The following is a 240,535-nucleotide window of genomic DNA, read 5'->3' as shown; positions in this document are numbered from 1 at the left end:
ATTCAAAGTTTTATGAATGAAAATGATTCACTGTTTTATGACGGGAAGAATTCAAAGTTTTATGAATGAAAATGATTCACTGTTTTATGACGGGAAGAATTCAAAGTTTTATGAATGAAAATAATTCACTGTTTTATGACGGGAAGAATTCAAAGTTTTATGAATGAAAATAATCCACTGTTTTATGACGGGAAGAATTCAAAGTTTTATGAATGAAAATGATTCATTCACTTCGCCAAATGACGACGTCTGCCGGTCAAATGCGAGTAAATGCAACGGGAAGACCCGAAAAACACCGACAATGATTCAACGATTTGGAAGTTACTTGCATAGATTTTCATTCAAGATTAGTCTACAATATCCTGAAATAAACACACCTGGATTTATGTAGAATATGTAGGCCTTCATATATAAGTATACCTTTATTACCTCCGCCACCAAAGGTGGATGGAGGTTATGTTTCCACCCCTGTCTGTCTGTCCGTTTGTGAACAAAAAGTTGTGGACGGATTTTGACGAAATTTGGCAGAGATGTAGCAGCGTATGTGACAAGGACGAAATGATTAGAGTTTGGTGAAGATCCCGATCCAGATCCGGCTGCTAGAATTTTTAAAGTGATTCTTCATCATTGGGAGATCGGGCCAAAAACTATACATAGCAGGACATCTCAAAAAGTTGTGGACGGATTTGGACGAAACTTGGTGGAACGGTTGGTTATCTCACCAGGACGATTCGATTCGATTTTGGTGAAGATCTGAATACGTATTCGGTTATAAGAATTATTTAATTTTTAAGTGATTCTTTACCGTTGAGAGATAGGGCCAAAAACAATACATAGCTGGATATCTCAAAAAGTTGTGGACGGATATGGACGAAACCTGGTGGACCGGTTGGGTGTCTGACAAGGAAGAATCGATTCAATTTTGGTGAAGATCCGGATCCGGATAGTACAATTTTTAAAGTGATTCTTCACCATTGAGTGATATGGCCAACCAGGTGGAGGTTTGCTCTCCACTGAGTGCCATTGTAGTTTGGTTATATTTTAGTCATTTTCATTATATCATGTGTCTATAAATAAAGTATGTGTGACAATAGTATAGCTTATATATAATATTTATTTTCTATTTGTAGACTTTCATATATAAGAAGGCATTTATATGTTTCTACCTTTCTACCATACACCTTCATTTGTGTATGAAAGTCGTGTATGGAATAGGAAATTCTGATGGGGGAGTGCTTGTGTGACTGGGACTAGATGAGGGAAGGAGTGTTATCAAGAATTTTTATTGAGGAAAACAATTTGTTCAAGTGTTTTGGGATTTAAACGGTTTCTTTTTTTGCTCAGAACTTCTCCTGCTTTGGAGAATATTCTCTCACAGGGCACAGACGTTGCTGGAACGGACAGATATTTCTTAGCCAAATGGAAGAGATGAGGGTAGATAGCCTGGTGTCTGACCCAGTAATCCAGAGGGTCATTTGTTCTGCTCAGATATAGTGCAGACACATACCGTTGAATCTCCACTGTCGCATCAGCTGTGGCACTCTGGACCTTCTGAGTTTCTCCAACTTTGTTGTCCAAAAGGTCCCAGAGGTTGTTATCTTCCTCACCTGCCTGTTCCACTTCTGCTGCTGCTGTTGATGTAGATGGCTGACATGAATCAGGTGGTGGTGATGTGGATGCTGAACAGATCTGAGCACTGCATTCAGCAATCAAGTCCTTGACAGTAGCGTCAGCATTGGAGGCACTGCCAAATGGCAAGACCTTAAATCTTGGGTCTAATAGTGTTGCCTTTGCCAGTGTCCTTATCGACTCCACAGCTCCAAAGCTGAGGTTTGTAACAAGGTTGTTGATTAATTAAATAGCTGTTGTGGACATTCAATCTGTGAGCTCCCTCATTCAGCTTATGGAAAATCATCCTGACTCTGGGTATGATCTTTGAGGCTGTGACCACTTTTTCTGCTGACAGTTCAACTGTGACATGATTAAATGGAAAAAGAGCCTGGAGGCACTGGCTGATTGCTTTAAGCTGTCCACTAGTCAGGGGGGGTTATGCTGGTGTTCAGTGAGGCTAGAGCTGCTCCTACTGCTTCACGCTGCTCATACATCTATTGAAGCATGAATAATGTGCTGTTCCATCTTGTGTCCACCTCTTGCATGAGCTTCATGTTGGGCTTTCCCATCCGTTGCTGGATCGCGGACAGCTTCTCTTTGGCATTTGTGCTTGACCTGAAAAAAGCAACAAGTCTGCGAGACTGGTCTCGAATCTCATTCAACTCCATGGTTTGAGAAAGGGCTTTTTCACCACCAGATTTAAGGTGTGGGCAAAGCATGGGATGTGTTGCATCTGAAGAAGATTAGCACACAGAGTCATTTTTGAAGCATGGTCTGTAATAAGAAAGCTAACTTCATCCCTTATTTCCCAGGACTCCAGAAAAACATTATTGGCCTCTTTAATATGCTCAGCTGTGTGTGTTTCAGGAAACTTTAAAACCCCCAGCACAACAGTGGACAGCTTGGTATCATCATTGATGTAATGGCAAGTTACAGCAAGATATGCCTCTCCATATTCATAGAGGTCCACATGTCAGATGTTAAATTCACAGAGTTAGCTCTCTTTACTTCAGCTATCACCTTTTATCTGGTTTGCTGGTACCTTGCGCCAACCATTTCCTTCAGTACCTGCCTTGTAGGAAGCATCTAGTTGGGGTCAAGTTTCTGAACAAAGGACCTGAGTCCCTCGTCTTCCACCACTGAAAATGGCTGTGAATCCTTGATAAACATGTCCACCATAGCTTCATCAAGGTCCTTTTGTCTTCCGACTGAAATAAAGATGAATGAAAAATCACTCATAGAGTGACACTTGGAAAAACAGAACAAAGTAGAATGGCACTCAGTGGAGCATCCTTTTGACCTCAAAAATAATTGGTGGTTGAATTCAGTGACCTGATATGAAAATCGTCTTCAAAGTTTAAGTTAATCGGATGAAAATTGACAATTTTAGAAATTTGGCCTATGTTGATCTTTCGGCCTATGCTGATCTCAAAAATAGTTGGTGGTTGAAGTCAGTTTGCTGATATGAAAATCCTATTCAAATTTCAAGTCAATCGGATGAAAATCGACGATTTTAGAAATTTGAAAAATGTGGTTGACCTTTGGCCTATGTTGACCTTTTGGCCTACGCTGATCTCAAAAATAGTTAGTGGTTGAATTCAGTTAGCCGATATATAAATCCTATTCAAATTTCAAGTCAATCGGATGAAAATTGAGGATTTTAGAAATCTGAAATGGTTGTTGATCTTTGGCCTATGTTGACCTTTTAGTCTATGTTGATCTCCAAAATAGTTGGTGGTTGAATTCAGTTCGCCGATATGAAAATTCCATTCAGATTCCAAGTCAATTGGATGAAAATTGAGGATTTTTAGAAATTTGAAATGGTTGTTGGCCTTTGGCCTATGTTGACATTTTGGCCTATGTTGATCTCAAAAATTGTTAGTGGTTGAATTCAGTTACCTGATACGTTAATCCTATTAAAATTTCAAGTGAATCGGATGAAAATTGAGGATTTTAAAAATTAGAAATTGTTGTTGACCTTTGGCCTATGTTGACCTTTTGGCCGATGCTGATCTCAAAAATAGTTGGTGGTTGAATTCAGTTCGCTGATATGTAAATCCCATTCAAATTTCAAGTGAATCGGATGAAAATTGAGGATTTTAGAAATAAAAAAAAGTGGTTGACCTTTGGCCTACATTGACCTTTTGTCCTACGCTGATCTCAAAAATAGTTGGTGGTTCAATTCAGTAAGCCGATATGTAAATCCTATTCAAATTTCAAATGAATCGGATGAAAATTGAGGATTTTAGAAATAATTTGAAATGGTTGTTGACCTTTGGCCTATGTTGACCTTTTGGCCTATGCTGTTCTCAAAAATAGTTGGTGGTTGAATTCAATTCGCCGACATGTATATCCGATTCAAATTTCAAGTCAATCGGATGAAAATTGAGGATTTTAGAAATTTGAAAAAAGTTGTTGATCTTTGGCCGATGTTGACCTCATGGCCTATGTTGATCTCAAAAATAGTTGGTGGTTGAATTCAGTTCGCCGATATGTAAATCCCATTCAAATTTCAAGTGAATCGGATGAAAATTGAGGATTTTAGAAATAAAAAAAAGTGGTTGACCTTTGGCCTACATTGACCTTTTGTCCTACGCTGATCTCAAAAATAGTTGGTGGTTCAATTCAGTAAGCCGATATGTAAATCCTATTCAAATTTCAAGTCAATCGGATGAAAATTGAGGATTTTAGAAATTTGAAAAAAGTTGTTGATCTTTGGCCGATGTTGACCTCATGGCCTATGTTGATCTCAAAAATAGTTGGTGGTTGAATTCAGTTCGCCGATATGTAAATCCTATTCAAATTTCAAGTCAATCGGATGAAAATTGAGGATTTTAGAAATTTGAAAAAAGTGGTTGACTTTTTGACCCCAAAATATATAGGATTTTGTCGCTCTACCATTTGTTAAAGTTTCGTGAAGATCGGTTTAAAATTGTGATTTTTTTTTGCCAAGTAATAAATTGATTGTATTCCCCACTAAGCCATTATTAAATGCATATTACCTCTGAATAAAGCTGATTTGGTTTCGATTTATGATTTATTTATGTCGGCACAGTGATAGTTGGGCTAATAGTAGCCCAGGGCATTTTCAATCACAAAAATATGCTAAATTAATATGGCTAAATAAATTAAACACACAGATTAACAAATGAAACAATACATACGTTGTCGAGGCACACCTGAGGTTCCAGATTCACCTGCAGTAGTCCCATCAGATGAATGATCAGGGTGCTTAGAACGAAGGTGTCTCAACATCGATGAGGTGTTATTGCAGTTGGACAGATGTTGCTCACAAATCGTGCATTTTACAAGATTGTGTTGAACAACCTGAAAATGCTCCCACACAGTGGACCTTGGTCTCTTTCTTACTCTCTCCATTTCTCCAAATCAACTGATGAGCCGAAGTTATGACAACTGATTGGAGACCAGTAGTTGCCGTACATTTGACACGGGTTCATTTTGGGGTCGACCCTCCAGCGTCGAACCACCAAAACATCGAAACGTTTCGAAACAGTATGACGTAATGAGGCTTCATTTGCTGCAACCACGTGATTTGGACACTTTGATAGACGTGTAGCGGTTACCGCTGGATGCACACAATCGCCTTGCACCGGCCAGAACACGGCCAGACGCGCCTCTCCCGGGCATGCCCGGACTCACTGGTCCCGGGCACGCCCGAACCTCCCGGGCACGCCCGGTCTCGTCTTTCCCGGGCATGCCCGCTCTCACCTTTCCAGGGCTCGCCCAGAGCGTCCGGGCATGCCCGCTATCGCCTTTTCAGGGCTCGCCCAGAGCGTCCGGGCATGCCCGCTATCGCCTTTCCAGGGCTCGCCCAGAGCGTCCGGGCATGCCCGCTATCGCCTTTCCAGGGCTCGCCCAGAGCGTCCGGGCATGCCCGCTCTCGCTTTTCCAGTGCTCGTCCAGAGCGCCCGGGCACGCCCAGCCTCGACTTGCCAGGCCGCAGCCAAACACGCCCGGGCAGGTCCAGACTCGCCTTTCCAAGGCTCGCCCTTGACACCCGGGCATGCCCGGTATAGCTTTTGCCGGGCAAACTTCCCGACATAAATGTGTATATATATTGCTGCCCGATAAACGGGCTTGTCAGAATACCTGAGCTGTTTTGTTTCAATAAAGCAACTCGGACGAATCCGTCTTTGGTCGCGTCAATTCTTTCGACTCGCGTTGGAGCGCAGTTCCTTCATTGGTGACCTACCGACATGGATACGGCAGTGACGCTTAAACTGCCTACCTTCTGGGAGGCTCACGCGGCTGTTTGGTTCGCTCAGGCGGACTCTCAGTTCGCCCTGCGAGGCATCACCGCGGACGACACCCGCTTCCACCATGTTGTGGCGGCGCTCGGTTCCGCCACCGCGGCCCGCGCCTTGAGCCTCCTCGAGCACCTGCCGGCTGCTGACAAATACGACGTGCTGAAGACACTCCTCCTCGACGCTTTCGCCCTCTCACCGGCAGCACGCGCACGGCGCCTGCTCGCTCTGCCCGAGCTCGGCGACACGCGCCCGTCCGAGCGCATGGACTATATGCTCTCGTTGCTCGGTGAGCACTCTCCGGATTTTCTGTTCCGCGAGCTGTTCCTTCGCCAGCTGCCTCACCCGGTACGCCTCGCCCTGGCTGGCACGTTGATCACGGATTCCCGCGCCCTCGCCAGGGAAGCCGATAAGATCTCCTCGGCAGGCCAGCACATCGGCGCGGTTACCTGGAGCCCGCCGCCGTCCGAGGCGACGCCCACGACACCCGAGCACCCTGCGCGGTTGGAGGCCGAACTGCCGGTGCAACTGGCGGCCGCCATGCCGCACCGCCCGCTTCCGACACGACGGCCGGGGCCTCCACCTGACCGGGCGTGGTGTTATTACCACGCCAGGTTCGGACACAAGGCTCGGACGTGCCGGCCCCCGTGCACTTTCGGCAGGTCGGGAAACGGCCGGGCCGGCGTTCATTCCCAGCCATGAGCGCCGGCCACTCGGGCAACTTGCTGTTTATTCGGGACAAAGCGTCTGGGCGGCGTTTCCTGTGTGACACCGGCGCCCAACTGAGCGTCATACCCGCCTCCGAGCAGGACAGGCGGGACGCCGTTTGCGGCCCCTCTTTGGTCGCTGCTAATGGCTCGGCCATACGCACTTTCGGCCCACGCGTCGTCACCCTCTGCTTCGGTAGCCAGCGTTTTCAATGGACTTTTGTGACCGCCTGCGTCCCCATGGCTTTGCTGGGCGCCGACTTCCTCTGCGCGCACGGGCTGCTGGTCGACGTCAAACGTCGTCGCCTTGTCAACGCCGAGACCTTCAGCTCCCTGGCGTGCACGATGAGCAGCTCCGCGCCGACCGAACTGGCGTGCGCCCTCCCGGCAGCGAACGAGTTCGCTCGCCTGCTCGCGGAATTCCCGGCCCTCACGCGGCCGACGTTTTCGGCCGTCGCGGTGCGGCACGGGATCGAGCACCACATACCCACTACGGGCCCGCCGGTCTACGCCAGGGCCCGCCGCCTCGACCCGGCCAAGCTCGCCGTGGCGAAGGCCGAGTTCGACGCGTTGGAGCACCTTGGCATCGTGCGGCGCTCCGATAGCGCGTGGGCCTCGCCACTGCACATCGTGCCAAAGCCGGGGGGTGGATGGCGCCCGTGTGGCGACTACCGCCGTCTCAACGACGCTACCACCCCCGACAGGTACCCGATTCCACATATTCAGGACTTTTCCGCCCGTTTGGCGGGACGGGTCATCTTTTCGAAAATTGACCTGATACGGGGCTACCACCAGGTACCTGTCCGGGCGGCCGACGTCCCGAAGACGGCCGTCATCACGGCGTTCGGCCTGTTCGAATTTTTGCGGATGCCGTTTGGCCTCAAGAACGCGGCCCAGGCGTTCCAGCGCTTGATGGACGGCGTGCTGCGCGACCTGCCGTTTCTTTTCGTCTATCTGGACGATATCCTCGTCGCCAGCACGTCCCGCGCCGAGCACCTCCTCCACCTTCGAACACTGTTCGGTCGCCTCAGCGAGCACGGCTTAATTGTCAACCCGGTCAAATGCCATTTCGGCGCGACGACCGTTGACTTTTTGGGCCACGGCATCACCAAGACCGGGGCCGTGCCGCTGCCGACCAAGGTCGAGGCCATCACCACGTTCCCGCGTCCCCGTTCCATCAAGGCCCTCCAAGAGTTCCTCGGCATGGTGAATTTTTATCACCGATTCGTGCCCCGCGCTGCTCAGCTCATGCGGCCCCTTTACGAGGCCCTCCGGGGCAAACCGGCCAAGCATGACATTGTTTGGTCCGCGGCCATGGACGCGGCCTTCGCCAGCGCCAAACGGGCCCTCGCCGACGCAACGCTGCTGGCTCACCCGGTGCTCAACGCGCCCATCGCCCTCACTACGGACGCCTCCAACTACGCGGTGGGCGCCGTCCATGAGCAATGGGTGGACGGGGTTTGGCAGCCACTCGCTTTTTTCAGCCGGCAACTCCGGCCGAACGAGTTAAACTACAGTACGTTCGACCGCGAGCTGCTCGGGCTATTCCTGGCCGTTCGCCATTTCCGACACCTCCTGGAGGGCCGCCCGTTCACGGCTTTCGTCGACCACAAGCCGTTGGTCTACGCAATGGCTAAGGTCACGGAGCCGTGGTCGGCCCGCCAGCAGCGCCACCTCACCGCCGTGTTGGAGTTCACCACGGACATCCGGCACGTCGCCGGCAAAGACAACGCCGTGGCCGACTGTCTTTCTCGGGCCAGCGCGAACGCGGTCCACCTCGGCGTGGACTTCGCGCTCATGGCGGCCGACCAGACCACCGACGCCTCGGTGCAGGCACTCCGTGCGGCGGACACGGGCCTCCGCCTGGCCGACATTCCCTTCGCGGGCACCGTCCTGCTCTGCGACGTCTCCCAGGGCCAGCCTCGCCCCATCGTGCCCGTTTCCTGGCAGCGCCGCATCTTCGCCTCCATCCACGGCCTTTCTCACCCGGGCCGGAAAGCTTCTCAGAAGCTGGTGTCGGCGCGTTTCGTCTGGCACGGCCTTCAACGAAACATCCGCGACTGGGCCAACGCCTGCACGGCCTGCCAGCGGGTCAAGGTCCACCTCCACACCCAGGCCCCGCTGGCACCTTTCGCCGTGCCTGAACGGCGTTTCGACCACGTCCACGTGGACCTGGTGGGTCCCCTGCCCCCCTCGCGGGGGTTCACCCACCTGCTCACCATGGTGGACAGGACCACCAGGTGGCCGGAGGCCGTGCCCCTCGCCTCCACCACCACCGCCGACATGGCACAGGCGTTCATCGCCACCTGGGTCGCGCGCTTCGGCGCACCAGCGGACATCTCGTCCGACCGCGGCCCACAGTTCACGTCTGAGCTTTGGGGCGCGGTCGCCCGTTCGTTGGGGGTCACGCTGCACCGCACCACGGCCTACCACCCCCAAGCCAACGGGTTGTGCGAGCGGTTTCACCGCTCCATGAAGGCCGCACTCATGGCCGGCCTTCAGGACGACGGTTGGGCCGACCGGCTGCCGTGGGTCCTTTTGGGCCTTCGCACGGCCCCCAAGGAAGACCTCCAGGCGTCTGCCGCCGAGCTTGTCTACGGCCAGCCGCTCCGCGTCCCGGGCGAATTCGTGCCCGACGCTACGAGTCCCTGGTCCGCCGCTCGCCAGCGCTCGGACCTCCAGGAGGCCGCCCGACGATTTGCCCCCATGCCGACGTCCCGCCACGGTGGCCCCCAGTCCTACGTCCCCCCGGCGCTTCGCACAGCGGAGTACGTCTTTGTGCGTCATGACGCGCACCGGGGGCCACTCCTGCCGCCGTACGACGGGCCCTTCCGGGTCCTGCGACGGGGCGACAAGTCTTTCATCGTCGACTTCGGCGGCCGGCCGGACTGGATTTCTGTGGACCGCCTCAAACCGGCGCACATGGACGTCGACCGACCACCACGGTTGGCCCTTCCTCCGCGGCGAGGCCGCCCCCCGTCCACAGTTCCCCCCGCTCGACCACCCACCACCACGTCGGACCCCTCCCCACGACCCTCCAGGGGTCGCTTTGGCCGGGTCATCCGGACCCCCCTTAAATTGACCCTGCCGGTGCAGGTCGATTCTGGAGGGGCGTGTGTAGCGGTTACCGCTGGATGCACACAATCGCCTTGCACCGGCCAGAACACGGCCAGACGCGCCTCTCCCGGGCATGCCCGGACTCACTGTTCCCGGGCACGCCCGAACCTCCCGGGCACGCCCGGTCTCGTCTTTCCCGGGCATGCCCGCTCTCACCTTTCCAGGGCTCGCCCAGAGCGTCCGGGCATGCCCGCTATCGCCTTTTCAGGGCTCGCCCAGAGCGTCCGGGCATGCCCGCTATCGCCTTTCCAGGGCTCGCCCAGAGCGTCCGGGCATGCCCGCTATCGCCTTTCCAGGGCTCGCCCAGAGCGTCCGGGCATGCCCGCTCTCGCTTTTCCAGTGCTCGTCCAGAGCGCCCGGGCACGCCCAGCCTCGACTTGCCAGGCCGCAGCCAAACACGCCCGGGCATGCCCGGTCTCGTCTTTCCCGGGCATGCCCGCTCTCACCTTTCCAGGGCTCGCCCGAACCTCCCGGGCATGCCCGGACTCACTGTTCCCGGGCACGCCCGAACCTCCCGGGCACGCCCGGTCTCGTCTTTCCCGGGCATGCCCGCTCTCACCTTTCCAGGGCTCGCCCAGAGCGTCCGGGCATGCCCGCTATCGCCTTTCCAGGGCTCGCCCAGAGCGTCCGGGCATGCCCGCTATCGCCTTTCCAGGGCTCGCCCAGAGTGTCCGGGCATGCCCGCTATCGCCTTTCCAGGGCTCGCCCAGAACGTCCGGGCATGCCCGCTCTCGCCTTTCCAGTACTCGTCCAGAGCGCCCGGGCACGCCCAGCCTCGACTTGCCAGGCCGCAGCCAAACACGCCCGGGCAGGTCCAGACTCGCCTTTCCAAGGCTCGCCCTTGACACCCGGGCATGCCCGGTATAGCTTTTGCCGGGAAAACTTCCCGACATAAATGTGTATATATATTGTTGCCCGATAAACGGGCTTGTCAGAATACCTGAGCTGTTTTGTTTCAATAAAGCAACTTGGACGAATTCCGTCTTTGGTCGCGTAAATTCTTTCGACTCGCGTTGGAGCGCAGTTCCTTCAGACGCCTCGAAGCATCGTTAAGATTCGCTCTTTCGAGTCCGCCCATCACTAGTAACAATGAGTTGTTTCCTCACAGGAAAATGATATACGGTACGCAATCTGGGTCCATCATCTAGATTCCAGAGGGAATTTTAAAAACAGATCCAGGTACAGTGGAGCAATGGCGTATCGAGGAAAAATATGACGCTCGGGACGAGATGTCAAATTGCCGCCCCTTGTAACTTCCCATAAGTCTGAATGCTGTGTGTGTGTGTCCCCGTGCTTGTGTGTCCCCCTGTATGTGTCTCCCTCGTGTGTGTGTGTCCCGCCCCATGTGTGTGCCCCCCCCCCCACCGTGTGTGTATGTGTGTCTCCCCCATGTGTGTGTCCCACCCCTCTCCCCCCCATGTGTGTGTCCCACCCCTCTCCCCCCCATGTGTGTGTCCCACCCCTCTCCCCCCCCATGTGTGTGTCCCCGTGTTTGTGTCCCCCCCATGTGTGTGTCCCCCCCCCCGTGTGTGTGTCCCAGTGTTTGTGCCCCCCCCAGTGTGTGTCCCCGTGTTTGTGTCCCCGCCCCCCCCCCCGTGTGTGTGTGTCCCCGTGTTTGTGTCCCTCCCCCCCCCTCGTGTGTGTCCCCCCCCCCCCGTGTGTGTGTCCCCCCCCCCCCGTGTGTGTGTGTCCCCCCCCCCGTGTGTGTCGCCCCCCCCCGTGTGTGTGTCCCCCCCCCCCGTGTGTGTGTCCCCCCCCCCCCCGTGTGTGTGTCCCCCCCCCCCCGTGTGTGTCCCCCCCCCCCCGTGTGTGTGTCCCCCCCCCCCCGTGTGTGTGTCCCCCCCCCCCCCGTGTGTGTGTCCCCCCCCCCGTGTGTGTGTCCCCATGTCTGTGTCCCCCCGTGTGATAACTGACAAGGACGAAATTATTAGATTTTGGTGAAGATGCAAATCCGAGACTTTTAATACCACCATTCACCATGAGTAATTGAGGTGATTGACCATGACATGAGGATCGTGACCATGAGGTGATTCTTCACCATTGAGAGATGGAGCCAAAAACGATATCGAGAATGATATCTCACAAAGATGTGGACGGATTCGGACTAAGCTTGGTGGATGGGTCGAGTCGGTGACAAGACCGAATCGATTACTCGGATTAGATTTTGTTTGAGGTCCGAATCCAGATCAGGCCCATCCGTCGGTACAAAATGTAAACCGTTCACCTTGACGGATAACTCCACCCTACTACTGTCGACGTCGACGGACGACGGAGTTCCGTTCTCCCGACCGAGTGGCATGGCAATTTAATGTTGCTCTAATTTGACTGAACAGGTGGATAGAAACAAGGCAAATACAGTGCATATGGTAAATACAGTACAGGCGTTTTCGGGTATAAACAAGATTTTCAAGACTGTAAAAAAACCAAGCCAAAAAGGTGGAAGGTATCAGTCAAGCTAAATATAACACCAATATACACCCCAACATTTTTTGGCTCTTTATTTACAGGAAGTGGTTATTCAGAAACACATATAACTACCAAAATATAGTGAATAAAAATATATATCGTCTTCATTTTTTCCTCTCTACCTCATCAACGTCTTTTTTTTTATTCGTCGATCGACAACGTTCTTTAATATTCGAGGAATTCCAAAAACAACGACATCCGGTGCTGAAGGCAACATGGCTGCGCCCATGTTTATAGCGTGAGATAATGAAAGTGGTGAACAAATAATAGTTTTGTTGTTCAGAGTACACAGTACAGTTGTGATAATGTAATATACCGAGAACTGGTCTATTTAAATTCAGGGATTAAGTCTGATATTGCCCATTAGATATCCGCGCATTTTATTCGTTAAAGAAGCCTTTTAACTTAAGTTTAACACGGGTCTTGTCTCGGAGAGCGCGCAACATGCAGGTGTCCAGTGTTAACGGTGTGAAGATCTACAACCTGAGCTGCGGACGATCATTGCCTGAGGTTTGTTCACGTGATGTTGACGAGGTTCCAAGCGTGGATGTGGCGTCCTTTCTTTCGATATCGATTTTCCAATTTTTTATTTATTTATCTAAAGGGGTTTCAGTAACCATGATGCAATGCGCGGGCGCCATCTTGGTTGACAAGCTAAACTAGCGAGAAAAGGGAAACAAGGCCAAGCAAGGTTAAAAATCACTAATTAGTCAGAATAACGAGATAAACGTGCTAGAATTTGAGAGCTACTGATGCTATCATTGCCAGGGAGGTGAACACAACCAACACGACATTATGGGATAGTTCTGAAAGCCCTCTACCTGGGAATTACTGATTGGATATGTAAATGGAGTGCAGTGGATTTAATATCTCCAGACTTCCCAGAAAGCATTTCATAAGCCCCGGCAGTAGTGGCTTTTAGGTTGGGCTACAGTTTGAGGGGTCTTGGGTTAAGGTTTGTGGAAAATGGATCGAGAACTGGCTTTGGGATAGAAAGCAAAGAGCGATTGTTTGTGGGAGGATATGAAACTGTGAACTAAGTTATGGAGTATCTCAATAACATCTCTTTTCTTAAGTAAAGAGTCTACCTCCCTGAGCTGATCCTCAAAGCTTGGTCTTTCCAGTTCTGAAATCGATCTGGTGGCTCTGTGCTGAGATCAGTAGCTGGGACAGATCAGTGTTTGTAATTTATGTCAAGGATTTGGATAGTGGGGTAAAGAGTACAATTTCAAAATTGGCTGATGACACCAAGCTTGAAAGTAAGAGTTCAATGTAGCATGGGCAAATAATACAGGTCTTTCAAAGTGATGTAATCCACCTCAGATGCTCGGTGTGCATCTGGAGAAACCCTTAGAAACTGCGATGTTCTGTACATGTGAATCTCTGTTGTACGTGTGATAAGGATTGTTACCTAAAATGGCTCACAGAGCTTCTAAAAGAAACCATTAATACTTGGTTTCTAAGTACCCGAGGTTCTCAAAGAAACCATAAGTACCCGAGGGAAAGTGGGGGTGTGCCTCTGCACAACAAGCGAGTTGAAGGGAGACACCATATCTGGTTTGGGTGCTTCTAAACACCAATGGGAAGGTTGTATCTGAGGCTGGTGAATGCACAGGGTAAGTTTAAAATGATATTTGTGTGTGTGTGTGTGTGTGTGTGTGTGTGTGTGTGTGTGTGTGTGTGTGTGTGTGTGTGTGTGTGTGTGTGTGTGTGTGTGTGTGTGTGTGTGTGTGTGTGTGTGTGTGTGTGTGTGTGTGTGTGTGTGTTGTTTTTTAATCCACTGCTGCCACTCGTTTCTGTCGATATGAAATGATAGGAACTCAACACCTCTCAATCACGGATATTTTTCGTCTTTCCTATATTTCTGTGAGTCCAATTTGCATCCAGGAACCAAGCAATTTTGGTTACCCACAAACATATATTGCATGTCTATCTGTGAGTCTCAATGAGGATGTAAAATGAAGTAAAACACTCGAAAAAGGATCTTTTATAACACGTAAATTAGTCGGTGATGCTGCTGCAGTTGTCGTGGCTGTTGTTGGTGGGTTAATTCCTTGTACTTTTATATATTTTCGTATTGCTGCGAGAGGTATTACCATATATAATATTTTGTGCTCCTTCCATGTCCATCAAACTGTATTCTTAAGGGTTATTGCTGTTGGACCGTTGGAACCGCTACATTAAAGCTCAAGGTTCTGCTTCTTTCTCTTCTCTATTTCGATTTCGGCTCCTAGGGGAGAAGGGGGATTACACCCCAAACTTTGGATCCCTACCTGTCCCTTATTTACCAACCGATTGCTCTGAAATACGACACAACCCTTATACTTGATGGCCCGCATAATTGCTCAAGCATTGATTTTCTGATTTCGCATCATGGGGGGCCCTCGGGGAGAGGGGGGCCTCCCCCTGAAACTTTGGATCCCTTCTTCTCCATTTTTTACCAACCGATTGCTCTGAAACCCGATCCATCCATTCTACTCGATGGTCCGCAGGATCGCTCACTCTTATATTTTTCGATTTTGGATCAGGGGGCCTCCCAGTGAATCGGGTAGCTCCCAGGGGGGTTGCCCCAAATCAGCAGAGGTCTGAACTGCAACCAACCTCAAGAGGGACCATCAGCCCACTTGGGGCTATTTATTGTAGTACAAACTCTATCGATGCCATAACTTATAATAAATTGTGTCTTTTGTTTACACTGTTGCTCATATGACTCCCCATGCCATGTCTTTATGTATCCAGTGGCTTACAGACCGAAAGAAAAGATCTTTGCAACAGAGGGATGAAAGTAAGATTGTTTCCTTCATTTTGCTTGATGCAATAACTGTTCATTTGGAGATGTTTGTAGGTTTATCATAGTGTTGTGCAAACTCACAGCCTTATTATTAATACATGATAATGGGCATGCAAGTCTGAATTTGAAAACGATTACATTTTCAAAAGTAGGTGGAAGTAAGGGTATGGTGTACATGCATTTGAACGTTATTTTGTTCGCCAGAAAAGATTTTCGCAGGGTATGTTAAAAGAAGAGACCAACTACTGTATATGGCTTTTTAAGTTGAATTGTATACTTAAGAATGCGGTTACCTATTGCAGTAATTTAAGAATGTCTCCTGGTGTAGTTAACGTAAGAATATATATATATATATATTGTCAAAGGAGACATTCTTATACACACACACACACACACACACACACACACACACACACACACACACACACACACACACACACACACACACACATGTACATACATACATACACGCAAAGATTAACTGATCAGATTTTGACATCAAGAGGTCAAATGTTAGAAGTCTTGTCAGGTAAAAGTGTGATACTTGAGAACAGCTGAAGGGATTTTATTCCAACTTGATACAAGTATGTATAAACCTCCATCAGTGCATGCATCTATGATGGATTTTATTTATTCCTAAGAGGTCAAGGGTCAGATGTCACATTAAAACTCCTGTTAATATGATACCATTGCCTGTGGAATTTGAACTAAATTCAGTACATGTACCATGATACATATGTACAGATTAGAAATTGAGGTCAAATGTTTTTGAGGTTTTAGGTCAAAGTTAGAGTAAGCAAAGACTTTATGTGGGAGGAGGCATATCATATTGGTCGAATCTTGTCTAGTTATATATTGTCGCGATCCCGCCTGGTAAAAGTTCCCAGCACGGAATACGGACGTGAATGTCCGGGCTTCAAGTAATCCACGGAGTGGACAAAAGAGACGTAATCAACACAATTGTGTTTTAATCGGCCTTCTAGGGGTAAGGCACGATGCTTTATTGGCTCGATCACAAAAACCATGAAAGGTAACAAATGGAATAGGCTGCACAAGCCTGCAGGAACGGTCGGCCACAGACGCTCCAACAAGACGCAGGTAAGATCCTCGCGGCTCCAATCGACGAGCTCCGGGACTCGAAGGATACCAGGATGGAATACCACACAAGGCCGCCAGGAACGGTCGGCCAGGAGCTCCAACACGAAGCAGGCAATATAGGACTCACAGTTCCAATCTACGATCTCCGGGAATCACTCGTTCTCTTCCGGAATCACTCACTCGTACAATCCATAACTATAAACGATCAGCACAACTCGCTGTCGTGAGGCGTAACGAAAGTTCCCTCGCCTCGAGGCCTCGAACCTCCGAGCTGCGTCCGTATCATGAGATGGCGGCCGCGCTCTCTGACCCTCCACCAATCACGTCCCGACTCGCCTCCCAATCGCGTGAGGCTCCAAGGAGGTTACGTCAGTGGTGGGCGGGGCACTCATTTGGGTGAGAACAAAGGTGGTTTCACCGGGGGGTTTCTCACAGTCCTCCCCCCCTAAGTAAAAACCCCGTCGAATAGACGGCGTTTTTAAAACCAGTATTTGTAGTAGGTGCAAATCACATGGCAAGATGATGGCGGGAATTGCTAACAGGCAATTAACGCAATTAACAATTACTAACACTTGTTAACAACAATAACGAAACAACGCAACAATACAACGCAACGCAATGGCGCAACACAATAACGCAACAATAACGCACTTATTAACGCAACAGGCAATTAACAGGCGTTAACAGGGTAAACAATGAACCAGTTTTGTTTTGTTTTTTTCACACACAATATTAAACACCATACACCCCATTAACATCTACCCCACAAGAGTTACCCTTCACCCAAAGCACAATAGAGAAACAAGGGAGCCAAACTCAAGGTGGGGAAACATTTACAGGAGGGAAACGGACCGAGACCTAGAGCGGCGGGTTCTCCTCCGGTGTCGAGAACGACAGTCATATGCGGAATGACCCCTTTCACCGCACTGGTAACATCGATCTTTCGGGTCGAACGGCCTGCGGACCAAAGGGCGTCTGAAACGAGGCCGCCGCGACATGCCATTCGACATCTCGACGCACACCCGCGATCCGCAAATTAACCTTCCATCAAGGGCTCTGACCGAATCTTCAGCATCTCGTGGATCTTCAAACTCAACAACTGCGAATCCAGGTGGGTTCCGAGCAACCCATACGTTGCGGAGTGGTCCGTAATGCCCGAAGACCCTCCCTAGCTCGGCTCTCGCTGCTCCATTGCCCAGGTTTCCCACATATACCTTAGCATTAGCGTTCCTGCTGAATCGCGACATGGCGGGAGCGGTCCCTGAGGAGCACGGCACCTGAGGTTGGCTTGACGGGAGGCTCGGGTGGACTTCAGCTGATGCAACGTCACCGTCGGAAACTGGAGTCGAGGCGCTAGGCTCCTCGGGCCAGAGTGAAGATATGTCTGACTCCGCCACTCTCTCCGCCTGTTTACTCTGGGCTCTAGGGACCCCCCCACAGGTCAGAGTCAATGACTCCTCCCTGGCTATGGCATCATTGCCAATCAGCAAGGAGACCCCGGGTATAGGGTAGTAGGGTACTACCACACAGGTCACTGGACCCTTAAAAATGTCACTCCGGACCTCGAGGAGGGCAAGGGGGTACCGGCCAAGAACCCGGTCAATGCCCCGAAGGAGGGTATACTCGCCGGTATAACGCATCTGAGAGGCCGGAACTACCCCCACCCGGAGAACACACCGTGTCGCCCCAGTATCCCGAAGGTATTTGGTCTCAAACTTCAGCATCGAATCGGGGCCACCCACTAAGGCTGTCCCTGAATACTCCTGATGCAGTGGATGAATGGAATTAGCCCCGGTGGCAGTGACCTCGGTCACCGATGCCACCGTCGTGTGCGAGGGCCCGGCGGATGAGTTCCACTGATCTCCCTCCGACTTAACAGGAGGGTTGCCTCGGTAGGCCGGACTGGCGGGATTAGAGAAACGGCGGTTTTCACCGTGCCCCACGCGTTTGCAGAAATCGCACCAGGGCCCTGCCCTGGTCTGCGGCTCGCGAGCGCCCCCAGTGGAGGTCATCGGAGAACCCTTCCCCTCGATCCAGCCGCCGGGCAGACGGGGGGCGGTCTTGATCGCAGACTCCTCCGTCTTACGAAGCGACTGCGTGACTTGCAGCATTTTGCACGCCAAAACATGTTTATCAATAAGGTTGACGCAGTCTGCCAAGGAAACAGTGTCTTTGTCGACAAGAAACAATGCTAAGTCAGGCGGAAGCTGTTGATCGATACGGTAACGCACCAGGAGTTCCGCAACCGCTTGAGGTAACTCCACCTTGCTCCCCTTGAACCATCTCTGCAGCTGTTCCAACAAGGCCCGCGAATGTTCCTCATAGGTTTGACTGGACTCACGAGTCCAGCTGAAAAAATTTCTCCTATAAATACATGCGGACACCGCATAGGCATTCAAAATCTCGGCCTTCAATGCCCTGTATTTGTTTGCGTCCTCGGTTGCCATCCTCGCATATACCTCCCTTGCCTTCTCAGATAGATGGCTCACAAGATGGCCGACCCACAAGCTCTCATCAATGCCACCGGCAGCCAACAACTTCTCCGCCATCTCCAGATACGCTTCTGGCTTCGTGTCTCCCGTCCAGTCCGGCAAACGAACATGAACAGTTTCCGGGACTCTTGCAGCAGACCCCTCTGCCCGCAGTCGTTCAGTCAACATTCGCAACTCATGCTCTCTGACGCGTTCAGCTTCTGCTGCCGCATGCTCTCTCGCTGCTGCCGCACGCTCTCCCTCTGCTGCTGCCGCACGCTCTCTCTCTGCTGCCGCATGCTCTCTCTCTGCTGCCGCACGCTCTGCCTCTGCCCTGTCATTCTCCCTGTTATACATGTCAAGTTGTTGAACCGGAGTCAGCCCGGTCCAGAAGGGCGAACGCATGCATTTAGTCATGATGGGATCGCTTCCTAACATCTCGGGTTGAGTGCCCGGGTCAAGGCTGCTTGCGTCGCTCACCTCGCCACCCACGTGACTGTCAACATGATCAGGTTGAACTCTCACTTCCCTGGTCGACATAGCTTGGCTACGAGTTATCATACGACCAGGCACAAAACACAACCTCAAACACAACGCTCAAACACAACGCTCTGTTGGGGAAATACGACACAACTACGCAATATCACCCGCACATCAAATTGCCAATGAGAAAAATACCACGTACAAATACTCACGTTTTTTTTTTTTTTTTCGGTTGTTTGGAGGGATCCGAGGCTATTCGCTTATTCTTTGTCGGTTGTTTGGAGGGATCCGAGGCTATTCACTTCTCTGCCCAAGACAGCGTCCTCCGGCGAGAAAGTTCCTCCCAGACGGCGTCCGCTGGTGAGAAGGCGATGAACAGATGCCAGAAGATGTCGTCCACTGCAGAATTCCCGTCTCAATCGAATGGCTCTTACTTGAATGATCCTAGGACGAGCAACCCATTTGTCGCGATCCCGCCTGGTAAAAGTTCCCAGCACGGAATACGGACGTGAATGTCCGGGCTTCAAGTAATCCACGGAGTGGACAAAAGAGACGTAATCAACACAATTGTGTTTTAATCGGCCTTCTAGGGGTAAGGCACGATGCTTTATTGGCTCGATCACAAAAACCATGAAAGGTAACAAATGGAATAGGCTGCACAAGCCTGCAGGAACGGTCGGCCACAGACGCTCCAACAAGACGCAGGTAAGATCCTCGCGGCTCCAATCGACGAGCTCCGGGACTCGAAGGATACCAGGATGGAATACCACACAAGGCCGCCAGGAACGGTCGGCCAGGAGCTCCAACACGAAGCAGGCAATATAGGACTCACAGTTCCAATCTACGATCTCCGGGAATCACTCGTTCTCTTCCGGAATCACTCACTCGTACAATCCATAACTATAAACGATCAGCACAACTCGCTGTCGTGAGGCGTAACGAAAGTTCCCTCGCCTCGAGGCCTCGAACCTCCGAGCTGCGTCCGTATCATGAGATGGCGGCCGCGCTCTCTGACCCTCCACCAATCACGTCCCGACTCGCCTCCCAATCGCGTGAGGCTCCAAGGAGGTTACGTCAGTGGTGGGCGGGGCACTCATTTGGGTGAGAACAAAGGTGGTTTCACCGGGGGGTTTCTCACAATATGCAGTGGCTCAAATATTCCTCTTATCTGAGGGCATAACAAATAACATGTCTATATATGGAAGGTTATTGAGTGTTTTACTCGTTCTTGAGTGGATAGTTCTTGAACTATTGTTCATTGCAGGCATACGGCGGCGTATCGAGCTCATCCAAGACTTTGAAATGCCGACAGTTAGTGAAGTCATCAAGGTTTCACCGGATGGTCAGTACATCTTGGCAGCAGGTGAGTATCCACTGGAACGTATTACCTAGTTGAGATGGGTATCATTATAGGTCATGAAATTCACTGAAATTATTATCCATGTTTTGTATTGGAAAATGCATTTGTAGTTATTAAATATTCGTCAACTTCGTCTGACATGTTGCTCACCTTTTTCAGGCACATATAAACCTACAGTTCGCTGCTATGATGTCAAGCAGCTGTCTATGAAGTTTGAGCGCTGCCTCGATTCAGACAGTAAGCTCCATTGTCATGTCGCTTTTTCTGTATTGTAAATTCTGATTAAAATTAGAAATGAAATTGAGAACTCCCCCTTTAATAAACATAAACCTGCTGTCAGATATCCCATAGCAAAGTGGTATCTAACAAGTGTGACATGGGCTATTCAATTGATTGAGCTTTGGATGGGGTTCTCTCTCACCTTTGGCACGATGCTTGTGTTTGGGAGGTACTGACTTGAGTTTGATCACCTTGCATACTTGTTGATACTCCTTGTCGCTTCAAAGCTTTGTTGGTTGACAGGAGAGCTCGGAGGCATGTATTCCTCTTTAAACTATAGTGTCTGCATTCAATTATTCGACCAACTATAAACTGAAATCCCAGTGCTTTGCATGCAGGGTATTGCACCAATAAGCGTGCCCTCTCATTTACTACCATTTCTTTGTGGATTTTTAAAAGTCCCACACCAATCTCAAGAAGAGCAGATCATTGTGTGCCAGTGCCCTGGCCAAATTTTATATTATTGCCCTGGCTGAGAATTGCTTTAGCAACATCCTGCGATTAAATTGCAACTGATCCAGGGTGAATGCCCAGCTTGGGAAATGTTCACAACTGGTTGCAGCTTCCTGGTGCCCTTCAGAGGGAAATGGGAATAACAACAACAATACCACCACCACCACCAACATCATCATCTTGTCTTGTCTTCATTGTGTGACGTTGCAGATGCTACATGTTTTTAAATGACCACATGCACAACAATTTCAACAGAAAGAAGCAGGAGGGTAAAATATTTGGTCTATCATGTTTGTATGACATCTCCATCCATCATGGTTCCCCGTATTTGTTTGAAAAAAACCCTCGTGCCATGTGACCATGCATACTACCCGTATTCTTAGATTTATCGTGCTATTACTTTCATTCACAGTCGTGACGATGAAGATTTTATCTGAAGATTACTCCAAGGTATGAAGGAGCGACAGTTAGGAAATACCATATGGAAATGCTGGTACCATAGAGAATGTGTTTGGGGTGGATTTGACTTCCCTGTGTGGTGCAGTTGGTATTCCTGCAATGCGATCGTTATGTGGAGTTCCACTCGCAGCAGGGACGGTGGTACCGCACTCGCTTACCAAAGTCTGGGAGAGATCTTTCTTACCACTCGGCCTCATGCGACCTGTACTTTGTCGGCTCTGGGTAAGGCCTGCTGCCTGACAAGATGCCACTTTTCATTACATCTTGGTGCTTGTATGCATTGTGACTTTGTTAATATCGCATATAGTCAGTAATTGCTTTTAGTATGCGATTGTGACAATTGCTTCGAGGTGTTTTCATCTTTCTTGATCCATCACCATCTCTTGTCAGTAAATTGCTCCATTCAGAACACTTCCTACCAGAACTTGTGCATATTCCAGAACTGTTTCTCTGTACATGTGTTTCTGACAGTCCTGAAGTTTTTCGACTCAATTTGGAGCAAGGGCGCTTTCTCAACCCGCTGGTGACCAATGCTTCGTATGTTTCTGCATGATCATGTCTTATCCCACTTATTCCTGCTGGCACAGCTTTTTACATCTGTTTATTCAACATTTACAGTGCCTTCAGAAAGTATTCACACCCCTGGACTTTTTTTTGCATTTTGTTGTGTTACAGCCTGAATATAAAATGGATCACATTAAAAAAAATTGTCACTAATCTATAAATAATACCGCATAATGTCAAAGTGGAATTTTTTTTTTAGAATTTTTTTACAAGCTAATTAAAAATGAAATATAGAAATATCTAATTTACATAAGTATTCAACCCCCTGAGTCAATACTTCATAGAAGCAGCTTTGGGTCTTCTTGGGTATGTCTGTATTAGCTTTGCAAATTTGGATTTGGGGAGTTTCATCCATTCTTCCTTGCAGATTTGCTCGAGCTCTGTCAAGTGGGATGGGGAGTGTCAGTGAATAGCAATCTTCATCTTTCCACAGATTCTCAATGGGATTCTAAGTCCAGGCTTTGGCTGGGCCACTCGAGGACTTTCACATTCATTCTGATGCCATTCCATTGTTGCTTTGGCTGTATGCTTGGAGTCATTGTCCTGTTGGAACATAAATCTTCGCCGCAGTCTAAGGTCTTTTTGCACTCTGAAACAGGTTCTCCTCAAGGATTTGCCTGTATTTGACTCCATTAATTGTTCCCTCTAACCTCACAAGCTTCCCAGTCCTTGCCGCTGAAAAGCATCCCTATAGTATGATGCTGCTACCACCATGCTTCATGGTAGGGATGATGTTCGATAGGTGATGAGCTGTGCTCTGTTTCTGCCAGACGTAGCACTTTGCATTCTGTCTACATAATTCAATTTTCATCTCATCAGACCATAGAATCTTTTGCTTCATGCTCTCAATCTTTCACCTGCCTTTTTGCAAACTCCAGGTGTGCTGTCATGTGCCTTTTTCTCAGGAGTGGCTTCCATCTGGCAACTCTCCCATAAAGCCTAGCTTTGTGAAGTGCTGCAGAGACTGTTATCCTTCTGACAGGTTCTCCTACCTCAGCCAAGGAACTCTGTAGGTCTGTCAGAATGGTCATTGGGTTTGTGGTCATCTCCCTGACCAACATCCTTCTTGCCCGGTTGCTCAGTTTGGTCGGACGGCCAGCTCTAGGAAGAGTCGGGGTGTTTCCATATTCTTTCCATTTCCTAATGATGGCGCTCACTGTGCTCTGGGAAACTTTCAACACTCTAGAAATTGTTTTATAGACTTCCCCAGATCTATGCCTCCTCACAGTTCTATCTATATCTATATTATATATGTTATATGGCCAGTTCCTTGGACTTCATGGGAGAGTTTCTGCTTTGACACGCACTTTCAACTGTGGGACCTTGTAGCGAAACTTGTGTTTCTTTTTAAATCATGTCCAATCAATTGAATAGGCCACAAATTGACTCCAATCAATTGTAGAGTTCACAAGGATAATCAAAGGAAATTGGAGGCACTTGGCCTCAATTTGGAGTGCCATAGCAAAGGGGTTTAATGCTTATCGACTCGAGACATTTCACCTTTTCATTTTTAATTATTTTGTAATAATTTGAAAAAAAAAAAAAAATCCACTTTGCCATTATGGGATATTATGTGTAGATCGGTGACAAAAAATTTTTTTAATCAATTTTAAAATCAGGCTGTAACAAAAAAATGTGAAAAGGTCAATGGGTGTGAATACTTTCTGAAGGCACTGTATGTCACCCATGAACCTTCATTGTGGCAATTCATTTAGACCATCTTCGTTCCTGAGGATCTGTTTGTTGATAGTGCCACTTTCAACTTGTCATTTGTTATAGTGTTTAAAAAATAATTTCTGCAGTCCCTCAGATTCATTCAGGACATGAACAAAAGGAGATATTAGTGTTAGCATTAGACATCTTAATGTGATGATTATTTTATAATTTTTCCCCTTTCCTTTTTCCCTTCGACTTCCATTAGCAACATGAGCAAACACCTCAATTATATAATAGCAGTAGAAATTGTGGTATTTTTTGCATCTAAAAGTCACATCTTGTTCCCGTTTTGTTTCCTGTGTCTTTCTTTATTTTGTCTGTCTTGCAGGTCCAACAACTGCTGCGACATAAACCCAGTGCACAACCTCTTCGCTTGTGGAACAGCAGAGGTGTGTCCAGAGGTTATTGAAGTTTACGACGGTTACTTTATAGTGGATGCATAATAATCTGAGATTCAAAAATTTGGAACATGGCTTTGTCTGAACCAGGCTGAGCTGCAATGTAGATAATTTCTCCATTGGTATGGTAGCCATCTGAACGTAGACATGCTATATTATTTGCATAGCAGCAGGGATCTGTTAAAATTCCATGTAATGTAAAATTTGATTCCAAGTCATCAATTAACCCTCACAAACCCAAAGTCCTCAACCTCTCCCTCCCAAGTCCTCAATCTCCGCCTCCCAACCCCAATAAGTAAAATAACCCAGGTTACACACATGAAGCAAAAACATGCGTATTGCTTATGTGCAAATAGTATACATTGTGGTTATGTAACTCGGATAATTCCAATTACACTGGCCCATTGGCTGACACCAAAGGCCTGAAGCCTGAGGCCTATAACGTAACGTACTATTAGCTCCAACCTTTAAAAAAAAAAAAAAACACCTTTAGAGGCCATTTTTCCCCGCAAAGCGGGGGTTGGCCTTTTTCGGGAACCGTGGTTGTTGTTGTTTTTTGGTCCCCTTTTTGAAGCAATGTTTTACGGCCGGATGCCCTTCCTGACGCCAACCCTTTTTGCCGCCTTTAATGACAAACAGGGAATTACCAGTGAACTGGTACTCAATTAGCCGACCTCGGAAGGATGACAGGCTGAGTCAACCCCCCTGGCGTTAATTCAGCGATCGACCGGGATTCGAACCCAGGATCCTAGGATCCTAAGCCGGCACCCTAGCCGCTAGCCCAACACCAGGGTTTTTGATATCAACCTTTTGATATTTGATAATCCTTTTAACAGTCGCAGATGTTGTTTTACACTGAAAGGAAAGCGTATAAGGAGGGCATGGCGTTTGTGAATAAGACATTTCTGAAGATGTCTTAAGCTTACCAAAATGGCGAACATATATATTTTTTTCTAGGTTACAATTGTGGATGGCGTCAGGTGAGCTGTCTAGCCAATGGGTAAAGAGCGGGCATACATACACTACATGGCCAAAATTATGCGGACACCCTTTCCATTTAGTGGATTCGGCTGTTTCAGCCACACCCATTGCTGACAGGTATATATAATCAAGCACACAGCCATGCAATCTCCAGAGACAAACATGGGCAGTAGAATGGGCCATACTGAAGAGCTCAGTGACTTTCAACGTGGCACCGTCAAAGGATGCCACCTTTCCAACAAGTCAGTTCGTCAAATTTCTGCCCTTCCTGAGCTGCCCTGGTCAACTGTAAGTGCTGTTATTGTGCAGTGGAAACGTCTCGGAGAAACAACAGCTCAGCCAAGAAGTGGTAGGCCACACAAGCTCACAGAACGGGACTGCCGAGTGCTGAAGTGCGCAGCGTGTAAAAATTGTCTGTCCTCGGTTGTGACACTCACTATCGAGTTCCAAACTGCCTCTGGAAGCAACGTCAGCCAAAACAACTGTTCGTCGGGAGATTCATGAAATCTTCATCAATGATCTCTCTGACTTTCTGGAAAATCCTCTCTATCTCTTTGCTGTCGACGCCACTCTATGCCGATTGCCGCCCCATACCTCATCCCTCAGATCGGCAGTCTGCAGCCTCCTCACTCTCTGCAGACCTGGACAAAATCACAAACTGGTCAAACAAGTGGAACATATCTTTCAATCCTGACAAATCTCACACTCTCACGATGTCTCTCAGAAAGGACCGTCTAGATAACCCTCCTATCTACTTTCCTAACAATCCTCTCCAAGAAGTTCTTTCACTCAAGCTTTTGGGTCTCACTATCTGCCATGAGCTTTCCTGGGAAAACCACATTTCCAAGCTGGCCTCCAATGCCAGTCGCCGATTGGGCATCCTCCGTCGTGCGAAGTCCTTCCTTGGCACACCTGAGCTCCTCACCACATACAAAGCTTTCATCTGCAGCTTGATGGAGTACTGCTTTCCCCTCTGGGCTGGTGCTCCAGCCTCACACCTAGCTCGGCTTCACGCTGTGGAAACCAAAGCTTTCAGAATCATTGGTATCTCCTGCGATGAAGCTGATTCTGAGGGCCTTTCACTCACTCACCGCAGGCAGGTTGGTGGTCTTTCTGTGTTCTACCGACTCCTCTCCGGCCTAGCTCTCCCAGCTCTGTCTGTGCTCTGTCCCCCAAATATTCCTTCAGGTCACTCAAGATCTGCCAGCAACCCTCTTCTGGTGAAAGCAAGGGCGCTTGCCAAAATAAAGACTCTCTGTTCACCTTCACTCTTTCATTCCCCTTTTCTCCCGCCTCTGGAACAAACTCACTCACTCTTTTCAATCCCACTCCTCCCTCCAGGTCTTTAAAACCGCTGTTCACCACCATCTCTTGTCTTCCCCCTTCCAAAACCTTTATCTTTTCTACCCCTGTTAATTCACCCAGATCCACTTTTTTGAAATACCGACTTCTTTCCTGGAAGTCCTAGCAGTGCCCATGTGTTTTACTCCTCTCCCACGCCCCACCCCCCTTCCCACACCTCCTCCCCTCAAGCCCTCTCCCTCCCACAAATCTCCCAAAGTCCCTGTTCTCTGCCGTTGTTGTGCTTGTGTGCTTCCCTCTCTCTACACCATCTTGACTCCCGCTCCCTTTATTATATGTTTTATGTGTCCGTTTATGTTTTTTGTGATTAATGTTAGCTCTTACATGAGCCTCGATCTTGTGTACAATAAATAAATAATAATAATAATAAGCATTCTGAGTATTGCGCTGCACTACATGTCCCTTCCCAAAGTTCAAAGTGCCATAACTTTGTCAAAAATGATCGAATATGCAAATTTATGTACGGTTGATGCTGGTTTTCAAACTTGATCTGAGGTATGCTGAGACACGTGTGTCACGCCTTGCCTCGTTGATAAGCCCGCAAAGTCGCTCCGTGGAGCAGCTTGCATGTATTGCACTGTGTGAATTATATAATTACCAACGCACGGTCTGAGGTACGAGCGATTCATGAGATATCCATAAAAATAAAAAAAATTCGTTTAATTAACGATATCTGCCAAACCACGTGCCCTATCGCAAATTCCAAAAGGACATTTTAGTAGACTGACATGCTGAACAGATCTGTGAAGTTTCCCCTCGATTGGATCAAAAATGAGGGAGGAGCTCGGTTTTCAAGGTTCATGCTTAAAAACGTCATAACTCTGAAACCATGTGACGCATGACGTCATGCTCAGTGACATTTTTGTTTGTCATGGGTATGCGATTCTGCCTGCAAAGTTTGGCCTCGATCTGTTCAGCCGTTACAGAGAAAAAGAGGCAACAATATGGCGGCCGAACCACGTGACCTGTGACGTCATAATTACCATTAAAATATTCTACAGACCGAGTCCCCCCTACGGTGAAAATTTGATCTCAATCGGTCCTATTATTGCAGAGAAAATGTTTTTTAAAGTAAATTAAAACTTAAAATCGCACTGAGTTAAGGATCATCAGAATTATCAGAATTCCCAAAGTTCAAAGTGCCATAACTTTGTCAAAAATGATCGAAACGGCGTGAAGTTCGAACTTGATCTGTAACTTATCATGAGGAAACCATGCACCAAGTTTGAAATCATTAATTAGCATTAAGAGTTTAGAAAAAACGTCCGGAAAACTGTTCTTTGCGTGACAGACTGACGGACTGACGGACTGACTGACGGACGGAGGGACGGCGTGCAAACCTATAGTCCCCTCCGGTGTACACCGGTAGGGGACTAATAATAAGAGTTTCCATGGCCGAGCAGCCGCACACAAGCCTAACGTCACCATGCGCAATGCCAAGCCTCGGCTGGAGTGATGTCAAGCTTGCAGCCATTGGACTCTGGAGCAGTGGAAACACGTTCTCTGGAGTGATGAATCTGGCAGTCTGGCAGTCCGACGCATGAATCTGGGTTTGGCGGATGCCAGGAGAACGCTACCTGCCCGAATGCATAATGCCATCTGTAAAGTTTGGTGGAGGAGGAATAATGGTCTGGGGTTGTTTTTCATGGTTCGGGCTGGGCCCTCTAGTTCCAGTGAAGGGAAATCTTAACGCGACAGCATACAATGACATTCTAGATGATTGTGTGCTTCCAACTGGTTGTGTGTTTAAATTTGGTTATTTAATGCTTTGTTTTTGGGGTATAGCATGACACTGACAATTCCCCATGAAATAAGCTGGGCTTATCTGGCAGATTTGTCCACTTTTTTGATGGTTCCAGTTACACCCTGGTTAATTAAAATGTTTGTTGGAACCATGTTGGCATGGCATAAACTTGCATATGAAGATACATCATTAGATTTTGTTTCGGAGGAGTTGTAATTTTGTCATAATGCTGAATTAAAATTACACTTCGCAAGATGGCAAAGGCAAGACATGCAAAATGTATCTTGTCTTGTTTTTAATAATTCCTGTGGAATTCTGCAAGTACTATCTGCACTGCTTAGCATATTTCAAACTACAATGTGTCAATTTTTGTTATTGCAGAGGTTTTTTGAAATTGTTTTTACAAGTTGCATTGTGCAATCAGTGAATGATGAATAAAGTATAATCTGAGTGATGCAATCATAATTACCCATGATCCCTTCATTTCAACTTTACCACAATGTTCATCCCAGGGCCGGGTAGAATGCTGGGATCCCCGGGCACGTGGTCGGGTTGGCCTGGTGGATTGCGCCCTATCCAGCTTTACTGCAGAAACAGAGTGAGTGTGAGGCATTTAATCCCAGTAATGGACATGTCCTACTTACTTGCATTCGACTTAAACCATTATTTTGGAGTTTTGTATTAAGCTGGGATATGTGTGAGATTTGAGCTAGCCGTATGGTGAATTTTAAATTTTGGATTGCCCAAATCTGCTTTATCCAGGGTGTCAGGCCTCCCTGCAGTGTCGACGCTGAAGTTCAAAGATGCTCTCCAGATGGCTGTTGGAACAACAACAGGCCAGGTGATGGGAATTGCACGAGTTGTTTTTTTTTGTGTTTGTAAGGATGCATTGTTACTTTTGGACTGCTGAATTTGAACATTGAGACTGATTTCAGAGAGAACTCGAACGGCACTCAGTAGAGTGAATGTTCCGACCAGGTTGAACAGTTTACGTTTTGTATCCCACTAATAGTCTGGATCTCCATCTGGACCTTAACCAAAATCTAATGAGCTTGTTCTTGTCACTGAACCAACTCATTCATCTAGTTTTGTCATAATCCGTCCACAACTTTTTGAGAATATCATGTGATACTGCATATCACTTTTGGCCATATCGCTCAATGGTGAAGAATCGCTTAAAAATTCTCGGATCCAGGTTCGGATCTTCACCAAAACCGAATCAATTCTTCCTTGTCTCACTCCCAACCTGACTACCAAGTTTCGTCCAAATCCATCCATAACTTTTTGAGATAACCTGCTATATATTGTCTTTTGCCCAATCTCTTAATGGTGAAGATTCACTTAAAAAAATTATATTATCCAGATCCGGATCTTCACAAAAATCTAATAATTTCGTCCTTGTCATGCACCCAACCTTTCCTCCAAATCTCATCCGTATCCGTCCACAACCTTTTGAGATATCCTATTCAGACGTACAAACAGACGGGCGAAAACATAATTTCCGTCGACCTTCGGTGGTGGAGGCAATGACTATATATATATATATATATATATATATATATATATATATATATATATATATATATATATATATATATATATATATATATATATATATAAGTTCAAAACACACCTGGTCACAAGTGTGCCGCACTGACCGGGTCCTCAGTCGAGGTCCTCAGCATCATCCCGTTTCGGCCCTTCAACCTTGATACGGTCAGCTAAGGTGGGCTAGCAGGGGCATGTACACATCCACATGCAGCAACTGCATCTGGATGCGTACATACCCCCACCCCCAGCCAGTGCGAACAACAACAACAACAACAACAACAACAACAACAACAACAACACCACCTCCACATCCAGAATCCACAGCACCAAACAAACATGATGGAACACTCAAACACCCACCTTTATACCCTTCACCACTCACCAACAAAACACACCAGATCATTCACACACACACATACACACCCATACACACACATACATACAGAACACCAACCAAACAACCACCTACACTTACATCAAACACCACTCAACACACAAAAACACACACTCATGCAAATATTAATTCATGCAAAAACACACACCCTCACCCACTCACTCATATACACAAAATAAGAAGTAATAATGGTAACAACAAAACAAACAAAAAAAAAAAAACACACACACAACCAATCTACACCCTTTGACGTGCCTCCATAAACTTCCTCCATATCCAAAATGAGCCTTTCAAGGCAACCTGGGCCACCTTGTCACACATCCTCCTTCTTTCTGTCCCACACACTCCCAGCCTAGCAAGAAATGCAGAAAAGGAATTGCCAATATACCCTCTACACCCCACCTCAAATGGCTGACACGAAACGCGTTAACCCTTCTCCCGGCACTCTGCCTCCAGCTCACTGTACTTTCCTCTCTTCCTCTCGTGCACCTCCTCCATGTTCTCTTCCCAAGGTACCGACAACTCCCCTAAGATGACCTGTCTTGTTGCACTTGACCAAATGACAATGTCAGGCCGCAACCTTGTCACACAGATCTCCTCTGGGAATACCAATTGTGGCTTTTGGTCTGCCACCACCTGCCAATCACAAGCATCTGACAGCCCTCTTGCTTTCCACCTCCTCCTCCTCCTCTTTCCACCTCTTTCCACTTGGCCCTCTTTGACAAACCACACCTCTCCCCCATCAGTCTCCTTCTCCACTCTTCTCTCTCTCGATCTCAGCACCTCTTGTTGCACCATCTGCACGACCACCGCCAGCACCTGATCATGTTACCACCTGTATCTTCCTGCTGCCAATGCTACTGAGCATGCACTCAGTGCATGCTGCACCGTTCCCACACCTCCACACAAATAACTAACATCTCCTCCTGCAACAACCCCCACAATCTCAAGTTTACTGGTGACGGAAGTACATCATACGTTGCCCGCAACAGGAAATTCAACAATATTGGCTTTATCCTCCAAATCTCTTGCCACTTCAATCTCCTCACCCGCACACCTTCCCACTTAGTCCAAGCACCTTGCTGTGCCTGACCAACTGCTTTCACATATCTCCCCTCCTCTTCCTTTCTTCTCAACTCCCTCTCAACCATCTTCCTCCTCTCTTTCACACATGCCTTTCCCCATCGCTCATGCTCCATCCACCCCAAGCCATGCTTCTCATGCTGTACCATCCCCATGACCTCCTCCTGTTGCAACCGCTCCTCCATCTCGTCCACCTCTGCTCTTGCATTCCACTTCCGACTTCCCTTCTTCTCTGGGAGAGCATTCTTTACCACTGCATCACTTGAATCCCGCAACATCATGAACTCCCGCACCCTCACCACCTTAAACTCCTCGGTTAATGATGTCAAGGGAAACTGGAGTTTTCCACCCTGACCATAAAAGTCAATGTTCGTCAAACAGCGTGGCACTCCCAACCACCTCCTCACAAATCCACTCACCACAACCTCCATCCTCTCTACATGCCCAATTGCAATTTCATACATCATCAATGGCCACAATACTCGTGGCATCAACCCAAACTTCAAACACCATACCTTCAACTTACCTGGCAAACCACATCCATCAATCCTCTTCAAACCTCTCAAAAGCTTGTTTCTGACCTCCTCCACTCTTCCCACATTATTCAACTCCACTGTATACCATCTTCCCAAACTCTTCACAGGGGCCTCTACCAATTATGGAACCACCTCCCCTCCCAGCTCAAACCTGTGCATGTTATCCACCACTCCTCGTCTCACTATCACACTCCTCGACTTTCTTGCTTTAAATCCCATTCTTGCCCACCGCATCAACCTTTCCAGTCGTCCCAGTACCTCTACTGCTGCATCAGCGGACTGTTGGACAACTGTCAGGTCATCCGTGAAAGCAAACATTGCTGGCAACCTCTGACCAGGGGCTAGCTCCACTTCTTTCCCATGTCCACTCACTGCACGTATCAACAACTCCATAACCAGCACAAACAAAATCGGGGAGATGGTACATCCCATCGGGATCCCCACTTCCAGCTTCTGCCACTCTGTTCCGTAGGACTGTGTCGCAAACCGCATCCAAAACTGATCATAATATGCCATCAAAAAATCCCTAAATCTCCGTGGCACCCAAAAGAAATCCATGGCATACCTGATCAAGGCATGCGGCACTGACCCGTATGCCTTCTCCAAATCCAGCCATACCACCGCCACATCCTTCCTTTGCCTCTTTGCCTCCTGTAACACTTGCCAGACCATTGTGACGGAAACGGGGGACGGCTCTCCCGTTAGCAAGGGGGGCTCATCCCCTTGTCCTGTTAAGCTGGCCGTCTCCCCAGTCCTGGAACTATCCCGCTTCTTCGTGGGGTGAGATTGGCCGAGGTGATTGGTCAAGGGAGTCCCGTACACCTCCGCCAACCTCTCCACGAAGCCGGTGGATAGCTCCGTTCGAAACCATGGACAAGATGGTATTTTGCCGAGCGGTTTTAGCAGCCCGCGGTTCGAACCATTAACAAATACTAACCCGATTCATATGCGTTGGCCAAATCATGCCACAGGTTTCAATCATTTTTTTTCTGTATATATACACAGACTTGGCATTTAATATGGAATATTTTTTTGTGGGGGTGAACTTACTTTTCAAGATGACTTAGAACCAAAAGTTAATTGGAATTATGTTGAAATTATTCTAGATTTTGTTAATGTGACCTTTAAAAGAAACAAAAACCACATTTGACATTTCGAAGCAAATAAATTGATACTTGAAAGTTATGAAAACTGATATCGAACTCAATTCACGGACAGTACTGTGTTAAACTTCTGTACGTTTTCCAGAAGTATCTCTATTTTGCACATTAGCCAAAATCTTTTTCAACAAAAACAAAAGCTAAATTATGACTGGGATTACGGACAGTAAAATTACAGTTCAGTACTTCGTGTAACCCCCACGAGCATTCAGGAGAGCACGTACACGTCGAGGCATGCTGTTCACAAGGTTTGGACAGGAATCGCTTGCCATGCAGTGACAATAGCCTGCTGCAATTCATGCACAGAGGCAGGCTGCTGGTCCAAGTTGTCGATTTGACGCGTTAATTCTGCCCACAAGTTCTCTATCGGATTCATATCCGGGGACATGGCAGGCCACTCCATATGCTCCACACCACGGTCAGCAAGAAAGTATTGGATCATGCGAGCACGATGAGGCCGTGCATTGTCATCTTGGAAGACAAAGTTTCCTCGAAAGGCTGCACGAGCAAATGGAAGCAATGTTTCTTCCAGAATGACCCTGTACTTGAACTGGTTCAGGTTTCTATTCAGAACAACCAGGTCAGTTTTGCCCCCTGCATGAAAATCAGCCCAAACGGTCACCCCACCACCTCCAGCTTGGACTCTTGGCACTATACAATCTTCGTTGTGGGCTTCATGCACTTGTCTGCGCACCCGGCCGCGGCCATCTTGACGATAGACCAGAAATCTAGACTCGTCACTGAAGGTCACGTGATTCCAGTGTCCTGGCTTCCATTGACGGTGCTCTCTGGCCCACTGCAATCGGCGCTGGCTGTGTTGTCTGGTCAGGCGTGGCTTTCTCAGGGGACGCCTGGCACGATAGCCTGCTTGAACCAGTCGTTGGTTGACTAGCCTTCTGGATACAGGCACATTTGTCAGTTGCTGCCACTCAGCCCTAAGCCGATTAGCTGACTTTATATGGCCATTGCAGACTAACCGGTGCAGCTGGCGATCATCTCTCCTTGTGGTTCTGCGTGGACGTCCTGGCCTCGGTATTGGAGTAGGGACACCCCTCTGAGCATTTCGTTTCAGGATCTTTGACACCTGACCTTGAGTGATGCCATACTGCCGAGCAATAGCATGCTGTTTCATGCCGTAATTTCGTAAAGCCACCACTCCATGACAAACAGCATTGTCGAGTTGACGGACCATCTCCAGAGGAAGCGGCAATAACTTTTGGAGACGTGCAGCAGTTGTTTTCCACTAATGCAGAACGCAACAACCCTTGTATACCCGACTGTGAAGCCAATCATCAAATGCACCTGTCCGTACATTTTGCCACGCCACCTGTGATATAATCCTGTTGTTGACTTCTTGTTGCGACAGACAATCAGTGACATGGTTCTTTTAACAAATAAATCACCAAAGTGCAAAAGAAACTCACCAGATTTAGTCCGTGGGCTGAGTAGGGTGTACATGCACCCCCCCCCCACCACAACTTAACTTCCCGGGTATGTCCATGTACCCCCCACCCTAGGGGTTAGGAAAAACCATGTTAACAGAAAAAAAACTCATGTATATATATATGTATATATATATATGTATATATATATGTATATATATATATGTATGTAGCGGCTGCCGCTGAGTTTTCACAATCGCCTTGCACCTATCAAGGACGCGGAGCGATCACCATGCCGGGCTCGTCCAGGACGCCCAGGCCCGCGCTCAACTTGCCAGGCCGCAGCCAGGACGCTGGGCCACGCCCCCTGGCGCCGGGCCTGGGCAAACCCCCTGGCGGAATAGATATATATTGCTGACTGATAAACGGTTTTTCAGAGTGCCTGAGTGTTTGATTTCATTAAAGCAACTCAGATGAATTCTAGCTTTTTGTCGCGTCCATTCTTCCGATCGACGTGGGAGCCCCGGCTCCTTCATTGGTGACCTATCGACATGGACACGGCAGTCGCCCTTAAACTGCCTACCTTCTGGGAGGCTCACGCGGCGGTTTGGTTCGCACAGGCAGAGTCCCTGTTCGCCCTGCGAGGCATCACGGCCGACGACACCCGCTTCCACCATGTGGTAGCTGCGCTCGGGTCGGTTACCGCGCCCCGCGCCCTGAGCCTCCTCGAAAGCCCGCCAGCCGCTGACAAATACGGCGCGATTAAGAAGCTGCTCCTCGATGCTTTCGCCCTCCCATCGGCGGAACGCGCACGGCGCCTGCTCGATCTGCCTGAGCTCGGCGACACGCGCCCTTCCGAGCGCATGGACTACATGCTTTCACTGCTCGGCGAGCACTCTCCGGCATTCCTGTTCCGGGAGCTGTTCTTCCGTCAGCTGCCTAACCCGGTACGCCTCGCCCTGGCAAGCACGACGATCACAGATCCCCGGGCCCTTGCCAGAGAAGCCGACAAGATCTCCGCCGCAGGACAGCGCATCGTAGCGGCGACATGGGACCCACCGCCGTCCGACGCAACACCCAGGGCGCCCGAGCACCCGGCACGGTCGACGGCCGAACTGCCGACGCCATTGGCGGCCGCTCTACCGAGCCGACCACCTCCGGCACGACGACCGAGGCCTCCACCTGACCAAGCGTGGTGTTACTATCATGCCAGGTTCGGACAGAAGGCCCGGACATGCCGACCCCCGTGCACTTTCGGCAGGCCGGGAAACGGCCGGGCCGGCGTTCATTACCAGCCATGAGCGCCGGCCACACGGGCAACTTACTGTTCATCACGGATAAAGCGTCCGGACGGCGCTTCCTGTGCGACACCGGCGCCCAACTGAGCGTCATACCCGCCTCTGACCAGGACAGGCAATCCGCGGTTTGCGGCCCCTCCTTAGTTGCGGCCAACGGATCGACTATCCGCACCTTCGGCCCGCGCAACGTCACCCTCTGCTTCGGCGGCCAACGCTTTGCTTGGACGTTTGTAACCGCCAACGTGCCCGTGGCTCTGCTAGGCGCCGACTTCCTCTGCGCACACGGACTGCTGGTGGACGTCCAACGGCGTCGTTTAATCAACGCTGAAACGAGCAGCTCCGCGCCGACCGAGCTGGCATGCGCCGTCCCGGCGGCGAACGAGTTTGCTCGCCTGCTCACGGAGTTCCCGGCCCTCACGCGGCCGACGTTTTCGGCCGTCGCAGTACGGCATGGGATCGAGCACCACATACCAACCACGGGCCCGCCGGTCTACGCCAGGGCCCGCCGCCTCGACCCAGCCAAGCTCGCCGTAGCGAAGGCCGAATTCGACGCGTTGGAGCACCTCGGCATCGTGCGGCGCTCCGATAGCGCGTGGGCCTCGCCACTGCACATCGTGCCAAAGCCGGGGGGTGGATGGCGCCCGTGTGGCAACTACCGCCGTCTCAATGACGCTACCACCCCCGATAGGTACCCGATCCCGCATATCCAAGACTTCTCCGCCCGTCTGGCGGGACGGGTCATTTTTTCGAAAATTGACCTCATACGGGGATATCACCAGGTACCTGTCAGGGCGGCCGACGTCCCTAAAACGGCAGTCATCACGCCGTTCGGCTTATTCGAATTCTTGCGGATGCCGTTTGGTCTCAAGAACGCGGCTCAGGCGTTCCAGCGCTTGATGGACGGCGTGCTGCGTGACCTGCCGTTCCTTTTCGTTTACCTGGACGACATCCTCGTCGCCAGCACGTCCCGGGCCGAGCACCTCCTCCACCTCCGGACACTGTTCGAGCGCCTCAGCGAGCACGGCCTCATCGTCAACCCGGCCAAATGCCACTTCGGCACGACGGCCGTTGATTTTTTGGGCCATCACATCACCAAGAACGGGGCCGTGCCGCTGCCAACCAAGGTCGAGGCCATCACCACGTTCCCGCGTCCCCGCACCATAAAGGCCCTGCAGGAATTCCTGGGAATGGTGAATTTTTATCACCGCTTCGTGCCCCGCGCTGCTCAGCTCATGCGGCCCCTCTACGAAGCCCTCCGGGGCATGCCGGCCAAGCACGACATCGCCTGGTCCGCAGCAATGGATGCGGCCTTCCAAGGCTCAAAGCGGGCCCTCGCCGACGCAACACTGCTCGCTCACCCGGTGCTCAACGCTCCCATCGCCCTCACCACGGATGCCTCCGACTACGCGGTGGGCGCCGTACATGAGCAATGGGTGAACGGGGTTTGGCAGCCACTCGTTTTTTTCAGCCGGCAGCTCCGGCCGAACGAGCTCAAATACATCACGTTTGACCGGGAGCTCCTCGGTCTACACCTGGCCGTCCGCCATTTCCGCCACCTCCTAGAGGGCCGACCTTTCACGGCGTTCGTCGACCACAAGCCGTTGGTTTACGCCATGGCCAAGGTCACGGAGCCATGGTCGGCCCGCCAACAGCGCCACCTCTCCGCCGTGTCGGAGTTTACCACGGACATCCGGCACGTCGCCGGCAAAAACAACGCCGTGGCCGACTGTCTTTCCCGGGCCAGCGCGAACGCGGTCCACCTGGGCGTGGATTTTGCGCTTATGGCGGCGGACCAAACCACCGACACCACGGTGCAAGCCCTCCGGGCGGCGGACACGGGCCTCCGCCTGGCCGACATCCCCTGCGCGGACACTGTCCTGCTCTGCGACGTCTCCCAAGGCCAGCCTCGCCCCATCGTGCCCGTCGCCTGGCAACGCCGCATCTTCGCCTCCCTCCACGGCCTTTCCCACCCGGGCCGGAAAGCTTCCCAGAAGCTGGTGTCGGCGCGTTTCGTCTGGCACGGCCTTCGTCGGGACGTCCGCGATTGGACCAGCGCCTGCACGGCCTGCCAACGGGCCAAGGTCCACCGACACACCCAGGCCCCGCTGGCACCTTTCACCGTGCCCGAACGACGTTTCGACCACGTCAACGTGGATCTGGTGGGCCCCCTCCCCCCGTCACGGGGGTTCACACACCTGCTCACCATGGTGGACAGGACCACCAGGTGGCCGGAGGCCGTTCCCCTCGTCTCCACCACCACCGCCGACGTGGCGCAGGCTTTCATCGCCACCTGGGTCGCCCGCTTCGGCGCACCGGCGGACATCTCGTCAGACCGCGGTCCACAGTTCACCTCCGAGCTGTGGGGCGCGGTCGCCCGCAACCTGGGGATCAAGCTCCACCGTACTACGGCCTACCACCCCCAAGCAAACGGGTTGTGCGAGCGATTCCACCGCTCCATGAAGGCCGCGCTCATGGCCGGCCTTCAAGACGTCGGGTGGGCCGACCGGCTGCCGTGGGTCCTTTTGGGCCTTCGCACGGCCCCCAAGGAGGACCTCCAGGCATCCACCGCCGAGCTTGTCTATGGCCAGGTGCTACGCGTCCCGGGCGAATTTGTGCCCGACGCTACCAGTCCCTGGTCCGCAGCTCACCAGCGCTCGGACCTCCAGGAGGCCGCCCGACGGTTTGCCCCCGTGCCAACATCCCACCACGGTGACCCCTAGTCCTACGTCCCCCCAGCACTCCGCATAGCGGAGTATGTTTTTGTGCGTCACGACGCACATCGGTGGCCACTCCAGCCGCCGTACGACGGGCCCTTCCGGGTGCTGCGACGGGACGACAAGTCGTTCGTCATCGACATCGGCGGCAGGTCGGACCGGATTGCTGTGGACCGCCTCAAGCCGGCGCACGTGGACGTCGACCACCCACCACGGGTGGCCCTTCCGCCGCGGCGAGGCCGTCCCCCGTCCACGGTGCCCCCCACTCGACCGCCCACCACCTCACCGGACCCCCTCCCACGACCCGCCAGGGGTCGCTTCGGCCGGGTCATCAGGACCCCCCTCAAATTGACCCTGCCGGTGCAAGTCGATTCTGGGGGGACGTGTGTAGCGGCTGCCGCTGAGTTTTCACAATCGCCTTGCACCTATCAAGGACGCGGAGCGATCACCATGCCGGGCTCGTCCAGGACGCCCAGGCCCGCGCTCAACTTGCCAGGCCGCAGCCAGGACGCTGGGCCACGCCCCCTGGCGCCGGGCCTGGGCAAACCCCCAGGCGGAATAGATATATATTGCTGACTGATAAACGGTTTTTCAGAGTGCCTGAGTGTTTGATTTCATTAAAGCAACTCAGATGAATTCTAGCTTTTTGTCGCGTCCATTCTTCCGATCGACGTGGGAGCCCCGGCTCCTTCATGTATATATATATATATGTATATATATATGTATATATGTATATATATCTATATATATATATATATCTATATCTATATATATCTATATATGTCTATATATATATCTATATATATCTATATATGTCTGTATATATCTATATATATATCTATATATATATCTGTATATATCTATATATATATCTGTATATATCTATATATATATATATCTATATATATATATATCTGTATATATCTATATATATATATCTATATATATCTATATATCTATATACATATATATATATATATATATATATATATATATATATATATATATATATATATATATATATATATACACACACTCCCGTGAAAAAGTAAGTACACCCCATGTAAAGTTTTGACTTTTTCAACATGTTTCAACGTACAGCTATTTCATCTTCATTTCAACAATATTGATAGATAAAGGTGATATAATATAACAAATATCATGAAACATTTACATTTTGTAGTCCATTGTATAATTTAAGTAAACATAAATGCAAATTTCGCATGTGGAAAAAGTAAGGACACCCTTGGCTCAAATAGGTGGTATTGCCCCCTTTGGCAGAAATAACCTCAAGTCGGCGTTTCTTATAACTGTCTACCAGTCTCTGACATCGACTGGGAGAAATTTTTGCCCACTCCTCCATGCAGAATTCTTTCAGCTGTGCGATGTTTGCGGGGTTTCTTGCATGCACAGCTCGTTTCAAATCCCCCCACAACATCTCGATGTGATTTAGATCCAGGCTTTGACTTGGCCATTCCAGAACCCTCCATTTCTTTATTTTCAGCCATTCTTTGGTGGATTTACTAGTACTAGGGCATGCCCGTACTATATATATATCTAAAATTATATCCCCCCCCTCTATTTACATGAAATGGTTTGGTCCATTCACAAAGCCAAAGCGAACGGCTTGCGAGTACGGTGACAATCCCCCCCCTCTATTTACATGAAATGGTTTGGTCCAAAGCGAACGGCTTGCGGAGTTTGGTAAATAAATCGCCATAGCTCGGTAACTACTTCTCCGATTAATATGAAACCTTGAAAAGGCACATCCTCGGGTCCCCAGCAATATACCTGGCAAGTTTCAAGTATATCGGACCCGTGGTTGTCGAGAAACAGCGGTCACAGACAAACGACACACACACATACACACACACATACACACACACACACAGAGATTACTGGAATTATAGATAGATGTTTAGGGTCATTGTCATGTTGCAAGGTCCACCTTCAGTTGAACTTCAACTTTCCGACAGATGGCCTCACATTATCCTCAAGCACCCTCTGGTACAATGAAGAATTCATAGTGGATTCTATGATGGTGAGCTGCCCAGGCCCTGATGCAACAAAGCTGCCCCAAACCATAATATTTCCACCACCATGCTTTACAGTTGGTATCAGGTTCTTGTGGTCAATTGCTGTCTTTGGTTTTCGCCAAACATGTCTTCTGGTACTGTGGCCAAATAGCTCTACCTTTGACTCATCTGTCCAGAGCACATTGTTACAGAAGTGCTGGTCTTTGCTTCGGTGTTCATTGGCAAACTTTAGTCTTGCCCTGATGTTCTTTCTGGACAGCAAAGGTTTCCTCCTGGCACACCTCCCATGTAGATCAAATTTGTGCAGCCTCTTTCTAATGGTAGACTCGTGCACTTTGACATCAACAGTGGCAAGAACTACCTGTAGGTCCCGTGATGACATTCTGGGGTTCCTAGAGACTTCTTTCAGCATCTTGCGGTCTGCTCTCGGGCTGAACTTGCTGGGGCGGCCTGGCCTGAACAAGTTGGCAGTTGTTTGGAATCTTCTCCACTTGAAGATTATCTCTCGGACAGTCGAATGATTGATTTCAAATTGTTTGGAGATCTTTTTAAATCCCTTCCCAGACTCGTAGGCATCTATAATCTTCTTTCTGAAGGCCTCAGAGAGCTCTTTTGATCTAGGCATGGTGACGCTGCACACTTCAACAACAAAGAGCAAACCAACCTAAATGTCTGAGGTTTAAATCAGACAGGTTCCTCCAAGATCCTCTTTAACGATGTTCTAATCATTTGCACCTGAGCTGGTGCACCTGATTCTAATTTTAGGTATTTGAAGTAGTGATAAATGTAGGGGTGTACTTACTTTTTCCACATGCGATATTTGCATTTATGTTTATTTAAATTATACAATGGACGACAAAATGTAAATGTTTCATGATATTTGTTATATTATATCACCTTTATCTATCAATATTGTTGAAATGAAGATCAAATAGTTGTATGTTGAAATATGTTGAACAAGTCAAAACTTTACATGGGGTGTACTTACTTTTTCACGTGACTGTGTATGTCAGGCTAAAATTTAACCAATGACCCCCACTTTGTCGATTAAATGGAAATGGTACTTCCTGACCAAGGGAGAACATCAGTCACAAATTATGTCTCACTCGACATGGTTGTCCGACAAAATGTTCTGGTTGTCCTGGGCTTGGGAAAGGGGGGGGGGGGGGGGTTGGAGAAGTATAAACACAGTACACCAAGGACTTCCAGGAAAGAAGTTGGTATTTCAAAAAAGTGGATTTTGGGTGAAATTAGCGGGGGTAGAAAAGATCAAGGTTTTGGATGGGGGAAGATAAGAGATGGTGGTGAACAGCTGTTTTAAAGACCTGGAGGGAGGAGTGGGATTGAAGAGAGTGAGGGAGTTTGTTCCAGAGGCGGGAGAAAAGAGGAATGAAGGAGTGAAGGTGAGCAGAGAGTCTGGATTTTGGCAGTTTAACCATAAGAGGGTTGCAGGCAGATCTTGTGCGACCTGTAGGAATATTTGGGGGACAGAGCCCAGAGAGAGCTGGAGGAGCAAGGCCGGAAAGGAGTCGGTAGAAGACAGAAAGACCACCAACCTGCCTGCGGTGAGTAATTGAAAGGCCCTCGGAGGTAGCTTCATCGCGGGAGATTCCAATGATTCTGAAAGCTTTGGTTTCAACAGCGTGAAGACGAGCTCGGTGTGAGGCAGGAGCACCAGCCCAGAGGGGGGAACAGTATTCCATTGAGCTGCGGATGAAAGCCTTATATGTGATGAGGACTCAGGTGTGCCAAGGAAGGACTTCGCACGACGGAGGATGCCCAGTCGGCGACTGGCTTTGGAGGCCAGATTTGAAATGTGGTTTTCCCCAGGAAAGATCATGGCAGATAGTGAGACCCAAAAGCTTGAGTGACAGAACTTCTTGGAGAGGATTATTCAGAAAGTGGATGGGAGGGTTGTCCAGTCGGTCTTTTTGGAGAGACATCGTAAGAGTGTGAGATTTGTCAGGATTGAAAGACATGTTCCACTTGTTTGCCCAGTCTGTGATTTTGTCCAGGTCTGCAGAGAGTGAGGAGGCTGCAGACTGCCGATCTGAGGGATGAGGAATGGAGCGGCAGAGAGTGGAGTCATCAGCAAAGAGATAGAGAGGATTTTCAAGAGAGTCGGAGAGATCATTGATGAAGACCAGAAAAAGCACAGGGCCCAGAACACTGCCTTGGGGAACTCCAGCCTGAACAGGAAGAGGAGATGAGAGAAACACATTCAGGGCCACACGTTGACTACGACTAGAGAGGAAGTCCGCCAGCCATGCGTGGAGATTTCCATGGATACCAAAGGAGGAGAGTTTGGTGAGCAGAGCGGGGTGCCAGACGGTATCGAAGGCACGTGATATGTCAAGGGAGACAGCTCTGATTTCCTGTTTGGCATTGAGGACCTCCATCCATTGTTGAGACAGCAGAAGCAGCATGTCCAGAGCAGAGTGACCAGGTCTGAAACCAAATTGATGATCATAGATCAAGCCATTGAAGAAGAGGAAAGATTTCATATCCGAAGCAATGATGGATTCCATGACTTTGCTGATAATTTGGAGAAGGCTGATTGGTCTGTAGTTGCTAGGATCTGTTTTTGCACCTTTTTGTGTAAAGCGGTGATGTTGGCTGATTTCCAAGCAGATGGCAGATGACCTTGAGCAAAAGAGAGGGTGAAGAGAACAGAGAGAGGGAGTGAAAGAGCGGAAGAACAGGATTTTAGGACCCGTGGGCTGATGCCGTCAGGTCCAGTTGCAGAATCAGAGTCGAGGGTTGACAGAAACTTTTCCACCTTATCAGGAGGAAAGGACACGTCGTCCAGGAGCAGCTGGGTACGACTGGGTACGGTGGGTACAGAGAGGGATGGGTTTGGGACACAAGATTTAGAGCAAACACAGAGTTGAGGCATTCAGCTTTTTCACGTGCGGAATCAGCTGTGTAGCCATTTGAGGTGAGGGAGGGGATGGAGGGGGAACAAACACCAGAAACAGATTTGACCAGACGCCACCAGGATTTGTAAGAGGGAGACAGACAGGAGAGTTCGGTCTTGAGAACGGAGAGATATTGTTTCCTGGCTCTCCTGAGGGTGGAGACACACTTGATTCGGGCTTTGTGAAAGGAAATGAGATTTCCTTCCGTTGGATTAGCTTTCCAGGAGACGAAGGCAAGTTGTTTCTGGGCAACAGCCTCACCACAAGATTCCGTGTACCATGGACGGGAGGAAGGGTATGACAACTGAAGACGAGATGGGATAAATCTGTGCATGAGAGAGAGAGCAATTTACTTTGGAAGAATTCCCAGGATGAGTTGATGTCAGAGGCGGTAGAGATGGGAGACCAGTCCAGATGATTGATGGCTGGTTGAAGACCGTGCCAGTTGGTCTGAGTGAAATGCCAGACTCGTCGACGCTGAGGAGGCTCCCTGAGAATGGTCAGAGAGATGTCCACTTTAACAAGCACATGATCAGATGAGCCGATTGGAGCAGAAGAAGAGCAGCAGACATTTTCAGGGAAGTTAGTCATAACCAAGATCAGAAGAGAAGATGCTCCGTTGACTGAGATCCGGTTCGGGAAATTCACAGATTGTGTCAGTCCCAGTGAGTCGCAGAAGTCCTTTGCTGAGGAGCCATGGCTGGTGAGAGAGGTACCCACACCTAGCCAACTGGCATGGTGACAATTGAAATCACCACATATGAGGAAGAGAGAGTTTGGATGAGTAGATAGAAGTTGGTCCATATTATCAGACAGCGAGATGTAGATGGAGTCATCACTGTTTGGTGGACGGTACAACACACATATGAACAAGAGGTGTGAGCGAAGGGGAAGCCATAGCCAGAGGTATTCCTGGGGGTGAGGTGTAGAGAGGGCAGTGCAGGGTGAGTGAGAAAGAGTTTTTGATCAATATAGCAACCCCACCTCCAGGACGAGGCTCAGGTCTATCATACAGGAGGAGGGAGTAACCCGGGAGAGATACTAAGGAATCGGAGACATCATGAAGGAGGAAAGTTTCTGTTAAGCAGATCACGTCTGGTTTGTCAGAAGCAACCTGTCTGGAGAGATCAGTTAAGTTTGATCGAAGGCCCCAGATGTTTGAGGTCCATACCATTAATGAAGAGGAAGGGGGAACATCGGATACAGAACAGGGGGGGAGGGGTAGGGTAAGATGTGGAAGAGGAGGAAGAGGTAGGGAGAGCTGTTGGAGGTGTGTCAGAGATTTCAGAATAGCTCGGAGAAAGGGAAGGATGGGGCGGACAAAAGGTTTGATGGTGATTGGGTGAGGCACAGTGAGGTGTTATTTGAGGAGGGGGAAGAGCGAGGCAGAAGGTTGGGGGAGATGGAGGTGAGAGTTGGAAGGGGGAAGAAGCGGGGAGGATGCTTTGAGGAGGAGGGGCAAGAGGGGGGAAATGGAGAAGAAATGAGGGTGGGGAGATTTGAAGGGGATGGGCGAGTGGCGTTTATGAGGGGAGGGGTTAGGGGGGAGTTTAGGAGGGAAGTGACAAGGGGAGGGATTTGAAAGGGATGGGAGATGGGGGAGATTTGGAAGGGAGGGATGAGGGGGGAGTCTCGGAGAGGAGGGGCGAGGGGGAGTCTTGGAGAGTAGAGGCGAGGGGGAGTCTTGGAGGGGAAGGGTGTGGGGGGAGTTTAGGAGGGAAGGGGCAAGGGGGGAGATTTGAAAGGGATGGGTGATGGGGAGGATTTGGAGGGGAGGTGCAAGGGGGAAGATTTGAAAGGGATGGGTGATGGGGAGGATTTGGAGGGGAGGAGTGAGATTGGATTGGATTTTGGAAAGTGTACGATTAATGGGAAACGAACATTTATTGCAAAATGAGTTTCTTGTGACCCACCTTCGAGTCAAAAATACATTTGAGGACGCTGGAGGGGGGAGCGGGGGTGGAGAGCAGGAGAGTTTAGGGAATGTATGAAAGAGGCACTGTAAGAGATGGAATTTTTTTTTGGAATGAATAGATTTGGTGAGCAAGTCAAAAGCAACCTTTTAAAGAAGAAGAATAAAAAGGTGTTGTAATACACGACAGAATACAGTACTTCAGGGGAAAGTTTAAACATTTTAAAGTTTAACAGTGAAAACTATCTGGGGAAATGTGGGTAAAACACGTGGTCGAAGAACGAACGAACGAATAAGAACAACGAATAAACGAATAAGAACAGAGAAGGAAATGTTTTTTTGTTTTTTTTGTTTTTGAGTTGAGATTTTAAACAAGGACGTATGGGGTGAAAAGACTGGGAAAAAACAGAGAACGAAAGTAGTTGGAGCACAATAGATGGACCGCTGAGAGAAAAACAAAGCCTCAAGGTCGGACATGCTACAAGGCCTCAAAAGACACCACACGAATTAACCGATGATATTTCATACAGGTATGAAAGATTAACACTGAGAATCTTCCTAGGGACACACTATACGTACACACACCATAAAATAAATAGTTTTGACGAAAATACAAATGGAAACAATTACTTAACTTCGATAGTGTGGAGAGCGTGGACAGCTTCGAAAAAACGGAAACCTCGCCGGCAAGACCGGAAGCCTTCTTCCCAAAAAAGCTTTTTTGGGGGGGAAAAAAAGCAAAAGAAGCTTTTTTCCTTTTTCCCTTTTTTTCCTTTATGGAGCTCAACCTGGCTCCCACACTTCAGTACTTGTATGGACTAGATTCTGGGGAAGATGTCGGAGAGGGCAGGCTGCGTTGCATCGTTTGGGGGTGTCAAGATCTCTGACCTTGATTTCACATATGATGCAGTCATCTTTGAAGAGAGGCTGGATATTCTTACTGCAGCCCTCCAGAGACTGAATGAGGAGGTGGCACTACTGGATTACAGATTTCCTGGGTCAAAACCAAGATCCAGGCTTTCAATGACATATTGGATGCTGCTGTCTTGTCTGTGCCTGTTTGTGGTGAAGAGATTAGATTCACTTACCTTGGCATTGTTATTCATGTCTCAGCATGTTGTGAGAGGTTGATAGCCATCTGGGTCGGGCCTGGGGAGTCATGGATTCACTGGATTATGGGGTGTGGTGCTGTCGGTATCTATGCAGGAGGACGAAAGTCAGTCTAAGTCCTTGGTGCTTCCAGTCTTATTCTACAGATGCGAGACTTGGACCCTTACCAAGGGCCAGAGAATGAGACTTAACTTCTTTGGAACCAAGTCTCTTCGGAGAATCCTTGGCTATCGCTGGTCGGACATTGTGTCCAAAGAGCGGTTGCTGAGAGAGACTCAGATGAGATTTGTTTCCTGTATGGTCCGTGAGCGTCAGCTGCAGCTGTATAGACATGTGGCTCGTTTTCCGGACACTGATCCAGCTCACCAGATAATCTCAGCAAGGGAGCCTTGTCAGTGGAGGAGGCAAATGGGCCGACGCATGCCTCGTGGTTGCAGCAGGTTGATCGGCATCTCAAGGAGATAGGGATGGGCCCGGCATCAGCCTGGGGGATGGCCAGACGGAGGCCCCTGGAATAAGTGGATGCGGCGATGCGCTGCTCCGGCGTATGCTCCCATGCCTGACCTGACCTGAACTCAACCTGTGCCTTTCCATCTCATCAAGTTAGGGGGTTCGAATATAAATTACTGTATCTACAATTTCTACATATGTTAATTTTAAGGCCTGCTGAGGTTTTGTTGGTGGTTTTGATGAAAAGTGTGCAATGTGTGTTTTCGGTACCATGGAAGATTCTACTATATGATCTGCGTTCCAAAAGGCCACTGATTGTTAAAGACCACCGGTTTGGCCTTCCAATCAACTCAGTGTTTTTTCATGAAGAGGAGGACCTCATAATCTCCGCAGACTCACGCATTGTGAAAATGTGGAACAAGCAAACGGTATGACAAATTGCACCTTTCCACTGTCTCACCTTCATTTGACTTCCATTCTATTGCATGTACCATCACCCTCATCTCTATTTTTCTCCACCCCTCCTTCTACCCCCACTGTCCCGTCATTTCTCTTCCTCCATTAACACTTCCTTTTCTCTCCCTCCACCCCCACTTTATTTTCTTACCCTCCATCTCATTTCCTCTCCACCTTATTTAATTTCCCTCCGTCCACCTCCTTTCATCTCCATTCCCTGGTGTTGGCTTGGTGGCTAGGGCGCCAGCTTAGGATCCGAGGATCCTGGGTTCGAATCCCGGTCAATCGCTGAATTAACGCCAAGGGGGTTGACTCAGCCTGTCATCCTTCCGAGGTTGGCTAATTGAGTACCAGTTCACTGGTAATTCCCTGTTTGTCGTAAAAGGCGACAAACAGGGTTGGCGGCAGGAAGGGCATCCGGCCGTAAAACATTGCTTCAAAAAGGGGACCAACAAAAACAACAACAACCACGGTGCCAGAAAAAGGCCAACCCCCGCTTTGTGGGGAAAAATGGCCTCTAAAGGTGTTTTTTTTTTGGTTTTTTTTGTTCACCTCCTTTCATCTCCCTCCCTCCCTCCCTCCACCTCGTTTCATCCCCCTCCCTCCACCTCGTTTCATCCCCCTCCCTCCACCTCGTTTTATCCCCCTTCCTCTACCTTGTTTTATCCCTATCCTGCCACTTCATTTCATCCCCCTCCCTCCTCCTCATTTTATCTCCCAACCAACACCGAATTTCATCTCCCTCCCTCCACCTCATTTCTTCTCCCTACCAACACCTAATTTCATCTTCCTCCCTCCACCAAATTTCATTTCCCTCCCTCCACCAAATTTCATTTCCCTCCCTCCACCTAATTTCATCTCCCTCCCTCCACCTAATTTCATCCCTCTCCCTCCCCCATCTTAGTTCTTCTTCCTCCTTCCACCCCCTTTATTTACCTTCCCCCCATTTCATCTTCTTCCACCCCTCTACAGCAAACACCTGTCCTTACACCCCTACCTTTTCCTCTCTCTCATTCCACCTGCCCATTTCTCTTTGCTGAGGTGTCTTCCTCTTTCCAACACCCTTCATGTTTACCTCTTCCTATCTCTCCTTCTACCTATGATCTTCATCCTTCCACCCCCTTTTCTTATTTTCTTCCTTCCATCCTCCATTTCCTCACCCTCCATCCCTCCAATCTCTCCCACAATGTAAACCCTTTACAATTTTATTCACTCTGACAACAGCTGCAAGAAAATACATTTTCTTCATTTCTTTACTTTGCAGGGAAAGCTATTTTCTTCGTTGGAGCCAGAACACAATATAAACAACCTGTGTGTTTATCCAAATTCAGGTATTGCCGACCATACAGTAAACAACACACAGCACAGCCACAAGTGTTGATCCACTCGATGACATCCCAACAGCTCACATTCTAATGACAATATCATTTAATCTGCTGACACAGGGAGGTATTTTGGTTGCACAGTATTCACCATCTTTGTGTAATTCCTCAGTTATCTTTTTATTTTTATTTTATTCTCCCCCACCCTCTTCTTTTAGGGATGCTTTTCCTGGCATGTGAAGCTCCAAAAATGAACACCTATTACATCCCTGTAAGTGATCACTGCATACAACAACAACAACAACAACAGGCATTTTAAGGCCATTTTCCCTGCAAGAGCAGGGGTTAGCCTTGCGGTCCCCATGACAATCTTCTCCATTTTGCCCTATTTTCTGCATCTCCCCTTGTTAACCCCCTTGCCCGCATTTCTTCTTCCACCATCTTTAGCCAAGTCTTTCTCGGTCTTCCCCGTCCTCTACTTCCTTCAACATTCATTTCCATCACTCTTCTCAACCAGTCACTTTCATCCTTCCTCAACACATGACCAAACCATCTCAACCTGTTTCTCTTCACAGCATCCATCACAGGCTATATTCCCATCATCTTTCGCAATTCATCATTTGTCTTCCTTTCTCTCAACGATACTCCACACATCCACCGGACCATTCGCATTTCCACCCTTTCCAGCCTTCGTTGCTGCTCTACGTTCATTACCCACGTCTCGCTCCCATAAATCATAACACTTCTCACACATGCAGCATACACCTTTCCCTTCAGCTTCAACGACACTCCCCTCCTCGTCAGCACGCCACTCAGTTCCCGAGACTTCTTCCATGCACATCTCACTCTGGCAACCGTTGCCGAGTCTGATCCACCTTCTCCATTCAGCATGTCTCCTAGGTAACAAAATGTTTTCACACCTTCCAGCTTCACGCCGTCTCCAAGATCCAACTCAACATTTCCTCCATCTGCAGCTCGCTCTGTGCACACCTTACACTTGAATGTAGCTGCCACACCGGTTAATGACCCTCTCAAACCACTACATTTTAGATGAACCCACTCAGCGCACATTGTACATTGAATGGAGTTCACTCCGACACCCTTCCTGCACACAGCACACGGCCACTTCCCAGTTCTTTCCACCTCACCACATGCTTTACCACTTGCCATCATCTTCGTTTTTCCGATATTCACCTTCAGACCTTTTGTCTCCATACATTCCTTCCACTTGTTCATCTTCTCCTTCAGTCCATCCATACTTTCTGCAATCAACACCAGATCATCTGCATACAACAACTCCCGCGGTAAACCCTCCTTTACATTCCGAGCCAGCACCTCCATCACAGCTACAAATAGTAGTGGACTTAATACCGACCCCTGATGCACTCCCACCTTCACCTCAAACTCACCACTGTTCCCGTCCTTCGTCCTTACAGCTGTGCGCGCTCTTTTGTACATTGCCATCACTACTCTGGTCAACCATTCCTCCACTCCTAACTTCCTCAATGCCCCTGTCACTACTTCACGTGGAACCCTATCGAATGCTTTCTCCAGATCAACAAACCCAAGAAACAACTTCTTCCTCTTCTCCATGTACTTCTCCTGCAACTGCCTCACAATAAAAAGCACGTCTGTCGTTCCTCTTCCTGGCATAAATCCAAACTGCATTTCGTCAATCTTCACTTTCTTCCTTATCCTCCTCTCCAACACCCTTTCCAATACCTTCATTCCATGCTCCAATAACTTTATCGCTCAATACGAGCCACAGTCCAGAGGGTCACCTTTCCCCTTGTATAGAGGGACGAGGGTACTCAGTTCCCAATCCACTGGAATGCGGCCTTCTTTCACCACCAGATTACAGATCTCTGTCATTCTCTTCACACCCCAATTTCCCACTGCCTTCAACATATCTCCCACAACTCCCGTCGGCCCTCCCGCTTTTCTCCTCTTCATTGCTTTTATCGCTTCCTCAACTTCCTTCTTGGTTATCCTCTCTGCCGGTTCTAAAACTGGGTTACTCTCTATGTTGCCATCCCATTCATTCTCTGCATTCAACAGTATTTCCATATATTTCTTCCATCTTCCTTTAATTCCATCTGGGTCCACAACGATTTGTCCCACTTCATCCTTCAAGCAACTCACCCCCATCACATCACACCTCTCTTTCGCTATCTGCTTTGCAATCCTGAATACCGCTCTCTGACCCTCTTCCAAATCCAAGCGTTCTCCGAACATTTTCCTACATGCCTCCTGTGCCTTTGCTACCTCTTTCTTTGCAGCCTTCTTGGCTGCCTTATAACTTTCATGCCCTGCCTTTTCTGCCCCCGTACCCTTCGCCTTCTGCCACTCCTTGAACTTCTTCCTCTTCTCGTCACTGCATAAACTGGCATATTCATACCAAACTTGCACAGACACAAATCCAAATAAGAAAACTAAGATTGACAAATACACCGGTTGCTCTCATGTACTGGTGCTATTTCCAGGCCCTTGGACCAGCTCCTCGCTGGTGCTCCTTCTTGGACAGCCTCACAGAGGAGTTGGAGGAAAATCCTGAAAGCACAGTCTACGATGATTATAAGTTTGTCACCTGCAAGGACCTCGATAACCTCGGTAGGCATTCTTGAGCATACGCTTAATGCTTTCCACCTGTTTTGTTGGCTCACCAACTTCACCTTTTCTCAGTTCAATTGTATCATGTTGGTACATCACGTGGTACTCTGGCTTCCATCTTTTTAACTCTGCCACCGAAAGTGGATGGAGGTTATGTGTTCACCCCTGTCTATTTTTGTTTGTCTGGCTGTTTGCTTGTTTGTGAACAGGATATCTCAAAAGGTAGTGGATGGATGCAGACAAAATTTGGTGCAGAAACCTCTTGAGAAGGACGAAATGATTAGATTTTGATGAAGATCCAGATCCGGATCTGGATCTGAGAATTTTATAAGTGATTGATTCTTCACCATTGAGAGATAGGGCAAAAACGATATATAGCACAATATCTCAAAAAGTTGTTGATGGATTTGGATGAAACTTTGTGGACAGGTTGGGTGTGTGACAAGGAAGAATTGTTTCAAAATTTTGGTGAAGATTCTAATCTGGATGCGAGATTATTTTTTTTTCTTTAAGTGATTCGTCACCATTGAGTGATAGGGCAAATACGATATGTAGCATGATATTTCAAAAAGTTGTGGATGACTCATGCCAAAACTTGGTGGATGAGATTGGTAAGTGACAAGAACTAGCTGATTAGATTTTGGTTCATGTCGGATCCAGATACGCACTATCAGCGAGATACAAACCATAAACTGTTCAGTCTGGTGGGGGTATGCGCTCTACCGAGTACCGTTCTAGTTCATGTTGTATTTCTGACATTACACCGATAAATGACCAATCGTTTCAGAGTTTTAAACTGTTTTATTAACCCCCTCCTTTCTTGGAGATTTTGTAATTCAAACGATTTTCAAGCATTTGTGAAAATTTAGAAAATCTCATATTTTCATGAAAAGAATAAAATGACTAATACAAGATCTTTTTTTTAACTTGGAGTACGACAAACTCCAAACATTTCATGTTGTAAAAATGCATCCCATTTTTGTAAGCCAGGAAACCTTTGAAGTTGTTTATACAACAACTATTACGATGTTGGTCAACCTTTTCACGTGCATGTTGAAGCTTAAATTTTTTCCTCATTCACGGCAGGTCTGAGCCACTTAGTGGGAACTCCACTCCTTCGAGCATACATGCATGGATTTTTCATGGACATTCGTTTGTACAACAAGGTATGAAACAGTCACGTGCAGCACTTCATCAATAAATCATTTGAAAAGAGGGTCCGAAAAGTCGAATTTTTCTGAATGGTGACATCTTGGTCTTCTCTGAATGGTGACCTTGGTCTGTATTCACAATTTCAAACTCTAAAATGTACAATAAAATTTTATTATGGGTATTTTGTAGAAATTTTATTTGCATAGGATGCTTTGTTTAAAATTACTTTGCTGTTGCCAATCATGTATCCAGCATTCAGAATTTGAGGGCAAGACCTGTCGGTCCCTTTATCTACGCAGAGTATTTGCTGGTTCAAAGCATTAGCAATTCCAGCAACATGTGCAACAGCTATTCGATAACTTCTCCGCAGGTGAAATCGATGGCCAACACCTTTGCATTCGAGGAATATCGCAAGCAAAAGGTCCGTGAGAAGATTGAGGCCAAGCGAGTACGCCGGGTCAAAATTGAGGTAAACTTTTCTTAACATGGAGGAATGAATGAATAAAACCACCGTTTAGAGGCCATTTTTCCCCGCAAAGCGGGGGTTGGCCTTTTCGGGGACCGTGGTAGTTGTTGTTTTTTTGGTCCCCTTTTTGAAGCAATGTTTTACGGCCGGATGCCCTTCCTGACGCCAACCCTTTTTGCCGCCTTCAACGACAAACAGGGAATTACCAGTGAACTGGTACTCAATTAGCCGACCTCGGAAGGATGACAGGCTGAGTCAACCCCCCTGGCATTAATTCGGCGATCGACCGAGATGAAGGAGGAATGAATGAATGAATGATCGTTTTAAGGCCATTTTCCCGCTAAAGCGGGGTTAGCCTTTTCTTAACATGGAGGAACTACTGCATAATGGTACTTCAAGGAAGTAGTCATTTGGAGCTTTGAATGAATGTTATAGGTTGTGAACTCTTATAATCATCCCTTTGCACAATGCTTATGTTGCAACAGCTTGCTCTTTTTTATTTGTCCACCACGATTTTTTGGTAAATTAATTGTGCCTTCGACTTGTTTGAGTGGGAAAATTATTTTAATAGCAGTTGTACTTCCAGGAATGGTGATGACAGAACAGCTTGGTTAGACATAACATATTTTAAGGTTTTCCTTCCTTCGCTTTCAGAAACTCCCGACAGTAAACCGGGACTTGGCAGAGAGGCTTAGGGAAGAGGCCGATGAAGATGGCCGGCCATCAGGACAAAAGAGGAAGAAGTCTGCAAAGGTACATCTGTTCGTATGTTGGATATTAAAAAAAAAAATTTTTTTTTACTGTTGAAACTAAAGCACAGTTTTCAGTGTCATCTCTAGCCTTTGAGGGAGATTGGAACAAACATCATTCACCTTGTGCATTCTTTCTTCTACGTCTTTTGAAATTGGGTGCATTGATGAAAAGGCAGGAAAACAAATCGACACTGGACTGTGCTCATGCTTGTACAGTAATACCCTGGTTTGTGTGAAGGATAGGTTCATGAGAGATTCACACAACAGCCTAATTTCACACATAACGGGGCCCATAAAACATTGTGTTGATGAGGATACATGGACCGGACACGCTATTTCCGGGGTAGATGCGCTACCTCCAGGGACATACGAATGACACATATTAACTGTAATAACCTGAAATCATTAACGAACAATGTGAAACGAATAAATATTCGTAATTAGTAATAAGATAGTATGAATTTCATACATTTACTGGTGATTTACCAATGGGTTGTCCTGGAGCTAGCGTTTTGCCCACCGACTGCCTTCGTTCGCTTTGTTGACGTGTCAGTACTTGAGAAGGAGCTTTAAGTTCAAGTCTCATGTCGTGCATTTCCAGCAAGGAGGAGTGTCAGGTGGTCTTTTGCTACCTTGAAACCAGAGGAATGCCACACTTCCTTGGAAATGAAAGTATGGGGCGGAATCCTCATCCATAAAAGCCCCGTTTCGTCCACATTAAAAACTAACTGGGCAGGGTAAATTTCCACAAGAACTATAAACTTCGATTGAAATTCCGCTGCTGCTTTCTCGTCCATGCTCGCAGCTTCGCCCGTTATGCGAGTGTTATCCAAATTGTTGTCGCGTTTAAATCTAACAACATCCTCGACTGGCCATAAAAGTCTCGTTGGTGGATCCCTCGCCTTCTTACTCTATTACTTCATCAAATAAACTCAGCCCCTTATCCCTCACCTTCCCGCTCTATTACTTCATCAAATAAACTCAGCCCCTTATCCATCACCTTTCCGCTCTCTTACTTCATCAAATAAACTCAGCCCCTTATCCCTCACCCTTCCGCTCTATTACTTCATCAAATAAACTCAGCCCCTTATCCCTCACCTTCCGGCTCGCTTACTTCATCATATAAACTCAGCTCCTTATTCCTCACCTTCCCGCTCTATTACTTCATCATATAAACTCAGCCCCTTATCCCTCACCTTTCCGCTCTATTACTTCATCATATAAACTCAGCGCCTTATCCCTCACCTTCCCGCTCTATTACTTCATCAAATAAACTCAGCCCCTTATCCCTCACCTCCCGCTCTCTTACTTCATCATATAAACTCAACCCCTTATCCCTCACCTTTCTGCTCTATTACTTCATCATATAAACTCAGCCCCTTATTCCTCACCTTCCCGCACTATTACTTCATCATATAAACTCAGCCCCTTATCCCTCACCTCTCCGCTCTATTACTTCATCATATAAACTCAGCCCCTTATCCCTCACCTTCCCGCTCTCTTACTTCATCAAATAAACTCAGCCCCTTATCCCTCACCTTCCCGCTCTATTACTTCATCATATAAACTCAGCGCCTTATCCCTCACCTTTCCGCTCTATTACTTCATCATATAAACTCAGTGCCTTATCCCTCACCTTTACGCTCTATTACTTCATCACATAAACTCAGCGCCTTATCCCTCACCTTCCCGCTCTATTACTTCATCATATAAACTCAGCGCCTTATCCCTCACCTTCCCGCTCCATTACTTCATCACATAAACTCAGCGCCTTATCCCTCACCTTCCCGCTCTATTACTTCATCATATAAACTCAGCGCCTTATCCCTCACCTTTCCGCTCTATTACTTCATCACATAAACTCAGCGCCTTATCCCTCACCTTTCCACTCTTTTACTTCATCACATAAACTCAGCGCCTTATCCTTCACCTTCCCGCTCTATTATAAATCACCTTTAGAGGCCATTTTTCCCCGCCTAGCGGGGGTTGGCCTTTTTCGGGAACCGTGGTTGTTGTTGTTTTTCGGTCCCCTTTTTGAAGCAATGTTTTACGGCCGGATGCCCTTCCTGACGCCAACCCTTTTTGCCGCCTTTAACGACAAACAGGGAATTACCAGTGAACTGGTACTCAATTTGCCGACCTCGGAAGGATGACAGGCTGAGTCAACCCCCCTGGCGTTAATTCAGCGATCGACCTGGATTCGAACCCAGGATCATAGGATCCTAAGCCGGCACCCTAGCCACTAGCCCAACACCACGCTCTATTACTTCATCATATAAACTCAGCCCCTTATCCCTCACCTTTCCGCTCTATTACTTCATTAAATAAACTCAGCCCCTTATCCCTCACCTTCCCGCTCTCTTATTTCATCATATAAACTCAGCGCCTTATCCCTCACCTTCCCGCTCTCTTACTTCATCATATAAACTCAGCGCCTTATCCCTCACCTTCCCGCTCTTACTTCATCATATAAACTCAGCGCCTTATCCCTCACCTTCCCGCTCTCTTACTTCATCATATAAACTCAGCGCCTTATCCCTCACCTTCCCGCTCTTACTTCATCATATAAACTCAGCGCCTTATCCCTCACCTTCCCGCTCTCTTACTTCATCATATAAACTCAGCGCCTTATCCCTCACCTTCACGCTCTATTACTTCATCATATAAACTCAGCGCCTTATCCCTCATCTTCCCACTCTCTTACTTCATCATATAAACTCAGCGCCTTATCCCTCACCTTCACGCTCTATTACTTCATCATATAAACTCAGCCCCTTATCCCTCACCTTTCCGCTCTATTACTTCATCATATAAACTCAGCCCCTTATCCCTCACCTTCCCACTCTCTTACTTCATCATATAAACGCGCAGCGCCTTATCCCTCACCTTCCCGCTCTCTTACTTTATCATATAAACTCAGCGCCTTATCCCTCACCTTCCCACTCTCTTACTTCATCATATAAACTCAGCCCCTTATCCCTCACCTTCCCGCTCTCTTATTTCATCATATAAACTCAGCGCCTTATCCCTCACCTTCCCGCTCTCTTACTTCATCATATAAACTCAGCGCCTTATCCCTCACCTTCCCACTCTCTTACTTCATCATATAAACTCAGCGCCTTATCCCTCACCTTCCCGCTCTTACTTCATCATATAAACTCAGCGCCTTATCCCTCACCTTCCCGCTCTCTTACTTCATCATATAAACTCAGCGCCTTATCCCTCACCTTCCCACTCTCTTACTTCATCATATAAACTCAGCGCCTTATCCCTCACCTTCCCGCTCTTACTTCATCATATAAACTCAGCGCCTTATCCCTCACCTTCCCGCTCTCTTACTTCATCATATAAACTCAGCGCCTTATCCCTCACCTTCACGCTCTATTACTTCATCATATAAACTCAGCGCCTTATCCCTCACCTTCCCACTCTCTTACTTCATCATATAAACTCAGCGCCTTATCCCTCACCTTCACGCTCTATTACTTCATCATATAAACTCAGCCCCTTATCCCTCACCTTTCCGCTCTATTACTTCATCATATAAACTCAGCCCCTTATCCCTCACCTTCCCACTCTCTTACTTCATCATATAAACGCGCAGCGCCTTATCCCTCACCTTCCCGCTCTCTTACTTTATCATACTAGGGCATTGCCCGTACGTGGGTGCCCGTTCCTTGCCAATGCCCGTACTATATATATATCTAAAATTATATCCCCCCCCCCCCTCTATTTACATGAAATGGTTTGGTCCATTCGCAACGACCACAGAACCCCCCCCTCTATTTACATGCAATGGTTTGGTCCAAAGCGAACGGTTTGGTCCATTCGATGTGATTCGATGATTCGATGTGAATGGTTTGGTCCATTCGCAACGACCACAGAACCCCCCCCTCTATTTACATGAATGGTTTGGTCCATTCGCAAAGCCAAAGCGAACGACCACAGAACCCCCCCCCCCTCTATTTACATGAATGGTTTGGTCCATTCGCAAAGCCAAAGCGAACGACCACAGAACCCCCCCCCCCCCCCCCCTCTATTTACATGAATGGTTTGGTCCATTCGCAACGGCAAAGCGAACGGCGAACGGCTAAATCGCCATAGCTCGGTAAGTACTTGTCCGATTAATTTCAAACCTTGAAAAGGCACATCCTCGGGTCCCCAGCAATATACCTGGCAAGTTTCAAGTATATCGGACCGGTAGTTGTCGAGAAACAGCGGTCACAGACAAACGTACAGACGTACAGACGTACAGAGATTACTGGAATTATAGATAGATAAACTCAGCGCCTTATCCCTCACCTTCCCACTCTCTTACTTCATCATATAAACTCAGCGCCTTATCCCTCACCTTCCCGCTCTCTTACTTCATCACATAAACTCAGCGCCTTATCCCTCACCTTCCCGCTCTCTTACTTCATCATATATACTCAGTGCCTTATCCCTCACCTTCCCGCTCTCTTACTTCATCATATAAACTCAGCGCCTTATCCCTCACCTTCCCGCTCTCTTACTTCATCATATAAACTCAGCGCCTTATCCCTCACCTTCCCACTCTCTTACTTCATCATATAAACTCAGCGCCTTACCCCTCACCTTCCTCCCGCCCTTTCACTTCATCATATAAACTTAGGGCCCTATCTCCCCGCCTTCCTAATTACTCTTTTACTTTTTCATATAAACTCTGCTCCTTCACCATAATTACAGCCTGGCTTAAAGGCATAGCACGCTGATTCATATCTTCAATCAAAGACGATAAAAGTCTCTCCGTCTTCACAATTAAACTGCTCTGAGATCTCATTAATTTTGTCCCAACTATGGGACTCATGGACTGACTAGATGCTTCAATTTTTTTCTTTGTGCTTTACAATTGACCTTATAGAAGACTCCCATAAACCAAATTCACACCCAAAAGCGGTGGCACCAACACCCGACTCACAACAACAACACCCGACTCCATCCACCTTAATCCTTTCAATTTCAGCGACAGACTGATGCTTTTTCTTCAGACTTTCCGTATACCAAGGCTTTCGGCATCAGCGAGGTCGCACAGTGTGAGGTACATCATCATAATTGAAGAACTAGAAACAGCCGCTCCCTTTGGGAGCGTTGGCAAGTCGATTCCCCTTTCCCACCCCCCGCCCCTTCACAGAGGGGAGCTGGAGGAGGGAGGGGGGATGGTTGAATCTGGTTACTACCAACACGTATGCAAAGTTTGGTGGATGACCCCTTTGCAAATCTGTGCAAAATTTGGTGGATGACCTCTGATTTGAGATCAATGACTATACCTGTGGGCCACAGTTTATATATTGTTTAGTCAAGCACGATCCCCACTTATTGTATGAGCCATGTACAGATGAACATTGTATTTATGGACTATTGTATTGCAAACTGTTGAAGACAATATGTGGGGTTCTTGACCTTGTCAAAGTAACAGGGCCACAAAATTATTTCATACTTAAAAATTATTTAATATTTGGGGTTAATATTTATTTTAGCTTCTCGTGTCAGCTCGCTATCATTAAAAAACATAGATAGACGAAGTTGCCGGAGGCATTATGTTTTCGAGTTGTCCGTCTGGCTATGTGACAATGCGTCCGTCCATGTGAGCATGATAGGTTTTCGTAACTGCGATAATTTGAGAAAACATTCGATAGGGTTCCACGTGAAGTAGTGACATGGGCATTGAGGAAGATAGGAGTGGAGGAATGGTTGATCAGAGTAGTGATGGCAATGTACAAAAGAGCGTGCACAGCTGTAAGGACGAAGGACGGGAACAGTGGTGAGTTTAAGGTGAAGGTGGGAGTGCATCAGGGGTCGGTACTAAGTCCACTACTATTTGTAGCTGTGATGGAGGTGCTGGCTCGGAATGTAAAGGAGGGATTACCGTGGGAGTTGTTGTCTGCAGATGATCTGGTGTTGATTGCAGAAAGTATGGATGGACTGAAGGAGAAGATGAACAAGTGGAAGGAATGTATGGAGACAAAAGGTCTGAAGGTGAATATCGGAAAAACGAAGGTGATGGCAAGTGGTAAAGCATGTGGTGAGGTGGAAAGAACTGGGAAGTGGCCGTGTGCTGTGTGCAGGAAGGGTGTCGGAGTGAATTCCTTTCAATGTACAATGTGCGCTGAGTGGGTTCATCAAAAATGTAGTGGTTTGAGAGGGTCATTAACCAGTGTGGCTGCTACATTCAAATGTAAGGTGTGCACAGAGGGAGCTGCAGATGGAGGAAATGTTGAGTTGGATCTTGGAGACGGCGTGAAGCTGGAAGATGTGAAAACATTTTGTTACCTAGGAGACATGCTGAATGGAGAAGGTGGATTAGACTCGGTGACGGTTGCTAGAGTGAGATGTGCATGGAAGAAGTTTCGGGAACTGAGTGGCGTGCTGACGAGGAGGGGAGTGTCGTTGAAGCTGAAGGGAAAGGTGTATGCTGCATGTGTGAGAAGTGTTATGATTTATGGGAGGGAGACATGGGTAATGAACGTAGAGCAGCAACGAAGGCTGGAAAGGGTGGAAATGCGAATGGTCCGGTGGATGTGTGGAGTATCGTTGAGAGAGAGGAAGACAAATGATGAATTGCGAAAGATGATGGGAATATAGCCTGTGATGGATGCTGCGAAGAGGAACAGGTTGAGATGGTTTGGTCATGTGTTGAGGAAGGATGAAAGTGACTGGTTGAGAAGAGTGATGGAAATGAATGTAGAAGGAAGTCGAGGATGGGGAAGACCGAGGAAGACTTGGCTAAAGATGGTGGAAGAAGAAATGCGGGCAAGGGGGTTAACAAGGGGAGATGCAGAAAATAGGGCAAAATGGAGAAGATTGTCATGGGGACCGCAAGGCTAAACCCCTCTCTTGCAGGGAAAATGGCCTTAAAATGCCTGTTGTTGATAACTTGAGAACGGCTGAAGGGATCCAATTCAAAATTAGTGCAGGTTTGTATAATAAGATAAAGATGAACCGATTCGATTTTGGGTCACGAGGTCTTCAATTTCCCTACCCTTCCTCCTGCCCATGGTACACTGAAGCTTGAAACAACTTGCTCTTGCCTCATGGAAGGCAAATCAAACTGGAGGCAATCTCAGTTCCTTCAACAAAACTCGGAACAAGTATGTGTCTACCGTCAGGAGAGCCAGGAAACAATATCTCTCTACTCTCAAGACTTGTCTTTAGGACCGGCAGAGAAGATAACTGAGAAGGAAGTTGAGGAAGCGATAAAAGCAATGAAGAGTAGAAAAGCGGGAGGGCCGACGGGAGTTGTGGGAGATATGTTGAAGGCAGCAGGAAGTTGGGGTGTGAAGAGAATGACAGAGATCTGTAATCTGGTGGTGAAAGAAGGCCGCATTCCAGTGGATTGGGAACTGAGTACCCTCGTCCCTCTATACAAGGGGAAAGGTGACCCTCTGGAGTGTGGCTCGTACCGAGCGATAAAGTTATTGGAGCATTGAATGAAGGTATTGGAAAGGGTGTTGGAGAGGAGGATAAGGAAGAAAGTGAAGCTCGACGAAATGCAGTTTGGATTTATGCCAGGAAGAGGAACGACAGACACGCTTTTTATTGGAAGGCAGTTTCAGGAGAAGTACATGGAGAAGAGGAAGAAGTTGTTTCTTGGGTTTGTTGATCTGGAGAAAGCATTCGATAGGGTTCCACGCGAAGTAGTGACATGGGCATTGAGGAAGTTAGGAGTGGAGGAATGGTTGATCAGAGTAGTGATGGCAATGTACGAAAGAGCGCGCACAGCTATAAGGTCGAAGGCCTTAAAATGCCTGTTGTTGTTGTTGTTGTTGTTGTTGTTGTTGTTGTTGTTGTTGTCTCAAGACTAAACTATTAAACCCGTCTCCCTCCTCCAAATCCTGGTAGCGTCTGGTCAAATCTGCTTCTGGTGTTTGTTCCCCCTCCATCCCCTCCCTTACCTCAAATGGCTACACAGCTGACTCCACACATGAAAAATCTGAATGCCTCAACCGTGTTTGCTTCAAAATCTTGTGTCCCAAGCCCATTGCTCTATGTACCTACTTTACCCAGTCGCACCCAGCAGCTTCTGGACTATGTGTCCTTTCCTCCCGACTAAGTGGAGAAGTGGCTGTCAAACCATGACTCAGATTCTGCAACCGGAGTAAACGGGTTCAGCCCACGTGTCCTAAAAACGTGCCATGCTGCTCTGTCTGTCACACCCTCTCTCTGTTCTCTTCACCCTCTCATTTGCTCAAGGTTAACTGCCTTCTGCTTGGAAATCAGCCAACATTACCGCTTCACACAAAAAGGTGCAAAAAGAGATCCTTGCAACTACAGACCAATCAGCCTGCTCCCAATCAGCCTGCTCCCAATCATCAGCAAGGCCATGGAATCCTTCATCGATCGCTTCTGATATTAAATCCTTCCTCTTCTGGGCCCTGTGCTTTTTCTAATCTTAATCGATGATCTTTCCTACTTCCTTGAAAATCCTCCTTATCTCTTTGCTGATGACTTCACTCTCTGCCGCTCCATGTCTCATCCCTCAGATCGGCAGTCTGCAGCCTCCCCACTCTCTGCAGACCTGGACAAAATCACAAACTGGTCAAACAAGTGGAACAAGTCTTTCAATCCTGACAAATCTCACACTCTCACTTTTTCTCTCCGAAAAGACCGTCTGGAAAACCCTCCCACCTACTTTTTCAACAATCCTCTCAAAGAAGTTCTGTCACTCAAACTTTTGGTCTCAATATCTGCCATGATCTTTCCTGGGAGAGTCACATTTCCAATCTGGCCTCCAAAGCCAGTCACTGATTGGGCATCCTCTATTGTGCAAAGCCCTTCCTTGGCACACCTGAGCTCCTCACCACATACATAGCTTTCATCCGCAGCTTGATGGAATACCGCTCTCCCCTCTGGGCTGGTGCTCCTGCCTCACACCAACCTCGGCTTCACGGTGTAGACACCAAGACCTTTAGAATCATTGGTATCTCTCGTGATGCAGTTGATTCTCATGACCTTTCTCTTTCCCTCCGCAGGCAGGTTGGTGGTCTTTCTATCTTCTACCACCTCCTCTTTGGCCTTTCACCCCCTGCTGTGTCTGTGCTCTGTTCCCACAATATTTCTGCAGGATGCACAATATCTGCCAGTAACCCCCTTCTGGTGAAACTGCCAAAATCAAGACTCTCTGCTCACCTTCATGCTTTCATTCTTCTTTTTCCCCACCTCTGGAACAAACTCACACACTCTCTTCAATCCCACTCCTCCCTCTAGGTCTTTAAGTCATCTGTTCACCATCTCATATCTTCCCCCATCTGAAACCTTGATCTTTTCTACCCTCGTGAATCCACCACAAATCCATCTCATTCAAATTCCGTTTTCTTTCCTGACAGTCCTTATGGTGCCCATCTCGTTTATCCTGTGTACAGATATGTATAATGATGTGAAGATGAAGTGATTGGAGTTTGGGGTCTAGAGATCAAAGGTCAGAGGTCATGTTAAGTAAAAATTATGTTACCAGGCCAACTTGTGAACCAGTGATGGGATTTTTAACAAACTTGGTATAGGTATATATATGATGCAAAGATGAACTCATTGGATTATGACATCAAGAGATCAACGGTCAGAGGTCGTGTCAGGTAAAAATGTGATAACTTTAGAACAGCTGAAGGGATTTAAATCAAAGTTTTTACAAGTATTATCATGATTTAAACATGAACTGAGAGTTTGCAGTGAAGAGGTCATGTTAAGTAAAAATTATTTTGTTACCGCGGTTTTTTTTCTTTTCTTTAAAAATAAATAAATAATAATAATGCATATATATATCTATATCTTCTTAATATATATTCTATTATTATTATTATATTATTATTATTATTATTATATATATAAAAGAAAGTTTTTGTTTGTTTGTCTGCGCAAGCTAATCTCCTGAACGGTGAAAGATAGGAGGAAACCTCCAATACAAAAAATGTCGGGACGGGCCCCGGGAAGGTTATAGGCTAGGTGGCGAGGCCGGTCGAGGCCGCATCGGCCAGGCTGGGCCCATTTCGCAATTAAAAGCTGAGCTGAATTATAGTAGTCAATCTTCTACGGCCATGAGTAAAAGCTGAATTCTAGTAGTAAATTCATTCAAAAAGAACCCGGGCAACACCGAGTGCATTCGGCTAGTATATATATATTTGTATACAAGATCGTGGCGCATGTAAGAGCTTGTTACCGTGTTGACTTAAGAAGAGCTGAGGGGATCTCAGTCAAACTTGGTACAAGTGATGATGTAATAATGTGGGTGGAGGCATATTGGTGGACGTCGCGATGTCGAAGAGTGCCGTTCTAGTTATAACTGTCCTCAAACTTTTTATTTGCTCTTGTTTATCAACTTTGAGTGGTCATGGTAATGTGGTTGGGATGAGCAGTCTGTGTTTATATTATTGGTGTTGAATTGTGTCCTTATGATGAGCTGCACAAACTGACAGGATGACCTAGATGTATGCACACTCAACTCTAAGCCATCTAGCCTGGGTTTGAATCCTGACCCAGCTATAAACTGTAATCCCGGTGTTTTACCGGCAGGGTGGTTCATCTATGTGTGCCGTCCCTCGGATGGACGTTAAACTGGTGTCCCATATGCCCTGGCAGCATTCGTTGGCAGACATTAAAGATCCCATCGTGTCTTTCGCGAAGAGTAGGCGAGCCATCGCCTGCACAAAGGCCGAATTCCAAGTTCTTGCCCTAGTTACTGCTGTGAGAGGGATGGAAAACTTCCCAGCATAACCCCAGTTCTAGAAACTGCTTTTCCACAACCAACGCTCTGTATCACAGAGCATGGGTGTGTCATCAGATTGGATCGCCTGAGCTTCACATTGTTGACATTTTCCTTTGTAGTAGCAAAGAGACTGACTGCACTTTGCACGTTGAGCTTTATTATTACAACCCTCGTGTTTTTCATCCTATGCTGTTTCTCCACAGAAATTGGCTCCGAATATATTGACGGACACAAGGTTCCAGGCACTCTTTGAGAACCCTGACTACCAAGTGGACGAGGAGAGTGAGGAATTCCGTTTACTAAACCCCATCGTGTCCCAGACTGTGGAGAAGCGTCGCAAGAGGAGGCAAGAAGCTCTCGCCCAGGAAGAACTGGAGGTGTGAATGCCATTATCTTGTTTGAATCTCTGTATAATGACATCATTGTTTTGATGTTTTCACTGTTCGCCCAAAACTTACGCCAAAATAATTGAAAGCTGCAGGCTATCTTACTGTATTGATCTCATTTCATGGGTTGACAGGATAGCCTAGCTGTATACATGCTTGTCTCTGAGCTGTCGAGCCTAGGATTGAATCTTGATGCAGCTGCAAACTGTCATCGTGGTGTTCCACAAGCAGGGTGATACATCAGTATGTGCACCCTCTCTCAGTTGGACGTTAAACTGGGTGTCCTGTCTTGGTGGACATAAATCCCATGGTGTGTGGCACAGTGGCTAAATTCCAAAATCCTGCTCTAAGTTACAGGAGGCATTGCATCAGCAAGCATTGCTGTGCCCCTGCAAGAACTGATGCAAACCAGCAGGCACATGCTGCACACGAAAGAATGAACAATCTCCTTTCATGCAGGCAGAAGACTCTGAACCTGAAGGCCGACCGAGCGAGGAAGAGGAAAGCTCAGATGATGACCATGCTTGGTCTGAGGAGGTGCGTCGGCAAGCCCACATGTTGAAGATGCGAGCACGCAACAAGGGCACACTCAGGAAAGAAGATGCAAAGGGAGCTGTCGCAGCAGGGAAGGGCTCGGCACAAATGAAGACGTTTGAGGAGCCGGCTGAGAAGGTGCAGCCACGATTTTACGAACTCAAAAGGGGTGTCGAGTTTCAGGGCTTTCAGAACCTGAGTCGGAAGACCAAGAACCTCAGGTATGATGATTGTTATTAAATGTTAGGTAATGGTCATAAATTTTGAAGATAGAATATGGATGGAGGAGCAAGGCTAGAATGTTTTTTTGAAAGCAGCATATGCAGAATGAACAAAAGGAAATTGATTGGACTCGGTTTCTTTAATATGAGTTATCTGGCAAGGAAAATTAGTTATTTTGTTGCCAATGCAAGCAAGATTGTATCATTTTCCTTCAGTGGGGAGCCCTATTTGTGCCTGCTGAGCATGTAAATAAGAAAAATAATGAAAACAATTATATCTGATCATTATGAAATTTTAATTAAAAAGGAATATTAAGAATGGGATGCAACTTGGTCAATTTCAGATAAGTAGTACAGCCACTCCCCACGGAAGTGGCTGGAAGGGTAATGTATTTTCCTCTCTGGGATAAATAGATTACAGTGGATGTAGGCTCGAGTCCATTGATCTGTAGGATGCAATCTACTATATAAAACACACTGTCAGTGTGCATGTTTGTACAGATGTCTGTCCCCCTTCATAAGGGTAAGTTTTAAAGGCCAATCTTTTAACACGAATGTGTGTTCACTACAGTCTATTTTTGAGGATAAAACAAACAAAAAACATTTTCCTTAAAAGAGCAATTATGTCTCTTCTATTGGAATTGTAGATGGTGGCTTGCAAACAAAGCTTCAAGGACGGTCTACATAAGCGTTTTTTAAAAAATAACAGTTCAATACTAGGCGCAGGGAGGTGAAATTCGCTGCACGTGATGTGCAACGCACGTAGAGTAAAAGTAGTGTTCATTTACATCTGTATAATGTCTAATAAAGAAAGAAGATATAAGCACACCTGACACTAGACTGAGGATTCAGACTTTTGCACACTTTTTTTTACTTCCGGAAGGAGTGCCCTACGAAACAGCATGATAAGCTATTTATACACGTTAACACGCATTTGTCCAAGGAGGAAAAGCCCCTTGGGGAGAGGGGATAATATTTGTATTATTGTTGTTTTGTAAAAACATTAATATTATGCTATTATCATTAGTGTTATCTCCCCACCCACTGGAAGCAAGAAGCATGGTTAAGTAATTGGTTCTTGACCATCCATCCATCTCTCAGTCTTATCAGTTTATGATCGAGGGACAACTTATTTAAATTGAATGTTATGTTTTGAACACAAATCGGAACATGAATAGAGAGCCAAGTCTTTCATTTTAACGCACTTTGGCTTTGAATTCATCCCGATCGCACATGCACAGAGAGGAGTGAGATACTTTTTTTTAGCCTGTCTGTCTGGCAGTCAAACAACATTGAAAATGATTCCAAACAGGAAACGTACTGTTTTTAAGGATGTCATAATGAACACATACAACACGCACGAAGAATTAATGTAATGTATTACATAAAGTTTTTTTTTCTTTTTTTTCTTATTACATAAAGCGATGTAACAGACTCTTGGTGAAACGGCGGTAAAACCCAGAATTAATTTATTTATACAATTTTCACAATCTTTATTTAATTTAAATTTAATTACATACTTGAACACTGTAGAACACAAATTGCCTTCTTGTCACTTCCAAGAACCTCCAGTTTTGCAATACTCGACTGTACTTCAATTTCAATAAAGGCTCATTGGGGTGGTGTATAAGGATGGTATTCGGGACTGCTTCTGGACTACTTCAATGGCACAAAACTTCCGCGTTTTTTAAACGATCCTTAAAATCAGTATTTTATTAAAATTGAAGTGCAATACTGTATATACTGTACTCAAACCCTGCGTGGGGTATCGTGTTTTGTGAACTCTCTCGTTACTTTTGTTGTTAGAAGTGGCCTTGGAAAAACGCCACGATTAACTATCTTAACATGGATTTCACTCAAAGCAGAAAACCTCCTTTGAGAAGGCAGGAAATTAGTCCCTACAACCTCCACCGTGTGACCCTTCGTCCTCCTGTCAAGTATGGTTGAGATTGGATAAGTAACGACCGAATGTATTTTACTCAAAAAGACAGACATGAAATAGCGTATTTTAGTGTGATATAAAAAAAAAATTGGGGGTACTGGGAGGGCAGACATGCTTTGGCCAAAATATGTGACGTCACATTATTTTGTTAGTCGTAAACGAATTTTTTTGTTTTGGCTGTCTACAAAGAAATTGAATTGGTTGCATTTGTTGCTTTATGGTACACATCTGAATGTTAAGTGAAAAATCAATAACGAGCATATATACCGCATAGTAATCCTCAGTTTTTGTCCCCCGTCACACCGCGGAGCGAAAGGGGGACTATGGTTTTCCCCTCTGTCCATGTGTCCGTCCGTCCGTGCGTGCGTGCGTAAGCGAAGGACCGCATTCAAATTTGGTGTGTGGGTGCAACCCACGTCAAAATCCAAGATGGCCGCCGCCATGTATGTCTGATGCCATGTATGTTTGAACCTTGTGAGCTGAATATCTTGAAAAATAAGCGAAGTACCAACTTCTAATCTCGTGTGTGGGTGTATCTAGGCACAAGGAAGAACGCTATTGAAAATTGGGTCGCCACGTCAAAATCCAAGATGGCCACCACCATATATATGTCTGAACCTTGTGAGCGAAATATCTTGAAAAATAAGCGAAGTACCAACTTCTAATCTGGTGTGTGGGTGTATCTAGGCACAAGGACGAACGCTGTTGAAAATTGGGTCGCCACGTCAAAATCCAAGATGGCCACCGCCATGTATGACTGAACCTTGTGAGATGAATATCTTGAAAAATAAGCGAAGTACCAACTTCTAATTTGGTGTGTGGGTGTATCTCGGCATAAGGAAGAACGCTATTGAAAATTGGGTCGCCAGGTCAAAATCCAAGATGGCCGCCGCCATATATGTCTGAACTTTGTGAGATGAATATCTTGAAAAACAAGCATTCTGAGTATTGCGCTGCAATACATGTCCCCTACCAAAGTTCAAAGTGCCATAACTTTGTCAAAAATGATCGAATATGCAAATTTATGCACGGTTGATGCTGTTTTTCAAACTTGATCTGAGGTATGCTGAGACGCACGTGTGTCACGCCTCGCCTCGTTGATAAGCCCGCAAGGTCGCTCCGTGGAGCGGCCTGCATGTATTGCACTGTGTGAATTATATTAATTATTACCAACTCATGGTCTGAGGTACTGGCGATTCAAGAGATATCCATTTTTTTATGGCACATTGGAGAAGCCAATGCGAGGTTTCTTCTTCCTCAGCTTGTCACAACTCTGTCAAATGCGATCGAGTTAAAAAAGTCAGAATTTGACCAAATCTGTTTTATTCGTTTGTTAATATACCTCAGCTATTGACAAATCTTAAATTAGAATTTTATTTGAGGTTAAAATGACCGCGGCAGGTCGTGTCCAACGATGCTTTCAGTCTGTACATGTGATAAATAATTAAATCCGCACACTTGACGCCTCTTCTTCTTCACGCAATAACAACTTCTAGCTTCCAGACCGTACATCCAATCATCTTGAGATTTTGCACACTTATTACTCTTCATGACTTCTACTATAGTATGAAGTTTCACGTCGATCAATAAAGCGATTGAAGAGATATCCATTTTTAAAACATATTTTCGTTTAATTAACGATATCTGCCAAACCACGTGAGCTATCGCAAATTCCAAAAGGACATTTTAGTAGACTGACATGCGGAACAGATCTGTGAAGTTTCCCCTCGATTGGATCAAAAATGAGGGAGGGGCTCGGTTTTAAAGGTTCATGCTTAAAAACGTCATAACTCTGAAACCATGTGACGCATGACGTCAGTCTCGCTGACTTTTTTGTTCGTCATGGGTATGCGATTCTGCCTGCAAAGTTTGGCCTCGATCTGTTCAGCCGTTACAGAGAAAAAGGGGCTTTCGTGTTTTCACGAAAAACAATATGGCGCCCGAACCACGTGACCTGTGACATCATAATTACCATTAAAATATTCTACAGACCGAGTCCCTCCTATGGTGAAAATTTGATCTCAATCGGTCCTATTATTGCAGAGAAAATCTTTTTTAAAGGAAATTAAAACTTAAAATGGCACTGAGTTAAGGATCATCAGAATTATGAGAATTACCAAAGTTCAAAGTGCCATAACTTTGTCAAAAATGATCGAAACGTCGTGAAGTTCGAACTTGATCTGTAACTTATCATGAGGAAACCATGTGCCAAGTTTGAAATCATTAGCATTAAGCGTTTAGAAAAAAAGTCCGGAAAACTGTTCTTTGCGTGACGGACGGACTGACGGACTGACGGACTGACTGACTGACGGACTGACTGACTGACTGACTGACTGACTGACGGACGGACGGACGGACGGACGGAAGGACGGCGTGCAAACCTATAGTCCCCTCCGGTGTACACCGGTCGTGGACTAATAAGCGAAGTACCAACTTCTAATTTGGTGTGTGGGTGTATCTCGGCATCAGGAAGAACGCTATTGAAAATTGGGTCGGCACGTCAAAATCCAAGATGGCCACCACCATATATATGTCTGAACCTTGTGAGCGAAATATCTTGAAAAATAAGCGAAGTACCAACTTCTAATCTGGTGTGTGGGTGTATCTAGGCACAGGGAAGAACACTGTTGAAAATTGGGTCGCCACGTCAAAATCCAAGATGGCCGCCACCATATATATGTCTGAACCTTGTGAGCGAAATATCGTGAAAAATAAGCGAAGTACCAACTTCTAATCTGGTGTGTGGGTGTATCTAGGCACAAGGAAGAACGCTGTTGAAAATTGGGTCGCCATGTCAAAATCCAAGATGGCCGCCGCCATGTATGTCTGAACCTTGTGAGCGAAATATCTTGAAAAATAAGCGAAGTACCAACTTATAATCTGTTGTCTGGGCGTATCTAGGCATAAGGAAGAACCCTATTGAAAATTGGGTCGCCACGTCAAAATCCAAGATGGCCGCCGCCATGTATGTCTGAACCTTGTGAGTGGAAGATCATGAAAAATAAGCGAAGTACCAACTTCTAATCTGGTGTGTGGGTGTATCTAGGCATAAGGAAGAACGCTATTGAAAATTGGGTCGCCACGTCAAAATCCAAGATGGCCGCCTTGCGTCTTCCACTTTGTCAACTCGCATCACTTCACCGACGGGGGACCTCGGCGTAACGCTTGTTAACCTTTGTTTAGACTTTTCTTGAGAAAGGAGGTTGTCCTGCCAAGAATACAACTTAATGTAAAGAGCCAACTTACCTTGATGGATATTAAGTTAATTGATATCGAGAAGGAACACACTAAATCCAGACCAAAAATCAGAAATTTGGCCGAATACAAAATCATTGACATTATATAGGATATTTGGGATCATTTGTTGACCACATAGTGCAGCTTTCATTTGCAACACAGAGTACTGCACATACGTGTCCCGTAGTTGTTGATATTGACCGAGTTGTTTTGGAGAGGAATCATTTTGTGAGATGTTGCGTGGAGAGGGATCATATTACTTTTTTCGGTTATTTTTCTATGCACAGGATGAATTTGGAGGAGCGAGTGAAGCTCGCGCAGAGTTCTGAAATGCGCCACGGAGCAGAGTCAACAATGGGCAGCAAACAGTTGACCTTTCATCCGCAAAAGGTGAGGTGATCAGTAAAATAGCAAGTATTTGAACATTTCCTGATGTACATTGCCTTCAGAAAGTATCCACATCCCTTGACTTTTTCACATTTTGTTGTTACAGCCTGAATTAAAAATGGGATTGAGATTTTTTTTGTCACTGATCTTAAAAAAAAAAAGAAAGAATATTAATAATGAAATACAGAAATATCTAATTTACTTAAATATTCAACCCCCTGAGTCAATACTTTGTAGTAGAGCCTTTGCCAGCCATTACAGCTTTGAGTCTTCTTGGGGAAAAAAATAAAAGGTCAAAAACCCTTTTTTGGTTGTATGTATCAGCTTTGCACATCTCGATTTGTGGAGTTTCTCCCATTCTTCCTTGCAGATTTGCTCAAGCTCTGTCAAGTTGAATGGGGAACGTCGGTGAACAGTAATCTTCAATTCTTTCCACAAATTCTCAATGGAATCCAAGTCTGGGCTTTGGTTGGGCCACTCAAGGGCTTTCACGCTCTTGTTTTGAACCCATTCCATTGTTGCGTTGGCTGTATGCTTGGGGTCATTGTTCTGTTGGAACGTAAATCTTCGCCACAGTCTAAGGTCTTTTTTTTGCACTCTGAAGCAGGTTCTCCTCAAGGATTTGCCTGTATTTGGCTCCATTAATTGTTCCCTCTATCCTTACAAGTCTCCCATTACCTGCCACTGAAAAGCATCCCGATAGTATGATGCTACCACCACCATGCTTCATGCTAGGGATGGCATTATATGGGTGATGAGCTGTCCTCAGTTTCTGCCCGACATAGTGCTTTGCATTCAGCCCAAAGTGTTCAATTTTCATCTCATCAGACCACAGAATCTTTTGCCTCATGCTCTCATGTCACCTCCCTGACCAAGGTCTTTCTTGTGCTGTTGCTATACTTGGTTGGATGGCCAGCTCTAGTAAGAGTCTGGGTAGTTCCATATTCTTTTTCATTTCCTAATGATGGAGCTCACTGTGCTCTTGGGAACTTTCAACACTCCAGAAATTGTTTCATACCCTTTTGCAGATCTATGCCTCCTCACAATTCTATCTCAGAGTTCTACGAAAAGTTCCTTGAACTTCATGGTAGAGTTTCTGCTCTGACATGCACTTTGAACTGTGGGATCTTGTATAGAAAGGTGTGTTTCTTTCTAAATCATGTCCAATCAATTGAATTGGCCATAGGTGGACTCCAATCAAGTTGTAGAGACATCTCAAGGATGATCAAAGGAAGCTGGGATGCACCTGAGCTCAATTTGAAGTGTCATAGCAAAGGGGTTGAATACTTATTGACTTGAGACATTTCCACTTTTCATTTTTAATTATTTTGTAAACATTTCGAGAGAAAAAATTCTACTTTGACATTATGGCGTATTATATGTGTTGGTAAGTGACAGAAAATCAAATATTAATCAATTTTGCATTCAGGCAAAAACACAACGAAATGTGAAAAAAGTCAAGGGGCGTGAATATTTTCTGAAGGCACTGCATTGCTTGTTGGAGTTCGGTTGAGAGCTTTACCTTTTAAAGATATTTTGTTCCAGCATTAAACTTGCAAAACAAAGATACATTTGATTTGTTATACAAGCGGGCACACCTGCCCTGAGTGCCCTGTGGTCAGGAGTACCCTTCTCGGCTGGCCGTCAGTGTGGTTTGGCAATGTGCTTCGCCTCACGGATCGTACCCGGCTCTGGGGGCTTTAATTTTTTTTTGTATATACGTATATATATATGAATTTATATACAGAATCGAGTGTCGTGTAAGAGCTAACACATTGAACATGAAAACATGCACAGCACCAGCCCAGAGGGGAGAGCAGTATTCCATTGAGCTGCGGATAAAAGCTTTGTATGTGGTGAGGAGCTCAGAAGTGCCCAGAAAGGACTTCGCACGACGCAGGATGCCCAGTAAGCGACTGGCTTTGGAGGCCGGCTTGGAAATGTGGTTTTCCCAGAAAAGATCATGGTAGACAGTGAGACCCAAAAGCTTGAGTGACAGAACTTCTTCAAGAGGATTGTTCAGAAAGTAGATGGGAGGGTTGTCCAGACGGTCTTTTCGGAGAGACAAAGTGAGAATGTGAGATTTGTCAGGATTGAAAGACATGTTCCACTTGTTTGACCAGTTTGTGATTTTGTCCAGATCTGCAGAGAGTGAAGAGGCTGCTGCCTGCCGATCTGTGGGTTGAGATATGGCATGGCAGAGAGTGGAGTCATCAGCAAATAGATTGAGAGGATTTTCCAGAGAGTCGGAGAGATCATTAATGAAGACCAGAAAAAGCACAGCGCCCAGAACACTGCCTTGAGGAACTCCAGCCTGAACAGGAAGGAGATTTTTTTTTTTTTTTTTTTTTTTTGTTGAAAACTGAAACGAGGCTCGTGAAAGAGCTAACATTTATTTCACAAACAAATCAAGCAGACAAACAAGATATATAAAAAGAGGGAGCGGAAGACAAGATGGGGAGAGAAGGGGACACACGCAAACATAACATTTGAGAGTAGGGAGATGTGTGGGAGGCAGAGGGCTTGGGGGGAGGAGGTGTGGGAAGGGGTGGGGGTGGGGGGTGGGAGAAGTATAAAACACAAGGACACCAAGGACTTCCAGGACAAAAGTTGGTATTTCAAAAAAGTGCATTTGGGGTGAAATTAGCGGGGGTAGAAAAGATCCAGGTTTTGGATGGGGGAAGATAAGAGATGGTGGTGAACAGCTGTTTTAAAGACCTGGAGGGTGGAGTGGGATTGAAGAGAGTGAGGGAGTTTGTTCCAGAGGCGGGAGAAAAGAGGAATGAAGGAGTGAAGGTGAGCAGAGAGTCTTGATTTTGGCAGTTTAACCATAAGAGGGTTGCAGGCAGATCTTGTGCGACCTGTAGGAATATTTGGGGGACAGAGCCCAGAGAGAGCTGGGGGGGGGCAAGGCCAGAGAGGAGTCGGTAGAAGAGGGAAAGACCACCAACCTGCCTGCGGTGAGTGAGTGAAAGGCCCTCGGAGTTAGCTTCATCGTGGGAGATTCCAATGATTCTGAACGCTTTGGTTTCAACAGCGTGAAGACGAGCTAGGTGTGAGGCAGGAGCACCAGCCCAGAGGGGAGAGCAGTATTCCATTGAGCTGCGGATGAAAGCCTTGTATGTGGTGAGGAGCTCAGGTGTGCCAAGGAATGACTTCGCACGACGGAGGATGCCCAGTAGGCGACTGGCTTTGGAGGCCAGATTTGAAATGTGGTTTTCCCAGGAAAGATCATGGCAGATAGTGAGACCCAAAAGCTTGAGTGACAGAACTTCTTGGAGAGGATTATTCAGGAAGTGGATGGGAGGGTTGTCCAGTCAGTCTTTTCGGAGAGACATCGTAAGAGTGTGAGATTTGTCAGGATTGAAAGACATGTTCCACTTGTTTGCCCAGTCTGTGATTTTGTCCAGGTCTGCAGAGAGTGAGGAGGCTGCAGACTGCCGATCTGAGGGATGAGGAATGGAGTGACAGAGAGTAGAGTCATCAGCAAAGAGATAGAGAGGATTTTCAAGAGAGTCAGGGAGATCATTGATGAAGACCAGAAAAAGCACAGGGCCCAGCACACTGCCTTGGGGAACTCCAGCCTGAACAGGAAGAGGAGATGAGAGAAACCCATTCAGGGCCACATGTTGACTACGACTAGAGAGGAAGTCAGCCAGCCATGCGTGGAGATTTCCATGGATACCAAAGGAGGAGAGTTTGGTGAGGAGAGCGGGGTGCCAGACCGTATCGAAGGCACGTGATATGTCAAGGGAGACAGCTCTAATTTCCTGTTTGGCATTGAGGACCTCCATCCATCGTTGAGAAAGCAGAAGCAGCATGTCCAGAGTAGAGTGACCAGGTCTGAAACCAAATTGATGATCAGAGATCAAGCCATTGGAGAAGAGGAAAGATTTCATATCTGAAGCAATGATGGATTCCATGACTTTGCTGATAATTGGGAGAAGGCTGATTGGTCTGTAGTTGCTAGGATCTGTTTTTGCACCTTTTTTGTGCAAAGCGGTGATGTTGGCTGATTTCCAAGAAGATGGAAGATGACCTTGAGCAAAAGAGAGGGTGAAGAGAACAGAGAGAGGGAGTGAAAGAGCGGAAGAACAGGATTTTAGGACCCATGGGCTGATGCCGTCAGGTCCAGTTGCAGAATCAGAGTCGAGGGTTGACAGAAACTTTTCCACCTTGTCAGGAGGAAAGGACACAGAGTCCAGGAGCAGCTGGGTGCAACTGGGTATGGTGGGTACAGAGAGGGATGGGTTTGGGACACAAGATTTAGAGGCAAACACAGAGTTGAGGCATTCAGCTTTTTCACGTGCGGAGTCAGCAGTGTAGCTGTTTGAGGTAAAGGAGGGGATGGAGGGGGAACAAACACCAGAAACAGATTTGACCAGACGCCACCAGGATTTGGAAGAGGGAGACAGATAAGAGTTCGGTCTTGAGAATGGAGAGATATTGTTTCCTGGCTCTCCTGAGGGTGGACACACACTTGTTTCGGGCTTTGTGAAAGGAAATGAGATTTCCTTCCGTTGGATTTGCTTTCCAGGAGACGAAAGCAAGTTGTTTCTGGGCAACAGCCTCACCACAAGATTCCGTGTACCATGGACGGGAGGAAGGGTCTGACAACTGAAGACGAGATTGGATAAATCTGTGCATGAGCGAGAGCAATTTACTTTGGAAGAATTCCCAGGATGAGTTGATGTCAGAGGCGTTAGAGATGGGAGACCAGTCCAGATGATTGATGGCTGCTTGAAGACCGTGCCCGTTGGCCTGAGTGAAATGCCAGACTCGTCGACGCTGAGGAGGCTCTCTGAGAATGGTCAGAGAGATGTCCACTTTAACAAGCACATGATCAGATGAGCCGATTGGAGCAGAAGAAGAGCAGCAGACATTTTCAGGGAAGTTAGTCATAACCAAGTCCAGAAGAGAAGATGCTCCGTTGACTGAGATCTGGGTCGGGAAATTGACAGATTGTGTCAGTCCCAGTGAGTCGCAGAAGTCCTTTGCTGAAGAGCCATGGCTGGTGAGAGAGGTACCCACACCCAGCCAACTGGCATGGTGACAATTGAAATCACCACATATGAGGAAGAGAGAGTTGGGATGGGTAGATAGAAGTTGGTCCATATTATCAGACAGCGAGATGTAGATGGAGTCATCACTGTTTGGTGGACGGTACAACACACATATGAACAAAAGGTGGGAGTGAAGGGGAAGCCGCAGCCAAAGGTATTCCTGGGGGTGAGTTGGAGAGAGTGCAGTGCAGGGCGAGTGAGGAAGAGAGTTTTTATAAAGATAGCAACCCCACCTCCAGGACGAGGCTCGGGTCTTTCATTCCGGAGGAGGGAGGAAGCTGGGAGAGATACCAAGGAATCAGAGACATCATGAAGGAGGAAAGTTTCTGTTCAGCAGATCACGTCTGGTTTGTCAGAAGCAACCTGTATGGAGAGATCAGTCAAGTTTGAGCGAAGGCCCCGGATGTTTGAGGTCCATACCGTTAATGAAGAGGAAGGGGGAGCATCGGATACAGAACGGACGGGGGGGGGGGGGGGGGGAGTCTAGGAAGGGAGGAGCGAGGGAGAGTCTTGGAGGGGAGGGGTGTGGAGGGAGTTTAGGAGGGAGGGGGAAAGGGGGGAGATTTGAAAGGGATGGGTGATTGGGAAGATTTGGAGGGGAGGGGCAAGGGGGAAGATTTGAAAGAGATGGGTGATGGGGAAGATTTGGAGGGGAGGGGTGATGGGGAAGTTTTGGAGGGGAGGGGTGATGGGGAAGTTTTGGAGGGAAGGGGGGATGGGGAAGATTTGGATGGGAGGGGCAAGGGGGAAGATTTGAAAGGGATGGGTGATGGGGAAGATTTGGAGGGGAGGGGCAAGGGGGAATATTTGAAAGAGATGGGTGATGGGGAAGATTTGGAGGGGAGGGGCAAGGGGGTAGATTTGGAGGGGAGGGGTGATGGGGAAGTTTTGGGGGGGAGGGGTGGTGGGGAAGTTTTGGAGGGAAGGGTTGTTGGGGAAGATTTGGAGGGGAGGGGCAAGGGGGAAGATTTGAAAGGGATGGGTGATGGGGAAGATTTGGAGGGGAGGGACAAGGGGGAATATTTGAAAGAGATGGGTGATGGGGAAGATTTAGAGGGGAGGGGCAAGGGAATAGATTTGGAAGGGAGGGGTGATGGGGAAGTTTTGGAGGGGAGGGGTGATGGGGAAGTTTTGGAGGGAAGGGGTGATTGGGGAAGATTTGGAGGGGAGGGGTGAGATTGGATTTTGAAAAGTGTACGATTAATGGGAAACGAACATTGCAAAAAGAGTTTATTGAGACCTTCGAGTCAAAAATACGTTTGAGGACGCTGAAGGAGGGGTGGAGTGCTGGAGAGTTTAGGGAATGTATGAAAGAGGCCCTGTAAGAGATGGAATTTTTTTTTGGAATGAATAGATTTGGTGAGTAAGTCGAAAGCATCCTTTTATAGAGGAAGAAGAAAAAGGTGTTATACTATACGACAGAATACGGTTCTTCAGAGGAAAGTTTAAACATTTTTAACAACGTGATCACGTGATCACGAACAACGTGGTCGAAGAACGAACGAACGAACAAATAAGAACAACGAATAAACGAATTAGAGCAGAGAAGGGGAAAAAATTTTTGGTTTTTTTTTCTGAGTTGAGATTTTAAACAAGGAAGTATGGGGTGAAAGACTGGGACAAAAAACAGGGAACGAAAGTAATTGCAGCGCAATCGACGAACCGCTGAGAGAATAACAAGGCCCCAAGGTTGGACACGGAAACCTACTAGGCCTCAGAATACGCGACACGAAATAAACGACGATTTTGTATGCAGGTACGAAAAATCAACACCGAGGATCTTACCAAAGACACACCACAAGTACACACACCGAAAGACAGATACAGCCCTGACAAAAACACAACTGTGAAAAAATTACTTAACTTTGAAAGCGTGAGCGCATGGACAGCCTCGAAAGAAACGTGACCTCCAATCGAATCAGACCGGTGAGAGATGAGATGAGAGAGAATTCCATTCAGGGCCACATGTTGACTGCGACCGGTGAGGAAGTCCGCAAGCCATGCATGGAGGTTTCCATGGATACCATAAGAGGAGAGTTTGGTGAGCAGGGTGGGGTGCTAAACCGTATTGAAGGCATGTGATATGTCAAGGGAGACGGCTCTGATTTCCTGTTTGGCATTGAGGACCTCCATCCATTGTTGAGACAGCAGAGGCAGCATGTCCAGAGTAAAATGACCTGGTCTGAATCCAAATTGATGATCCGAGATCAAGCCATTGGAGAAGAGGAAGGATTTGATGTCAGAAGCGATGATTGATTCCATGACCTTGCTGATTATTGGGAGCAGGCTGATTGGTCTGTAGTTGCAAGGATCTGTTTTTGCATCTTTTTTGTGTGAAGAGGTAATGATGGCTGATTTCCAAGCAAATTGCAGATGACCTTGAGCAAAAGAGAGGGTGAAGAGAACAAACAGAGAGAGGGTGAGAAAGAGTGGCAGAGCAAGAATTTAGGACCCGTGAGCTGATGCCGTCTGGTCCAGTTGCAGAATCAGCGTCTCGGTTTGACAGAAACTTCACCTTGTCAGGAGACAAGGACACAGACTCCAGGAGCAGCTGGGTTCGACTGGGTAAGGTGGGTACAGAGAGAGATAGGTTTGGGACACAAGACTTTGAGGCAAACACAGAGTTGAGGCATTTAGCTTTTTCATGTGCAGTGTCAGCTGTGTCGCCGTTTGAGGTAAGGGAGGGGATGGAGTGGGAACAAACACCAGAAACAGATTTGACCAGACACCACCAGCATTTGGAGAAGGGAGGCAGGTTTGAGAGTTTAGCTTTGAGAGTCGAGAGATATTGTTTCCTGGCTCTCCTGAGGGTCAACACACACTTGTTCCGAGCTTTGTGAAAGGAACTGAGATTGCCATCAGTTGGATTGGCCTTACATGAGGCGAAGGCAAGTTGTTTCATGGCAACTGCCTCTCCACAAGCTTCAGTGTACCATGGACGGTAGGAAGGGTATGACAACTGAAGACAAGATGTGATAAATATGTGCATGAGAGAGAGAGAGAGAGAGAGCAGTTTACTTTGGAAGAATTCCCAGAAGGAGTTGATGTCTCAGAGCTTGGGCCGGATCATGTGCCGCAGTGCATGCACCGGAGTAAGGCTAAAGTATATGCTCGTCTGCTGGAATTGGATGGCCACTTAAGGCCAGTATTATGGTTGAAACTGGAGATATAACCAGGTTTGGAAACTCTACTTAGGTCCAAGGACTGTTAAATGTCTATTTTGGATTTGCAGTGATTTCCAGGTTTGCTCCATTACAGTAAGATAACACATGTCATCATCCAGTGTGTTGACTGTCAGTGTAGCCTATGTAATTGTGACCTCCTGTGGATAGCTATCCCAATAATATTGGATTATAATTAACAAATGTCCGTGTGTACTGTGACATTGCAGCCCAGGGAACGGAATAGCAGCAAGAAGTTGCAACAACAGCAGCCGGACCGTAAGAGGATACGTCGTTCTGCGAAAAACATGCCAGCATAGTCCTGAATGCACCCGACAGTCCTAGAGTGTCCTGGCATTTTGTTCATACTGATATGGCCACGTAATACAGGAGGCCTTAAAATTGAAGAAGTTTTAAAATTACATAATTGATTTTTGCAGGTGCCACATAGAAAGGGGATTATTTAGTACAGGTTTTACTGTAGCTGCTGCATCAGAAATCTGTCCTCAAATGTCTCTTCACCTCTTAAGCAGTTTTCTACTGATGCTTTATTTGGCTCTGTCTTTGCACAATCCAGAAAGCATCAAAATTAGATCTGTGTAAATAGTCAACATCACTTTATTCTTCTGGGCACCACCATAAACCCCACACAACCAATTGAAGTCTCGAAATTCGCAGGCTTATTGGACAGATATTTTGCAGGGTGTAGTGGTTGATTGCAATCGCACCTCTTGTAGATGAGTCGACATTGTGTTTACACACAAAAGTTACTTTGGACTAAATCCGAAGTTTCAAGAGCATAGATGTCAAAGAGGCCTTAGACAAAGCCAGGCCTCGCTGCACGGTCCATGTCGGACAGCAGGCGTGCAGCTTGCCTCCCCAGCCGCGTCAGCCTCCGTTCTCCTCGCACGCCAAAGGATGGTGTCAGCAAGAGTGTCGAGGACCAGGGGTGAGCGAGAGGCAGGAACGTCGAGGGACAGAGGAATATACGAGAGGCGAGGAAGGGAAAGAGGTCGTCGAGGGCAAGATCAAAGCGTGAAAGGCGAAAGGCAAGAGAGAAAATGTCGGTCCTCGAGGTATTTTATCGTCGGGGTCATAACGTCATCAGCGCTTCTCTACCAATCAGCATGCCGCTTCTTGCTTGCCTCTGATGTCATCAGTGGTCCTTGCCAATCGGCGTTCTGCTTCCTCCTCGGCCTTCCTTCCACCAATCAGCGGGTAGCTTCTTACTCCGCCCTGGCCAATCACGAGTCCCTTCTTACCCCGGCCTTCCCGTTGGTTAACTCCCGCCCGATAGCAAGTTGCTTCTTGCTCCACCGTGGCCAATCACGGCTCCTCGGGTGTGTCCTCGGCCTGCCCAAGCTATGTGTGGCGATGTAGATGGTGCGTCCAAATGGCCGTGCTCAGAACTGGCTTCCGGTTCGTTTTATGATTATTATTTAGTGCAATTAATGGGCATTTCCTCACTCGTGTCTATGGTGCGGTGCCAAAAGCGATAAAGGATAAATTACTGAGGTTTTGACGAACAGGGGAATTAACATAATCCCTATACTAGTTAACATGCCCCATTCCTCGTAATGGAGACGAAGATACACCTTACTCTGACATTCGGCTAAACAAAACTTATTACATGGTGATGGTTCTTACCCGACATCCGGAGCACCTACCTATACGAATCTACCTGACTCTACATATCACTGCCTACCCCACAGACATAACAATATATATATTCCCTGCAAATCACCGCAAATATATATATACAAACACACACATATATAACGACCAGCTATCTAGTCGGATATATTTAATAACTCCTTGTTTAACTTGTGTAAATCATATGTATTATAATAATAATAACCACTATTTTGAACACAATTATTTGTTGCCAAAGTGTTCTAAGTTATTTGATATTCGCATACGTCTTCATGTCTTAAACATAGTCTCATACAGCAGTGGTTTTGGATGATGTTTAAAAAATGCTCTCTATAGCATCTAAGGATCACAGAGGAGCTATGCACATATGACATAAGCACATATTGCTATGTAAACAAGTACATTAGGAAATGTGAATGAACCAATCAATTGCTAACCTTGAATGGGAAAAGCTCGAAAAGTATTCTGATTCATTTAAGTCGGTTGCTTTCACAACATGTATTTCCTGGGGCATCGTGTGCACAAGCTGATGATAACAGAATGATTTCCCAGAAAACTTTATTTGAAAATGCAGCAATGACTAAAATACTCGAGCAACGTAAGTGTTACATGACAATATTTTCATATGGGATACATTAAATTTACTTCCACTAGTTTTGTCCATCCACTTCTTGGCATTTCAGCTTCAGTCACACTATCATCAGAGGATTTTCTTCTTTTTTTAAAAAGTGCTTTGCTCAAGTGATTAAAAATTATTGTAGTTGTGGTTTCAGACTGATACGAAGCATGTGACATTTGCAAGTTATGGAACATTTGTGTTCGTCATTTAAAAAAGAGTTATGCTCTACTTGTCTGTCACTTGATGATCATAATAATTATAAGGGTTTCAGGAAGATTGTGACCAAATCGTGTTTCGGCAGGCATCACAACACAGCAGTGCTCATATGCCCTCAAGTTGTAGCTCAAACATGAATTTGTTATTTCAGTTAGGGTATTGGCAAACAATGGTCGACTGATTTTGAATGCAAGTGGGATTCATGAAGTTGATTTGTAAATGTGAGGACATGGGATTGCTAGCTTTACTGCTTACTAAAAGATAGAGTGCTACTTGATGCAATGTTAACAACCAGGGTTATGGTTTTTGGTAATCCTTTGGAATTTGGTCCTTGATTAAACAACACAAAGGTGAGTATGAGTTATCCTGTCAATCCCTACTCCTACTACTACTACTACTTCAATTACTTCAACTACTACAACTACTACTACTACAACTACTACTACAACTACTACGACAATTACTACTACTACTACTACTACTACTACAATACTACAATTACTACCCCCAATTATTCACACCCTCTTGGTGGGGTTGGCCAAGGAAGGTTTTAGGTTCAAGTCTTTCAAAAACCGGCTAACTAGGCCTGACGTTCAATTTGAAGTTGGCAGGAATTTGGGAATTTTTTTCAGGTTGCTGGTGATAACTTGCCTACTCTTCCTCGAAATATTTTTTAACATACGCCAGATAATGCTTGCGGGCAGGACACAACTTATTAACCACAAATGGTGCACCCTGCACCAATCTGACAGTTTATTGTTGTCTGAGGAATTTAACGTGAACAGAGCGGCTCAAAGGTAAATGTGCTACTTCCACACCATTCTGTTGGTCTCTGTGAGCTCTTTCTACTTGCGATTTGTTTTGTGTATTCGATTCAAGAAAGATACCGGTATGTCTAAACTTTTCTTTATTTTTTATTGATTTTTAAAGATGTTTCCTTTCAATTCTTAACTTCTAATCTATTGCATGAAATGTTGCCTGTAAAATGTACTCCACAAGGAAAAGTTTTGATGCATCACATGACATTTCCTCTGGGGAAGTAATGCGAGCGGAGAAAGGCAGTAGTGTAGCAGCATAGCAAACCTGTTGTGCATTTTGTGATACAAGCACCAAATTTGGTACACTAGTAGACTATCATATTATGAAAAGATCTGGATATTGGGCCATCTCAGATTCAGAGATTTGATTTTTGCAAGATTTCGATTCGATTGGGATCGAAGAGAACACCTTCTTCGTCTTCTGTACAGTGAAGTTGCCAGCCCTGAATTCTCTGGCTACATCTGGGTGCTTCATTGGGAGTGCAACCGTGTCCCTCAGGTGAACAGGGACCCACCTGGCATAGTGTGTGTGGTCTAAGGCATGGAACCATGGGACCAGTTCCGTCAGGGCATCAAGGTACGTCGTGAATGAAGCCTGCCGCAGAGAACGCACGTAGACCAGTACCAACATCTCTAGTTCCAGCACAGTTGCCCAGTACTGAAAGTTGGGAATGTCTTCTCCTCTCTGGTGACACCAGTCTTCGAACTCAGGCAGGTCTTCTGCATCATCAGCATATGTCATACAGTGGTGTTCATACGCACGGTGTTGCAGGATGTGCAGTGCCGCTGCAGTGATTTGATGAGCTCTTCTTGTGCGGGTGACGTGGGCAGCTCGTAGGAAGGAGTCGGCCGTCCCTGGCGTTGCAATCTCAGCTTGCAAAATCTGCAAATCTTGCAAAAATCAAATCTCTGAATCTGAGATGGCCCAATATCCAGATCTTTTCATAATATGATAGTCTACTAGTGTGCCAAATTTGGTGCTTGTATCACAAAATGCACAATTCTTTTGAATATTTGGGCTAAGCCGCCCCACTACAGAGATATTCCTTCTCTGCCAATTTTTTCAATGACGTAATTCGGAAAAAAACCTGTTGGGGATGAGGATCACGGGAGTTAGGGTGTGGGGGGGTAAAGGAAGTCGCTGAGGGCTTGCATGAGAAAAGCTGGAAAAGTATTCCAATTCAATTTTATGAATGAATTTTATGAATCAGAAACTTATATTGATATATGTGGGAAAATTACATGCCCAGACCAGGAATCGAACTCAGGTCCTCTGGAAATCCATACCAGTGCTCTGCCATCTGGGCGACCCTGACCAAACATTCGACCCTATCAATTTAATTATTTAATCCTGTTTATTGATGTAATTGCTTCACTCCTCCCCCAGTTGTGTTTATAACAGAGGACATGGATTTGTCCCACCCATTGGAGGAAGACCCTCTCGTATTCAGGCCGTTGGTTCTCCTTTGGTTGGCAGCGAGTGCCCCGGAAGCATTGACGGAAAGAGTGGAAATCATATGTGTGGGAAACTTGCATGCTCGGTCAGGGTTGCCCAGATAGCTCAGATGGCAGAGCTCTGTTCCGAGCTTTGTTCCTGAACATGGCGCAAGTATATGGTCTGGCTGTAATATGCTATCCGAGGGCACTGGATGTGGCAATTCTTGTGGAAACTGTCGTCACATGATCGCTCGCTGTGCCATCTCATGAGGTCAGCGAATTTTCAACTTGCTGCCTGACCTGTATTCAATATTTTTGTGCCAATGTTAAACCCTTTAGTCCAGATCAAAAACATAAACTGTGACAGTCCAGTGTTGGAGGTTTCAAAAATTCCTCAATAAAATTATGATTTTGAAATTAACTCTATGCGAATCTGGAAGTGGACAGATGATGGCAATGAGCTGGTTTGATAATATCCCAATACAACCGTCATTTAAAACAGTATTTTGTTAAAGTATCAATTTATGATTGCAATGTCCATGACAACTCGACACCTTGTCCATGACAACCTCCACCACGGTTATATCAGAACAAGCTGATTTGTCACACGGACACGGATTGCTTAACCCCAATATGCAGCTGTTCAAAAATTACATGACTCATTTGTTTTTTAGGGAGGCACGTACCGACGGACTTTATTAAACCTTACAAATGATTTTTATTCGACGTCTGATTCGATTTTTCAGGGTCCCTCATCGCGAGTAACACTCGACCCAAGCAAAGCCAAAGGAAATCTGACGCAACAAATCCGGGTAATGTGTAATCGGCAATGGTCTACAGGCCTGATATCTCCGGCCCACCAGAAAACCAAGATGGCGGCCATATTATTTTTGCGTGGGTGCCATGGTGGGTGATATAAAGCGACAAATGTGGGTGGAGTCCGGCAGCTGTCCGACTAATGGTTGCACATTTCAAAAATCGACCCCCAACAAAAGAACCACAACAGCCATGCGGAGATCTTGTCGACCAGACCTGCGACGTGATTATCTCACTCTCTGCGCATGCGCGATCGGGACTAATTCAGAAGCAAAGTACTGTTAAACTACAGGTTTGTTTTCCGATTCATGTTCCAATTCGTTTTCAAAATATAACATTCAATTGAAATGTAGTTGTTCCTCAATCATAAACTTAGGTTTGCAGCAGACAGAGCTTTTCGCTTCACATGCGCAGGGTAAAAACCAGTACATGGGTACAACCGTACCCATTCCTGCCATTCTTGGCCTAATCCAATCACTCCATCCCTGACAGAGGGAATACAACTAAAGAGTTCAAGGTGTGTTATGGTCTACAAAGTTCCCTCAGCTTTTGTCTTGCTTTGCTTTGCTCTCTGTGCAGACTTCATCTTTGTTTGCCTGGAAGTGCTGCAAGTTCTCTGAAGGTGAACACTCAAGGGAACATTCAGATGGCATTAGCTGGCACTCTGCACCAGGGTTCCTCCTTGTGTATGTTGATGCCACAGTGAGTCGGTAGGTGATGATACACCGCCATTGACCTGGTTACCACCCTGTGGAGGGGTCGCATTATAACCAGGGGTCCAGGACGCACCACACCATTCACGGACACACCACACTAACACCACACCACAAAATGGCCTTGCCTTTGAGTAGAGGAGAGCGAAATGTCTGCACTTTCAAGACGTTGTGATGGTCGACATTGCATCATGACTCCACCATTGTACAGGTCTTGACTGCTTCTCATGAGATGGTGCAACCTGTTTATGTAGCACTTGCCAAGCCGGCCATCCTTTCAATGGTTTCGAATGGAGTGCTTGCTTGAGCTACTTGGCAAGAGTTCTTTAAAAAAACATGGTAATTGAACACACATCTGCAAAACGGGCGGTTCGAAGTATTATGAAGGTGATTTGTATTATAGTGTTCAAATATATAATTCAATTTAAATAAGGGTTTAAAGGGTTTCAAAGCCATATAAATAAATAAAAATATGGGTTCTACCACCATTTTCTCCAGTGTCTATTACATCACCTTTCTTGCTTTTGTCTTTTGTCTTGCTTTTCTTGCTTTTGCGTGGTGGAGTCAAACCCTGGTGTTGGGCTAGCGGCTAGGGTGTCAGCTTAGGATTCTAGGATCCTGGGTTCGAAACCCGGTCGATCGCTGAATTAACGCCAGGGGGGTTGACTCAGCCTGTCATCCTTCCGAGGTCGGCTAATTGAGTACCAGTTCACTGGTAATTCCCTGCTTGTCGTTAAAGGCGGCAAAAAGGGTTGGCGTCAGGAAGGGCATCCGGCCGTAAAACATTGCTTCAAAAAGGGGACCGAAAAACAACAACTACCACGGTTCCCGAAAAAGGCCAACCCCCGCTTGCGGGGAAAAATGGCCTCTAAAGGTGGTTTTTTTTTTATTACATCACCCTATTTAACACATTACATAAGTTATTCGTGCCTACTGTTTGTGTTATTTATAACATCCTTAAAAACAGTAAGTTTCCTGTTTGGAATGATTTTCAATTTCGTTTGACTGACTGGAAGACAGAGTAAAACATCTCACCCCTCTCTGCGCATATGTTGTCGGGACAAATTCAGAGACAATGTTTGGTACGGTAAGACAAAAAACTTGTCTTCCTGTTGAAGTTCCGATTCGTTTTCAAATTATAACATTCGATTTAAATAAGCTGTTGCTCGATCATAAACTGATAAAATAGACGGACAGACATGAACCAATAATTGCTTAACCCTGATTTTCGTTTCGCCTGCTGTAGGGGGGTAACGAGCACTGCTTATCCAACTAACTTTGCAACTGTGAGCTGCATTAGCCTTCTTGGTTTTTGTGGTAGTCTGCAACGTACCCTTCACTCCACCAATCCCGAACACATTGCTCACCCAATGAGCAAATGTTCCGGACAATGATTCCTGCGAGGAACTGTGCACATCATTTTTAGTCTTGCCGCAAAGGGGATGCGAGACTATTGCAACGTGTGTATCTGTGTATCTGTGTCTATCTATTTCCGCTTTAAAAATGGTTTTCTCTATAACCGTTGTCTGATCAATGCGAAACTTTAAACGTAAGAGGGACTCTCCATGGACAATATTTTATTGCTAACTGTGATATCATAGGTCACATGGTATGGCAGACATATTGGATTAAAGGAGAAAAATTGGACAATTTTCTCTGAAACCACTCAACAAAAAAAATTGAAACTTCACTGCAAAAATTGAAACATTTCATCAACTCCACTTGCTGTTTAATATATGGTGATAACAATGACATCATCAGAGAAGTTGTATTCCAGCCATAATTGGTTGAATCAAAATCCTCAACTGAACAAATCTGTAACTTTATAATAACCCATGACAAATGCCAAGAAACTGTGACATAATAGGGTGGGTGCATGGATGATATGGGTATATGTGCCGTTGTGGTGGACACGAAAGCACTGACGTGGTGACATCACCCCGCACACCAAGTGGGGATGGGCCACGCCAGGGGGAGAGGCGTGGCCTCATGATATACACGGGGCGCGCAGCCCTGAGCAGTTTAGTGCTGCAGTTTGAGTACTTTGAATAAAGACTCTTTTATGAACCGCGTTGTCCGCTTGCTCCTTGCGTAAGCATTAGTGCGCGCAGCATCGCGCTTTATATGGTGACCTCGACGTTGGATCTGCCGTAGCGATCCTTCCGAATACGACGCCATTGCAATGGCAAACGACAAGGCAATGGCGATTAAACTTCCCGAATTCTGGGAGGCCCAGGCCGAAGTCTGGTTCGTTCAAGCCGAAGCCCAATTTCAGCTTCGGCGCCTCACCGGCGACGACACGCGCTACTGCCACGTCGTCGCCTCCCTCGGGCCCGGCATGGCCACTCGAGTTGTGTCCGTCCTTCGCCACCCACCGGACGGCCACAAGTACGAGGCACTCAAGCGGCTAGTCCTAGCCACGTTCGGCCTCACGGACGACGCACGGGCCGACCGCCTCCTGGATCTCCCCGAGCTCGGCGACACGTGCCCGTCGGTCCGAATGGACCATATGCTGTCACTGTTGGGCGACGAAGCCCCCGGTTCTCTATTCCGGGCGCTTTTCCGTCGCCAACTTCCAGCGCAGGTTCGCCTCGCGTTGGCCGGGACCGTGCTAACAGAACCCCGAGCATTGGCCGCCGTGGCGGACAGGTACTTCGCCGCTTCGGACACGCGGGCGAGAGTCGGCGCGGCCGTCACGGACCTCGAGGCTGATGCTGCTGATGCTGCTGATCCACAGCATCAGCTTACACAGCATACGCAGCATGCTGATACGCCCCTCGTGACCGCCGCCACGCCCCGCCCACCGCCGCGGCGAAAACCGCCAACTCCACCGGCCTGGCGGAGCCAGCCACACTCCTCCAGCTCCACCACCTGGTGCTGGTTCCACGCCAAGTTTGGCCACGAGGCTCGGCAATGTCATCCGCCATGCTCCTTCAACAGGTCGGGAAACGCCCGAGCCGGCGCTCAATAGTGGCGATGAGCGCCGGCCGTTCGAGCAGCCTGCTGTTCATAACGGACACCTTATCCGGGCGCCGTTACCTGTGCGACACGGGAGCGCAGGTGAGTGTCGTTCCCGCCGGTACATCAGACAAGCACGCCGCGGGCGGGGGCCCCGCGCTGCTTGCCGCGAACGGGACGCCCATCCGTACGTACGGAAAATGCTGCCTCTCTGCGGTTCGGAGGGCAGGTTTTCCGATGGACGTTCGTCACTGCCGACGTGCCCATGGCACTGCTTGGCGCGGACTTCCTGTGCGCTAATGGGCTCCTGGTCGACGTAAAGCGCAGACGTCTTGTCCAGGCCGAGACGTTCAGCTCGCTCGCTTGTGCGCTGCCCAGCTCGTCGAGCAGCTCAACGAGCGGCTTGCCAAGCGGCTTGCCGAACGGTTCGGTTCCGGCCACGTTGATCTGTACGCTTCCGGCAGCGGACGCATTCACCCGCCTCCTCGCCGGCTTCCCGGCCCTCACGCGGCCCACCTTCTCGGCGGGGGCCGTCAAGCACGGGGTGGCCCATCACATCCCCACCGTCGGGCCACCGGTCTACGCCCGGGCACGCCGCCTCGAGCCGACGAAGCTGGCGGTGGCAAAAGCGGGGTTCGCTACCCTGGAGCGACTCGGCGCTCAGAGAGCGCTTGGGCGTCGCCGCTGCACATCGTGCCGAAGCCCGGCGGGGGATGGCAACCGTGCGGGGACTATCGCCGTCTCAATGACGCCACCACTCCCGACCGCTACCCCGTCCCCCACATTCAGGACTTTTCCGCCCATTTGGCGGGCATGTCCTTCTTCTCGAAGGTGGACCTCATACGCGGCTACCATCAGGTCCCCGTCAGGCCGGAGGACGTCCCGAAGACGGCGGTCATCACGCCATTCGGACTCTTCAAGTTCCTGCGGATGCCCTTCGGTCTGAAGAATGCGGCTCAGGCGTTCCAGCGACTGATGGACAGCGTCCTGCGTGACTTGGATTTTGTCTACGTCTACCTGGACGATATCCTCGTCGCCAGCGCGTCCCGCGAAGAGCACCTACGCCACCTCCGCACGCTCTTCGAAAGCCTGGGCCAGCCTGGCCTGATTGTGAACCCCGCAAAGTGCCGGTTCGGCGGCGCCGTAATCGATTTTCTGGGGCACCGTGTCACCAGGCACGGAGCCGTCCCCCTGCCGGCCAAGGTGGAGGCGGTGAATGGGGTTTCCGCACCCCCGCACGATCAGAGGGCTGCAGGAGTTCCTGGGCATGGTGAACTTTTACCATCGGTTCCTGCCCCGTATCACCCAGCTCCTGTGCCCCCTGCACGAAGCTCTCCGAGGTAAGCCGGGCAAAGGCGACGTTACCTGGACCGAGCAGATGGACACGGCGTTCACGGGCGCAAAGCTCGCCTTGGCTAACGCCACCATGCTCGCGCACCCGGCGTCCGATGCACCGATCGCCCTCACCACCGACGCCTCGGACTACGCGGTGGGCGCGGTGCACGAGCAATGGGTGCGTGGAGCTTGGCAACCGCTGGCGTTCTTTAGCCGGCAGCTTCGCCCGCCCGAACGCCGTTACAGTACCTTCGACCGCGAGTTGCTCGGGCTTCACTTGGCGGTCAGGCACTTCCGCCATCTGCTCGAGGGCCGTGCGTTCACGGCCTTCGTCGACCACAAGCCGCTGATCTTCGCGATGGGCAAGGTCACCGAGCCGTGGTCGGCCCGGCAGCAGCGTCACCTCTCGGCCGTGTCCGAGTACACGACGGACATCCGGCACGTCGCGGGGAAGGACAACCCGGTGGCGGATTGCCTTTCCCGGGCCGTCGCCCACGCAGTCCACCTCGGCATCGACTATGCCCGGATGGCAGCGGACCAGGCCGCTGACCCCGACGTCCAGGCCTTGCGGACCGCCGTCACGGGCCTCCGCGTCACCGAGGTGCCGTTCGACGGCGCGGGCGCGGCCCTCTTGTGCGACGTCTCCCTCGGGCGTCCTCGCCCCATCGTGCCCGCGGGCTGGCATGGCAGCGCCAGGTGTTTGACGCCATCCACGGCCTGTCCCACCCGGGCGCGAGGGCCTCCCAAAGGTTGATCGCCGACAAGTTCGTCTGGCATGGCCTCCGGAAGGCCGTCCGCGGCTGGGCCAGGACGTGCCTCGCGTGCCAGCGCGCCAAGGTGCACCGGCACACCCAGGCCCCGTTGGCCCCGTTCACGGTGCCGGAACGCCGGTTTGACCACGTCCACGTGGACCTGGTGGGACCTCTGCCCCCCTCGCGGGGTTTCACCCACGTCCTCACCATGGTGGACCGCACCACCCGGTGGCCGGAGGCCGTGCCCTTGGCATCGACGACGGCGGCGGATGTCGTGCAGGCTTTCATCGCCACCTGGGTCGCCCGGTTCGGCGCCCCCTCAGACATCTCGTCCGACCGCGGCCCCCAGTTCACCTCGGAGCTCTGGGGGGCGGTCGCGCAGGGGCTCGGGGTCCGGCTGCACCGAACCACGGCCTACCACCCCCAGGCTAACGGCCTGTGTGAGCGATTTCACCGCTCATTGAAGGCCGTGCTCCGGGCCACCCTCCGCGACGGCGGCTGGGTCGACAGGCTCCCCTGGGTCCTGCTGGGCCTCCGGACGGCGCCCAAGGAGGACCTGCACGCATCCGCGGCGGAGTTGGTCTTCGGGCAACCGCTGCGGGTGCCGGGTGAGTTCCTCCCGACTCCACGGCACCATGGTCCACGGCACAGCAGCGCTCCGCTCTGCAAGAGACCGCCCAGAGGTTCGCCCCGGTGCCAACGGCATGCCACGGGCACCCACCGACGCACGTCGCCCCGGAGCTTCGCACGGCGGAGTACGTCTTCGTCCGCCAAGATGCCCACCGGACACCACTGCGGCCCCCGTACGACGGACCTTTCCGCGTGCTGGAGACGGGGCGAAGCACTTCACCCTGGACATCGGCCGTACTCCTGACCGCGTTTCTGTAGACCGCCTCAAGCCGGCCCACCTCGACGTGGACCATCCACCACCAGTGGCCCGACCCCCGCGTCGGGGCCTCCCCCCTGCGGGCGGACCCCCGGCACCGCCCAGCCACGCCGCCCCCCGGTCCTGCAGCCGGAGGCGTCCCAGATGGCATCCCTGCATCCCAGACGCCGCCAGTCGCCAGGGGGCGCTTCGGCCGGGTCATCCGTTTGCCCCACAAACTGACCCTTCAGGTGCGCGGGGATTCTGGGGGGGCGCGTGTGGCGGACACGAAAGCACTGACGTGGTGACATCACCCCGCACACCAAGTGGGGATGGGCCACGCCAGGGGGAGAGGCGTGGCCTCACGATATACACGGGGCGCGCAGCCCTGAGCAGTTTAGTGCTGCAGTTTGAGTACTTTGAATGAAGACTCTTTTATGAACCGCGTTGTCCGCTTGCTCCTTGCGTAAGCATTAGCGCGCGCAGCATCGCGCTTTACCGTAATAGTAGCGTGTTCATTTCACGATGGTATTTTTGTTCAGAATGAGTATGCGAGGAGAGACTACACTCCCTACGACTATGAGTGCCGTTCTCGTTATTATTTATAAGTACTCTGCTCTTCTCAACACATGATTAGTCTTGATTAGTCTTCGTACAAATATTGCTATTTCCTTGGCGTTCTGATCGCACCATCTTGTTGATTTCTTACTGTATTTTCATTTTGCACCATTTCGTTGATTTATTACCAATCACACCATTTCGCACCTCGGTGACGATTTCTCCTCTGCGGATTCACTGCCTTTATCGGAGATTTCTCCATTCCAGATTCACCGCGTGACTCACCTGAAAGCCTGATAAGGCCAAAAAATATATATTGCTGGTCTCTGGTCAGACCAAAGTTCCAGAATTGATGCGGCGATGCGGTTTTTTTTATTTCTTGGTTTTTTTTTGAAAAGCATGGATTGCACATATAGAGGTGTTTTTTGTGTCCTCATCTGCTGTGGCGCCATCCAGAGAGAAATTAAAGACAGCCAATGGGATTGTAGGCCTTTTTTGTAAATAATGAACACAAGCTTAAGTTATTTTAAAATTCATTTATTCTGAAAATCATTAAGTTCTTCAAGCATATGATAGACTGCCATTTCGATCTCGAGATCGCCTCGCCATACCGTTAAACATTCCAATGCGTCCATTGCATCAACACTGCGCATGCGCAAGTGGTCTAACAGGCCGATGGTCTTCCACGATCTCTTCTCCCAGTCCACCAGATTATCACAGACACTTACAACTTCATGACAAACGATATAGGATCCAGGCCTAACTAACGAGACCACCCACAGCTCTCTAGGCCTTCTGGTTGCTTCACACGAACCCGACAAAGAACGTCGTCGTTTCAATAAATGACAACATCCAGCCGATAGAGGCCTTGCATCACGTGAGCGTCGTCCATGGCAACCGGTTCCGGCCGCCATCTTGGGTGGCATAAACAACATGGCGGGAAAGCTGTCGTTTGATCAGACGGACCTGCCAGTTTACGCCCGTAGCTTGCCCGTTGAGGCGTTTTCGCGATATTGCGAGAAACTGAGGCTGTGTCATCTGCCTGTGGACTCGTGTGGACCCACAAGTACGCCACACACACTCCACAGTCCACACATACTCCACAGGTACGCCACACGCACTCCACAAGTATGCCACACACACTCCACAGTCCACACATACTCCACAGGTACGCCACACGCACTCCACAAGTACGCCACACACACTCCACAGTCCACACATACTCCACAAGTACGCCATACGTATGTCACACACACCACACGTACACCACACACACTCCACACGTACGCCACACACACTCCACACGTACGCCACACACACTCCACAAGTATGCCACACACACTCCACAAGTACGCCACACACACTCCACACGTATGCCACACACACTCCACACATACACCACAAGTACGCCACACGTACGCCACACACACAAACCACATGTACGTAACCAAATGCCTAATCCTGCTTTTCGCTTCGCGAGCGAAGGTAACAACCTCATGAGCCATATTCTCACCTGAGAGCTGCAGTCAAGGCAGCCATGAATCCGTTTTAGTTTTGTAATGTGTCGTCCGGAAAACGGTAGAATGACAAGCCCGATCCCTTATGAAATCGGGCTGTACATCCGACAGCACAACAACTCTTTACCATCGTGTTGGGGGCAATTTATATGTGAGACGAGTTTCAAATTGCCGCCATTTACGTATGGTGGCAGAAGCAATGTTTTGCCCTCCAAGGGTCACATGACTAAGACGATGACGTCACATGCAACTTCCTTATTGGATTCATGACGTCACGGCACACAAAACTACTCATCTTTGGAACGTCTGGTTGGATTTGGACAAACTAAACGCGGTTTTCTAGGAGAGAACCGTGCGCTAACGTCGATACCAAATTTGAAAAAAAAAAATTGTTGACGCGCAGGGTCAAAATCGATGCGCGCGCTGACCAGAGACCGGAAATATAGTTTTCTCGGCCTAATGGTGAGGGGAGTTCTGTACCGCTCCGGGTTGTCCTTCCTAGCCCACGAATTATTCGAGTATTCCGTGCGAGCACGAGAGATCCTCCCTGTAACCCCTCCACACCAACACCTCTCCGCCAAACAATCTAGGCCCTACATTTTGGTGACTACTCCTGTAAATGTTGATTTAATTGCCAATTTTTGTACTTAATTTGTCACCTCCACCACCAAAGGTTTTCATCCCTCTCTGTTTGTCTGTCTGTGAGCAGGATATCACGGATTTGGCAATTTATGTGATGGATTCAGACAAAATTTGGTGGACAGGTTGGGTGTGTGACGAGGAAGAATCGATTCAACTTTTGTGAAGATCTGGACCCAGATACTATAATTTTAAAGTGATTCTTCACCATTGAGAGTTGGGGCCAAAAACAATATATAGCATAATATCTGAAAAAGTTGTGCACGAGTTACAACAAAATTCGGTGGATGACTTGGGTAGGTGACAAGAACAAGCCAATTTGATTGTGGTTCAGGTCCGAATCCAGATATGGTCTATTGGTGGGATACAAAAGGTAAGGTGTTTAGCCTGGCGGAGGTGTGCTCCACCGAGTGCCGTTCTCGTTCCTTGTGAAAAAGTGTGAAAAGGTCTCAAGGGGTGTGAATACTTCCTGCAAGCACTGTATGTCATAGGTTGAAGCGTTCTGCTTGGCATTGCTGGCATCCGTGTTTTGTTTGATTTTTTTTTTTGGTTTGAGAGTCCATTCTCTGTCCACAGCAATTTGGAGTATTGTACAGGATTGTTTATCCGAGTTGGAAGGTGAGGGATTTTTGCTGCAGACTTCTTTTCCCAAAATAAGTGCTGCTGTCGATGTCCTTGTGGTGCAATGTGGTGTTGAAATTGTATGATAATTTAGTAGGAATGTGAAGAGTTCCTGAAGCCAATTCCTGTGGTCCATGCATGCTGTTCAAAGAGAGTCGATGCTTGCTGTGCGATGCCAGTTGTGGCACAAAACAGTTTTGCAACATGTCCAGATTCCGGAGCATCTGTGTGGGAGGTGAAATGTTCTACCTCGGAATTGGCTTGAGGGCAATAAGGTGTAATTTTGCAATGTTTGATTCCATGAACGCTGCATGAACTCAAAACTGATAAACTGGGGGGTGCATTGTCTCATACAATTTCATGTGGCAAGCCATGGGTGGGAAATAGTTGTTAGATCTAAAAAAAACTCACTGGGTAGAGGTCGATGACACAATAATTGCTTCTGGGCAATGGAAACATTTTGCACGTCATCAATAGAAAGCCACCATACTTTCTGCCGTGAAGGCCACCATACTTTCTGACTAGAAGGCCACCATACTTTGACTAGAAGGTCACCATACTTTGACTAGAAGGTCACCATACTTTCTGACTAGAAGGCCACCATACTTGCTGACAAGAAGGCCACCATACTTGCTGACTAAAACGCCACCATACTTTCTGACTAAAACGCCACCATACTTTCTGACTAGAAGGCCACCATACTTTCTGACTAGAAGGCCACCATACTTTCTGACTAAAACGCCACCATACTTTCTGACTAGAAGGCCACCATACTTTCTGACTAAAAGGCCACCATACTTTCTGACTAAAACGCCACCATACTTTCTGACTAGCAGGTCACCATACTTTCTGACTAGAAGGCCACCATACTTTCTGACTCGAAGGCCACCATACTTTCTGACTAAAAGGCCACCATATTTTCTGACTAGAAGGCCACCATACTTTCTGACTAAAACGCCACCATACTTTCTGACTAGAAGGCACCATACTTTCTGACTAGAAGGCCACCATACTTTCTGACTAGAAGGCCACCATACTTTCTGACTAGAAGGCCACCCACAGAGTTCTATAAATAAACAAGAGTGCGCACCTATCATGTGATCCTGTGCCGTTTAGAAGAGTGAGCCGCCATTACCAAAGAGGGCAAATCAGCGCTGTTTCCATCAGCCGGCCGCGACATTCAAAACACCGCAACGGTCCAGTTTTGTTGATGTTTTACCGCATGTGATGTACTAAAGCTGCAAGAATATTGCTGCCAAAATGCCACATTCCTGTGCTGTTTGGCGTTGCTGCAACAGAAGAAAAGGGGATAAATATTTCTTACCACATGAGTATTTCGAATATTTTTTTTAGTGAAAATTGACTTCGTTTCATGACTTTTCAGCACATAGTCGATAGCGCAATGTAAGTCAAATGCACATCTTGATGCATAAGCTTAGACCTATTTCAGTCACGTCAGACAGGCTACCGATCTTGGAAGTGAACCAATGCATAGTGAATGTGAGGTCAAAGGTCAAAGGTTTTCTAGTGTTACTGATGTGCTGTGCAGTACGTCCATGCTGCCTTTTCAGTTTACAATTTTTTTTAAAGTTTATTTATCTTTCAATTTTAGGAAAACATTGTGTACTACTGAAGGTGGACCCATGAGGACATCATCCAATCTGTTGAAGTCAGTTCAGTTCGAAGTCCTGAATACCGTGCATGGTTCTGTCTTCTCAGATCTGAATGAACACTGCCTTGACCAATACTTGATGAAAGAAGATGATCATGTCACTCAGCTTATGAAGAAAATCGCCTCCTTATTCATTAGGACTATTCTTCATCATCATGGCAGACTGTACACAGAACGTTTTGTTAATGAAAGGAAGCCATTAAGGAGACACCAACTGACAAAAACTATTTTGTTTTTAGGACAATAAATTATATCACTGTTGTGATGCTCTCCTGGGAACGGTACATCTTGAAGTGCCTGAAAATTGTGTGTACCAGCAGAATGTGGCTGCGGATTTTACTAGATGCCTATTGCCGATGACGGATGTATTGCTACAATAAATGTAACTGAGGAACTTTTGGAAATATGCATGAACTTGAATCATGTGCATTGAATAGGCCGACACTCATGACACTGAATGCCTCAGGCTACACTAAAGCTATGTCAGCATGACGGCAATCTCACGATGGACTTTTCACACTAACTCAAGTTCAGAATTGAGGGATCATTATGCTGTACTTTGTTGGATTGCATACTTCATCAGCCATTTGAACCAGCCTTTGAACTGATTTTGTTTCCATTTTAGAATGATTGTTATAGTTGTTGTGGAAAACCAATCGAGTCCACAACTTTAGTCCATATGTTGGTTTAATTCCATTAAGACCTTTGACATCATTCTGTAAATACAGGAAATGCAATAGGAATAAGGTTTGGCATCACATAGGTCAATCCATAACATTCAATGCAAGCAAGCTTAATATTCTAAGCAGGCATACCGTTAGCGAGTCTACTAGGTGTAACATGTCATAGGAGAAGTCCCCTGAGCACCGGCCGCATCGGATCTTATAGCCGCGCCCCTAGCGGTGTCAGCGAGCAGCGAGCATCACCTGGGTTCAGCATTAATACGAATACGATTTCACTACATTCTCCCCACCGTTAGAATTACACTGCAGTGCGGCTAGAATCGAGCGAGCGTCAGCATTAACAGGGTGTGGAATATGGTATCAGTCGGCCCAACCGTACCGGCCCGGGCGGCGAATGTCTCTGCCAGCACGCGTCCGAAATTCCCCGGGTACGGCATCACGTATCCCAGAGACCCCGGCGTCGGAGGAGCTACCGGAGTCAGGTGACGAAGGGGGTACCGCCAAGCCTTCGGGCACGGGTAGATGTGGCGAAGGGAGGGTTGGCAGACTTTCAGCGTCGGAAGAGTCCATAGTCTCATAAATTGGTTCGATCGGTTCGTCCGATTCCCTACAAGGGTCGGCGACCCCACATGGGGCAAGATGACGTACGGAGACAGTGGTCTCACGTCCATCAGCCGTCATCACACGAGCATGCTCAGGATTAGCCTGGAGTATCTGCACTTTGTCCACTAAGGGGTCGTACTTGCTCGTGCGAACCGCCCGTTTGAGGTATGCCGGCCCGGGCTCAGCGAGCCAACTGGGTAAAGACCATATACACCCCGTGCTCCTTGGGTGGTGGAAAAGTCTCTCGGGGGGAGTCTGGTTGGTGGCCGTACACAGTAGAGCCCTGATCGAGTTCAACGCCGCAGGTAGCGACCAAGCCCATTTATCGAGGCCCCGGCCAAGGGTCCAGAGGTTGAGCATGACGGCCCTCCATATAATCCCGTTGAAGCGTTCGATCTGCCCATTTGCCTGGGGTCTGTACGGTGTGGTGTAACTAGAAGCGATGTTATTTTGGAGCAGATAGCCTCGCACTTCCTGAGACAAGAAGACTGCACCCCGATCAGTATGCACATAGGCCGGGTACCCGAACATAGAGAACAGATTCTGTAAGCATCGCATTACCGTGGCAGCAGTCATGTCCACGCACGTATAAGCGAAGGGAAATCGCGAGTACTCATCGACGATAGTGAGCAGATGGCGAGAGTTACTCGACACCGGCAATGGGCCCTTGAAATCCATCGCCAAGCGTTCCCACGGCCTCGTAGCCCTAACCAGAGTCCCCATGGGAGGGTTATAGAAACGCGGTTTGATTTCCGCGCATATAGCGCAGTCGCGACAGATACGGCGGATATCGTCAATCGAGTATGGTAGATTGCCACGCCGCACAAAATGAGCGAAACGCGTTACGCCTGGATGCCCCGCAGTGGCATGCAGCGCTCGTAGGCCCTCCAAAGTGGCGATACCCGCGCACGTAACTGGTCTCGATAAGGCGTCGGTGGCCTGGTTATCCTTCCCCGGGTGGTATTTGATAGTGTAGCAGAAGTCGGCAAGCTCTATACGCCAGCGAGTGATTTTCTCATTCTTAATGCGCTGGGCGTGTAATGTGTCGTACATGAACGCAACACTTTGCTGGTCCGTGATGATTTGTAAACATCGCCCGAGTAAGTACGGGCGCCATCGCCGAATAGACTGGACGATCGCATACGCTTCCTTTTCGACAGACGAATGTCTCCGCTCAGCGGAGGTAAGAGTCTGTGAAAAGAAAGCCACCGGACGGCCTCCTTGGGAGAAGGTCACCGCGATGGCCTGATCCAAGGCATCACTTTCGAGGACGAAAGATCCGCTCTCGTCGATCGTCGCCACAGCGGCACTGGCGATGTCGGCCTTAAGGCCTCCAAAGGCCGCCAATGCGGCCGGACGCAGAGGGAATGTGTCGCAGGCCACAAGGGGGCGAAGTTTCGCGGAGAAATTTTGGACCCATTTTGAGTAATGGGCGAATAGCCCGAGGACGCGCTTCAGGGACGCCCGATCGCTGGGAGGGGCCATGTCGAGCAAAGGTCGCAGACGCTCCTTATCCGGAGCGACAGAGCCATGGGTCATGGTGTACCCCAGAAGATCTATCTTGCTTAGAGAGTATTGACACTTAGCCTCATTCATGGTTAAGTGATACCTCTGCGCGACCTCGAGGAAGCGCTTCAGATTAGCATCATGGTGCCCTTGGTCATACCCACAAACCGTAAGATTGTCTAGGTAGACGAAAACATCGGTTAAGTTCTCCCTTGCAATGAGGTCATCCATGGCCCTCTGGAAACAGGGGACCCCGTTCGTCACCCCAAAAGGCAATCGAGTAAACTGGTACAACCGTTGCCCCGACTCAAATGCGGTATAGATACGATCTGCCCTAGAGATACGGATCTGATGGTACGCACTACGGAGATCGAGAGTGCTGTAGACCGAGTACTGGGCCACCTGTCGCACCAGCGCGTCCATCCCCGGAAGGGGGTAGGCATCCAGCTGTGTAAAGCGGTTAATCGTTTGGGAATAGTCGATTACCATGCGTCTGCGGTGTGCATCGCTTCGCACCACCAAGACCTGGGCTCGCCACGGCGACCGGCTAGGTTCTATGATACCGTCTTTCAAGAGCTGAGCCGTTTCGTCCGCAATGAATTGCATGTCTGCTCGAGAGTAGCGCCGTGATTTTACCGCTACAGGGGTACAGTCGGAGGTTAGATTGGGGAACAGCGAAAGTGGCTGGATTTCCATTTTCGCTAGGGCACACACAGCAAGCGCGTCAGCCCCCACAACAAGCGTGTCAGGCCCACCAAACTCCATTTCCAGATGTCCATGTCGCTTAAGAAAATCGTGTCCTAACAGAATATCAGCACATAAAGCAGGTAAGACCATGAGGTGTACATCTGGGAAAACCCGTCCCTTTATCACGAGTTTCAATCGGCATTCCCCCTTCGTGCTGTGTCGAAGTCCCTGGGAAGCCATGAAGATCCGTCTCGTAGACCTCAAGACCTGCCAACCATGCCTGTGCACCAGTCGCAGGTCGATAAAACTATCCGTAGACCCTGTATCCACCAAGGCACGCACACAATGGCCCTCGACCATGAGGGGAATAAGGGCTTGAGCCAGGCCGGATGAGCCTGCTGGGAGTGGGACCGAACCTCCCGAGTGGGTCGGCCGAGCTTCGCGGGTCGATCCTATGCCAGCGGCAGTTTTCCGGGCGTCAGGGGGTGCCCGTGGAGTCTCGTATAAGTTGTCAGGGTGTGTTCCCATGCAATCTGCAGTTTTGCGGTCGTTGCCGGAGTATTCGTTGTTCATGGGGAATCCGTCAAAGCCATCAGAGAGCTTTCCCATGCATTCCGTTGCTTTGCGATTCAAAATCGCCGTTTGAGGAGTATGGGCCTCCGTAGTATTCGAAATCGCCGTTTGACGATTCAAAATCGCCGTTTGATGAGTATGGGCCTCCGTAGTATTTGAAATCGCCGTTTGACGAGTATGGGCCTCCGTAGTATTCGAAATCGCCGTTTGACGAGTATGGGCCACCGTAGTTGGTACCGATCTCGTGTCGCCGCCAGTGGACGCTGTATGCTCTTGAGAGACATGACGAAAACGTACCGCTGGGGCTTGGCGAGGCTCCAAAGCCCCTCGCGTGGCCCGGAGTCTGGACAAGGACGCATGTGCCGTGCCCGATTGAGGATGAGACTGTTGTGGCTGTTCGGTGTCTCTCGCCAAGGCCGATTGAGCGACCAGGGGCCCGCGAGGAGGGACCCTGTCCATCAAAGCCGGGTAAGGCGCCGTGTTCCGAGCTCGGCTCGTAGGCTCTGCAATGAGCCCATTCAAGGTCGGCCGCGCGCGGTTTTCCGGCACACTTTTGCGTAGTGCCCCTTTTGCGAGCACAAATGGCATATGGCGTCCCGAGCCGGACACACTGTCCGGAGATGTCGTTGACCCCCACAGAAGTAGCATGTGGCTCTGCGTAAGGCCTTGGGTCTGGTCGTAGCGGCAGCCATCAGGACCGGATCCTCCTCCGGAGCATCCTGGAGTTCCGCGAGCAGTTCCGCTCCCTCGGCGGTAGCACTCTCCGGCCGTGCGTGTAGCGAGGTTCCCGCCAAGAGGCGCGTGCGATCATAGGCGTTCGACTGCAGCCGCGCTTCAGTGTGTACCTTTCCTTGCTCGAGTGCTGCCGTGAAGGTCAGGTCGGTCTTCTCCAGGAGTTTGAGCCTTAGGTCCTGAGAGGAGACTCCGGCGACGAAAGCGTCTAGGAGAAGGTCATCCTGAGCCTGCTTGTGAGTCCGTGGCTCCCGGGTGCTGTCCAGCAAGAGTTGCCGGAGCTCCTGGGCATAGTGATCCATCGGCTCGTCGGGTTGCTGGCGTCGTGATAATAGCAAATGCCGAGCATACACCGGGCTCTTTTCCTTTATGTACAATTGCTTGAGCTCCGCAATAGCGAGGTCGCACATCGTGCAATACTGTTGTACACCTTGTAGTCGACTTTGGAGTGCAGCGTTGCTAGCTTCGCGGCAGCCGTCGGCTTGGTCTCAGGCTCAGCGAAATGGTTCTCCAAAGTTTTCAGCCAGTGCTTCAGTTGCAATCCACCATCCGAGGCTTGCGGGTCGGCGCAGAATTGTGTGACCAACAGCGTCTTGTTGCCAGCCATGTCCGTAGATCTTTAATGGAATTAAGTGTTGTGGAAAACCAATCGAGTCCACAACTTTAGTCCATCTGTTGGTTTAATTCCATTAAGACCTTTGACATCATTCTGTAAATACAGGAAATGCAATAGGAATAAGGTTTGGCATCACATAGGTCAATCCATAACATTCAATGCAAGCAAGCTTAATATTCTAAGCAGGCGTACCGTTAGTGAGTCTACTAGGTGTAACATGTCACAGGAGAAGTCCCCTGAGCACCGGCCGCATCGGGTCTTATAGCCGCGCCCCTAGCGGTGTCAGCGAGCAGCTTGCATCACCTGGGTTCAGCATTAATACGAATACGATTTCACTACAATAGTGTTACACCAGATTGTTGCATGGAATAGACTGTATTAGGCCCCTTAAAAAAGTATGATCTTATCACCCTCGTGCGCATTAATTTTGGTAAAATTCCGATTATTATTATTTTTTCGATCGTCTTTTCGGTCTTTTTTTGCTCGAAAAGCAGACGATTCCTTCCGAATAACAACGAACAATTCCTTTCGCGCTACGGAAGTCATCGGATCAATAGCTTTTACTGTATGCGCATGCGCAGTTACCACAATGACTGTTCAATCCTTTGTGTATGAGGTGCTCAGCGAGGCCCATGACGCGCCGTTTGTTGCGTTGTGTTTGCTTTTTCTTCTGAACTACATTTAACTTCTTCAGCACAATTTTTTTTTTTTGTTTGTTTTTTTGTATGTATACTGAATCGAGGCTCGTGAAAGAGCTAACATTTATTTCACAAACAAATCAACCAGACAAACAAAACACACAAAAAGAGGGAGCGGAAGACAAGATGGGGAGAGAAGGGGAAGCGCACAACCACAACATTTGAGAGCAGGGAGAAGTGTGGGAGGGAGAGGGCTTGGGGGCAGGAGGCGTGGGAAGGGGGGGGGGGGGGGGGGGAGAGGTATAAAACACAAGGGGACCGAAATTAGCGGGGGTAGAAAAGATCAAGGTTTTGGATGGGGGAGGATAAGAGATGGTGGTGAAGAGCTGTTTTAAAGACCTGGAGGTTGGAGTGGGATTGAAGAGAATGAGGGAGTTGCTCCAGAGGCGGGAGAAAAGAGGAATGAAGGAGTGAAGGTGAGCAGAAAGTCTTGATTTTGGCAGTTTAACCATAAGAGGGTTGCAGGCAGATCTTGTGCGACCTGTAGGAATATTTGGGGGACAGAGCCCAGAGAGAGCTGGGGGGGCAAGGCCAGAGAGGATTCGGTAGAAGACGGAAAGACCACCAACCTGCCTGCGGTGAGTGAGTGAAAGGCCCTTGGAGTTAGCTTCATCGCGGGAGATTCCAATGATTCTGAACTGCAAATAATGAGCCATTGGCTGAGGTTGAGCATGCAAATGAGCATGCAAATAATGAGGGGAGTGAATGTTTTGAAGGACTATTTCGCTAAAAACATCCCTGGAAATACTACTGTGAATGAATTTTTTATGGCTTTCAAATCGGGCGAGATCGGAGGAGGGGAGCCTGTGGGAGGAGACGAGTCCCTGACGGTACTGCTGTTCTATCTTTTTAGCCTGCGTCCGTGCAGCCTAGGCTTGGCCGGGCTTGCCAAAGATTTTTAAAATTAGTTTTTGGTAGATTTGGGAATTTTGCGATATATTTAAAAACAATTTGTCGTTTGAGGTGGGACTGTCGGGATGTCATCAAAGATATATTTACCCAAATGTTCTAAGTAGGCTCGGCCAAGAAGGGGCCTAGCTTGCTATGCTCGGCCTACTTTATAGTACTACAGACATTCGTGTCGCCAGGACTCGAGAGCCTTCTCTCAGCCGAGCGCTAGCGAGGGCTACCATCCACTTAATATTGTTGCAGTTTTGCCATGAAGGCAAACCCCCTTTAGTTAATTGCACGACAACATGTAGCCTGCTGTAGTTAGTTATTTCTTATTGAATGTAAAGATTAGCCCTTACCCATTGTGTAGTAATCAAGACCAATATGCGTTGAGAGTAGGCAGGATTTCAAACCTTCGTGTGGTTAAGGGAAGACATTTCTAATGAGCAGGAAGGCGTGGCCAAAAGAACAGGCCCACGTGACCAAGGACGGGTCGGGAACACGTCACCAGCAAGCGACCAATGGGGTGTGAAACCTCCCCGAATGAAAGGGGGAAGGACTGAAACCTTCATTGAGGGAGGAGGGATTGAAGGCCAGCATGTGACCAACCTCAGCCAATGGGAGGCTGTGGAACATTTTGGAGGCATGGGCAGGTCTGATAAAAAAACCCCGCCCATCGCATTTTCATTCTCTTGCTTTTTGCGTCGACGCCCGACACCCATCGCTCTTCGCTGATCTCTGGACTCTGGCTCTGGACCCTTGCTCTTGCATTTTGCTTCGACACTCCGCTTGCATTTGTGCTTCGCCGACGCCTCTTGGTTGTCCAACCTGTGCTGGAGTTCGTCCGTGCTGACTTTGAGGTGGCGGTTCGTCCTTCGGACCTTACCTCATCCCGGCTGCACGTCCGGATCGAGCTGTGCGCTGCGCACACCAGACCATGTGGCCACCTTCGAAGTCAGTCCCTGCAAAGCACATGGGTACGATAATAACCAGAGTGTTATTCCCTGTGTGTGTGTGTGAGAGTGTGAAGGCGCCAGGGGGTTTATAATAGGTAAGAATTGATAAGGTGCATCTTTGTCTTTTTCTCTGTGCCTTCAAAATAAAAGGCTGTACATTTTTGTTGTTACTTTCAAACCTGTTCGGGTACGTTTTTTCTCCATTGGCCTAGCATCATCCGAGACCGAATTTGGCTTGAATCAGGTCCGTAAATCACGTGAGGTAACGCCGCTTTCCACACCGTGCAAATCCGCTCGGCACTCAATAAAGTGTGGGAACCAAGGTTCCGATCCCCGGTTTCTTCGGTCGCGGGTCTTGAAGGTATTTGGGATCAATTGACCAGCAAACTCTTCGGCGCGTGGCTGGGAGGTTGGCGATCGGAATTGCTTAGCAATCCGTCAATCACGAGTTTAGTCGCTCGCGGTCGGCGGCCTCAGTGGAACCGGAGTTCGAGGGGCAACGGGGCATAAACCCCCCCTTAGTACGTCGACGAACCCGGCATCCGCAACAATATTTTTGCTGCACGTCCAAGCCAGAGCATACTCCCGTGGTCATGTGGTGTGAGTCAGGCCCAGTTGATCATCAACATCAGAATTTGGGTTGCATTTCTACACTTGAGAATGTTCAGGGTTGCCATGCCAAATTTAATTTTGTGAAGAATTCAATTTCTGTTTTTGAAATTTTTATTTGGCCAAATACCCAGGCTTTTAATATTCATGACAAGTGTGACGATTGATGAATGCCAACAAAATATATCAAGTTTTGTTTCTGTCGTATACACTCACAAAATAGATTTGTTTGCGCATCCATCAATGTCAGGATATGTTAATATTTTTTCACTCTTTTTGTAAGAAGACATGGTATGCTGTAGTTCGCTGTACCAAATAAATGCAATATTATGTGCTATAAGAGATACTATATATCCAGGTTCTCACTGTTGATACTGTAGTTTTAGATGCAAACTGTTTACTGTGTGTAAAATATAAACCTGGTTGTTTTAAAAGTTGATAGTGTGTATATGGTTTTTTATGTTAATTAATGTTATGTATTTGACTTTGACCGTCAACGCGACAGCAAACAACACCGGGTGACCATATACACCCTCCCTCATCACTTCTCCAGCCTGGATAGATAAGATAATACTATTTTTATGCGGCCTTATCTTACGAAGTTAAAGCTTAACTCACTGCATTATAACTGTGTATATTGCCGATTCAAATGACTTATGTTCAAAGCTGCACATCGGCATTCAGCCCTAAATTGTCAATTTAAGGTAAGAAAATACACTCTTTTATCAAATGCATTTGTAAGAAATACTTTTTTCTTATTTATTTCCATATTTTGGCTAAGATAAAGCTAGGTACGGTTTCGTTCACGAATGACAGTTTAACGTATTATTTACATTCAAACTCGTTCGCCAATGCATGTGCATCCAAGTTATCCGAGCAATTTTTGCCATCTTTGGTCATGGCGGACGTGCCCTCATGTGCGCACACGATCGTAACGTTAGCGGTACAGGAACTGCGCACTCTTGTTTATTATAGAACTCTGTGAAGCCACCATACTTGCTGACTAAAATGCCACCATACTTTCTGACTAGAAGGCCACCATACTTGCTGACTAAAATGACACCATACTTTCTGACTAGAAGGCCACCATACTTGCTGACTAAAATGCCACCATACTTTCTGACTAAAAGGCCGCCATACTTTCTGACTAAACGGCCACCATACTTTCTGACTAGAAGGCCACCATACTTTCTGACTAGAAGGCCACCATACTTTCTGACTAGAAGGCTGAAGGAGTCCGGACTCCAGCAGAATACGGATAAAAGGATGGCAAGGCACAAACTCGTCCGAGAAGATGTTTATTCGTAAAACCAACTCGGGAACACTAAAAAGCCCGTTTATCGGGCTGCCTTATAAAGCAAAACCAAAAACCGAAACCGAAAGCCACACCTCTCAAGCGAGGCGTGCTTCGGTGGTCACGTGATCCACAGGTGTAGCTCATTATACCCGCACGCGCGGCACGCTTTGGCGGTCACGTGACCAGCCACTCTGGCACCGTGGATCCCCGCCGGTGACGTCACCGGCTGGAGCAAGGAGATTCTGATGCCTGTTTTGCTTGGGGGACCCATGGGTCGCTACACACGCCCCCCCAGAATGGACTTGGTCCAGGGAGGTCAACCTGAGGGGGGTCCGGATGACCCGACCGAAACGACCCCTAGCCGGTCGCGGGGGGGGGGGGGGGGGGGTCCGGTGTGGTGGTGGATGGTCGGACGGGGGGTGTAGTGGACGGGGGGCAGCCGCGCCGCGGTGGCAGAGCCAGCCGTGGCGGCTGGCCGACGTCCATGTGGGCCGGTTTGAGGCGGTCCAGCGAGATCAGGTCCGCCCGGCCGCCGATGCTGACGATGAAGGACTTGTTGTCCCGGCGTAGGACCCGGAAGGGTCCGTCGTAAGGTGGCCGGAGCGGCCCCCGGTGCGCGTCGTGGCGCACAAAGACGTACTCCGCCGCGCCGTGCGGAGTGCTGGGGGGACGTAGGAGTGGGGGTCGTCGTGGCGGGACGTTGGCACCGGGGTGAAACGTTGGGCGGCCTCCTGGAAGTCCGTGCGCTGGCGCGCGGCGGACCAGGGGCTGGTGGCGTCGGGCACGAACTCGCCCGGGATGCGGAGAGTCTGGCCGTACACCAGCTCGGCGGTGGACGCCTGGAGGTCCTCCTTGGGGGCCGTGCGGAGGCCCAAAAGGACCCACGGGAGCCGGTCGGCCCACCCGTCGTCCTGGAGGCCGGCCATGAGTGCGGCCTTCATGGAGCGGTGAAACCGCTCACACAACCCGTTGGCTTGGGGGTGGTAGGCCATGGTGCGGTGCAGAGTGACTCCCAACGAGCGGGCGACCGCGCCCCAAAGTTCGGACGTGAACTGTGGGCCGTGGTCGGACGAGATGTCCGCCGGTGCGCCGAAGCGCGCGACCCAGGTGGCGATGAACGCCTGCGCCACGTCGGCGGTGGTGGTGGAGGTGAGGGGCACGGCCTCCGGCCACCTGGTGGTCCTGTCCACCATGGTGAGCAGGTGGGTGAACCCCCGCGATGGGGGCAGGGGACCCACCAGGTCCACGTGGACGTGGTCGAAACGCCGCTCGGGCATGGTGAAAGGAGCCAACGGAGCCAGGGTGTGACGGTGGACCTTGGCCTGCTGGCAGGCTGTGCAGGCGTTGGCCCAGTCGCGGACGTCTCATCGCAATCCGTGCCAGACGAAGCGTGCCGACACCAGCTTCTGGGACACCTTCCGGCCTGGGTGCGAGAGGTCGTGGAGGGAAGCGAAAATGCGGCGCCGCCAGGAGACCGGCACAACGGGGCGCGGTCGGCCCTGGGAGACGTCGCAAAGCAGGACCGTGCCCGTGAAGGGGACGTCAGCCAAGCGGAGGCCCATGTTTGCCACCCTGAGTGCCGACACCGTGCCGTCGGTGGTCTGGTCCGTTGCCATCAGGGCGAAATCCACGCCGAGGTGGACGGCGTTGGCGCCGGCCCGAGAAAGGCAGTCGGCCACGGTGTTGTCTTTCCCGGCGACGTGCCGGATGTCCGTGGTGTATTCCGACACGGCGGAGAGGTGTCGCTGCTGGCGGGCCGACCACGGCTCCGTGACCTTGGCCATTGCGAAAATCAATGGCTTGTGGTCGACAAAGGCCGTGAATGGGCGGCCCTCCAGGAGGTGGCGAAAATGGCGGACGGCCAGGTACAGCCCGAGGAGCTCGCGGTCGAACGTGCTGTACTTCAGCTCGTTGGGCAGGAGTTGCCGGCTGAAGAACGCGAGCGGCTGCCAGGCCCCGTTCACCCATTGCTCATGGACCGCGCCCATGGCGTAGTCGGAGGCGTCCGTGGTGAGGGCGATGGGGGCATGGGGTACCAGGTGGGCCAGCAGCGTGGCGTTGGCGAGGGCCCGTTTCGCGCCGGCAAAAGCCGCGTCCATGTCCGTGGACCAGACGACGTCGTCCTTCGCCGGCTGGCCTCGGAGGGCGGCGTACAAGGGCCGCATGAGTTGCGCCGCTTGGGGCACGAAGCGGTGGTAGAAGTTCACCATCCCGAGGAACTCCTGCAGCGCCTTGACGGAGCGGGGGCGCGGGAAAGCGGCGATGGCCTCGACTTTGGCCGGCAGCGGCACAGCGCCGTGCCGGGTGATGCGGTGGCCCAAAAAGTCGATCGTCGCTGCACCAAAGTGACATTTGGCCGGGTTGACAATCAAGCCATGCTCGCTGAGGCGGCCGAAGTGCGTCCGGAGGTGGAGGAGGTGCTCGGCTCTGGATGTGCTGGCGACGTGGATGTCGTCCAGGTAGGTGAAGAGGAACGGCAGGTTGCGCAGCATGCCGTCCATCAGGCGCTGGAATGCCTGCGCCGCGTTTTTGAGGCCGAAGGGCATCCGGAGGAACTCAAAGAGGCCGAAAGGTGTGATCACGGCCGTCTTCGGGATGTCGGCCGGGCGGACGGGCACCTGGTGGTACCCCTGAATCAGGTCCACTTTAGAAAAAATGGTCCGCCCCGCCAACCGGGCGGAAAAATCCTGGATGTGCGGGACGGGGTACCTGTCGGGGGTAGTGGCGTCGTTGAGGCGGCGGTAGTCGCCGCATGGTCGCCATCCGCCCCCCGGCTTCGGGACGATGTGCAACGGCGAGGCCCAGGCGCTGCCGGAGCGCCGTACGATGCTGAGGCGCTCCAGCGCGTGAACTCGGCCTTGGCGACGGCGAGTTTGGCGGGGTCGAGACGGCGAGCCCGGGCGTACACCGGCGGGCCCATAGTGGGGATGTGATGCTCGATGCCGTGCCTCACCGCGATGGCCGAAAACGTCGGCCGCGTGAGGGCCGGGAACTCCGCTAGGAGACGTGCGAAGTCGTCCGCCAATGGGAGGGCGCAGGAAAACTCGGTGGGTGCGGCCCGGCTCAAGGCGCACGCCAGGGAGCTGAAAGTCTCGGCGTTGACGAGATGCCGGCGTTTCACATCTACCAGCAGCCCGTGGGCGCACAAGAAATCGGCCCCGAGCAAAGCCATGGGGATGTCCGCCGTCACGAACTCCCAGTGAAAGAGCTGGCTGCCGAAGCGGTGGGCGACGGTGCATGGGCCGAAAGTGCGGATGGCGGAGCCGTTGGCCGCGACCAATGGGGGGCCGCAGACGGCGGCCCGCCTGTCCTCCGCTGAAGCGGGAATGACACTCAGCTGGGCGCCGGTGTCGCAGAGGAAGCGCCGCCCCGACGCTCGGTCCGCGATGAACAGCAGGTTTCCGGAACGGCCAGCGTTCATTGCTGGGAGGGAACGCCGGCTCGCCCGTTTCCCGGGGTCGAACGTGCATGGGGGTCGGCATGATCGGGCCTGCCGCCCGAACCTGGCGTGGAAATAGCACCAGGCCGGGTCCGGCGGGGGCTCCGGTCGACGCGTCGGGACCGGCGACGCGGCGTCGCCGCTGCCAGTCGTGCCGGCCCGGCGGTCTCCAGGAAGGAGACTGCGTCGCGGGCGTCGGGCGGGTGGGCGGGAAGGCTCCCGGCCGCCACCCCGACGAGCTGGCTCGCCGCTCCGGCGAGCTGGCTTGCCGAAGCGGTCTGGTCGGCCTCCTTGGCGAGGTCGCGGGGGTTTACGATGGTCGTACCTGCCAGGGCGACCCGTACCGGGGCCGGGAGCTGGCGAAGAAAGAGCTCCTGAAACAGGAAATCCGAGGGGTGCTCGCCGAGCAACGCGAGCATGTAGTCCATGCGCTCGGACGGGCGCGTATCACCGAGCTCCGGTAGGTCGAGCAGGCGTCGTGCGCGCTCAGCTGGGGAAAGGGCGAACGCGCCCAGCAGAAGTGCCTTGATGGCGTCGTACTTGCCGTCAGCGGGCGGGTACTGGAGGAAGCTCAGGCAGCGGGCGGCGGTCGCGTAGCCGAGCGCGGCGACCACGTAATGGTAGCAGGTGGCGTCCTCCGTGATGCCACGCAGGGCGAATTGGGAGTCCACCTGCGCGAACCAGACGGCGGCATGTGCTTCCCAGAAGGTGGGCAGCTTGAGGGACACTGCGGTGTCCATTGCCGTGTTGCAAATTCGGGGTCACCAGTGAAGGAGTCCGGACTCCAGCAGAATACGGATAAAAGGATGGCAAGGCACAAACTCGTCCGAGAAGATGTTTATTCGTAAAACCAACTCGGGAACACTAAAAAGCCCGTTTATCGGGCTGCCTTATAAAGCAAAACCAAAAACCGAAACCCAAACCGAAAGCCACGCCTCTCAAGCGAGGCGTGCTTCGGTGGTCACGTGATCCACAGGTGTAGCTCATTATACCCGCACGCGGCACGCTTTGGCGGTCACGTGACCAGCCACTCTGGCGCCGTGGATCCCCGCCGGTGACGTCACCGGCTGGAGCAAGGAGATTCTGATGCCGGTCTTGCTTGGGGGACCCATGGGTCGCTACAAGGCCACCATACTTTCTGACTAAAAGGCCACGATACTTTCTGACTAAAAGGCCACCATACTTTCTGACTAGAAGGCCACCATACTTTCTGACTAGAAGGCCACCATACTTTCTGACTAGAAGGCCACCATACTTTCTAACTAAAAGGCCACCATACTTTCTGACTAAAAGGCCACGATACTTTCTGACTAAAAGGCCACCATACTTTCTGACTAAAAAGCCACCATACTTTGACTAGAAGGCCACCATACTTTCTGACTAAAAGGCCACCATACTTTCTGACTAAAAGGCCACCATACTTTCTGACTAAAAGGCTACCATACTTTCTGACTAGAAGGCCACCATACTTTCTGACTACAAGGCCACATACTTTGACTACAAGGCCACCATACTTTCTGACTAGTAGGCCACCATACCGCTAACAGAGTAACTGCTTTGTTTTGACAATATATTGATGTCCCTTGTGAGGAACAACTCTGCGACTGCCATGAACTATATTATAAGGTCGTTTTTCATCACTCGTTCGTTTCTGGTATTCTCATGACGATATAAATGTGAATGGGAGTTTAGAGGCATTGACTAAATTTCCAATGATGTTTTATCAGCAGCAAAACTATCAAATTTAATTTAAAATTTTGATGTGATTAGTGCAACATTATTACCCTCGCCAGAGGAGATGGTATTACTTTTGGGCCCGTTTGTCTGTCTGTCTGATTGTTTGTTTGTTTGTTTGTCTGTTTGTTTGTTTGTTTGTTTGCCCATACAGAACTTGAGTACGCTTTTCTCCGCAACCGTTGGTCCAATTGGCAAGAAATTTTCACCATCGGAGGGCCTCCTGTATAATTTTACAATGATAATTACGACGTCACAGGTCAGGTGGTATGTCACCATCTTGGAAAAACTGAAAAACTTTCCACCTCTATATCTCTGAAACCGCTCATGGAAAAAACTGAAACATGGCTCATTGTCAAGTACACCCCATGGGAAACAACATATATTATTGATGTTGTCGTCGGTGCTTTCATTATTACGTCAAAATTAGACAAGTAGAATGCTTCATTTCATCAGTTTGAAATTTCTTTAGCATGAATTGCACAAAAATTGTATGGGACAATGAAATTGATGACGCCATCGGTCACGTGGTTCGGCAGCCATATTGGATTGAACATAAATTTATGTCATCAATAAACCGCATAAACACAACAGCTAATAAACACCACACAAACGCGTCCTGGCGAGGTTCTGCAATCTCTGTTTGCTCTTTCTTGTTTTTTTATTGCATTGTGAGACCATCGAGTAACATACAACTGTTATTTATATACTTTCTTTTGGCAGAAGCCATTTGATGGTCATTGTTGGCAAATATGACCCATGCTGCAACTAATGCTATGCTGAAGACAGTCACGTTGCTGAAAGGAAATGTTACATCAGCTGATATTCTGGAGGGAAAGTTGAATGCAATGCTACAGGTAAGAACAACGGTGTATAATAAGCAGACAACTGTTCTTCATGGTAAAATTTCTCAAAATATTCAAACATGGTACATGGACGAACAAAACAGTTTTCAACTTCATATCCTTTGGTGACCTTATGAATGAGACATTTATGCTTCACGGAATATGGAAATAAAGAAATAGTAATTTCCAGGTATTTGCTTTTGCCATTAGATATACTAGCAGAGTACCCATCCTCTGGATGAGTCGAACTTGTGCATTACTTCCTGAAAAAGTATAGTCTGTGTTTTGCAAGAAGACTATAGAGCTTCTGGTGGTGTGCATCTAAAAGGTTATACATGGTTTAACTCTAAAGGGTACATTCCAATAGTAGTTAGGGTCTGAAGGGACTAAGGGGTTGAAAAAGTCTAATCTCCAAAGGAAGTAAATGTATAAGGGATCTATTGGGATCTAAAGTGTCTGAAAAGGTCTAAGTGGTCGAAAGCTCTAAATAGTCAAGGGTCCAAGCAGTCTAAAAGGGGTCTAAATATGTCCAACATGTCTGAAGGGATGTAAGGGATCTAAAGAGAGGCAAGAGACTTAAAGGGTGTAAAGGTCTAAAGGGTGAAGGGGTCTTGAGTGTCTAACAGGGTCTAAAAGGTCTTAAGAGGTCTTAAGAGTCTAACATTGTCTATAGGGGGTCTTTAGGGATTTTAAGTCTCAACATTCACTTTTGAAATGAGGAAAACAGGCGTGAATAATGTTGATACTGTGGCGTACACGAAAGCCCACTGGCGTGGTGACATCATTCCGCGCACCAAGTGGGCGGCGGCCACGCCCGAGGGGTAGGCGTGGCCTCAGGATATACACTGGGCGCGCAGCCCGGAGCGCACCAGTGCTACAGTGACCTCTTTGGAATAAAGAACTATAAACTTACCGCGTTGTCCGCTTCCTCCTTGGTAGCAAGGCACGCGCGTAGCACCGCGTGCTTCATTGGTGACCTCCGACATTTGAGTCAGCCATCGCTGACTACCCGAAACCACCGCAACAATGGCTACCAACGCGGTCTCCATCAAGCTCCCCGAATTCTGGGAGTCACAAGCCGAAGTTTGGTTCCTGCAGGCGGAAGCCCAGTTCCGACTTCGAGGCATCACGGTGGACAAGACCATGTACTGCCACGTGGTCACCGCCCTCGGGCCCGGCACGGCCACCCATGTCGTATTGGTCCTAAGGGATCCACCTGCCGACGGCAAGTACGAGGCGGTCAAGCGTCTCCTCCTCGCCACGTTCGGCCTTACGGTGGACGCACGGGCCGATCGCCTCTTGGACCTCCCCAAGATCGGGGACATGCGACCGTCGGTCCGTATGGACCATATGCTGGCGCTCATGGGCGACGAAACCCCGAACGCTCTATTCCGGGCGTTGTTTCGACGCCAGCTGCCAGCACGAGTCCACCTCGCTTTGGCTGGTTCCGCGTTAACGGAACCCCGTGTGTTCGCTGCTGAGGCCGACAAATACTACGCGGCTTTGGACACGCAGGCGAGTCTTGGCGCGGTTGCCGCTCCCGAGGCTCCCGAGGCTTTCCCCGATGCACCGCACCTCGTGTCCGCCGTCATGCCCCGCCCACCACCACCGCCGCCGCCGCGAAGAAAACCGCGGCCTCCGACGCTGCAGCTGCCCGCCTGGTGTTTCTTCCACGCCAAGTTCGGCCACGAGGCTCGGCAGTGTCGCCCGCCGTGCTCATTCGGCGGGTCAGGAAACGGGCGAGCCAGCGCTCGGTGGCAACGGTGAGCGTCGGCAATTCAAACAGCCTTCTGTATATAACGGACACCTTGTCCGGGCGCCGTTACCTGTGCGACACGGGGGCGCAGGTGAGTGTCGTTCCTGCCGGTACGTCCGACAAGCACACCGCAGGCCGAGGTCCCGCGCTGCTTGCGGCCAATGGTACGTCTATACGCACGTACGGAAAACGCTGTCTCTCCCTGCGGTTCGGAGGTCAGGTTTTCCGTTGGTCGTTCATTATGGCCGACGTGCCCATGGCACTGCTCGGCGCGGACTTCTTATGTGCTAATGGCTTACTGGTCGATGTAAAGCGCAGAAGGCTTGTCCAGGCTGAGACGTTCAGCTCGCTCGCGTGTGCGCTGCCCGCCTCGTTGAGCAGCTCACAGAGTGGCTCACCGAGTGGCTCGCCGAGCGGCTTGCTGAGCGGTTCCATTCCGGCCAGGTTCATCTGTACGCTTCCGGCAGCGGACGAATTCGCCCGCCTCCTCGCGGGTTTCCCGGCCCTCACGCGGCCCACCTTCTCGGCAGGGACCGTCAAGCACGGGGTGGAACATCACATCCCCACCGCCGGTCCACCGGTCTATGCCCGGGCACGCCGCCTCGAGCCGACGAAGCTCGCCGTAGCTAAAGCGGAGTTCGCTACGCTGGAGCGGCTCGGCATCGTGCGGCGCTCCGAGAGCGCGTGGGCGTCCCCGCTCCACATCGTGCCCAAGCCCGGCGGGGGATGGCGACCGTGCGGGGACTACCGGCGCCTCAACGACGCCACCACCCCCGACCGCTACCCCGTCCCCCACATCCAGGACTTCTCCGCCCGGTTGGCGGGGATGTCCTTCTTTTCAAAGGTGGACCTCGTACGCGGCTACAATCAGGTCCCTGTCAGGCCGGAGGACATCCCGAAGACGGCTGTCATCACGCCATTCGGGCTTTTCGAATTTCTACGGATGCCTTTCAGTCTGAAAAATGCGGCTCACGCGTTCCAGCGCCTCATGGACAGCGTCTTGCGCGGCTTGGATTTTTTGTACGTCTACCTGGACGACATCCTCGTCGCCAGCGCGTCCCGCGAAGAGCACCTTCGTCACCTCCGCATGCTCTTTGAACGTCTGGGCCAGCGCGGCCTGATCGTGAACCCCACCAAGTGCCGGTTCGGTGTCGCTGAAATCGACTTTTTGGGGCACCGCGTCACCAGGCACGGGGCCGTCCCCCTACCGGCCAAGGTGGAGGCGGTGAAGGGGTTTCCGCGCCCCTGCACGATCAGGGGGCTCCAGGAGTTCCTGGGCATGGTAAACTTTTACCATCGGTTCCTGCCCCGCATCACCCAGCTCCTGCGCCCCTTACACGAGGCCATTCGAGGGAAGCCGGGCAAAGGTGACGTTACCTGGACCGAGCAGATGGATGCGGCGTTCTCGGGCGCGAAGCTCGCCTTGGCCAATGCCACCATGCTCGCGCACCCGGCGCCCGATGCACCGATCGCCCTCACCACCGACGCCTCGGACTACGCAGTGGGCGCGGTGCACGAGCAATGGGTGCGTGGTGCTTGGCAACCGCTGGCGTTCTTCAGCCAGCAGCTTCGCCCGCCCGAACGCCGGTACAGTACCTTCGACCGCGAGTTGCTCGGGCTCCACCTGGCGGTCAGGCACTTCCGCCATCTGCTCGAGGGCCGTGCGTTCACGGCCTTCGTCGACCACAAGCCGCTGGTTTTCGCGATGGGCAAGGTCGCCGAGCCGTGGTCGGCCCGGCAACAGCGTCACCTCGCGGCCGTGTCCGAGTACACGACGGACATTCGACACGTCGCGGGAAAGGACAACCCGGTGGCCGACTACCTTTCCCGGGGCGTCGCCAAAGCAGTCCACCTTGGCATCGACTATGCCCGGATGGCGGCGGACCAGGTCGCCGACCCCGGGGTCCAGGCCTTGCGGACCGCCGTCACGGGCCTCCGCGTCACCGAGGTGCCCTTCGACGGCGCGGGCACGGCCCTCGTTTGCGACGTCTCCCTCGGGCGGCCTCGCCCCATCGTGCCCGCAGGCTGGCAGCGCCAGGTTTTTGACGCCATCCACGGCCTGTCCCACCCGGGCACGAAGGCCTCCCAGAAGTTGGTCGCAGACAAGTTTGTCTGGCATGGCCTCCGGAAGGCCGTCCGCGGTTGGACCAGGACGTGCCTCACGTGCCAGCGCGCGAAGGTGCACCGGCACACCCAGGCCCCCTTGGCCCCGTTTACGGTGCCGGAACGTCAGTTCGACCACGTGCACGTGGACCTGGTGGGACCTCTGCCCCCTTCGCGGGGTTTCACCCATGTCCTTACCATGGTGGACCGCACCACCCGGTGGCCGGAGGCCGTGCCTTTGGTGGCGACGACGGCGGCAGACGTCGCGCAGGCGTTCATCGCCACCTGGGTCGCCCGGTTCGGCGCCCCCTCGGACATCTCGTCCGACCGCGGCCCCCAGTTCACCTCGGAGCTCTGGGCCACGGTCGCGCGGGGGCTCGGGGTCCAGCTGCACCGAACCACGGCCTACCACCCCCAGGCCAACGGCCTGTGCGAGCGATTCCACCGCTCGTTGAAGGCCGCGCTCCGGGCCACCCTCCGCGACGGCGGTTGGGTCGACAGGCTCCCCTGGGTCCTGCTGGGCCTCCAGACGGCGCCCAAGGAGGACCTGCGCGCATCCGGGGCGGAGTTGGTCTTTGGACAACCGCTGCGGGTGCCGGGCGAGTTCCTCCCCGACCCCACGGCACCTTGGTCCGCGGCGCAGGAGCGTTCTGCGCTGCAGGAGACCGCCCAGAGGTTCACCCCGGTGCCGACGGCGCACCACGGGCACCCTCCTACACACGTCGCCCCGGAGCTCTGCACTGCGGAGTACGTCTTCGTCCGGCACGACGCCCACCGGACACCACTGCGGCCCCCGTACGACGGGCCTTTCCACGTGCTGGAGACCGGGGTGAAACATTTCACCCTGGACATCGGCGGCACTCCTGACCGGGTCTCCATAGACCGCCTCAAGCCGGCTCACCTCGACGTGGACCACCCACCGCCGGTGGCTCGGCCCCCGCATCGGGGCCACCCCCCTGCGGGCGGACCCCCGGCACCGCCCAGCACCGCAGGCACGCCGCCCCCCGGTCCGGAACCCATCCCGGGTACAGCCGGGGGCATCCCACCTGGCATCCCTGCACCCCGGACGCCGCCGGTCGCCAGAGGGCGCTTCGGCCGGGTCATCCGTTTGCCCCGTAAACTGGCCCTCCAGGTGCGCGGGAATTCTGGGGGGGCGCGTGTGGCGTACACGAAAGCCCACTGGCATGGTGACATCATTCCGCGCACCAAGTGGGTGGCGGCCACGCCCGAGGGGTAGGCATGGCCTCAGGATTTACACCGGGCGCGCAGCCCGGAGCGCGCCAGTGCTACAGTGACCTCTTTGGAATAAAGAACTATAAACTTACCACGTTGTCCGCTTCCTCCTTGGTAGCAAGTCACGCGCGTAGCACCGCGTGCTTCAATACCAAATTATATTTTGCAAGTTGGATATTTTGCCCTCTTTTTAGACAAATTCAACTTCTGCCACCTGAAGTTGCACCACCATTTCACGGTGGGCTGTATATGTAGCTCAGAGCTTTGGCTGAGTGAAACCAAGAGTGGAACACAATTAACCTTTTTAACCCTCTGGAGTCTACAAGCTGATTCTATCGGCTTCACGCATGCGCCAAAATGTCTCCAAGCCGAATTTATCGGCTCTTACCGCATTCAAATTTACCGCACAATTACCGCCTCCTGGATTCGATGTGTGTGTAATGGTTTAATAGTAGACTCCAGAGGGTTAAAGTCCATGAAATCATTTAAATTTATAGATTAACTTAAACTTTTACCGTCACTGGGGACGGGTACTTTTGCTAGCACAAAATAATAGTAAAAGGGAGGTGAGGTGAAAGGAATTGGTGGGATAAGTGGCTGGTTTCATTTGTTTTAAAAAGAACCTCGCTCTGGACTGATTCTGATGTAACATACCCATTACAGAGCGTAGGTGCTGCAAAAGCAGTTTCTTGGCAAGGGTTACATTGGGTGGTTTGCCATTGCCTTCCCAGCAGTAGTTTGGGCAGGAATATGTAATTTGCTCAGGGTGCCAGGAATAGCTCAACTATTCTTCATGGAGGAGATTGTGGGATCTTTAACGTCCACCAACTAATGTTGGCAGATGGAACATCCGTTTAGTATCCATTTGAGGGAGGCACACACCTTCATGAAACACCGTGCTAGTGAAACACCAATATGACAGTTTATAGCTAAATAATATACAGTGCCCTCCATAAGTATTTGAACTGAAGCCAAATTTGTTATTGTTGCTATATACTCAAGAAATTTGGATTTGAGATCAAAATATGAATATGAGGCAATAACAGAAGGTCAGCTTTTATTTATTGGCATTTCTATGTATACATGTTTTACTATTGAAGAACAATAGCACTTTTTATGTTCAGTCCCCCCTCATTTTAGGTAAGCATAAGTATTGGAACAAATGACAGACGTTTCTTGTTGCTCAGGTGTTTCTTGTTGTTCAGGTGTTTCTTGTTGCATTGATTGTTCACACGTAAAAGAGCTGTGAATGTCTAGTCTTGGTTTTAGCCTTTGCTTTTTCCTTGGGAGTCTGCCTTTGGATTCAGAAGGCATAAACCAACATGAAGAACATGGAACTAGCTATGAAAGAAAAGCAGGCAATTTTGAAGCTGATATAACAGAATAATACATTTAGAACCATAGCACAAACATTGGGCAGAGCAAATGCAACAATTTGGAATATCTTGAAAAAAAAAAAAAACACGAATGTACTTAGGAATAGACAACAGCCAAGTCGGCCAAGGAAAACAGCTGCAGGTAATGACAGAAAAATCATCAGAGCTGTGAAGAAAAACCCTAAAACAACTGTCAGTGACATCCCCAACAACCTCCAGAATGCAGGGGTGAAAGTATCACAATCTACCATTTGCAGAAGACTTCGACAGCAGAATTACAAAGGCTACACCACAAGATGCGAACCTCTCATCAGCACCAAAAATACAAAGGCCAGATTCGAATTTGCCAAGAAGTACAGATGTGAGTCAGTGAGTTCTGGAACAAAGTTTTATGGACAGATGAGACCAAGATAAACCTTTACCAAAGCGATGGAGAGGAGAAAGTGTGGAGAAAGGAAGAAACTGCCTATGATCCAAAGTGTACTACTCATCTGTGAGGCCTAGTGGAGGTAGTGTCATGGCTTGGGCTTGCATGGCTGCCTCTGGAACTGCCTTGCTCATTTTTATCGATGATGTAACAAATGATGGCAACAGCAGAATACATTTTGAAGTGTACAGAAACATTTTCTGTCTATGTACAAGAAAATGCCTCCAAACTCATTGGGTGGCACTTCACCATGCAGCAAGACATGACCCAAAACACACCGCCAATGCAAGCAACTAAGGAGTTTATCAGGGGAAACACATGGATTATTTTAGACTGTCCAAGTCAATCTCCTGATTTAAATCCAATGTAGCATTAATTTCACTTGCTGAAGAGGAGACTAAAGTTAGAAACCCCCAAAACAAACAACAACTGAAAATGGCTGCAGTAAAGGCTTGAAAAGCATCTCAAAGGAAGATACAAAGAGTTTGGTGATATTAATGGGTCACAGGCTCGATGCAGTTTTTGCATGCAAGGGATCTGCAACCAAATACTAACTATTAAACGACTTTAATTTACTTTAAGTTAATATTGTTACGGTCCGCGGATAAGATGTTGTTTGCCGAGCGGAGGCGCCGCGGCCGAACAGTTTTTCCCCGACTAAACCCGATTCACCCAGACGTTGGCCGTATCGCGCCACAGCTATTCAATATGGAAAAGTCTAAGACGACACGGATGTGAAGAAGAAGCAGACAAAAAGAAAGGTTTGAAATACAATTACTATTTATTACTATTTACAGGCTCAAAGTAACCAAGGAGAAGGAAAGATAATAAAATAATATACAGAAGCTTTTAGAGACACAGGGAAAATACTAGCTTATACAGACTTAATTGACTACCCAGGACAGCACAAACAGAACAAACTCACGTACGCAAATGGGGAACTTGCAGGCAGGAATGGCTGGAAAGGAGAGGAAGATCCGGAGCTGGCAGCACGATCCGCGCGTTGGGCAGCCGCTGTTCCTTCGCGGCCCTGCTCCAAACTGCCGTCCAGGCCCCAAACGGCTGTCGAGTGTTGCTGCTGGGGACGCTGCCGCTGGCGAGCAAGGTGACGAATAGCAGGCTTTTGCGCTTCCCTGGATGATCTCTGCTTTTGGACCTCACAACTCAGCTCTTGTCATAGCTCATCTCTCTTCTCAGCTCATCTCATAAAAGCTCATCTCCCTTCTCAGCTCATCTGCTTTGCACCACCACGCAGCTCAGCTCAGCCTTGGACCTTTTTGCCACTCTCTGCTGGTCACCCTTGCGCGCGTGCTTTTATCACGCCTCCGGCGATTAAGCCGCCGGCCTTCAGGACACGCCCCTCGGTGTGCTCACCTCGGCCATGGTTGGTCGCGCGACCCTCTGGCTCCGCCCTTGATGACGACGGGCGGGCACGCCTTTCTTCCCCGACCCTGCCTCGTGGCCAATGGCAGCTTTGGAGGGGATGTAATTGCCAAATTGAGGCTTGGCCATTACGAAAGGGGAAATGGAGGTTTTTGGGAATGGGAATGAAGGGAATCTATCTCTTTTACTTGGTGCAATGGAGTGTCATGTTACTGGAAGACAAGGCCTTACTCTAAAACACATAATAAAGATATAAGCTACTGAACAAGGGTTTTATCGTGTCCTTCAATGTGGTGTTTCATGGAATTAACTACCGGGACGCCCTTTTTACCTTTACACAACTCTGGAGGCAGGAGGGGCCATAATCAACAATGTTACACAGCAATTTCCAATACAATACACACAATCAAAAACATACAATCCTCATATCCGCAACACTGCACCCTCCTCCTCTTAGGCACGTCCCGGGCCTATAACTTTAAGTTAGTGTGACACGTAGGTGTAGTTCCCTCTACTTTTAACCTGACCCTGAGTGCGACAGTTTTAAAACATAGATAAATGTGTCCCGCTGCTCCATTGCACCCTGCCTAACAGACTCACGCCCACAGTTAACCGAATTGCGGAATGGTCTTCAAACTACACACTGACGGTGGGGAGCATTATTTACAATTGACGCTACTTTATTTACAAAACGCAACCCAGGACCTGTGATTGTTCTTTCTGGGGGGGAGACAGTCTGCTCTGCATCGACGCACCATGAAAGCACCCAAAAACGCACCAATACACCCTCAGGCACCAATCGGTGCACAGTCATCATTGTTCACTCAATGTTCAATAATAAAAAATAAAATCAACAACCCATAACCCTGCAGGTGGTCTCTTGCTCTTCGGCTCCCTCTGCTGGCTATTATTATTTCTTCCAGTTGTTGTCTTTTCTTTTGCTGACGGCCTATTTGTATTAAAACTTGCACCCAACGTGTCCATTTTTATTTATTTATGGCCCACAGGGGCTGACTAGTGTGGTTCACCTGTGGGGCATCGGTGCCCTGTGGCCAAGGTCCGCCAGCAAGATTTCGGGCCCTCATGGCCGGTTCCAGCAGAGGGGCCACGCCCCAACCCATGGGGTCCATAAGTGGTGCTCGGCCACAGACATGTGGTCCATAATGTGGTGCATCGATGCAGACAGCTGGTTCTGGGAGTTCCGGGCGCACAATGGCGGACTCACGCATGCTCCCCTCGGGGCCCAGTGGCGCACAGGTCATGTGGGAGACAAAAGGGGGGGAAGACGGATGAGCGAGGGGTAAGGTCACAAGGGTACACATCAATAAGGCAATGCAAGGTGAAATGCGTACGGAGAGCGAAGTGAGAAAAGCTCGTCCCTTCCGTACGTCACCCCCCTGTCACCTACACTACCCTTGCCCTTACCCCATATTTACAAAAATCTACACATTTACAAATTATTCACTACTGTCACGTCTTCCCCATATTTCTTCTTTTCCAAATTCGTTCCCACAATCCCTCTATTTCAAAATTTGCCATCACCAATTCATCATCAATCCTCATAAGGAGGAAGAGATGGAACAACAAAGCACAATGTCACACCCACGTCATGATGCGTCTCACAATCCAAAACATTTGCACATAAAAATAACAAAACAACCTGGCATGGTGTGGAGGTACGTCATCCCAGGTGAGTGGATGTAGATGGTGCGAGGAGACTTCAATCCTAACTATCCTCTAAATGACATTAACACACTTTACACTACCCGGGGTCTTTCCCTGCCAATCCATTGGCCATCTTACACTATGGGTTCTAAAAACCAATTCCCATTGACCAAACTGTGGTGCTTCTCAATTTGGGGTCTCACTCCCCCGATTCATCTCCCGGTGCCCTTGCACAATTTCTGGGCTGAGACGTGTAGCTCTCCCAGCAGGCCTACCCACCTGCACACCTCCACCACTGCAGTTGCCACCCGAGCTTACCTAGCTCCTCACCCTAACCTAACTAACTGGGGAAGGCCCCTCCTGGCTCTGTCACCCCTTGGTGCCCTCTGGCACTGGGCTACCCGGGTCCGTCCTCCGGATCCTCAGGCCCCATCCACAAGTACCGGCTCCCAGAGCCCACCTGCGGCCTCACCTGGCCGACATCCTCACAGTGGTGGAGTGCCCAAACCAACTACACACACTAACAGGCTACACGCCCAGCCATTTCCACAACACTAACGCACCCATCCAATCACCATTCTTCCACCCGCACCACAGATGCCAATATCCAACCACAATTTACCTATACCCTCTACCTAACACTTACACTACCCGCCCCGGGTATTCGTGATGGGGGTCCACTCTTCCCCCATTCACACCTTCGCACCATCCACTCCACTCCACAATTTCCATCATACTCACTCCACGACCATCCATTCCAATACCCCATATATTCCAGACCATTTATTCCATACACCTGTATTTCACACAACCATTCTCCATACACCTGTTGTTGCACACCTGTGCAATCATACCTGGTGCCACCTGCACCCTCCTTCCTTCCTGGACCATTTGGTCAACACAACACACATCACCATCACTCCCTCATACACTGCTCCATCCACCTGTTCAGTTGCACACCTGTGCAATCACACCTGTTCAATCACACCTGTTCACCATACACTTCCAATCCTCAAACACACGGCATCATCTCATCTAACTACTCCCCTCTGAAACTTGCGCTTCCCAGTCGCCCCTTTAAACTATTGCGCTCCCTCGTCATTATCATCCACACTAATCTACCTACGTCCCCACTACAGGTATCATTGTCACTAACTAATCTTAACGTTACCTAAGGTCATCTTCTAGGTCCCTACGCATTAAATCCTAACCCTCCCGGGCTAGTTTTCGCTGCCATAAACCCCATAAATCTAGTGCTCCTTTGCCCTCGGTGTGAGGGATGACAGAGTTGCCATCCCACCACATCGGGGATCTCTCACTATAAATTTTGCTCGTCCAAATTCAACAAATCAAAAATTTGTCAATCATCTGCCAATCACTGTACCATTACCAATCATCACTCTGCCAATCCTTTGCCAATCATCAAATTTTGCCTTTTTCTAATTTTGGGTCCAAAACACTAACCTCATCACCCGTCTACTTACTAGATCCTCTCGGTGCGCCAATTCACTTCTAAAGCTCGGCTTCGTACAGCCGAGCAATGAATGCGGGTTCTTTGGTGCCGGCGGCTGGATGCGTCCGACACTCGGTGCAGGGAAGGACGCTTACCCGGGCCGAGATCCCACGCACCACCTCGGCACGGAGCCATCCCATGGCCCGATCTCGACCTGCCGGAACGCCTCAACAAAAGGGGGTCGCCATGACGACCCTTCCTATCGGGCTGCCCGCTCCACCTAGTGGAGCACGGACGCGGCCGTTCCAAACGCGGCCCAGCGTGGATCACCTACGGCGGTCCTTTCGAACCCGCCGTGGTTCGGATCCCCGCTGGTCCTCGCGGCACGCGAAGCTGCCCGACGCGCACCGAGGGCCCGATTCGGCTAAATGTCGTTCTAACCGCTAACCCGGTTACCATCGATGCCTCACCTGCATGCTTACACGCATACGCTACCCCTTTCACCCTCACTGAGCTCGATGCTCCAACGCCGCCCGTACACCCCGCATACTTTGTCATTGCATTCGTTCTTTCGCTCACAGACTTGGTCACACACCTGACCACCGAACACCTTGGCACACACTCGTCGTTCGCACACCTCACCAACACACCTCTTCGCGCCCCCTCCTCGGTCACCTCCTCTGTGACAATCACAGGTGTGCTCTCACTCGCACACCCAACCACGTGCCTCATGACCAATTCCAGTGTGCATTCCCACACACGCTCTACCCTTCCAGGTGTGCATCCTTCCATTCCAGGTGTACATCCTCTCTCACCTGTCACAACCAACTCACGCTCCATGTCACTCTCACTACTTTCACCACCACTCTTGACAGCGCACTCACCCTTACTCTCGACAGCGCACTCTTTCCTCATGCACCTGTCCGTTACACACCTTTCTCGTGCACACTCTTGCGCACACTCTCCCGTTACTTCCTCCGTAACACTCGCCACAGGTGTACACTTTCTTGTTACATCCTCTGTAACACTCCTCACTACGCGCTTCCATGTGCTCCCTTGCACACGCGCTACGACCGACTCACTCTCGACAGCACACTCACTCCTCGGCGCGCACTTTTTCCTCACACACCCCAGAGTCGGACATTCTCGCACACCTCCTCCTTCGCACACCGTACCTGTCGCACACTTCACCAACGGCCTCTCACGAACACCCGGATCCAAATCAACCCCCAAGCCGGCTGAAGCTTTCCTCACACCATATACATTTCCGCGTATATCGTCACCTCGGTACCTCGTCGTCGCACCTCCTCTGCCACCTGCAAACTCTTTATTTGGTTAGTGAGCCAACCATTATGAGTTGAGCACCGACCTTGTACATACTCCATCACTTCCTCCCTTATCTCCTTTTTAGTTTCCCTCCGTCTCTTCTTAATTTCACTCACCTCTTCTTCCACTTCCTCTAATTTTTGCTTCACCTCTTTTATTTCCCGGTGCGTCTCCTCAAGTTCGTCCTCTAAGGCTACCGTGACCGTCTCTATGTGCATCCTCACCTGCCGGTCCTTTGTCTCCATTACCTCTGTCACCTCGTCCAACCTCATTGTCAGTCCCTCACGTACCATCTGACATTGCCTCTGTGTCGCTATCAAGTCATTTTTTATGTCACTCTGTGTTGCCTTTAACCCTCCTAGTACCGCAGTATTCCTTTGTACCTGCTCCACTAACTCCGTCTGTCCCACCGTCAGCTGTTCCACCTCCTCCGTCAGGTCTTCTATTCCCCCCTGTAACCTAGCCGTTCCATTTCTCACCTCTTTCTCCATACGCTTTTCACCTCGCTTTACCTCCTCGCGTACCCCCGAAACCTCCTCACTTACACCTCGTCGTATCTCCTCCTTCATCTCCTCCCTCTCTTTTGTAGATGCCACCCTCATCTGTCCCAATTCATCCCTCTGAGCATCCAATTTGGTTTCTACCCCGATTTTCACCTCCTCTATCTGCTCTCCCATTTGTTTAATTTATCGGGCGGATTGCTCCCCTATTTCCCGCAATTTGCCTTCCATCCTATTTTCTAACCCCATTAACCCATTTTTCACCCCCTCTATCCCATTGTCTAACCCCTCAAATTTATTGTCTAATCCCTCAAATTTGCTGTCTATCTTCCCTATTTGGGCACTGGTACCCCTCACTTCGTCCCTCATTACCCCCAATTGCTCACTCTGAGCATCCATCCGGTTCCCCATTTGTCCCATAAGGGCCCCCATCATTCTGTTTTCCATTTTTTCACTATTAGCCCTCGCTTCGTCCCTCATTTTGTCCATAAGGGCCCCCATTTGCAGGAAAAAAAGGTTCGAATCCACCAGCGGCGCTGCTACGGTCGCGGGCGCGGTCGCCGTGGCCATGTGCGAGGCGCCATTTTGCGCGCCCGTAACCTCGTGCGCGAGAGCTCCATTTTGTGCGCCTGATACCCCCTCAACCATATTGCCAATGTTCTCCTCCTCTCTTTCATCCACATACATTTCCCCGAGGTCCTGGGTCAATTCTACCCCGTCTATCTCTCCCACCGACATCCCGTCGCCTTGACCAGCCATGGCGCGATTTCAAAATTCGGGTTTTGTAAAACAAAAGCAATTTCGGTACTTTGTAATTTTGAGCGCGTTAAACGCTTCAGGTCCGAATCCGACACACCTGACACCAATTGTTACGGTTCGCGGTTAAGGATGTTATATTTGCCGAGCGGAGGCCCCGCGACCTCACAGTTTTTCCCCGACTAAACCCGATTCACCCAGACGTTGGCCGTATCGCGCCACAGCTATTCAATATGGAAAAGACTAAGACGACACGGATGTGAAGAAGAAGCAGACAAAAAGAAAGGTTTGAAATACAATTACTATTTATTACTATTTACAGGCTCAAAGTAACCAAGGAGAAGGAAAGATAATAAAATAATATACAGAAGCTTTTAGAGACACAGGGAAAATACTAGCTTATACAGACTTAATTGACTACCCAGGACAGCACAAACAGAACAAACTCACGTACGCAAATGGGGAACTTGCAGGCAGGAATGGCTGGAAAGGAGAGGAAGGTCCGGAGCTGGCAGCACGATCCGCGCGTTGGGCAGCCGCCGTTCCTTCGCGGCCCTGCTCCAAACTGCCGTCCAGGCCCCAAACGGCTGTCGAGTGTTGCTGCTGGGGACGCTGCCACTGGCGAGCAAGGTGACGAATAGCAAGCTTTTGCGCTTCCCTGGATGACCTCTGCTTTTGGACCTCACAACTCAGCTCTTGTCATAGCTCATCTCTCTTCTCAGCTCATCTCATAAAAGCTCATCTCCCTTCTCAGCTCATCTGCTTTGCACCACCACGCAGCTCAGCTCAGCCTTGGACCTTTTTGCCACTCTCTGCTGGTCACCCTTGCGCGCGCGCTTTTATCACGCCTCCGGCGATTAAGCCGCCGGCCTTCAGGACACGCCCCTCGGTGTGCTCACCTCGGCCATTGTTGGTCGCGCGACCCTCTGGCTCCGCCCTTGATGACGACGGGCGGGCACGCCTTTCTTCCCCGACCCTGCCTCGTGGCCAATGGCGGCTTTGGAGGGGATGTAATTGCCAAATTGAGGCTTGGCCATTACGAAAGGGGAAATGGAGGTTTTTGGGAATGGGAATGAAGGGAATCTATCTCTTTTACTTGGTGCAATGGAGTGTCATGTTACTGGAAGACAAGGCCTTACTCTAAAACACATAATAAAGATATAAGCTACTGAACAAGGGTTTTATCGTGTCCTTCAATGTGGTGTTTCATGGAATTAACTACCGGGACGCCCTTTTTACCTTTACACAACTCTGGAGGCAGGAGGGGCCATAATCAACAATGTTACACAGCAATTTCCAATACAATACACACAATCAAAAACATACAATCCTCATAGCCGCAACAATATGTTCCAATACTTATGCTTACCAAAAATGGGGGAACTCAACAGACAGGGTGCTGTTGTTCTACAATAGCAAAACATATATCCATAGAAATACCAATAACTAAAAGCTGACCTTCTTTACTCTTGCCTCATATTCATCTTTTGATCTCAAGTCCAAATTTATTGAGTATATATCAATAATAACAAATTTGACTTCACTGCTCCAATACTTGTAGAAGGCACTGTATAGGTTGAGATTTGAACGCAGACTGGACTCGCTTACTCGCTATACATTGCAGGCATTATGTTTACTACACCAACAATAGAGGGTTCCAAACTGGGTCCAACACACATTTTAATACAGCACTGCATAATATACTTTATTACTCATATTCATATTGATCATATTCACCCATATTGAATCTCTTTTTATTGTTGCATCTCGCACAATTGTAAGGTACTCGTCAAAAAGTTTCCTTGTATTTCTACAAAAAAGGTTTTTAGTTAAATATTTAGTCAAAAAAGTCTGGTATTTAGTTTGTTTTTCCTCCAAAAAGTTCTGTGCAAAATTTCAGCTTTTTATTCAATGGGAAAACTGCACGTCGATGAGAATAATAGAGTTCAAGCAAGTTTTCTAAAAGCAAAATGTTTGATGTTTAACTTTTTAACTTTTCTATCAGGATGAGAGAGACGCTTTCATTGTGGCTGACATGGGGGAAATTCTGCACAAACACCTGCGCTGGCACGAAGCTCTACCTAGGGTGGCTCCATTCTATGCTGTAAAGTATAACGACAAACCACCTGTTATCAGGACTTTGGCCTGTTTGGGTGCAGGTTTTGACTGCACCAGCAAGGTGACTTTGCCTCTCATCATACCGCTTATCTTCACTTCTCATATCGGGATCGATGAGAAGTTCTTACAATCAGATTTCCCCACAGAATGAAATCGACCTGGTGCTGCAAAATGGAGTGATTCCTGAGAGGATAATATTTGGTAATCCCTGTAAGAAAGCTTCACACATCAAGCATGCTGCTGCACGTGGTGTCCATACCATGGTCTTTGATTGTGAGGATGAGTTGGAGAAGGTGGCACGGATTCATCCTACTGCTAGGTACGCACGTCTCTTCTTGCACTCTTGTGTGTGAATGAATGAATGATCGTTTTAAGGCCATTTTCCCCACTAGAGCGGGGGTTAGCCTTGCGGGCCCCATGACAATCATGGTTCCCTGTTTGAGGCAATGTTTTTATGGCCGGATGCCCTTCCTGACGCCAACCCTTGGTCACGCTCTTACGATGCGCAGGGATACAGTGTACCTATTCTAAAACCGGGGTACACACCGTGATTATTCATTCCAGCAAGCTGGTACTCAATTTGCCGACCTCGGAAGGATGAAAGGCTGAGTCAACCCCCCTGGCGTTAATTCAGCGATCGACCGGGATTCAAACCCAGGATCCTTGGATCCCAAGCCGGCACCCTGACCGCTAAGCCAACACCAGGCATCCAATAACTTCTTGTGTGTAACGGTGGAATTTGCAAGCATGGGAAAACCTGATCATAAATGCTGAAAGCATAACAAAGTTTGCTTTTTTTTTGTCAAAAAGCCAATCAGATGCCAACAACAAGGAAATAGAGACTGGAATTAAAATGCATTAAACAGACTTTTTCCACCTTTATTTACACATCGTAGCCCACAACTTCCAAGTGAAAAAACAAATTATATTCTCTTGGTGGTACCATACACCTTCCATTTAATTATTTTCTTGACTGTGCTCCAAGGAATATTCAAGGCCTTTGGAATGTTTTGTACCCATCCACTGATCTGTGCCTTTCCACAACTTGATCCCGGAGGTCTTTTGAAAGCTCCTTGGTGCTCATGGTTGAGTCTTTGCTGTGAAATGCAATACCCAGCAGAGGAAACCTACAGGCACAGCTGATTTTATTTTGAAATAATCAGAATCACGACAGTATGTCACTTAAATTGGTGTGCGATTTTGAAGGTGATTGGTTACACCTGAGCTAATTTACAATTGCTATTTTAAGGGGGTGGACACTTATCCAACAAAGATATTCTAGTTTTGTATTTTTAATTAATTTTCTGAAATTTGTACTATTTGTTTTTCACTTGGAAGTTGTGAGTTACGATGTGTAAATAAAGGTGGATAAAGTCTGATTTAATGCAATTAAATTGTAGGCCATAAGGCAACAAAAGGTATATGTTTTGAAAGGGGGTGTAGACTTTCGTTAGGCACTGTATGTGTGTGTGTCTGGGGTTCGATCTCTTAAGAATTTAAACCTGGCGATGTCAGAGTTTCCGCTCAGCAAGATGTAAAGCCAAATCTGGCTCAAGCGTGCTAAATCACACTCAAGGTTGCTGTTATTAATTTAATTTGCACACAAAGAAAGCAAATTGTGACTGGCTCTGGCAAAAGCAGACACTTGGGGGCAAAAATCAAAATTGAGATTTTGATAACATCCGATTCCCCATGCTTTTCTCTTTCATTTGATATATACATTATGTTAATTGGATGAAAATTAACGAAGTTATGGTATTTTAATGACAATTATATTTTCATTTAAACAATGGGGATAATTAGGTTCAAAGTTCACAATACAGTTCACACGCACAAAGAATGTGCACACGTAGAGCTTTTCATTCACACCAAACATGTATGTCAGGGATCTCCTTCGAATTACGATGTATGGCTCGTAGTAAAACATCTAAATTTCGCGATCTTCGTGACTTTCTGAGCACATTTTGAGAATGACATTTTCGATTCTTCGTCGAATTTCACAACTTTTCTGTTGTTTCTTGGAAAAATGTTTTGGTGCATAATAATCTAGAGAAGTTACTCTTTCTACCCATATACAAATCTCAATTTTGTCCGTGTGGTCATATTTTGACTCTCTTTGGCTCTTTCTCGCTAAGAGAAATGCCCCCAAGTGTCTGCTTTTGCCAGAGACAGTTACATTTATTCTGTATTTCATTTGATCACACTGGAGGTGTGTTTGCACTCAAATAAGCACAAAGAATAATAGGTAAATACAGGTGGAATAAATTAATCAAATTGCCTATTGCGGTGGCAACACTTCTCGGATCGGGTTCCACGCAAAGTATTGACATGGGCATTGAGGAAGTTAGGAGTGGAGGAATGGTTGATCAGAGTAGTGATGGCAATGTACAAAAGAGCATGCACAGCTGTAAGGACGAAGGACGGGAACAGTGGTGAGTTTGAGGTGAAGGTGGGAGTGCATCAGGGGTCAGTACTAAGTCCACTACTATTTGTAGCTGTGATGGAGGTGCTGGCTCAGAACGTAAAGGAGGGTTTACCGTGGGAGTTGTTGTATGCAGATGATCTGGTGTTGATTGCGGAAAGTATGGATGGACTGAAGGAAAAGATGAACACGTGGAAGGAATGTATGGAGACAAAAGGTCTGAAGGTGAATATCGGAAAGACGAAGGTGATGGCAAGTGGTAAAGCATGTGGTGAGGTGGAAAGAACTGGGAAGTGGCCCTGTGCTGTGTGTAGGAAGGGTGTCGGAGTGAACTCCATTCAGTGTACAATGTGCGCTGAGTGGGTTCATCAAAAATGTAGTGGTCTGAGAGGGTCATTAACCAGTGTGGCAGCTACATTCAAATGTAAGGTGTGCACAGAGGGAGCTGCAGATGGAGGAAATGTTGAGTTGGATCTTGGAGACGGCGTGAAGCTGGAAGGTGTGAAAACATTTTGCTACCTCGGAGACATGCTGAATGGAGAAGGTGGATCAGACTCGGCAACGGTTGCTCGAGTGAGATGTGCATGGAAGAAGTTTCGGGAATTGAGTGGCGTGCTGATGATGAGGGGAGTGTCGTTGAAGCTGAAGGGAAAGGTGTATGCTGCATGTGTGAGAAGTGTTATGATTTATGGGAGCGAGACATGGGTAATGAACGTAGAGCAGCAACGAAGGTTGGAAAGGGTGGAAATGCGAATGGTTCGACGGATGTGCGGAGTATCGTTGAGAGAGAGGAAGACAAATGATAAATTGCGAAAGATGATGGGAATAGAGCCTGTGATTGATGCTGTGAAGAGGAACAGGTTGAGATGGTTTGGTCATGTGTTGAGGAAGGATGAAAGTGACTGGTTGAGAAGAGTGATGGAAATGAATGTAGAAGGAAGTAGAAGACGGGGAAGACCGAGAAAGACTTGGCTAAAGATGGTGGAAGAAGAAATGCGGGCAAGGGGGTTAACAAGGAGAGATGCAGAAAATAGGGCAAAATGGAGAAGATTGTCATGGGGACCGCAAGGCTAACCCCCGCTCTAGCAGGGAAAATGGCCTTTAAAATGCATGTTGTGTTGTTGTTGGTGGCAACACTGTACGGAAATGCCCATCTGAAATGGTCAGACGCACAGGGATCGAGCTGGCGTTTCCTGTCTGTACGGGGTGTGACCCGGTGCCCTTGAAGTGCGATTAACTTTGGGACCAGAACCTGTAGTGTGCGTGGGGTGCGCGCTGACACCAATCGTGTGCACAAGCAGACCACGTCGTATGAGTACGTGCCCTCTTCTTACACATGGATGTGGCCAGTGATTCGTGACCAGACTCATTTTAATGTCTTACTTGTGTGCTGTGTTTCATAGGCTTGTTCTGCGAATTCCCACTACCTCTGAATTTGAGCTTTCCAGTGAGAATGAAAGAAACTTTAAAGTGGATATGAAGTTAAGTATGAACTTGCTCTTGACTGCAAAGAGGTTGGGATTGAACGTCATTGGTCTAAGGTACGATGTCATCATAAAATCGAACCATTTATTTTTATATCCATACAAAGTTGAGGTTCATGGAAGAGTGGGAACACAGAAAGAACACAGTGGAAAGTAGAGAACACAGCAGGTGGAGGGACACTTGGAGGAAGAAGTGGTGAGGGGAAAATAATGCTAGAGTAAAGGGGGAGAGACACAGGGGAAGCTCAAGCACAAGAAAGGGCCTGAAAAACCAGCCAGGAAAACTGGGCATGAAAGAGCATTGGAACAAATAAATGGAAGGTGGGTGTAGGGAAAAAGTAAGGAGCGGGCTTTGAGAGGGTAGATGAGTGCAGAAGAAAACATGAGTGTGATGAAATGAAGGAGAAGATCCTCGGTGTAATTCCCTCTCTCGGGGTGAGCTTCCCTATGAGATGGACTACTATGGGAGTGATGGATTACTGCGCTGTTAAATGTGACTGGACTTGAGTTTGGTAAGTTGCGTAATATTGCTTATGGGCTTGCTTGGGATGTGCTCGGGAATTATGTTAGAGTACTAAAGCATTGCTTATTCTTGTTGTAGATGATGTTGAGATTGATTTTGTTATGGGTTCGTCACTTCCGCCTTTGTTGTCAATATGTACTTGTATGATTTTTAGTTTCAGGTAATATTGTTGTTAAGATTTTTGTGTGAAATGGAGATGACTTTAGTAAAAGGTAAAAGTAAAGGTTTGTGAAGGAAAAAGGAAAACACGGCAAAGAACCGGAAGGAGGAGGAGGAGGAGGAGGAGGAGGAGGAGGAGAACGGCCATGATAGAGATACAGCCATGAGTTACGTCAAGGTTGCGAGTGGACTTGTTTTTATATATTGGTCACGAATGAGTTGAGGTTTCCCGTGAAAGGGATTGCGTGACATCGTCATATATTGCGAGTGCAAGTTTTATCACCAAGTGTGAGTCATCGTTCGAGAAATCAAGCACCTCCATTATGGGTCTATACGCCATTTTGTCCTCGAAGAAGAAGAGGCTGTCCGCTTGGTGCATCATGTTTTGCCGTTGGGATTTCCATATCGACCTCATCGTGTTGATTGCCATTGGTTTACATATCGGCTCAATTCCCATATCGACCCTTCACCTCGTAACTCCTCATCCACAGCCGCGCCAATACCTGCCTATTGATTTGCCGTTCTGCATGACATCGATCTCCAACCAGCGTGGGGATCCATGCACGGACTTTGGGAAATGTTACATTCTACTCACGGTTGGCGTATCGTGAGTTCATTGCTTTGAGATCATATGTATTGTTAATTTGATGCAAGTGACATTTTCAGTGTACTTTGTGAGAGTTCTTAATACAATTATGTGTTTTGTTCTGCAATTGCATTGGTGTGGTTTTACCATGGTTTATTAGAAAACGCAAAATAACAAATCTTTCTGCCGTGTTCCGGCTCCAGACTCGGAGGTGCACCGTAACCGGGTTTTGGGGAGGTAATACATAACAATTTCAATAAAGCTCTATATCCTGAGAGAGGTTGTGGAATGAAATTCTACCACAATGAGTATGGATGATGGATAACCTGGCAAAAAGGTGAACAGCCATCTTGAATCACTGGAGAGTATAGTTAGATTGTATAGAAGGAGGAAGTTGGTTCCACTGGCAAGAGAAAGGAGGAAGCACAGACTTTGACTTGTCTTTGATGTGGTAGCAACAGGGCCAGAGATTCAGAACCACAGCAGCTGAGTTCATTGATGTTATAGACCTCCGACTTCACAGCATCAATGCGTGAAAGGTGTAAGGTAGAGGGCCAGTCCGAAGAGGAAAGCAGTAAAACATCGAGCTATGGATGAAGGCTTCTTAAATTGTTAGAAATTTGGATTTGCCAAGAAAAGGCAAGATGGAGGATGCCCAGTTTGTAGCTGGCTTTGGAGGCCAACGCAGATACGTGGTTTGCACAATAAATATTGTGGCCGATGATAAGGCCCAAAGGTTCGAGAGATTGTACTTCAAGAGTTTTGTCAATAAAGTAAATTGCAGGATTCACCAAATTGTCCTTTTGGGGAGACAGAGTAAGAGTAATATTTGCCATGGTTGAACAAGATTCCATTTGCTTGACTTGCTCCTGATTCTCTTAAAGTTTGCAGAGAGGGAAGAGACAACTGCCTGCATTTTCCAAGAATCAGAAAGATTGTTGATGAAAGTAAGGAACAGGGCTGGGCCCAAGATACTTCATTATGTTGTACTCTGATAGTTTGGAAAGTAAGGTGAGTGAAAAAGTCTCAAATGAATGACATATGCCCATCAGAGGCACCTGTCTCAAATGCATGTCCCTGATCTCTGGCACTTGGGGCCTCCGGCAATTGTTAAGAGAACAGTAGCAACATGTTCAGTGTGGCGTGACTTGGGTCAGAAACCAAACTGATTGTTTGAGTTCAGTTGGATGACAAGGAAGGATTTGACGTCAACTGTGCAATGATGGATTGAATGACTTTGCTTATAATCGCAAGTAAACTGTAATTGATAAAATATTTTCATGCCTTTCCGGGTAATGCAGTGATGTCGGCTGACTTTCAAGTAGAGCAAAGGTGGCCTAGGGCAAATGATAGGTCGAACAGAGTAGAAAGAGTAAATGCAAGAGTGATGATGTCATCTGGCCCCATTGTACAGTTGGAGTCTTGGGTTGCCAGAAACCTCTCCACCTTCTCAGGTAAGAAAGACGCAATGTACAGGAGTAGTCTGATGCAAGTAGGTAGGGGCAAGGAGTGAAGGGTTGAGTAGAGGGAAATTTTGAAGTAGACACAGTGTTGAGACATTTGGCTTTCTCACGAGTAGATTTGGCTGTAGTGCTATCTGAAGTGACGGGATAGAGGGGGAGCATACTCTAGAGACAAACTTCATTGCATTATGCCACCAGGACTTTGAGGAAGGAGCCAGTTTGGGGGAAGTCAGCTTTGAAGTTGTCGAGATGTTTTTTTCTGGCTCTCCCGACCTAAGATATTACTCCTAAAATTACCTAAGATTACGTTCGGTTAGATTGGCCTTGCATGAAGAGAAGGAAAGTTGTTTGAAGGCAAATGCTTCTCTACAGTATTCAGTGTACCAGGTAGTGATAGGACGAGGGATAGCTGCAGACGAGAAGGAATAAACCTGTGCAGCAACGAGAGCAGGGAGGATGTGCCATTGGCAGGAATCCAAGTCAGAAAGTTCACAGATTGGCTTGAATTTTTTTTGTGATTCTCCGTCCTTGAGAGGTGGGGCCAAAAATGATGTATAGCACGATATTTCCAAAGGTTGTGGACGAACTATGACAAAACTATGTGGATGAGTTGCTTAGGTGACAAGAAGAAGCGATTCGATTTTGTTTCATGTCCGAATTCAGATCTGGTCTATCAGTGGGAAACAAAACATAAATTGTTCAGCCTGGCATAGGTGTGCGCTCTACCGAGTGCTGTTCTAGGTGTCCATTGAAATTGTGTTTGATTTATAAAAGGAAAATTATATAAAAACGAAAAACATGGTCGGTGAAACGGTCAGTGAAGCCCTGAAGCCGTGTCACTACATGTTTATTAATTACGTGATATTGGAATGTACCTTTTGAAATTTTTGGACCTTTGAAGATCCTTTAAGACCCTTGAGACCCCCAAGACCTCTAATACTCATAAGACCCCCCAAGAGCCTTAAAGACCCCAAATAACCTTAATATCCTGAAGACCCTTAAAGAGCTTGAAGACCTAAAAGACCCCAAATACCCATAAAGACCCAGAGACCCTTTAGATCCCAAAGATCCGTAAGACTCCAAAGAACCTCAAAACCCCATAGACCCTGAAGGCCTTTTCGACCCATTGGACTCCAAGATCCTTTAAACTCCCAAGACCCTAAATACCCCTTTTATCTTTAAGACCCTTTCAATACTCTAGACACCTTTAGATCCCTTTACCCTTTTGACATATACCATTTAGACAACTTATCTTATACCTTTCATAAAAATTAGACCAGTTGGACCTTTTTAGATTAAAAATAAGTTACAAATAAATAAAGTCACCAATATTACAAATAAATTTGTATAAAATAAATGTTTGTATGATAATTGTTGAAATCATGACAATAAAGGCAACTCAAATTCAGCCAGGTCATTATCCTCAGTTTAAACAAGCCCGTGCCTCTTTAACGATGTGTGGTTAGGGGAGCGTAGCGAACCGATCCACGCTAATTAATCTATGAAATCATTTGTGAAGTTATGTTTTGTAACATTTGTTTAATACACAAAAAGTTTTTGTTTTTTTTAGTTTCCATTTTCCATCAAGCAGCTATTTCGTGAAGTTCTTTGTCCAAGCAATCATCGAGGCACGGAGTATTGTTGAGATGGCTGTAAGTACTGTGAGCAGTTTCTCTTTGATAATAAAATGCAGCCAATCTGATTATTTATCAATTTACACTCAATTTGATTAATCTATTGAATTTGTGTTGCATTGACATTGTTTATCTAGAAGAAGCTTGAAATCTCCTTGAAACTTTTGGACATTGGAGGAGGCTTTCATGGAAAGGTCAATGGTGTTGAGACCTTCGAAGAGGTTGGTCCCCGTTGTAAAAATTCACACATTTTGATAAGAAGAAAGTTTGAAAATTCCAAATGAGTATCTTTTTGTTGAATTGTATTTCACTCTTGCATTTTTGCCACACGATCTAACCAGGTTGTTACAAGTAGTATAATCGTTTTATGCAGGTAAGAATTTGAAATGACTACTCTAGCCTAAAGTACCTGCACAATACCTGCACAAAAATCCACATTATAATTTGCTGTTTGTTGCAGAATTTTTATGTGCAATGTGTCGCAGGTCTACAAGAGCTCTACGTGGTTGTTGATAGTGTTGTTGTGATTCTTGCTGAGGACGAATTTTGAAATGTGCACACATTGATCGGACAGCTGCCGGACCCACATTGTAACGTTTTAATGGGGGTAGAAAAGATCAAGGTTTTGGATGGGGGAAGATAAGAGATGGTGGTGAACAGCTGATTTAAAGACCTGGAGGGAGGAGCGGGATTGAAGAGAGTGTGAGAGTTTGTTCCAGAGGCGGGAGAAAAGAGGAATGAAGGAGTGAAGGTGAGCAGAGAGTCTTGATTTTGGCAGTTTCACCAGAAGAGGCTTACCCACATTTATCGCTCGACTCCACCGACCATGGCACCCAGACAAAATAATATGGATGCCATCTTGGTTTTCTGGTGGGCCGAGGACATCAGGCCTGAAGGCCTCTGCTGATTAAACACTATCCTGGTTTGTTTCATTAGATTTCCATGGGTTTTATTTGTATCGAGTGTTACTCATGAGGGACCCCAAACAATTCAATCAATGTCGAATAAAAATTATTAGTAAGGTTTATCTATCTATAATTCCACTAATCTCTGTGTGTATGTGTGTGTGTATGTATGCGACAACGATTTCTCGACAACTACCGGTCCGATATACTTGAAACTTGCCAGGTATATTGCTGGGGACCCGAGGATGTGCCTTTTCAAGGTTTGAAATTAATCGGACAAGTACTTACCGAGCTATGGCGATTTAGCCGTTCGCCGTTCGCTTTGGCGTTGCGAATGGACCAAACCATTCCATGTAAATAGAGGGGGGGGGGGTTCTGTGGTCGTTGCGAATGGACGAAACCATTTCATGTAAATAGAGGGGGGGGGGATTGTCACTGTACTCGCAAGCCGTTCGCCGTTCGCTTTGGCGTTGCGAATGGACCAAACCATTTCATGTAAATAGAGGGGGGGGGATATAATTTTAGATAGATATATAGTACGGGCATATATATAGTACGGGCATGCCCTAGTATAATCAAACCCATCAGCACACACGGTATATGCCGACCCAAATATATAGTGTGACGTAATTTTTGAACGGCCCCACATTGGGGTTAAGCAATCTGTGATTGTTTGATGAATGAGCCTATTCTGATATAACTGTGGGGAGGCCGTCATGGATGGGAAGTGTCAAGTTCATCGATTAGTAGCGCATTAAATGTGTGTTTCCCAATTTCGATATTCATTGATTCATTGCACATTAAATGTGTGTTTCCCAATTGCGATGTTCATTGATTAGTAGCGCATTAAATGTGTGTTTCCCAATTGCGTTGTTCATTGATTCGTTGCACATTAAATGTGTGTGTTCCCAATTGTGATCTTCATCTATTAATAGCGCATTAAATGTGGGTTTTCCAATTGCGCTCTTCATCTAGTAATAGCGCATTAAATGTGTTTCCCAATTGCGCTGTTCATCGATTAATAGCGCATTAAATGTGTGTTTCCCAATTGTGCTGTTCATCTTCTTCTTTTTTCTTTTTTTTTGTATACAGAATTGAGGCTCGTATAAGAGCTAACACATTGAACATGAAAAACATGCACAGACACACAAAACATGCAATGAAGGGAGTGGGAGATGAGAGGGGGAGAGAGGGAAGCACACAAGCACAACAACAGAAGAGAACAGGGACGCGCGTATATCTGTGGAAGGGGGAGGGCTGGGGGAGGAGGGAGGGATACATGGGACAAAACAAAGTAACACTTCTAGGAACCCCAGGAAAGAAGCTGGGGATTTAAACAGGTGGATTTGGGGCGTTTTAATGGGGGTAGAAAAGATCAAGGTTTTGGATGGGGGAAGATAAGAGATGGTGGTGAACAGCTGATTTAAAGACCTGGAGGGAGGAGTAGGATTGAAGAGAGTGTGAGAGTTTGTTCCAGAGGCGGGAGAAAAGAGGAATGAAGGAGTGAAGGTGAGCAGAGAGTCTTGATTTTGGCAGTTTCACCAGAAGAGGGTTGCTGGCAGATCTTGTGTGTCCGGCAGGAATATTTGGGGGACAGAGCACAGACAGAGCAGTGGGAGCTTGGCCAGATAGGAGTCGGTGGAAGACAGAAAGACCACCAACCTGCCTGCGGTGAGCGAGTGAAAGGCCCTCACAATCGGCTTCATCGCAGGAGATTCCAATGATTCTGAATGCTTTGGTTTCTGAATCCTCTCTCCTTTTAATAGTGCATTAAATGTGTGTTTCCCAATTGTGATGTTCATCTATTAATAGCGCATCAAATGTGTGTTTCGAATTGCGCTGTCATTGTTTAACCGTTTCAGTACGGATGACGTCCAGTGCCGCAACCCGTGAAAAAGTTTTGTGTACGGATGACGTTACTGCACGTCATCGACTATACCTATAAATAGATCGTCAGTACGTGGTTGCATTCCCGTACCAAAATTCCAAATTAATCCCGCACCTGGGGTATTTTTATCAAAAAAAATCCCGTACTCAAAGGGTTAATAGCACATTAAATGTGTGTTTCCCAAATGCCCTGTTCGTCTTTTAAGAATGCTTTAAATGCACGTTTCCTAAATCGGCCCGTTACCGGGTTTTGTCACAGGTTTTGACCACAGTGCGGTGATTCTTGTTTCTAACTGAATTTTTATTCTCGAAAATAATATTTTTCTTTTCTATTTTTAACTCACCTGTAACTTAGTTCTGGGGAGCTTATGGGATGGCGTGCTGTCAGTCCGTAAACACTTGCAACTTTTTCTCCGAAACTTCTGATGGGATTTTGACCAAACTTGGCTAAAATTATATTTAAGTTGCAAATGTTGTAAGTTGCAAGTTGCAAGTTCGACGGTTGTTCACGGCATTAAAAGAATCGAGGTCTCCGGGGGTCAAGTGGCTCTCGGTTTGACCTCCCAAAATAGGTATTTACTTTCTTCTCAGAAACTACACATACAATTCTGATGAAACTTGACCACAACCTTCATCATATGTGATTCTGGTTTGTTCACAAGATTAGAAAAATCGGGATCTAAGGGGATATACGGGGAGGGGAGGAGTTGCCCCCCAAAATATGTATTTTTTGTTTGTTTGTTTAATGTGTTATGATTCGGTGCTATGATTCTACATGCTGCTTTGTCTTCTAGCAACTATTGAAATTGGTTTAAAATACGTGATAGAGTTTAAAATACTGTTACGTGTGTGGGGGTAGGTAATGAAATACCTTAGTCCAGGTAGTATTGTATAGATTAGCATGCCCCGAATGTCGCGAAGAAAAACCTTCATGCATCTAAGTTCGGGCCGAATATCTGTTATGGTAGGGCATAAGGTGGAGTGGAGGAGCTATGCTAATTAGGTAGGGTAGGTGATTTTTCCCTTTGTTCTTATAAAATTCACTCGGCCAGCCATGCAATCGGCACATTGCCACAACCACCATAATCACCGACAGAACTCAAACATTACGACCCTGCCCAGCCGAACATTCTCGATGGGCATCAAGAATGGCCGTGAGGCCACGCCCTGAAGGACGATTGGTTGGGACAATTCGACGGCACTCGGTGATTGGAGTGAGCGTGACATCAGAGGGGGCCTTCGAGAACGGATGAAGAAAAAGCGAAGCGACCGCCATTTTCTCTCTCTCTGTGTTGGGCTTCATCGTGAGCGGTCGCAATTTTCTCTCTCTCTGTTCTGGCATACGTAACGAGCGGACACGCATTTATTCTCTCTCTCTGGTACTGGCTGCATAACGGACGGTTGCAGCATTGTTGGCTCTCTCTGGTGCGCTTGTGGGAAAAGACACCAAGAGCGGTTCGGGACGGTCGGAGCTCGGTGCAGCCAAACGAGAAGGACCCAGGGAGAAGCTCTGGCCTGTTCGCTTCGGGCTGGCGCGTGTTTTCCCGCGCAGGGACGCGGGACCTGTGACGCCACCAAACCATCGTTGAGACTGGGGCTAAGTGGCTACACGACATCCGACATTTATTTTTACTTTCATTTTTCTCTTGTTCATGTCTTTGAGTCTGAGTGGAGGATCCTCATCTTACTATAATTTACCAAATGTCTGTCTGTCTGTCTGTCTGTCCGTCCGTTCCCAGGTACCGCAAAAACGGCTGAACCGATCGCAACGAAATTTTGGGTAGGTAATCCTGGGACCCCCTGGAGTAAAATTGGCTATATTGTTTTTCCAATTTTTTCCAATTTCCCAATTTATCCAATTTCCAATTTTTCAAATTTTCCCGTTTTTCCAAACACAATGGAATAATATTTACCGATATGAACAGTGATGTGGCTTTTATTGAAATTCTACAAATACTGTTTAGATTTTGATGACTTGCGTGTGATATTATTTAACGGATGTTTATATAAATCGTTTAAAATTAAAATAAAAGCCTTCAATTTCTGATATTTTGCCTTTTCATTTGGGCCTCCCAATTGAAGCCCCGCCCGTAGGGCGGGTACCGTTGCTAGTTTAGTAAATTTCGTTTACTGCACATTCCTTTTGCTTGCATTATTTCCATTAAATCATTCCTTGTTGACTTTCAATTTCGTGTCCTGTGTGTTTATATGTTCGTGTGTTTAGTTAAACCCCAGTCGTGTCCGTCCGTACAGGTAAGGGCCTCGGTATCCCCCCCCCCTCACCCCCCCCCCCCCCCGTGCACACCAGAGATAACACCGCCATATTTTTGGGTATACGCCTCGGAGTTAAAGCGCCCATCTGTCGCCCTGAGGTCTTCACTACAGGGTAGACGCGACAATACCTCAGTTGGTGAAGTGTACTGCTATATTCTACTGGTGGTATTGCCCTATTTTTTGTAATCATTCAATGAATATATTTTATAGAGCATATCTTTAAGGTAGAGAAAGTTTAAGCACCCCTTGTGGCAGCACTTTGACATGATTTTCTTCACGCTCATTATAAATCACCATCTGCATGCCAACTTGTGACGTCACTGAGCTCCTTTTCAGGTGGCATTAAAAGTGAAAGAAGCTTTGGACACAAACTTTCCCAAGGGATCAAACATTCATATGATTGCCGAACCAGGAAGATATTATGTGCAATCTGCGATCACTCTTGCTGCCAACATTATTGCAAAGAAATCAGAAACCACAGGTATGGCAATTGTCCAATTGCCGAAGGGTGATACAAGCATTATTTGACATTTTACTTGAGCTCCTGTAAATATCAATCTTCCCTCGATTTTTTGACGTCATATGTCTCTTTTTCACAGGTAATATAAATGGTAAAAGAAAGTTGACAGAATAGGCCATTTGGTAAATGTAACACTGTTTAACTGTTCCGCTGCATTGTTAGAAGGGCATGCCACATCCAAAAACAGGTCTACCTGTGGACATGAAAGGTAACTCATTTAAAATATGCATTTAAAGATCCCACATCATTCTTTCAAAAAGAGTAGGCCATTGTGTGCTCGTGATTTGCATAATTCGCATGGCCTGCAGTGGGTGTGGGTGCTCAAGTATGGATATGACACAGGCGTGTTGAGCCAAATGGCCTGCTTGTGTGTGTAAGCTTCTTTGTATTCCTGTTATCCATATATATTGCTTGTAAATAATGTATGATACAATTTTGTCTTCCTGTTTAGATGGCAAGTGCTCGTTCATGTACTTCCTGAATGATGGAATATATTCCTCATTTTTTGGCGTGATGTACAATCGTTGTACTGTGATAAAGCCGCTCTCCTTGAAGGTAATTGGTCTATTTGTTTTGTGCATTTCTTGGTCATGTTGTATTTTGAGCTGAACATTGTCTGAAGCTTTAAGTTAACATTTCTTCATCTATCTATAATTCCAGTAATCTCTGTACGTTTGTACGTTTGTACGTCTGTACGTCTGTACGTCTGTACGTTTGTCTGTGACCGCTGTTTCTCGACAACTACCGGTCCGATATACTTGAAACTTGCCAGGTATATTGCTGGGGACCCGAGGATGTGCCTTTTCAAGGTTTGAAATTAATCGGACAAGTACTTACCGAGCTATGGCGATTTAGCCGTTCGCCGTTCGCTTTGCCGTTGCGAATGGACCAAACCATTCATGTAAATAGAGGGGGGGGGGGTTCTGTGGTCGTTCGCTTTGGCTTTGCGAATGGACCAAACCATTCATGTAAATAGAGGGGGGGGTTCTGTGGTCGTTCGCTTTGGCTTTGCGAATGGACCAAACCATTCATGTAAATAGAGGGGGGGGGTTCTGTGGTCGTTGCGAATGGACCAAACCATTCACATCGAATCATCAAATCACATCGAATGGACCAAACCGTTCGCTTTGGACCAAACCATTGCATGTAAATAGAGGGGGGGGGGGGTTCTGTGGTCGTTGCGAATGGACCAAACCATTTCATGTAAATAGAGGGGGGGGGGATATAATTTTAGATATATATATAGTACGGGCATTGGCAAGGAACGGGCACCCACGTACGGGCAATGCCCTAGTCTATCTATAATTCCAGTAATCTCTGTGTGTATGTATGTATGTATGTATGTCTGTATGTCTGTGACCGCTGTTTCTCGACAACCACGGGTCCGATATACTTTAAACTTGCCAGGTATATTGCTGGGGACCCGAGGATGTGCCTTTTCAAGGTTTCATATTAATCGGAGAAGTAGTTACCGAGCTATGTCCAAAAAACGATTCAACCAATCAGAGAGCAGCGAGCTATCACGTGTGCCGAACGTGGCGAACAGACTCTGCCTCGGACGGCACATTTGAGAGCGTATTCATTTATTTCACGTTGGCAAACTATGTTGCCGTTAAACTATGTTGTAAAACTAATTAAAACTAATTTGCGACATATTAATCGGAGAAGTAGTTACCGAGCTATGTCCAAAAAACGATTCAACCAATCAGAGAGCAGCGAGCTATCACGTGTGCCGAACGTGGCGAACAGACTCTGCCTCGGACGGCACATTTGAGAGCGTATTCATTTATTTCACGTTGGCAAACTATGTTGCCGTTAAACTATGTTTTAAAACTAATTACGTGCACGCTATGGCGATTTCTTTACCAAACTCCGCAAGCCGTTCGCTTTGGACCAAACCATTTCATGTAAATAGAGGGGGGGGATTGTCACCGTACTCGCAAGCCGTTCGCTTTGGACCAAACCATTTCATGTAAATAGAGGGGGGGGGATATAATTTTAGATATATATATAGTACGGGCATGCCCTAGTACATTCAAAGCAAGTTGTTTTTAACAATACTTAGAATATCACAGTGGCTGCATCTGCACTGGTGAAAGCACTTGTTGTTTCCATTACAACTGGAAAGTTGGGATTATTAGGTAAGCAGAGAGCTTCCCCTTAGACCTATAATAACTTCTAACTCAAGTGTTGCTAGTTTTATGTCCAGCATGCACAGCCAGGTTGTAAGTGCAGTTCGTACGTATGACATATTATCCACAGGGTTTGGAAAAACAGATACACTACATGACCAAAAGTATGCAGACACCTGAACATCGAACATCTCATTCCAAAATCATGGGCATTAATATAGAGTTGGTCCCCCCCCCCTTTGCTACTATAACAGCCTCCACTCTTCTGGGAAGGCTTTCCAATGGATGTTGGAACATTGCTGCGGGGATTTGCTTCCATTCAGCCACAAGAGCACTAGTGAGGTGTGGCACTGATGTTGGGCGATTAGGCCTGGCTCGCAGTCGGCGTTCCAATTCATCCCAAAGATGTTCTATGGGGTTGAGGTCAGGGCTCTGTGCAGGCCAGTCAGGTTCTTCCACACCGATATTGACAAACCATTTCTGTATGGACATCGCTTTGTGCACGGGGGCATTGCCATGCTATAGCAGGAAAAGGCCTTCCCCAAACTGTTGCCACAAAGTTGGAAGCATACCATCGTCTAGAATGTCATTTTCTGCTGTAGCGTTAAGATTTCCCTTCACTAGAACTAAGGGGCCCAGCCAGAACCATGAAAAACAGCCCCAAACCATTATTCCTCCTCCACTAAACTTCACAGTTGGCACTATGCATTCGGGTAGGTAGCGTTTTCCTGGCATCCGCCAAACCCAGATTCGTCCGTCGGACTGCCAGATGGTGAAGCGTGATTCATCACTCCAGAGAACGCGTTTCCACTGCTCCAAAGTCCAATGGCGGCGAGCTTTACATCACTCCCGCTGACACTTGGCATTGCGCATGGTGATCTTAGGCTTGTGTGCAGCTGCTCAGCCATGGAAACCCATTTCATGAAGCTCCTGATGAACAGTTGTTGTGCTGACGTTGCTTTCAGAGGCAGTTTGGAACTTGGTAGTGAGTGTTGCAACCGAGGACAGACGATTTTTACACGCTGCGCACTTCAGCACTCGGCAGTCCCGTTCTGTGAGCTTGTGTGGCCTACCACTTCGTGGCTGAGCTGTTGTTGCTCCTAGACGTTTCCAATTCACAATAACAGCACTTACAGTTGACCAGGGCAGAAATTTGACGAACTGACTTGTTGGAAAGGTGGCATCCTATGACTGTGCCACGTTGAAAGTCACCAAGCTCTTCAGTACAGCCCATTCTACTGCCAATGTTTGTCTATGGAGGTTGCATGGCTGTGTGCTTGATTATATATACCTGTCAGCAATGGGTGTGGCTGAAACAGCCGAATCCACTCATTATAAGGGGTGTCCGCATACTTTTGGTCATGTAGTTTACTTCTGTGACCATTTTTCATGTGTTTCTTGCCTTTACTCTTGTTCACTTTATAACTGTTTCAGAAGTCCAAAAAATTTAATTCTCTTTGTGACATTGTAAAAATTGTTTGATGATAGTTAATTGATTGTTCCATTTGGTGAAGAAAAAAAATGTATCGGGCAGTCATGGATTTAAACAATTTTTTTTAAATTTCCATTGAAAGGAAAAGATACCGATTGTTGACAAACTTCATAACGGGGATACAAAAATCCCAAAAATGTTTTTTTATGCCTCCGCCCTTGAAGGTGGTCGGACGCATTGTGTTTTCGGGTTGTCCGTCTGTCTGTCCAAACGGGCTAAACCTCGTTTTTCTCAGCAACCACATGTCCGATTGAGACAAGACTTTTAGTGTCGAATATTGTTATAATAGTGACGTCAACAGTCACATGGTGTAGCAGCCATATTGGATTGAACAAAAATATTAAATAATTGTATCTCTGAAACCACTTACCCTATCGATGCGAAACTTTACAAATGTCATCTAAAAACATTGCTGCATATAGTTTGAAAATGACGATGTCGTAGGTCATGTGGTTTGGCAGCTACCTTGGATAGAAAAACGAACCTTATCTGATAAAAACTTCACAAATGTGATCCACTACTCATACATATGCAGAATGTACATTTTCTATATCACATGTCATGTGGTGTGGCAGCCATATTAGCTTGAAAACCGATATTAAAAAAAAAATCCTTCTCCAAAACTGCTTCACCAATTGATGTGAAACCTGTCATGTCTGGTAGAAATGTGGTACTTGAGAACAGCTGAAGGGATGTAAATCAAACTTGTTTATTTTTAGGACAGTGAAAGAGGGCATATACCTGTTGTCATGGGCAGGCACTATGCAGAGGCATATTGGCGACACAGTCAAATTGCTCTATTTTGGTTTGCTTTGGACAAATACCAAAATGTTGGCATTGTTTGGGCATTCCCTATGTTAAATACTGTATACTGGTATGAAAATGACAATCTCTGTATTTTAATGTGATGTTTTGCTTTGATGGATTGAATGGTTGATAATGTGATTATTGTTGTTATAAGACTTCGAATTATTTTCTTCTTGAAAAATTTTGCATTTGTAATGTTAGTAGATAAATATGAACTGGGTTAATAATCATAATAAAAACGGCATGTGAGCTAATGAGCAACTCTTCATGAGTCAGCAGAAACTTCCGTTGTTTTACCGTGGTATGGCTGGAGGCCTTATCTGGCATTTCTCCAGCCAAGTGAAATCATGCCCAGGCAGGTTGTGTCATTGAAGCCATCCGCAACCTTGTGATTTGTCTTTAAGGTCCACGGTGCCTGGCCACATCCCCCAGGCGATGCTTGACATCATGAATCAAATTGAGTGTGCCTTAAACACACACTAAACAAAGCACAGTCTCTTAGCATCACTGCACTGAACAGAACTTAGAATGGCTATTTGTACTATTTATACTAACCAGAAGCAGAACTTAGAACAGTTACACCTGCCTCTACTGCTTACTACACCATCAAGTCGACCATACCTTGTTTCATTATAATTCGGAGTTACACCTGCCTCTACTGCTCACTGAACCATCAAGTCGACATCACATGCTCGATACAAACATCCTTAACATGTACACATACTTTGACTGCCATCCTGGCTTCAGGATTTCACGTTATGCTAATGTGTTTTGGTGAACTTTTGCTTCCACATCTATTTGCTTAGTTTAGGATAGGTTTAAGATAATCGAAGTAATTTGGTTTGTGTTTATCTTACTTATTCACCAAATGTCTGTCTCTGTCTGTCCGTCCGTTCCCAGGTACCGCAAAAACGGCTGAACTGATCGCAACGAAATTTTGGGTGGGTAATCCTGGGACCACCTGGAGTAAAATAGGCTATATAATTTTCCCAATTTCCAATTTTTTCCAATTTTCCAATTTTCCAGTTTTTCCAAACACGATGGAATACTATTTACCGATATGAACAGTGATGTGGCTTTTATTGAAATTCTACAAATACTGTTTAGATTTTGATGATTTGCGCGTGGTATGATTTAACGGATGTTTATATGAATCGTTTAAAATAAACAAGCCTTCAATCTCTGATATTTTGCCTTTTCATTTGGGCCTCCCAATTGAAGCCCCGCCAGTAGAGCGGGTACCGTTGCTAGTATTGTAAATACTAGGGCATGCCCGTACTATATATATATCTAAAATTATATCCCCCCCCTCTATTTACATGAAATGGTTTGGTCCAAAGCGAACGGCTTGCGAGTACGGTGACAATCCCCCCCCTCTATTTACATGAAATGGTTTGGTCCAAAGCGAACGGCTTGCGAGTACGGTGACAATCCCCCCCCTCTATTTACATGAAATGGTTTGGTCCAAAGCGAACGGCTTGCGGAGTTTGGTAAAGAAATCGCCATAGCGTGCACGTAATTAGTTTTAAAACATAGTTTAACGGCAACATAGTTTGCCAACGTGAAATAAATGAATACGCTCTCAAATGTGCCGTCCGAGGCAGAGTCTGTTCGCCACGTTCGGCACACGTGATAGCTCGCTGCTCTCTGATTGGTTGAATCGTTTTTTGGACATAGCTCGGTAACTACTTCTCCGATTAATATGTCGCAAATTAGTTTTAATTAGTTTTACAACATAGTTTAACGGCAACATAGTTTGCCAACGTGAAATAAATGAATACGCTCTCAAATGTGCCGTCCGAGGCAGAGTCTGTTCGCCACGTTCGGCACACGTGATAGCTCGCTGCTCTCTGATTGGTTGAATCGTTTTTTGGACATAGCTCGGTAACTACTTCTCCGATTAATATGAAACCTTGAAAAGGCACATCCTCGGGTCCCCAGCAATATACCTGGCAAGTTTAAAGTATATCGGACCCGTGGTTGTCGAGAAACAGCGGTCACAGACATACAGACATACATACATACATACATACACACAGAGATTACTGGAATTATAGATAGATAGAGTTGTTTTCAATTACGAACATTGTGGCATGAATTTTATTGCCCGAGAATTCGAATAAATGGCTTATACACTCGAAAAACTCAGAATTGAGGCTGACACGAGTTGTCACTTGGGGAGGGTTATGTACTTCAGGCATGGTCATCTGACTGCGATATGGTTGGTCCTGATCCCAGAGCACGTGACAGGCCACATTGTATGATTTGGCTAGACATATCATTGATTATAATCTTAATATGGGTTTTGTCTCAAACATCCAGACAAACCCAAATTATGTAATCGATTATTTCAGCACAAAAGTAGCGATTTGCGTGGGTGGCAAGAGAAGTCAAAACAAATAGAAAATAAAATACCTGAATTGGTAATTGATCCTCCATGAATAAAAGAGAAGCTGACGTTTCAGGCCTTCCCTTCTGTCAGAGCATAAGAGGACGAAGGCTAAGGCCCCCAAAATGTCAGCTTCATTTAAATGTCACCTCTATTTGTTCAGTACAAGCATATGTGTGCATATATGTGAAGTCACGAATACAATGCAAAAAAGAATGAGTATTTTTCATATACAATCACAAAAGGATATCCAGTTGTGAAAAAATATATATATTTAACACATGTTATCTGTGACTGCCCTCGCATGATAGGGTGAAAATGAAGTGACATTCCAGTCCACTTTATGGGGTCATACATGTGCTGGAGGAGATTGCATCGCGAAGAATTGTTTTTTGCCAGAGCTATCCACCGGAGACTGGCTCATTTTCAAAAACATGGGTGCCTACTCAATGACGACTTGGAGCATGTTCAATGGCTATTCTCCTCCCGAATGTGAATTTGTTATGGCTCAAAACGACTGGTCAGTTTGCAGTTTTCCTGATATTTGTGTCATGTTTTATTCACCATGTTTGTCTTTTTGTTACTTGCGAAAGCGAAGATTAGCAACTATATTGATTGGTCTTGTCTGTTATTACTGTCGTGTCCAAGCTGTCTGTTAACACAGACTACTGGACGGATGGACCGAACTGCTATTACTCCCTTGGACATGTCAATTAATGGCGGCTTTGCACACGCAGGAATCGCTAGAAGCACATGAAAACCTTAGCTCTTTTAAAACGGAGTTTATTTCCCCAACAAAATCAATAGGGGAAGGTTGACCCAATGGAGGAATTCGATGGGGGGGGGGGGGGGGGGGGGGGAGGGGGTTAAGGAAGGGAAGGAAATGGGGAATGCAATGAATAGATAGATAATTATTTGCAAGAGAATAAAAAATAACTCTAAAGGCGCCACACACTGGACTCAATCACAGACGGGGAGGGGAAACGAGCAATCGAGTAGGCCTAACCACTGCTATGGAGACGAAGATCACGAGCAATTACGTGTGTGACAAGGAGAAATTGATTAGATTTTGGTGAAGGTCTGGATACTATAATTTTAAGTGATTCTTCACCAATGAATGATTGGGCCAAAATATATAAAAATAGCATGACATCTCAAAAAGTTAGAGGCGGATTTGGATGATACTTGGTGGGCAGGATGGGTTTGTGACAAGAAGGAATTTAATCAATTTTGGTGAAGATCCGAATCCAGATCCAGATACAAGAATTTTTTTTAATTTCCAAGTGATTCTTCGCCATTGAGAGAAGGGGCCAAAACGATAAGTAACATGATATTACAAAAAGTTGTGGACGAGTTATGACAAAACTAGGTGGATGAGTTGGTTGGGTGACAAGAACAAGCCGATTCGATTTTTGTTCAGGTCTGAATCCAGATATGGTCTATCAGTGGGATACAAAAACGTGAACTGTTCAGCCTGGTGGAGGTATGTACTCTACAAAGTGTTGTTCTAGTTTTGTTTGAAATGACCATGAGACCATATTTTAACATTAACTATTCTAATTGGGTTGGTGTGGTACCATTGCCATCTGAAACCCCAGGTTATGGGACAGAGTAACCCTAGTTCAAACACTGTATATCATGTGTCTGCCAATTGTCTACTGATGTTTCATATGCGTAGTTTGACTTATCTACTTGAGAGGAAGGTGGCAGAGGCCTTATATGAAACATAGGGGCAATACCCCCAGTGCTCACCTGGTAGAATAAACAGTATATTGCACGCACCGACTGAAGGTATTTTAAACGAATTTCAATGGTTGCTAGAAGACAGGGCAGCATGTAGAATCATACTAACATAATTATCACACTTTAAACAAACAAACCAAAAAAATACCTATTTTTGGGGGCAACCTCACCACTCCCGCCCCCCCCCCCCCCCCCCCACCTTCCCCAACCCCATATACCTCCTAAGACCCCAATTTTTCTAATGCCTTGAACAAACATTGATAAGGTTGTGGTGAAGTTTAATCGAAATTGCGTGTGTAGTTTCTGAGAAGAAACCAAATATCTATTTTGGGGGGCAACCCCCTGTAAACCCCTAAAGGGGCAGATTTTGTTAATGTCGTGGATAAACTTGGGTACAGCACGGGTGGTGAAGGTTGTGGTCAAGTTTTATTGAAATTGCGTGTGTAGTTTCTGAGAAGAAACCAAATACCTATTTTGGGGGGCAACCCCCTGTAAACCCCTAAAGGGGCAGATTTTGTTAATGCCGTGGATAAACCTTGGTACAGCACGGGTGCTGAAGGTTGTGGTCAAGTTTTATCGAAATAGTGTGTGTAGTTTCAGAGGAAAAAGCAAATTCCTATTTTGTGGGGTCAAACCTGGACCCACTTTGACCCCGGTAATTTTCTTAATGCTATGAACAAACTTTAGTCACAGCACAACAAATATCATTTGTGCCAAGTTTGGTCGCAATCCCATCAGCGGTTTCGGAGAAGAAGTTTCAAGTGTTTGCGGACTGACGGATGACGCGCCATCGCATAAGCTCCCCTGAATTTCGTTACAGGTGAGCTAATAATGGATAGCATAATTATTCGACATGTTTACTAGCTACCACCAACATCAGCATCACAACAAATTATTGAATAAACAAAATCGAGCACTTTATGAATCATGCTTCTACTGTGTTGGACATACATAAAGATTGTTTTGGTACCAACAACAACAAAACAAGACAAGACTAGAACGGCATTCAGTACATACCTTTGCCAGGCTCAACAGTTTACGTTTTGTATCCCACTGATAGGTCGGATCTGGATTCGGACCAGAACCAAAAACTAATTTGCTTGTTCTTGTCGCCTAACCAATTCATCCACCTAGTTTTGTCATAATCTGTCCACAAGTTTTTGAGAAATCCTGGTCACAGACAGACAAACAGGCAGGGACCAGCAGGCACACACATACCATCATGAAGCTACTGATGGAAAACTGCCACATGGAATGCAAGAATGCACCGTACTGATTGCCAACGCCGAAGAAGAGCTGCAGCTCATGATTGACAACATCAACATGGCTTGCAAAGAGTATGGGATGAAATTAAGTGCTGAAAAGACAAAAGTTATGATCTTTGAGAAAACACGAGGTACACAAGTTACTATCAGGTCCCAAGGCAAGTGCTGAAACAAGTTTCAAGTTACACATATCTTGGAACTTGTGTAGCAGAGGATGGAATGTGTCTCGTAGAAATCAAAAAAGACAATCGGAATGGCAAAGAGTGCTTTCTGGGACATTAAATAATTATTGAGAAGGAGTTTGGATTTTCAAACAAAGAAAACATTGTGAACGAACGATGTCATATATCTGTAGTGACATATGGTACTGAAGCATGAACTATAGGAAAATAAGAGAGGAGAAGAATAAATACCTTTGCGACGTGGTGCTACAGTACAATATAGGTGGATATTAAAGATAAGTTGGGAGAATATAGTTGGCAACAAAGAGCTGGAATAAAGGGTAGAGAAACATTAACATTGTTGAATAGGAAAGCATAGAGGAAGTTAGCTTATTACCTCCGCCACCGAGGGTTGACGGAGGTTGTTTTCATCCCTGTCTGCCTGTTTGTTACCCTCGCCTGAGGAGAGGGTATTGCATTTGAGTCGGTTTTTTTTTTGTCTGTTTGTCTGTCTGTTTGTCTATCTGTTTGTCTGTCTGTCTGTTTGTCTGTCTGTCTGTTTGTCGGCACAGAATAAATATGATTTTCTCTGCAACCGTTGGTCCGATTGACAGGACATTTTCACCATAGGTGCAACTCCACCTGTATAATTTTTTTCATGATAATTATTACGTCATAGATCACGTGGTTCGGCCGCCATCTTGGAGAAACCGAAAAACTTTGCACCTCTATATCTCCGAAAGCGCTGAATAGAAAAAATTGAGACATGGCTCATTGTAAAGAACTCTCCATAGGGAATAAAATATGTTAATGATGATGTCATAGGTGCCTCCATTATGACGTCATAATTCGACAAGTACAAAACTTCATCCGATCAAGATGAAATTTCTTGAGGAATGGTATGGGGAGAGAATTTCTCTCAGCGGTTTGTTTTTTATTCCCTATGGTATTCCCATTCCCTATGGTATACAGGTTTGTTTTTCTCTCAGCGGTCCGTCGTTTGTGATCCAATAACTTTCGTTCTCTGTTTTCCCAGTCTTTTCACCCCATAGCCTACTTCCTTATGTAAATCTCAACTCAAAAAAACAAAAAAAAAGACATTACCTTCTCTGTGCTCATTCGTTTATTCATTCTTATTCGTTCGTTTGTTCTTCGACCACGTGTTTCTCCCCCATTTCCCCAGATAGATTGTCAAATTTCAACTCGTTATTTTATCGTCCATGCGATATTGTTTGATTATAGTTAGTTTTGGTTTGAATTTCCTGTAACTCGTAATTAATTAATCGTGTTCTGCTCCTCGTGTGTGGCCTTGTAGTTGTACCCCCGTCGGTGTTTTGTTAACTTAAGCGTGTTTTGCTTGGCTCTTAGTTTTTTCCTTTCTACCCCGAACATAATACTCTGTCTAACGTTCTAAATCCCCACCCCCCCCCCCAAAATAAATAAATAAACAAACAAAAAAAACCCAAAAACATTTATTTTCCTTTCTCCACGTGTACTGTTGTCTCATCCTGTATTTTCTGTCCACGTGTGCTGTTCGCCCCGCCCCCATTATCTCCTTGCCATCCACCGTTTGCCCTGTTCACGTGACTCGTGGTGGTCCCTCTCGGCTCTCCCCCCGTTGGTATTTTGTGCATATAAGATTGTTCACAGTTCTGTTTAAATATTATTTAAATATGTTTAACCTTTCCCCTTCTGTGTTTTATTCAGTGGTATATTACAACACGCTGTTTTTCTTCCTATTTAAAAGGCTTTTCTCAATTTCCTCTCCAACTCATTCCACTTCAAAAAAAAGAAATTCAATATCTTATACGTCTCCCTCACTACATGGTTTAAATTCACATTCATTCCATCCCACCTCCATCGTTCTGAATCGGATTGCTAACTTGAAAATCACAACAAACCCAATTTGTTATCAATGTTCGTCTTTCATTAATCATCCACTTTCTAAACTCCCCTCTTGCCCCTCCCATCCAAATCCCCCCCCCTTGCACCTACACTCCTAAACTCCCCCCTTGCCCCTCCACTCTTAAACTCCCCCCTTGCCCCTCCACTCCTGAACTCCCCCCTTGCCCTTCCCCTCCTAAACTCCCCCCTTGCCCCTCCCCTCCAAATCCCCCCCTTGCCCCTCCACTCCTGAACTCCCCCCTTGCCCTTCCCCTCCAAAACTCCCCCCTTGCCCCTCCCCTCCAAATCCCCCCCCCCTGCCCCTACACTCCTAAACTCCCCCCTTGCCCCTCCACGTCTAAACTTCCCCCCTGCCCCTTCCCTCCAAAACTCCCCCCTTGCCCCTTCCCTCCTAAACTTCCCCCTCACTCCTCCCCTTCAAAACTCCCCCCCAACCCCTCCCATTCAATTCTTCCCCCATACCATTCCTCTCCAATTCTCCCTCCTCCCCCCTCCTCCTCCAAGCTGCCTCCTCCCCACTTCATCTCCCTTCTATCTCATACCTCCACCCCCCCAAACCTTCTACTTTCCTCTGCCCCCCCTCAAACAACCCCTCACTGTGCCTCATCCCTTCACCATCAAACCTTTCATCCTCCTCATCCTTCCCTTTCTTGGAACTCTTCTGCAATCGCTGACACACTAACAACTGCTCTCCCTACCTCCCCCTCTCATCCTTCATCTTACCCTACTCCTCCCCTCCCCTGTCCTGTACCCGATGCTCCCCCTCTCTCTTCATTTACGGTATGGACCTCAAACATCCGGGGCCTTCGCTCAAACCTGACTGATCTCTCCATACAGGTTGCTTTTGACAATCCAGACTTGATCTGCTTAACAGAGACTTTCCTCCTTCAAGATGTCTCTGATTCCTTAATATCTCTTCCTGGTTACTCCCTCCTCCGGTATGATAGACCTGAGCCTCGGTCTGGTGGTGGGGTGGCTATCTTTATCAAAAACTCTCTTCCTCACTCTCCTTGCACTGCCCTCTTTCCTCCTCACCCCCAGGAGTACCTCTGGCTACGGCTTCCTCTCCGCTCCCACCTTTTGTTCATATGTGTTCTGTACCGTCCCCCAAACAGTGATGACTCCATCTACATTTCACTGTCTGACAACATGGACCAACTTCTATCCACTCATCCCAACTCTCTCTTCCTCATATGTGGTGACTTCAACTGTCATCATGCCACCTGGTTGGGTGTGGGTTCCTCTCTCACCAGTCATGGCACCTCAGCAAAGGACTTCTGTGACTCACTGGGATTGACACAATCTGTCAATTTCCCGACCCGGATCTCAGCCAATGGAGTATCTTCTCTTCCAGACTTGGTTATGACAAACTTCCCTGCTAATGTCTGCTGCTCTTCTTCTGCTCCAATCGGTTCTTCTGATCATGTGCTTGTCAAAGTGGACATCTCTCTGGCCATTCTCAGAGAGCCTCCTCAGCGTCGACGAGTCTGGCATTTCACTCAGGCCGACTGGGACGGTCTTCAAGCAGGCATCAATCGTCTGGATTGGTCTCCCATCTCCACTGCCTCTGACATCAATTCTTCCTGGGAATTCTTCCAAAGCAAACTGATCTCTCTCATGCACAGATTTATCCCATCTCGCCTTCAGTTGTCTTACCCTTCCTCCCGTCCATGGTACACTGAATCTTGTGGTGAGGCAGTTGCCCTGAAACAACTTGCCTTTGCCTCTTGGAAGGCTAATCCAACTGAAGGCAATCTCAGTTCCTTCCACCAAGCTCGGAACAAGTGTGTGTCTACCCTCAGGAGTGCCAGGAAGCACTATCTCTCCTCACTCAAGAATGAACTCTCAAACCTGTCTCCTTCCTCAAAATCCTGGTGGCGTCTGGTCAAATCCGTTTCTGGTGTTTGTTCCCCATCCATCCCCTCCCTTACCTCAAATGGCCACACAGTTGACATCGCACGTGACAAAGCCGAATGCCTCAACTCTGTGTTTACCTCAAAATCCTTAGTCCCAAACCCATCTCTCTCTGTTCCCACCTTTCCCAGTCGAACCCAACTGCTCCTGGACTCTGTGTCCTTCTCTCCTGACAAGGTGGAGGAGTTTTTGTCAAACCTCGACTCTGATTCTGCAACTGGACCAGACGGCATCAGCCCACGGGTCCTAAAATCCTGCTTTGCCGCTCTATCTCACCCTCTCTCTGTTCTTTTCACCCTATCTTTTGCTCAAGGTCATCTGCCAGCATCCTGGAAATCAGCTAACATTACCGCTTTACACAAAAAAGGTGCAAAAACAGATCCTTGCAACTACAGACCAATCAGCTTACTCCCAATTATCAGCAAAGTCATGGAATCCATCATTGCTTCGGATATGAAATCTTTCCTCTTCTCCAATGGCTTGATCTCTGATCATCAATTTGGTTTCAGACCAGGTCACTCTACTCTGGACATGCTGCTTCTGCTGTCTCAACAATGGATGGAGGTCCTCAATGCCAAACAGGAAATCAGAGCTGTCTCCCTTGACATATCACGTGCCTTCGATACGGTCTGGCACCCAGCTCTGCTCACCAAACTCTCCTCCTATGGTATCCATGGAAATCTCCATGCATGGCTTGCGGACTTCCTCTCTGGTCGTAGTCAACGTGTGGCCCTGAATGGATTTCTCTCATCTCCCCTTCCTGTTCAGGCTGGAGTTCCCCAAGGCAGTGTGCTGGGCCCTGTGCTTTTTCTGGTCTTTATCAATGATCTCTCCGACTCTCTGGAAAATCCTCTCTATCTCTTTGCTGATGACTCCACTCTCTGCCGCTCCAATTCCTCTTCCCTCAGATCGGCAGTCTGCAGCCTCCTCACTCTCTGAAGACCTGGACAAAATCACAGACTGGTCAAACAAGTGGAACATGTCTTTCAATCCTGACAAATCTCACTCTCTTACAATGTCTCTCCGAAAAGATCGACTGGACAACCCTCCCAGCTACTTTCTCAAAAATCCTCTTCAAGAAGTTCTGTCGCTCAAGCTTTTGGGTCTCACTATCTGCCATGATCTTTCTTGGGAAAACCACATTTCCAAGCTGGCCTCCAAAGCCAGTCGCCGACTGGGCATCCTCTGTCGTGCGAAGTCCTTCCTCGGCACACCTGAGCTCCTCACCACATACAAGGCTTTCATCCGCAGCTCAATGGAATACTGTTCTCCCCTATGGGCTGGTGCTCCTGCCTCACACCTGGCTCGGCTTCACGCTGTTGAATCCAAAGCTTTCAAAATCATTGGAATCTCCCACGATGAAGCTATCTCTGAGGGCCTTTCACTCACTCACCGCAGGCAGGTAGGTGGTCTTTCTGTCTTCTACCGACTCCTCTCTGGCCTTGCTCCCCCAGCTCTCTCTGTGCTCTGTCCCCCAAATATTCCTACAGGTCGCACAAGATCTGCCAGCAACCCTCTGATGGTTAAACTGCCGAAATCTCGGCTCTCTGCTCACCTTCACTCTTTCATTACTCTTTTCTCCCGCCTCTGGAACAAACTCCCACACTCCCTTCAATCCCACTCCTCCCTCCAGGTCTTTAAAACAGCTGTTCACCACCATCTCTTATCTTCCCCCATCCAAAACCTTGATCTTTTCTACCCCCACTAATTCACCCCAGATCCACCTTGTTTGAAATTCCAACTTCTTTCCTGGAAGTCCTGGCAGTGTCCATATGTTTATACCTCTCCCACCCCCCCCCCTTCACATGCCTCCCCCCCAAAGCCCTCTCCCTCCCACAGATCTCTCGATGTCTCCATGTCTCTCGGTCCCTGCTCTCAAATGTTGTGTTTGTGTCCTTCCCCCTCTCTCCCCATCTTGTCTACCGCTCCCGATGTTATTTGTTTTATGTGTCTGTTTATCTTTCTGTGTGATTAATGTTCGCTCTTTCACGAGCCGCGATCTTGTATACAAAAAAAAAAAAAATACAAAAAAAAAAAGAGCTTGTGTGTTTGAGAAGGAAGAACTGATTCGGTTTTGGTGCAGATTTGAAACTGGATCCGGATCAAATAATTTTTTTCAGTGATTCTTCACCATTTAATGATCGGGCTAAAACCAATATATAGCACGATATCTCAAAACGTTATGGACGGAATCGGACGAAACTTTGTGGACAAGTTGGATGTGTGTCAAGGACAAATCAATTCAATTTTGGTGAAGATCTGGATACGAGAATTTTTTAAATTCTTGCTGATTCTTCACCATTGAGTGATAGGGCCAAGAAAGATGTTTGGCACGATATTTCAAAAAGTTGTGGACTATATTATGACAAAATTCGGTGAATGAGTTGGGTAGGTGACAAGAACAAGCAATAAGATTTTGGTTCAGGTCCGGAAACACACCCGGTCTATCAGTCGGATACCAAACGTAAACATTTCTGCCTGGCAGAGGCATGAGCTCTACCGAGTGCCATTCTAGTTTAGCATTGACACAAGAGGAACCTGTGGCAAAATGTTTGTTAATGTCATGGAAAGTAACAATAAAGGAAAACAAGCTGGCAAGGCCGAGAAGAACGCAGATGGATGATAAAAAGGAATGTTAGGGTATCAACAAATATTGGCAACTGAAAAATAATTAGAAAACAGGGAAGAATGGAGTTCCACGATTGCCATTCTTCGGATCGGAGACGCCACTTGAAAATATAAAGAAAGAAACAGTCTTATTAGAAATACTGGTCTTACCTTATTGTAGGTACATACAATCATCCTTGCCTTTAGTTAGCGTAAACGTCCACAATGTCCTCTGGAATCAGCTTCACACTTAAATCACCCTCGACGTGACCTCCATGAGGCAGCCAAGAAGGCTGCAAAGAAAGAGGTAGCAAAAGCGCAGGAGGCATGTAGGAAAATGTTCGGAGAACGCTTGGATTCGGAAGAGGGTCAGAGAGCGGTATTCAGGATTGCAAAGCAGATAGCGAAAGAGAGGTGTGATGTGATGGGGTGAGTTGCTTGAAGGATGAAGTGGGACAAATCGTTGTGGACCCAGATGGAATTAAAGGAAGATGGAAAAGATATATGGAAATGCTGTTGAATACAGAGAATGAATGGGATGGCAACAGAGAGAGTAACCCAGTTTTAGGACCGGCAGAGAAGATAACTGAGAAGGAAGTTGAGGAAGCGATAAAAGCAATGAAGAGTAGAAAAGCGGGAGGGCCGACGGGAGTTGTGGGAGATATGTTGAAGGCAGCAGGAAGTTTGGGTGTGAAGAGAATGACAAACAACAACAACAACAAGATGCATTTTAAGGCCATTTTCCCTGCTAGAGCGGGGGTTAGCCTTGCGGTCCCCATGACAATCTTCTCCATTTTGCCCTATTTTCTGCATCTCTCCTTGTTAACCCCCTTGCCCGCATTTCTTCTTCCACCATCTTTAGCCAAGTCTTTCTCGGTCTTCCCCGTCCTCTACTTCCTTCGACATTCATTTCCATCACTCTTCTCAACCAGTCACTTTCATCCTTCCTGAACACATGACCAAACCATCTCAACCTGTTCCTCTTCACAGCATCAATCACAGGCTCTATTCCCATCATCTTTCGCAATTCATCATTTGTCTTCCTCTCTCTCAACGATACTCCGCAGATCCACCAAACCATTCGCATTTGCACCCTTTCCAGCCTTCGTTGCTGCTCTACATTCATGACCCATGTCTCGCTCCCATAAATCACAACACTTCTCACACATGCAGCATACACCTTTCCCTTCAGCTTCAACGACACTTCCCTCCTCATCAGCACGCCACTCAGTTCCCGAAACTTCTTCCATGCACATCTCACTCTAGCAACCGTTGCCGAGTCTGATACACCTTCTCCATTCAGCATGTCTCCGAGGTAGCAAAATGTTTTAACACCTTCCAGCTTCACGCCGTCTCCAAGATCCAACTCAACATTCCCTCCATCTGCAGCTCACTCTGTGCACACCTTACATTTTATTGTAGCTGCCACACTGGTTAATGACCCTCTCAGACCACTACATTTTTGATGAACCCACTCAGCGCACATTGTACATTGAATGGAGTTCACTCCGACACCCTTCCTGCACACAGCACATGGCCACTTCCCAGTTCTTTCCACCTCACCACATGCTTTACCACTTGCCATCACCTTGGTCTTTCCTATATTCACCTTCAGACCTTTTGTCTCCATACATTCCTTCCACATGTTCATCTTTTCCTTCAGTCCATCCATACTTTCTGCAGTCAACACCAGATCATCTGCATACAACAACTCCCATGGTAAACCCTCCTTTACGTTCTGAGCCAGCACATGCATCACAGCGACAAATAGTGGTGGACATAGTACCGACCCCTGATGCACTCCCACCTTCACCTCAAACTCACCACTGTTCCCATCCTTCGTCCTTACAGCTGTGCGCGCTCTTTTGTGCAATGCCATCACAGCTCTGATCAACCATTCCTCCACTTCTAACTTCCTCAATGCCCATGTCAATACTTCACGTGGAACCCTATCGAATGCTTTCTCCAGATCAACAAACCCAAGAAAAAACTTCTTCCTCTTCTCCATGTACTTCTCCTGCAACTGCCTCACAATAAAGAGCGTGTCTGTCGTTCCTCTTCCTGGCATAAATCCAAACTGCATTTCGTCGATCTTCACCTTCTTCCTTATCCTCCTCTCCAACACCCTTTCCAATACCTTCATTCCATGCTCCAATAACTTTATCGCTCGGTACGAGCCACACTCCAGAGGGTCACCTTTCCCCTTGTATAGAGGGACGACGGTACTCAGTTCCCAATTCACTGGAATGCGGCCTTTATTCACCACCAGATTACAGATCTCTGTCATTCTCTTCACACCCCAACTTCCTGCTGCCTTCAACATATCTCCCACAACTCCCGTCGGACCTCCCGCTTTTCTACTCTTCATTGCTTTTATCACTTCCTCAATTTCCTTCTCAGTTATCTTCTCTGCCCGTCCTAAAACTGGGTTACTCTCTATGTTGCCATCACATTCATTCTCTGTATTCAACAGCATTTCCATATATCTTTTCCATCTTCCTTTAATTGCATCTGGGTCCACAACGATTTGTCCCACTTCATCCTTCAAGCAACTCACCCCCATCACAGCACACCTCTCTTTCGCTATCTGCCTTGCAATCCTGAATACCGCTCTCTGACCCTCTGTGAAGAGAATGACAGAGATCTGTAATCTGGTGGTGAAAGAAGGCCGCATTCCAGTGGATTGGGAACCGAGTACCCTCGTCCCTCTATACAAGGGGAAAGGTGACCCTCTGGAGTGTGGCTCGTACCGAGCGATAAAGTTATTGGAGCATGGAATGAAGGTATTTGAAAGGGTGTTGGAGAGGAGGATAAGGAAGAAGGTGAAGATCGACGAAATGCAGTTTGGATTTATGCCAGGAAGAGGAACGACAGACGTGCTCTTTATTGTGAGGCAGTTGCAGGAGAAGTACATGGAGAGGAGGAAGAAGTTGTTTCTTGGGTTTGTTGATCTGGAGAAAGCATTCGATAGGGTTCCACGTGAAGTATTGACATGGGCATTGAGGAAGTTAGGAGTGGAGGAATGGTTGATCAGAGTAGTGATGGCAATGTACAAAAGAGCGCGCACAGCTGTAAGGACGAAGGACGGGAACAGTGGTGAGTTTGAGGTGAAGGTGGGAGTGCATCAGGGGTCGGTACTAAGTCCACTACTATTTGTAGCTGTGATGGAGGTGCTGGCTCAGAACGTAAAGAAGGGTTTACTGTGGGAGTTGTTGTGTGCAGATGATCTGGTGTTGATTGCGGAAAGTATGGATGGACTGAAGGAAAAGATGAACAAGTGGAAGGAATGTATGGAGACAAAAGGTCTGAAGGTGAATATCGGAAAGACGAAGGTGATGGCATGTTGTAAAGCATGTGGTGAGGTGGAAAGAACTGGGAAGTGGCCATGTGCTGTGTGCAGGAAGGGTGTCTGAGTGAACTCCATTCAATGTACAATGTGCGCTGAGTGGGTTCATCAAAAATGCAGTGGTCTGAGAGGGTCATTAACCAGTGTGGCAGCTGCATTCAAATGTAAGGTGTGCACAGAGGGAGCTGCAGATGGAGGAAATGGTGAGTTGGATCTTGGAGACGGCGTGAAGCTGGAAGGTGTGAAAACATTTTGCTACCTCGATGACATGCTGAATGGAGAAGGTGGATCAGACTCGGCAACGGTTACTCGAGTGAGATGTGCATGGAAGAAGTTTCGGGAACTGAGTGGCGTGCTGATGAGGAGGGGAGTGTCGTTGAAGCTGAAGGGAAAGGTGTGTGGTGCATGTGTGAGAAGTGTTATGATTTATGGGAGCGAGACATGGGTAATGAATGTGGAGCAGCAACGAAGGCTGGAAAGGGTGAAAATGCGAATGGTTCTGTGGATGAGCAGAGTATCGTTGAGAGAGAGGAAGACAAATGATGAATTGTGAACGATGATGGGAATAGAGTCTGTGATGGATGCTGTGAAGAGGAACAGGTTGAGATGGTTTGGTCATGTGTTGAGGAAGGATGAAAGTGACTGGTTGAGAAGAGTGATGGAAATGAATGTAGAAGGAAGTCGAGGACGGGGAAGACCGAGAAAGACTTGGCTAAAGATGGTGGAAGAAGAAATGCGGGCAAAGGGGTTAACAAGGAGAGATGCAGAAAATTGGGCAAAACGGAGAAGATTTGTCATGGGGACCGCAAGGCTCACCCCCGCTCTAGCAGGGAAAATGGCCTTAAAATGCATGTTGTGTTGTTGTTGTATGTGACGAAGAGTTGGAGAAAATCTTTCTCATGCCGTGGTTGAGCGCAACCACTTCCAAATCCGTGTCTGCAGAAAATCGTAGTTCTGAAGTTGCCATCCTGATTGGCAATGCGAGCTAACTCAATGAGTTTGTAATCGTTTAGGTACATTATATGAGACATTGCATTCTGAAGTCTCTAAAGGGTAACAATCAACAGATTCCGGACAGGTAAGAAGGTCGATTTCTGCAGTTGCAAGTTGAGGATTTATTTTCAGTGTTTCTGCATATTTCTGGTGGTGGAGTTAAAAAAAAATAACCTCTAAAACTCACTCACTCATAAAAACTTATCTGGATCCACATCGTCACAAGCATCGAATCAATTCGTCCTTGTTATTCATATATAAGTAACACAGATGTATCATCGTGTCCTTACCCTGCATTTCGTTTATGTTTAAGTTCAGTCATGATTCTGTCACAGGGGTGGAAGGGCTAAATGGAGATATAGATTAAGAAAAGGGAGATGGTTCCATGAAAGGAGGATTATTGGGAGTGTCTATGTACACCATGTTTGAGTACATATGGCTTGAAGTCGAGCTTTGACATTTCCTCTTCCTTTGCAGGGAAACCTTGCAAATCCTCCCTGAAGCCATGAAGACGTTTGTTCCCCTTGAGGACACAGGCCTTCATGTGCCATTGTGCTGTGTCCAGAAATCCTGAACCCAATCAATGACTGCTGCAAATATCAGTTTTATGGGTGATCAGGACTGAGCACCAGATGACAAGTTGTACTTTAACCTCTTATTTTATCCCTTTCTTTGCCCTCTCTCAATCTGCAAGTCAAATGCCATACCTATCCATGGATAAGAAAGCTTCCATTAATTATTTTTTGAATCAACTTAGGTTGGCATGAGTAAGCACTTCCTTCATTATTCATCCAAAGTTCTCCTTTAGGATTACCAAGATCTGCTTTCAGTTTGCATAAAATGACATGTGTGATCATACCCCAATGTTTGTTAATTGTACTCCAAACAAATTGCAATAAAACGCATGAAAGGTGTGAAATGCAGGACTTTTTACCATCTACTTTCAGATCTTGCTCCCGAACACCTTGCATCCACCTCCCTGCCCCAGCTTTACAAGGGAAAACGTATACATCTGGCAAAACCCCATCCTCATCAGCCAATCAATGTACATAGAGGTTTATTTTTCAACCACTTTCATTAGTCCCTCTGTTCCATCCTGTGGAATTGTCTCCCTGTATCTATCTGTCCATTGGTGTTCCACGGTTTCAGGGTTGCAGTTCACCAACATGTCATGTCATGTCATCCTGAATTTCTATTCATGACCATGGTAATGGAACAAACCACTGTTTGCAATTTCAAACCTGTCGCGAACACTCCTCTACCACAACCCTTAGCGACGCTAGATTTTTTCATATTAATTCCTTATTCCTTCTTTACTATTATTAATAATTATGGATAATTAATATCCTTATTATTAATATTATCCTTAATATTATTATTATTATCACAATTATTATAATAATTATTGTTACGTGCTCCTCCCCAAACCCCGGTCACGGTGTACCTCCGAGCCTCGAGAGGAGTCACGGCAGAAAGATGTGTTATTCTGTGTGTCAAAGATCAATGGTGAAACCACACCAATTGTTACCAACAAACAAGTATTGTATTAAGGTCACACAAGAATAACAGTACAATAACAATATTAACCTATTGTACAACCAATATATCATTCCTATGATGGTACCATCAGTTTCGTACAATATAACTCACTGTGCTCCAAGTGAGCGAAAAGAACATTCCCAATGTCTCTGTCCCAGCTTCAAACCAAAGTCGATCCATGCTCCATTGATCGTCAGAACGATGCTGTATCGAGACCAGAATCCCGCTCGGTTGACAGTCACATTGCCAAAGATGGGCAAAGGTGTCCTCAAGAGGCGACTGGGAAATTACACCTTCGGGTATGGACTTTCAACGGCTCACAATCGGCGAACCGCAAATTAACCTTCGGGTATGGACGTTCAACGGCTCACAGACGGCGAACCGCAAATTCCCACTCAAAATCCACATTGCACACACACACCAGATTAACGTCTGGATGGTTGTGAAAATGGTTGAAGCGAGGTGAAGAACCTGGAGCGATGCGAAATCCGGCGTGAGGCAAAATGGCCAACGGCCCGTACTCGAGACGTAACGGCACTCCAATGATTCTCTTCGGAATCAACCGCAAAAACCTGTCACGCAGGTTTATCTGTCACAGCGATAACAACTCTGTCGCAGGAATCCCTTTCCCAGGAAACCCCAAAGTTCACTCGTGACCCTCGTTCGCCAGCGTTTGCTCAAGACCTCAAAGCAGCTTGGCTCCTTCTCCGACCTCACTTGCTCCGCCTCCTTTTCCTCTTCTTCTTCCTCTCCTTCTTCTTCGCCCTGTTCCCGATCCGGTTTCCGGTTTCTTTTAAAACTTTAATTTATTTTACCTTTTGAAAACAGATCTCCATTTAACTTAAACGATAACAATAATAGTACATGGAACCAAAAATGTTTGCAGTGGATGAGAACCACAACAACGGAAGTGACGAATCCGTAACACTTCCCCCCATCAAGAAAGAAAGTTTGAACATAGTGAAAACTTTCTTTGCATGCAAAAACTCTTTTAACAAACAAAAGTAAAACTCACTCCCAAATTATCAATTCACGTGAGCAACAATAATTAATGTTCCCCAAAATAAAGCAACAAAACTTCCAAACAACCTACAGGAATTTTCAAAGTTAGTTCACTCTGGATAAAGTATCAGCAACGACATTGTCCCTGCCCTTTACATGCTCAATTTCCAAGTTGAAATCCTGCAAAGCCAAACTCCATCTCATCAACCTCTGATTTTTATTTTTCATTTTTTGAATGAAGGTTAAGGGGTTGTGATCAGTGAAGACTTTTATAGGAAAGGTAGTCGTTCCTAGATAGACCTCATAATGCTGAAGCGCTAGCAGGAGAGCAAGGGTCTCTTTTTCCACGGTGGCATAATTTGCCTGGTGTTTGTTAAACTTTCTGAAGTAGTAGCACACCGGGTGATCCACTCCATCACCATCTTCCTGTAATAGAACTGCCCCAGCCCCCACATCACTTGCATCAATGGCCAACTTGAATGGTTCTTGAAAATCTGGGGCTGCTAGGACAGGAGAGCTCATTAATATTGCTTTGACGTGGGCAAAGGCAGCTTGACATTTGTCATCCCAAATAAACTTGGTCTCTTTCCTCAGCAAATTCGTTAAAGGGGCTACCACATCAGAAAAATTCCTGCAGAACCGCCGGTACCAACCAGCCATACCCAAGAATCTCATAAGCTCCTTCTTCCCTTTTGGAACTTGGAAGCGATCAATGGCTTCTATCTTGGCTGTCACCGGTTGCACCTGACCCTGACCTACTACATGGCCTAGGAACACCACCGGTGCTTTTACAAACTCACTCTTAGATAAGTTGATGGTCAACCCTGCCTCGGTCAGTTTCTTGAAAAATGCATGAATTTGTTTAATATGATCTTCCATGGTCATGGTGTGGATAGCCTGGTGTTGGCTTAGCGGTTAGGGTGCCGGCTTGGGAATCTAGGATCCTGGGTTCGAATCCCGGTCGATCGCTGAATCAATGCCAGGGGGGTTGACTCAGCCTGTCATCCTTCCGAGGTCGGCAAATTGAGTACCAGCTTGCTGGGATGAATGATCCCGGTGTGTACCCCGATTTAGAATAGGTGCATTGTATCCCTGCGCATCGTAAGAGCGTGACCAAGGGTTGGCGTCAGGAAGGGCATCCGGCCATAAAAACATTGCCTCAAACAGGGAACCATGATTGTCATGGGGCCAAGAAGGCTAACCCCTGCTCTAGCGGGGAAAATGGCCTTAAAACAATCATTCATTCATTCATTCATATGGTCATGGTGTGGATGATGACATCATCCAGATAAGCCTCCACCCTCTCAAGGTCTGCAATGAGCTTATTAATCAGCCGTTGAAATGTAGCAGGCCCGTTTTTCAATCCGAGGGGAAGAACCTTGTACTGATACAACCCATTTGGTGTGACTAAAGCCGAGATTTCCTTGGCTCTATCAGTAAGAGGAATCTGCCAATACCCTTTCAGCAAGTCAAATTTAGTTACAAATTTAGCTGGGCCTATTCTATCAATACAGTCATCAATCCTCGGGATGGGATAGGAGTCGGTCTTGGTCACTGCATTAACCCGTTTTAAATCCGTACAACAGCGAAAACCGCCATCGGGTTTTGGAACCAACACACATGGTGAGCTCCATTCACTGCTGCTTGGTTCGATGATGTCATTCTCCAACATATACTGAACCTCCTTCCGAAGATACTCCATCTTCACAGGGTTCATCCGATAGGGGTGTTGCTTCACAGGAGTGGCTTCCCCCACCTCAATATCATGATATACCAGGTCAGTACGACCAGGTACATCTGTGAACAAATGTGCAAACTCAAAGATTTGGCTGGATGGTTGTCCGTGTTGTTCCCTCGTCAAATGACCTAATTTCTCATCTAAATGACTCAACACTTCCGTGTTCGTCAATCTGGGACAAGCCTGGTCATCAAAGTTATCAAACTTCACACCGGCCTCAACCTCTGGATTCTCTTGCACCCCGACTACAGGTGAAACAAGTGAGACAGGAACCATTTTCGCCACAGGCTTCCTCTCATGATATTTCTTCAGTCGGTTGACATGACACAGCTGCCGCTTTTTCCGTTGGTCGGGAGTTGTCACCATGTAATCTGTTTCATTAACCCTCCTTTCGATTGCATAGGGACCAAAATACCTAGCCTGTAGTGGCTGACCTGGAACAGGAAGCAACACTAACACTCGGTCCTCAGGACTGAAATTTCTTATCTGAGATTTCTTGTCATGTCTCACTTTCATTTTATCCTGTGTCGCTTTCAAGTTTCCTCTCGCAACTTCACAAGCCTTTGCCAATCTGTGCCTAACCGTTGACACATACTCCACCACTGTTGACTGTGACTCCTCCTGTAGCCACTGTTTTCACCAATTTCAACGGTCCTCGCACTGCGTGTCCAAACACAAGTTCAAAAGGACTGAATCCCAATGACTCCTGAACGGATTCCCTCGTAGCAAATAACAATAAGGGTATTCCTTCATCCCAATCCTTGTCACATTCAAAACAATACGTTCTGATCATATTCTTCAATGTCTGGTGAAACCTTTCCAAGGCCCCTTGGCTCTCGGGATGGTAAGTACTTGATCTTACTTGTTCTACTCCCAACAGGTGTACCACTTGCTGAAAAAGTGTTGACATTAAATTGGAACCCTGATCAGACTGGATGACCTTAGGTAGGCAAACCAAAGTGAAAAATTTAATCAAGGCCTTCGCAATAACTGCCGCAGTAATTTTTCCAAAGAGGCACTGCCTCTGGGAACCTTGTGGAAGTGCACATGATGGTCAGAAAATACTGATGTCCAGCCTTAGTTTTAGGTAAAGGGCCTACACAGTCAATAATGACTCGGCTGAATGGCTCTTCAAAAGCTGGAATTGGTTTTAAAGGTGCGGATGGGACTTCCTGATTAGGTTTTCCCACCACCTGGCAGGAATGGCAAGATTTGCAGAACTCCACCACATCACGTCGCAATCCTGGCCAGAGAAAATGTACCAATATTCTGTCACATGTCTTGTTCACTCCAAGGTGCCCGGCCAAAGGTGTCTCATGCGCCAAACTCAATATCTCCTTCCGGTACGGCGGTGGCACCACAATTTGGTAATGAACTCTCCACTCGTCGTTTGCTGGCAGCTCCGGTGGTCTCCATTTTCTCATGAGTATTTCCCCTTTCATGAAGTAACCAACAGGTATCTTCATAGCCTCTTCCTCTGTAACGGCTTTATCAATCAAACTCCGGATCTCCGAATCTCCGTGTTGTTCTTCAACAAGTCTTCCGGACCAGCACCTTTTGTTCAGCCTCGTTCCCACATGTCTCCGACGGACACTCCATTTCCTCTTTTGTTCCAGATCCCACCTTTTCCTTAAGTTCCTTGATGTCACTCTTTTTCCTATTATCTCTTTCAGAATTTTCCTCCAATACCTCTAAGGAACACAAATTCACATCGCCTTCCTTCTCCTTCTCTTCAGAGCGCTTCCTACCCATAGCATGAGTCACTGCAAAGGATGGAAAGATACCTGGAATCTCCTGCTCTAACTGTGCGGTGTTATTTTCCATACTGGGCTTTTCAACCAACATTGGATTACCCGAAACTCGACCACCGGCCAAATCATTCCCGATAATAAAAGAGATTCCCTCTACAGGAAGAGTGACTTATAAACCTACGGTGACCGGTCCTGACACCAAATCAGACTTCAAATGGATGACATGAAGAGGAGCTTTAACATAGCCACCAACCCCCTGTAAAAGAACACTAACACCAGTTGCCGTCTTCTCTGACAATGGCAAAATGCCCTCAAGCATCAAATATTGATGTGCTCCTGTGTCCCTCAATACCCTAACAGGTCTCTGGTTCGTTAAGTCTCCATCCAGTGACACAACCCCCTCTGAAATAAAAGGTTTGTAACCCTCTTGGACAAGGTCGTTCTGTGATGCCGTAACTTTGGCATGGGAACCTCCACAAGACTCTGTCCTCCAAGGACGATTTCTCGCATTGGCCAATGCATTCGGAGTTGTACTAGTCTCATTCTGCTCCTGATTTTTCCTTTTCAGGGCGTAACATTGGGAAATCAAATGCCCAGGTTTCTTGCAAAAAGCGCAAGTAGGAGGAAAAACTCGTGGTCTGCCTCGGGCCCCCTGGAAGATAGGTATGTCTTGGAACTGCAGTCTTCTGATCCCTAAAAGTCGCGGTATCAGATTTGTCCTCATAGTCATCTCTAGGCCGCCTCCATGAAAATTTGTTCTCCGAACCTGATTTACCATAACTCCCCTGGCTAACTCTAGGCGGGAAGTTAGGTTTGTGGAACCCCATCCTGTGTGTCAAGGCATAGTCATCTGCCACGGTTGCTGCCTCATACAACTCCGGTACTTTTTTTTTCATCCAAATGTACTTTAATGTCAACGTGGACACACTGTTTGAATTCCTCCACCAAGATCAATTGTCGTAACAGGTTGAAGTCTTTCCCAATCTCCTTCGAGTCACACCACCTATCAAACATGGTTTCCTTCATTCTGGCAAACTCCACATGGGTCTCACTTTCCCAATTTTTGCCGGTGAGCTTCAGGGACCAATTCATAGGCTTTGAGAATGGCTTTCTTCACTATCTCATAATCTGCACATTGGTCAATCGGTAAAGCCGAAAATATATCTTGAGCTTTACCCACCAGAACACTTTGCACTAACATAGTCCAGGACCCCACAGGCCATTTTAGCATTTGAGCCACCTTCTCAAAATGTAAAAAGAACTTGGCTACCTCCTTTTCATTGAAGGGTGGAACCAGCCTCACATGCCTACCAACATCCCAAGAGGTCTCACTAGTTGTCGAACTAGCCGGCATGGATACTACTTCTCTCCGTTCTCCCAGTAATTCCAGCTCCTTGAGTTTAAGTTCCTTCTGATACTCCATGTCACATTCCTTTAACTCCCTTTCAGCTCTCCTTTCCTCTGCTCTTTCCTCTGCTCTTCTCACCTTTCCTGGCTCTGCAGTTGCATCTCCATTTTCCGGAGCTCCACATTTCCTTTTTCCTCTGGTAACCAATCCAAGGCTACCTCTTCCCATGTTCCTTGGCCCACTAGAGACTCCACCACCAATGTCTGAATCTCTGCTTTCTTCATACTAACTCGGACCTCCAAGTTAAAATATTTGGCCAATATCATGAGTTCCGATCTTTTTAACGCCTGGAACTGTGCCTCATTAGGGGACGCTGAAAACTTTTCTGCGTCAAACACCATGGTGACTATCAGTTAGCACCTGTTAACCTTCACACAAAAAAAATTCCAATTTTTGAAAAAATTTGGGAATGTTAGGAAATTCCAAATTTGGGAATTTTGGGAATGTTAGGGAATTAAAAGCCCCGACGAGCCCCCACTTTCTGTTACGTGCTCCTCCCCAAACCCCGGTCACGGTGTACCTCCGAGCCTCGAGAGGAGTTACGGCAGAAAGATGTGTTATTCTGTGTGTCAAAGATCAATGGTGAAACCACACCAATTGTTACCAACAAACAAGTATTGTATTAAGGTCACACAAGAATAACAGTACAATAACAATATTAATCAATTGTTCAACCAATATATCATTCCTATGATGGTACCATCAGTTTCGTACAATATAACTCACTGTGCTCCAAGTGAGCGAAAAGAGCATTCCCAATGTCTCTGTCCCAGCTTCAAACCAAAGTCGATCCACGCTCCATTGATCGTCAGAATGATGCTGAATTGAGACCAGAATCCCGCTCGGTTGACAGTCACATTGCCAAAGATGGGCAAAGGTGTCCTCAAGAGGCGACTCGGAAATCACACCTTCTGGTATGGACGTTCAACGTCTCACAAACGGCGAATCGCAAATTAACCTTCGGGTATGGACTTTCAACGGCTCACAGACGGCGAACCGCAAATTCCCACTCAAAATCCACGTTACACACACACACCAGATTAACGTCTGGATGGTTGTGAAAATGGTTGAAGCGAGGTGAAGAACCTGGAGTGATAGGAAATCCGGCGCGAGGCAAAATGGCCAATGGCCCGTACTCGAGACGTAACGGCACTCCAATGATTCTCTTTGGAATCAACCACAAAAACCTGTCACGCAGGTTTATCTGTCACAGTGATAACAACTCTGTCGTAGGAATCCCTTTCCCAGGAAACCCCAAAGTTCACTCGTGACCCTCGTTCGCCAGCGTTTGCTCAAGACCTCAAAGCAGCTCGGCTCCTTCTCCGACCTCACTTGCTCCGCCTCCTTTTCCCCTTCTTCTTCCTCTCCTTCTTCGTCCGGTTCCCGATCCGGTTTCCGGTTTCTTTTAAAACATTAATTTATTTTACCTTTTGAAAACAGATCTCCATTTCACTTAAACGATAACAATAATAGTACATGGAACCAAAAATGTTTGCAGTGGATGAGAACCACAACAACGGAAGTGACGAATCCGTAACATTATTAATTAATATTAATATTTATTTAATTAATAATTAATTATTAGTATTAATATTAATTATTATTAATAGTGATATTAATTATTATTAATATTAAATTATTAATATTTATTATTAATATTAAATTAATTAATATTAAATAATTATTAATTACTAATTATTAATAATATTATATTATTAATTAATAAGATCATTAATATCCTTATTATCCTTAATATTATCCTTATTAATTAATATTAATGTGGGATATGATTAATTTTACGGATTAACAGTCATTTGGTGAGCCGAGAACATTTTAAATCATGCCTTCTCAAAAATACCAAGGATACTAAAACAACAATGATAACATTCCTGTTTTTTTTTATCACGTGACGTACCAGATGTTTTTATCATACAAGTTTTTCTTAATCACGTGACATAAAAAGATCATCCCAATTGCTATGCACAGAATGGAATCGTAAACATCGCTCAAAATAAAGATATAGTTTCAGGCATCTTTCGGATATTTTTTAAATCACGAGTGTCCAATTCTGTAGTGCGGTACGCAAACTAATCAAGATGGATGTGCCAGGCGGGCATCAGTTCAGAAGCAAGGTCCGGATAGGTAGTTTCAATGTGGGATGAGTGGAGGGGGGAGGAGTCAAGGTGGTGGAGATGATGTAGAGAAGGAGGTTGGAAGTGTTGTGTGTGCATGCAACCAGATGGAAAGGAGACAGGGTGAGAAGGTTGGTAGGAGGATACAAGCTGTTGCACACAAGGGAGGGTATGGAAGGAGTAATGGCACGGGAATAAATCAGCAAGCTGGTGGTCAGAGTGGAAAGATGGGAGGGATGGATAGTTATGGCATGGGTTGTGACACATAGGCAAATGATGTGTTTTATGTCGGTTGATGGGCCAGAATCAGGATGGACTGTGGCAGAAGAGCAGGAATTTGGCGATGTACTGTAGAGGATGATGGGAATGGTTGAGCTGGAGGTAATGATGGGCATTGTGGTGGACATTAGCACGCATGTGGTAGTAGCAGAGCTGGTTGAAGAGGAATGCATTGGTAAATTTGGTTGGGGGACAAAGAATAGAGGGTCGGGAGCTGGTGGCAAGAAATGGGATGGCCATAGCTGGCTCGTTTTTTCAGAAGCGGGGCAGCCAGGGACAGCCACAAAATTACTTGCAGGAGTGGACAGCATGGAACGGAACTATTTTTTGGAAGTCGGGAAGCGACAGTTGTGGAGCATCATGGATTATAAGGCAGTGGCAGGAGAGCATGTCACCACCCAGCACAAGAGGATAGAGAAGATCAAGGATCCATGGTTGCTGCACATGCATGGGCAAAATAAGAAAGCAGCAAGGAGAGCTGTGGATAAGGCAAGTAATGGTATGGAAGAGGAGGTGTATAATAAGTTGTAATAGCATGGTGGAAAGAAGATGATCTATAAATTGGCTCGTGACAGGGATGAGGATAGCAAGGATATGAGGAGGGGGACCTGATTAGGATGGTGTCGGGAAGTGAGTAACAAAGGGGGGGGGGGGGGGGGCAGTATTTTAAAAAAAATTTTTGTATGCAGAGTCGAGGCTCGTGAAAGAGCTAACATTTATCAAACAAACAAATCAAACAAACAAGCAAACAAAGTATATAAAAAGGGGAGCGGTCGATAAGATGGGGGAGAGAAGGGGAGGAAGCACACAAACACAACATTTGAGAGCAGGGACATCGGGAGATGTGTGGGAGGGAGAGGGCCTGGGGGGAGGCAGGATAGGTATAAAACGCAAGGACACCAAGGACTTCCAGGAAAGAAGACAAAAGTCACCTCAAAAAAGTGGATTTGGGGTGAAATTAGCGGGGGTAGAAAAGATCAAGGTTTTGGATTGGGGAAGATAAGAGATGGTGGTGAACAGCCGTTTTAAAGACCTGCAGGGAGGAGTGGGATTGAAGAGAGTGAGGGAGTTTGTTCCAGAGGAGGGAGAAAAGAGGCATGAAGGAGTGAAGGTGAGCAGAGAGTCTTGATTTTGGCAGTTTAACCATAAGAGGGTTGCAGGCAGATGTTGTGCGACCTGCAGGAATATTTGGGGGACAGAGTCCAGAGAGAGCTGGGGGAGCAAGGCCGGAGAGGAGTCGGTAGAAGACAGAAAGACCACCAACCTGCCTGCGGTGAGTAAGTGAAAGGCCCTCGGAGATAGCGTCATCGCGGGAGATTCCAATGATTCTGAACGCTTTGGTTTCAACAGCGTGAAGACGAGCTAGGTGTGAGGCAGGAGCACCAGCCCAGAGGGGAGAGCAGTATTCCATTGAGCTGCGGTTGAAAGCCGTGTATGTGGTGAGGAGCTCAGGTGTGCCAAGGAAGGACTTCGCACGACGGAGGATGCCCAGTCGGCGACTGGCTTTGGAGGCCAGCTTGGAAATGTGGTTTTCCCAGGAAAGATCATGGCAGATAGTGAGACCAAAAAGCTTGAGTGACAGAACTTCTTGGAGAGGATTATTCAGAAAGTAGATGGGAGGATTGTCCAGTCGGTCTTTTCGGAGAGACATCGTAAGAGTGTGAGATTTGTCAGGATTGAAAGACATGTTCCACTTGTTTGCCCAGTCTGTGATTTTGTCCAGGTCTGCAGAGAGTGAGGAGGCTGCAGACTGTCGATCTGAGGGATGAGGAATTGGAGCGGCAGAGAGTGGAGTCATCAGCAAAGAGATAAAGAGGATTTTCAAGAGAGTCAGAGAGATCATTGATGAAGACCAGAAAAAGCACAGGGCCCAGAACACTGCCTTGGGGAACTCCAGCCTGAACAGGAAGAGGAGATGAGAGAAACCCATTCAGGGCCACACGTTGACTACGACGAGAGAGGAAGTCCGCCAGCCATGCGTGGAGATTTCCATGGATACCAAAGGAGGAGAGTTTGGTGAGCAGAGTGGGGTGCCAGACCGTATCGAAGGCACGTGATATGTCGAGGGAGACAGCTCTAATTTCCTGTTTGGCATTGAGGACCTCCATCCATTGTTGAGACAGCAGAAGCAGCATGTCCAGAGTAGAGTGACCTGTTCTGAAACCAAATTGATGATCAGAGATCAAGCCATTGGAGAAGAGGAAAGATTTCATATCCGAAGCAATGATGGATTCCATGACTTTGCTGATAATTGGGAGAAGGCTGATTGGTCTGTAGTTGCTAGGATCTGTTTTTGCACCTTTTTTGTGCAAAGCGGTGATGTTGGCTGATTTCCAAGCAGATGGCAGTTGACCTTGAGCAAAAGAGAGGGTGAAGAGAACAGAGAGAGGGAGTGAAAGAGCGGAAGAACAGGACTTTAGGACCCATGGGCTGATGCCGTCAGGTCCAGTTGCAGAATCAGAGTCGAGGGTTGACAGAAACTTTTCCACCTTGTCAGGAGGAAAGGACACGGAGTCCAGGAGCAGCTGGGTACGACTGGGTACGTTGGGTACAGAGAGGGATGGGTTTGGGACACAAGATTTAGAGGCAAACACAGAGTTGAGGCATTCAGCTTTTTCACGTGCGGAGTCAGCTGTGTAGCCGTTTGAGGAAAGGGAGGGGATGGAGGGGGAACAAACACCAGAAACAGATTTGACCAGACGCCACCAGGATTTGGAAGAGGGAGACAGATAAGAGAGTCCTACCCATATTGAAGGTATGGGTAGGATATTTCAAGGAGCTGTTGAACCGGGAAGGAAGCAACAGTGAGCTGGAGCTTCCTTGTTTTAGAGAGAGGAAAGTGGAGGTAGTGGAGACCACAGAGGAGGAGGTGCAGATAGCAAAGCGATGAAGAAAGGAAGAGTGCCAGGCATTGATGAGGTGCGTACGGAGATTATAGTTTCTGCGGGAGAAGTCGGAGTCAGTTGGATGAAGACGCTGATTAATGTGTGTATGAGAGAGGGTTAAATTCTGGAGGATTGGAGGACAGGGCTAATTGTGCTGATATGGGATGGGGAAGAGGGATGTTCAAGATCCAGAGAAGCAGAGAGGCATTATGCTACTAAGTCATGTCATGACGTTACTGGAGAGGATTCTGGATCAGAGGATAAGGAAGAGCGTGGAGATGGAGATTAACAAAGAGCAACAGAGATTAAAAAAGGGTAGGGGGACGACGGATGGGATGTTCGCACTGAGACAGATGGTGGAGAACAGGTTGGAAGTGCAAGGTGTAAGGTGAAATGGCATTGGGATTTGTGGACTTGGAGAAGGCTTTTGACACTTCCTAGAGAGAAGGTGATGGTGACAGATGGATGGGAGTGCCAGTAGCAGATGTTAGGTTAGTGGAAGGGATGTACAAGGGAATGAAGGAAAGAGTTTTTCTTGGTCCTAAGATGTCGAAGGTGTTCAGTATGAACATCGTTTTGAGGCAGGGAAGTTCTCTCAGCCCACTCTTGTTTAACATGGTGATGGAGCTGGATAGCAGGAAGGTAAACATTAGGGGTATTATGGAGAGGATGTTGTATGCGGACGATCTGGCTGTTGTGGCAGAGAGTTGACGGGAGATGCAGGGAATACTGGGGGAATGGAAAAAGACATTTGAGAAACAGGCTGAAGATGAGAATGGAGAAGATTGATGTGATGTGGGTTGGGCAGCAGAGAAAATAAATGAATATCAGGTTAGAGGGGAAATAGATCAGACAGGGAAATAGGTTTGAGTATCTGGGGGGACGGGACGGGACGGGGGGGGGGGGGGGGGACAGTGACCGGGGATGGTAAGTCAGAGGCAGAGGTGTGGAAGAGGATTCAGGTCGGTGCGAATGAGTGGGGGGTGGAGGGAGTAATGGCAGAGATAAAGTTAATCAACGAGATTGAAAGGGAAAGTTTTGGTGACTTGTGTGATGCAGATCTACCTTTACGGTCTGGAAACGGTGGCACTGACAGACACAATAGCAGTGGTTGCAGGGTTGCGAGAACAAGTGGTTTAGGAGGATTGTGGGAGTGAAGAGGGTGGATAGAAGGAGGATGGATAAACTGAGGATGGAAATGGGTGAGCAGATGAGCTTTACGGGGAGATTGGTGAAATGCTGGCTAGGGTGGGCTGGACATTTGGTGCCGATGGGGAAGAGAGAATGGCAAGGAGAGCAGACAGGTTGAGGGAACAAGGTAGGAGGAAAGGAGAAGAAGAAGAACCACCTTTAGAGGCCATTTTTTCCCGCAGGGCGGAAAGAGCAGAGTAGGAGGAAAAGAGGTAGACCGTAATTAAATGAGAGGATTGTGTGAGGAGGGATATAAATAAGGTGGGTGTGTTTTGAGGGTAGAGAGGGATGGCTGATGACAGGGATAAGTGGAGGGGTATAGTAGTCGAGGCAGGGCAGAAGCTTGGTACCGTTGGACGAACCCACAAAATGAAGAAGTATCACTGTAGCCACTGTGAACATCTTTGTGTAATAAAGTCTCATTTTCATGTACATTTGTTTTTCATTTTGTCCAATTAAAAACTCTGAAAATCATTATGTGTTCGTAATTAATTCAATAAAACGATATGAACTAGAACGGCACTCAGTAGACAGCATACCTCCACCTGTTTGGCCATATCACTCAATGGTGAGAATCACTTTAAAAATTCTACTAGCTGGATCCTGATCCAGATCTTCATCAAAATCGAATCGATTCTTCCTCGTCAGACACACAACCTATCCAACAAGTTTCGTCCAAATCCATCGATAACATTTTGAGATATCCTGCTATGTATCGTTTTTGTCGTTTTTGTTTTTGAAGGTTGGAAAGGGTGGAAATGCGAATGGTTCGGTGGATGTGCGGAGTATCGTTGAGAGAGAGGAAGACAAATGATGAATTGCGAAAAATGATGGGAATAGAGCCTGTGATTGATGCTGTGAAGAGGAACAGGTTGAGATGGTTTGGTCATGTGTTGAGAAAGGATGAAAGTGACTGGTTGAGAAGAGTGATGGAAATGAATGTCGAAGGAAGTAGAGGATGGGGAAGACCGAGAAAGACTTGGCTAAAGATGGTCGAAGAAGAAATGCGGGCAAGGGGGTTAACAAGGGGAGATGCAGAAAATAGGGCAAAATGGAGAAGATTGTCATGGGGACCGCAAGGCTAACCCCCGCTCTAGCAGGGAAAATGGCCTTAAAATGCATGTTGTTGTTGTGTTATTGTCCCAATGGTAAAGAATCACTTAAAAAATTATCGTAGCCGGATCCGGATCCGGATGTTCACCAAAATCTAACAATTTTGTCCTTGTCACATACGCTATATCTCTGCCAAATTTCGTCCGAATCCGTCCACAACTTTTTGAGATATTTTGTTCACAAACGGACAGACAAACAGAGAAACGGACAGACAGACAGACAGGGGTGAAAACATAACCTCCATCCACCTTTGGTGGCGGAGGTAATGAACACAATGTATCAAAATAATAGGTCATTAACACTGCATGTACAGCGCCATGGGTCGCCATGCCATGCCATGCCAGGCCAGGACAGGATTGCATTCAGGGTCGCCAACAAAAAAGTTTAGAAACCTCTGGTCTGAAACAAATAACCCAAGGTTTAATTAAAAACATAAACTAATTCCGAACAAACGTGTGACAGACATACGAGTAAGGGCATTTTATGAGATATTTCACAAATCTGTTAACTAAATTGTTACCAAAAAATTTCTTCACCAATATGTTTGTAAAGGTGTGTAATAACATGTGTTAAAATGTTGAAGTTAAACTCCCGTGGGAAACCCAGAAAAAAAGCTGTTGAATTCGGGTACCGAAAAATTATTTTCGAGAATTTTTATTTTTTTTAATCGGCCCTTAAGTAACTTATGAGGGGTCAAATAAGGGGTTTTCATGATTCTGAGTTGATTGTTAACATTTATATTTTCACTTTTACTTTTACACACAAAGTAGCTTTTATTTCACATACATATATAATACTCAAGAGTTATTTCTCATTCACAATGTCAGAAGTTTCAACAGTCATTGTCTATGTCTTCTTCAGACTCAACAACATCATGACTGCAGTTTCTGCATGTAATGCCATTACAGACTCCACAGGCCGAGATGCACGTGACCCCATTCTTCTTGCAGCTGCATCACCGGTTGCTGCAATCTCCATGACAATTACAGCTCGTGAACTGCAATAGCTCCTCAGGAGCCGTGGGGTCCAGTGTTGGAACTGGCTCATACCCATGCACACCTATTGTCCATCCATAGTCACTGGGGTTCAGAGACATGCTCTGTAGAAGGATCCAGTCCCGGGTCTGCAGGTAGGCACGGAGTGAATGTTGTGCAGCTGCACCCTCTGTTGGAGGTAGAGTCTCTGGTTTGATCACTCCTGCCGCTGCCTTCCTTGAGAACATGTTGTACCGAATTGTTGTACCGAATTGTTGTACCGAAACATGTTGTTCACTGGCTGGCACTTTGGCTGTCATCACTGATTGATCCTCAAGCGCAGCATCAACCGCAACCTCATCATTGATCTGTTCATCGGTTTCCTCCACAATGGTGTCAAGAGTGCCAGAAGTATCTGGAACATCATCTCCACTCCTACTATTAAGGAAGCAGTATTTGTAGTTTTGTGTCTCCGTGTAAGACTCAGTGTATCCCAGCCGGTGGAACTTGTTGAGCATCCATTTTGACCCAAATCTATGATCAAGTTGTATGGCAAGCCCCATTTGGTGTGGCAATACTCCAGACCGAGGTCGACAGGCCTTAATAAAATTCTGCCCCCAAACGGCAACTCTTTCGTCTGTCTTGACAATCGGTCTCAAGAACATCTGAAGGCTTGCAGGAACAAGTGTCAGCTGACTATCGATGTCAGTCATACTGTGTGTGGTGGGGTATGACTTTGGACCTAAATCAATCAAGGCAATATCATTGGATATGAACTTGAGTGTCGTCTTTATGATCTGAGTCTTCTCATCTCCATGGTCAAGATTAGCATGATGCGCTCGCAGAATATTGTCGGTGCCATCTTTGAGACAGAGTACATCTGCCCTTCTTTCCTGTGTTGTGAAATACAAGGTGTCTTCGTATTTCTCTAGAAGTTTTATCTTTAGCCAATGCTTTGAATAAGAAAGGCTCTTCTCTGGTGACTGATCAAACTCCTGCAGCTTTTCATGGACTTGGTCCATGTTCATTACCCCATGCTCTAATTCTGAGTCTAACCATTCGCAGAATTCAATAACAACTGCCTCTCGCTCCTCATCAATACTCCTCTGTCCTCTCTTCCTTTTTCCTTCCTCATCAGTCTTGGACAAACTGTCACCTCTCGCAAACATAAGTTTGCATCGCAAATGGTACAGTGTTTCTTCTGCTACCAAGTCGTTGATCCCTTCCAGGCGTCCAGTGACTTCAGTGCCCCAGTCATCCCCACGACTCCGTGCTGTCTTCAGCAAGCTTGCCTTCAGTGTATCTGCAGTCAAATTATCTGGCACTCTGTATTTCTTTCTAGCTTGTGCTGGATTATTTTTGTAGAGCTGGGCTGGTTGGTTGCAAAGAATGCATACATCCTTATACAGGAGGTCAACTGACTGTGAGCTTCTAGAACTGCAGCCAGTTGATGAACTGAACTCACAAGTAGTGCGTCTTCTCTTCAACTTTGATGACTCTTTCTCTGCCTTTGATGCTTGAGCTGACTTCTTGGTGGTTGCAACAAAGTTGTTGTACAGATCATTTTTACACTTCTGGTGGTACCTCAGTTTTCCTTCCTTTTGAGCCTCCTTCATACGTTCCACAACAGTAACATTTTCGACAGTTTCTGCTTGTTTCAATAAAGTTGAGTATCCCTTTGGAGTTGCCTGTATGAGCCTTTCAGCTGGTGTATCCGAGCGTGCACAGATGAAGCAATTGAGCACAGGTGGAGTAACGTCTTCATCCATATTGCTAGACTCCATGTCCTGCAAAGTAGAAAATGAGATATATTTAGAAATTATTTTTCCACAAAGGAGTGTCTGTGGTGAAATATAAATGTTAACAATCAACTCAGAATCATGAAAAACCCTTATTTGACCCCTCATAAGTTACTTAAGGGCCGATTTAAAAAAATAAAAATTCTCGAAAATAATTTTTCGGTACCCGAATTCAACAGCTTTTTTTCTCGGTTTCCCACGGGAGTTGACCTTCAACATTTTAACACATGTTATTACACACCTTTACAAACATATTGGTGAAGAAATTTTTTGGTAACAATTTAGTTAACAGATTTTCATATGTTTCCCTTACTATACCTGGTACCGCATGAATCACAGGACCCTTTTCGTTTTATGGGAGGATCGGCATCTTCACGTCAAAATGATTCAATCACACAACCACGAACGATGTAGAATTGTTTTATAACGTAGGCTGAATCCCGTATCTTATGATGATGAGTTATTTATTATTTACACATTTAGAAGATCGATTTCCCCCTTCACTGCCAGGAAAGCCAGGCATCTCTCTCTGTATAATCACTCATTCGTCCCGGAAGCAGAGACAATGTTCTGTTAGATGGAGAGTGGTGCAGCTAAGCGGAAGAAACAAAAAGATAAGCAAGCAGGTGAAAAAAGCTTGCTTAGTAACATACTGTTGCGGTTCTGAAAGTGTACATATTTGATTAATAAAGGTTAAAGGTTTTGCCCCCATAGTTAGTCCACATGCAACACGTAGGCCACCTTAGAACGTTAGTTATTTCATAGTATATGTGAGATAAGGACATTTCCAATAGTGATACCTGCGTTGTGTAAAGAAATAAATAAGAGTAGGCCCCGTTCATTTTGCAGCCCACCCTCCAATCGACCTCATTGCGCACCATCCAGTCTGCACCCCATTCCCCATTGCGCCCATCCAGTCTGCGCCCCATTGCCCCTCGCATTAGGATGCTCAAACCAGCCAAATACCACGAGGTAAAGCCTGGAAAAGGGGCGGAGCGCAAGGTCGGGGTGTGGCCACATCAAGCAGACATCAAGGGCGGAGCCGGTAAGACCCCAACAACCAACCAGGGCTCAGTGGGCATGGCTTAAGGGGCGTGGTGAGAACGTGGCTGGCACATTCGAGAGGGTTTCGCTGGGCAGCGCGATATAAACGCACGCGCAAAGCCCTCTGAAGGACTCGCGTGATAAGGACTCACGTGATAAGGACTGTGAAGGACTATTGGGAGAGGCGCTTTTGCTGTAAAGGACTGGCTGGCGTTACGAATTGTACAAGGACTTGTTGGGAGCGCATTGCATTGCGAGGAGGACTCGCACGATTGGCGCATGACAGAGGTGCTGTTATCCTGATTGATTGCAAGGACTCGTCGAGGATTTGGCTGTGGGCTTGCGAGGAGCGCATATAAAGCGCCGATATTTCTGTTACGTACGCGGCCGTGAGCCACGAAGTAACCGCTAGCCCAGCTCACCGATCCCACCCCATATAATTGTCCGATCCGCGCCAACGACACGTGGAGAGCTTGCCTGCCGTCTACCATCTTCATCGTGGTACGAGTCGGGGACCGTAGCGAGCTGTGGACGCGATCCTTTGGACCATCGCCTGACCATCTACAAACCCCGTGTGAGTCTGAGTCTGAGTGCGAACGGGCCCGTGTCCAGGGATAAGTTAAGACCGTATAAGGCTGCCCTGTGTATATGCTTCTTCTTCTTCACTGTACATTGCTTCTTCCTCTTCATTGTACAACAACAACAACAACAACAACAGGCATTTTAAGGCCATTTTCCCTGCAAGAGCGGGGGTTAGCCTTGCGGTCCCCATGACAATGTTCTCCATTTTGCCCTATTTTCTGCATCTCCCCTTGTTAACCCCCTTGCCCGCATTTCTTCTTCGACCATCTTTAGCCAAGTCTTTCTCAGTCTTCCCCGTCCTCTACTTCCTTCTACATTCATTTCCATCACTCTTTTCACCAAGTCACTTTCATCCTTCCTCAACACATGACCAAACCATCTCAACCTGTTTCTCTTCACTGCATCCATCACAGGCTCTATTCCCATCATCTTTCGCAATTCATCATTTCTCTTCCTCTCTCTCAACGATACTCCACACATCCACCGAACCATTCACATTTCCACCCTTTCCAGCCTTCGTTGCTGCTCTACATTCATTACCCATGTCTCACTCCCATAAATCATAACACTTCTCACACATGCAGCATACACCTTTCCTTTCAGCTTCAATGACACTCCACTCCTCGTCAGCACGCCACTCAGTTCCCGAAACTTCTTCCATGCACAGCTCACTCGAGCAACCGTTGCCGAGTCTGATCCACCTTCTCCATTCAGCATGTCTCCAAAGTAACAAAATGTTTTCACACCTTCCAGCTTCATGCCATCTCCAAGATCCAACTCAACATTTCCTCCATCTGCAGCTCCCTCTGTGCACAACTTACACTTGAATGTAGCTGCCACACTGGTTAATGACCCTCTCAAATCACTACATTTTTGATGAACCCACTCAGCGCACATTGTACATTGAATGGAATTCACTCCGACACCCTTCCTGCACACAGCACACGGCCACTTCCCAGTTCTTTCCACCTCACCACATGCTTTACCACTTGCCATCACCTTCGTTTTTCTGATATTCACCTTCAGACCTTTTGTCTCCATACATTCCTTCCACTTGTTCATCTTCTCCTTCAGTCCATCCATACTTTCTGCAATCAACACCAGATCATCTGCATACAACTCCCACGGTAAACCCTCCTTTATGTTCTGAGCCAGCACCTCCATCACAGCTACAAACAGTAGTGGACTTAGTACCGACCCCTGATGCACTCCCACCTTCACCTCAAACTCACCACTGTTCCCGTCCTTCGTCCTTACAGCTGTGCGCGCTCTTTTGTACATTGCCATCACTACACTGATCAACCATTCCTCCACTCCTAACTTCCTCAATGCCCATGTCACTACTTCACGTGGAACCCTATCGAATGCTTTCTTCAGATCAACAAACCCAAGAAACAACTTCTTCCTCTTCTCCATATACTTCTCCTGCAACTGCCTCACAATAAAAGGCGCATCTGTCGTTCCTCTTCCTGGCATAAATCCAAACTGCATTTCGTCAATCTTCACTTTCTTCCTTATCCTCCTCTCCAACACCCTTTCCAATACCTTCATTCCATGCTCCAATAACCTTATCGCTCGATACGAGCCACAGTCCAGAGGGTCACCTTTCCCCTTGTATAGAGGGACGAGGGTACTCAGTTCCCAATCCACTGGAATGCGGCCTTCTTTCACCACCAGATTGCAGATCTCTGTCATTCTCTTCACACCCCAATTTCCCGCTGCCTTCAACATATCTCCCACAACTCCCGTCGGCCCTTCCGCTTTTCTACTCTTCATTGCTTTTATCGCTTCCTCAACTTCCTTCTCAGTTATCTTCTCTGCCGGTCCTAAAACTGGGTTACTCTCTATGTTGCCATCCCATTCATTCTCTGTATTCAACAGCATTTCCATATATCTTTTCCATCTTCCTTTAATTGCATCTGGGTCCACAACGATTTGTCCCACTTCATCCTTCAAGCAACTCATCCCCATCACATCACTCCTCTCTTTCGCTATCTGCTTTGCAATCCTGAATACCGCTCTCTGACCCTCTTCCGAATCCTCTTCCTCTTCATTGTACAAAGTGTAATAAATTCCTTGTTATTCCTGTTTCCTCTTAATTCGACCGTTTCAGTGATTTCTCAATTGGGTAAGCGTGGCACGATCACAACCGCTCAAATCGGGTTTAGTACCTGTTAACGGCCCGAATCGCGGCTCGCTATTGCTCGGCGTGTCCACTAAAACCGTGGTTCGGGCGGGGTTATTTCCTTGCTTCATGGCCAGCGTTAGTAATTAGGTCATAAGAATTCGGCTTACGACCCTACCTAACGTCGTCCGGAAGGAAAGTCATAGCCCCGGATCGCGTTGGCTAGATAACAGACAAGGGGATTAATCCCCCCCTAGTAAGGGGAAGGCCGACGTTTGAGATCCGCAACAATACCTAAATGATCCAATTTCGGGTTTACAGTATTGCAAGATGATGCAGCAACGACACCAGTGGATCTAACCAGTTTAACTGTCAGGGTTGACGACGGCGTTGCTGTAAAGAATTAGGCCTGGGTGCAGAAAATAAACTTGACTCGTCTCCAAGACAACATACTCATCCCACTCCAAACTTTGAGTCTGCTGTTCTTACCTTCAGTATTTTTACTTTTGATTCTTCTTCAGCTTTAAGAAGTGCTGTAGCGAAATGTTTATCGATCTTTTAAGAGTAATGCAGTTCAGCTCTCCCTCCCTCATCCCACTACAGGGTTTCAAGGTTGGTGGGGGGAGGGGGTCTACTACTCCAATGACCATGGGGCTGTTAAACTTAAATCCAGCACTGACAATGTATACAAAAAAATGCGATTCGAAAATGGGTTCCCCTGCATCATGAGCCAGGGGTTCAAATGGGATGACAAACAGGTATACCTCTGTGCACAAAATAAGGCAGAACTGCACAAAACGAATCTTTATAATTTATTGTAATTTTTGTTGTACAGTTTTCACAGATTGACATACAATCGTACATATGCCATTTTATGCAAACTAAATATGCAATTTCTGGAACTGTAGAAAGTCTGGGTTGACATCAAGGAGAACTTGGGATGAATACTAAAGGAAGTGCTTATTTATACCCATGCCCACCAAAGTTGATTCAAAAAAGAATTAATGGAAGCTTTCTTATCCGTGCATAGGTATGACATTTGACTTCCAGATTGAGAGAGGGCAAATAAAGGGATAAAATAAGAGATTGAAGAAAGGGATAAAAAAAAATTAAAAATAAAAGAAAGGGATAAAATAAGAGATTAAAGAAAGGGTTAAAAAATAAAAGAAAGGGATAAAATAAGAGATTAAAGAAAAGGATAAAAAAATAAAACAATTAAAGAAAGGGATAAAATAAGAGAATAAAGAAAGGGTTTAAAAAAGGAAAAAAATAAAAACGATAACATAAGAGAATAAAGAAAGGGATAAAAACATTAAACAAAGAAAGGCATATAATTTTGAAAAAATAAAAGAAAGGGATAAAATAAGAGATTAAAGAAATGGGTGAAAAAAAATTTTTTTTAAGGGATAAAATAAGAGATTAAAGAAAGGGATAAAAAAAATAAAAATTAAAGAAAGGGATAAAATAAGAGATTAAAGAAAGGGATAAAAAAATAAAAATTAAAGAAAGGGATAAAATAAGAGATTAAAGAAAGGGATAAAAAAGGGAAAAGTAAAAGGGATAACATAAGAGATTAAAGAAAGGGATAAAAAACAAAACAAAGAAAGGGATAAAAAATTGAAAAAATAAAAGAAAGGGATAAAATAAGAGATTAAAGAAAGGGGTTAAAAATGAAAAAATATAAGGGATAAAATAAGAGATTAAAGAAAGGGATTTTAAAAATGGAAAAAAAATAAAAGAAAGGGATAAAATAAGAGGGCAAAGAAAGGTTTAAATTTAAGTACAACTTGTCATTAAAAAAAAAAAAAAAAAATCTGGTACTCAATCCTGATGAACCATAAAACTGATATTGGCAGCATTCATTGAATGAGTTCAGGAGTTCTGGTCACAGCACAATGGCACACGAAGGCCTGTGTCCTCAAGGGGAACAAACGTCTTCATGGCTTCAGGGAGGGCTTGCAAGGTTTCCCTGCAAAGGAAGAGGAAATGTCAAAGCTCTACTTCAAGCCATATATTTATTATATACTCAAACATGGTGGAAACATTCATTCCCAATCCTCCTTTCATTGAACCATCTCCCTTTTCTCAATCTATATCCCCATTTAGTCCTTCCATCTCTGTGCTTATGCCACTGGTAATTATTCCTTCTATTGGTTCACCAATTAAATGAGGAATATTCCCCCCCCCCCCCCAATTTTTTTTAAAGAAAAAAAGTCGGCTTTTTTTTTTACTTCAATTGTTTATAAAAATGTCATATCATGTATATTACAAATACATGTGTGCAAAATAAATGTTTATATAATGATTGGTGAAAATCATGACAACACAGCAACTTAGTTGCAGTCATTATCTTCAGTTAAAACAAGCCTGTTTCTATAGCGGTGTGCGATGAGGTGTTTATAATTGTACAGCGGGAGTTGGTAATTATGTGGATGTGAGGTAATTTTAATAATGTGGCGGTGAGGTAATTTTGAAAACGTGGCATGTATGTGTTGGTGTTTTGAATTATGTGGTGTTTACGTCTGGTGGTGAGTTGTTTTGAATTACATGACGATGGTGAGTTGTTTTGTACGTGGTCGTGAGGTCAAGTATTTAATATATGGAACATATTTCTGTGCAGTGCCCGTCACATCACTGACCTACTCGCTCAAACTTTTGTGATATTGTCCCAAACTTCCAGTCTGCATCTACTCCTCTCGTGTGTACGTGTTAAAGGGCCCCTTTTTTATTTTTGTTTTATTTCTTCAACCTAAATCTTCAACTTAAATTGCTTATAAAAATGTAATACCAGGAATATTACAAATCAATTTGTGCAAAATAAATGTTTATATTATGATTGGTTTAAATCATGACAACACGGCAACTCAGGTACAGTCATTATCCTCAGTTAAAACAAGCCCATTCCTCTGTGGCGATGGTGAGGGGAGCGTCATGAGCTAATTCATGTGTGTGTGTGTGTGTGTGTGTGTGTGTGTGTGTGTGTGTGTGTGTGTGTGTGTGTGTGTGTATATATAAAGTAATGACTTGCGGTTGGGAATAAAATCAAATGAATCTATTTTGAGTTCTCTAACCTTTAATGAGCAAATAAATAACTGCTCGACGTTTCGATCAGCAACACGGATATACATGCATCCACTGACCTTTCTCAAGAGTAAAGCAAAACAACTCTATACCCTCCCTTATATAAGGGGAGGGGGGGTGCCAAAGGATTGGCAGAGTTTTAAAATTGGCAGGTGTGAGGGTAAGTTACAAACCTATGTTCACCATGAAACAGGCACTTATGCCAGTAAACGAAGGAGGATTTTGGAGGCATGGCATGTGGAGGAGTCTGTTGTGTCACGCACAGAGGAAGTGTTGGACTTACCAGTAGCTTTTGGCCCGCTCATGCAGAAACGTACCAGAGAAACTGTGTCACCAAGCATATAAATTATTACCTCGGTTGCTGTCACTTGGGTATATATTCTTTCTTTATGTTTGCGATGTATCTGTTTAGCTTAATTCGTTTAAGTTACCATCATCACTTGAAGCAATTAATCATGTTTGTTTATTTTTCATCGATTTATTTGAATTATGCTCCGTTTTGTTTGATTCAACGTGTGATTTAACGGTTGTTTTCATGTAACATCCCAATGTGTGGTTTCAGTTGGTTCAACGGTTTTGATTTTGATTTACGGTTTAAATTTGAATGGGACGAGTTGTTCCAGAATGGCATTGATTGGTGGTTTTGGTGTTCCCACCCCTTTTTCCCTTATATAAGGGAGGGTATAGAGTTGTTTTGCTTTACTCTTGAGAAAGGTCAGTGGATGCACGTTTATCCGTGTTGCTGATCGAAACGTCGAGCAGTTATTTATTTGCTCATTAAAGGTTGGAGAACTCAAAATGGATTCATTTTATATATATATATATATATATATATATATATATATATATATATATATATATATATATATATATATATATAAGCAAGATGTGTGTGAATCACCGTGTCACTGTGAAACCTCTGATTTCTATACAATTCCACACCCCTGGATCAACCTCCACCAAGTTTTGCATACATGCTGGGGATATACTCAGGGTCATGTTATGGCCACAACTAACCCTCCCAATCCCCCCCCCCCCCCCCCACCCAACCACAAGGAAATTGTCGATATGTTTGTTCATTTGTACGTTGGAAAAATGAAGAAACTGACCTCAAACAAGAAAATGAGGCCACTTAGCCAATCACTGCAGGTGCACTCAGGTTAATTTTTGCTACAGCTTTAAACATAAATCTTCTTGATGCTTTACTAAAAATCAAAGTAACCCAATCTTCATCAGATGACCCAACTTTTACATAAATAAAATGCAGAGCAAAGACATGATGATACATCTGTATACTTTTATATGAATTACAAGGACATCAGTAGACAATTGGCAGACACATGATTTACAGGATTTAAACCAGGGTTCCCTATATCATGAGCCAGGGTTTCAGATGGCAAATGTATCAGATCAACCCACATAGAATAATTGATATTAAAATATGGTCTCATGTTGATTCCAAACAAAAGCAAAGGTGACACAGAAACATCAGAAAAACTGACCAGTCCTTCCGAGCCATAACAAATTCACATTCGGGAGGAGAATAGCCATTGAACGTGGTGCAAGTTGTCATGGAGTAGGCGCCCATGTTTTTGAAAATGAGCCATTCTCCGGTGGAAAGCTCTGGCAAAGAACAATTCTTCACGATGCAGTCTTCGCCATCACATGTACGACCCCATACAGTGGACTGGAATGTCACTTCATTTTCACCCTATCATGCGAGAGCAGTCATCGACAATATGAGTGTTTCGGATGTTCTCGATGACATTTTATGATCGGTGTGGATAAAATATGCAGTGTAACAAAGTACGTTCACTTAAGGAAGGCTCCAGACAATACGAGACACTTACGGATTTGAATAAGGCTAACAACAACAAACAATTAGCCCTTTTTTTGTCCTTTTCTGGAGTTTTGTCAACAATCTATATCTATTTCTTCGATAGAAAATTTTAACTGATAATGCAGATTCACATCCATCACCATCACCGGTGATAAAGTTCTTTAAAAGCGAAGAATATCCAACCGAATCCATCCTGTCCAACTGTTTCTGTTTCTTCCATGTGCTATTTATCGTGTATACGACATACATTTCCTTGTCTTCTCAGCTGCACCTACTTGGTCCTGTTGTATCGAGTCCAAGTTTGTGTTGATCTAGATCTTGGCAAGGCCACAGACTTGAGGTTTAGGCCTTTCACATAGTTTCTTTCTCCGATTTGCTCCTTTTTCATGCTTCTCCATTTTCTTCTCAATAATTACCAGCTTGGGCCCCACTGTCTACTGGACTTTGTCCTCGGTAAGAAGAAAAAGAAGAAAGCTCTGTTCAGCCTCGACCCTGCTTCAGCGACTCGCCAAGATTGTATCAATGCCCATGATCTGAAGTCCTACTCTACTGCTCTTGCTTGTGTCTTTTGCACAGTCTGTGCTTTTCTTTTGGCCACTTCCTGTTTCCTTGGAAATCAGCATAAACATCACTCCTGTCCACAAGAAGGGTGCAAAAACGTTCTCAACTACTGACCAGTCAGTTTACTTCCGATTACAAGAAAGTCATAGAATTAATCATCGCTGCTGACGTAATCTTTTTTTTTTGTGTGCAGAGTCAAGGCTTGTGGAAGAGCTATAACACAGAACGGATCAGGACGCAACATAACAAAAGGAACAACAGAAAGACAATGGGGAAATGCCAACAGTGGGGCCGGGGGAGGAAATAAACGGAGACGGACCAACAAGGGATGCGTGGGTAAGGTTGAGGGGTAGAGGAGAATGCAGGGGGTGGATAATATGGATACAGAAGCAAAATTGGAGGGAGGTGGGAGAAGGGTGGAAGAAAAGGTTAGGATTTTGAATTGTGGTGATCTGAGATGCTGGTGAATGTAGCTAGCTGTCTTGAAAACATGAAGGGAAGAATGAGATTGAAGAGAATGTGGAGGTTGGTTACAGAGGCATGAAAAAGGAAGAACAAATCTCACCTATTTTCAAATTGTTTTGATCTCTGAACATCGTTTTGGATTCCGTTTCAGTCGCTCCTGATCTTGACTTGCTGCATCTCCTCTCCCATCAAAGGTTGTAGGCCCAAAATCTTAAACAAGAGGTTAGCACAATCTCCTTGAACATATCTTGGGCACTTCACACAGGCTGGTATCTTCTTTCCTTGACATGATCACAAGCTGTGGCATATATGTTCACCTTCCTACCTGAATTTCGGATTTCCTACATTTCACAGTCGATGTGTCGCTATCAATGCAACGTTGTCTTCTCCCAGTTGAGGTTAGAACGTCTTGGGCCCAGTCTTTTTCCTCATCTACAAAAATGACGTCTTTCACGCTTTGGAAAATCCTTTCTTCCTTTTTGCAGATGACCACATTATGTTGCATAATACCCCATCCCATTCCAGCCAGACAACTGGTGTTCCACTATATGCTCATCTGAAATTGATTCGATTCTGGTGTGACTTCTGGAACATGTTTTTCAATCCTGGAAACTCTTTCAGTCTCATCTTGTAAAGCTGGAAGGATTTTCAGACAAACCAACCGATCGACTTTCAGTTTAAGCCACTGGATGATGTTCAGTCTCTTTAACCTCTATGCTCACCATCACCCATGACCTCACTTGGCCCAACCACATGGCAAACCTGACCTCAAAAGCCATTAACCATTCCTAAGCCAACCATATTACTTGCTAGGTTCAGTGTTTATTTTCTCTTTCTCCCATTCTTTCTTACTCTCTCATTTTCCTGTTCATTCATTCCTTGCTGAATATACCCAAAGGTTTCCCCGCTACCGCACTGTCAGTTCAACCTCGCTCTTGCATGACCCTCACTGTTGTAGAAAATATTGTTACGGAACCCAACGTCGGCCTCTTTCCCCCTTATCGAGGGGGGATTAATCCTCTCGTCTATGACTGACCGACGTGGTCCCGGGGGTATGATGTCATGCCCGGTCAGCGCTGGGTAGGGTATTAGGCCCAACCGTCCTATGACCTAAATACCAGTGCCTCCCGGTACGCAAGGAAACACCCCCCCCCCCCCCCCCCCCCCCCCCGCTCACGGCCGCAGCATAATGGACTGGTTGCGCCGAGCGATGCGAACTGCGGCGTGAGCCGTTTATCGAAGGGGCTAAACCCGATTCATATGCGTTGGCCGAATCGCGCCACGTACACTCAATTTGGAAACCTCTAAAGCGACCGAATGTGAAGAAGAAGACAAGGTAGGAAGAACAGGAATTTATTACTAATTATTATTATTGTACACAATCAAAAAGAACCAAGGAGAAGGAAAGATAACGAAAGTAACTGGAAGAAGAAGAAGAGGAAGACACAGTGCAAATACCAGCTTATTCTATACAATCTTACTTAGACCCCAGGACAACATAAAAGACGGACGACAATCAGACTTACACGGGGGATGTAGGCCGGAACGACTGGCAGGAGGTGGATGGCTGGACGGATGAGGTGGGATCTCAGGGCGGGCAGGGTGCGGGTCCGGTTCGTGTGTGCTCGAGGTGAGCAGCCGCCGTTAAAGCTCAAAGCTGCGGTGGTTCAAGCTGCTGTGGTTCAAGCTGCTGTGGTTCAAGCTGCTGTGGTTCAAGCTGCTGTGGTTCAAGCTGCGATGGTTCAAGGTCCCGTCTCTGCCGCATCCCTCTCATCTCTCGTGGGGGCGTTGCGTGACGGGTTATATAGGCCACACCCTCGAACCTTCGCGAACCTCCCCGATCGCTCTCTCTCCGCCCTCTCAAGCCAAACCCCTCGTGCTTGGTTGGTCGGCAAGGGCTCTCCTGGCTCCACCCTCTGATGACGAGGTGGAGACACGCCTTTCTTCTCCGAGGTACAGCACATGGCAATGGCGGCAAATGCAGAAAACCGCCCAATGCAGTTGGCAATGAAGGCTGGCAATTGAAAGGGGATCTATCTTATTTAATTGATGCAACGCAATGAATTAGTGGACCACAGAGCCTTATACTGACATTTACTAAGGACATAACTACTGAGGGAATCTTATGATTGGCTACATGCGTGCGATGGCTTAACTAAGGACGACCTTTGACCTTTACAATTGGAGGTATTTACAAGGAATATTTACAGCACACAAAAGGGTATATTTTACAGCAAATTACACACACAGTTCCCAAATCCTCAACAATATATATATGTACATATAACAAGCTCCAAACAATGTCCTGCTCGAAATGCAGCATGATAACCTATCAGGATAAAGATTTCATGGGGCTTGATTACCTTCAAGGAGAGCGGCTTTATCACAGTACAACGATTGTACATCATGACATGAAATGAGGAATATATTCCATCATTCAGGAAGTACATGAACGAGCACTTGCCATCTAAACAGGAAGACAAAATTGTATCATACATTATTTACAAGCAATATATATGGATAACAGGAATACAAAGAAGCTTACACACACAAGCAGGCCATTTGGCTCAACACGCCTGTGTCATATCCATACTTGAGCACCCACACCCACTTGCAGGCCATGCGAATTATGCAAATCACGAGCACACAATGGCCTACTCTTTTTGAAAGAATGATGTGGGATCTTTAAATGCATATTTTAAATGAGTTACCTTTCATGTCCACAGGTAGACCTGTTTTTGGATGTGGCATGCCCTTCTAACAATGCAGCAGAACAGTTATACAGTGTTACATTTACCAAATGGCCTATTCTGTCAACTTTCTTTTACCATTGATATTACCTGTGAAAAAGAGACATATGACGTCATAAAATCGAGGGAAGATTGATATTTACAGGAGCTCAAGTAAAATGTCAAATAATTAATGCTTGTATCACCCTTCGGCAATTGGACAATTGCCATACCTGTGCTTTCTGATTTCTTTGCAATAATGTTGGCAGCAAGAGTGATCGCAGATTGCACATAATATATTCCTGGTTCGGCAATCAGATGAATGTTTGATCCCTTGGGAAAGTTTGTGTCCAAAGCTTCTTTCACTTTTAATGCCACCTGAAAAGGAGCTCAGTGACGTCACAAGTTGGAATGCAGATGACGATTTATAATGAGCGTGAAGAAAATCATGTCAAAGTGCTGCCACAAGGGGTGTTTAAACTTTCTCTACCTTAAATAAGATATTTTAGCACGCGGTGCTACGCGCGTGACTTGCTACCAAGGAGGAAGCGGCCAACGCGGTAAGTTTGATGTTCTTTATTCAAAGAGGTCACTGTAGCACTGGCGCGCTCCGGGCTGCGCGCCCGGTGTATATCCCGAGGCCACGCCTACCCCTCGGGCATGGCCCCCACCCACTTGGTGCGCGGAATGATGTCACCACGCCAGTGGGCTTTCGTGTACGCCACACGCGCCCCCCCCAGAATTCCCGCGCACCTGGAGTGCCAGTTTGCGGGGCAAACGGATGACCCGGCCGAAGCGCCCTCTGGCGACCGGCGGCGTCCGGGGTGTAGGGATGCCAGGTGGGATGTCCCCGGCTGTACCCGGGATGGGTGCCGGACCGGGGGGCGGCGTGCCTGCGGTGCTGGGCGGTGCCGGGGGTCCGCCCGCAGGAGGGCGGCCCCGACGCGGGGGCCGAGCCACCGGCGGTGGGTGGTCCACGTCGAGGTGGGCCGGCTTGAGGCGGTCTATGGAGACCCGGTCAGGAGTGCCGCCGATGTCCAGGGTGAAATGTTTCACCCCGGTCTCCAGCACGCGGAAAGGCCCGTCGTACGGGGGCCGCAGTGGTGTCCGGTGGGCATCGTGCCGGACGAAGACGTACTCCGCGGTGCGAAGCTCTGGGGCGACGTGTGTAGGAGGGTGCCCGTGGTGCGCCGTCGGCACCGGGGCGAACCTCCGGGCGGTCTCCTGCAGCGCAGAACGCTCCTGTGCCGCGGACCAAGGTGCCGTGGGGTCGGGGAGGAACTCGCCCGGCACCCGCAGCGGTTGTCCAAAGACCAACCCCACCGCGGATGCGCACAGGTCCTCCTTGGGCGCCGTCCGGAGGCCATGCAGGACCCAGGGGAGCCTGTCGACCCAGCCGCCGTCGCGGAGGGTGGCCCGGAGCGCGGCCTTCAACGAGCGGTGGAATCGCTCGCACAGGCCATTGGCCTGGGGGTGGTAGGCCGTGGTTCGGTGCAGCTGGACCCCGAGCCCCCGCGCGACCGCAGCCCAGAGCTCCGAGGTGAACTGGGGGCCGCGGTCGGACGAGATGTCCGAGGGGGCGCCGAACCGGGCGACCCAGGTGGCGATGAACGCCTGCGCGACGTCTGCCGCCGTCGTTGCCGCCAAAGGCACGGCCTCCGGCCACCGGGTGGTGCGGTCCACCATGGTGAGGACATGGGTGAAACCCCGCGAGGGGGGCAGAGGTCCCACCAGGTCCACGTGAACATGGTCGAACCGACGTTCCGGCACCGTAAACGGGGCCAAGGGGGCCTGGATGTGTCGGTGCACCTTTGCGCGCTGGCACGCGAGGCACGTCCTGGCTCGGCCGCGGACGGCCTTCCGGAGGCCATGCCACACAAACTTGTCGGCGACCAACCGCTGGGAGGCCCTCGTGCCCGGGTGGGACAGGCCGTGGATGGCGTCAAAAACCTGGCGCTGCCAGCCTGCGGGCACGATGGGGCGAGGCCGCCCGAGGGAGACGTCGCAAACGAGGGCCGTGCCCACGCCGTCGAAGGGCACCTCGGTGACGCGGAGGCCCGTGAAGGCGGTCCGCAGGGCCTGGACCCCGGGGTCGGCGGCCTGGTCCGCTGCCATCCGGGCATAGTCGATGCCAAGGTGGACTGCGTGGGCGACGGCCCGGGAAAGGCAATCGGCCACCGGGTTGTCCTTTCCCGCGACGTGCCGGATGTCCGTCGTGTACTCGGACATGGCCGCGAGGTGACGTTGCCGGGCCGACCACGGCTCGGCGACCTTGCCCATCGCGAAAACCAGCGGCTTGTGGTCGACGAAGGCCGTGAACGCACGGCCCTCGAGCAGATGGCGGAAGTGCCTGACCGCCAAGTGAAGCCCAAGCAACTCATGGTCGAAGGTGCTGTAACGGCGTTCGGGCGGGCGAAGCTGCCGGCTGAAGAACGCCAGCGGTTGCCAAGCTCCATGCACCCATTGCTCGTACACCGCGCCCACCGCGTAGTCCGAGGCGTCGGAGGTGAGGGCGATCGGTGCATCGAGCGCCGGGTGCGCGAGCATGGTGGCGTTGGCCAAGGCGAGCTTCGCGCCCGAGAACGCCGCGTCCATCTGCTCGGTCCAGGTAACATCACCTTTGCCCGGCTTCCCTCGAAGGGCCTCGTATAAGGGGCGCAGGCGCTGGGCGATGCGGGGCAGGAACCGATGGTAAAAGTTTACCATGCCCAGGAACTCCTGGAGCCCCTTGATCATGCGTGGGCGCGGAAACCCCTTCACCGCCTCCACCTTGGCCGGTAGGGGGACGGCCCCATGCCTGGTGACGCGGTGCCCCAAAAAATCGATTTCAGCGACACCGAACCGGCACTTGGCGGGGTTCACGATTAGGCCATGCTGGCCCAGACATTCGAAGAGCGTGTGGAGATGGTGTAGGTGCTCTTCGCGGGACGCGCTGGCGACGAGGATGTCGTCCAGGTAGACGTACAAAAAATCCAAGCCGCGCAAGACGCTGTCCATGAGGCGCTGGAACGCCTGAGCCGCATTTTTCAAACCGAAGGGCATCCGAAGGAATTCGAAAAGCCCGAATGGCGTGATGACAGCCGTCTTCGGGATGTCCTCTGGCCTGACAGGGACCTGATGGTAGCCGCGCACGAGGTCCACCTTTGAAAAGAAGGACATATTCGCCAAGCGGGCGGAAAAGTCCTGAATGTGGGGGACGGGGTAGCGGTCGGGGGTGGTGGCGTCGTTGAGGCGCCGGTAGTCCCCGCACGGTCGCCATCCCCTGCCGGGCTTGGGCACGATGTGGAGCGGGGACGCCCACGCGCTCTCGGAGCGCCGCACGATGCCGAGCCGCTCCAGCGTAGCGAACTCCGCTTTCGCTACCGCGAGCTTCGTCGGCTCGAGGCGGCGTGCCCGGGTGTAGACCGGTGGCCCGGCGGTGGGGATGTGGTGTTCCACCCTGTGCTTGACGGTCCCCACCGAGAAGGTCGGCCGCGTGAGGGCCGGAAAACCCATGAGGAGGCGGGCGAATTCGTCCGCTGCCGGAAGCGTACAGATGAACCTGGACGGAACGGAACCGCTTAGCAAGCCGCTCGGCGACCCGCTCGATGAGCCGCTCTGTGAGCTGCTCAACGAGCCGGGCAGCGCACACGCGAGCGAGCTGAACGTCTCAGCCTAGACAAGCCTTCTGCGCTTTACATCGACCAGTAATCCATTAGCACATAAGAAGTCCATGCCGAGCAGTGCCATGGGCACGTCGGCCATAACGAACGACCAATGGAAAACCTGACCTCCGAACCGCAGGGAGAGACAGCGTTTTCCGTACGTGCGTATAGACGTACCATTGGCCGCAAGCAGTGCGGGACCTCGGCCCGCGGTGTGCTTGTCGGACGTACCGGCAGGAACGACACTCACCTGCGCTCCTGTATTGCACAGGTAATGGCGCCCGGACAAGGTGTCCTTTATGTACAGAAGGCTGTTGGAATTGCCGACGCTTACCGTTGCCACCAAGCGCTGGCTCGCCCGTTTCCCGACCTGCCGAATGAGCACGGCGGGCGACACTGCCGAGCCTCGTGGCCGAACTTGGCGTGGAAGAAACACCAGGCAGGCAGCTGCGGCGTCGGAGGCCGCGGTTTTCTTCGCGGCGGCGGCGGCGGTGGTGGTCGGGGCATGGCGGCGGACACGAGGTGCGGTGCATCAGGGAAAGCTTCGGGAGCCTCGGGAGCCTCGGGAGCGGCAACCGCGCCAAGACTCGCCTGCGTGGCCAAAGCCGCGTAGTATTTGTCGGCCTCAGCAGCGAGCGCACGGGGTTCCGTTAACGCGGAACCAGCCAAAGCGAGGCGGACTCGTGCTGGCAGCTGGCGTCGAAACAACGCCCGGAATAGAGCGTTCGGGGTTTCGTCGCCCATGAGCGCCAGAATATGGTCCATACGGACCGACGGTCGCGTGTCCCCGATTTCGGGGAGGTCCAAGAGGCGATCGGCCCGTGCGTCCACTGTAAGGCCGAACGTGGCGAGGAGGAGACGCTTGACCGCCTCGTACTTGCCGTCGGCAGGTGGATCCCTTAGGACCGATACGACGCGGGTGGCCGTGCCGGGCCCGAGGGCGGCGACCACGTGGCAGTACATGGTCTCGTCCACCGTGATGCCTCGAAGTCGGAACTGGGCTTCCGCCTGCAGGAGCCAAACTTCGGGTTGTGACTCCCAGAATTCGGGGAGCTTGATGGAGACCGCGTTGGTAGCCATTGTTGCGGCGGTTGACTAGTAGGTAGTCAGCGACGGCCGACTCGAATGTCGGAGGTCACCAATTTAGCACGCGGTGCTACGCGCGTGACTTGCTACCAAGGAGGAAGCGGACAACGCGGTAAGTTTGATGTTCTTTATTCAAAGAGGTCACTGTAGCACTGGCGCGCTCCGGGCTGCGCGCCCGGTGTATATCCCGAGGCCACGCCTACCCCTCGGGCGTGGCCGCCGCCCACTTGGTGCGCGGAATGATGTCACCACGCCAGTGGGCTTTCGTGTACGCCACAATATGCTCTATAAAATATATTCATTGAATGATTACAAAAAATGGAAAATAAAAATATTGTTTTCGTAAATAAACATTCAGGTAGATAGAATGCTCCAATAAACAACAACAAATTATATTGTAACAGACACGGGCTTCGGCTTCCAATCTCACTCCTGACTACCAATGTTACGGGTGGTGACATCACGGACCCTAGGTTCTATACAGGCCCAGGTCCCACAGTTTAAAATAACAAATGAAAAAGCAGAAAAAAAGTAAGGAAGATGAAAAATAAATAAAGGATTCTCAGTCAGGCCTGGTTGGCTTGAAGTTTCATGGTCTCCTATTGACTGTAAGGAAGAAGGTGGGCAATTGCACTCTTCAGCACCATCCCAGACGCAGGCATGTCTGGGAGCATCAACATCGCCCTTCTGATCTCCCAATTGGGATAAATTCTGATCCAATGTGTGGTAAAACAGCAAACTTGACTTCCTATTCGTGATCCGTGCTCAAATTATAACATTAAATTTTAAAAAAGTTGTTCCTCTGTGATCATAAACTGACTAGTAAAAAAACCTGTCAAAATGATGGGTTGGAACAGTTTATTCGATGGTGCAGCCTCGTGAGCGTGCCAAAGTCTGAAGCCTCGGCCTAGCGTCAGGTGTCCTTGTAGCTTTTGTTTATTTATTAGACAACATACAGATGTAAATGAACACTCATTTTACGAATTCCACCTTCCTGCGCCTTGTATTTTTTTTTTTTTTTTTTAACGCCTCTGTACACCGCCCCGAGGCTCAGTTTGCAAGGCACCATCTACATTTCCAATAGAAGAGACATAATTACTCTTTTATGGAAAATATTTTTCGAGTTTGTTTTATCCTCAAATAGATTTCAGTGAACACACATTTAGTGTTAAAAGATTGGCCTTTAAAACCTATCCTTATGAAGGGGGACAGACATCTGTTCAAATACACAAACTGGCATTGTGTTTTATATGGTGGATTAGATGGACGGACAGACATGAAGCAATTGTTTAATCCCGCTTTTCGCTTCATGTGCACAGGGTAAAAAGCACATATTCTCCTGAACTCACTCAAATGTTGTGATAGTACAATGAGCGTGCAAGAATACAGCGAGTAGCCAATATGCGAAGAGGTTTAAGTAAATATATGTGATCTCTGTAATAGGAATAAGCTCATTGGGATGATCACAAGATGTGATCTGAACGTATAAATACTCCACTACTATCTCATAGCAATTCTGGCTTTGTCAGCTTGGACGTTGACACTCACACAACTTTAGAGGTGTTTGTGATGCGACCCAGATTACTTTCAGTCATTTGGGGTGGGTCCAAACGACAGTAGAGTCCTTGGGCTAGAGTAGTCATTTCAAATTCTTACCTGCATAAAAACGAATATACTACTTGTCACAACCTGATTAGATCATGTGGCAAAAATGCAAGAGTGAAATACAATTCAACAAAAAGATACTCATTTGGAATTTTCAAACTTCCTTATCAAAATGTGTGAATTTTTACAACGGGGACCAACCTCTTCAAACGTCTCAACACCATTGACCCTTCCATGAAAGCCTCCTCCAATGTCCAAAAGTTTCAAGGAGATTTCAAGCTTCTTCTAGATAAACAATGTCAATGCAACACAAATTTAATAGATAATCAAATTGAGTGCAAATTGATACACAATCAAATTTGCTGCATTTTATTATCAAAAATAAACTGCTCAAAGTACTATCGTGTGATCCCTCTCGCTGAATACCGAGGAATCACGGATAGCAATCGAGCGTTATTTCGAGGCGTTGTTCAATAGTGGATTTATTATCTACGCACAAGAGGAAGAGAGAAGAAGAAGCTGGACGCTTTTACCTGACGCGATCCCCGAGCAGTTTTCAATCCTGTGGAAATTAACTCAAACGAAAACAGAATTAAAATGTACAAAAATAAACAGGTTTATTAAACGGAACCCGAGAACAATGAAAACGCGGCGCTCAAATAAATGTCCTAAATTGGGACGTCCCCACACCAGACTTATAATACACACAAAGGAAGAATATATGAAAATAAAGGGCCGTGCATGTGTGTGTGGGCTTAGCTCAACCAGCGGAGGTGGATGGCGTTCTCCTCGGGAATGGCGCCGTCCCACTCGTCCCAGGCTGTTGGCGGGAGAACTGCCCGACGTTGGCGCGAAAACAGGCCTCGCTGCACGGTCCGTCTCACGCCACAGCACTCGTACTCTCGTCAGCACACACACTCACACGCAGGCACCAGAAGCAAGAGTCAAGGGCGGAGGTGGGCAAGAGGAGCAAGAGGTCGAGGGCAAATGAATCCAAGAGGCAGCAGAGGGAAGAGGTCCAGGCACGAAGGGATCCAAAACGAGAAGAAGAAAATGCCGGCCAGCCAGTTCTTTTATTGGCCGTCTCGTCCTCTCCACCAATCAGCGTGCCGCTTCTTACTTGCCCCTGATGTCATCGGTGGTACCTGGCCAATCGGCGCTCTGTTTCCCCCTCGGCCTCCCTTCCACCAATCAGTGGCCAGCTTCTTGTCCCTGCCTTGACCAATCATGAGTCCTTCCTTACCCTGGCCTTCCTGTTGGTTGACACCTGGCCCAATAGCGAGCCCTTTCTTATTCTGGCCTTTCATTGGTCAACTCCCACCCATTGGTGTGATCTCCCCATCAACCCCTCGACCAATCCATTGCGAGGTGGGCATGGCCTCAGCCGGCCTGAACAATGTTTTATCGCCATGTTGGCACAATGCATGAGAACTTCCTGCCTGCACTTCCGGTGAGTTTTATTGTGGGTGGGGAGGGGCGGGGGGGATTTAATTAGTGTGTGTGCTAATGGGCCTGCCTCGTGTCTATTGGTGGAGTGTCATAAGACACAAAGGATAGATCACAAGGTCTCACAAACAGGGGAATTTACATAATCCTTACTCTGGTTAACACAAGGCCATCCTTGTATGAACACAAATATACGAGCTTCATCCGACATCCGAGCTAAACAGGTCCTCCACTGTACATGGAAATGGTTCTTCTTCTTCACGACAGTCGGAGCATGATATCTACACAGATCTACCTGATCTATATATCACTCTACCCCAAAATTCATAACAGTACTTACAGCCATCTCAACAATACTCTGTGCCTCGATGATTGCTTGGACAAAGAACTCAAAAGAATCACTGCTTCTTGGACTGTGAAAACTAAAATAAAAAATGCACATTTGTGTGTAATTAATAAATGTTCTGAAAGATAACCTGAATGAATGCTTTGAATTTAAAATGATATCGTACCTTAGACCAATGACGTTCAATCCCAAATTCTTTGCAGTTGAGAGCAAGTTCATACTCAACTTCAAATCGACTTTAAAGTTTCTTTCAAGCTGACTGGGAAACTCAAATTCAGAGGTAGTGGGAATTCGCAGAACCAGCCTTTGAAACACAGCACACGTGACATTAAAAGAAAACAGTAAAACAACGAAGCACTCCTCAACTTTCTACAAGACAAACAAGACTATCACCAGGAGCAGATAACAAAAAATAAGGTCCGCATTGCGGTGGGAGACAATTTCCTTTGTTGGACTAAAAAAGCAAAAGGATTATTTTGATAAAATCGAGAGCACTTTGAACAAAGTAGAATGCAAATGAAGTGCAAAGAAGAGCAGTGTAATACAGGTGTACAACTAGAACGACATTCAGTAGAGTGCATATCTCCGCCAGGTTGAACAGTTTACGTTTTATATCCCACAGATAGGTCGGATCTGTCATCTACCCAACTCATCCACCAGGTTTTGTCATAAATTGCCAACAACTTCTTGAAATATCATGCTATATATCGTTTTGGCCCCATCTCTCAAGTATTATAAAGAATCACTTCAAAAATATATACGCTACAGGACCAAATGTATGTGGACACCCCTTCTAATTAGTGGAGTCGGCTGTTTCAGCCACACCCATTGCTGACAGGTATATATAATATAATATATATAATCAAGCACACAGCTATGCAATCTCCATAGACAAACATTGGCAGTAGAATGGGCCGTACTGAAGAGCTCGGTGACTTTCAACGTGGCACCGATATGGGATGCCACCTTTCCAACAAGTCAGTTCGTCAAATTTCTGCCCTGCTAGAGCTGCCCTGGTCAACTGTAAGTGCTGTTATCGTGAAGTGGAAACATCAGGGAGCAACAACAGCTCAGCCACAAAGTGGTAGGCCACACAAAATCACAGAACGGGACTGCCAAGTGCTGAAGCGCGTAGCATGTAAAAATCGTCTGTCCTTGGTTGCAACACTCACTGCCGAGTTCCAAACTGCCTCTGACAGCAACGTCAGCACAACAACTGTTCGTGGGGAGCTTCATGAAATGGGTTTCCATGGCCAAGCAGCCGCACACAAGCTTAAGATCACCATGCGCAATGCCAAGCGTTAGCTGGAGTGGTGTAAAGCTCGCTGCCGTTGGAGCAGTGGAAACGCGTTCTCTGGAGTGATGAATCACGCTTCATCACCTGGCAGTCCGACGGACGAATCTGTGTTTGGCGGATGCCCAGAGAACGCTTCCTGCCCGAATGCATAGTGCCAACTGTAAAGTTTGGTGGAGGAGGAATAATGGTCTGGGGCTGTTTTTCATGGTTCGGGCTAGGCCCTAAGTTCCAGTGAAGGGAAATCTTAACGCTACAGCATACAATGTCATTCTAGATAATTGTGTGCTTCCAACTTTGTGGCAACAGTTTGGGGAAGGCCCTTTCCTGTTTCATCATGACAATGCCCCCGTGCACAAAGCAAGGTCCATACAGAAATGGTTTGTTGAGATTGGTGTGGAAGAACTTGACTGGCCTGCACTGAGCTGTGACCTCAACCCCATTGAACACCTTTGGGATGAATTGGAACGCTGATTGCGAGCCAGGCCTAATAGCCCAATATCAGTGCCAGACCTCACGAATGTTCTTGTGGCTGAATGGAAGCAAATCCCCGCAGCAATTTTCCAACCTCTAGTGGAAAGCCTCCCCAGAAGAGTGGAGGCTGTTACAGGAGCAAAAGGGGAACCAACTCCATATTAATGCCCATGATTTTGGAATGAGATGTTTGATGTTCAGGTGTCCACATACCTTTGGTCATGTAGTGTATATATATATCATATGCAGATCTTCAATAAATTCAAATGAAGTCCACAAGCTCCCTCCCAACAACAAGTCCTCAAGCCGCCCCCCCCCCCCCCTCCCTCAAAGTCTTGACTCACTTTCCCAACTCTCTGTCCTGCACTCCCCATTTCTTCTTCAAGTCCACATAATACTCACTAACTGTTGAGACTGCTAAAGTTTCTCTGTGAATTAAATCAACGAATAGGAAATTATTATAAATAGGAAATTAGGCGATATATATATATATTTTAAAATAATTATGAGCACCCCGTTAATTTATCTTCCAAAGGGGTGTTTAAATTTAAGCAAATACCCAGTTCTCATTCATGCACTCCATTGGAGTTCCCTTAGAATGCATGCAAAGTTTCCGGTCGTTAGATTAAATGGTTTTGGAGTAATGGAAGAGACGCACACACTTCAGAATCATTGGAATCTCCTGCGATGTAGTCAACACCGAGGGCCTTTCACTCACTCACCGCAGGCAGGTTGGTGGTCTTTCTGTCTTCTACCGACTCCTCTCCGGCCTTGCTCCCCCAGCTCTCTCTGTGCTCTGTCCCCCCAATATTCCTTCAGGTCGCACAAGATCTGCCTGCAACCCTCTTATGGTTAAACTGCCAAAGTCTAGGCTCTCTGCTCACCTTCACTCTTTCATTCCCCTTTTCTCCCGCCTCTGGAACAAACTCCCCCACTCCCTTCAATCCCACTCCTCCCTCCAGGTCTTTAAAACAGCTGTTCACCACCATCTCTTATCTTCCCCCATCGAAAACCTTGATCTTTTCTACCCCCGGTAATTCACCCCAGAGTCCTTGCAGTGTTCATATGTTTTATTCCTCTCCCACCTCCCCCCAAGTCCTCCCGATGTCCCTGCTCTCAAATGTTGTGTTTGTGTCCTTCCCCCTCTTCCCCCTCTCTTTTGTGTCCTTCCCCCTCTCTCCCCATCTTGTCTGCCGCTCCCCTTGTTTTTTGTGTTTTGTGTGTCGGTTTGTCTTTTTGTGTGATTAATGTTAGCTCTTTCACGAGCCTCGATCTTGTACACAAAAAAAAAACAAAAAAAAAAACTGCTCTCCCCTCTGGTCTGGTGCTCCTGCCTCACACCTAGCCCGTCTTCACGCTGTTGAAACCAAAGCGTTCAGAATCATTGGAATCTCCCGCGATGAAGCTAACTCCAAGGGCCTCTCACTCACTCACCGCAGGCAGGTTGGTGGTCTTTCCGTCTTCTACCGACTCCTCTCTGGCCTTGCCCCCCCAGCCCTCTCTGGGCTCTGTCCCCCAAATATTCCTACAGGTCGCACAAGATCTGCCTGCAACCCTCTTATGGTTAAACTGCCAAAATCAAGACTTTCTGCTCACCTTCACTCCTTCATTCCTCTTTTCTCCCACCTCTGGAACAAACTCCCTCACTCTCTTCAATCCCACTCCACCCTCCAGGTCTTTAAAACAGCTGTTCACCACCATCTCTTATCCTCCCCCATCCAAAACCTTGATCTTTTCTACCCCCGCTAATTTCGGTCCTCTTGTGTTTTATACTTCTCCCACCCCCCCCCCCCCCCCCTTCCCACGCCTCCTGCCCCCAAGCCCTCTCCCTCCCACACTTCTCCCTGCTCTCAAATGTTGTGGTTGTGTGCTTCGCCTTCTCTCCCCATCTTGTCTTCCGCTCCCTCTTTTTGTATATTTTGTTTGTCTGGTTGATTTGTTTGTGAAATAAATGTTAGCTCTTTCACGAGCCTCGATTCAGTATACAAAAAAAAAACAATAAAAAAAAACAAAAAACTCTGACACACACACACACACACACACACACACACACACACACACACACACACACACACACACACACACACACACACACACACACACACACACACACACACACACACACACACAGTGACATTTATAATTGTAGATGCACGTAGTACTCAGTTGCAAAATGTAAAACAAATATAATTTTCCTTTTGCTGACATGACAGCTTAAGATTGGCTTTTCAGCTGAGAAAGAAGTGCATGCACTATTTCCACATCAATGAATTGTCCTCTCGTTAAACCTGCAGCTCCAAAAAGGTGGATGTACATTTCCTTAGCTCCTGGAACCGAACATCAAAAGTGGGGCCTGGTAATGGTTAGTGTGCTGCCTGGGGCTGCTGGTTGCATCATTTTCTGGGAGCATAGCTGCCACTAATGCAATGCCCCTATATAACCAGTCTTCTGGTACTCATTTTGCCAACTTCATAAAGATGACAGGCTGAGTCAACCCACCTGGTCGTATTCAACGACAGAAGAGGGCTCAAACTCACCTTTCTCAAGCCAGCCATCTTAACCGTTAAGCCAACACCTGGCTTAGTGGGACCTGGAACATTGAAAGTGTTGACTTCACAATTATTTTGTAAGCTGCTGGAATTGAGCAGCATTTTTGTTTTATTTGGGGTAACAGCAAGTTTACTTTTTCAAGACCAGCTCAGGCATCACACTGCAGGAAATCATATGCTACAAAAACTTATAGAACCACATACATGAATACAGTGTATGTCTGGCAAATAGACATGCGTACCTAGCAGTAGGATGAATCCGTGCCACCTTCTCCAACTCATCCTCACAATCAAAGACCATGGTATGGACACCACGTGCAGCAGCATGCTTGATGTGTGAAGCTTTCTTACAGGGATTACCAAATATTATCCTTTCAGGAATCACTCCATTTTGCAGCACCAGGTCGATTTCATTCTGTGGGGAAATTTGGTTGTAAGAACTTCTCATCGATCCCGATATGAGAAGTGAAGATAAGCGGCACGATGAGAGGCAAAGTCACCTTGCTGGTGCAGTCAAAACCTGCACCCAAACAGGCCAAAGTCCTGATAACAGGTGGTTTGTCGTTATACTTTACAGCATAGAATGGAGCCACCCTAGGTAGAGCTTCGTGCCAGCGCAGGTGTTTGTGCAGAATGTCCCCCATGTCAGCCACAAGGAAAGCGTCTCTCTCATCCTGCTAGAAAAGTTAAAAAGTTAAACATCAAACATTTTGCTTTTAGAAAACTTGCTTGAACTCTGTTATTCTCTCTGTTGAATAAAAGGCTGAATTTTTGCAGGCATGGCTAAGGCTCGTGGAAGAGCTGGAACACAGAACGGATCAGGACATGCGGTGAAATATGTTGTTAAAGCGCGGCGTTACGCGCGCTGCTTGTGAGCAAGGAGGAAGCGGACAAGCGGTAACATATAAACGTCTTTATTGTAAGACTACACTGTAACACTGAAATGTTCCGGGCTGGTCGCCCGGTGTATATCATGAGGCCACGCCTACCCCTCGGGCGTGGCCACCGCCCACTTGGTGCGTGGAATGATGTCACCACGTCAGTGGGCTTTTGTGTCCGCCACACGCGCCCCCCCAGAATTTCCGCGCACCTGGAGGGCCAGTTTGCGGGGCAGACGAATGACCCGGCCGAAGCGCCCCCTGGCGATCGGCGGCGTCCGGGGTGCAGGGATGCCAGGTGGGATGCCCCTGGCTGCCCCTGGGATGGGTGCAGGACCGGGGGGCGGCGTGGCGGCGGGGCTGGGCGGTGCCGGGGGTCCGCCCGCAGGAGGGCGGCCCCGACGTGGGGGTCGGGCCACTGGCGGTGGATGGTCCACATCGAGGTGGGCCGGCTTGAGGCGGTCTACCGAAACACGGTCAGGAGTACCGCCGATGTCCAGGGTGAAGTGCTTCGCCCCGGTCTCCAGCACGCGGAAAGGCCCGTCGTACGGGGGCCGCAGTGGTGTCCGATGGGCATCGTGGCGGACGAAGACGTACTCCGCCGTGCGAAGCTCCGGGGCGACGTGCGTCGGTGGGTGCCCGTGGCATGCCGTTGGCACCGGGGCGAACCTCCGGGCGGTCTCTTGCAGAGCGGAGCGCTGCTGTGCCGCGGACCATGGTGCCGTGGAGTCGGGGAGGAACTCGCCCGGCACCCGCAGCGGTTGCCCGAAGACCAACTCCGCCGCGGATGCGCGCAGGTCCTCCTTGGGCGCCGTCCGGAGGCCCAGCAGTACCCAGGGGAGCCTGTCGACCCAGCCGCCGTCGCGGAGGGTGGCCCGGAGCGCGGCCTTCAATGAGCGGTGAAATCGCTCACACAGGCCGTTAGCCTGGGGGTGGTAGGCCGTGGTTCGGTGCAGCCGGACCCCGAGCCCCTGCGCAACCGCCCCCCAGAGCTCTGAGGTGAACTGGGGGCCGCGGTCGGATGAGATGTCTGAGGGGGCGCCGAACTGGGCGACCCAGGTGGCGATGAAAGCCTGTGCGACATCGGCCACTGTTGTCGACGCCAAGGGCACGGCCTCCGGCCACCGGGTGGTGCGGTCCACCATGGTGAGGACGTAGGTGAAACCCCGCGAGGGGGGCAGAGGTCCCACCAGGTCCACGTGGACGTGGTCAAACCGGCGTTCCGGCACCGTGAACGGGGCCAACGGGGCCTGGGTGTGCCGGTGCACCTTGGCGCGCTGGCACGCGAGGCACGTCCTGGCCCAGCCGCGGACGGCCTTCCGGAGGCCATGCCAGACGAACTTGTCGGCGATCAGCCTTTGGGAGGCCCTCGCGCCCGGGTGGGACAGGCCGTGGATGGCGTCAAACACCTGGCGCTGCCAGCCCGCGGGCACAATGGGGCGAGGACGCCCGAGGGAGACGTCGCACAAGAGGGCCGTGCCCGCGCCGTCGAACGGCACCTCGGTGACGCGTAGGCCCGTGACGGCGGTCCGCAAGGCCTGGACGTCGGGGTCAGCGGCCTGGTCCGCTGCCATCCGGGCATAGTCGATGCCGAGGTGGACTGCGTGGGCGACGGCCCGGGAAAGGCAATCCGCCACCGGGTTGTCCTTCCCCGCGACGTGCTGGATGTCCGTCGTGTACTCGGACACGGCCGAGAGGTGACGCTGCTGCCGGGCCGACCACGGCTCGGTGACCTTGCCCATCGCGAAGATCAGCGGCTTGTGGTCGACGAAGGCAGTGAACGCCCGGCCCTCGAGCAGATGGCGGAAGTGCCTGACCGCCAAGTGAAGTCCGAGCAACTCGCGGTCGAAGGCACTGTAACGGCGTTCGGGCGGGCGAAGCTGCCGGCTAAAGAACGCCAGCGGTTGCCAAGCTCCACGCACCCATTGCTCGTGCACCGCGCCCACCGCGTAGTCCGAGGCATCGGTGGTGAGGGCGATCGGTGCATCGGGCGCCGGGTGCGCGAGCATGGTGGCGTTAGCCAAGGCGAGCTTCGCGCCCGTGAACGCCGTGTCCATCTGCTCGGTCCAGGTAACGTCGCCTTTGCCCGGCTTACCTCGGAGAGCTTCGTGCAGGGGGCGCAGGAGCTGGGCGATACGGGGCAGGAACCGATGGTAAAAGTTCACCATGCCCAGGAACTCCTGCAGCCCTCTGATCGTGCGGGGGCGCGGAAACCCCTTCACCGCCTCCACCTTGGCCGGCAGGGGGACGGCTCCGTGCCTGGTGACACGGTGCCCCAGAAAATCGATTGTGGCGGCGCCGAACCGGCACTTTGCGGGGTTCACAATCAGGCCATGCTGGCCCAGGCGTTCGAAGAGCGTGCGGAGGTGGCGTAGGTGCTCTTCGCGGGACGCGCTGGCGACGAGGATATCGTCCAGGTAGACGTAGACAAAATCCAAGTCGCGCAGGACGCTGTCCATCAGTCGCTGGAACGCCTGAGCCGCATTCTTCAGACCGAAGGGCATGCGCAGGAACTCGAAGAGTCCGAATGGCGTGATGACCGCCGTCTTCGGGACGTCCTCCGGCCTGACGGGGACCTGATGGTAGCCGCGTATGAGGTCCACCTTCGAGAAGAAGGACCTGCCCGCCAAACGGGCGGAAAAGTCCTGAATGTGGGGGACGGGGTAGCGGTCGGGAGTCGTGGCGTCATTGAGACGGCGATAGTCCCCGCACGGTCGCCATCCCCCGCCGGGCTTCGGCACGATGTGCAGCGGCGACGCCCAAGCGCTCTCTGAGCGCCGAACGATGCCGAGTCGCTCCAGGGTAGCGAACTCCGCTTTTGCCACCGCCAGCTTCGTCGGCTCGAGGCGGCGTGCCCGGGCGTAGACCGGTGGCCCGACGGTGGGGATGTGATGGGCCACCCCGTGCTTGACGGCCCCCGCCGAGAAGGTGGGCCGCGTTAGGGCCGGGAAGCCGGCGAGGAGGCGGGTGAATGCGTCCGCTGCCGGAAGCGTACAGACCAACGTGACCGGAACCGAATCGTTCGGCAAGCCGCTTGGCAAGCCGCTCGTTGAGCTGGGCAACGCACATGCGAGCGAGCTGAACGTCTCGGCCTGGACAAGCCGTCTGCGCTTGACGTCGACCAGGAGCCCATTAGCGCACAGGAAGTCCGCGCCAAGCAGTGCCATGGGCACGTCGGCGGTGACGAACGTCCATCGGAAAACCTGCCCTCCAAACCGCAGAGAGAGGCAGCGTTTTCCGTACGTACGGATGGGCGTCCCGTTCGCGGCAAGCAGCGCGGGGCCCCCACCCGCGGCGTGCTTGTCTGACGTGCCGGCGGGAATGACACTCACCTGTGCTCCCGTGTCGCACAGGTAACGGCGCCCGGAGAAGGTGTCCGTTATGAACAGCAGGCTGCTCGAACGGCCAGCGCTCATCGCCACAATTGAGTGCCGGCCCGGGCGTTTCCCGACCCGTTGAAGGAGCACGGCGGATGACACCGCCGAGCTTCGTGGCCGAACTTGGCGTGGAACCAGCACCAGGTGGTGGAGCTGGAGGAGCGCGGCTGGCTCCGCCAGGCCGGTGGAGTCGACGGGTTTCCCCGCGGTGGCGGTTTTCGCCGCGGCGGTGGGCGGGGCGTGGCGGCGTTCACGAGGTGCGTATCAGCATGCTGCTGAACATCAGCGCGCTGCTGAACATCAGCGTCGAATGCCGTGACGGCCACGCCGACGCTCGCCCGCGTGTCCGAAACGGCGAAGTACTTGTCCGCCTCGGCCGCCAATGCTCGGGGTTCCGTTAGCCCGGTCCCGGCCAACGCGAGGCGAACCTGCGCTGGAAGTTGGCGACGGAAAAGCGCCCGGAATAGCGAACCGGGGGCTTCGTCGCCCAACAGTGACAGCATATGGTCCATTCGGACCGACGGGCGCGTCTCACCGAGCTCGGGGAGATCCAGGAGGCGGTCGGCCCGTGCGTCGTCCGTGAGGCTGAACGTGGCTAGGAGTAGCCGCTTGAGTGCCTCGTACTTGTGGCCTTTCGGTGGGTGGCGAAGGACGGACACAACTCGAGCGGCCGTGCCGGGCCCGAGGGAGGCGACGACGTGGCAATAGCGCGTGTCATCGCCGGTGAGGTGCCGAAGCTGAAATTGGGCTTCGGCCTGGACGAACCAGACTTCGGCCTGAGCCTCCCAAAATTCCGGAAGTTTGACGAAGTCGGCCATGGCGATGGCGTCGCGTGTGGAAGGATCGCTCCGGCAGATCCAACGTCGAGGGTCACCAGTAAAGCGCGGCGTTACGCGCGCTGCTTGTGAGCAAGGAGGAAGCGGACAAGCGGTAACATATAAACGTCTTTATTGTAAGACTACACTGTAACACTGAAATGTTCCGGGCTGGTCGCCCGGTGTATATCATGAGGCCACGCCTACCCCTCGGGCGTGGCCACCGCCCACTTGGTGCGTGGAATGATGTCACCACGTCAGTGGGCTTTTGTGTCCGCCACATTGTAATGTCTCGAGCTGAGTGAAGAGATGATTCGAGCGAAGGGACGACCTTGAGGGAGCTTATATAAACTGTGTCCATTGGGTGCGTGATCGGGTGGCATACTGTATCCCAGTGATGTAGACTACTGAGATTAACAGGTACGTAAAGGCTTGCTTGCAAGGACATAGAAAGAGATGTATGCTTTGATTGCCTTCTTTATGGAACTAATAATCTGCATTCTTGTGTTGTAGGAATGGGTAGAGAAATAGTTCAATAAAGCCTCATTTCTTGCGAGAAATCTGAGTTTGATTCCACAACAATTTATTTGTTGCTAAAAGAAGTTGCGAAAAGCTGTTTTGTTCATCCATGTGCCATGTTTAAATATTTTGAGAATGTTAATTACAGCATAAGTTGATGAAGAACAGTTGTTTGCTTATTATACACCGTTGTTCTTACCTGGAGCATTGCATTCAACTTTCCCTCCAGGATATCAGCTGATGTAACATTTCCTTTCAGCAACGTGACTGTCTTCAGCATAGCATTAGTTGCAGCATGGGTCATATTTTCCAACAATGACCATCAAATGGCTTCTGCCAAAAGAAAGTATATAAATAAGTTGTGCAGTAATGCATTGTACTTTACTATGTAGAATCACAATGCAATAAAAAATAAGATTGTAATGACCATATTGACACAAAATTATATAGTTCTTTACTCGATCGATCCGCACTGACAGGTGGATGAATTCCAAGTTGGAGTTTATTTCAATATTAAAAACAAGCAATAAACACAACAATCTGCACCGGCACAATACAGTATGGTACAGCACACAACAAACAACCTCTTCACTGGATGATCTTCTCTACCACCCTTCTACTCTGCTTCCCCATTTGATATTCTCAATGAGAGAACACTCATGAAAGTCCATCCCTCTATAAACTCCTCATATGTACATTGCCTTCATAAAGTATTCACACCCTTTGACTTTTTTCACATTTTGTTGTTACAGACTGAATTTAAAATAGATTAAATTGAGATTTTTTTTTGGCACTCATCTACATATAATACCCCATAATATCAAAGTGAAAAAAATTGTTTTTGGAGATTTTTACGAATTAATTAAAATTGAAAAGCTGAAATGTCTTGAATCAATTAGTATTCAACCCCTTTGCTATGACAAGAGCCTGGTGTTGGCTTAGCGATTAGGGTGCCGGCTTGGGATCCTAGGATCCTGGGTTCGAATCCTGGTCAATCGCTGAATTAACACTCGGGGGGTTGACTCAGCCTGTTATCCTTCTGAGGTCGGCAAATTGAGTATGGTACCAGTTCACTGGTAATTCCCTGTGTGTCTACAAGAGGTGACCAACAGGGTTGGTGGCAGGAAGGGCATCTGGACCATAAAACATTGCTTCAAAAAGGGGACCACGGTGCCCGAAAAAGGCCATCCCCTTCTCTGCGGGGAAAAATTGCCTCTAAAAGGTGGTTCTTGTTCCTTTTGCTATGACACTCCAAATTGAGCTCAGGTGCATCCAATTTCCTTTGATCATTCTTGAGATGTCTGTCTCTACAACTTCATTGGAGTTCACATGTGACCAATTCAATTGATAAATTTGATTGGACATGATTAAGAAAGAAACACACCTTTCTATTTAAGGTCCCACAGTTGACAGTGCATGTCAGATCAGAAAATCTACCATGAAGTTCAAGCAACTGTCCATAGAACTCTGTGAGGATTTTGTGAGGAGATCTGTGGAAGGGTATAAAATAATTTCTGGAGTGTTGAAGGTTCCCAAGAGCACAGTGAACTCCATCATTAGGAAATGGAAAGAATATGGAACTACCCAGACTCTTCCTCGAGCTGGCCATCTGACCAAACTGAGCAACTGGGCAAAAAGGACCTTGGTCAGTGGGTGACCAAGAACCCTATGACCACTCTGACAGACCTACAGAGTTCCTTGGCTGAGGTGGGAGAACCTCTCAGAAGGATAACAGTCTCTGCAGCACTTCACAAAGCTAGGCTTTATGGGAGAGTTGCCAGATGGAAGCCACTCCTGAGAAAAAGGAGGGACTGACACAATCTGTCAATTTCCCGACCCGGATCTCAGTCAACGGAACATCTTCTCTTCTGGACTTGGTTATGACTAACTTCCCTGAAAATGTCTGCTGCTCTTCTTCTGCTCCGATCGGATCATCTGATCATGTCCTTGTTAAAGTGGACATCTCTCTGACCATCCTCAGGGAGCCTGCTCAGCGTCGACGAGTCTGGCATTTCACTCAGGCCAACTGGCACGGTCTTCAAGCAGCCATCAATCATCTGGACTGGTCTCCCATCTCTACCACCTCTGACATCAACTCATCCTGGGAATTCTTCCAAAGTAAATTGCTCTCTCTCATGCACAGATTTATCCCATCTCGTCTTCAGTTGTCATACCCTTCCTCCCGTCCATGGTACATGGAATCTTGTGGTGAGGCTGTTGCCCAGAAACAACTTGCCTTCGTCTCCTGGAAAGCAAATCCAACGGAAGGAAATCTCATTTCCTTTCACAAAGCCCGAAACAAGTGTGTGTCCACCCTCAGGAGAGCCAGGAAACAATATCTCTCCGTTCTCAAGACCGAACTCTCTTATCTGTCTCCCTCTTCCAAATCCTGGTGGCGTCTGGTCAAATCCGTTTCTGGTGTTTGTTCCCCCTCCATCCCCTCCCTTACCTCAAACGGCTACACAGCTGACTCCGCACGTGAAAAAGCTGAATGCCTCAACTCTGTGTTTGCCTCTAAATCTTGTGTCCCAAACCCATCCCTCTCTGTACCCACCATACCCAGTCGTACCCTGCTGCTCCTGGACTCCGTGTCCTTTCCTCCTGACAAGGTGGAAAAGTTTCTGTCAACCCTCGACTCTGATTCTGCAACTGGACCCGACGGCATCAGCCCACGGGTCCTAAAATCCTGCTCTGCTGCTCTATCTCACCCTCTCTCTGTTCTCTTCACCCTCTCTTTTGCTCAAGGTCAACTGCCATATGCTTGGAAATCAGCCAACATCACCGCTTTGCACAAAAAAGGTGCAAAAACAGATCCTAGCAACTACAGACCAATCAGCCTTCTCCCAATTATCAGCAAAGTCATGGAATCCATCATTGCTTCGGATATGAAATCTTTCCTCTTCTCCAATGGCTTGATCTCTGATCATCAATTTGGTTTCAGACCAGGTCACTCTACTATGGACATGCTGCTTCTGCTGTCTCAACAATGGATGGAGGTCCTCAATGCCAAACAGGAAATTAGAGCTGTCTCCCTCGACATATCACGTGCCTTCGACACGGTCTGGCACCCCGCTCTGCTCACCAAACTCTCCTCCTTTGGTATCCATGGAAATCTCCACGCATGGCTGGCGGACTTCCTCTCTAGTCGTCGTCAACGTGTGGCCCTGAATGGGTTTCTCTCATCTCCTCTTCCTGTTCAGGCTGGAGTTCCCCAAGGCAGTGTTCTGGGCCCCGTGCTTTTTCTGGTCTTCATCAATGATCTCTCTGACTCTCTCGAAAATCCTCTCTATCTCTTTGCTGATGACTCCACTCTCTGCCGCTCCATTCCTCTTCCCTCAGATCGGCAGTCTGCTGCCTCCTCACTCTCTGAAGACCTGGACAAAATCACAGACTGGTCAAACAAGTGGAACATGTCTTTCAATCCTGACAAATCTCACACTCTTACTATGTCTCTCCGAAAAGATCGACTGGACAACCCTCCCATCTACTTTCTCAACAATCCTCTCCAAGAAGTTCTGTCGCTCAAGATTTTGGGTCTCACTATCTGCCATGATCTTTCTTGGGAAAACCACATTTCCAAGCTGGCCTCCAAAGCCAGTCGCCGACTGGGCATCCTCCGTCGTGCGAAGTCCTTCCTCGGCACACCTGAGCTCCTCACCACATACAAGGCTTTCATCCGCAGCTCAATGGAATACTGTTCTCCCCTATGGGCTGGTGCTCCTGCCTCACACCTAGCTCGGCTTCACGCTGTTGAAACCAAAGCTTTCAGAATTATTGGAATCTCCCGCGATGAAGCTATCTCTGAGGGCCTTTCACTCACTCACCGCAGGCAGGTAGGTGGTCTTTCTGTCTTCTACCGACTCCTCTCCGGCCTTGCACCCCCAGCTCTCTCTGTGCTCTGTCCCCCAAATATTCCTACAGGTCTCACAAGATCTGCCAGCAACCCTCTGATGGTTAAACTGCCGAAATCTCGGCTCTCTGCTCACCTTCACTCTTTCATTCCTCTTTTCTCCCGCCTCTGGAACAAACTCCCTCACTCCCTTCAATCCCACTCCTCCCTCCAGGTCTTTAAAACAGCTGTTCACCACCATCTCTTATCTTCCCCCATCCAAAACCTTGATCTTTTCTACCCCCGCTAATTCACCCCAGATCCACCTTGTTTGAAATTCCAACTTCTTTCCTGGAAGTCCTGGCAGTGTCCATATGTTTTATACCTCTCCCACCGCCCCCTTCCCATGCCGCCCCCCCCAAAGCCCTCGCCCTCTCTCAGATCTCTCGATGTCTCCATGTCTCTCGGTCCCTGCTCTCAAATGTTGTGTTTGTGTCCTTCCCCCTCTCTCCCCATCTTGTCTACCGCTCCCGATGTTATATGTTTTATGTGTCGGTTTGCAAAGGTGGGCGGTCCGCTTCGAAAGTCCGCTTATCCGCTTATCCGCTGCAGCGGACTAACGTTTTCGAAGCGGATAAGCGAATCGGAACAACCCCCGGAAACCGAAGCGGATAAGCGTAAGCGGACTACCGAAAAATTAAAGCGCATCGCGATTCGCCAAATCAGCTGTTAGCCTGAGCCGTTACTCTAGAATTGTGAATATTTATTTAAGTGAATAATAAGTGAAACCCTAACAACTCGGCTCTTGCGACATAACGCATTATATCATAACGTTATGTTCACGTCATGGTTTACGACATGGTTGTAACATAAACATAACGCATTACATCATGACGTTATGTTCACGTCATGGTTTACGGCATGTTCACGACACCATGACGAATAAACGGCAGTCCGTTGGCCCGCCATCTTGTTGACTTGTTTGTGTCTGAATAACCAAACGTGACAGGCGTGTTCGTTTGGTGCTGTGGACCCGGATACGTCGGCTATAGTGAACCAGTTCTGTTCTCCTTTGCCGGTGTTTTCGTTTCCTGTGTTTTGCTGTGTTTGCATTTCTTATTATTTACTTATTGCTTTGATTATTGCTTGTTTGTCCTGCATTTTCGTTCGTCTTTTCCCTCCCTGCTTTCCCCCATCTTCCTCCTGTTTGGGGGGCGTTGCCCACCAGACAGGGGGGAGTCTTGTGCCCCCCCTTCGTCTCCCGTCCCTCCCTCCCCCCCCCCCCACCCCGAGTGTTGTCCTCCGCCCCTCCTAGAACCCCGGCATGGCGAGCAGGCGCCATAATTGTGTCCGGTTTCGGTTGGTTGATGTGGCTTGCAGTGTGCCGGCTGGAGATAAATTCGGTAAAGATGTATTGTTGGGTGTGCTGGGGTTCAAGGCTGTTGACTTTTTCTGCCTGATCTCCCTCGCCCGTGGCTTCGACGTGTCCTTCCAAACAGGGCAGGGACTTGCCGAGTTCTGGCGCCGGTGGGCTACCGCTCGGTCTGCTGGGAAACTGGCAGACTGGGCGGTCGAGGCTCTCTCAGAAACACAGGAGAGAGTCGTGACCGTCCACCTGTACAACGAAGGCGTGAGTGACTATGATGTCAAGGTTTGGCTCAGTCGATACGCGGACATCCGAGGCCCAGTACGGCTCGTCCGGAACAGCCTCGGTATTTGGACCGGTTCTCGGCAGTTCCGGGTAAAGCTGCGGACGAGGCAGGACGGCACGGCCACCCATATCCCTAATGGAATAATGGTTGGGATGGACCGAGGCCAAGTCTTTTACGCGGGACAGCCGAAATTATGCCGCCGATGCGGTCAACTTGGCCACTTGATTACTGGGTGTACAGCGAGTATCTGCACCCAGTGTGGCGAGTTGGGACATTTGAGGGAGCGCTGCACCCAAGCGGTGCGGTGCAACCTCTGTGGTGCGCCGGGGCACACTTTCCGCTCCTGCCCGCAGAGTTACGCGAGCAAGATGCGTGCTGCTGCGGGCGGGAGTGGGGGTGTTGCCCAAGGGACAGGGGACGGTGTGCCCCCAGGGACAGGAAAAGGGGACGGTGTGCCCCCAGGGACAGGAAAAGGGGACGGTGTGCCTCCAGGGACTGGGGGGGGTGTTGCCCAAGGGGTGGGGGAGGGGGTTGCCCAAGGGGTGGGGGAGGGGTTTGCCCCAGGGGCTGGGGAGGGGGTTGCCCAAGGGGCTGGGGAGGGGGTTGCCCAAGGGATGGGGGAAGGGGTTGCCCAAGGGGTGGGGGAGGGGGTTGCCCAAGGGGCTGGGGAGGGGGAGGGGGAGGGGGTTGTCCAAGGGGCTGGGGGGGGGGGGGTTGTCCAAGGGGCTGGGGAGGGGGTTGTCCAAGGGGCTGGGGAGGGGGTTGTCCAAGGGGCTGGGGAGGGGGTTGTCCAAGGGGCTGGGGAGGGGGTTGTCCAAGGGGCTGGGGAGGGGGTTGCTCAAGGGGTGGGGGAGGGGTTTGCCCAAGGGACAGGGGGAGGGTATTGCATCTGGGGTCGGGGGGGGGGGGGACTAATGTGTTTGTGTGTGTGTCAGCCCCCCGCCCCGTAGAAAGTAAAGGGAGGGAGGTGGAGGGAAAGGAGAACATGGAGGAGGGAGGGTTAGATCAGGACCTGGATGTGGCTTCGCCGGGTGTCGGGCCCACTGCGGTGGGAGGGGAGGATGCACGAGGAATGGTGGCTCCGGTGGCGGGGTCAGAAGAAACATCCTCGGTGCCAGAAGAAACATCCTCGGTGCCAGAAACCCCGCTGCCGGAGGCTGGAAGTGATGGCTCCTCCTCCGGCTATGAGCAAAGTGACCCGGGACAATGGACCGAGAAGAAGCGTCGGAGGAGGGGCCAGGACAAAGGAAAAGCTCCTCTGGGCAAAGCCCCACAGGGAAAGAACACAAGAACATCAAAGAAGAAAACCCCTGTGGGGCGCAGAGCCCCCCGTGCATCAAGCGACCCATCCAGGCCTGGGGGATCGCCTGCTCGTGGTAGGGGTGGGGTGCAGTCGGGGTTGGCCGCAGCAGGTCTCCGGGGGAGGCCCCAAATGCCGTCTTCCCCGGAACGCTCACGTTCCCGTTCCCCCGTGAGTCGTTCCCCACCCGTTGACCTTACCCCTCCTCCGGGGGCAGCTGTGGCCATGGGCCTCGAGGAGGGTTTGCTCGCGGAGGACTGGTGGCTTTCTTCCCTGGGTGGCGGGCGAGGGGGGGTAATTTATTTGACCCCCGAGCAGGAGGACCTCTCCCTGCTACCCGGGGAGAATGTCTGCATAGATGGGGACTGGCTCCCGGGCACCCTCGTGGCTCCCGGCTGCGGGAAGAACCGCAGGGGGAGGAAGAATGGTAGCTCGTCGCGTCTTGGCAAGGAGGGAGGAGCTTCATAAGTCCTATGACTCCCCTTTCGTGGTTTGCACTAGTGTTGGTGATTAATACACTAACACCTATGAGCTTTAAACTAACGAGTTTAAATGTACGGGGAGTCCGTACCACGGTCCGGAGGATCGCTATTTTTGAAGAACTGCGCAATTTTGAATGGGATGTCTGCCTGTTGCAGGAATGCCATATTCCGCACGGTGAGTATGGATACCTCCGTGCAAATTGGCGGTACGGAGAGTCGTATTGGTCCGGCAGCTACACTAACAGGGCGGCAGGATTAGGGTTCCTTATTAAGAGCCCGAATGTCGAGGTCCTTAGTTTAGAAGAAATTATCCCGGGGCGATTGGCCGTGCTCAGGGTGGTGGTTTCCTCGACCCCACTGACCTTGGTCAATGTGTACGCTCCAACGACGGTGGGAGAAAGAGTGGAGCTCCTGCGCCAGTTGGGGCCCCTCCTCTCCACCTCTGGCCCCGTGATCGTCGGGGGAGATTTTAATATAAGTTTGGACAGGTTGCCCCTGGAGTCATCGGCGCGGGCCCTTAAAGGGCTTGTTCAGGATTTTAGGTTGAGGGACACGGGTGCGGAAAGGAATGAGGTCACCCGGACCGATGCGGCTGGTACCAGTCGGGCTAGGATTGATTACATTCTTTTGACACCAAATTTTGGCGACCCGGACCTGGTACTTCACGCGGTGGCATTTTCAGATCACTGTCGTTTGTCTCTGGGTATTGAATTAAATGGGGTGCGTCCCCGGTGTTTTGGACTCTGGAAGCTTAACTGTCACCTTTTGCAGGATGACAGTTTAGTGCGTGCCTACGTTCGGAAGTATAGGGAGTGGGAAACGGTCAGGTGCCTCTTCCCTACCTCGGCAGCCTGGTGGGAGGAGGTGAAACGTAGGACCATAGGGTTTTTCCGAACGGCCGGGCGAATGAGGGCCGCGGGGAAACGAGAGCGTTTGAAGCGCATGCAGGCATACCTCCAGCGCCTGCATAAGAAACTTTGCGAAGGGAGGGACGTGTCAGAGAAAATCCGCCGGGTGAAGGGGAGGATTTTTAGCCTCCTCGAAGCCAGGGCGAGGGCCGTCATCTTCCGGAGCAAGGTGCAGGCATTGGAGTGGAACGAAAGGTGTACCAGATTCTTCTTTCAACGATGTGCCAGGCGGAGGGGCGGTTTGGCCCAGGTTAATGTGGGGGGAGGCCGTGTTTCGGATCCGGACCAAATTACCGAAGCAGTGGAGGACTATTACTCCAGGCTTTTTGAAAAACGACCGGTTGACCAAATCCAGATGGCCGACGTTCTCGGCCATCTGAGGAATCTTTTGAGCCCCGAACAGCGGGAGCGGTTGGAGGAACCGGTGAGCCTGGAGGAATTGACCTCCGCTGTTAGGGATTTGGCCGCGAATAAAACCCCGGGTGACGACGGCCTGCCCGTGGAGTTTTATCGCCGCTTTTGGCACGTCCTTGGCGAGGACTATCTGCAGGTAGTGAGGGAGCTAGCCACCTCTGCGAGGCTTCCAGATTCGATGCGCCGGGGCGTCGTAAACCTCGTGCACAAGAAGGGTGATCGGGAGGATCTGTCCAACTGGCGCCCGATCACTTTGTTGAATGTCGACTACAAGATACTAACAAAGGTGCTGTCTAAGAGGGTGCACGGTGTCATGGTGGACCTCGTGCACCCGGACCAGACTTGTGCTGTTCCGGGACGCAGAGTGTCCGACAGCCTGGGCCTGGTTCGAGAGGCGATCCAGCTAGCGGAGGAGAGAGGCCTCCCACTGAGCATAGTCAGTTTGGACCAGGAGAAGGCTTTCGACAGAGTGTCACATGAATACATGATGGCCGTTTTGGACCGTTTTGGCTTTGGGCCAAATTTGATGCATTGGGTGGACCTGATGTATAGGGACGTTGAAGCCCGTGTTTTGGTCAACGGACACCTCTCGGGAGCCTTCCCAGTCGCTTCTGGGGTCAGGCAGGGCTGCCCAATGTCACCAGTCCTTTTTGTCCTTTGTATTGAACCGTTTGCTTGTGCACTGCGAGCGGACCCATCCTTCCCTGGGTTGTGGATTCCCGGAACCCATGGGGGGCACCTAAAGGTGAGTCTGTACATGGACGACGTGTCGGTGTTCGTCACCGATGCAGTCGCCATGTGCAGACTGGTGGGTCTCTGCGAGCGTTTTGGGGTGGCCTCCTCTTCTAAAATCAATCCCCAGAAGAGTGAGGTCATGCACTTTGGTCGGCACAGGACGGGCTCCGGCCCCCCTTGCCCGTACACGGAGCGGAGAGATCGATTAAAGATCCTCGGGGTCTGCTTTGACCCAGGCGGCGTGGCCGCTGAGAACTGGCGAACGGTCATTGGGGGATGGGAATTGGAGGTCGCTTCTTGGCGGTCTCGTCGCCTAACCATGGAGGGGCGAAATTTAGTTATCAAGAATGTTTTGATCGGTAAGTTGTTGTATTTGGCGAGAATCTCCCCACCTCCTCCTGCGGTGGGACGGGCTCTAGAGGGAATAATTTTCACTTTCTTCTGGGGTACCCGAGCAGAGCGCAGGAGTAGGAGGGTTGTGAAGATGAGCCCGTCCTTGGGTGGGAAGGGTGTCCCCTGCCCGGTGTTTGTATGTATGTCTGCGTTTGCGTGTACTCTCATGGAGTTATTCGTGTCTGAGGACCCGGGTCGCCGGCTGGCGCGGGACTTTCTGTTTTTCTTTCTGGGGCCGTCCGTCGCGCGGTTGGAAGGGCGGTCCCTCCCGCTGTCTCGGCCTTTTTCCGGGTCGTGTCCGGGGCATTTCCGGATGTTTGAGGGGTTCGCCCGGGAGCAGGGCCTGTTGACCTGTCGGCCCATCGGTTGGCAGTTGTCGCAGGTCCTGGACCACTTGCGCCCAAGGGAGGTGCTGCGGGAGGTGCGTATCCTTCGCGGAAGGCCTCTCGCAGAACGTACGGCGAGAAAGGTTTGGGAGAACGTTTCGGCTCGCTGTCTCGCCAACGACCAGAAGGACGTCGCGTGGCAAGCCGCCCATGAGTGTCTTCCGGTCCGGGTGTTTCAGTTCCAGAGGGGCCTGAACGTGTCGGTCCAGTGTCCCCGACCCCGATGCACAGGGGACGAAACCGTCAGGCATGTCCTTTGGGACTGCCCTGTCGCCGAGGGGGTCTGGTCGCTAGCGGCTGGCCTCCTCGAATGCTATGTGCCTTGGCTGGTGATGGTCAGACGGGACGTCTTTGCGTTTAGCGGGCTCCTACCACAACCAGTGCCTGTCCGCAAATGGAGGCAGGCCTGGAGAACGGTCTGTATAATCAAGACCGTCTTGTGGCGAGCGAGAACCAGAGGTTTCTATACCAGGGTATGGTTGGATCCTGGGCAGATATGGGGCAGAGCCCAATCCTGCCTCCAAAGGTACAGGCTTGGCGACAGCTTGCGGGCGACGGGGCGGGGCGCTGGCCGCAACGATGCGTCAGGTGTGTCGTAAAGCCCTCCCTGGAGCGGAGAATACGGCCGGGCTTTTCCGTGGTGAAGGGGGGGGGTCCCGCGGGAGGTTACTTCCAAATGTGCGGGCGACAGTCATGTGCAGCCGTAGTCCCTGACCGAGTTTGCCGCCCGGGCTTGGAAAGGTTGGGGGTGCTCCGGCAGGTGTGCTTGCGGGCCCTGTCGGGCGGTGATTCTCATTGGGACACTCACGCCTCGTGGGCAGCTCAGGGAGCCGTGGCCTTCCTTGTGGGGCATCTTCCGGGTGGGCCCTCCCGGGCGCGGCCTGGGGAGGGTGGGGGCAGTTGGGTTTCCTTTTGTTTGATCTTGATTTTGCCTTGGTTTGATTTTTATTTTCTTTCATTATTATTTCCAGCGGTGGGTCGAGCCCTCAACGTGTTTGTGGCTGCATGTTCCCGGCTGCGGTTAGCAGCCGGTTGTTGATTTCGGTATGCAAAGGAAAAAAGGCCCCTTGACCCTTATTGTTTTAAGGTGTCCCTTCTTTGGTTGTTTTCGGGGGGTGGGAGGGGGGATAGGGTCTTCTTTCCTTTCTCCCCCCCCCTTTGGTTAGTTAGAGTTAGGTGTCTGCTGCCTGGGGTGGGAGAGGGGTTTTGGGGGTTTGGGATAGGGATGATGGACTTTGGTTTTTATGATTTATGGTTTATTGAATTTGATTTGATTTTCATTTTGGTTTTTGAACCTTGTTTTCTTGCGTTTTCTTGATCTTTTGGTTTGCTTTCTCTCTTTATTTATTGTTTGATATCTGGTTTGCTGGCTTTTGATTTCTTGGTTTTTGATTTTTCTGGGTTCTTGTGTGGTGGTGATGGTGATGGGTTTATTAATGGTTTGATTTTTCTGGGTTCTTGTGTGGTGGTGATGGTGATGGGTTTATTGATTGTATTTTGAGCGTGTTTTTTTACCTTTTTTCATAATAAAAAAGGCCTCGGCCATAAAAGTTACAGCTCTCGCCCAATCTCTTCCCGCTCGAGTTCCGTGATGCTTGGGTAACTCCGTTTCTCAGGCATAACACGCCGCTCCCGAGCTCTGCCTCGGTCGAGCGCGTGTTCAGCTACGGGTCGGACATCCTCAGGCCTAAGAGGTCGGCCCTGGCTGCACCGAACTTCGAGGCCCTCGTCTTCATGAAGGGCAACCTCCAAATCCTCAAGAAGGCCCACGAGGTGGAGGAGGAAGACGAGGACTAGTCAACAGACTGCTAGTGCTAGTCTGTTGACTAGTAGACTCTCTTGTCAAAGAAAGGACGGGCAAATTGATTTTTCTTTAATGTAACTTGCATATATTAAAATTATATTTAAATTAACTGTAGAGTAGAGTAGAGTCGAGTGGAAAACTTTATTTAAATACATTTTGAATAAATTTTATTTAAATAAAAATATATATTTTTGATCTTAAAAGCTTTGTTTGTCTTTGTAGTAGTTAGAAATGGCTATTTAGGCTTAAAAAGCATTAAATTCCCTTTCGAAACGTCAAAAATCGCTTTAAAAACGTCGAAGCGCTTTTAAAAAATCGAATAGAAGCGGATAAGCGGATAACCGGTAAGCGGACTAAGATTTTGGGCCGCTGAAGCGGATAAGCGAATCGGACTACACGGGCTGGCGGAGCGGATAAGCGGTAAGCGGACTTAAAATTTTCCGAATCGCGCCCACCTTTATCGGTTTGTCTTTCTGTGTGATTAATGTTCGCTCTTTCACGAGCCTCGATCTTGTATACAAAAAAAAAAAAAAAAAAAAAAAAGGCACATGACAGCACACCTGGAGTTTGCAAAAGGGCAGGTGAAAGACTGAGAGCATGAAGCAAAAGATTCTGTGGTCGGATGAGATGAAAATTGAACTCTTTGGCGTGAATGCAAAGCGCTACATCTGGCGGAAACAGAGCACAGCTCATCACCCATCTAACACCAACCCTACCGCGAAGGATGGTGGTGGCAGCATCATGCTATGGGGATGCTTTTCAGCAGCAGGGACTGGGAGACTTGTAAGGATAGAGGGAACAATTAATGGAGCCAAATACAGGTAAATCTTTGAGGAGAACCTGCTTCAGAGTGCAAAAGACCTTATACTGCAGAAAAGATTTACGTTCCAACAGGAAAATGACTCCAAGCATACAGCCAAAGCAACACTGGAATGGCTTCAGAACAATAACTTGAAAGTCCTTGAGTGGCGCAGCCAAAGCCCAGACTTGAATCACATTGATAAAATCTGTGGAAAGAATTGAAGATTGCTGTTCACCGACGCTCCCCATCAAACTTGACAGAGCTTGAGCAAATCTGCAAGGAAGAATCGGAGAATCTCCCCAAATCCAGATGTGCAAAGCTGATACAGACATACCCAATAAGACTCAAAGCTGCAATTGCTGCCCAACGCACTTCTACAAAGTATTGACTCGGGGTTGAATACCAATGTCAATTAGATATTTCTTTAATTTCTTTTTAATTATTATTTTGTATAAATTTCTAAAAAGAAAAATTCCACTTTGGCATTATAGGATATTATGTGTAAATTTGTGACAAAAAAAAAATCTCAATTTAATCCATTTTAAATTCAGGCTGTAACACAACAAAGTTAAAGTCGAATGTGTTCATCTTTTTTGTCATCACATCGAGTCATGCTCAAGTGTGTTCTCTCTTCAAAATTTTCTGTCTTCAAAACAGAACTTCTCGAAGGCTCTGCATGCATCAATGTCCCAGCCTCGTGCGACCAAAATGGCTGTCCTGAGCATCCTTTGTTGGGCTCGCGTTGTTGTGCAAGGCTTGTGAGTTTCTGTTAGATCATTCCTCCCACTGGGATTCCCCACAATGAAGCGGGAGCACACCCATACAAACAGGAGAAGCATGATGTCATCATTCTAAGTCAGTATGCCTTGCATTGCCACTCGACAAAGCCCCATTTTTTCGCATCACTGCATCACATATAACTTGTATTGTTTGGGGAACAATACATTAATTTGGGGAAGATGTCACAAGAGCATCAAGTGAAACAGAAAATGAATACCACGATATTGAATATTGAATATTTACATTTACAGAAAATGAATGTTTACATTGAAGACCGCCATGTTGTTAAGCGGTGCTGAGCTCTTCGTTCCGTTAGAATGCTTGCTGGAGCACCTTGAATCAATCAGGTGGGTTAATGTTTTTGTTAGATATAATTGTAAACTACTGAAAAGTTGCAACCCCATTTGGGGGGGGGGGGGGGTGAGGGTGGGGGACATTGCCCACCCTCCCCTCATTTCCTTCCAAAATCCACCTTTGTGAAGCATTCTGGTCACCAGAAAAGGTACCCGACCACATTCACCGAACTTTGAATGGTTTGGGTATTTGGGTAGGACAGAATTGTTGTTGTTAAATCGTCATTTCCTTCCTGTTGTTGTTGTTGTTGTTGCGCAGCAACAAGTGAGAGTAGACATTGAGTCTGATGGGAAAGATGGGGCAGTGTTACGAAAATGACCTTGGAGTTGAGGGGTTAATGAATCATTTGTTATCTCGTGATGAATGTTAGCTTAAGTGTGCGTAGTACCAATTAGCAGCAACCAGAATTGGATGTCCAGGCATCTCCTCGTCAGTCGTCACCCTTCCCCTGCTTCTCAATCCCTTCCCCATGTCTGTCTCTTCTCACTATTTTCCCTTTGTGTTATATATATAAAAAAATAACCACCTTTAGAGGCCATTTTTCCCCGCAAAGCGGGGGTTGGCCTTTTTCGGGCACCGTGGTTGTTGTTGTTTTTTTGGTCCCCTTTTTGAAGCAATGTTTTATGGCCGGATGCCCTTCCTGCCGCCAACCCTTTTTGCCGCCTTTAACGACAAACAGGGAATTACCAGTGAACTGGTACTCAATTAGCCGACCTCGGAAGGATGACAGGCTGAGTCAACCCCCCTGGCGTTAATTCAGCGATCGACCGGGATTCTAACCCAGGATCCTTGGTTTATCCGCAGCCGGCACCCTAACCGCTAACCCAACACCAGGGCTAAATATCACTAACACTAAATAACAGTCAAATTTCCATATAACAACCTAATAACAGTTTCTTATAACAGTTTCTTATAACAGTCAAATTTCCTTATAACAACCTAATAACAGTTTCTTATAACAGTTTCTTATAACAGTCAAATTTCCTTATAACAACCTAATAACAGTTTCTTATAACAGTTTCTTATAACTATAACAGTTCCAAAAAGCCGGCACCCTCCACCGCACACTCAAATAATCCCTATTGTCTTTTCACAACACACAACTGCACTTAAACATGGCACGTCCACATGTGCTAGCTACGAAGAACCTCCGAGTAAGATGATGTGTCCACATGTGCTATTTTAGCACTGCGGGACCACATGCTCAACATTCACGGGGTGGGTAGAGAGACGAACTAGCTCCACGTGGGGACAGGAGGTTTGGCTATAAAAGAATATGACGGTTGCACACCAGGGATGCAGGGAAACCCAAGCAGACGCAGGGAGAGACGCCAGGCACGCGTCAAACCAGTGGAGAAGGATCTGCAAGGGAGAGAAAGGTCTGAATGGCGAACATGTCCCCTCCACCAACTCCTATCTGCTCCAAATCTTCCTTTCCATTAATATTGTACTTCACCACTCCCCAACTCAAAGTCCGTGCGTGGTGCATACCTTCAAAAAATAGATGGTCCAAATATAACCCGTTAAGATGGTTTCCTCTCCAACCAATTTTACATGTATTGCAGCTGATCTGGCAGGAGAAGTGTGAAGTTGCCGCTTTTTTAAAAAGTTTCACTTGAGGTAGGGCAGGTATACGATAGAGCGACTCGTCCGTGCGTCGAACTTCGTGGGACTGATCTCAGCTTCTCCAGCACCTGCCTCGGGTTTGTCTTACAGAGTTCAATTACTGTACTGTAGGTTTCTCCCCTGGAGTCAGTGCAAAGGCCATCTTTATTCATTTATTAAGCTGTGGCATTCGATGTCACATGGTATTGATTGTAACATGGGAGTTTATTAACTTTCTTTTTTTTAAAGAGTTTATTTTTAAAAGAGATAAAGAGTTTATTAATCAATAAATAATTAACAGATGAAATGATTAATCAATAAATCAAAAATATCCTTGATAGCCACATCACTTGGTCACTCATGTCCAAATATTAGCTTCCCAGCTCAAAAGGTGCCTGAGATATTGGCCAAATGAGAAAGAAAATAAATAAATGATTAATAATGAAAATAAATAAATAATAATCATAAAAAAATTAAATTATTAATCAATTTGGTCAGAGAACACATAAACTACCACTATTTCATCAGAATCTGTAACTTAAAAAAAAAATTTTTTTTTGTCATTAATCGAATAATTAAATAATTAATCGATTAATTGATTAATTCATAAATCAAAAATATCCTTTGCAGCCAAATCACCTGGTCATTGGCATGTCCAAATATCAGCTTCCTAACTCAAAAGGTGCCTGAGTTAATGGTCAGAAGAGAAAGGAAATTTGATTAATTAAATAAGTACTTAATTAAACGCTAATAATTAAATAACTCCTCAATTTATTGATTAATCAAAAAAAAAAAATAGCGTTTTTGACAAAGCACTTTCTCACTATTGTGCCAAAATTTCAGCTTCCTAGCTCAAAGGATGGCTGAGATATCGCCCGGACAACCAAGAAACAAACAAACAAACAAACAAGTACACATACATTCAAAGTACACCGCCCCATGCCAAATAATTAAATATGCTGCAGCGTGGCATTGCCGGGGCGCCTCTGGCGCCCAGCAATACCGCAGTGCAGCTCATTGAGGCTGCATTGGGAGGGAGAGGTGTACACTAATTGATTGATTAATTGTATAATTAAAATCAATAAAAGATTATCACAAAATATTTTCATAATCAATTGGCTAATCGCATAACTAAACCACTAGTGCTTCATCCGAAGATGTATCTTTTAGAAATTTAATTAAATAAGTCATTTATAAAAAATTAAATAATTAATTGATTACTCAATAAATAATTAATCGATTAATCAATAAATAATTAATAGATGAAATGATTAATCAATAAATCAAAAATATCCTTGATAGCCACATCACTTGGTCACTCATGTCCAAATATTAGCTTCCCAGCTCAAAAGGTGCCTGAGATATTGGCCAAATGAGAAAGAAAATAAATAAATGATTGATAATGAAAATAAATAAATAATCATAAAAAACTTAAATTATTAATCAATTTGGTCAGAGAACACATAAACTACCACTATTTCATCAGAATCTGTAACTTAAAAAAAAAAAAATTTTTTGTCATTAAACGAATAATTAAATAATTAATCGATTAATTGATTAATTAATAAATCAAAAATATCCTTTGCAGCCAAATCACCTGGTCATTGGCATGTCCAAATGTCAGCTTCCTAACTCAAAAGGTGCCTGAGTTAATGGTCAGAAGAGAAAGGAAATTTGATTAATTAAATAAGTACTTAATTAATCGCTAATAATTAAATAACTCCTCAATTTATTGATTAATCAAAAAAAAAAATACCGTTTTTGACAAAGGACTTGCTCACGATTGTGCCGAAATTTCAGCTTCCTAGCTCAAAGGATGGCTGAGATATCGCCCGGACAAACAAACAAGAAAGAAAACAAACAAACAAGAAAGAAAACAAGTACAAATACATTCAAAGTACACCGCCCCATGCCAAATAATTAAATATGCTGCAGCGCGGCATTGCCGGGGCGCCTCTGGCGCCCGGCAATACCGCAGTGCAGCTCATTGAGGCTGCATTGGGAGGGAGAGGTGTACACTAATTGATTGATTAATTGTATAATTAAAATCAATAAAAGATTATCACAAAATATTTTCATAATCAATTGGCTAATCGCATAACTAAACCACTAGTGCTTCATCCGAAGATGTATCTTTTAGAAATTTAATTAAATAAGTCATTTATAAAAAATTAAATAATTAATTGATTACTCAATAAATAATTAATCGATTAATCAATAAATAATTAATAGATGAAATGATTAATCAATAAATCAAAAATATCCTTGATAGCCACATCACTTGGTCACTCATGTCCAAATATTAGCTTCCCAGCTCAAAAGGTGCCTGAGATATTGGCCAAATGAGAAAGAAAATAAATAAATGATTAATAATGAAAATAAATAAATAATAATCATAAAAAAATTAAATTATTAATCAATTTGGTCAGAGAACACATAAACTACCACTATTTCATCAGAATCTGTAACTTTAAAAAAAAAATTTTTTTTGTCATTAATCGAATAATTAAATAATTCATCGATTAATTGATTAATTAATAAATCAAAAATATCCTTTGCAGCCAAATCACCTGGTCATTGGCATGTCCAAATATCAGCTTCCTAACTCAAAAGGTGCCTGAGTTAATAATGGTCAGAAGAGAAATGAAATTTAATTAATTAAATAAGTACTTAATTAAACGCTAATAATTAAATAACTCCTCAATTAATTGATTATTCAAAAAACAAAAAATACCGTATTTGACAAAGGACTTGCTCACTACTGTGCCGAAATTTCAGCTTCCTAGCTCAAAGGATGGCTGAGATATCGCCCGGACAACCAAGAAAACAAGAAAGAAAACAAACAAGAAAACAAGAAACCAGAGTGAAAACTGAGTACTCTCTTTCAGCGTGCGTCACTGCCGAGCCCCCTTCGGTGCCCGGCAATGACGATTTGCAATGCCTGGAGGTGGCATAGGAAAGGAGCGGTGTACAACAAGTACACATACATTCAAAGTACACCGCCCCATGCCAAATAATTAAATATGCTGCAGCGCGGCATTGCCGGGGCGCCTCCGGCGCCCGGCAATACCGCAGTGCAGCTCATTAAGGCTGCATTGGGAGGGAGAGGTGTACACTAATTGATTGATTAATTGTATAATTAAAATCAATAAAAGATTATCACAAAATATTTTCATAATCAATTGGCTAATCGCATAACTAAACCACTAGTGCTTCATCCGAAGATGTATCTTTTAGAAATTTAATTAAATAAGTCATTTATAAAAAATTAAATAATTAATTGATTACTCAATAAATAATTAATCGATTAATCAATAAATAATTAATAGATGAAATGATTAATCAATAAATCAAAAATATCCTTGATAGCCACATCACTTGGTCACTTATGTCCAAATATTAGCTTCCCAGCTCAAAAGGTGCCTGAGATATTGGCCAAATGAGAAAGAAAATAAATAAATGATTAATAATGAAAATAAATAAATAATAATCATAAAAAAATTAAATTGGTAATCAATTTGGTCAGAGAACACATAAACTACCACTATTTCATCAGAATCTGTAACTTAATAAAAAAAATTTTTTGGGTCATTAATCGAATAATTAAATAATTAATCGATTAATTGATTAATTAATAAATCAAAAATATCCTTTGCAGCCAAATCACCTGGTCATTGGCATGTCCAAATATCAGCTTCCTAACTCAAAAGGTGCCTGAGTTAATAATGGTCAGAAGAGAAATGAAATTTAATTAATTAAATAAGTACTTAATTAAACGCTAATAATTAAATAACTCCTCAATTAATTGATTATTCAAAAAACAAAAAATACCGTATTTGACAAAGGACTTGCTCACGACTGTGCCGAAATTTCAGCTTCCTAGCTCAAAGGATGGCTGAGATATCGTCCGGACAACCAAGAAAGAAAACAAACAAGTACAAATACATTCAAAGTACACCGCCCCATGCCAAATAATTAAATATGCTGCAGCGCGGCATTGCCGGGGCGCCTCCGGCGCCCGGCAATACCGCAGTGCAGCTCATTGAGGCTGCATTGGGAGGGAGAGGTGTACACTAATTGATTGATTAATTGTATAATTAAAATCAATAAAAGATTATCACAAAGTATTTTCATAATCAATTGGCTAATCGCATAACTAAACCAGTAGTGCTTCATCCGAAGATGTATCTTTTAGAAATTTAATTAAATAAGTCATTTATAAAAAATTAAATAATTAATTGATTACTCAATAAATAATTAATCGATTAATCAATAAATACTTAATAGATGAAATGATTAATCAATAAATCAAAAATATCCTTGATAGCCACATCACTTGGTCACTCATGTCCAAATATTAGCTTCCCAGCTCAAAAGGTGCCTGAGATATTGGCCAAATGAGAAAGAAAATAAATAAATGATTAATAATGAAAATAAATAAATAATAATCATAAAAAAATTAAATTATTAATCAATTTGGTCAGAGAACACATAAACTACCACTATTTCATCAGAATCTGTAACTTAAAAAAAAAATTTTTTTTTGTCATTAATCGAATAATTAAATAATTAATCGATTAATTGATTAATTAATAAATCAAAAATATCCTTTGCAGCCAAATCACCTGGTCATTGGCATGTCCAAATATCAGCTTCCTAACTCAAAAGGTGCCTGAGTTAATAATGGTCAGAAGATAAATGAAATTTAATTAATTAAATAAGTACTTAATTAAACGCTAATAATTAAATAACTCCTCAATTAATTGATTATTCAAAAAACAAAAAATACCGTATTTGACAAAGGACTTGCTCACTACTGTGCCGAAATTTCAGCTTCCTAGCTCAAAGGATGGCTGAGATATCGTCCGGACAACCAAGAAAGAAAGAAAACAAGAAAACAACCAGAGTGAAAACTGAGTACTCTCTTTCAGCGTGCGTCACTGCCGAGCCCCCTTCGGTGCCCAGCAATGACGATTTGCAATGCCTGGAGATGGCATAGGAAAGGTGCGGTGTACAACAAGAAACCAGAGTGAAAACTGAGTACTCTCTTTCAGCGTGCGTCACTGCCGAGCCCCCTTCGGTGCCCGGCAATGACGATTTGCAATGCCTGGAGGTGGCATAGGAAAGGAGCGGTGTACAACAAACAAACAAGAAACCAGAGTGAAAACTGAGTACTCTCTTTCAGCGTGCGTCACTGCCGAGCCCCCTTTGGTGCCCGGCAATGACGATTTGCAATGCCTGGAGATGGCATAGGAAAGGAGCGGTGTACAATAATCATTAAAAAATTTAATTATTAATCAATTTGGTCAGAGAACACATAAACTACCACTATTTCATCAGAATCTGTAACTTTAAAAAAAAAAATTTTTTTGTCATTAAACGAATAATTAAATAATTAATCGATTAATTGATTAATTAATAAATCAAAAATATCCTTTGCAGCCAAATCACCTGGTCATTGGCATGTCCAAATGTCAGCTTCCTAACTCAAAAGGTGCCTGAGTTAATGGTCAGAAGAGAAAGGAAATTTGATTAATTAAATAAGTACTTAATTAATCGCTAATAATTAAATAACTCCTCAATTTATTGATTAATCAAAAAAAAAAATAGCGTTTTTGACAAAGCACTTTCTCACTATTGTGCCAAAATTTCAGCTTCCTAGCTCAAAGGATGGCTGACATATCGCCCGGACAAACAAACAAGAAAGAAAACAAGTACAGATACATTCAAAGTACACCGCCCCCATAATAAAATAATTAAATATCCTGCAGCGCGGCATTGCCGGGGCGCCTCTGGCGCCCGGCAATACCGCAGTGCAGCTCATTAAGGCTGCATTGGGAGGGAGGGGTGTACACTAATTGATTGATTAATTGTATAATTAAAATCAATAAAAGATTATCACAAAATATTTTCATAATCAATTGGCTAATCGCATAACTAAACCACTAGTGCTTCATCCGAAGATGTATCTTTTAGAAATTTAATTAAATAAGTCATTTATAAAAAATTAAATAATTAATTGATTACTCAATAAATAATTAATCGATTAATCAATAAATAATTAATAGATGAAATGATTAATCAATAAATCAAAAATATCCTTGATAGCCACATCACTTGGTCACTCATGTCCAAATATTAGCTTTCCAGCTCAAAAGGTGCCTGAGATATTGGCCAAATGAGAAAGAAAATAAATAAATGATTAATAATGAAAATAAATAAATAATAATCATAAAAAAATTAAATTATTAATCAATTTGGTCAGAGAACACATAAACTACCACTATTTCATCAGAATCTGTAACTTTAAAAAAAAAATTTTTTTTGTCATTAATCGAATAATTAAATAATTAATCGATTAATTGATTAATTAATAAATCAAAAATATCCTTTGCAGCCAAATCACCTGGTCATTGGCATGTCCAAATATCAGCTTCCTAACTCAAAAGGTGCCTGAGTTAATAATGGTCAGAAGAGAAATGAAATTTAATTAATTAAATAAGTACTTAATTAAACGCTAATAATTAAATAACTCCTCAATTAATTGATTATTCAAAAAACAAAAAATACCGTATTTGACAAAGGACTTGCTCACTACTGTGCCGAAATTTCAGCTTCCTAGCTCAAAGGATGGCTGAGATATCGTCCGGACAACCAAGAAAGAAAACAAACAAACAAACAACCAAGAAAACAAACAAACAAGAAACCAGAGTGAAAACTGAGTACTCTCTTTCAGCGTGCGTCACTGCCGAGCCCCCTTCGGTGCCCAGCAATGACGATTTGCAATGCCTGGAGATGGCATAGGAAAGGAGCGGTGTACAACAAACAAACAAGAAAGAAAACAAGTACACATACATTCAAAGTACACCGCCCCATGCCAAATAATTAAATATGCTGCAGCGCGGCATTGCCGGGGCGCCTCTGGCGCCCAGCAATACCGCAATGCAGCTCATTGAGGCTCCATTGGGAGGGAGAGGTGTACACTAATTGATTGATTAATTGTATAATTAAAATCAATAAAAGATTATCACAAAATATTTTCATAATCAATTGGCCAATCGCATAACTAAACCACCAGTGCTTCATCCGAAGATGTATCTTTTAGAAATTTAATTAAATAAGTCATTTATAAAAAATTAAATAATTACTCAATAAATAATTAATCGATTAATCAATCAATAATTAATAGATGAAATGATTAATCAATAAATCAAAAATATCCTTGATAGCCACATCACTTGGTCACTCATGTCCAAATATTAGCTTCCCAGCTCAAAAGGTGCCTGAGATATTGGCCAAATGAGAAAGAAAATAAATAAATGATTAATAATGAAAATAAATAAATAATAATCATTAAAAAATTAAATTATTAATCAATTTGGTCAGAGAACACATAAACTACCACTATTTCATCAGAATCTGTAACTTTAAAAAAAAAAAATTTTTTGTCATTAAACGAATAATTAAATAATTAATCGATTAATTGATTAATTAATAAATCAAAAATATCCTTTGCAGCCAAATCACCTGGTCATTGGCATGTCCAAATGTCAGCTTCCTAACTCAAAAGGTGCCTGAGTTAATGGTCAGAAGAGAAAGGAAATTTGATTAATTAAATAAGTACTTAATTAATCGCTAATAATTAAATAACTCCTCAATTTATTGATTAATCAAAAAAAAAAAATACAGTTTTTGAAAAAGGACTTGCTCACGATTGTGCCGAAATTTCAGCTTCCTAGCTCAAAGGATGGCTGACATATCGCCCGGACAAACAAACAAGAAAGAAAACAAACAAACAAGAAAGAAAACAAGTACACATACATTCAAAGTACACCGCCCCATGCCAAATAATTAAATATGCTGCAGCGCGGCATTGCCGGGGCGCCTCCGGCGCCCGGCAATACCGCAATGCAGCTCATTGAGGCTCCATTGGGAGGGAGAGGTGTACACTAATTGATTGATTAATTGTATAATTAAAATCAATAAAAGATTATCACAAAATATTTTCATAATCAATTGGCCAATCGCATAACTAAACCACCAGTGCTTCATCCGAAGATGTATCTTTTAGAAATTTAATTAAATAAGTCATTTATAAAAAATTAAATAATTAATTGATTACTCAATAAATAATTAATCGATTAATCAATAAATAATTAATAGATGAAATGATTAATCAATAAATCAAAAATATCCTTGATAGCCACATCACTTGGTCACTCATGTCCAAATATTAGCTTCCCAGCTCAAAAGGTGCCTGAGATATTGGCCAAATGAGAAAGAAAATAAATAAATGATTGATAATGAAAATAAATAAATAATCATAAAAAACTTAAATTATTAATCAATTTGGTCAGAGAACACATAAACTACCACTATTTCATCAGAATCTGTAAGTTAAAAAAAAAATTTTTTTTTGTCATTAATCGAATAATTAAATAATTAATCGATTAATTGATGAATTAATAAATCAAAAATATCCTTTGCAGCCAAATCACCTGGTCATTGGCATGTCCAAATGTCAGCTTCCTAACTCAAAAGGTGCCTGAGTTAATGGTCAGAAGAGAAAGGAAATTTGATTAATTAAATAAGTACTTAATTAAACGCTAATAATTAAATAACTCCTCAATTTATTGATTAAGCAAAAAAAAAAAAATACCGTTTTTGATAAAGGACTTGCTCACGATTGTGCCGAAATTTCAGCTTCCTAGCTCAAAGGATGGCTGAGATATCGCCCGGACAAACAAACAAGAAAGAAAACAAGTACAAATACATTCAAAGTACACCGCCCCATGCCAAATAATTAAATATGCTGCAGCGCGGCATTGCCGGGGCGCCTCTGGCGCCCGGCAATACCGCAGTGCAGCTCATTGAGGCTGCATTGGGAGGGAGAGGTGTACACTAATTGATTGATTAATTGTATAATTAAAATCAATAAAAGATTATCACAAAATATTTTCATAATCAATTGGCTAATCGCATAACTAAACCACTAGTGCTTCATCCGAAGATGTATCTTTTAGAAATTTAATTAAATAAGTCATTTATAAAAAATTAAATAATTAATTGATTACTCAATAAATAATTAATCGATTAATCAATAAATAATTAATAGATGAAATGATTAATCAATAAATCAAAAATATCCTTGATAGCCACATCACTTGGTCACTCATGTCCAAATATTAGCTTCCCAGCTCAAAAGGTGCCTGAGATATTGGCCAAATGAGAAAGAAAATAAATAAATGATTAATAATGAAAATAAATAAATAATAATCATAAAAAAATTAAATTATTAATCAATTTGGTCAGAGAACACATAAACTACCACTATTTCATCAGAATCTGTAACTTTAAAAAAAAAAATTTTTTTGTCATTAATCGAATAATTAAATAATTCATCGATTAATTGATTAATTAATAAATCAAAAATATCCTTTGCAGCCAAATCACCTGGTCATTGGCATGTCCAAATATCAGCTTCCTAACTCAAAAGGTGCCTGAGTTAATAATGGTCAGAAGAGAAATGAAATTTAATTAATTAAATAAGTACTTAATTAAACGCTAATAATTAAATAACTCCTCAATTAATTGATTATTCAAAAAACAAAAAATACCGTATTTGACAAAGGACTTGCTCACTACTGTGCCGAAATTTCAGCTTCCTAGCTCAAAGGATGGCTGAGATATCGCCCGGACAACCAAGAAAACAAGAAAGAAAACAAACAAGAAAACAAGAAACCAGAGTGAAAACTGAGTACTCTCTTTCAGCGTGCGTCACTGCCGAGCCCCCTTCGGTGCCCGGCAATGACGATTTGCAATGCCTGGAGGTGGCATAGGAAAGGAGCGGTGTACAACAAGTACACATACATTCAAAGTACACCGCCCCATGCCAAATAATTAAATATGCTGCAGCGCGGCATTGCCGGGGCGCCTCCGGCGCCCGGCAATACCGCAGTGCAGCTCATTGAGGCTGCATTGGGAGGGAGAGGTGTACACTAATTGATTGATTAATTGTATAATTAAAATCAATAAAAGATTATCACAAAATATTTTCATAATCAATTGGCTAATCGCATAACTAAACCAGTAGTGCTTCATCCGAAGATGTATCTTTTAGAAATTTAATTAAATAAGTCATTTATAAAAAATTAAATAATTAATTGATTACTCAATAAATAATTAATCGATTAATCAATAAATACTTAATAGATGAAATGATTAATCAATAAATCAAAAATATCCTTGATAGCCACATCACTTGGTCACTCATGTCCAAATATTAGCTTCCCAGCTCAAAAGGTGCCTGAGATATTGGCCAAATGAGAAAGAAAATAAATAAATGATTAATAATGAAAATAAATAAATAATAATCATAAAAAAATTAAATTATTAATCAATTTGGTCAGAGAACACATAAACTACCACTATTTCATCAGAATCTGTAACTTAAAAAAAAAAATTTTTTTTGTCATTAATCGAATAATTAAATAATTAATCGATTAATTGATTAATTAATAAATCAAAAATATCCTTTGCAGCCAAATCACCTGGTCATTGGCATGTCCAAATATCAGCTTCCTAACTCAAAAGGTGCCTGAGTTAATAATGGTCAGAAGATAAATGAAATTTAATTAATTAAATAAGTACTTAATTAAACGCTAATAATTAAATAACTCCTCAATTAATTGATTATTCAAAAAACAAAAAATACCGTATTTGACAAAGGACTTGCTCACTACTGTGCCGAAATTTCAGCTTCCTAGCTCAAAGGATGGCTGAGATATCGTCCGGACAACCAAGAAAGAAAACAAACAAACAAGAAAACAAGAAACCAGAGTGAAAACTGAGTACTCTCTTTCAGCGTGCGTCACTGCCGAGCCCCCTTCGGTGCCCAGCAATGACGATTTGCAATGCCTGGAGATGGCATAGGAAAGGAGCGGTGTACAACAAGTACACATACATTCAAAGTACACCGCCCCATGCCAAATAATTAAATATGCTGCAGCGCGGCATTGCCGGGGCGCCTCTGGCGCCCGGCAATACCGCAGTGCAGCTCATTGAGGCTGCATTGGGAGGGAGAGGTGTACACTAATTGATTGATTAATTGTATAATTAAAATCAATAAAAGATTATCACAAAATATTTTCATAATCAATTGGCTAATCGCATAACTAAACCAGTAGTGCTTCATCCGAAGATGTATCTTTTAGAAATTTAATTAAATAAGTCATTTATAAAAAATTAAATAATTAATTGATTACTCAATAAATAATTAATCGATTAATCAATAAATACTTAATAGATGAAATGATTAATCAATAAATCAAAAATATCCTTGATAGCCACATCACTTGGTCACTCATGTCCAAATATTAGCTTCCCAGCTCAAAAGGTGCCTGAGATATTGGCCAAATGAGAAAGAAAATAAATAAATGATTAATAATGAAAATAAATAAATAATAATCATAAAAAAATTAAATTATTAATCAATTTGGTCAGAGAACACATAAACTACCACTATTTCATCAGAATCTGTAACTTAAAAAAAAAAAATTTTTTTGTCATTAATCGAATAATTAAATAATTAATCGATTAATTGATTAATTAATAAATCAAAAATATCCTTTGCAGCCAAATCACCTGGTCATTGGCATGTCCAAATATCAGCTTCCTAACTCAAAAGGTGCCTGAGTTAATAATGGTCAGAAGATAAATGAAATTTAATTAATTAAATAAGTACTTAATTAAACGCTAATAATTAAATAACTCCTCAATTAATTGATTATTCAAAAAACAAAAAATACCGTATTTGACAAAGGACTTGCTCACTACTGTGCCGAAATTTCAGCTTCCTAGCTCAAAGGATGGCTGAGATATCGTCCGGACAACCAAGAAAACAAGAAAACAAACAAGAAACCAGAGTGAAAACTGAGTACTCTCTTTCAGCGTGCGTCACTGCCGAGCCCCCTTCGGTGCCCGGCAATGACGATTTGCAATGCCTGGAGGTGGCATAGGAAAGGAGCGGTGTACAACAAACAAACAAGAAAGAAAGAAAACAAGTACACATACATTCAAAGTACACCGCCCCATGCCAAATAATTAAATATGCTGCAGCGCGGCATTGCCGGGGCGCCTCCGGCGCCCGGCAATACCGCAGTGCAGCTCATTGAGGCTGCATTGGGAGGGAGAGGTGTACACTAATTGATTGATTAATTGTATAATTAAAATCAATAAAAGATTATCACAAAATATTTTCATAATCAATTGGCTAATCGCATAACTAAACCACTAGTGCTTCATCCGAAGATGTATCTTTTAGAAATTTAATTAAATAAGTCATTTATAAAAAATTAAATAATTAATTGATTACTCAATAAATAATTAATCGATTAATCAATAAATAATTAATAGATGAAATGATTAATCAATAAATCAAAAATATCCTTGATAGCCACATCACTTGGTCACTCATGTCCAAATATTAGCTTCCCAGCTCAAAAGGTGCCTGAGATATTGGCCAAATGAGAAAGAAAATAAATAAATGATTAATAATGAAAATAAATAAATAATAATCATAAAAAAATTAAATTATTAATCAATTTGGTCAGAGAACACATAAACTACCACTATTTCATCAGAATCTGTAACTAAAAAAAAAAAAATTTTTTTGGCATTAATCGAATAATTAAATAATTCATCGATTAATTGATTAATTAATAAATCAAAAATATCCTTTGCAGCCAAATCACCTGGTCATTGGCATGTCCAAATATCAGCTTCCTAACTCAAAAGGTGCCTGAGTTAATGGTCAGAAGAGAAAGGAAATTTGATTCATTAAATAAGTACTTAATTAATCGCTAATAATTAAATAACTCCTCAATTTATTGATTAATCAAAAAAAATAAATAGCGTTTTTGAGAAAGGACTTGCTCACTATTGTGCCAAAATTTCAGCTTCCTAGCTCAAAGGATGGCTGAGATATCGTCCGGACAACCAAGAAACAAAACAAGAAAGAAAACAAGAAAACAAGAAACCAGAGTGAAAACTGAGTACTCTCTTTCAGCGTGCGTCACTGCCGAGCCCCCTTCGGTGCCCAGCAATGACGATTTTCAATGCCTGGAGATGGCATAGGAAAGGAGCGGTGTACAACAAACAACCAGATTGAAAACTGAGTACTCTCTTTCAGCGTGCGTCATTGCCGAGCCCCCTTTGGTGCCCAGCAATGACGATTTTCAATGCCTGGAGATGGCATAGGAAAGGAGCGGTGTACAACAAACAACCAGATTGAAAACTGAGTACTCTCTTTCAGCGTGCGTCACTGCCGAGCCCCCTTTGGTGCCCAGCAATGACGATTTTCAATGCCTGGAGATGGCATAGGAAAGGAGCGGTGTACAACAAACAACCAGATTGAAAACTGAGTACTCTCTTTCAGCGTGCGTCATTGCCGAGCCCCCTTTGGTGCCCAGCAATGACGATTTTCAATGCCTGGAGATGGCATAGGAAAGGTGCGGTGTACAACAAACAACCAGAGTGAAAACTGAGTACTCTCTTTCAGCGTGCGTCACTGCCGAGCCCCCTTTGGTGCCCGGCAATGACGATTTGCAATGCCTGGAGATGGCATAGGAAAGGAGCGGTGTACAACAAACAACCAGAGTGAAAACTGAGTTCTCTCTTTCAGCGTGCGTCACTGCCGAGCCCCCTTCGGTGCCCGGCAATGACGATTTGCAATGCCCGGAGATGGCATAGGAAAGGTGCGGTGTACAACAAACAACCAGAG

General features: G+C 47.3%; 3 protein-coding genes across 13 annotated transcripts in view; 2 read left to right on the top strand and 1 right to left on the bottom strand.

The window, feature by feature from the left end:
• Positions 1–12,356: 12,356 nt before the first annotated feature.
• NOL10 (nucleolar protein 10) lies at positions 12,357–81,581 on the top strand. The gene is made up of 21 exons (XM_068107717.2): positions 12,357–12,676; positions 14,906–14,951; positions 20,274–20,372; positions 20,529–20,606; positions 21,514–21,551; positions 21,646–21,782; positions 22,032–22,097; positions 24,169–24,229; positions 28,838–28,923; positions 29,088–29,166; positions 47,148–47,297; positions 48,590–48,656; positions 48,866–48,918; positions 51,131–51,257; positions 52,344–52,423; positions 52,780–52,878; positions 53,530–53,628; positions 64,548–64,721; positions 65,190–65,485; positions 70,952–71,054; positions 79,506–81,581. The coding sequence occupies exons 1-21, from the start codon at positions 12,611–12,613 to the stop codon at positions 79,593–79,595; spliced, it is 2,094 nt and encodes a 697-aa protein (XP_067963818.1). The 5' UTR covers positions 12,357–12,610; the 3' UTR covers positions 79,596–81,581.
• A 937-nt stretch (positions 81,582–82,518) lies between these two features.
• Positions 82,519–163,959, top strand: LOC137421551 (ornithine decarboxylase). Of its 5 annotated transcripts, XM_068107718.2 has the most exons (12): positions 82,519–82,652; positions 85,414–85,544; positions 112,212–112,345; positions 128,317–128,490; positions 128,576–128,748; positions 132,255–132,392; positions 136,637–136,718; positions 136,838–136,921; positions 142,103–142,247; positions 142,738–142,841; positions 149,418–149,626; positions 163,518–163,959. In XM_068107718.2, the coding sequence occupies exons 3-12, from the start codon at positions 112,241–112,243 to the stop codon at positions 163,612–163,614; spliced, it is 1,311 nt and encodes a 436-aa protein (XP_067963819.2). In that variant the 5' UTR covers positions 82,519–82,652; positions 85,414–85,544; positions 112,212–112,240; the 3' UTR covers positions 163,615–163,959. The 5 variants fall into 5 exon arrangements, with proteins under 5 accessions (XP_067963819.2, XP_078627447.1, XP_078627446.1 ...); XM_078771320.1 differs by lacking the exons at positions 82,519–82,652; positions 85,414–85,544 and adding an exon at positions 86,547–86,629; XM_068107719.2 differs by lacking the exons at positions 82,519–82,652; positions 85,414–85,544 and adding an exon at positions 105,570–105,722.
• Positions 163,960–185,399: 21,440 nt separating this feature from the next.
• LOC137421552 (ornithine decarboxylase) overlaps positions 185,400–240,535 on the bottom strand; it is a 60,567-nt gene continuing 5,431 nt past the window's right edge. Inside the window, exons 1-12 of one of the 7 annotated variants that reach the window (XM_078771260.1) lie at positions 226,642–226,983; positions 226,442–226,512; positions 211,511–211,644; positions 206,223–206,399; positions 205,965–206,137; positions 201,572–201,709; positions 201,400–201,481; positions 199,815–199,898; positions 193,512–193,656; positions 192,913–193,016; positions 189,186–189,394; positions 185,400–186,571 (exon numbers count right to left, since the gene is read on the bottom strand). In XM_078771260.1, coding sequence (XP_078627386.1) covers positions 186,475–186,571; positions 189,186–189,394; positions 192,913–193,016; positions 193,512–193,656; positions 199,815–199,898; positions 201,400–201,481; positions 201,572–201,709; positions 205,965–206,137; positions 206,223–206,399; positions 211,511–211,615 — 1,314 coding nt within the window. In that variant the 5' untranslated portion in view covers positions 211,616–211,644; positions 226,442–226,512; positions 226,642–226,983 and the 3' untranslated portion in view covers positions 185,400–186,474. Of the gene's footprint in view, positions 186,572–189,185; positions 189,395–192,075; positions 192,564–192,912; positions 193,017–193,511; positions 193,657–199,814; positions 199,899–201,399; positions 201,482–201,571; positions 201,710–205,964; positions 206,138–206,222; positions 206,400–211,510; positions 211,645–226,441; positions 226,607–226,641; positions 226,994–240,535 lie in introns of those variants that run through there. The other 6 variants (XM_078771261.1, XM_078771263.1, XM_068107722.2 and 3 more) reach the window with 6 other exon arrangements.

Source organism: Myxine glutinosa, chromosome 2 (assembly GCF_964187855.1).
Source record: "Myxine glutinosa chromosome 2, kmMyxGlut1.1, whole genome shotgun sequence".
Taxonomy (NCBI): Eukaryota; Metazoa; Chordata; class Myxini; order Myxiniformes; family Myxinidae; genus Myxine; species Myxine glutinosa.
This window is presented reverse-complemented; position numbering and strand designations above follow the sequence as displayed.

Excerpts from the sequence above, each read along its gene's own strand:
- LOC137421551 (XM_068107718.2), top strand. The coding sequence starts at position 112,241 with ATGACCCATGCTGCAACTAATGCTATGCTGAAGACAGTCACGTTGCTG. Across the intron at positions 128,749-132,254 it reads CGGATTCATCCTACTGCTAG|GCTTGTTCTGCGAATTCCCA; the intron begins GTACGCACGTCT and ends TGTGTTTCATAG. Across the intron at positions 136,719-136,837 it reads GGAGTATTGTTGAGATGGCT|AAGAAGCTTGAAATCTCCTT; the intron begins GTAAGTACTGTG and ends TTGTTTATCTAG.
- NOL10 (XM_068107717.2), top strand. The coding sequence starts at position 12,611 with ATGCAGGTGTCCAGTGTTAACGGTGTGAAGATCTACAACCTGAGCTGC. Across the intron at positions 20,607-21,513 it reads GCGCTGCCTCGATTCAGACA|TCGTGACGATGAAGATTTTA; the intron begins GTAAGCTCCATT and ends TTTCATTCACAG. Across the intron at positions 71,055-79,505 it reads TGACCTTTCATCCGCAAAAG|CCCAGGGAACGGAATAGCAG; the intron begins GTGAGGTGATCA and ends GTGACATTGCAG.